The sequence below is a fragment of the Channa argus genome, chromosome 8, assembly GCF_033026475.1.
Source record: "Channa argus isolate prfri chromosome 8, Channa argus male v1.0, whole genome shotgun sequence".
NCBI lineage: Eukaryota > Metazoa > Chordata > Actinopteri > Anabantiformes > Channidae > Channa > Channa argus.
In genome coordinates, this window is record NC_090204.1 from 19,788,015 (window position 1) to 20,076,372 (window position 288,358).

The following is a 288,358-nucleotide window of genomic DNA, read 5'->3' on the forward strand; positions in this document are numbered from 1 at the left end:
AAGACAATGCCAGAGACTAACAGAGGTGATCAGCTGCAGCTCATGTGGCTTCTGACATGCAATTCTGCAAAGGGAAGGTTGCTCCAGCATGATGTTCATACCAGAACTAGTGATACTTCCTCAAAGTAAAATTCGAATGTCAGAATTCACACTCTAAATAGAAGCTTTGAGGTTGGCAGTAATGTAATAGTTTTGCTTTTAAAACACGATTAAAAGCCCCCAAACGTATTGGGAATCTCACATAGACTTGCTAGCATTAAGAATGAGAAGCTGGAAAGTCCTTTTTAGCATCGCTCGGTTAAACAATAATGAATCATTGCTTGATAGATCAATAATAAAAACAATAATGGTGTGAAAATATGATACAACTATGAATATTGCAGCTAAGACAAATGTGGTGGTGCAGTATAAAACTAGTATAAAACAGCCAAGTAGCATTTTGGTCTTCATTTTCATGGCCAGTGTCCAAAATCATTACATCCTAAATTTGGGCCTCCTGTTAACTGCATTTGTACTCTCATAAAAACAGCCACTTAATGGTACAGCCCTCCCTCGGATTTAATCACGAGCATGTCTGAGAAGCTAAAACAAAGATGATTTACCAAGTTGAGTTAAATGTTATGTACAGTAGTTTGAGGGGTTTAGATATAACACAGCTTTATTAGCAGTAAAACTCCAAGTAGTGTTTGTCATAAAACAATTTTGCTCTGGAGATGATTATATTCAGATATAACCCTCCTTTGTTTCATCGCAGCCATGTCTGAACACAGCCCTGTGGTGTTTTCCCCCTTAAAAATTACAGTTTTCATTATCTCTTCCATTAATTCATCCTAAACAAACAGGCTTCTAATTACTTCCACCACTCCCCATTCAGGTTAACCCATTAACCTAGAACAAACAGAGCTCTGTGGGTCCATGGCCGCCCCCGTCACCTCCTCCCACGCACCCCAGCATCCTCCTCCAGACATCCGCAGCTTCCCTCAGTTTAGCTGGGACAGAGAGGGAGTCCATGTGCTTTGCAGTTTGGGGAACTGGCAGGATGCTACTCGGAGACAGATCAGTTCCTCGCTCTAATCCCAGGTGGGACAGTTACAGTGAATAGTTATGATGTCCAAATAAGAAGCAATATAAGAGATGTCAAAATTACCTGAAAATACTATAAAAAGTTAGGGTCTCGAAGAGCATTCATATGGTGGTGCCTGCAAACAAGCCATCTGTGGCTCTTTAAGCTACAGGTCTGTGTGCATCTGCAGCGGTGGGTCAAACTCTTTTCCCCCTCTTCATTAAAGACAGTTATCCATGAGGAGGAAGCAAGATGCTAACTCTCTGCTCTCTCTCTCTCTCTCTCTCTCTGTCTCTCTCTGGCTTTGCCATCAGCAGGCATCTCGAGGTAGCACTGCATTAACCACATGTTCTCCACTTCCAGGAAACAAAGCTGCTGAGATGATTCTCTGACTGGACCATGAATCAACTTCACCAACAAATGAATTACACAATCAGTTTGTAGCAAATCCCCGACATAAACAGCGGTGGTTTGAACTAGAGCTCTCTGCATTTGCCGTGTGTTGGAAAAAATGTGTCATAGTGATAAGCCCTGGATGACAATATTGATGTAGGGCCTCTCTTGCTGGAAAGAGGTTTTTTATTATATTCTAAAAATATAATGACATCAGCCAGAAATGCTCACAGATTTACATCAAGACAAATTCTCTCCTTTCTTACATGTGCAGATGTGTACTAATCAGTCCAATGTGCACTGAGCACCAGAACACTGGGCCCAAAGAGTGAGTGGTGTGTGATAATAAGAATCAGATCACTGCTCTCTTTTTTTTTTTCTTTTTTTTTTGAGAAATGGGCAAACACGCTGACCCCCTCCTGAAACGTGGTATTTCCCATCTTGTAGGTTCATAACTTATCCAGTGTAATGGCCAATAACTGGGTTGCAACCAAGCCAGAATCATAATAGCAGTCAATGGACCAGTGTTATTGGACAATGACAGAGTTTGAGTACATGAAGGACAAACTGTTATGATTTGAGCTGCATGGTGTCGCAGGCAAAGTCCTTCCTTATGATCAAATATTACATAATGCATAAAGCTTGACATGGACATGGACCTAACCCTTAAAAACCTTTTCTATTCAACAGCTAAACATTTGCATTTGCTTGAAGTTCGCTGTTGGAAATCTGCACTTAATTTGGACTCAGGGATGTACTCAGGAAAGCCTGAAGTCAACCACCATATGCAGTGTGAAGAGCATATTGTCTTTCAGGTTAACATTTTATAGTACAATGACAGCTCGTAAATGTGGATTGGTGGAAGCTTTTCGCATCGCATGCAGGAGAAGAGTGTAGCCAAAGTCAACCAGACTGGAAAAGTGACGGTTCTGTGATCGGTAAAGCGTAAAACAAGAATCTGGTGTTGTAACCCGCCAGTAGACTAAATAAAAATGTGTTTTTGAGGGCTTATAGTATGCAAATTCTTCCTCAAACAATGCTGCAGACATGGTTGGGTAGATTTGCCTTGTGTGGTAAACGGCTCCCCGGTCTGTATCTACCATGAATCTGCCAGATTGGCGACTAACACTACCAGTAAGACCGGCTAGACGCTGCCTCTGCCTCTAATTAGCAGAATAGTCCTATGTAATTCCTGCCCTGTGTGCGTGTCACTGGCTTGTAGGGCTGTTATTTTGGCGAGCAGGGAGAGTGTGGGCAACAGCTGGGAGAGTGCTTAACAGATGGTGGAGTACAGAGTAATCGATGGCTGACACAATGTTCCATGTAACAGTGTGTGTGAGCGAGTGTGCAGTGAGGTGCTTTGCAGTGCGTGAGGGATAACGGCACAGCAGAGGAGTCCAGGGGGAAGCGGCCGTCCGGCGTAACAGGACCTTTTGAGAGTGTGCAGGGAAAGTGAATGTTGAACATGTGGGATGGAGAGGAGCACACGCTGCAAAGGGATGTGGAGCCTCATTAAAAACTTTTTCATTTTAGTTGTGCAAGCAATGCTGATGAATGTGACGGTTCTAACTCTCGAAAGATTGGCCACTTATGTCACGGTTCATTTGAACAGTATCCCAAACATCATTTGCAGTTGCGGGAAAATAAGCTGGAAATCACCAGAAAGTGATTGCTTTTTCACTTCCTGCAGTACAGGCCACGTCTGCACAACCAGAAGGGTTTATGTTGCACATGTTCAGCAGAAGTAAACTAAACCCACAAAAACAAGGCTGTCTGTCAACATTTTAACCCCCCCCCCCCCACACACACACACACACACACCCCCTTGGCATCCCACTCCTGCAAGAAATCACACGCTGCAGCTTTATTAGCGACTCACATAGTAAAGATGAATGTTGAGTAAAGTTCCCGTCACATCATTCGTTAACAGTTCCTGTGAAACGAGTGCACCGTCATTACTTGAACTTAACTATGGCCAAGAAAAGAAAAAAAAAAAAAAAAACTGAACTGTCTGGCAGGGAAATAAGAACAGGAAAAGAAATGTGCTGCATAAGATAAAGATCTTTTGCTCTTTATAGTGAAGATGTAATTAACATCCCATTCCTGCTTGTTCACCGCTGTCTCTCCACCTGTTGTTAAATCATCACTGTGTGTTCTGATGGTTTTCCCATCATGTGTATTCAGGGGACTATGCATTCTCCAAATGAAACAAATGCGAGTTCCAGAGGAAAGCTGAAGGGAAGTGGTTCCACTGTATGGGCATTTAATCTCCTAAGTTGGATGTTGGAGAGGCTACATGAGGGAATCATTACATGTAATGAAAGTATTTAACTGCTTTGTGTACATAATTTTTGTATATCGTGTACAAAAATAGCCACAATTACAGACAATAAATATATAAATGTATGCGATTTGGAAAAACATCAAGTATTTGCTCTGAAAATGGGATAAATAAACTTTCATATGTTTTAGGACACAAGGCTACATTAGGTGCTACTGACCACTGAACTAGGTAACTCGTTCAGCGTCTCGGCTGATGTTAGAAAAACCCTCTATTTTTCTAAGAACACTTTCTAGATTGTATATTACTTCCTCTCAGTGTTTTCCCCACGCATGATTTAAGGAAACTGTTTAGCCTGGTTTGGTCACACTTATCCTCCACATTACTTCTTGTCCTTGAGATTACAAGCTTTAAGTTACATGCTTTCAATCATTCATGTCTGGGTGTTTTGAAATCAGCCAGAACAACGTAAAAGCTGCAAAAACAAGATAAGCCTCGCATTACTACAATATGTTAGCAATACCAACACTTAATTAAAGGCGTATTTCCAACATAAAAATACTAAAGTGTGGGGGAAGTGTTTAGGAGCTTTTTTTCTTTTGAAAAACTAATTGGAGCAATTCAGTAGTTATGAGTTAATATCGACTTACAACATTTGTTTCTTAATCCCAGTAATAAAGTGGATCATAATACAAATGCATTTATTTTTAGCAGGAATGCTAATTCCCTCTATGCAATGTAGTTTGTTGCTTCCGCTTTATTTCAGCAGTCATAACTCAAAAAGAGCTGATGCAAACCGTTTGTTTGTTGAGCCCAAACATTAGTTTTGCTGTCCTGCGAGTTGGGGGTTTCACACTTAAGAAACTGGGAACTGTAAAGTATCAACGTCGAATGAAGAGTAAATATTTAAAGTTTAAAGAAAAGTATGTCTCACGTTCATGGACCTCATTTGAAACTTGAGTCAGCTTGTGATGAGCTAAGCTTAGCTCTCTGTCAATTAAAATATAATCTGCAACAGCAACTGAAAATCTTAGTAATTAACAACTTCTAACAGTACACACCCTGGCATGTAAAAAGACGTGTTGGCTCTAGCTTCGTATTCACTTGTAAAGACAGGAAGGTATTGTTCTCCAAATAATTTAATGCAGATCCACTGCCCTCATTTGGTAAATATAATTTTGATTTTCCCCTTTTTAAGATGTGAATGAACGCAGATAGGTTACAACAAGTCCTGCTTTTTGGCAGCTGAAGTGCTTCTTCCCCACAGTCATTTGTTTCTGACAAGTGAGAGGAAAATGCTGCTGTAAAACAGCAGGGTAGATGCACAATCCTGGGGTCATAGCACCGTACGTCGAAACTCACGTTACACAAAGCAGATTTAGCATTAAAATGCAAAATGCCCTCTCATCAATAAGACAGCAAAAGAAATGCATAACTACTGCACTCCATCCAGACACTGGTGGATACATGTCTTTGTTTGGACAATCTGTCCCAACTTGGCCCAGAACTGGCAAACACCAGTTCCTCTATCTCAACGTTCTCCACAGCTCTGTCTGCTTTCTGTTTAGGATAAGAGGAGGAGATGCGAGGGGAAGGGAGGAGAGGAACAGTCAGAGTAGAAGCTTGCAACGGGAGGGGGGGAAAAAAAAAACCCACCTTGACCTCACTTTCATCTCTGGAGCTGATCTGGTCTGTCTGGCGTGAATTCTCTGAGGAGCTGGCTGTGGAACAGAGAGTGGCTTTATGCTGACTTACTACAGTGTCCCTCGTACAAAATCCCATTTCATTTCTCGAGAGGGTTAAGAGAATGGCTTGAAAGGCATGTTCCCTCTTATCTCCAATGACACCCAAAGACTGTGAGTGATTTCGGCCTGATCCCATATATTTTCCTTGTGAAGTGAAGCCAGTGCTGATGATTCTTATCTTTAGGTAAAGGCAATGTGTTGAAAAACCTTTGCAGAGAATTAGAAAGTCAAATAGGACACCGTTGTCATGAAGCTTCACGCGTGTGCCATGTTTCCAAATCCTGCTTTGCTGCAGATATCGTTTAATGTGTCCATTAAATCCCTGCATTCAAATAAAGCAAATAAACATATTCCTCATATTTCAAATCGGTTTTACGATGAAACACGCACATGTGCTGCCTTAGCAAGCAGGGAAAGTCTTACTCAGCATGGACTGAAATGGGGTTTATGACTCTGGGAAAGCTTCCCTATGGCAAACAGTTTCTGCGACAATGTGTGCAAAACACACATTTCATAATCTTTGGAAGGAGCTGAAGTGCAATTTACAAATTCAGTTGGAGAACGGTTTGAGTAGTAGCTGCTGCGATGCAGAGTCGCTGTCAGAAGGGATCACAGGTGCTAGAAAGACAACTGGAGACAGTAGTTGCCGTGTTGCACGACAGCGACCTTGGTGGTATTGGCAGTCAGGGCATCAGGGTTCAGCAGCACTTGTCCCTTTTCTTATTGGTAGAATCCAGAAAAGGCTTCACACTAGCTCGCTGCAGACACGGGACAAAAATATTTCCCAAGTCTGCTCTGACTGCAGGCCCACGTTGCCTTTCAGGTCAACCCCTCCCAGCCCTCCCAGCTCATCTGTTCTTCATTCATCATATATTCATTGCTTTTAGCAGATGGCAGTGTGGCTAAGGCAAATTATAAGTGTTTCTTTGTTTTTTTTATTGAAAGTTGATGAGATAACTAGAAGTCATGTCTGTCTTCTTATGAGCTCACAAAGTCAAATGAAGAGTGTTTTAATCGGGCTACGGACACATACCACAGGACTTATTGTTTCACTTCAGAAAGGTATGACACCTGTCACAACACCCAGCTCGAGCATGGTGGCTCTGTGAAAATGGCAGAATGGACTATCAGATTTCCCTCCCCCCCGTAAAAAGGTTTCCGGGCTTTTTAAGTGCTTCTTTGGCTTTTACAAATCGTCTTTGGTTTTGATGTAGCTGGCAGATAATTTCAGGAAGGCAAGCTATTTTTAAGCCACTACCCTTCTGTGAATATACACCCCACATCTGCAGCTTCAAATGAATTTAAACAAACACTCTGAAAGTTAAACTCTGTCTGGCACAGACTTCAGTGGTGGAGTGCTCAGAGGAAATAGAGAACAAGGACACTATTAGGAAACATGCTTTTTTTTGTTTCACAGTTTATGGCTTTTACATGTGTGAGTGTCTTGATAATTAGCAGCTCTCTTACGATAGTTTAGACAGCCCCTATGAGGCCACCGAGGGAGAAATCAGCTCCTCGTCCTCTCTCGAGGCCTCTACCATTCTCTTTACCTGCGCGTGAAACTGCAGCCACACAGACTCTTGGCAGAGCCGAGTGCATCTACTCAATACTTTAAACAGAATCAATATAAAACAGACTAACTCACGATTTTGTGGAGCAGCAAACTCACAAAAAAACAATGTGTTCTGAGGAATATTAGAAACAAGTGTGCAGAAGAGTGTTCCCGGTTTCAGCAGGGGGACAGTATACATTTACTGCTGCAGGATGCCTGGTTTCCACAATAACAGCTCCAAGGAGGAGGGAGAGAAGAAGACGTGAACAAGAACCAGACAGGACTTAACATCTAAGCCACAGAAAGCACAAAAGAGATCAAATTCAGATTGAAGTTTTAACTTGGATGTGACGATGTATAGAAACTGGCAGGTTACAGCGCATTAGTCCTTCAAAGAAAAGTCTGTAAGCGTGCAGTGCATCCTGAGATGACCTTTAAATATGAATCGTCAAACCTGCAAAAACACAACGGTAATGTTAAGGGACAGAAAACCAAAGGAATGAGCCAAAGGATATTCGGAGGTTCTGCAGAGCTGGGTGATAATATGATTCTAACTTCCTTTACATTACACAGTCACATCTGAACATGCTTTGTCTCACTTACCAACAACCCATGGGTGGCATTGACCTTTTGTTCTGTGCGTGTCAGGGCCGCTTTTACCCCAGACACTTCTCTATCCATCACTTACCCCAGTGTCACCATCAACTGTCAACCAGGCAAAAAATAGCCTCATGTCTCTGTCCACTGGGGCAAAGCGATGCCACCTGTCAGCCAGAGGACAGGTTTAAAAACCAGACTCCAGACACAGATGGACTCATGTGTTTGCTATCAGGCTTACAGCCGGTTATGGTGTGACTGGCTCGCAGAAGAAGGCTGTCGTCATTACCTCATGTGTGTATGCTGGTGAGACTGCCCGCAACGGTATTACATGGACATAAAAGAACAAAGTCTTAGGTAACATCTTGGATTAAAAAGGACATAAGATTAACATTTTCCTACAGCGTGAGTTAACTGGGTGAAAGGACTGTATTCTTTTACTTTTTCAATGACCCTGAATCTATCATATCCAAGGAGGAACCCTCGAATTTGATACAGCTTTAGATTTTAATTGACTGATGAATGAAATGATCGGTGCAGCCTGGTTAGTTTTCTGAGATAAGAGACTCGATTTGTTTACCCACTGGACAGGTACTAGTAATAAATCTGCCTAATTCCAATAGTTATGTCCTCATTTTAGCTGCAAAGTCACACGAGCAACTTGGTCTCCACAAACAATTATGTGCAGAAGAACGTCCCCCGTGACTGATGTTTTATTTAACATCCGTATACTGTGGAGCTACAGTTGACTGCTTTACATGCGCTATTAGTCCAGTGGATCAATGTGAGAAGATGTGACATGATCTTCTACAGAAGAATCAAGTATTACTTTTTTCGCTCATCTGTGACTTTTTTGGAAAGTTTTGCTTACTTTTAGTTCTTCGGGCCTCAAAAAGTTGTTTAAATAAAACCATCTGAGGAGTTTAGGACCTTGAAACTGCTCAACAACTCATAAGTGTCTGGAACACAACAGGGGCACAGCTTTTTTGTCTCACAAGCCAAAGAAGTTGGGAACCACTGGTTTAATTTTTAACAATGCATTGTATTGTTTTTGATGTAAACATGTATCATTTTGCAAATCATCCACACTATTTATAATCAATAACTCCCTCTGCAGTTTTGTGGAGTAGAAGTACTAAGGAGAACATAATAGAAATACTGAAGTTATGTATACAAGTTTAAAGTGTGTCTTCCATACTGAGAAATTAATTCTTGAATACACGACTTCATATGTTCAAAGTAAGAGTCAAACTGCTCCAGATACCCGTCCTAAACTGTTTTGATGTTTTTATTTTACCCTGTTATGTTTCCAATTAGACACTACAGACATGTTCAGGAGTTGATAAAATGCTCAGTTTGCTGAATACTAGGTATTGAACACATGCTGTGGTTGTGTTCTAGCTGTGACTAAAACAGAACGGATATTTTTTGGGAATACATCATCTTGCAAATGTGAGAATGAAAAAATACATTCACCCAAGTAGTCTAGACAGAAAAAGTGTATCAGACACTCAGACTGTTTTGAGTTGACAGGCTCTAGTGGATGGGGGACAGAATGGAAACCCAAACATTAAACTCTCCAGGTTATGTCAGCTACATTAGGTAATGGCATCTATAAAGCGACTGAATAAATGTCCCCTGGACTAACAGAATCTATTGATTGTACTGTAAAATTCTACTCCTCACTACGACCTGTGTAACTTTCTACCTTATCAGCATCCCGAGCACTTGACAATGTCGCTTCTCATTCTCCCATTCACACACACTCATACCTTAAAGACAGCGGTGCTGCAGTGAAACCTACCTGGAGCCACTTGGGGGTTCTCAAGTCAAGTCAAGTCAAGTGGCTGTTATTGTCCTTTCTACTATACACAGTGGTACCAGGTAAAAGTGGAAACGAGATAACGTTCCTCTAGAACCATGGTGCTACAAAACAACACAAGCCATGTAAAGTGCATCGAGTGTAAGTGTAATGACCCGGTTAAAACCCGGTTTCTGGAGTTACAACAATTATTCTAGCTTGCTGCTAACACATTTTAAGGTCATCCAACACATTTCGATTTAGTCTTTGGAGAGAATATATATATATATATATATATATATATATATATATATATATATATATATAAAAACTTCTATAGTGTGCTTATATTAACAACAATAATATGTCTATGGGCTGATATGAAGCTACAGCTCAGTTTTGACAAAGCCTGGCTCAGCTCAAAGGTCACATTGTTCATTGTTCAATGGGAATACAAAAATGTGTAAGGTTATAGCCTCATATTTACTGGAAAAGGACAACGATGGTGTTAATTCTTACCAAGAAACTTCCAACTATTCTTTTAAGTCCAGTTTGGTGAAAAAAGACATCAGATGTTTGATAAAAGTTGAAACAAGAAAATGAACAAAACTGACAATTCGGTCACGATGTATTTCTATGACAGAGGACGCGGAGGAGAAATTCACTGACCACAGATACGAATTTGTGCAAAATAAAAGGAAAACCCCAAGTCAACTGCAAGCTGCAAAGAAGAATTAAATAAGAAGAAACCTCTCTTGTGAAGATCTGTGAACAATTTCCTCTAAATGGGTAGCCTGTGGCGTGAGCTAAACACACACAGCGAAGACATCCAGCTGTTATCTGTGCCCTGTAAGTTCTGTGAAGTGCCTGCTGGTGGGTTTACACACTGACTGCATTCTCTTCAGGAGAACACAAGGGAAAATAACAATCGTATAGAGAACGGCCCTAAATGAAACAAGATGACTGTCTGCAAAGCTGCTATGTGATGCGAATAAAGCCTGGAAAACAAATCCCAATATTCTCTGCTTTTCCTTGCCTATGTCTTATCGTTTTGCATTCATTTCCTGTGCATGTTTGGTTTTGCTAGTCAAGTGTTTCAACGCTAAATAACCACACCGTCATTCCAGAGAGTCTGGCTGCTTCTCTAATTCCTCTGCATTTATTTCCAGCATAGAGACAAGGACACTTGATCTTCACATTTCACATGTCTGTTAAGCCCTGTTGTCCACCCATTTCCTTCCCCCTAACAGAAATTGCTCCAGTGGCAATAGATGAGTAAAATGCACAGTTATGAACAACATTGGAGGCACTAAAAAATAATGAGCGTTTTAGTTCTTTGGTCCAATTTTTCTGCAGCTGAAACTGAAACTCGGAGTTGAGATACTGTAGCCTGGCTGAAGGGAATTGTTGGGTTGTCTCCATACATCTTTATAGTCCAGACTTTATTCTGTAATGTGCCTTGAGATGACTTTGTTGTGAACTGGCGCTATATAAATAAAGTTGAGTTGAATTGAATTGAATTGAAGAAAAGACACGGGTAAATTGGAAAGCCAGGGCAACATTGGCAAGACTTTGCTTTTGAATCAAGTGCCGTGTATGCAATCTAAAACAACAGCCGAAGTCCTTAGATCCCCACCAGCCCATCACATAATGCCAGAAGCATAAAAGTCTGCGTTTTATTTCATGAAAGGGAAACCAAAATAGAATACATGTGACATAAGCACTCTTCCTTACAGGTTAATTCCTTTGAAATCCAAAGTACGAATGAAATACCCGCTTAGAAGTTGCTCTTAAAGGTTTTTTTTTTAGTTCCAGTGGAAGTAAAAACGTAATAAATACGTCCACATGCACTTCCCACAACTCTTTGACAGCAGCGGTTGATTGTTCAAATGCCTGAAACAATGTTTAGCTTTTACTGTCAAGGACGTCTGTGGACATGTGATTTACAACTGTTGTCTATAAGCAGCCAAGGTGTAAGTAGCGTAACGTTGTAGTGTGGTGCTACAAAACCTACTACTCAGGAGGCCAGGGTGTGTTTTTAGGACCTTTTCCACGTTAACCTAAACTAAAGCGAGTAGTTTTTGTTACCAGTAGGAAACACAGACGTAAATAATAAAACTGAAGATGGCTGAATTCCATTTAGCTGCTACGGTTTCAGGATCCTATCAGATCCAGAAAGCCAGTGCTCAAATGTCAGAGAACTTGTGATGAGCGCAACGTTATCTTTTTAACAGTTCGGGTCAACAGTAAAGCTTTTGAGAATGTTGGTGTGAAAAGGTGCTTCCCTTTCTTTCCGTGTTGTTCTGTGCCCGTCGTGTTCCTTCAAAGAGTCCAGGTCAACAGGACACCGTCTTCATAATGGACCCAGGGTCAAACAGACACCTGCTGCCAAGACGTGGAGCCCTGTAACTGACAGGCGTTAACACTCCTGTAACTACACTGCTAAGCTGTGTTAAATACGCTGCACTGCGTTGGGCTACCCTGACTGCATCAGATCCCATGTGCGGGCCTTGATTAGCACTCCCATCTTCTCCCCTTCGGCTCCCCCTCATCCCCCTCTTCCTCATCTCATTTCACACTAAACAAAGTCACGGCAGGGTCTGATGGCTGGACCCCCTCTCTCTTATCACCTCACAGTCGGAGTTGCTGGATGGGTTGATGAACTTGGTTGGAAGGAATCTGCAGGCTGCTCCACTTGACTGAGCAGAGCTAATGAGTCAGAAAATCCCACAGCCAGGGCTTCAGGGTTCACCGTGGGCATCGGGGGAAACGGGTAGTTCAAGCATATAGGAGTGAAGACGAGGTGTGGTTCGTGGGGAGCGCTTTGCAGGAGAGCAAACTCGGAGCACTACAAGGACTCCAAGGAGGTAAAGGTGTAGGAAGGAGGAGGAGGAGGAGGAGTGTGTGACTGGATGAAGCAGGGATTACCCAGCTTTGATCTATAAACCATGTCTGTACCAGGGAGGCTGGGGGACCTTTCCACTCAGCCAGGTGCACTCTGTTCATCAAGCTGCTGCCAACCCCCCCCACCAAGATGCCCCCAAGGTGTGAAATGTGCCCTCAATCCTTTTTTGTACATGCCCCATCACACAGAAGACCTACAGCAGGAGAAGGACTGGCACAGGAACAGACAGCATGAAAAGCAGCGGCAAACCCTTCAGCTGCTCTTATCCTGTCAGGATCTGGGCCTTAGAGAAGAAGAAGGAAAAATCCTGTATGGGAATAACTCAACACTTTGTAAAGCGATCTAAAATGATTCTGTCTTGAATCGATTGCCTTTCGTATACTTTCGTATAGCTTCCGCCAACAGATGATGGGCATCGCTTAGTATTAAAAGAAGAAAAGCTTAACTGTAGCAACGGTTGAACAAAAAAGTGCATTCCGTAAAACACCTATTGCTTCAACTGCTTACCTACTTTCCTGTCAGTTCACAGAGTTTACAGGAGAGTTTAGTTGCATTGTGTTTATTTCCCTTGTGCAGAACAATAACAAGGTCTGGTAGCATTTAGAGATGATCTGTGCTGGGCAGCTGGACGACACTAACACTGACTTAAGAAGACCAGCACAGCAGTATAGCAGGTTTTTGGGTGACATCATTTTCACTGTATCCCCAAACGATTCGATCTGTCTGATGAAATCTAACACACAGTTATGACTTGACCTCCAAACACATATGTGCACTATTATTGAGATTAGCAATTAGCAATACACAATAAATTCATTTTTAACATTTTATCGTCAGCACACTGGCTAAACTCCCAGTTTGCCTTTGTGTGCAGCATGTACAATACTGTTGCACTTTTGTTGCTATATGTTGTCTATATGCTGAGAAATTGAGAAATTGGGGGGAATCACATGATTCCCTCTTGCTGTTTGGTGAACAACATGCTGTGCAGTAATGCATTATTTCCTAATAAAATGCGGTGTGGAGAGAAGCTTGGGATTTCTGACACACTTGTCAAAGTGTAAATTCCTTTCTCATGTGGCATTTGGGGAGGCACAGTAATTTATAGATTTGTCAGCTCAGTTCTAACTTGAAGACATAATTTTATATGCCCTTCACCTATGGATTAGTAGCTGGAAACATGCTAAAATATTGAAAGTGCTCCAGGCACTGAGAGAACTGCAGTGGTGGGAATGCAACATGTACAGGATTTGTATGAGGGGCTTGGCATTAATCTGTCTGTGTTTCAGATCCTATGGATCATAGTAATGTTGACTCACTATTAAACTATCTTTGATTCCCCATTCTTCTCTCCTTTTTAAAGATTATTGGCAGCCAGAACTAAATGGGGCTTATTTGAATTATGCATTCGAGAAGTGGATGCTGCTGGCCCCGGCTCAAAGCATTCTTCTATGACATGTGCAGAACATACAGACGAGGAGGCTTTTCCACACAGTGACCAATCTGTTTCGCAGACAGCCTCGAATCTCCTCTACAGGATCCTACATGCACTCATGTCTGTTTATTTTCTCGCCCCTCGGGTCCTGTATTGGACCCTATTTTAAACCTGGGCTGTTAGGGACTGTCGCATTCTCGCCAACTGAAAGCAAAAACGTCTTTCCATGTGTTGGCCAATGACTTGTCCTAATGCTGTTTTATAATTTCTCATGTGGAGATATGTATGTCAGGACAACTTGAGGCCATGCAACTGGCAAACCAAAGAGCTTGAACAGGAAAATGGATTTCCAGAGCCAAATACACAAATGTGCAACCACCACAGGCTGACAATGACAATATGGATTTAAAATGGGAACAAATGGCAACATTTTACAAAAGTACACAGAAGAGCCACAACTTAGAAATGTGTTCTTTTCTATAGCTCACAAACTGTCAATGTAGCCTAAATTTGAAGCATCTTAGACAGTGAGGTTTACGTGGGTTTTTTCCCCCTGCAGCATGTTTTAATCTAGTTGAACAGGGAGACAAAGAACGCTCGTAATCAAAAACTGCGGTGGAGTTAGAGTGGCTGCCTCATTTCCTAAGCTCTTGAGAGGTGAAAAAAGAGGTGATCTGCCTCACACAATGCTTAACAAAGCCACAGATTACCTCTCGAAAATGTAGGTTTTTGTATGAATGAATGTCTCAGGCTACAGTTGAGTGTGTGTGGTGTCTGTTGTGGAGGAGGGAGAGAAAATCAGAGCATCAGGAAGGGCACGGGGTTGAGTGTGCTTTGTGTGCTCAGACCCCAGCCATCCACGCTGCAGGACACCGTCGAACATGTGATGGGGATGATCACCCCCGAACACCCACCCTCGCCCATACCATACCTCATCCCACTCACCAGCAAACTGTCCTTTTGACCCAGATCTCCCACACCTTCATGCCAGTAACCCCCTCTTCTCTGACACACAAATACACACACCCACCCACCCACACACACACACACACACACACACACACACACACACTTTCTCTTCTCTTGCCACATCAGTTGGATCCAATTCCGGCCTCCAGCCACGAGCCCCGACAGGTCGCGGTTGCAAACAGAGCCTCGAGTTAATGTAATGAGCCAAAGAATGCCACCTCTCAGGTTTGAAATCTCACTGAGTGTTAAGTGACCAGAGAAAACACAGTGGTGGGGGATATTTGTGCACGTGTCTGTGCAGCATAAGGAGCCGTGGATAGAAAAAACAGGAGGAAAAAGAAGGGATAACATGCGAAGCAGGAGGGAACGAAAGGAAGGGCAAACAGAAGAAGCTTCAGAATGAATAATAAGTATGTAGAGAGGTGGCTAATATGCAGATTTTACCAATGTACATACATTAAGCGTGTAATAATATAAAAATGCATGTTTTAACAAGAAGGTCACCTCTGGACTTCCATCTTAAATGGCTGTGGGTCTTTTTTTTTTCTCTCTCTCTCCTACCAAGAAAAAAAAAAGGGGGGGAGAGAGACGAGTCATGACACCACATGTTATTTCCACCTCACCTTTTCACAGGTAGTGATATCAGTGATGGATTTAAATGGAAAGACAGAGATGGAAAAAGATAAAAGGAGAGATGATAGATATGCATCGAGTAATGCTGGAAGAAAAGTTGAGCATGAATGTTTAATTTCCACAGGTGCTGCTTTGACAGCTGATCTTTTTCTGTTTTGTCTTGTTCGGCAGCTTAATGTTGTATAATAGGTGCATGTTATGAGACTATAAATGAATGTTCTGGCTGGTATAGTATTTTAACCATTACATGACACCGCTACACTCAGTATGCTTTCATAGCTAAAAAATGCCTGTTTGTCTATTTTCTTGGCTATAAACAAAAGCGCTGTCACACAGCAACACTCACATAAATAATGTATGCGCAACCACTCTGTTCGGACAAGTTCTGTTTCTGAGGCTTCGCAATGTAAAGAAATTATGACCCTAAGTGCCTTTTGAGCAATGAGACGATGTTTGCGTCACATTCAGCATTCTAAAAACGGCGTGCACACAACTGCAACTTCAACTTCAGCTTAACTTTATTGTCCCCAGTGGGAAATTTGTTTTGCAGCTGTGCAAAATTCACAACAGACACAGACTTAAACATGAGATACATTTGTAACATACTTCAGAAAGTCATCCATACAGTGAGAAAAGGAGCAAACTTATGACTATCAAACTATATACATTTAAAGTATAATTTTAAATGTTTACTTAGTTAAAACAATTAAAAGCCATTTCACAGTATTACATTATTAGTGCATTTTGGTGTCGTATTTGGTAAAATTCTGTATTTTAGTTGCATTTAATACTGCTTGGTAGCTTTTGAATTCTCCCCCGGGATCAATAAAGTCTATTGTTAACACGTACTGTAGGTCTTGATAATGTTTTTCGAACATTTTCTTTTATTGTTCTGCAAAGTAACTAAAAACTAAAATTATCAAGTTATTGTACAGAGTCGTAGTAGAAATGGAAATACTCATGCAAAGTGCAAATACCTCAAAATTGTACTTAAGGACACTACTCGAGTAAATATGCTTTCCACCACAGAATGCACACATTTAAAAATGTTTTTCACATATGTTGTTATAATACTGCCAACAACACATCGTGGGACAATCAATCGTTATTTATACATTTCTTTCAAATCAACCGATTTCTCTTTAACTCTTGCAACTAAGTTGACAGTGATGTGTCTGTTTTCCTCATTACCAGGTTTAAGGTCACTATTTCACCTCCTGTGTCATTCCACTAAAATGTTTGGGGTCTAAGGTCACTTCAGTCACTTCACAGCATCAGCCCAGTTTTGACCAGCTTGTAACTGACAGTCATTTTAAACGGGATATGTGAAAAGAAACAGAAGCACTAATGGTTAATTCTTCACCAGTTTCCTTTAATAATTCTATAAATAATCCCAAAGGAGGACGTGCACACAAAAGCAGACAAGAGAAAATAAATATAAGGCTTAAACCGTGGTGAAAACAACAGGCTTTTGCAACACAATTTCCGGAAAGTGTATTGCCTCCTTTGTTTAATGTTGGTGGAAAAAAGAGAACAACAAAAAAACTTCCATCTGGGGTTTATGAGCACATCGCCAAGCAACCTCTTCATTCTGCAGGTGCCCTTCATGATAACACTGGGTTTAATTATGGGAAATGTAAACAGGATTTCTATAATTACACAATTATAAAATGCTCAGCATCACCCAAAGCACGCAGGTGGTCAACAAAACACCAACAGCAAGGACACAACATCTCATGCCTCGTGTAAACGGGGTTAGATTGGGGTAAAATTATTCGTTAGCTCAAATCAATGTGTTAAAACAAATTAAATCACTGATATGCTGACATACAGTACATGTGTCCTGACTTGAGTTACGCCTATGGATATAATAGAGACATCCAGGACATTATGAATGGCTAGATGAAACAGAGATGTGGAGAGGCGTGGCTCTTCACTTCCATAGGGAATTTCACACATCACGAGAAAAATGTAAGATGAAGAAATGGGCCAATTTCCTATGCAGATTAACTGCATCGAAGCCTATATGCTGGAACGAAACCCATAAAATAATGAAAATAACAACCTGCATTCATTAGAAAATCTCAAGCTCACATCAGCTTCTGATGTTCTGGTAGTATGTTAGATTTTAGGGGAAAACATGTAGCAGGAAAACATTCAAATCAATGTTTCCTGTAGCCCAACAAAGGAACTGACAAAGGAAAAATAATCCCTTGTTCAAGGACTTTGAATGACCGAAACTAATTTTCTTGACAGGTCATGTCCTCTTTTATGAAGATTGTGGAACTGTTAAAAATAGAAATCTAAATCTTAAATGCTGACGAAAGACCTCCACATTGAATAGATTACTCAGCATTTAATCAGCACAGCTGTGGAATAAATACACTAAATCAAATGTCATTACTCAATCAGTTTCTCATCTGGAACTTAAGAAAGACTTAAGTCCGTATCCACGATTGTGAGTGTGTTAACTTATGTAGCATATGACGTGACACATTTGTTAGTCATGTTTGGATTTGTTTCCTTCGACAAAAATCGTTTTGAATGTCGTACGTGTAACATTTACCCCGTTTTAATCTCTTAAGCACGAGTCCTGCTTTAATTTCTAGTCTTTTATATAACCTGTGCCCATACAATTCATAAATAGCAAAACTGACTCCCGTGCAGTTGAGGTGTGAGGACAGAAAGTCATTGTACAAGACAGTAACCTAGGGACTGAAAGGCTTGTCTCACAGGACAGTAAAGGTTGCCTGTCAGTAGTGTCAATGCACGTCTCTGAGTTCCAACTTGACACAGTGTCATTAGTGGCCATCAAACACCAACAGCGTAAAAGCACAACTGGGACTAAATAGGGGTTGTAATAGCATGCTATATATCCTAAAAGGCTTTTATGCTGCCAGGCATTTTTTTTCTAAAAGGTTTCTGTTGGCAGAAAGGTGCAATCAGTCAGTAATCTATCAACATTTACAGAAACCCCTGCTAGTTCTAGCGGGCTGGTATTTAACAGCAATTCTTTTATCTAAGGACTTATTTCTTTTCTGTGTTACTACTATTGCTACTGAACTACTGTTATAACTGAAGAGGGGGAAGCAGATGAAGCAGAGCAGCCAATCACAACAGGGAAGAGGCCCTTAGCCACATTAGTGAAAAAATGTAAATAATTTCCTGCACATGAACTTTTACCTTTAGAATGTGTTCAGACTGGACCTCCCGTAAATCTCAGCACCGGTTTCACCTCCAGCTCACCCAAAAGTGGAATAGACATCTCATTTGAGGCATCTGCATTGGTAGTGTTGAGATAAAAAAGGAAGGGACAAAGAAAGATATATGTTCTGTTGGTTTTGCAGTACACTTTAGTGAGTGCTTGACGTGCAACAGCTGGATCCCTTAGCTGATCAAAAAAAAAAAAAAGTGTTCATAAGAAGACTTGGTAAATTCATGGATGCAGACTGTGAATCTTGGCCTTTACGATTGTTTACAAAAAGCATATTCGGCTGTGGTGAAGACCTTGTGGTGCAAACCTGGATGAACAATAAATCGACCTGTGCAGAGTTGCACGACTTGTTTGAGTCTCTGTCTCATTGGTTTGACTACACTACACTCTAGTGGTCTGAAAATGTTAATGACATGCTCTCATGGTTTCCCGTTAAAATTCCTTCCTTTCCATCCTGTGTTGTTGACCATGCTTTTACATTGGTACAAAATACTGTCCATTTTCTTCCTATTCATTATTTTTATTAGGGTGTGATATGAAAATAACAACATAAGTGACGAGACAAGGCAAAAGACAAACTTGGAAGGTGAAGAGAACATTATAAACCTCTCCATCTATCCATTATCTGTCACCTGGAGGAAACTTACGCAAGCACAGGGAGGCCACGGCCGCCATATTGTAAATCAAACTTCAAATCAAAATATGAAGTCTGAATTTAAATGGCTAATATTGTATGGAAACACTAAAAATGTCTGGTGGCAGTCATTATGTGTCATTTTTCTGTGTGTGCTTGCAATATTACTGACATCTGAAACCCGTTTATCCTTTCTAACAGTATGGTTATGAGGGATTGTTGATAGCTGAATTGTACGCTTTGTTCTTACATAAGTAAGAGGCTCATTAGAAAAGGCAGTTCATGCACTTATCAGCTCACAACTGGATTACTATAATGCATTATTGGGTTTACTAAATGATGATTAGCTCGTCTGCAGTACAGAACGCTGCAGCATTTTTCTAACAAATACTCCAAGACATGAACATGAACGTCACTGGCTACCAGTGAAATCCAGGATTGATTTCAAGATGTTAACTTTTTCAGGGCACTGAAAGGTCTCGCTCCACCTTATTTATCCGACTATATAATGTATTTTAAATCAGAAGTCAAAAGATACCTTTGTAAGTGGTTTCATTTAGGGGAGCAGTAAGACACCATATTTCTATATTTATCTACAAATGTATGTATTTTCATTTATTGACTTGCTTGTGTTTTCTTTTCTGTCTCATTGTATTTCAATGGTACATCAATACATTATATTTATTGGGTGTCAAAGATAACACAACAAAGTCCAGAAAACGTATTTCCCGTTTGGTCCTTGAAGTAAGATAAGAGCAGCATTGGTAGCCTCACACTGCCATCACATTTCAAGGTAAAGTACTTTAAAATGATTAGGGATTACGAACATGTAATATACAACTATGCAGACCTACCTGTGGCAAACATAATTACGTTATTCTTTGAAATTCTCCATAAGCCTGTACTTAGTTTTAAACTCCGGTGCTTATTTATGTATTTAATATAAGTAGTTCGTTTTATCAGATAATTTCTTGACCCAGATTAAGGAAAATCTATCCTTGTCAGTAGGTAATCACTAACTGGTAACCATACTTTTAGTCTGATGAGTAGTTCCTCCAACTCTAATACAAATTACTATAAAAAATAGTTTCTGTTTTTTAGCAAATCACACGGAAATGTAGCACCAACAGTAGCCGAAAACCTTCCTGTTTTACTCGGGATGCTTCTTTAATGAAATAGCTTTTGCGACTGTCGTCACGACGCTATGAGTGTGGTTTACGACAGTTTTGGAGGCTTATTCAAAATGGAGGAACTCTCAGAGGTAGACGCTTAACCGATTCAAGTTCATCACCTCTAAACCCATATTTGCGTGTCTTGTACTTTAATACGGTTCTGCAAATTTAAAAACCAGAAAAATAATCTTACATAATGTCGGAAGAGAAGAAGTCCGGCTCCTTAGGTTTCTTTTCGAGCTACGACGACTTAAGCGACAGCAGCGACGACAGCGACTCGGGCGAGGAGGGGGACAGTCGGAAGAAGCGACCGCGGACAGATGCTGCGGAAAGCGGAGCTCAGTCCTCCCCACACGGGGTCAAACGAGCAGCCGGTGGGCCTTCTTTACCCAAACCCGACGAGCTGTTCAGATCCGTGTCCAAGCCTGCTTTCCTCTATAACCCACTCAATAAGCAGATAGACTGGGACGGTCTGGCTGTCAAAGCTCCTGAAGAGGTAAAAATCAAATGAGACAACATAGTAACTATTGACTTGAGTCACTAATCAGCTGACACAGACCCTTACATTTTCTGTATATCTTTAAAGATTACGGACTTACATTTTATACACAGTCACGTGACTAGTAAAGAAAATAATTGTCAGTTATGATCAATAATAGTGCAATAGATTTGTTTAAAAAAAGCAATGATGTTCTTAAAACTGGATTTGGGTCCCACTCCCCCCTTAAGATCAGGGTTGCAAGATGGAGAATGCAGGACCTGTCATAGTTGATCTTTAGGCTACTGCAAAGTATCTACTTGTATGTACATTTGATTTAATGTGTTATATTGTGTTATGCGTTTATCTGAGGATCAGTAACTATACTATGGTAAAACACTGTGCCCATGAATATTAGCCTACAGCCTACCAATGTTTGGTAGAACTCTATTCATCTTGCTTTTACTATTTTGAGCTGCCAATTGAACAATCTATAAAACGTATAAATTCAAAGTAAGGTAATTCCAGGTGTTTAGAGCCCATGTTAATATCTCATATTGCTTGTATTGTCCTGTAAATTACCTAGTAATACAGACCCAAAAGCATTAAGTTGAGTTTGCAAACATCCTCTAACCTTCAGCTTTGTGGGTAATAAGTTCCTTTGGTGAGTAATTAATAATCAGGCTGTAGGTCTTAGTGTGCAATTGAATTTAATCATAATGGAATAACTAAACCTGCACAGTCATCACATTGCTGCCATGCTGTATGCAGACCAAAGCGTGTTTTTATTATAGGCTATATTTTATTTTGGTACTTGTTATGTAGGGTACAAGGAGTTGAAGCACAAATGCACACTCATGATTCTTAGACAACCTCCTTTCCAAGCCTGAGTGTGCACAGCTCATTTGAGGCTTTAGATGTGCAGTTTAGGAGCTTTTGTTTATTTCTTTAAGCCTGTTTTGTCATTTTATACCATTCTTCATTACTTGAAGCCTGCCAGAGAGTTTAAACCATGGAAGATGAATGCTGTGCCTCCTCCCGAGAGCTACGCTGCAGAGTCGGAGAAGAAGAAGGGACCTCCTCCGGGCATGGATATGGCGATAAAGTGGTCCAATGTGTATGAAGACAATGGCGAAGATGCGCCACAACCTCACACTGGCGATGCCCAATTCCTTCCTGCAGAGGAGCAGCCATCTGACTCAGGTTGGTCTTTTTAAAAATTGAGAGGACATTTACCAGGTAGTACAGCTATTGAAACAGCACAGTAGGAACTGTATTGTCAATTACAACAATACGTAATTTAGTCAGTAACTTTATTATCTAGCTTGCAATAAATAAGCTTTAGCTTCAACACACAGGCGCAGACAACAGAGAATGTGAACGTCACAACTTACTAAATTGTTGTGGCACATGTTGGGATCACTTTAACCTTCTGTCAGTGAGTTGTTTATTTTTGTTGATGTTTTGAATTTTTTCCTGATTCCGAAAAGCATCGCCACAGTAGCTCAGCCAGCTTTTTAGTCGCACAAAACAAATGGTATACAGGTAAACTATTGTAACCCCTGTGGCAGACTGAGCCCCCATCTTTCATTTAGGAAATTAAAATATCAGGTCTTATAAATATAACAGACTTTTTGTCTCGGACACGGTTAAAGTATAAACATGAGAGAATTTTAAAGGTATCCAGAGATGCAAAACACAAATTCAGCTGCGCCACTTTACTCATCTTGATGGAAAATTACCAAACAAGCTTACACTAAAACAACAAGAATACATTTGCCATTTTGGCAGTTTTCGCTTTGCATCCACACAGGAAAAGAGCTGGCGTTTGTTGTTTAAATAGTGTGAAGTTGATTAAACCAAGTATCCTAATGTTCCACTTTCCTTCCACTCCTCTGAATCGCTAAACCACTTCCCTGGTGATCAGATGAAGATTCAGAGAAGCCAAGTCACTCTTCCAAGAAACGTCGAGTGGAGACTTTTCGGCAGAAAGAGAAAAGGAAGAGGGACTTGGGACAAGCCACCTCTGACAAGAGTTTTGTCGAGGAGGAGAAAAGGATCCTCAGGCAAAAGGTCGAGTGAGGCCCTCGGTTTAAAATTTAATGTGAGCCAAAAACCTTCCCAAACATTAGCACAGTGCCCAAGCAGACACACACAGACATTCAGTTGGAGTGTTATACTGTAAATTGCAATAACCTTTTTGTTTTTAAATGACTGTCACAGACTTGAAACAAAACTTTTACCATGAATTTGGCAAATCCCTCCTCTATTTTCCACGGCAAATACCAATGTTTACAATCTGGACCCCATAGGCTTGGCCATCATTTTGGATGTGTTTCCACTGGTTTTTTGCTGATGAGACACTGAGATGGGAGCATATCCCCACACACAGTATGCGAGTACTGGGCATTACCAAACAGGACAGGTTGCAATTTGCTTCCCCTCCAGTACTGTGGTTTAGACAACTTGATGAAATGAGTATTGTCTCATTGTCTCTATGTTCTTGCACATTTGCAGTGACAAATGGATTTAGATTGTTGTAAAACACTGCATGTAAAGAAGACGAATTTGACTACTGGCTACTTTTTCTGGAAGCATGATGGCATTAAACTTTAAGTGTGGTCATTTGACTTTGGCTCTTTTTTTTATTTTATTTTATTTTTTTTATTAGTTTAAAAGACTGACATCTGGTTATGATGGTTTTCTTGGTCTGTGCTTTCAGTTTGTTTTGTATTATACCAATATCTAATCACCACTGAATTCTAATGTATATTGTGTTAATGCTGTGACTTTCCTTTAACGATGTATTTAAAATGACTTAAGCTTTGTAGAAATAATAAAAAAAAAAACATTTTTCCACAAGACAGTTTGTCCTGTCCTAGTCGAACAAATCCCAGGTGATATCATTATCACAATGATACCATTATTAATTGTATGTACACCTGTTTTCTTACTACTGTGACATTTTAAAATGTCCTCAGTGAAACAGTCCTGGTAATAGTTACAGAAGTGCCTGCTCTTCTGTCTTATTGGCTCTAGGTGGCGCCTGTAAGCTACACTAGAATTCACTCCCTTCATGTTTATGGTGAAGTTGGCAGGACTTAGTGTAAATATTGGGCATCTAAATCACAATCAGGGTCTGTGAATATGAGCAGGAATTCTGAGGAATGTAGTTGATTTGTTTGCTTTGGTTTTTGTTTTTTGTTTTTTTCCAGCAAGTCTGTTCATTCTGTGTAAATAATTATATGGATTATTAGTAGTTCTGTTTTCAGTGAGATATCATCAACCACATAATAAAGGATTTTAGTTGAGAAAACTTTTCTGTCATTTATTTCAGACTAAAATGAACAGATCAACACCAATCAACACCAAGTCCTTTTATTATTGTTAGAACCCATTTAATAGATCATTTATTCCCCAAATCATTCTTGAGATTTATCTTTCCGCTATAACGAGATTTCAAGGCAGAATAAAGAGGAAAGTTCCCACTTTGCTTCAGTTTGGTGATCAGAGGAATTCCAGGCCTATCTGTCATCATGAGTTGACATGAAATAGTGGTAAATATGCTTCTGATAAAATTCCAGCCTGCAGGTATGTGCCTGGCCTTGTCTGAAATACGTACCTGGTCCTGAACAACAACAGCAGCACCAACAGACTGATTTTATCAGCAATATTTACGAACATAAATCTCCTCTTACCGTACTGAGTGTATGACTAATGACCAGTGAGGTCACATTCATTAGTGTTTAAGAATGACTCATCTCACTGTCAGATTTGTTTCGAGTAAATGTGCGAAGTGTTTTGTTTCATGAATTATGCATAAAAGCAAAATTCCAGCTTGTGTATTGAACTGTATCTGCCTTTGATAAGATATCAACAGCATTACTGGACTGTAGCTTCTTTATGTCATAGAGATCAGGTTACCAGAGGGAGGCAGTGTTTGTCCTCCTGGATGTCACAGGACGAACCTTGTCTTAATTTAATAGAAAAGACAACTTCTTGGTCTTACGTTACACTGACGCAATCAGAACATCAGTCAATGAAGCCTTAAATTTCCTCTCAACATATTTTGTATGAATAAATAAACCAAAATAAACTTTATTTATATAGCTCATTATTTCATACGACAGAGTGGAGTACAGTGACCTTTACAAAACGAGCAACAGAATGAAAACCACGATTAAAACACACCTGGTTGAAATAAAAAAGTACAAATAAAACACACAGCACTGTAATAACAAACGAAACGATAAGATCAAGTTATTAGGTAAAAGCAGTCTGAAGCGAGGTGCCTGGTTTTATCTCTATTCAAAGACTGTGCCACAGTCGAGCGTTTAGTTTTGGTTAGAATCCTGGCTGCACTGTTGTTTGATCAAATCCTCATGGAGACCAGTGAAGAGGGCATTACGATAACCAAGGTGGCTCTTAATAAAATGTGAATCATTCTTTAAACGTCTCTCTATAGAAATAGTGGATAAAAGGTCACTTTAGTGGTATTTTGACTATATGTTACAAAATTTAGATTACTGTCAAAAGTGACCCTGATGTTGTTTTCAATAGATGTAGCGTTAAGAGATTATAAGCTAAAATGTGATTACAAAAAATACAACGCAATCCAATCACATACAAGGATTCTGACACTTTCCCGTTCCACAGTTACGAGGCGTGTCAGTCACACACTGTTTATCACCGTGACACATTTACCGGAGGGCCAAGACCCTGTGATGCATTCAGGAATGTTTACTGAGCTGTCTGCCTTCAGCTGCTACTATCTGATATTTTCACGCAGCATGTTGCAGCTTGTGTCAAAATTTCGTTTTTGGCCTTCTGAGGTGTTGTGGTGCAAAGTGGAGAATAGTCAATCCAATCTGCCGACGTTGGCATCCACAAAGCTACAGCGCTAACGTGATTGAATTCAGAATTTAAAGAAACGCATTATACGCTTGGCGCAAATTGAGGATGCTGGGTCCATGTCAACAAACTCAGTGACTTGTTGATCTAAAATCTTCGCTCACTCTTGGAAGTTTTCTAGAGGCAAACAGTTGCTTTTCACACCAGCAGCTTGGCCCTCTATGTGAAACAGATGTTCACCAGAAAGGAAAACCTCTGTGGAGCTGGAGACACACGTGTACAGTATCTCTCTGAGCTCCCGTTTGAGCTTTCACTTTAGATTTGAATCCCCTTAACTGCATTTTATTGATGCATGGAATGGAATTGTGTTGAAATCAGCTCATGAGACCAAAGTAACTGCTTATCCCGGAGCAACACGGTGGTCGACAAACCGCAGGTTCATCTTTCTTGGACTCATATTAAATGCGGAGTGGAATTTTCCAAATGATGGTTAGACAGTAACTTAATATTGTAATATACGGTAACGTTGTGGCTCCGTCCCCTGATTGCAGCTCATTATTTCCACAGATTTCCCCTTGTTTGAAGTTAATGTAGCAGCCTTACCACCCAAAAACATGAAGTGTTGATTAGAGCAGCAATCTATAAATCAGAATTGTGTATGACTAATTGCCAAACTTGATTTTTAAAATGTATTTTAAAGAAAAATTTGTGCACACTTATTAGTTTATCTTATTCGGACTTAAAACCTCTTCTCTGGCAATGCTCCTACACGACAGCTCTATTCTCTGTGTTAGTATTTTCGGAGATTTTAATACTGTCTGCATTCGTAACGTCCGCATGTACAACAAAAAGTCCCCTCACAGTGCAGAGATGATAGAGCACAGTGGCAAAAGAAAGGCAGTCTGACCTCTTCTCTTCAAAAACATGTCAGAGGCTGCCTGTTGAGAAGGATATGAAGCAGACGGCGTGTTCTCGCTTTTCTCAGAAGACGAAGGAGTCAGCCAGTGGTGGTTGTCTAACATGGCCGCTGGTCAGTAGTGGAGGAGGTGCAATCTTTGTGAATTCTGTTATCACGGCCTTTGTCCCGTGTTTGGCCCAATCAGGCTCAAGTGGGTGCCCTGTGTTTGGTGAGTCAGTAAATGCAGATTCAGTTAGCTGTGTTTGAAAGTGCTTCTGAGCATGAAATTACATCGTAATTGCCAGTTCAATTCTATGACTGAACCAAGTAGCTGTTTTATAATTGATCAGTATGTATGTCTGCAAAAAGATGCTCCCCTGTTCTCCCAGAAAGTTTGGTCAATCATAGAATTAAACACTTTTTTTTTTTTTAACTCTCTGAAGTTCGGGAAGGTAAACCCACCTTTAATTTAAGCTTATGTATATTATTGTTCAGGTCACTCTTTATGTTCTAATAGAAGCAAAAACTGTACAAAGTCTCAATATACTTCATATTTCATATCAAGAATTTTAATGGGCAAAAAAGGTCCCATTCTGGTTTCTGGCCCAAGAAAAACTTTATTTACATTTTTACTTTTGCCATACATCTTTTTACTACACTCGCATATGTTTCAGCTGAAATTAGCCAGCAGGATATTTATGTATCTCAGTCAGGTTTATTTCTAATGAGGTAAGAGCATATCTGGATTAAATTATGTTCATTCACACCAACTTTAATATAAAAAGCCTCTTTTGTGTAGACTTTTTATGGATCGTGGTCACACAAATCCAGCACTTCTTTTTTTTTTTATTTAGCATTTAAAAGTTTTGGAAATTGGCTTGTTGGTTTTCTTAGAGTAGACCTAAGTGTTACTTCTCTCATTCATCAGTTAAATATAAAGCCACAGTCCGTAACTTAGTCACTTCCTGCAAATCATGAAATTTATTTGTTGATTGTTGATTAGGTGGCGTAGAATATGTTGTTGAAAATCTAACCGTTTAGTGGACGGTTATCAATTAAATTTCATCTTGCTCTCTAAGACTTTAGTTTAAATGTACATTAATGCTTTTAAACTTCCCTATATTAAAATATTTCTCAAATTCTAGCTGAAAAAGGGCTCCAGATGACATCACACAGAGATGTTCTTCATCACTGGGAGTTCACATGATGTCATCTGGGGAACTCTTGAAAAGCAGGTTGACCATGATTAGAAACTCCATAGTTTGAGCAACGAGATGACATCATCTGAACTGCAGGTTCCCCCGACTGATGTCATCTGGAGGCGTTTTTCAGCTAAAAGTAGAGAGGGAAGTTTAATGGATGTATGTATGTACATGCACAACCTAAACTAGAACCATAACAAGCAAGTTCAAAATCAGTAAAGGCGTCCTTTAAAAAGACACTGCTGTAGACTCAAATGCAGTGAGACACTCTTTTTCTGAATATTTTTATAGTAAGTTATGACTGAGTGGCTATAAAAAAGTAATGTGCCCCACTGGAACGTAAGACAGCAGTCAACCGTACGCTAACAGGACTCATCCATCTTGATTTATACCATGAGAAAAGCTTGTGTCCAAGGACATAAATTTAGTTGTGGTGTGTGCGGAGAAAAAGGGAAGGCCCATAAACTGGCTAGTGCAGAGAAAGAGGGGCAACAATGGGCAGCCATCAGGAGGAGAGCCCCAACAGCTGCAAAGTCCTGTATCCGAACACACACTCACATGCACACAGAAACGTGCACCCACATACACGCATGCAGCGTTTACTGCATTCTGTCTCCACGTTTCTTTCTGTCCCTCTCTGTCTGACACACACACACACACTTGGTTTATTGGTCATACACTCTCTGACCAGGCTGTTTGAAAGGGGGCCAGCTAAGCAGATGTTCGGCCGCTGCCTTTACAAAGGCACGAGTGAAAAGAAAAGAGAAAGGAGAAGCCAGACTTCCTCATTTTTCCTTCGGTCAGCATGCAGAACAACCCATGAGAGCTTTTTTTTTTGCTTAATTTTCATATCAGTCATGTACGATTCTTAATAGATGAAGATCTGTAAGCCCATGGCTGAAAATATTTCTTTTGAATAAGTGGTATTTATTTTGTGTTCATTAATACCCTGAAATGTAATTTTCATCTTTATTTCCTTTGTTCAGTAGGCTGCCGAGAGGTTTCCTATCAGCTACATGTATTTGTAAAATACTTCTGAAACATAATGGCCTCTGTGCATGGTATGTTATGAAGTATGTATTAGTGTGTACGTATTTTCATCCAGGCAGAGGTCATTTTAACTTCTTTAAACTTTATTTAAATACTACTTAACAGAAGTATTTCAGTCCTATCAGATGTATTACCAAATGGGAGGGTGACACGGTAATTTTCCATCGATGATATTCCAGCTGCAAAGTTTCCCTTCTGAGTCAGATGTGTCACCAAAATATTATGTTATTAGAAAATACAAAACTAAGCGCCAAAAGAAATAAATGTCTCAAGGACCCAGTTTCCACCATCATAAGTGGTAGAGGAGCCTCAAACCTAAACACAGACCAGTCCAGGGTCATAGGAACATAGGAACGTAGTAATGCCCATTTTAAAGTCTCCTCATTATGGCTATTGTGTTTAAAACCCACTTGAAGTAACCGTAGCTGTCAAACTGGTGAAGGGAACTGAGAAGTTGCTTCAGAAATAAACAAAAGTGAATGATAATAGTGAGCAGATCAGTAGCTTTCGGCTCGTCCCTTCAGGGGTCGCCACAGTGGAAAGTGTTCCTCACATTTGGGATGAGTTTTCTAATTTTTATTTATTTTTTTTACGTCGGATGCCCTTCCTGCTCCAACCCTTCCATTTTATCCGGGCTCGGGCCCTTGATGCCTGGGCAGGGCCACCGACCCGATGCACGTCCGATTGAGTCATCAGGACCCCTTGAATAATAAGAGTGAATAAGCTGTTCTGAAGTTCAGCACTTTAGTTACATCACATGCGCAACTGTATGACCTCGGTAGGTGTCACAAGACAAGATCACGGTGTCTAGCATGCAAAAGACAAAGCTGCACATATTGACAACATTTGTCAAAAACATACAGCTCTTGCCCTGAAGGGAGTATGTAGAAGAATTGCAACACTTCTGTGACCTTCAAAAGTTTGGTTCCTTCCTTACGCCTTTAGCCTCCAACTTCCCCATCACTCTCCCTTTTTTTTGTCTCCTTCCCACACAGACACACACACACTACGAAGCCTGCAGGTTTTGACCTGTAAATAAGTGCCCAGACAGGGTCTAGTCAGTCAGTCGGGGAGCCAGGCTGAGGCGTCAGGGCCTACGCGGCTCCTGCAGAGCAATAACAGATGCTTATCATGTTTTACTGAGGGTAGTGGTGGTTGTGGGGTTGGAGGGGGTGAATGTGGGATGCTGGAGCCCTGTCGATGAATAGCTCTGACAATAAATGCCCTCAATCATGGGTAGACATTGTACTTTAATAAAGGAGCAGCTTTGGCAGGAGGGTAACAATGGATTCAGATTCATTGAGTCAGTGTGTGTGTGTTCAGGTGTGTGTGTGTGTGTGTGTGTGTGTGTGTGTGTGTGTGTGTGGCAGGCGTACAAGAGCGCATGTGCACTCATACACCCACTGCAGCTTTTCAGCAGCTCATCCTCTTGCACATTCCAAGCAGAGGCAACAGCAAACAAATGGCTTAAGTTTAAAGTATTTCATTCTTTTCTCCACTGCGTCCGCCCCTCTCCTAAAGCCCCGGGTTGCGCTGCGAGCGGGGACAGGGGCTACATGCAAGGTCAAAGAGGAGTGGATTCCTCAAGATACACTTCAGATAAAACTGTCAGTCCAATAATCAGCAGCGATCCATCATTCTACAACCCCGGCTTTTGGCTTGGTGTTGACATTGGGGCATAAAAAATAGCCTTCATTTGTGTGTAATAATGAAGACGAACCCACGGGAAAGACAAATGCTTCATGACATTCCCAACCCGGCTCATTTGTGCAGTGGTAGCAGATGATTTAGAGCCGGGAGATTGTTGCCATCCTCTTTATTCTTACTCAAACTCCCCTGAGACGTGAGTTGTTTTTCCTGCTGTTTGCTGAAATGCCTTCACAGCTACTGGTGGGCGGTGGTACAGAGGTACCATCTCACAGCTGTACAACTGCATTTAATTCGCATTTCACGGTCAAATATGTGTTGAACTTTCACACTACTTTCACATACCTTTACCCAGAGCTAAACCTGGGGTCCTTGTGGGTATAGGAGCTTTAAGATTACATTCACACTGTTCTTAGTCACAGTTCTGAGACACCTGTACGGATATATTTCCATTTCTTGCTGCTTTTTAGTTTTATTCTACTCCATCTCTGGTAGAAATCTTCTACTTTGGGCTCCACTACATTTATTCCACTAAAGACACTTAACACACACTTCAGATTAAAAGCTTGATCCAAAATGGGATAAAATCTTAATTTTATGCACTGTTGGTGGCTCCACGGTCATTTGTCCATGTTCACTTTAACTCTTTAGTGTCATCAAAATTTTGCTCTTTGCAGGTTGTGGTTTGGCCTTTATTGTTCCATCAATGGTCTGAAACCTAAAGATATTCAGTTTGCAATTACATAAAACAGCTGTTCACCTTGGAGCAGTGAAAAACCTCTGTAAATTTAAACATAGAATGATTAGCTCTTGGCTAAAAAGGTCATTACTCCTATGCATAGTCCTTCATTTACAAATGAGATATGTCTATATTTAGATTGTCATCTAATCAAAATATAAATCTAATTGTAGTCACCACATAAGTGTAGTAGCAGTATTTGCCTACTTGCTTTTACATTCATCGTGGCTTTTACTGTATGCTTCATGATTACTTTAATAAATTGTTCTGCAGTAAGATCCCATCTGTAAAGTGCGAAAGTGGAAACTGATGGATTTGTACACAATAAGTCCTGGTGATGAGTAAAACGTTAGAGCTGCGTGGCGCTGATTGATGAAATGAACCTGTGCGTCCAGCTTCTTAAGTATAAGGAATTGCTCTCTATCGTTTTATAGACCAAAGATTAACCACTTAATAAAAGCATTTGCAATAGGTGACATTTGTATCCCTCCAACGTTAAACTGGAACCAATTTGAAATGGTTTTAAAGCACTGACACTAGGCTGCACATTTCCTCACTTCCTTGCTTTTAAAGGAGCGTTGATCGTGCAACTTTCTCGGAATAACTGGTCCCTGAACTGTGAGGCAGGGAAATATGCCAAACATCTGAGCTGCAAACACGAGGAGAAGGTGAGGTGAGGCGCTAAAGAGAAAGAAAAGAGGGAGGAGGGCAAAGTGTGAAGTGGAGCGACAGAGAGGGAGGGTGGGAGAGAGAGAGAGAGAGAGAGAGAGAGAGAGAGAGAGAGGTGGTGCGGTGGAGCAGAGTGAGGCGACAGAGCGGAGGTGACAGCGGAGAATGGAGAGGAGCTCGTCCGCCCGGCGAGCGTTGACCGCGGCGAGCGAGGAGATCCCGTTCGGCCCCTTCCTTCTGGAGGCAGCGAGCTAAAAGAAACCGGGAGGAATTAACTGGGGACAAAGGAGAGGAATGGCTGATCCCCTGCGGAGGACTTTACTAGCGAAACTCCGGGGGAAGAAATCCAAGAAAGGAGCGACGGTCCTCAGTGGATACGGCTCAGCCGCCGCTGCCGCTGCGGAGGCGAATGAGGGCCGAGAAGGTAAAGCAAAAGTTTTGCAAACGCAGCTAGACTCCGGCGACGCTCGCCCGGTAGTGTTGTTCTCACGGCTGGATTGCACGACCGAGAGAATGAGCACATACGAGAATTGTGTTGATGGGGCGATGGTGCAGACAGGGGGGGTCATAGTAGTCCGCGACAGTCGCGCAACAGAGTTGGCCGGCGCACGTACGGGCAGGGTTCGGGTTAACGAGGAGCTCCTGGGGGTCTCACTTCAAAGAGACGTGCAGTGTGAGGGACGTGCGTCTAGAGAGGCACACGGGAGCCAACGGGGGCCCGGGTCCGCTGACGACGCATCGCAGGTCCACAGAAAACACTTCGTGTCTGTGCCGCGGCAGCGCAGCGTCGGGGATTCAATCGGGTTCGGGGACAATTCAAATCGCGTTTTCTTTCCAGCACGTGTAGAATCTCATAACGGGCTCGGTGAAACTGCAGGGTGCCGAGTTACTGCTGCTGATAGCGAGGGGGCAGAGCCCGGGGACAGAGGACTCTCACGGCACATGGCAGGAACTGTAGGGACTGCGCATGAACACAACGCCAACTGGAGTTTTGACAACAATCCAAGTTTGGAGACAAATTCCACAATTCACGCGCCAGTCGTGTATCCACGTTGCATGTCAAAAAACGTGGAGGAAAACACTTTAATCAGAAATGTTGAAAGCTATGGGCCTGAGTATGCAGGGGACATCAGAGGCACTGCAGGTGGACTGCAGAGCCCCACCTATTTCCCCACAGAGTTAGAAATATGCAACATAACCATGGCTTCGCTGCACGCTGCTGAGGGCTCGATTACTTACCCTTTAGACAGTGAAGATGAGGATTATTATGATAATGAAATCCTGCCCTTTTATGACACCATCAGAGCAAAAAGTGATGGTGAAAGAGCAGAGGTTGCAGAGCTGACACAGCCTGCTCGGGGGACTGGACAGCTTGGTGACGGCAGCAGTGCCCAGGAAACAGACAGGCTCAGGAACCAGCTGAAAGAAGCGTATTACCTCCTCATCAACGCTATGAATGACATCAGCCTGGATGTCCAGCAGATTGGTGGTGGTTTAGCCGAGCAACAGGCCACCTCGTCTTGTAGTAGCCACTCCAGGGATAGCTTGTGCTCCAGGTTGTCTGCCAAACACATTGACAGTGACTCTTGGTCCTCAGGAGGAGAACACAGTCCTCAGCAGGTGTCTGACACCGACTCGCTCCTTCTCTGCCTCAGTGGAAATGCTGACTCAGGTCTCAAAAGCAGGCTGAATAGTAAGAGTATGTTAAACCTGCCCTTAAGCAAGATAAGACCCATGTTAACTCGCTCTGCTAGTGACGGAGCTATCAGGTATCTAAATGGACTCTCAGCCAGTATTCGGGCCCCTGGAGACCAGAGTCTTGAAATGTGCGACAATAAAGAGGCACCAGAGACGAAAGAGCCTGGAGGAGCTGTAGTTAGACAAGTGGGTAAGCTGTCAGACCACAACGCCGCCACCAGCAGTGATGAGCTGCTGCAAGACGCTGGTGGTAAGGAAGAAGATGCTGGGCAGCTACACGAGAGCAGCAGCTCGGTCAACAGCCTCACAGGTTCCTCAGATGGCAGCGCTGATGCACTAACAAATCAGGGTCAGGACAATAAGCAGGAGCTGGTTGAAGTCCGACTACACAGGAGCAACTCGGTCAACAAGGGTCACGGTGTCACTGTAAACAAGATGCAAGAGTGGATGCACAAAGGCCGCTTGCTGTCTTCAGAGATGAAGCAGCGCATTGAGGGCTCAGCTTTGCCCTGTGCGGGAGGCCAAAGCCTGGACCGGTCCTGCTCTCAGGCTAACTTTGACGGGTCTAAACCAGGAGTCCAGACATCCGGCCGAGGTGGTAAATCCGTCAAGTCACCCACAGTCAAGGCGGCACGACAGCAGCAGCCAGGTAGGAAGGTTACACAGCGGCCTCAGCTCGCAATGGATCCTCTCAAATCAGAGACCTTTCATCCTTCCTCCTCCCGTCTGATTGTTGTCATCCTCCTCTAATCATAGTACACTCCGTCTGGTGGCGGTCCACCCTGCACTCCTCCTCTTATGGATGCAAAGCAAGGGAACGAGACACCTCAGACCTCCTTGCTTTCTTTTCAAGACTCTCTAACTGGTGGCGGGTTTTTCTCCTTCACACTAATTTAGGTGCATTTTTAACACTGAATTAATAGCACATCTGGTCTTAAGTTGGATCACTCACAGCGTAGCTCAATAACAACTAAACCCATTCTCCTCCTTTAGCTGGGATGATGTTCTTTGTGGTGTTGGTGGTGGGTTTGTTTGTGCGTCTGTCTGTGTATTATGTGTGATTATGTTCGAAATGTCAGAATCGTTCCTGATTGTTTCTCAATGTTCAGTTAACGATGTGAAAAGATGAAAATATCTGTATCATGGAATCACTAAGCATTTTAAATGCAGCTAAAGCGATAAATTGGGCTGCAAACGAGTTTAACCTTTGCCAATACAATCTCACCACACGGTCCCGTTTGTAGCTGTTCCTTAACTCTCAGTTGCATCAAACAGTCCTTGTTTAGCCCGTTTCTCATACAGCTGTAGATTTACAAATTGCACATTTTCTTTCATTTTCAACACTTTACAGACTTTTCATTCATGTTATTTTAAACATTGAATATTTGCCCAGTTTTAATACACAGTCCCAACAGCGTTCATAGAAATTAAGGGTTTGCACCAGGCCCGCAGTGATGGTAAATCACTGTGTGCACTGAGTGAAATGCACTTTTTGTTCATACTGACCTGATTTGAACCAGGCGGCACTTGGCCAGTATCATCATAGGACTCGGAAACTACGTGGAAAACTTTGTATGGCTTCCTTTGTGTGGGTCCAAACCATTATCACCATCTTCATTTTTTTTTCTTCCTTACACCAAATGATTCTGCCTCCTGTAATATTTTTGTTTGTGTGCACTTCTCTCTGTTTGCTTGTGAGTGTCTGTGCTGTTCCAACAGTGTTTTCCAGAGTAAATAGATGATCTGCCATGAGTGCAGGCTGTTGTTGACTGTCAGAGTGTAGTGCTGCTAGAAATAGAGCGTGATCTGTGGGGCTGCTGAGCGGATGGGCTCTGTGTTTGACGTCCAGCTGCTGTTGCCTCAGTATAGGTTTTACAGCTCCAGCTCTTTCCCCTGATGCCTTTAAGTGAACATAAAGAGAGGACTTTTCTTGATACTACTCTCCAAGGTCTCTTTCCCCCCTCGATTCTCATTTTTTCCCCATTTTGTGCAGCTTTCCTCTCTCTGTCCCCACTGAACTTTTCCACAGCTGTGGCCAGAGGAATCTAAAGCTGTGGTACTTGTGTGTGTATGTGTGTGGGGTTGTGTGAGTTTTTTGTGTTTGAGCATTTGGGGGTTGGGCTGTCATGTCCCCTTCCACCCCAGTTGTTTGCTCTGGACAGCTCCTTGTTAAGCATTTTAAGGAGACTTTGTATTGAATGTTTAGGATGCCATTCCTGTCATTTAATTTGTTTGCGTTGTGCCTCTTAATTCCTTGCCATGAATGAACAAAACAAAGGCCGATTAAGTATTTATTAAGGTCAGCCCCTGTAGCCTCTCAGCGCCTCACAAAGAGGCCACAGCTCTCAAAAGCTCCAGTGATTTGCTTGTCTTGGCCTGTAATTTTAATGGAGTTTATGGGTCTACTGTTTATTTATTCAAATATGTATGTATTACTGACTTACTAAGAATAAGTGAGTGTTACTTGAGAGTTCAATTATAGCATGAAGTTACAGCATAAAATGCTGGGTTAATTAGATGGAAACTAATTTATTTCTGTTAGGACATGTCTTTTAATTACTGCGTGACAGAATCATGGCGAATTATTATTCACGTGACATGTCGCTCCTCATGTGTATATGTGTGGGCGACGGGACACCAGGCACATGAGCGTGCATATGCACATCTCCTTTGTGTAAATGCATGTTTGCTTGTGCAGCCAGAGGGTTTATAGTTTTGTTGTGCTGTGCTGTGGCAGGGTATTTTTTTGCCAGCAGGCAGGTAGTACCCTGGCGTCGTATTTTGGCGAGACCTGAACTCAGTCAAACCTGATGTTGAGACTGAGCCTTAGACACTAAATGTAGAGGAGATCTACTCCCTGGAGGCAGATGTAATTTTTATTTTTTTTATTTCATCTTTGAAATCTTGTGTCCTTTTTAGTCCACTGGTTTAAATGAAGACAGTCAACCTCAGTATACACAGCTGGAAATACTGACTACCTTGGAGCACTGACTTTGTGCAGTGTCAGCCGGTTGCCTGGTCCCAGACAAGACGTAGCGCAGCACTTAAGCTTTGTAACACTTTCTGCATAAACATAAAAAGCAACATATGATAAGTTGTTGTACAGTGAGCTTAGAGATGCCTGTGGGCAGATTTTGTTACTTCAGGCAGAACTAGGCTGGTTGTTTTCTGTTTCCATCCTTAATTGTTAGCTAAGGTAACCAGTACAGAGTATAGACACGCTCTGGATTTGGTTTACAGTGCATAGCTTCCACATTTTGATGTCCTTAATTTCTGCACACTCAGTAGATTCAAAGCAGTAACAAGCTGAGGGTGCAGGTGTAATATAATCCTCTTCAACTGCTGTCGAGTCATGTCAGAATGTTGTGTTGCTTGGTGTCTGCATTGTGCCAAAAACCTTGTTATTGAACCTTTACACACACACACACACACACACACACACACACACACACACACACACACACACACACACACACACACACAAACACGCAGCTGATGATTGGGGGGGGTGGGGGGGGGGGGTCAATAATTTGTCTTGTCTAGTCTGTCTGTTCTTGGACAGATTTATGGAGAATAGCAGCTCTAAAGACAGATCAGGTGATGGAGAGGAAACTTGAGAGTTTACACTAGGGTGGTTTGTAAGATGTACGAATCAAATGCTGATGTCTGCAAAGAGAGCAGACACTAGCAACTTGTTTGGCACTTTTAAATGATTGATTAGCAGTAAACATAACTCAAATGTACAGTCTGTATCAGGTGGCAGCATTTTTGAGCAGCAGACCTTTGCTGAAGGGCCTTTCATTGACTTGTCGTACTAGGTTTTGTCCGTAATGGGGTCACACTGTGAGCCAGTGTATCTTTTTTTTTTCCCTGTAGTATTTTTATCGTTTTTTTTTAAATGCACACGGAAACAGAACAGAAGACTCGGTGAAAGATCTGTTTAATTGAAAAGAATTTGGATTTCGAGCCAACAAATTCAGAGGAAGTAGTGTGAGAATTAGCAGACTGCGCCGCCAGGATACCTCACTAGGGTGCAAGTGTTGACATGTGATGCAACCCTGTACGATCTCAGCGCCATCCCGGTGTAAAAAGAAAAATCTACATTGAGAAATGCAAATTACCATATGAATGAGCTCCAACAGTATGGCACACGGCGAAAAGATTCTCTCTGCAGAGGGGGAGCCTGAAACTCTGTGTACTCAACAAAGTGTTGTCTGTGTGGAGGAGAAAAGTAGCTGGTGTGTGTTTTGCACTTACCCAAAGAGAAGCCTCTATAAAGCAAAAGGAATTCAGGAGCGGCCTATGGGAAAGTGCATCAAGTGTTTAGTCTTAGATGAGGAAAAGCTTCAGTCGATCAGAAGATTTAGACATAAATCTAATTAGGTTTATAGTCAGGCTCAGGTTCGCGCCACCAAACCTTTTCGTCCTAAGTTTGCATTCCTTTCAGCACCTCAGACAAACCAATACCACTCTCCGTCCACCTCCTCCATTCCTTCTTTATTTCCTCACACTGACCTGCATCCTGAGGGCATGCCCTCTCGCCATCTGTTACCTCCAGGTCACGGGCGGCAGTTTTCCCACAGTAACGGAAAACGCATCATCTTCACGCCACCACAGAATAGGGACACAGGCTGCTATAGCTCTGTTGTAGACATTTTATCTGACTGGGTCTTCACTTGTTGGTCAGTGGGGTAGGACATCTGGCAAGGATGCAGACGTCTCCAGGTTCAAATCGCAGCTCAGCGCCAGATGTGTCCTTGAGTGTGACGCCATAGGCATAGGTTAAATGCAGAGCACAAATTTTATTGTAACATGTATATGCTATAACGTCCTAATCCAATAAATAAAAGTAAGTCAACGTTATTGGTGTTTCCTAATCAAAGGGAAAAGGAGCTGTGTTTTTTCAGTTGCCTGTAGGATAAATGAAAAGTCAAATAATTTAAACAGTCTTGATCATGGTCAGTCATGAGTCACTTAAAAACCTTTAGATTAAAAAAACTGAACGTGTCCTCAAAGTGTGAATTAAAGCGGTGCCGTAAGTTTAGTCTCAACAGCGTGTTTTTAAATCAAAGTGGCTCCTGGCTGTTTGACTTTTGACTCTTTCTAAACTCTGAATAGCGAAAAAAAACAACAACCCATTAACATCTCCTCCCCTTTTTGGTGACATATCCACAAAGGCCAAGACATGGCATGGATAAAACTGCTCTGTGTGCTGTGGAGTGCAGGCTATTAAAGAAAGGAAAAGAATTCATCTGGAAGACTAAATATTTGCACATGCTTCAGGTTCGGACTGACAGCTTTGATTGCTTTCCATTGTCTGCACACTGATTGCCAGCTATCTGGGAGTTAATACACCTCCTCTGTGTCTGGGAGCTCTTTTTTTTTTTTTTTTTTTTTTTTTTTTTTTTTTGGTAGAATAAGCTCCCAAACATCTTAAAGTGGAGAGGGGCTGCTGAAGCCTCCTCATTGAACACAGACATGAATTACTTCTTAGTGGTTTATAGCAAGGCTCTCAGTGATTTTTAGTGATTTCTGCTTCATTAGTAAGTTTTGAACATTATCATTTATTGTAATTTCATAATGACAAATACCTGAAGCACTTGGCGTTAGAGAGCAGAGAGACGGTGGTCAGGCGAAGTGGCTAAACTTATGAGCCAGTGCGCTGCCTTATGATGCATATTGTAGCTTTAATTATCACATTTGACAAAATCAAACCTTAAAACAGGAAACAACTTTGAAGTGACGTAAACAAATATTCCGAAAATGAGGTTTGACTCATTGATGAGTCAGTTAGTTTTATGCTGTTCCAACACTTAATTATTGTTAATGTTTTTCAAATGCTTTAAACATGATATGTTGAAGTTAAAAGATAATATTTTAGGCCGACTCTTGAGTAATCGGCGTAGACCTGATTTAAAAATTGACTTCTGTTCGACAGCCGTGAAAATTGCTAAGCTCCCACTAGTTATGTCAAAGCAGTGCGCTACAGTTGCTCTGCGAAGGTGTTAGTCCTGTGAACGAGTGTGTCAGCGGCGAGGCTGTAAATCTGGAGCTGTGGTCTGGAATGCTGCTCATGTCAGAACATGCTTCCTCTTCCCGTTACGAAAGACCCCTTAAACAAGATGGCATGCTGACAACAACTCCATGCACAACCCTCTCACCTCTCGTCTTATACCCAGACTCTGGTAGCAGAGTTCTATCTTTATAACTTACACTGTGATTGTTTCCACTTTCCCATAATTCCTACAGTTTAGAGCTTTTCTGTAGTTATAGAGGGCTATAAGGAACTGCCAGGCCAGAACAGCTGACAACAAACCACAGCAGACCATTAAAGCTTGCTGCTCGGGTCTGAATATTAACTCATGCTACTCAGCACAGCTCCAGAAACATACTTTTCCCCTTTGCTGTGCAGATGCAAAAAAGCTCCTGAGCTCACCAGCCCTCAAACACAACATCGTGCCCTCTAATCCACGCTAATGCAAACGCACTGCTGGCTCGGCCCGTGCAAACACATTTCTGGCTGGAAACCATGTGTAAATTAAACAGAGGAGAAAGGGAAGAAATACTTAAAGATGTGCTTCCCATCCCAGCAGCCTGGTGGTCTGTTTGAGTTCAAATGAAGCCGACGACAAAAAGGCAGTGATCCATTGTGTTATTGGCGTTCGGGCCGCTTGTTATTTTTATCGCTGTGGAGATTAAAAATGCCCTAAAAGTGGCTCCTGTTGTTGCCACTGAAAGCAGTTTTACACGCTCGTGAGAGTCTTATGTAATCAAAGATGACGGATGGCATCCGTAACACATTTTCTTCCCACTTTATATCATTGTTGTCATAGTTTTCTAGTGGAAACAGTCGAGCAGCAGAGTAGAGAGGAACTAGAGCAGTTACCACCTTTGTAGATCACAGGTAAGCCGAGAGAGGCTGGTCCACTTCCAGGGAAAGGTAAATCCCACGGAGCCCTTTGCTCTCTCTGTGCTACTTGCAGCAAATCGTAGCTTAGTCTCAATCTACTGCTACTGCGAGAGAGTGAAGTTATGTCATTTGAAATGGTTTGTGATGTTTTAAACGTACTCCAGCCTTTTTTTAATTCCTTCTCTGGATTAACATTCAGAAAATATACAGATACAATATGCAGAAAGAAAACCCTGGTGTGTGTGTTTTTTTTTTTTGTTGTTTTCCGACTCATTCATACTTTTTAATGGCAAAGTCGCTTTCGTGAAGTGAAAATATTCCCAACGCTGTAATTTGGTGGACCTAGCCTGGTGTGCATGACTACGCATTTCCTTGAGGAAAGGAGAAGTTGTCATTATAGCATGTGGAGGGGCTCGTCTGGGAGCTGCCGAGGATCAAAACAGTCTTTTACACAAGCCTGCTGTACATGTTAGAGCAAGACCCTGCCCTCAGCACCTTTTCCCCATCACACACTCACACACACACACACACACACACACACACACATACACACACACACTCTCTCTCTCTCTTTCTCTCTCTGAAGTTGTTTTTCTCTGGCTGCATTGGCTCATAAACTCTTGTAGCAAACAAAGAGATTGACAGATGATTTGCTGAGGAACTTTTATATTTCTGCTTTTTTCTCTTTTTGTGCCTTTCTTTTCGGACATTAAAAGACCACAACGCCATCTCCATTATTATTATTATTATCATTATTTATTTATTTTTTACTGCAGACATACCACCATCGACTGTACTAATTGTCAGCCCCTGCGTACACACACCCTCCTCTCTATGGCCTATTTTCACAGCTGTAATTCCAGTGGTTTATCACTCTTTTTTTTTTTTTTTTTTCCAATTTGCTGCGATGGAAGATGTGAGTGCTCAATCCCTCCGTCTGCCTGTGATCTCAGAGCCCACATATTCCCCAAGCTGACATTCCCGAAGTGGGAGATGCCAAATTGGCCTGCAGTGGTGTGATTGAAAGTTTGACTGTAGTCATAAAAAATATGACAGTGGTTGATCCAAAACGTATCGCAGTGAGATGAGACAAAGCCGGGACTTCTTTTGTGGTGACTTTCAAAGGCAAAGACAAGAATAATAGAAAAAGGGAGGAAGAAATCTCTAAACCTAATATTTTCACACCTGTGGTTTCCTGATGCAGATGTTTTCTTCAACTTGACAGAACATGAATAGTGTGAGGTTTAACATCGGCTCAAGCAATTTAATTCAGTCCAACAATTACTTAATCGTGATGATGATTAGTTTTTTATGCCAATCAAAACCTTTTATAGTGTCTCCCGGCATGAAGTTGTAACTCTTACATTGTTTATCTCTCCATTACTCCCGTCAGCTTTCATTGACAGTGTCCAAACCTCCTATGCTAACGGTCGGGAGGTGGGCAAGACCAACGAGCCTTCGTCATGGAGGCCGCCACTCACCACCATCACGGTCTCCAAGAAGCGCAACTGGCTGCAGCAGAGCGCCCTTGGGAAGAATTGCACAAAGGAAGAGCCACAGGGAATGCTGGGAGCTGAGGAAGAGGGCGGCCAGGTCTCCCACCAGCCTCGTCCTTCTCCTAGTCCCTCCCCGGACCACCTGAGACCTCCAGGCGGAGGACCTCCACAGTCGGTTTGCCTGCAGCTGCCTCAGGTTAGCTTCAACATAAAGGATGACAATTGAAGGATTGGTTTGGGAAATGCACATATTGATGTTCCTGTTGAGAGTTGGATAAGGACATCGATGCCAGTCTCATGGTTGCCCGTTAACGTCTGCAATCTGTAGCCCGCTAGATTAAACACGGAGGAACAGCCAGCCGTGCTGTGAGCTTCAAGGTGCTATCAGGTCCATTTGTTTTCACATTTGGATATTAAATGCATTATTTCTTGTTTGTTTAATTTGTGCAGAAATAACAGTGTGGTTTTTCTTGCTCAAGTGCGGCGATTTTTCTGGAGCCTCTGCCAATTTTGTGCAAACTCTTTGCACAAAATAAATGGAGACAGTGTAATGTATTAATTGGTGAGCATTAGGGGGTCTTTATTCTGAGACAGGCTAACTTGCTGCTGGCTATTGGTTTATATATTTAGCAAAGATGTATGAAGGATTTCAACCTCTGCATCAATACCTTGGCGTGTTTTTCCCACCTTCTTTCTCCGCAACCACCATTTCAAGTTTTGTCACCATGTTTTTTAGGTTAGTGTTGGTCAGGCCAAGGTGTGTCCTCACCCTCGGAGTGTGGACCCAGCCGAGGAGAACGACGCAGATGACGAGGGAGAAATCTGGTACAACCCAATCCCTGAGGACGATGAGCCAGAGATGTCCCATCGACCTTCTGTTCGACTGTTGGTTCCTCCTCGAGCAGAGCCCCAGAGGAGGCCTAGCAGGGGGGGGGATGTGGGTCACGGTGGCAAGTCCCTGGAGGGGAATGGTGGCGCCGGGCCAGAGGCGTTTGCTGAAAGCCTCTGTGGTGGTTCAGGCGATGGGAGTCAGGGGAATGCTGTACATTCCACAGAGGCGCTACATCTGCACAGACAGATGCTCGCGTGCAAACCCCAGGAGGAGGGGGGGCCCTCGAGCAGCAGGGCCACAGGTAAGGCAAAAAGATGAAAGACACCCACACCTTCTCCCATTCTTACTTTCCTTCTCTTCCTGCTTTTTTGTGGACTTCTTCATTCAGTCTTTCCCCTCGCATTTCTTTGGACTCATGCTCAAGGGCCAATTACTGCCTGTCGTTTTGTCTCTCAGCTCGTCTCTCTTAGAAAGATTTTTGCGGTTGTACACACCTTGAACACTAATTACAGCCAGTGTTGAAAATGTTCCCCAATCAAAGGATAAACAGATATATTTAACTGCAAGTCCTTCCTGGCTTAGATCTACCAACAAATATGTAGCGTTCTTCATTTAAGTATGAAGTTTAGTATAAAATTGGAAAAGCTTCTGGGGTTGAAAGCCAAACTTTCTTGGAAATCAACAGCAAACACAGACACAATAGATCCATTTTTATCTTGTTCTATTTGATCGTGGCAGACAGGAGCCATTGCTGTCTAATCAGATCACTTCATATCAGTATCCCTCATTAGTTAAACTCAGACAGACATTAGCCAGGAGGAATTCAGAACTGGCATTCCTGAGAGGAAAAAATATCCCTTTACTTGGGGCTGCAGTTCACGCAGAGGGCTGTCACCTGGTACATTTGCTGGTTATTAAATTGGAGAAATGTCCCCTTGCCTTTAAAAAAAAAAACAAAAAAAAACGTGCTCATTAAAACTGCATTTCAGAGCCATGACCTCCAGAGTTTAGGCACCCTGACTGTAAAAGAACTGGAGTGCTCTCCCTGCACTTCTTTATTTACTCGTGTGCCAGGAAATTGTTGACAGCTCTGTTCTACAGCGACGACATAATGATGACAGCCTGCACACGGCTCCCTGTCTCTTAATAAGCTCGGTCTGCTTTTTCTAACTTCCGACTTTTTGTTCTCTCTGATGCGGCAACATGGTAGTTTGAACCAATTGGCAGATCTTGAGCTGAGCCTATAATTACAACTTTTGACAACGCTTTTCTGTGGCACGCAACAGCCATTTCTCGTTGTAGCAGCACAAAAGCCAGGCTGAATGGTATGGGTTTGCTCAGTGAACTCTAATATGTGAGCTTTAGTGTTCGGAGCAGCAGATTGACTGCAGGAATGAAGACTTGTAAATTAGTTCCGAAATAGCTTTTTCTACTTTCCTAAACTTTGTAGCGCTATCGATATAAAGTGGAAGCTTTTCTCTTCAGTTTATTCTGCTGTGGACATACAGTTTGATGTTTAAAGTATTCACTTCCTGAAGTCCTACCTCATCTACCCAAACAAATCTGCCTTGATGAGGCAGCCAATGAACTCCTTGATCCTCTTTGACTGACTTCAAACTCCTGGCTCTCTCGGACATCACGTGTGGCCCAGTAAAACTCTCCGTCCTGAGAGACTTTCCTTGTAGGATTAGGATTAAACCAGTCCCCGAATGAGCCCCAGTGTACTGGCCCAGCGAGTTCACTAATCACGGCAGCTAATTAAATGCAGGTTATTTCTGTAACCCGTTGTATTTTAGCATTCAGATGATATTTGCTGGTGTAATTGAGGTCTTTTCATGCTCGTTAAGCAGATGAGTGGAAATAACTTGAGGCTGGAGTGGTTCTGTAGTTTTAGTAGAAGGCTTTTTAACTTTCACTGAGCTGCCTCTCTTACGTCCAAATTATTCGTCGTGAACTCGCTCCCACTCAAAGACCTGTGTCTCATTCACACGCTGTCATAAGATTCATTTGAAGCATTTGGTAACAGGTCTGTGATGGTGTGGGTTTACTGGTGCTCTGACTCGTAGCTGTGAAAATGAGACATGTGAGCAGCAGCTTCCCCCCCCCCCCTTTTTGTTTTTCCCCCTTTCCTTCTTTCTTTTCCCTCCTGCTCCGGAACTGCCTGCCTCCCTCTCCGCTGCCCTGTTGACTTTGCAATTGATTCCTGTGGGTTTACCAATGCCATCCCACACTTTGCTGCAACAAAAAGGAGCAAAGAGCCCAGCTTTGGGTCATTAAAGAGGAAACTCTACTAGTTGGTTGTGTGTCTGAGTGTGTGTGTGTGAAGTGGCCGCAGTGCGCGGTTTCAGAATCAGATTTGATTTCAAATTTTAAAAAATGGTAGGCAGGTAGCGAATTGCATCACAGCCGTTCTTTATCTTTAGTTAGAAGCCTCCTCCTCATCCAGAAATGGCTCTTTGTCACTCTGTGTATTGTGGTTTGTGTTGGCTGCAGAGTGACATGCACCCCTCCTCAACTCCAACCGTTTGGGAGGGATGGGGGATGGTGGGCAGGAGTGAGAAGGATAGTTGCCTGCTGTGAGCCTGTAAATGCTCTCAGTGTCCCATCCCTCCACTGCAGGGGTAACTGGGCCCGTTTGGGGACATGGATACTTACAAAACAACCTTTCTTGTCGAACTTGTCGAATAAACTGGGCTTTGATGACTTTGTTGTGGCTTTATTTTAGAAAGACAGTGACAGTAGTACTTACTTATCTGATTTTTAATGCCGTTTATTACTATTATTACGTTTTGGGGACTTTTTTTCTTGGAGTTAGAGGAGAAGGTTGATGCCACTCAAAAAGTCAGAAAGGTAAACAGGAAGCAGGGGTCAGCAGTTGGTTAGTGTAAGTTGGAAATGGCTGCAGCTTTGGGGGACATTAATTTAATGTGACTAATGTGGAAGGTTGAGGCCTTTTTGTTGTCATCAGATACACTTTTTTTAATACAGTTGTGCACAGATGGAGGACTGTGGATTTTGCCCCCGTCCTCCATCTATACATACCGTAGAAAGCATCTTTTGGAGAGATTTCTAGTATAAAAAGTAAAAGCTGTTTCACCGTTCGTGTGGGCACCTCAATATGGTTTTAAAACAGACTGGGAATAATGACCTATGATCTAAGCTTTGGCAAAGTCTTGTAACTGTGAAGTTCCACAGTGATTATTTCTGTCCCATCTTTTCTGTCCTCTGTTTCTGATTCTTTATGAAAATGAGCCCATAAAGACTCCACTCTATCTCCCGGGCCAAAAGTCTGACAGGCCTTTTATTGATTGAGCACGAATAAGAGCCTCTGCTGAATTAATGAAGCAGTGCAGATGTAGACGACTCTCTGACTCGAGTTTCGCTCTGTTCAGCTGCATGGTTCTTTTTAACTCACCGGATACACTCCAGACTCCTCATGTGCTGCCTTTTGACTGGCTTTTTGTCCATCTGAATGCTCTGTTTGTATGGAGAATAATGATTGATGGACTTTAGGGGTGCTGAGCTTGTGTGCTCCCAATCTCTTGTTCCCCTCAGTGGCTGTTTGGTGAATCTGAATTGGCCGGAGCTCAGAATGGGTTCAGAGCTATTTCTGGGAGTTGTTTTGGTCACGCTGGCTGTGTGTTGGCTCCCGCTGCTAAAGTTACAGGAGAGTTCAAACTTCTGAGTTTAATACTAGAATCTAATCTAGGCTGACGATTGCACGGTTGAGTTTAGAGGAAGTCCACCACTCAGAATAGCAACAACTTGATTCCAAAACCAGAGCAGATTCCTTGGCACTAGATATGAACTTTAGATCCCATGTTTTCTCAGGACTCTCTCTGTCTGGTCTGTTCTTCATTTTATCACCAGAGTAGCTGTAAAAACTGTTCCAGTCTCTGTTTTGAAGGGTAAAGAATTGTGCACAATCTTCCTCCTTACTGTAATGTTATGACTGAATGTCGTAGAAGTCGTTGGATGAGCATTTGTGCTGAACAGTGTGATTGATGGGAGGTTTTTAAGAGTGTTTATAATCTTGAAGCCCTAATATTAAGGGATGCAATCAACAGTTATGTTCTTTAATGGTTCATACTTTTTTATTTATTAAATACAAAAAAAAAGCGCTTTGGTTGCCAATAGGTAGAAAAGCTAAATAAGTGCAGACCAATTTACCATTTACTATACAAAAATAAAACGCATTCAACTTACAACGTTAAAAGCAGCAATGACACTAACAAGTCATATGTCAACCAGCCTTTATCTTTCCAAAATTAATTATAACATTTAAAAATGCAGTGAACACGAGCCAGCACTAAATGAACACACTGCAGGCTGCTCAAATCCCTGCAGTCTCGCATGGAAGAGCTCTCAATACTTTATTAATCTGAGGGCGAACTGTCCACATTTTCTAAATCAAAATGCGAACTTTCTTGCATGAAAAAATATTTAACAATAACAGGTTTGTGCCTACATCTAAAATGTTCCTCACAACAGTGTTCTAAGAACTTAGTTCTTAGTTCCTGCGGTCTGAAGACACGAAAAAGGGGAAAATTCTGGTCATAGTTGTAAAACGTGACCAGTGAGTCACTTTCTGACTTAAATTAAATCTGTATAAACAGCCCCTTTATTCAATAAAGACACTGCATGACCTTTGCACTCTGATGCTGCTATAAAACTTTGGAGCAAACAAATGTTGACGAGAAACTTTTTTTTTTTGTTGTTGTTTCAGTTTAGTCCATCCCATGTTTTTATATGTATTATTTCACTGCGTCATTGTGACATTAACAATATTTTCTTCACTCATTCTGTGTGACGAAGTAAGCAATAAATTGTTAGTGACATAATGATATGAATTTGCTGCAGTAAAGAAGTAATTTATTATTGGAAGACTTTAAAAAAATAAATATTTAAGATTTTATTTCCCCTTGAGTAGTAAAAATGTCTTTGGTTCGGTGTCAGATGAAGTAATAAGGGATAACAAGGACTTGAATCACTCGTCACGTAGCTGTTAGTGCCTTGTTGTTGGGGTTGTGGTGTGGCTGCAGGCTGTCCAGAGTTAGCAGCTACTCTGTTTGTTGAGTTACAGCGGCAGTAGGCTTCATGAGGGCTGCTTTGGCAGGGGGCCACGTTGTGCTAGCGAGATAGGCCCGCATGCTTGGATATATTAGCAGGGGTTTTGTGACCATTGTAGTGTAACGGCTGGGCTCCCGTGGCCCCTAACAGGCCGTCTAACACTGGATGGCTTAGAACCCAAAGACGAGGAAGCGACGCACAGCTGAGCCTCGGTCACCGAAGGAAGTATGGTGTTCACCCTTTTATTTACACTCTCCCTGTTTGTCTGCACAGCCTGCACCTTCCTTTTTTTTTATGTAACACACACACACGTTTGGCAGACAGACGTGCTTGTACAGACCCAATCAAATGAATACAAGTGGTTTTACAGTAAATTATTGTCTCCCTCTGAGGTTTATCCGAGTATACTCTGATAAGAGTGTCTGTGCCTTTCTTTCACACACAAACACACATTCTTGCTGACCATTGGCCTAACAGTGTTTCATTGTACAGTTGTTCACATTATCCAGCTATTATTAAAACTTGGCATTGGCTGGAGTGAGAATTTGGCTGGAAGACTGCAGAAACGGATATCAGGCATATTTGATATGTTTGTATGATTTGTTTGTTGCTCTCACACACACGCACACACACACACACACACACACACACACAACAACAACACCCTCCCCCTGCACCTGTCTGGTGCCTGTATTGTGAAAAGTTGTCATAAATTCCTGGGCTTTGTCAAGAGGTGTGAGTTGCCAAGTGCCTGCGGAGTGCTGCAGGGTCAGTGAGGGCATGTGCGCCCTTATCTATGCATATTTACATGCACTCTCTCTTTGTGTTGGGGGGGTTGACACAGTTACTTGGCTCAGGTGTCACCCTGAGGAATGCAGACCTTTTGCCCTTTGACCCTGCAACATGGCCCTGGAGGGTTGGGTGTCAAACCATCGCCCCTGAACCTCAGCTAGAGAGGTGTCACGTTACTTTGCTGGCTGTGGCCACAAGGCCAAAGGCTACAGAGGACACAGCCGTGTGTGTGTGTGTGTGTGTAGTCACAGTCATTAACAGTTCAATAGTCATTGCATTAACTTTGTCAGAGGCTAGTGGATGTTCCCCCACTTCATGTTGATAATCAAATAAATTAGATGACAGCAGGATACTGATGGAAGTTGTTTTGATTCTCACTGTTGGAGGCTTTAAAATGCAAGATGAGATTTTTTTAGAGTTTCAATGAAGTCAGCATTGGTAGGTTATAAGACTTCAGGAGTGTCGAGGGGCGGCAGTGGTTCAGTTGGTAGAGTGGGTGCTCACCGAACATAGGGTCGCAGGTTTGCGCCCCGCTCTTCCCAACCACATGTCAAAGTGTCCCTGGGCAAGACATTGAACCCCCAACAGCCCGCCCCAGTCCCCAGCCGCGCAGTGCCAGTCCTAAGCCTGGTAGAAATTGGGGAGGGCTGCGTTAGAAAGGGTGTCCGGCGTAAAAACGGTGCCAAATCAACATGTTGTAATAAGCTGAAAGGACAAGAAAAAAAAAACTTCAGGAGTGACAGTGTTGAAGTGCTGCTGTCCCGTGTTCTACTTCCATCACCACAGTGACATTGGTCCCCTTGAGCATTCAGAATCTGAATGATACCAATAACCATTAAACATGTAAACTAACCAAATTTACATTCACTACAATGAACTGAAGTTTAATCTATGAAAACTTTATGCTTTTATGACTGTATCAGCAAACAGTTTTCGTGTATATGTAAATTGTCTTCAGTTTAACCGAGACAGAAAACAAACAGCCCTCACTGACAACACTGGCAGTGTGGTTACTTACAGCCTCTTTAAATGTGATGGCTTTTAAAAAAAGTGAACACTATGAGCCTCAGTTTCGATCCGTTACAGCTTCATTGCTCATTAGTGCTGTACTTCATTACTCACTACAGTTTGTAGAGGTCTTAAAATTATAGAAGTAACAGTGGGTTTAACTGTGTAGAAGGCATTTCACCTGTGAAAAACCTTGTTTCTGACCTGACCAAGTCTGTCTGTGTAACCCTCCCTCCCCAGATGTTTTTGGTGAATTAGCACCTCCGGTGCCCTCCACCCATTTTCTCCCTTCTCAGTGCGCCTCTGTGTCTATCATTGGCAGAAGGCCATGACAAGGAAGGATACTCAGCTAGAGGGGAGAGGAGGCTAAACATGGTTTGGTGTGGAATGTGGGAGAACAGCTGTGTTCATTTGTACATTCACCAGCAGCTTGCCAGCCTTCCAGTGGACCATCCAGACCTCTGAGAGCCTGGACAAGGGGTGCCTTTGTCCCCTGTCTGCTGGCTACACCCTGTCCTGCTGTTGCCCCCCATCTTACCCTTCTCTCCATCGTGTTGCACCTCCTCTGCCCCCCCGCCTTTTTTTTTTTTCTTTTCTTTTGCTCGAGGGCCCTTTTGCTCTAGAATAGCACAGCAGGTCCCCTGAAAATAGAGCTGGTGATGTTGGAAGGGTCACTCTCTCTGCCTCTCTTCTATGTCTGTCGCTCTCGTTGTTCTCTCGTACATACAGAATTGCTCTTTTGTTTCAGACATTTACTCAGAGAAAGTCATTATCAAGGCAATAATTGCATTTTGATGGAAGCAGCAAATCCAAACTCTTTACTGCAGATGTTTGTATCATAAATATATTACAGTAAATCTGTAACTAGCTCATCATGTCCCAGATTTAAGCCTTGAAGCACCCAAACAGTGAGGTTTTTAAAAAGACAAGTTAAGAAATTCTACATGGAATTAAAAAGTAGCCATTTTTCTGTATGAGACAGACTGAAATGGCACATTGGGCAAATAGCAAGATGCCCATAATTTGACGAATCCCACTATAATCGAGGGCTGGCTCCGTATTAACTCTTTCTCTTTCCTTGCCAGTTGATGATTTTTTAAATTGGAAAATGAGTATAAGGGTAGTATCTAGGTGATAGTGCTCTTAAAAAGTGTGTGGCTCGAGCAGATGAGGAGACCATCTTCAAAATGGGTACATTTTCTGTGTGCTCAGAATGTGGTAATGACAGTGTGCAAGGTGTAGTAGTACAGCTGGTACCCGAGCTGACCCCTGTCCTACATGACCTTATTATGATCATCAGTGTTACCAAGTATCATCTATCAGTGTACGGAGATGGTACAAACTAGAAATTTTTCACATGGACAATTAATCATGTTAGAATCTGAAAAGACGAATCCACCAAGAATCGTCACCCGACTCCACAAATTCTCTCAGCTCTATTGTTTTTTTTTTGATCAACTCTCCGTTCAAAAGCCTGTTTTGTTCAAAAGCCCTGTTTTGGTTTCACGACCTGCAGATGTCATGTTTCCAGAAATAAGGAGTTGCAAAAAATCCCACTAATACTGGACGATTTAGCAGCTGAAGACCCAGATATTTAGTGGGAGAGCTGTAAGCACAGCTCTCACACTATTGAGATCCTTTTCTTTATTAGTGGGAGAGCTGTAAGCACAGCTCTCATTAGTGGGAGAGCTGTAAGCACAGCTCTCATTAGTGGGAGAGCTGTAAGCACAGCTCTCACACTTATGAGATCCTTTTCTTTATTATTATTATTATTTCGCCGTTTTTCGGTCACTATCTCCTCCTAGACGGTTTGTCGTAGAAACTTCGTTCCACTTCCTAAACGTAGGTCTCTTTTAGGAGATCTATGCTATTACTTTTCTTATTAATAACTTTTATACTTTTTATTATATTTCACTTTTTATCAACTTTTTTTCCCATTGAAAATGAATGGAAGCCACTTAAAACTTCCCTTCAACTTGCCACTTTTCATCTGCCTCTTGTGTCATCATACTTTGGAGTAGAAACTTCATTTAAACTTTATACGGGTCTAGATCCTTTCAACTTTTTCTGGGTGGATCAGCTTCTTTGTATCTTTTATACTTTTTGAATAATCGCAGTTTTAGTTTTAGGCAACTTTTGGAGCTTTTTCAACTTTTCCATTAGTGTGTATTGCGGAATGTTGGAGCAGCTAGAGTGGGTGACATCACACGCACTCTAACTTTTCAGCTTCCACTTTTAGCAACTTTTTTCCTTCTTTTCCTTCTTTCCTTCAATCAACTTTAATCTTACATAAACAAACTATACATCAGAATGTAGGTATTTTTGTCTTCTTTCAGTAAATATAACTCTCATAGTGACAGGACTGACGGTTCTTTCTCCAAGAGTCCAGAAGCGGAGAGAGTGCCGTCTGAAACTCCCATTGGAGCCCATTATAACAGAGGTTCTTAAATTCTCCTCAAATCACAAACGGGGGGCTGTTTTCAAATTGCCACCACGCCTTCATTTTATGGAGTATATTCAAATAAAGTACATCAGTGTGTTCATTGAAGCCTTTTGTCACTCACAGTTTTTGAATTGTTTCGATAGGACTAATACTTTTTCATATTTTGAGCATTTTGCGAGGCATAGTCTCAGTACTTTTCCAGCCTGCCTTTGCATTTGGCTCACATGACTCAGCAGGCAGGCAGCAGTCATTGTCATGGTAACGGACACAGCTGCATGACGTCATGTAATCAGCCTCAGAGCTGTGTCCACACACTTTACCTGAGTTTTTCTCCCTCAACATACACAGTGGAGACACACACAGACACACACCCTCACAGACAGGAAATACCCTTTCAAAATAAAAGCCTTTCATAATATTTTATCCACTTTTTAGCATTTAAATGCTAAAATGACTTTGTGGTGAAGTTTCCCTACACACACACCCTCACAGATAGGAAACACACTTTCAAAATAAAAGCCTTTCATAATATTTTATCCACTTTTTAGCATTTAAATGCTAAAATGACTTTGTGGTGAAGTTTCCCTACACACACACACCCTCACAGACAGGAAACACACTTTCAAAATAAAAGCCTTTTATCATTCTTATTTTAATTATTTAGCATTTAAATGCTAAAATGAGTTTGTTTTGAAGTCTCCCTACAGTGGACACACAAACTACCACACAGACACAGACAGGAAACACACTTTCAAATTAAAAGCTCTTTTCAACTTTTTTTTCTCAACAGTTTTTCAGCATTAAAATGGTTCCTTCATTTCTAAGTAGTTACTTCTAGCTTTTTTCTTTACACTTTAATAGCAACTTTTTTACTTTGCTTCTTTTTTTGTTTCTTTTAACTTTGGGAATATTTACCTTTTCCTTTGTTTCTTACTACTTCTTTCCACTTTTGTTAATCAAGTTGTTGCTTTTTCACTTCTTCCTTTACACTTTTAATAGCAACTTTTTTACTTTGCTTCTTTCTTTGTTTCTTTTAACTTTGGGAATATTTACCTTTTCCTTTGTTTCTTACTACTTCTTTCAACTTGTTGCTTTTTCACTTCTTCCTTTACACTTTTAATAGCAACTTTTTTACTTTGCTTCTTTCTTTGTTTCTTTTAACTTTGGGAATATTTACCTTTTCCTTTGTTTCTTACTACTTCTTTCAACTTTTGTTAATCAAGTTGTTGCTTTTTCACTTCTTACTTTTTTCTTTACACTTTCAATAGCAACTTTTTACTTTGCTTCTTTTTCTGTTTCGTTACACTTTAAATATCAACTTTTTACTTATTTACTTCCTCCATTGTTACTTTCTACTTTTTTTTTCTTTTCTGAATTCAACTTTTCTTGGGATTTTGGATTTTTTCCTTTTATTGTCATCTTCTTTCTTTCTCTTTTTGTTCGTATTTATCTCTCTTCAGCGTTTGCGGCTTTGAACGTGCAAACGCCTCTGCTCTCAGCAGCTTCTGAGCGGTCGGCCTCTACCGGGCGACTTAACAGCTCTCCCACGTAATTTCCTTGGAAATTGCCTTTTCTAGTTATTATTATTATTATTATAGCTCGTTTTTCGGTCGCTATCTAGTCCTAGACGGTTTGTCGTAGAAACTTCGTTCCACTTCCTAAACGTAGGTCCCTTTTAGGACAGGGGTGGTATTACTTTTCTCATTAATAACTTTTATACTTTTTATTATATTTCACTTTTTATGAACTTTTTTTCCCATAGAAAATGAATGGAAGGCACTTAAAATTTCCCTTCAACTTGCCACTTTTCATCTGCCTCTTGTGTCGTCATACTTTGGAGTAGAAACTTCATTTAAAGTTTATACGGGTCTAGTCCCTTTCAACTTTTTCTGGGTGGATCAGCTTCTTTCTATCTTTTATACTTTTTGAATAATCGCAGTTTTAGTTTTAGGCAACTTTTGGAGCTTTTTCAACTTTTCCATTAGTGTGTATTGCGGAATGTTGGAGCAGCTAGAGTGGGTGACATCACACGCACTCTAACTTTTCAGCTTCCACTTTTAGCAACTTTTTTCCTTCTTTTCCTTCTTTCCTTCAGTCAACTTTAATCTTACATAAACAAACTATACATCAGAATGTAGGTATTTTTGTCTTCTTTCAGTAAATGTAACTCTCATAGTGACAGGACTGACGGTTCTTTCTCCAAGTGTCCAGAAGCAGAGAGAGTGCCGTCAAAACTCCCATTGGAGCCCATTATAACAGAGGTTCTTAAATTCTAATCAAATCACAAACGGGGGGCTGTTTTAAAATCGCCACCACGCCTTCATTTTATGGAGTATCTTCAAATAAAGTACATCAGTGTGTTCATTGAAGCCTTTTGTCACTCACAGTTTTTGAATTGTTTCGATAGGACTAATACTTTTTCATATTTTGAGCATTTTGCGAGGCATAGTCTCAGCACTTTTCCAGCCTGCCTTTGCATTTGGCTCACATGACTCAGCAGGCAGGCAGCGGGCAGCAGTCATTGTCATGGTAACAGACACAGCTGCATGACGTCATGTAATCAGCCTCAGAGCTGTGTCCACACACTTTACCTGAGTTTTTCTCCCTCAACAGACACAGTGGAGACACACACAGACACACACCCTCACAGACAGGAAATACCCTTTCAAAATAAAAGCCTTTCATAATATTTTATCCACTTTTTAGCATTTAAATGCTAAAATGACTTTGTGGTGAAGTTTCCCTACACACACCCTCACACACAGGAAACACACTTTCAGAATAAAAGCCTTTTATCATTCTTATTTTAATTATTTATCATTTAAATGCTAAAATGAGTTTGTTTTGAAGTCTCCCTACAGTGGACTCACAAACTACCACACAGACACAGACAGGAAACACACTTTCAAATTAAAAGCTCTTTTCAACTTTTTTTTTTCAACAGTTTTTCAGCATTAAAATGGTTCCTTCATTTCTAAGTAGTTACTTCTAGCTTTTTTCTTTACACTTTAATAGCAACTTTTTTACTTTGCTTCTTTTTTTGTTTCTTTTAACTTTGGGAATATTTACCTTTTCCTTTGTTTCTTACTACTTCTTTCCACTTTTGTTAATCAAGTTGTTGCTTTTTCACTTCTTACTTTTTTCTTTACACTTTCAATAAGAACTTTTTACTTTGCTTCTTTTTCTGTTTCTTTACACTTTAAATATCAACTTTTTACTTATTTACTTCCTCCATTGTTACTTTCTACTTTTTTTCTTTTCTGAATTCAACTTTTCCTGGGATTTTGGATTTTTTCTTTTTCTTGTCATCTTCTTCTTTCTCTTTTTGTTTGTATTTATCTCTCTTCAGCGTTTGCGGCTTTGAACGTACAAACGCCTCTGCTCTCAGCAGCTTCTGAGCGGTCGGCCTCTACCGGGCGACTTAACAGCTCTCCCACGTAATTTCCTTGGAAATTGCCTTTTCTAGTTATTATTATTATTATTATTATTATTATTATTATTATTATTATTATTATAGCCCGTTTTTCGGTCGCTATCTAGTCCTAGACGGTTTGTCGTAGAAACTTCGTTCCACTTCCTAAACGTAGGTCCCTTTTAGGACAGGGGTGGTATTACTTTTCTCATTATAACTTTTATACTTTTTATTATATTTCACTTTTTATGAACTTTTTTTCCCATAGAAAATGAATGGAAGGCACTTAAAATTTCCCTTCAACTTGCCACTTTTCATCTGCCTCTTGTGTCGTCATACTTTGGAGTAGAAACTTCATTTAAAGTTTATACGGGTCTAGTCCCTTTCAACTTTTTCTGGGTGGATCAGCTTCTTTCTATCTTTTATACTTTTTGAATAATCGCAGTTTTAGTTTTAGGCAACTTTTGGAGCTTTTTCAACTTTTCCATTAGTGTGTATTGCGGAATGTTGGAGCAGCTAGAGTGGGTGACATCACACGCACTCTAACTTTTCAGCTTCCACTTTTAGCAACTTTTTTCCTTCTTTTCCTTCTTTCCTTCAGTCAACTTTAATCTTACATAAACAAACTATACATCAGAATGTAGGTATTTTTGTCTTCTTTCAGTAAATGTAACTCTCATAGTGACAGGACTGACGGTTCTTTCTCCAAGTGTCCAGAAGCAGAGAGAGTGCCGTCAAAACTCCCATTGGAGCCCATTATAACAGAGGTTCTTAAATTCTAATCAAATCACAAACGGGGGGCTGTTTTAAAATCGCCACCACGCCTTCATTTTATGGAGTATCTTCAAATAAAGTACATCAGTGTGTTCATTGAAGCCTTTTGTCACTCACAGTTTTTGAATTGTTTCGATAGGACTAATACTTTTTCATATTTTGAGCATTTTGCGAGGCATAGTCTCAGCACTTTTCCAGCCTGCCTTTGCATTTGGCTCACATGACTCAGCAGGCGGGCAGCGGGCAGCAGTCATTGTCATGGTAACGGACACAGCTGCATGACGTCATGTAATCAGCCTCAGAGCTGTGTCCACACACTTTACCTGAGTTTTTCTCCCTCAACATACACAGTGGAGACACACACAGACACACACCCTCACAGACAGGAAATACCCTTTCAAAATAAAAGCCTTTCATAATATGTTATCCACTTTTTAGCATTTAAATGCTAAAATGACTTTGTGGTGAAGTTTCCCTACACACACACCCTCACAGATAGGAAACACACTTTCAAAATAAAAGCCTTTCATAATATTTTATCCACTTTTTAGCATTTAAATGCTAAAATGACTTTGTGGTGAAGTTTCCCTACACACACACCCACAGACAGGAAACACACTTTCAAAATAAAAGCCTTTTATCATTCTTATTTTAATTATTTAGCATTTAAATGCTAAAATGAGTTTGTTTTGAAGTCTCCCTACAGTGGACACACAAACTACCACGCAGACACAGACAGGAAACACACTTTCAAATTAAAAGCTCTTTTCAACTTTTTTTTTTTTCAACAGTTTTTCAGCATTAAAATGGTTCCTTCATTTCTAAGTAGTTACTTCTAGCTTTTTTCTTTACACTTTAATAGCAACTTTTTTACTTTGCTTCTTTTTTTTGTTTCTTTCAACTTTGGGAATATTTACCTTTTCCTTTGTTTCTTACTACTTCTTTCCACTTTTGTTAATCAAGTTGTTGCTTTTTCACTTCTTCCTTTACACTTTTAATAGCAACTTTTTTACTTTGCTTCATTCTTTGTTTCTTTTAACTTTGGGAATATTTACCTTTTCCTTTGTTTCTTACTACTTCTTTCCACTTTTGTTAATCAAGTTGTTGCTTTTTCACTTCTTACTTTTTTCTTTACACTTTCAATAGCAACTTTTTACTTTGCTTCTTTTTCTGCTTCTTTACACTTTAAATATCAACTTTTTACTTATTTACTTCCTCCATTGTTACTTTCTACTTTTTTCTTTTCTTAATTCAACTTTTCCTGGGATTTTGGATTTTTTCCTTTTCTTGTCATCTTCTTCTTTCTCTTTTTGTTTGTATTTATCTCTCTTCAGCGTTTGCGGCTTTGAACGTACAAACGCCTCTGCTCTCAGCCGCTTCTGAGCGGTCGGCCTCTACCGGGCGACTTAACAGCTCTCCCACGTAATTTCCTTGGAAATTGCCTTTTCTAGTTTCCTTTGTAAACACACAAAAGAAGGGGGAAAATTGTAATGTTACTTAGATTTGCCAGATCGCGATAAACACAACTGAAAGTCACACTCTCTGGGTAAATTGTTGATAACACAAGAGCCTTAACTTCATGAAGTGATATGTCATTGTTGGATATGTAGAATGTTGTACCCCCCCAGTATAACAAAAATAAATAAGTAAATGATGCTGGTTAAATATTAATTAGAGAGTGAAAGAAATCTCAGGTTGGCTTGGCAACCTGTTGAGAACAACCAGGGTAAAACAAAGTTTCAGCTGGGTCCTGTAGACTAAACAATGTTTGACAGTCCTGCGTTGAAATCTGGACCCTGGAATTTCATGTTGTAGACCTCTAGTTAGGTGGGAGCTGCCTACAAGGGCCAGTCCAAAATGGATATCTTTCAACTTGAATAATGATGGAGTAACTCAAGCTCAGCCTTGAAGCAGTTGGTGTCTTAACATAGACAGTTCCAAGCCTATAAACCACGGTTTTTCCTGGAGCTGCAGCTAATGACTTTCCACGTCAATTTTCCTGCTGCTTGATTGAATGAAACCCACCTCATGGAAACATCTTGGTCAACAGCTTGTTATCTCTTTATTTAAAACCGTTAATTAGACAAATTACTGTCTAGGTTTACATCTGTAGATTGTAGCTGTGGTTTATAGTGTTGAAATGTTTATGTGAAGCGTTGCCTGAATGCGTCTCTGTCAGCGGATTACTGGGTTGCATGTTAATCTAATCACTTGATGATGTGCCATGTAGGTGTAGTGCTTTTCTGAGAGACTGTAAATTATGGCTTATGCACTCTTTGCCTTTGGTTGTAGTCTCCTCTTTATCTACGCTGGACATCTGAACAGCTATAGTACTAGTAATCACAGGAGTAAGGTGGATTGTCTAGCGAAACCCGTGATTAGTCACATTATGGTCTGTCTGGTGGTATCCATTTGTTCCTGCGAGTAAGCTGAAAATTGCTTTCTAAATAATTTTCTTGCCAAACAATTTTTCAGACGAATTCTGAGGACTGTTCCAGCAAGCATCAACCAAAGAAAAATCTAAATTCAAGATGCATCTAACTCACCTTTTAATGCATTTTTCTTTTCCTCTTCTGTAGATGGTCCTGACCTGCCCAATGCCGTTGGCTTCTCCCCTCCTTCGAGCCCTAACCCGACCAAGAAGAGCAGTTCCATCAACTGGTCCTTCCCAGATAAGATCAAGTCCCCACGCACTGTCAGGAAGATCTCCATGAAAATGAAGAAGCTTCCAGAGCTTAGCCGTAAACTCAGCGTTAAAGGGACCCCGAGTAGCAGTAACAGCAACAATGGCAACGGAAATGGCCACTTAGAACCAAGACCACGTTCCCCTCGAAACACCGGGAATGAGACTGTCCTCCAATCGTCAGGGCCTCCTAGATTAGCGGCGTCTGGGGGCGGGCAGGCGAGCCGTAACGTGATTTCCCGTTACCACCTGGACAGCAGCGTATCCACGCAGCACAGCTTCAGCAAGAAGAAAAACAACTGCAGCTCGAAGTCTGCTAGTAAAGGCGGTTACCTGAGCGACGGTGACTCACCGGAGCTGGTGGCCAAATCTGGGAAGCACGGTTCTGTAGAGGGGAAGGGAGGGAAAGGAAAGGAGATGGAAGGAGGTGGAAGCTCCAAACTTAATGGCTCAGAGCTGGACATTGATGCTTTCCGCCATTATAGCTTCACAGAGCAGCCCAAGTGCAGCCAGTACATCTCCGGACTGATGAGCCTGCACTTTTACGGTGCTGAGGACCTCAAACCTCCACGCATTGACTCTCGAGATGTTTATTGCGCCATCCAAGTGGACTCTGTTAATAAAGCACGAACCGCTCTCCTCACATGTCGAACTACCTTCCTGGATATGGACCACACCTTCAACATTGAGCTGGAGAATGCACAGCACCTGAAACTGGTGGTGTTCAGTTGGGAGCCCATGCCAAGGCGCAACCGTGTCTGCTGCCACGGCACTGTGGTCCTGCCCGCGCTGTTCCGGGTGACGCGTTCCCACCAGCTGGCGGTGAAACTGGAGCCTCGAGGGCTGATTTATGTCAAGCTGAGCCTGATGGAGCAGTGGCAGAACTCGCTGGACGGTCGGCCAGATGGAGAAAGGGAGCCCCATGTGTTTGGTGTGGAGGCTCGGAAGGTGGTAGAGAGGGAGAACACCGGACTTATGGTGCCCCTGCTCATAAACAAGTGCATTAATGAGATCGAGAAGAGAGGCTGCCAGGTGAGTCTGTGTGTGGTTCATGGAGTTTGGCTTTGAGAAAAAAATGTCCCGACATTCTGAAACAAGGCATTCAAATGATTCTGTAGCTTCAAATATGACACAACATTGCACCCAGGTAATATTTTGACATGTTGCTTTAGTGAGTTGGATGATTGCGGAGTTGTCAACTATGTCACATTTTTCCCTTTAATGACCTCAAACTGAGTCGTGGCACAAAGAGTTCGTACTCATGCGTAATGTTGGAGAAGCCATTCAAATCCCCGGCTGGTGGGCTGCAATTATATGATGCATTTCTGTATGAGTGCGCCCTCATGCAGAGCACCCTTTTAGCTTGGTGTGCTGTGACATGACAGCCTGCCCTGCAGCCAGTAATAACACCTGATGAGTGGCATTAGCCGAATGGAGACAGGAGATATACGACATTTGTGGTGACACTCAGCCTTCCTGAGGCTACTCGCTCTTTTTTATTCACAATGGAGAAAGAGTTCGAGACTTGTGTGGTAATGGATCACGTGATCATCCCTTGCTTGTCACCCCTCCACATTTCATGTACTCTGAAGCCCAGAGAGAAGACACAGAGGCAGCGGTGTCCACCTAATTAGAACTGAGACAGTGGCAGTAAAAGTGTCTGGTCACTGACTGATCACTCTTGGGGTGGGTGGGGGCATGCCAGGGGTAGCTGGCCTGGGGCCAAAAGGCAAACATTAGGCCTCCCAAGGGGCCTGTCCATCAAACTAGACCCTGCCCTGTGCCACTGAAACCAGTATAGTAAACTATTATAACAGTAGCATAGTGGTAACAGCAAATCAGATTTTAAGAGACATTAATAAGGAGACATTTGTCCTTATTAGATATATGATGCTTGGTAAACAGAGTTGGTAGAGAGCGATCTAGTGGTTGATGTCTGCATCCATTAACCTATAATTCACAAGCATGTTTAAAGGCTCAGCTCAGCCTTTGAAAAATGCATCTTAAATAGCTTGTCTTGTCTGGGCCAGACTTTAAGGATTTTTTATTTATTTATGTGTTGATTATTTTTGATCACTCTTCATCTTTCAGACCGTGATAAATATAGTGAGAAATCCCACATGTGCCCTGCGTTACATCTGTCTAAGTTGCACTGTGACCCACCCCCTCGTGGGACAGGTATATACGTAACTTTCACTTAAGTCTCTGCTGAGTTCATTCAGGTTTCCTGTGTTTATGTAATTCACTCTGCTTTATCTGAACATATAGTGATTCCAATCAGTTCCTGTCTCTGATTCTCTGCCTCTGTCTATCCTTCTGTCTTTTTCAGTCAGTCTGACACTGTTTTTTTTTTCTAATCATTCCTCCTCATTCACACACACACACACGCACACAGACACTTTGCTGCCTTCTTTTCTATCACGCTTAGGGTATCAGTCTGAGATCAAATATAAGTGCTCCCCCAGGTTGCAGGCAGACAGGGGTTAGGACGTGTTGACACCAGATCCCAGAGGAATTTGCAGGCTGTGTCACTAAAGCACGCATGGCTACACATGTAGCAGTGTGCCTTGACAAATCATTATGTGTGTCTTTGATGGAGGCTCCTTTTCAGCGTCTCCCCTTGCATGTCCTAAGGGCTTCTCTGAGCTTTTAAGATGCTGGATGATTGTGGGTGTTTTGAAAAAAAAAAAAAAAAAAGTCAGCACCAGAAGTGGATTTATGCATCTGAAAGGTCTAAGTAACCTACATACTGCCAAACATGACGGAAGACGATACACTCTGGTTGGCTCAGCAGAGGCATCGTTTCACTGTCACCAGAATTCTTGTTAGAGCATTGGTAAAGTTTTCTCCTCTTAAACATGTGAACAATTATTTTCAATATGAACAAACGAAATACAGGGTTTTTGTATAAGGACCCAAGTGAGGAAATATGATGGCAACAGGGATTTATTGCAACAATGTGTTATGGTAGAGAAACAACCTAAAATGGACAGAGAGGGCAGGATACAGAGAACCAACAGACTACACCAAAAACAATGAATACAGATGTAAGTGCTAAGAAAACAGATATAAGGTGCTGGGGACCCTATAAAATCCTAAATGCGTGAGGGGAGCAAGAAAAAATTAAAACATAAGAAACTAAGAAGGCTAAGAAAAACTAATTGCAATAGCACTGAGAAAACCACACACTCACACGGAGAGACCAGGGGAAACATACAGGAAACTGCCGGGCAAATATTAACAAAACCAACAATATGGACCAGTAATATTAAACCAAAAGGCACATACAAGAACTACCAGGGTCAGATTACAACGATAGAATAACGGGTGCACACATACAAGGCCCAAATCACAAAATGACAACAAACACTAAACCAAAAATGTGCAGGAGTCAGATCAGAGGGTCAGAAGCGGGAGTAAAGAACCAAACTGTGTGAGTATACAGATGCCAGTAGGCAGGAATGATATCATATAAACAGACGGAAAACAGGAGCTGAAAGACAAGGAACAGATGAACAAAGTGAGGGAGAGCAGAGCAGGTCCAGCAGCATAGGGTCTAGCGGGGGACTGTGGGCCGAGCAAGGGAACAGGTGAAAACAATCAGGGCTGAAGATGAGCGGTGAAGCAGCTGAAATGACTAGATAGGAAGGGGAACAGGTGGCTTACAACATAAAAGCTGTGAAACAGGAAGCAGGGTGGTGGAAAACTGAGTGAGGGGGGAATCAAGAGTGACTGGCAGAGATGGATAGGGAATACAGGAAGAGACAGAGAAAGGGGCAGAGAGCGGGAGTGCTGGTATAAGAATTATGCTCTGATATTCTTATCTGATGTTAAAGCTATTAAATCGAATCTTTTTCGATGCTCTGATCATCCCTATTGGTGTATATGCCTGATGATATTCACACTGTTTTTGTGCTGACGTATGAAAATAAACACAAATTCAGGTAGTCAACTGTAGTTTTGTCTAAAGCGGATCAATTTGTCTTGACTTTGAGATATTTAAAAAAAAAGATTTCTCAACATTTCTAGAGAAAAGATAACCCAGTGTGCTCTGTGTTATTGTTGGGATCTACTTCCTTTTATTGCCATTGTCTTTTCGTAGTTGTGTTTGCATACGTACATGTTTTCCTTTCACTCTGCATTTGAGGAATTCTTGAGTTGATGTCATTTTTACGTAACAGTGAGAACAGCTCATCACACCGTTGTTACTATCAAACATGTGAGTCATGATTAGAGGAAGTAGTCAACTTGGTAGATTGACTTTGCTTAAATACTTAAGAGCATTAGTGCAGTGAAATGCACTTTCTTCCGTTTCTTCTCCTTTGATGTTTCTGTAAAGCTATTAATCTGATCACTGGTCTAACAGTAACCAAGCATCCGCATTTATGTTGATGGGGGGTCGTTGTGTTTTGCGGTTATTGTGACTATGTTTTTCTGCAAGTAGACTTTGGCTGGTGCTGCTTGTTTTGTTGCCCGGCAGCCCTCTTTTTGCTATGTGCTGCTCCCCGCCTGCATTCGGGGTCTCCCTAAAAACGTTTTTTTTTTATTTTTAATGGACTTGTTCATTGTGCCCATTGACTTCTGCTTGCTCGCACACAAAGACAAATCCCCGGTTAATCTGTCCTCCTCGCTCCCTCTCGTGTGAGGTTTTGAAAACACTGCTCAACTCAATGAGGAGAGCTCTCAAGTACTCGGCCGGGCCGGACGGGGAGACGCTCTAGTGCTGCTACCACGCTGCAGCCCGGACTTTGTGTTTGTGTGGAACTGGACCCGACCCGCCATTCACAGCCCAATGACTTAACGCGTTACCGGGGCAACCACGCCACTTGGTCTGCTATGCCGCATACCAGACAGACACATGTAGGAGAAATTATGGTATGTCTGGTGCTGGGGCCTAAACCCAACATAACAAGGTGACCAGTGGTGCAGAGTTTCAACGATCGAATGTCTCAAGGAAATTGTTAAAGAGTTCTTTCAGGTCACACTCTGGAGGCTTAGGTAAAGAAACATAAATGGTTTATCGTGGTGTGTTTCCACTTTAATGCTGACTCATCTGCTGGGTTTCTAGAGGAGCTCGTGTTTATGCATTCAGTCACAAGCGTGGGGCAGATTTATCGCACCTCTGAGTGCTCTCTGGTACAACACAGAGCACATTTTCATTTTTAGATAAGCCAAGTGATGAAACGGGCTTCATGGATTGTATTGAAATAAAGCTACGTGCAACTTTCTTTAAAGCTTTTTTAAAATAAACAGAAGGGTTTTAAAGTGACACTATAGATCCTGTGAAGGAAGAAATACTGTGGTCAAGTTTAAAGTTGAAACATTAAAATCATAAGTAATAAAACACACTGAAGTGCATTTAAGTATTTGCATTTTTTGCTGCTTTGTATAGTAAGTGAATTAATTATTCCTAACATGTACCACTGCTCATTTCCTAAGCCACAGATGTTCTCACACACATTTTAATTAAAACCTGGACTAACTTTCGATCAAGTCAGGCTGCCAACATGTTCTTACACATGAAAAAGCCACTCTGCTCCCTGTTTTATTGCACTCAGGCTTTACTTGACCAATAGCTCAGATGGATTTAATTCGCTCACACCAATATACTGTGTTTCCATCCCATTTACAGTATATCCATGAGGCTTGGCTAAAAGACAGAAAGCCACTCTGTATAATGCAGTACAGTTATACATCACTGCAAACTACAGGCTCTAAAATGATGACTTTAATAGCTTCCTGTTGGGGGGCTTGTTGCTGCATTCACTGTAACTACTGCAGGCCAAGCTAATAAGCTGCCATTGAACACCGGCTATTGAAATAAACACCTTGCAGCATTCTGGAACTTCTCCACCTGTGTCCCATCAGAAAGTGAGAAAAAGAGAGTTTTAGTTTGAAATATGAAAAAATGTGTGAATTAAAAATGTGTGCCGCCACACCTCATGTTGAAGCAGAGCAGAGTTTTGAGTTACACGGGTTTTTTTGTGAACATACTTTTGGCTTCTGTCCAGCACATTGTTGAAGTGCAAAAGTAGAACCTGATAGTTTGTGAAGTTACTACATCTCTGTCAGCTGAGTTGATTCAACCTGAGTGTGACTGTTTTGTTTGTGTGCGTTTGTTTCCAGGTTGTCGGTCTCTACCGCCTTTGCGGATCCGCGGCCGTAAAGAAGGAGCTACGTGAGGCGTTTGAGAGAGACAGCCACGCCGTGGAGCTGTGTGAAAACACATACCCTGACATCAACGTCATCACGGGTAAGATGAGACGATAAGAAACCACAAGATCACCACACACACAGACACACACACACAGACTCGGTATAATTAGAAATTGGTAATTAACTAGACGGCATTGCCAAAGAGCCCTGGAGGCCATTTGGCGTCAGAATACTTTTTGAAATACTGTCTTACCTGTACTTCATTAGGATATTACATTATGGAGTACAGTATACTAACCATTAGGTACACTCAGGTTTCCCGTGAACCTTCCCGTGACGTTCCACCACCGCCTGTTTCCCTAGATTAATTATTTGATCTAGTGAAAAGTTATATCATGGTTTTAATGTCCTGTTGCTTGTTTTGTCCTAAAATATCATTAAAACTAATTTTTCTTCCAAAGGAGATAATACAAAAAAAAAATCCTCAAATTTACTGAAATAATAAATTTGTGGTAAGAATTGTTGCTGAGTCATCTAATAGTTGAATTACCTGATCATTTAAGCTGCAGCCTTAATGGATTTGTAACGATCAGTTCGGCGAATAAAATGACTAAATTGTTTAGAACGTAGTTTAGAGAGTTATGTCATGTATTTTAGTTATTATTATTATATATACTGTATATATACTGTACATCTTTAGATTTAAAACAATAAAACAACTCAACTGCAGTAAAACAGAGTAGGAAATTGAAAGGAGGCCGCACATACTAAACTCAAGGAAGTAGCACTGAAGAAAAGATAAAGATGAATGAATGAAAAGGGCAACGCAGTGTATTACATCTACAATATTAACGAAAACAAATGTGAGATCACTTGGATGGAGCCTGAGTTTAGTATGGATCCAGTAAATGTGTCTGAACCCATGTGTCCGCTGCAGATGGGTCAGCACACGAACCAGTGGGCGTCTGCCCTGTGGAGTAAATGCATTCCAGCAGTCAACATACCTGCGTAGGCCAGTGCCTGAGGGAAGAGCCCACATGCACAAACACACACAGATCTGCTCTTTGCTGTACATTCAGCTCATTCTTTCTCCTCGTGTGGTTCAGACATGCTCTCTACTGTCCCTCGGTCACGTCTCAGTCAACTCTTCTTTTGAAATGTACGCAGCTCAGCCTGATAACGACGGCGTCTCTTTACGTAAAGCCACTCATGTAAATGTCCTTCAGGTTCTTGTGAGTTGAGTCCTTTTTGCTCTGACGCTGAAAAGGGAAACAATCACAAATCGGTTTGTCAGTTTGTCATAATTATTGATTTCAGCGGTGCCACAGATTTAATGACTCCATCGTGATATTTTTTTTACTCCCACAAAAAGAGGAAGCCCATGGGCATTGTAGGAGCTGCTGTTGGTTTGTGGAAGAGGCTCTGTGTAGGCGTCGTCCCATCATGCCTGCTTTGATCCGCCTGCATTTACATGGCAGGGCAAAGAACACAGTTAACAGTTGAGCGGGTTAGAAAAAAAGGGCCAGCACCAGCGTGGGCTGTTGGTTTTTCACCGCTGCCTAAATTTGCTCTGCCAAGCGAGTTGCTGTTGTAGATGGACCTGAGTGACTGCAAGAGGACAGGGAGAGAGGGTTGAAGCTGAGGCACATCCGAGGTTAATAGTCTGTGCTGCAAAATTTTTAGTTTATCTTCGGTTATTTTCTAAATTAACGTAGTATGTTCAGCAAATGCCAACAATTACTTTTATCTACTCGTGTTTAGTGTTTGCCATTCTGCAACCTGGATTAGCTTGTTGGACTGTGGCACAACACATCAGCAAGAGAAAACCCTGCACTGAGGTGATTTGTTTCTTCATTCCACAACAGGCAGTGGACAGCTGGTTGGAAAAATTTACCCCGAATTTCCACCGAGCATTTAGAAATGAATCCTCTTGTTTTCCTCTTTTTTTTTTCTGGACAACAGCAGATGTTCACGTCACAAATTAACAATTTAATCCGTGTCACACACTTGCAGACACTTAACGTTAACAGTAAAATATTAATATTAATTTACAAAATGACCAAATTATCCTAAAAACTAAAAAATAGACAGCAAGTTGGCTGAACTTTTTTCAGAATTTCCTGACAGTTTACATTGTAAATGTATTATCACGGTGGAGTCGGACGAGAGGCTACTGTGCGAACGGATGAGCAGAGAGGGCCGGTGTGTCAAGCAGCTAATTCCGAAATGGAGGTAGTGAAAGGGATTATCCAGGGGTCAGAGTTCAATCCAAAGCTTGCAAAACATGCTCAGTGTCTGGCCCTCCATTGTTTGGAATCCCACTCCCATGTTTCAAATCACAAGCCACTCAAATGAAGCAGAAAAGTGTCATCAACATGTTTCAGCGTTTTTCTGCTCAGGAGTTAGTGCGTTCATTACACTTTCTGTGAACACGTGGAGGCGAACAAGAGGTTTTTATACCTTCCCCTAAATCGTCATTGAAAAACTTGATACTGGCTCAAGTACATTTTGTATTGTTGCATTTTTATCAAGTGGTGAAAATGCTGTTCTTGTTCTCAACTACCTACATTTACAATGAATGTAACAGACACAATTATTTCTTTAAAAGAAGTAGAGGAATTACTGCAGAAATCCGATGCCCCCATTAATTTAAAACATTCAGCTTTTGTGCAAATTAACATGAGTAAAAAATAAAAACTATGGACTGTCCAAGGACAACAAAGAAGTGTTTATGAGATGTCTGAAATACTTGGTAAAACTTCAGCTTGGAAGATACTGTAAACTGAAACTATTAATAATATTGAACTTTCCACTTGCTGGTGACATTGCTCAGTTGAGATAAAATCCCAGTTCAGATGTTTGGTGTTTTATGATGCGTCTCAGTGGCCTTCTGTGCTATCAGAGAGTTTTATACAGTGTTTGTGCAGTGAGTTTGTTTGGCAGCTTTGTTTGCGGGATCAGCCCTGGTGAAGAGCAGCACTACAGCATCCTGTAACCTCTGCTGACAACATAGGCCTGAAGCTTATTGCAGAAGTGACACCTCGCTGTAGATCAAAACAAATGGAAATTAGGAATCGCTTTGAAAATGTTTAGAGGACAGTTTAGAGGACTCTGAATAATAATTAATCCCTCTGCTCAGCCTGTTCGGCCTTTGTGAGAAAACAACGCGGCTAAAATGAGCCAGTTATGGGAAATGGCTCCCATTTGCTCTTGTGTTTCAAACGAGAAACCAGTATGTCCTGCTGGTTGAAAACTCAATACAGTTATTGATGCTAATTTAGGGTCTGTAATTTTCCTTGCATGACACGTCTTTTCCATAACCTACTTCCCTACTTTACCCCCAACCCTCGACAGCACTCCAGTGAAGACATGGAAAGTCATTAACAAGTGCCCCCTTTGTTGGCGAACAAACACAGATGGTATTTGCCTCACACATGGGGGATTAGCTGAACCCTGGGCCAGTCAGGGAAGCAGGGAACCACTTCGCAGAGAGCCCCAGGCCTGCGTGGGTGTCAGAATATTTCCAATCAACAGTAGTTTTGGTATTAAAAACGAGGGGAGTGACGTATTTCTGATTAATCTAAATGTAGCATGAGAGCACTGCTGTTAGCGCTGCACACTGTAAAAGCTTTTGCAGTGCTACCAGACAAGGCAGAGACACACACACATCTCCTATGCCCCCCCCCCCCGTCCCTCCCCAGAGCTGTGGGGGCGTGCAGGACAGCAGGGAAGGGGCAGGACAGAGAACAAACCCCTGTTTGTTCTCCAGGCAAGGCGTTGACTGAAGCACTGACAAGAGGAGTGACCTTCCGTTTTGTTTGAACAAGAGGTCAAAGGTACAGCCGTGCCCCAGTGCATTGTGTGCCATGTAGTGTTTGGTGGCACATTTGGGACATTGAAACAGTGTGAATTGATTACGAAAGGTATCTGAAATCAAAATGCTTAAAGCTGTCGTCATCTGTAGCTTTAATTGCATGTGCTGAAGCATTGATTCAGGGGTTTGTGGGGCTTTACTGCGGCGCTGCTGAAGCCAAACGGCAACAGTTTAAATGTGAGAGAGCAGACGCTTAGCATGTGCTTGTTGTGTGCTTGGCTGTGAATGAAAGTGAAGCAGCTCCAGGGCGAAGCACACCTGTTCACCTCTGAGCCCATGACCTTGTGTGTGTGAGTGTGTGTGTGTGTGTGTGTGAAACATGCACCAACAGGGGTTAAGCCACAAAAGTAAACACCAGCACTGACTCATAGCAGGCTAATGATTTACCTGAATGGCTGTATTCTCCTCATATCAGTCACACACAAGCACGTGCGCACATGCACGTACACAGATCGGACTGACCGTTGTGTATTTAAAAGTACCACAACAGAAAGAGCCTAAATATGCACGTGTGTCATAAATTACATGTGAGGGGGTAGAAAAGGAGGTTGTTTAGCTCGATGAGGCGATACCAATGTGAAACAGTTGTTTTGTCTGGATGATCTGCCTCAGAGCACAGGGAAGGTCACAGGGTCTACCATGCCTGTTTTTCCATTTTGGGGATGGAGAAAAAAAAAAAACCCAAGTGCTACCTCTCTGGATAGTTATTTTTTTGCTTAACAAAAAGCTTGACTTTACAGCTACAAGGATGAATACACAAAGCTCCTTTTTGCTTCCAGGCAGCGTGTTGTCCCGCGATGGAACAAGCAGATTATATTATCTCAGCAAAGATTGACAAGGGGAAGCTGAAAGATGTTCGCAAAGCATTTATCTGTAATCGGTTTTGGAAATCAGCGTTAAGGAGAGTGAATGTCCTAATCACGTACCGGATTTCATATCCATGATGGGGAAGATAACGTATAACAGACGCATTCAAGAATGTGAATCGGAGTGAAAAACAAAATGGAAACAAGCTGCCACAGATCAGCTATGCTCACGGAGAACCTGTTTAATTGTGTGGACGTTTTATGAGGTTTTCAGTACATGTCTGCCTGAAGCCGCGTTCACGTCTGACCTAAGGACTTGAGCTGTCAGTGTGTTGGTGTGTACCTGAGATGGGAGAGCTGACATTGTGTTCTAGTGTGCATATTTGTGGTGCGTGTTTTTTATTCTTCAGAGCCAATGGTGACTGCTTCAGGAATGCACTCTGTGTGTGTGTGTGTGTGTGTGTGTGTGTGTGTGTGTGTGTTTGTGTGTTCCTATGTTGGTGTTAGGAAGTGTTAGAGTCAAGTCCAGCGGAAACAGTTGTTGAGGGAAAAACAAAGTTGCTGTTTGCGGCGTAAATGAAATACAAACCTTCACACTGTTATTTATCATTTTGTTTATGCATTTATTGTTTTGGGAACAGACACGTGATATAGAATAATCACCAAGGAGTCAAATTCCACATATGTCATTGCCTGTACAGATACAAAGTGCAATTAAACCCATACAAATTTAACCAGACCAGTGTGTTTCCAGTCCAGCTTAATTTAGTGTGTTGGCACGCGAAAGGTTTTAGTCACAAGTCTAAATAATCGTCTTGCTCATGTTGCCAGATCAAGTCAGGCGATCACATACTTAATTTGAATTTGCCTTTTTGAGACTGTGAGTATCTGCACCAGATTTCACTAAAATCTATCCAGGCTCCATTCACACTGTTTGTACGTGACCTGTATCACGCTGTGGTGCGAACACCTTTGCACTCTTGTTCATGTTTACCGAATTGTGAGATGCTGAGGACACTCGACGGCCAAAGAAATATTGGATTTGAGCCTCTTCACCATGAAAATGTGAACATATATACAAGTGACACAAACACTCCTCACTCAGGATTTTGACCTAATATGTCTATATTTTGTGGTATTGTGATTAATGTGGGAGTTGAGCTAACGAGAAACAATTCTACAGATGTGTGTTAAGTTTCTGTTTGTGCAGGACCATTTGCGAAACAAATGAACCGTGTGCTAATCTGAGACTTTGCAGTGTAATACTGAAGTCAATTTAGATTGTTCTTTTAGTCTCTAATCCTCTGTTCAGATGCTCTCATTCCTGTGTAGCTGTAGCCGACATGACATTAGGTGGCCATCACCTAAAAACACTAAAACACTTACTTTATGTCCACTTTATTCTCTTTTATGTTACGAGACAACGGCTCATGATATCAGTTAGGAAAGACTGAAATGCATTAATCCTCCGATTATCTTACTTCCCTTAATTCCGACTTACTCGGATTAAAGAGTGAGCGTGTGAAGTTGCGCCCTCCGTTCTCCTTAGTGGGCCTAAGGGGATGTCAGTGTATTTACAGTGAATCTTATTGTGATTTGCTGTAAATGGAAGCCAAGTGGCAAAGGAGAAAACATGTCGGGTGGGTGAGAGGGAATGCTGCAATGGAGAAGCGATAAAGCCGGACTTACTATTTATAGCATCAGAATCAGAATCCGTTACAGGCACTCGAGGGATGTGGTCACTAGTTTGGGAATAGTTTACTTATGTGTTTTTCCAGTTATTGTATCCAGACAGCGATAAACTATGTGGCAAAGATGTGTAACCACAGTGGTGCAAACCGTTCCCATTTTTCCATTGTGAGACTATAATAATAACTGTGCAGTATTTTCAGCTATTTCCTCATTGGTGTTAAAATGTCAGCTATGTACTAGGTAATTATTACCAGTGTTGAAATAGCAAATGATCGTGGTTTGGGGCAGACAAGTATCTTATCAAATGATATATTGTGTTCTTAAGTAAAAGATCGTCACCATCAACCTATGGATTAGACCGTAACAAGATAACAACGAGCTCACCTGCAGGAACATTAACTCTTTTACTCACCTACGGTGGTGTGGTTTGCCACTCAGCATTTTTTGATTGAGATTATTGATATAATAAATCCTAACCTTAGAGCCACTTGCTGAAAAAACCCACATGGCCTACAATATGTGGTGCCCGTGAACGCACCTCGCCTGCAAGACTGCGCAGACCCCCAGTATTTTAAAGAAGCAGTTGCTCGGTTGGTGTTTCTTACAGTTACAGTTGAGTACAGAGAAATATTCAAGCGTCTGATTAGTTTGTTGGTCAGCATCAAACTGTGTGTGCAGGTAGTGTCTCGTGGGAGTTGTGGTGGCGTAGTGTGACGTTGCACTTCAAATGTCTTTCGAGGCTACAGTTCGACTCATAATGGTGGTTAGTAGGAGTAATGGTGCCGCCCGCCACCGTGAGCATAAACCAACTGCAACCAAGTGTTAAATATGTTGAGTGTACCACAAAAATATGCTCTAAAGATCATATGCAATCAGCTCTTAACAGACCCGAGTTTGTAGGGAACCAATAAGTACATCAGTAAGCATCAGCCTTCATCCCAAAACGGGGTCTCTTATTGAGTATGTGCACGAGTGCAGTGATTTCTGGGATGTCGCACGACAGAAAACCCTCTCAGAACATGAGGAGCAGCATGATAATTCCTCAGCAAAGTCCTTATGAAGGAACATGATTGGTCGGCCACCAGCTGAGCGTCGGCCCCGGTTTTTGGATGAGCGGTGCAGCAGCTCTGCAGAGCGGTGCTGCACATGCTGTGTAGTGTGTGGATCCCGCGTTTATGCGTCGACGTTTCACACTACGTTATTGCAGCAGCACAACACGAGATACTGTCTGATGTGATACACAGGTGTCGCTCGATCTGTATTGGAATTTGAATTTCATGTATCAAGATACCGACTCATATACTGTAAACACGCTGTGTGTCACAGATTGTCTTATTGAGCCAACTTTAATTATCAATCATCCTTTGTATTTTTTCCACGGTTTGGCCAACAGCTGCCTTTATATGGGGCTCATTCATCATCGTGGTTCCTGTGAAATATACAAATGACTACTCCTGTTAATCTTCATAAACATGCAGTGTGTTTTACGTTGGATCATAACCAATATTGCTGATTACACAGACAACCGTCTTCTCTGAAAGCTGATCCAACCTCATGCAGAGGGAAAAGAGAGCAGACTCTCACCGCAAAGAGCTGTCACGCCGCCAAGAGCCTTTTTCTATTCCCGTATTTATCCTTTTTTTTTTCTCCCCCCCCTTTTGCCTTTGATGAAAAGACATGCGAGTGATATTTCAGGGGCTTAGTGGAGACAGGCAGTGTGAGTTTCATCTTTTCCTGTGGCTTTTGTCTGAACCGCGGGAGGCTGAAGTCACAGGTGTGAACGCGCCGTCACAGACACCAGACCCCCTGACACTTTTGGCTGCCGGGTCACGCCCAACTCCAGACATCTCGGCAGATGCCACAGGATCAGCTGCGGAGACAATGGGACCTCCATCCTCTGCCAAAAGAGCGTGCCAGACTCTGTCATTTAAAAGAAAGGGCACATAAAAGCTTTTTATTTCCCAGTGACTATACTTGATAAAGATAAACTGTTAGTGATTTGTCAGATATTTAAAAAAGGAAAACCCTCAGTCATGCCCTTTTGTATCTTTGTCTCTCCCTTTCCTCAGGGGTACTGAAGGACTACCTACGAGAGCTGCCCTACCCGCTCATCACCAAGCAGCTGTATGAAGCGGTGTTGGAGTCCATGGTTACGAGACCGCTGCGGATGGGAGCAGCGGGTTGCGAGAATGACCAGGCCGACTCGGAGCACACCGTCAGCCTGCTGGAGAACCTGCCGGAGGTGGAGAGGGTGAGCAAGGGCAAAGTGTCCATAGAAAACTGGCACAAAAGTGGTTGAGAGGATAATTGTGGCGTAGATAAATGATGGTCGTGATACTATGATCTTTTACCGTGGTGACATGCCATCAGCAATTTCCTCCACAAGGTTTTTCATCCATTCATAGTCTCACATTTAGAAATGAAACTTTTTACTCAGTCATTTTGTCAGATCTGTGCTGTCTGAGTTTTAAAAATGTATTGGCCGCTACACGTCTTTGTTTCACAGCTGGATGATAGCTGACAGGAAATGAGATGAGAGGGAGGTGGTAAACTACCCAAAGACCAAAGCAAGGGACATTGTAATTTATGTTTGACAACCGGGCCAATTCTCTTTTTTCCATAAACATATAATATAAACAGATCATTTTAAAGACAGTGTATTAAAATGACTGTGAGCATACGACATCAATAGCATTTTCTTGTGCTACAATCTTTTTATTTATCGGCCAACATGAAGACTGTTGCCAGTTTATCAGCCATAATCTAATATTTGCTGACAAACTGTGTCTGCTCCACAAATGTATTGGTTCAGCTCCAGTGCAAACTCGGGCGATAACGGCCGTAAGTGCGAACAGCAAAGAGACGGACTCATGAAACTCACTGCATTCTTGTGTTGCCACGATGCCAGGTTATGACTTTCGTACCGATACCCACCAAAATGTTAGATCTCGATGCAACAATACACTTAAAACATCGGGAAAAGTAAAGAAACAATAGACGACAGAGCTTTTGTCTTATTTATGTCTATTACTTTTTCATTAATTGTATTTTATGTGCTGTGTTTTATTCTGTTACCGGTGTCAACTTTTGCACATAGAGTTAAAAGATAAAACGCACAACATAAATACAATGTCCCAAACTGACTTCGTGACACCTTTTAGTGAATTATCCTGTTGCTTTAGTTCACTGGGAAAGTCATGGATCACACAGCATGTGTCACTGTTGTGACCTCACAGTTGACGTCACAAGTTCATATACGGGAGATTTTAAATAGACCCAGACCAGTTCTGGGCTTCCCCACACCTGCAGAGCTGCGCGAGTTGAGTCTCTGACCATCTCCGCCTTGTACATCACTTGTAAGTCGCTTTGAAAAAAACAAAAATCTGCTAAATGTTTAAATGGAAATCTCTGGAGACCATCCTGCTCCGGGTCAGTGTGCATAAACTGGTCCTTGGGAAAGCTGTGCTCAACTCTGCTGCCCTGTGTAGGACCACAGACTTATTCCATCCATCTTTGTAGCTTTTTACAGTTAGACATTTTGAAAAGAAATGACTTTTTTACCTTTGGTGACAGGGTTTGATTTCTCACATCTTTTGAACAGCCCTTCACTGATTTATTCCTGAAATCATTTAATTATTTATTCAGTAGCAGGCTCCTTTACATTTGATTTTTGTGAAGCTTTTAAGCGTAAAACATTTTATTTTAGGTTTGAAATGGGAATTTTACAACTGTAATTTAAAATCAAAATATTATTAAAATATCATGTATTATTTTTTATATATAAATTAATATAACTATAATAAATGAACATCCAGTTTATTTATATTCTGATACTCAAATCAGCATAAATGACATTGGTCTTTTTTTTCTGAATCTATAGTTACAATATTCGTAGTTTAAAGTGAGAATATTCTGTTTGAGAAAACTGTGAGAGTAAAGTGAGTAGATTTCAGTATGAATACTGGAATATTAGGAGAAGAAATTAGGAATTATTTAAGGAATAAATAAAGACATTCTACATAAATAAATCAGACTATAAGTACTGTAGACACTGATATTATCATTAAAAGTCGATCTGTGCTTTTGAATCAGCACATCCGAGTGAGTCATGAACTCTAAATATTTAGATCATGTATTGCTTAAAATAAAACAGTTACAGTCATTGCAAATGAAACTCTGTTTGACATGTTCCATTTCTACTCTTATGGACAGACACACTCTTACACTTATTTTCCAAGCACTCAGAATTTCCTTTTTTAGAACTTATATAAAACGCAACAACAGTTGCATCAATGAGCAGCTTAGCAATACGTCACTGTAATGTTGACTTAAAATTTGGCCTTGTTTGCAAAAGAATCTTACGAGACATTTTTGCTGCTACAAATATCTTGCTGGAGTAGATTTTGCAGAGTATCTCTGCACTGCAACTCTGTGGTAATCATATTAATAGCATGTCTTCTTTGTGTGTGTGTGTGTGTGTGTGTGTGTGTGTGTGTGTAAATGTCAGATGACACTGAAGAAGCTTCTGGACCACCTAAAGCTGGTAGCATCCTACCAGGAAGTCAACAAGATGACGTGTCAAAATCTGGCCGTGTGTTTCGGCCCGGTGCTGCTCAGCCAGCGTCAGGAGGCGTCCTGTCATACCAACCGAGTCTTCATCGACTCAGAGGAGCTGGCCAGCGCTCTGCACTTCAAAAAGCACATTGAAGTCCTGCACTACCTGCTGCAGCTGTGGCCAGGTGAGGGATTATTTTGTGGATTTCTTTAAATGGCTGAATAAATTCGGATATTCTTAGACCATGCGCACGGTTCTTCAGGGAATTTTGACTTGAAACATAATCTAAGTTACAGTCAGGCAGTAGATCACATGTCAGGCTGTGTTTGTCTGCATACGCAGGCTTTCATGTACAGATCAGCACTAGCTCAGTGGTTACGGTGCTGGGCGGCTTTGATCGTTGAGGTTATTCTCCAGCTGATGGTGTTGGCCACCATCTGTTGTCCCCGCAGAGATGAAACTCTCCACAGAGTGCTCCATCATGGCAAACTCAGCCATTCGGGACAGTGTAAACCGCACGTTCGAGGTGTGGCCCTCCCTGTCTTTAGATAAATCACCAACCAAGGACACATAACCAGTACCAGCTTCACTCAGCTCAGGTCATCTGTCTGCCCACACAGCTGCTCGCTTACCAGCTGCAGCTGTCTCCTCCGTGTGAGATATGAAGGAATCCAAAGATTACTCAGGAAGGAGCTTATAATGATGAAAAGAGCTGCAGGTGGTGTAGAATTGGTTTTGGTCACAGCAGATATGTAGAAAGGTTTCAATTTCACGAATTTGTGTTCAGCCCAACTCAGCTACTGTACAAAATGTAAAACAAACATTACAGAATTGACCATCGTGCTCTTGCCTACACGCAGGCTGAAAAGATATTACTGTCTGAACATTCGTTTGTGCTGTTAGGACAAAACTCCACACTGCATTTTTCCTTTTCTAACCACATTTTATGGATGCATTTTCGTCTGTGTAAACATTAAGGAGAGACCGTTGATCTTGTGGAAAATCCATTAAACCTCACTGTTATAGCACGTGCACAAGCATCCCTTAAAATTTAGGCAGCGCCTGGTATTTTAGTTCAAAGGGAAGATGTTTTACAGAGTTTGTAAGAGCAAAGCACATGCATGCTGCGTTTCAAAAAGTCTTTCTAACACCCACATTCAGACAGAATGTATCCCTAAAAAATGTCTCATACTCAGCACTCTTCCTTGTAACCTGCAGCGTTATTTAGAGCGATGTCTGCAGAGTTGCTCCTGTGTCTGGCCTCTAAATTTAACTGCTTCTTCCGACTCCCACATCGAAGCAGTTCTGAACCGCTGAAGTTGAAGCACCCTCCACCCGGCTTTACAGAGCTGGAGAAGAAATTCAAATTGCAGCAATTGTCAGTCAAGTCAGCATTTAGGAATCCCATAATTGCAGGTAGCCGAGTGGAATTTCAAAAGAAAGACGTCAAAGTGCAATAATATTCATTTATTTCTCATTGATAGAAATGGATATTGAGTGTGCATTTAAATGGGGAGAGTGGGAAAATTATAGTCTGAAGACAAGTGTCTTTTTAGCAAAGCTCTGCACTCCTGTCGGCAGCTGATGTCACCCTGCTAGTGCCTATAATGATCTGCAATGACTTTGACAAAGCTGGCAGTCCAGCTTCAAGCCTTTGTTTACACCCTCAGTGACATCTCCATTCTATCTGCTTCTTCAGCTCCGAGTGCAGGATGCCTGGACTATAATTACAGACATTCCAGGCTTAACCTTAGCCCTCAGCCCCTGAAGCATCACCCTAACATTTCACAATCATTATGGGATATTTTCAGCTGACTCTTCACGCCTCTCTCTCTCACACACACACACACACACACACACACACACACACACACACACACACATACAGCCCTCCATGGCATTGTTGCTCAGGCCTCCAGTGTGTATCTCTGCAAGGACATCTGAAGGCTTTTGGCAAAAAGAACAGCGACACTATTTACAGAAAGTGTGGGAGAGCATGAGCATATGTGTGCCGAAGAGACTGAAGGGGTGGAGTGAAAACCGAATGTGAAAACGCATGGTTAGACCGACCAACTGACAGGAAGTAAACAGGAATGTCTGTAGTAGTAGTGTATGTGCAGGGAAAACACTTTCCTATGAATCCAGTTTAGTTTTTACCAACCTGCATGTATGGTATCTCCTTTTTTAGGAGACTCATGTTGTCAGTTTAACAAAGTATAAAGCTGTTAGAAATGTCCGCATTTGATATTTGAATTAAATAATAGTGATTAGTAATTAAAGTTGCAGGATAAAGTAATGGCATCGTTTGCAGTTGTGTGTATTGGTCTTGGTCATGACATGTGGTCATCTAATCCTCACCAAACTCACAAATATCAACAAACACAATATTGCTAAGCTGATCATAAAAGTGTCCCTGTCCAAGTGAAGAGCTTAGCATAGTTCTGCAGCTAATATCATGAACGAGCTCTTGTTGGAGCTGCATTATTTGTCACAAAGTCAGTGGAAAACCAGTACATTAAGCTGCTTCCAACATTTTAGAGAGCTTGACCTTTCAGACAATGCATGGTGGGTAGTCTACAAATTTCCTTTTTTTTTTTTTTTTTTAGGTCGACTCTCAGAAACCAAATAATTTAACTCGTTATTTTAAGGTAAATGCTAAATGCAGCTCTTGTTTACAAGTTCGGACAATAAACACTAAAATTTTAAGGTTTAATAAGCTTCGACATCAGATCATTCGGTCCGAACGTTGATTTGGCATGTGGGGGGGAGGGGGGTTCAATAAATCCACTGATAAATTAAAATGCATGGAGCAAGACTGAAGCTCACACAACAAACCGTTCAAATTCAGTTAATCTTTTGGTTAAACATTCACCTACCATGTTCAATAACTAAGATTTAAATCCACCAAACTGAGACAGTAGATTCTTGTCTCTTGACATAAAAAATTATGCTATTATGAATAAAGTTAAGCATATGCATCAATGAATAGATGGACAGAAAAGTCAGCGCATACGTAAAGATTTTCTGTTAAAAGGTGCAGCATACTTACTGCCTTCAGCTTCTCTGTGGACTGCTAATAATGCTAATCATGTCATTGGTGAATCATGTCTGAAATTAAATAACACGGTGTCTCTGAAAGGAGGATAATTTCTGTTTGTTTTTAGGGGATAATTGACTTTAACCTCAGGAGAGTTGCAAGTTGTGCAGCTTCCGCACATGTATAAATACTGTATCAGCAGTAGCCGGTTCTGATGAATGAACTCGAGCCAACATTGCTCATATTTATACATTTTGTTTTGGGACATGTAAGGATGAGCTAATGGCTTAAAATGCCGCAGCACAGCAAATTTCAATTCGGAGTTAATATTTTAGCTCTTATGCATAACTACTGCACATGTAGTCCTAACTGATGTTTTTTTGTTTCTGATCCAGTAAAAGAGAAGTCCACAGAGATAAAGACAGACAGGTAACCCGACTGTGCTGGCTGTCTTGGAGTGTTCACTTGTTCCTTTGGCAGCACGGTCAGATGATCCTTTCGTAACGCCCCAGTAGGGTTTCAGTTCAGTTCAGTAAGTCTGGTTTAGTCCACAGTTGATAACACCCTTTGCAGACGGATGGTGCTGTGGTGACTTCAGCATGTCTGACTTTGAGCACGGTGTGAACTGTTTGGATTAGTGCTGCTTTCACAGGACGTGCTAAATTTATTCCTGACTTTTTTTCCTACAATATTTTAAATGGTAGAAACTGAAGGGAGATGTTTTATTTAAAAAAAAAAAAAAAAACCTGTCAAACCAAAAGCTCAGTTTACTGCAGGTTAATGCAATAATACCTTAAATAACAAAAGTCCCAGCATGCTCAAGGGATGTCTGGAGCTTCGCTTTATTAATATTGGTACATGAACAAATCTGCAAGCAGGGTGTTTCGGTTGACTGCTTCTTCACGCTCAGTTATTAATAAGTTGAAAATCTACACTGATCAGCCACAACATTGACACTTGTGGCCGTAGAGCATCAGCACGGCCACTCTGAGCAATGTGAAGCTACACAGCCCCCACAGCAGAATGTGATACACTGTGTGTAGAGGTGGTAGAAGTACACAGACTCAGTAATCGAGTAAAAGTATTGGCATAGTAATACCGCGCACAACAGTACCACTTCAAATTCTTTACTCAAGAAAAAGTACTAAGCAGATTATTTCCATTTTCCATTGTACTTTACTAAGTACAAGTACTCCACTAAGAAAAACAATGTATCACTAACAAGACTGATTATGGTAACGATGTACAGTAACTAATAAGTTGTAAGGGTCAAAGGTCACTGCGGGTACAGGTGGAGCTGGTTTTTACCACTTTGTGAGCTGGAAGGTGGTGAAGCGATAACGTTATATCACAATTTATTAGTTCAGAATGTTTTTATACTGAACCCATGAGGTGGTGTTAATGTTGTGGCTGGTTGGGGGTTGTTACCCCTTGAGTCCACTGGAATTTTCATTGCCATTTTCCTTGCTCCAGCTCTTAGCATCGATGGATAATGAGCATACAGTTGTGCACAGCATTGTTTTATATGACATTTAAATGTGGGAGTACAAACCAAAAACTTGTTCATGGTCGGGCATATTTCAGGAAATATTCTTACAAACGCAGCGTCAGGCTGTTACGCCCTGTTTTGAGTTTTGAAGCTAAGCCAACTAGCTGCTGGCTTCATATTTACTGCACAGTTTCATCTTACCCTGGTTTTAGGGAGGGAGTTCTAACATCTGATTAAGTCTGCTTGTCCTTTGTCTCCTCTTGTCTCCTCCAGTTGTGGACCCAAATAGCCAGTTCTCTTCCTCCCAGATGCCTGCAGCCTCAGACCTGCTGTCAGCTCCTCTACGGCGGAGAAAAGAGCGGCCCCACGTCCTCAACCTTACGGAAGCAGAAATGGCAGGGGTTCTAAGGCCCAAACCGGGACGCCTGGACAGCCCCAGCAACCGCTACGCTGGCGACTGGAGCGTCTGCGGTCAGAACTACTTCCCATGTGAAATGCTGCTGCCTCCCAGCAAAGAGGAGGCAGATTACGACGACGTGCCCTCTGAGGATACAGAGGCAGCTGAGGATACGCCGGAGAAGCCGGAGGACATAGAGGAAGATAAGGGGCAGAAGGTCACGAGCCCTGATCCTGTTGAGCAGGAACAAGCCCCAAACGAGGACGTGGTGATGGAGGAGGTAAAGGAGGAGGCTGAGAAGGAAGGACAGAGTGACGGACCAGGCAACAACAGGCAGTCGTTACAGGACGAGCAGGAGGAGGGGTTGTGTGACCACATCCTGCCACCACGGCTGCCCAAGGATCACTCCTACCAGGCCTACATGAAGATCCAGGACATCAGCCCCGTGCTGAGCCACAGGGTCAACCTGAGAGACCTGCAGGAGAGCATTGACACTCTCATAGGAAACCTGGAGCGAGAACTCAACAAGAACAAGCTTAACTTCGGATACTGACTCCCACCACACACACGCATCCACTCGCACACTCTCACAAAGCACAAAGCGAGGTGCTTATCGCGATACAGCCGTGGCGTGTCCATGGTGATCCTGCGACATCACCATGACAACGTGGCAATGTAATGCTGCTGTAAAAACGTAAAGGACGAGATGAGAAGAAATGTAACAGGGCACTTCTCGCGTCGATCTCTTACCCGTACACATTCCTTTTGTTTTTCCTCCCCCTCTACTTTATGTTGTCGGTTTATGTTGTCGGTTTCTCTTCTTATTAGAAGAACTCATTGACCCCTCAGGGGTATTTATAAGGTGCCTTAATTGTGTAAAGATAGTAGGTCAAGATGAAAATCCACCCTGGAATAATCGATGATCTTGATGCAGGTACAGACTGTTTTCATACGAAAATGCCCCAGTACTTCCCACATTCCCCTAGTTATTGGCAGGATCTCAAGTGGTTTTGGACACTGGACACATCTCTTCAGCGGTAGGAAAACCTGGCAGAGATTCACCTTTGAAGAAAGAATTGGTTTCCAACGATTACGTCTAATTAAATAGTTGAATTTGTAAGCAAATGTGAAAAGTTTCAAGCTTCTAGTTTCTTCTAGTGTCTAGATTAAAATATGACTATTTATTAAATTAGGTACTTTAGTTATTTAATATTGGTTTTCGATTAAATTTGGAGACACGAGTCAGCTTAGGAGTAAAATGGGACAGACAAATCGAGACAGACATATTAATAAAAGGCTGACTCCAACTCATTTTGATGAGCTAACTGAACGACAGAGTATGTTGTGTTTCAGGGTGGATTTTTTTTTTTATTTGTAAGGCAGCAGAGAGCTTTTCTCTTAAGGTACGCAACACTATGTTGTACAACAATAATGCACTTATGAGGCAGGCAGTTTGTCATTAATAAAAAGTCTGACTAAAGCTGAGGGAGAAACCAGTGAAACCTTCTCTTACAGACAGCTACGAAAGACCACGAGTTAAAACCTTATTTAGACGTCCGCCTGCAGGTTAACACACGTACGGACTGTCAAGAGTTGAGATAATGAAGCTCTTATCTGATCACTGGTGTACAGTATGATGGAGATGGATCAGATTTTAGGCAGGCAACTGAAAGAGACAGCATGTGTTTCATGTGGCATTCTATTCAATTTAGGTTTAACGAATAACTTTGACATTTTGGGAAATGCAATTTCCTGCCACAAGTGACATGAGAGGACCACTCTGTATGCAAAAATGTGAAAGGAGCCGGTTCATTTAGCTTGGTGTAGACGGCAGGCAGGGGAAACGTGGAGTCTGGCTGAGTTTGAATGTAAATTAAATCCCCCCTCAGCAAGTTACCAGCACTTCTAAAGGTCACTATTTACCACATTGCTCTTAGTTTGTTTATTCTGAGCAAAAAATATTAAGTGTTTTCAATTGCAGTGGGTCTTTGTCAGTGCCACAGTGCTGGAAATCATCCTGTGTCCCACTTGGCAGGGAAGCAAACATTTCTCGAAACGTCAAAAGATTTCTTCAGAAGCCTCCATCCAGTCATGTTTCTGCTTCTCCCTGCTGTAGGCAAAAACCGTGAACCAGACACAGCCCAAATGTGAAGCACAATGTTAACAGCTGCGAAAAAGGACGTTTGAGCAATGCAGGGATTCAGAATGATCAGTATTTAACCTATATGTATATGTATATAATTATATAAATGTATTCGGAGTATATTATTTTTACAGCTTCTATGTCAGTGGCGTATTTAAATATTCCCGGTGACCTCGTAGTGTTGAACTGTAGCAGTAGTTGCTTTTCCTCCCTTCAGGCTACCTGTACACACTTTAAAGGACGCCTTCACTGATTTTGAACTTTCTTCTTTTGGTTCTAGTTTGGTTAGTACATGTACATAACTTCCATTAAACATCCCATTGACTATCAAAAATGCCTCCCGATGACATCATTTGGAGGAACTTCCAGTTCAGATTATGCCATCTTGTTGCTCACACTTTGGAGTTTGTTATCATGATCAACCAGCTTTTACACAGCTCCCACCAGATGACGTCATTTTGAACACCCAGTGATGAAAACTCCTCCGGGTGATGTCATCTGGAGGAGTTTTTCAGCTGGAAGCAGAGAAATATTTTCGTATAGGGAAGTCAGAGGGAAGTTTGGAAGCATTACTGTAAATTTACACCCTAAACTAAAACCATAGAGAGCAAGTTGTAAATTGGTGACGTCGCCCTTTAATGTGCTGGACTTACGATACGACTTTTAAATATATGAGAAAATCGAGCTCTTGCAGACAAAGTGATATTGTTATTTTTGTTATATTTTGTATATATTTGACAATGTTTTGTGTCTTTGGTGGACTAAGCTGTGTTCATGATTGTTTTTTTTTTTTTTTTTTAAGGTACCGAACGCTGCATGGTCAAAAGCTTTACTGACATAAACAAGGTTCTTTCTCACCTGCCGTTGTGTTTGATATTTATGTGTAAAAAGACTATTTTGTAATGTGTGCTGGTTAGTTTGTCACCCTGTTCCCTCAGTAGACAGACTATGGCATTGGGCATCCGGCTGTTCCCCACAGGACTAAGAGGCAGACAGAGATGTAATTAAATGCAGCTCTGACTGAAACAATTTGAAGTGAATTCCATGAAATGTTTAGTCGATGAAATGTCAAATTCCAGTCTCACAGGGTGAATATCAGCATGTATTGTCGTATATAGTATCAACAACGTTCAACTGTTGTTTGGAAATGACAAAAACAATAATTAGTTCATCCGAAAATGTCAGTTTTCAGTTTAATGGGGATTTTCTTCACAGACAGGTTGAACGAAAACTCAAACCATTGTAACAGAGGTCTAAATTCAGAATGAAGCCTGTTTTAGGCAAAACTGTCCTGTTAAATCAGGAGCTGCAGCGATTGTTCATTTTCTGTCTTGTCCTCTTTGTTCTGTGGAGACAAATGACACATGGATCACATCACTAAACAAAACAGAAAATTGCTTTGTATTGATCCTGAGATGTATGGTCATAATAAAGTTTATTATTTTGCGTTTCACCTTTGTCCAGTTATGGTCCATTCAAAGTTACATTTGCAGTGCAAGTTCAAGCTCTTTTTTTTGTGCATTTGTAGCTGGTTTTGCACGGACACAATAAATAATTGCACAGTTGACATTTCATGGACAAGCCTGGAATCCATTCATAAAAACTAAACTTTGTTCTTTGAGTTTTTTTATTCGTGTTGCATGTGGCTCAGCAGTCACACTGTGCTTAGATGACTCAACGCTGCAGCCGCACTTTCCTAAACAATTCTGAAGGCTGTCTTTGTTTTTTAATTGAAACCCAAAGGGGAAATATGGCCTTAAAGCCAGGAAACTGCACTCAGATTTTTTATTTGTGTATTTTTTATTTTTTGTTTTTTGCAGATTCATTTTTGTGCTGTGGGAGCTGTGTAACCCAACCTCAGCAAAATACAGATAAACAAGTCAGGGAATTGCCCTTGTTGGCTTGTGGGACTCTCCCGGAATGACTTTCAGCTTCAGGGACATTCCCAGTACGCAGCTGCATTTAACCCGCCAGTAAAACCCATTGCTGGAAGGCTGCACTTTCACTGTGGCTCCAAAAAAAGTTGTGACATTTAACCTAAACTTGAAACCATATGTACTAACTGCAACGCACTTAGGAACAGTTGCCATTTTAGTGTGATTGAAATAAAACCATGTAAAATGTGCCTGTGTGGCTCCAGCTGAGCTGATACACATCTCTGGCAGCGAGTCTTCAGCCTTGTTTGAAGTGACGTAGGTTCATATCACGATTTTGTAGCCGTCTTGAAAAGGTGTGAGAAAGTTTCTGGGTACAGAATCCACACGCTGCATCCCGTCCGAACAATAGATTTGACAGTCATATCATTTTAATCATATGTCCGTATTAAATCAGGTTTTTTTCTTTTGCATATTTCACAAAACCTAAATGGGAAAATAATTCACTCCACGTGTTATATTTATTTCTAACGTTGTGAATTCCATCTTCAAACATCTGGAAAGAGGTTTTATATCCAAATGTAACAAGTGCCTGTTTTCTTCATCCATGTTTGACTCCGTCTCTCTCAGCTCCAGTAAAAGCAAGAGTGAAATCCCACATGAAGACAGAGGTAGACATAATAGCACCGGGCCTGTTTGGATAGTCAGGGCCACCACTTGATATCGGGCCGTCTGCCGTGAACTGAACTGAACTCTTCATCGTTAATTTGAGGGGGAAGAAGACGTATAGGCCTCTTTGAGGTAAACATCATTGACAGCCACCTGCATGTGAAACCAGACCTTTTTGTTTTTTCTGCCCTTCATCTCCTCCTCGTCTGTTCCTTTAATCTCCGCTGCCCTTTGAGTCGGTTTCGTGGCTGCAAGTCAACCAGCCTCACGAACACACAGTCTTTGTTTCAGTGCGGTGTCAGTTTAACTGAGGCAGTAAAGACTTAACTGCTGAGTGATGGGACAGAAGAGCAGATATTTAAAGGATTTCACACACGCTTAAAGTAAATTAACAGAGGTGTAAAGCAAAGCAGCACACATTCTGCATCACTAATCATTGTTTTAATCAATTTTATATGCTGCTTCATGAAAACCTCAGTTTACCACGATAACATTTTAATAAAGGGAAATGTTTGCTCTTTCAGCGACAGGGTGCTATCAGGTGTGAAGAGGGTTCAAAGATTAAATCTAAATGAAATCATAAATGGCAGCACACATGTGTGGCTGTTTAACACAAAACATTGAATCTGGAAGCCTGAAGCTGAGCTTGAAAACACCTGCTGCTGCCAACCACCTTTCTCCTGATTGGTCGGTGCTGATGTCTGACGACCCCCAGCATTTAAGAAAGTGGACGTCTCACTAAGTGGTCGCCATCCTCCTCACAGCCTCACAATCCAGGCGAAAACTGCTCTGCCCCAAAAAACTGTTTGCAACATTTTCGGATATAAAATAGACCAAACAGTGTTTGCATCAGCAGAGTGTCTTCTGATTTAAAATATCGTACCCTAACAAAGTACTTCTAAGGCTCTAAATTAATATTTCACACCCTAAAAACATTTTTTTTTCTGACCAGCTATTGACTCTGTTCTCCTACAACAGGAAAACAGTTCTATTTTTTTTTCATGGTCACGTATTTATTTTCTCAGTTGGTAACGGCCGATGTAAAATCACTGCATTTCTGTGCACTAATCCGACTCTACCATTTGAATCAAACTATGATGATGATGATGGATTGTTGTTTGCCAATGTGTCCAGGCTGATGTAAGTTTAACCGGATCGAACACAACTTGATGAAGCAGATTAGTGGCGTGTGAGAGTTTTAAACCAAGGATGTTTTTTCTTTCTTTCAAATAATCTTTAACTTTGGTGGTTCCCATACTTAGTCGTGAATATTTCATGGTGCAGAGAAATGTTTAATATTTAAATCCAAGCTCTGGGGGGTTTTGATACTGAGGAAGAAATGTGTCCTTTGCTCAGGTCAAGAAGTGGATCATGTTGCTACAGGAACCTGATGTAGGATCAAGTTTTCTCCTTTAGCTGCGTCTGCATGCACCTGTATGTCCCTTACAAAGACGCTGGGTTCTAGAGTTTGTTAGGTAAAAAATGACAAAGTCATACTTTCCACTTGTCCTTTTCCATTTTTTAATGTGTTTTTGAGAGGCTCTGATTGGTTAATGTTCTTCTAAACATATTACCCATTCACTACCTTGAACGCTGAGGAGAGCTGAGCAAGGGTAATTGCTGGGAACCTTTTATGCAGTGACCCCGGACACACATTCCACGCACGCAGGGCCCTGGCGGGGCTATTAAACACATTTCACTGAGGTCCCATCCTTTCTGATGTGTTTTTGGGGGGCTTTTGTTTCCCTACAGTCCAGCCCCTGTACTTGGCCGCCCATCTGAGGGCCTCCGAGCAGATCTCTAGATGCACCGCTGACAGATCCGCCTGTTCTGTGCTGTGGTGATGATGAGAGAGCAGACTACAAGAAAGGATTCCGGGGGGGGGGGGAGGGAGGTGAAAGTGAAGAATGGAGGGAAGGAGAACACAGAGTGGCGGCGCTTCAGATCCTCAGAGGCCTCTCACGACGTGTAGGCCTTCTCCTCTGTCCCTCTGTCCTCTCTGCCTCTTCCCTCCTCCACCGCCAGCGGCCTGTCACTCAGGACTAGACTATTTCATTTTAATAAGGCTAATCCCTGCTAGAGGTAAGCTGCTCATCACCTCTCCCTCCCACTCCTTCACGAGACAGCAATCTCCTTTCAGCATGAGGACAGGATGAGGGTGAGGGTTTGCTCCGCTTGATAGGAGAGAAAAATGTGAAAGGTGAGACGGAAAAGAAGCCTCGGCAGCAGATGTGGTCTGGCTCAATGAGAAAATTTTGGGTTCGATAGAGCTGCAGGTGGTACACCTTTAGTTCTGATTCAGCCTTTTACATCCCATGAAGCACAGTGATAACTTTGTTCTCCGGGGAGGAAGTGGACTGATACACTGGGTCTTTTACTGTATGCTATCACTGACCCCCTGTCAGCAGAGCACTCTCCAGCTGTCAGCAGCGAAACTTCCTGTCCGCGCTGCTTGAGGTGATGTCTTTTCGGAGAAGTGAACATACTGGGAAATGCCCACTAATTGGTCTTCTGCAGAGAGCTGAAGGACATTTTTGTCTCGATAATAATAATAATAATAATAATAATGATAATATCTACTGTAGCATCTACATAGCTTAGTTATCTGTAAGATAATAGAAACAAGGTTAATGTTGAAGTTCAGAAAAACCCCTGGCTGCAGCTTCGTTCCCCAACAAAGCAGCAACACTTTACGTAAAAATAACTTTATTTGTTGGCCCTACGTCCAACGCTCCATGGTTTCAGGAAAAGACCCGATGGGATTGCATCCTGTCCTGGGTTTATGCCATGATATCCTTTTACCCTATTATTAGTGTTCAGTGATGATGGACTGAAATTACAGCACCTGGACCAGAATTCCTCCGGTGAAATTGTAGTGAATACTTTCCAAGTGAAGAGCGTTCGTTTGAAGTGGTGCAGAAGACTGGGAAGCATTAATCGTTAATGCTGCCAGGCACAGCCAGTCAGAAGTGGAATTCTTCCTCAAAACTTAGGGGCTTAACAAGTACGAAAGGACATAGACGATGACAACTAATAAATAAAGTAGAAACATTTAACTGAATGAAAGTTCTGTTAGGTTAACTGCTGACTCGTAATGGCCGGTAGGTGTGAATGCGAGTGCGAATGGTTGTCTGGACCCCACCTCTCACCCTATGAAAGCTGGGATAGGCTAGAAGGAGATAAGTGGTTCAGATGATGGATGGATGGATGGACGGATGGTGGAAGCATTAAAACAAAGTTATGTCCAGGCTGCTGAATGTAATGATTCGGTGAAATGCAGTGAAATGAAGTTTTAATGAACTGAACCAAATAAAGGAGACACCTTTGTGTGAGTGTTTCTATTATTTATCGCCAGATGTGACAATTAAGATGTGTCCCTAAGCACAATTCTCAGTTACTGAAGGTTCTCTTACTTACTTAAATATTTATATTGTATGTGCACATGGCTCCACTTATTTTTTTATTAGTCTGTGAGTAACACAGACATTAAAACTGATACTATAACTGTGGTGTGCAAGTAGTTGCACTGTTACTTGAGTATTGAGTATTGAGAGATGCTGCCTACTGCTGGAGACACCGGGAGGTTAAAATGACAGGAATCCAAACTGCTGGGCGCTTTGAAATTAGAAAGTGAAAAACGTCAGGAGGGAACATTCCACTGCGGTGCCCTGGTCACCTGATCTGTTATGAGGGCCAAGGGTCAACTAACGAAACCGGCCACCAGCTCCTCAGAGGTTTTAAAGACTATAGAAAAACAGCAGGGAGTTGGGGTTAAAAAAAAGAAGAAGTGCGGAATAGATAAAAGCAAAATCCTATTCTAGTTATCTTTGGGAAGGCGACGTAGTGCTCTGAAGGGAAAAAAATCCACTTCACCGTTTTCTCGCTCTAATGCTTTGGTCCATCGCTCCTGCAGGACTTTACCATGTGTCTATGTGACTTGTATCTCTGTCTGCAGCTGGGGTCCAACTCAGTTGAGTATTTGTGAATTGTTGCAGGGGTGCCCCCGCGTTTGGAGGTTTAGGCAGCAGCCCCCGGCTCCACCCCACCCCACCTACACCCTCCCCAGCAGGAGCAGCTAAGAGGCCATCCAGAACAATGGCGAGGCAATGGCTTAATTCGCCGGTGCAGATTTACAGCCCTTCCAGCTCAGCACCTGCTCACATTGTTCCCCAGGGTTTGACCCGAAAACTTATAAGAATTGGTGAAAAAAAGAGGCAATCTATCCCCCCACCTTCCCAGTTAAAGATTTATTTTTTGAGGGGGGGAAATGTCTTGGACTTATATCAGGAAATCGACAGCAAAACCTCTGACATGATGAATACTCTTCCTACCACTTTATGGCCGTGCTGTTCTCCACAGTTTACAACATCAAAGAAGTGTGAGCACCTGAGCAGCAGAGCCTAACCTGAGTGTTTATGTTGCACACAAGTGTCCTCAGTTGTACATTATTCACCGCACCCTCCATTACAATGATAACCGAGGGGGAAGACTCCCGCTGTGTCTTGGTTTGCAGAAGGCACATTCCTGAGGTGGCCTGGGAGAGGGTGAGAGGCTTCGCGGAGAGAGGGGACCTGCGAAACACAATTCCCAGAGAGGATTGAAGAAGGGACGACTGGAGAGCAGAGGCCCTTTTGGTGCCTCAGGGGCCGTATGGACGCCTGCATCTATGCACCCGCATCAGCCCATTCTTCACCCTCCACCACCCGCTCCACTTCATAACAGCATCGTCCACGTGAACGAGTCACGGCCAGAGTGAAGTCGACCCCAGTTTGTTGCTGTTTATACGAAACAACTCTGTTTTCCATTAGTTGGCATCATCTTGTTCCCCCTCACACTCCCCTTCCCCTGCTCACACAACATTGAAGCATTTGTTTTCCTGTTGTTCATTTGTTCTCTGCTCTCCCCCCTTTTCCTTTGAGGCATTTTGGACACAGTGTGAAAACCTGGCCATAGACAGCTGCCCCAATATTATGCAGCAACCCCCCCCCCCCCCCCCCCCCCCCCCCCCCCTTTCTGTGCCTCCAGCTTCTTTTTTCTAGTTGGATACAGGCTGTCAGTTGTGACTATAGGTTTGCTGGGCAGCTCTTGACCTGAGGTGGACCCAGCACTCTGAGGCGTCCTCATTTTATTCCCCATGAAGGAGCGAAACTAATGGAATCCAAAGAGCTGGAGAAGTGCTCACTGCACCACAGTGTAAGGTTAACAGCATTTTCATCAGTGTTGTGAACAATGTGGTAAATGTTTCATTTGGGAAAATCCTGCAGTCAAACTGCAACTAATGCAGAACTTAAACATGTTTGCAGCAGAACAAGCTCCCTTGCTCCTGTTGACTTTTTCAAATCCCAGTTGACAAAAGAGTCGATTGCAGTTTACTGCAAACAGCCTCCAAAGTGACAAGAAATTGAAAATAGGATCCTGTCAGGTGGTGTTAAAGACCTGTAACTAGAACATGTCTTTTCACAAATATTGTTTTATTAGAAATATGTTCCAAAATGTCTTTTTGTAGAAAGGTACAGTAATGTCAATGCCTCCATCAACAGGAGTAATACCAGCAGAAATATTTGCTTCTAACATATGTTGAGTCTTATCATTTGAAAATGTTTTGCTTGATTCGCAGCTCTGTAACTTCTTCTTCAATGTCTGAGCAGGGAGATGGAGGATTGATTTTAACTCCTGTGCAAGCTTCAGGAGCAAATTGTAGCTTTAAATATCACTGATATGCTACAGATATTGGCAGTAATAATAGCTAAATCTGGTACAATTAATTTATTTGTATTCTATGAGATTGATGATTTTGGACACAGTCTCTGATTTAAAAAAAACTTAATATTGATTATTGTAGTTTCTGTGTCATTTGTTACTGGTATCAAGACAAAACTACAGTAAAGACATAAATTTACGCTGTGAGAATCAGAATCTTTGCTGTAATAAACATGTTTGTCAATAATACAAGATGAGCCATACAAAATACATCTCATTTTATTTATTCAACAAACAAAATCAAACATTACATTATCACATAGCTACACAAGTGTCTCAAGCCAAGGTCAGAACTACAATGTCTTTCAAACTGTATCCTCAGGGAGCGACGCTAACGGGAGCGCTAGCGGATGGCATTACTCCGTAACTTGATCTCAAAAATTCATTGGTGACACTGAAGTTTCAACTCAAGGACTGTTTGAATGTAGATGGCAGAATGAGTTTAATAGTGTTAGGTAGAAACCTTGGCTTTGTGCTTTATTAAATGCATCAAAATTGAAAATCTGAATCTGTTTTGTATAAAGTGTGTGTGTGTGTGAGAGAGATATCACGTATTGAGTGTGAGAGCAGTAGCTGGCTTCAGGCCCATGGCTTTCAGGATGCTTTCTTCCAGTGTCAAGTATTCGTCATACTCCTTCTTGTTCATCTCTTCAATCTCCCGTTGTAATTGGACTGTTTTTTCTGCCACCTGGGGACACAACCAGAGATAAATTAGTAAATCTTTTGGTTTATTGTCTGGCCTCTGATTTTTTTGGAGCTTAATGTAAAAAAACAATTGAGCATTCAATCAAGAGAAGCCCACCTTTTTTTTTTTCTTTTCAATTCCCAAACGCAGAAAACATCTGTGTCTACAGAAATTTACCTGATTTTATGGATCATACGGTACCTAATATGAATTATTTTTAATAATAATTACCAGCTTACAAAACAAAGTACACTATAGACCGTTCTCTATCCTTTTATCTCAATTCTTTCTTACATGAGGGTGGACTGAGAACAGTTTTCCGTAATCACTTTAAATTTGATTGTCATCCTCACTGCAGTAACAGTAACCAGACGGTATTATTGATATCACATTTCTGAGGTGCCTTGTCCTTGTCACATGAAGCTGAAAGCTGGAAGTAAACCTAGCAGTAAATGGAGGAAACTCCTGGCTGTTCAGAAGGTGGGGTGATCCATCATTGTTATATTATAGTGGCAAAATAAAACTTGATCTGGATTCATAGCTGTTATCCAATCTAACACTAAAACACGGTAACACAACTAGCTTCTATAGTTAGAAGACGGGCTGCCAGGCACATGCTGTCAATAACCATATTATCTCCACCGCACAGGATCAAGTAGCGATCTGAATGAATAAAACATGAGGAGAGAGAGAGAATGGAATAGCAAAGACGGACAGCGATGGCCTTGTTAATTTGAAACTACGTACACACTATTATCTGGGGCTGCCGTGAAATTGTCGTATAAAGTGGCCATGTCTACTATAAATTAGAATCCATAACTCACCGCATTCGTCTTCAGTTCATCAGCCTCCTTTTTCTCTTTTTCCCACTTTTCCTCCCGCTTCAAAAAATCCTTCAACCCTTCTTCCCCCAGTTCAAAGTATTTGCTCACATTCAAAGCCTGCACACAGAAAGTCATGGGTTAGACGTTGCTGGATGTACACGGTTCAGCGAGCTATTAAAAGCATTCATAACAAATAATAACAATAACCCATAATTGTAATTCCTTTCTCCTTTTGAGCATTCGTGACCATTGGGCCACGTTTCCTGCAGGTGAATCTTGGTTGTAACCGGAAGTAGGTGGCACCTTGCATATAACATTGTCCAGAAGATTCTGTCAGACTGACTTCATGTGGAAAGTCTAGGTGTTAGATGCCTTAAAATATAGATTATAATGTACAATTTACAATTTATCAGTTCAGTGTAATTAATTTGACTTTTTTACATCTTCATTAAACACTGGAAGTGGATTAAAGACACTCAAAATTCCAGCATGGTGCGTTTCCACGGTACATTATATGATGAATATCTTTTCATTACCAGGCAGGAAATCATGCAGTTTAGATTTTGCCTTTGTTGTTACTAATTCCATCCTAGTGCTTTGAGACCCACTGTAAATTCTTTAACAGAGAGCAGAGCAAACGGGTCTCGCTGTCAGTTTAAATGTGTACTTTTCCACTGTACACATGCCACTATGGTGGTGGGGCGTGAGAGAGCAACACTGTCATGTATAGTCTCTACATATCAATCTTAAACTTAATCTCCATTTAGTAAGGCAGCAAAAAGAACCCTGACACTGTAATACCTCTCATTAACTACTGCCGGCACTGGGAGAGTTGTTACACAGGGGGCATCTTACCTCATTCTTGGAAGGGACGCAGAGTCTCCTCGGGATTTCGAAAACTCGGACCATTCCAAGGTTGTCAGTCACAGCTAGCAAGTGCTGTTTGGCTATAGGTAAAAACAAGTCCTTGATTCAATTGATAGTGACTAGGTGATGAGCTCCCTATCAAATGTCTCCCAACAGAAAATGGCACATTATTGTTACTGTCTATGCAAGTTCTCTATGCAAGAAGAAACTTTTTAATACCTTCTAAGGCTACTTAACCAATTGCTACTACGGTGAGCTTACTATTGTGTGGTACATCAAACACTCAAAGAACAAGAACTCACGGGAGTTGATCCAGGGGGTAATGCAGGTAATCCTGGCACTGGTGACATGTGCATGGGTCTGGAAAGGCTCACTGGTCTTTCTCAGCAGGTTCCACACCTCAATACTGCCATCATCTTTCCCGATAAAGAAAACAGCTGGACGTGACAGAGACCAGCATCCTACAGTGCACTGCTGCTCAGTGTTCCTCGACTTGATGACGGGGCCGTCCTGGATGTTGTCAAGTGGTAGATTTACGACGTAATAAATCTGGCGTGTTATGGTTGTGTTCATCATGCTGAACTCAAGATTTAAAGTACGTTACAGGTCGAGTACTTTTAAATTTTGTGATTGAACATTTTTTATTATTACTAGTTAAATTTTTTTTGTTAACAGCTAGTACAGATGAAGCTTGGGGATGTTGTTACCATAACTCCCTCCTTCCAGATGGCGAAGTTCCAGCCTCCTGTGGTCAAAGTGATGTCTTTAAAGAAGGGCGATCGCTGCACCGTATTTACCAACCAGTGATGGATGTTGTAACAGTAGAGGGGCTTGGCACCTGGGAGAAAGGAGAGACAGGAAGTGAAAATGAACTCTTTTTTATCTGACAGTAATTTCCTTCCACAAAGCAACAGGGCAATAACAGTGTATCTTCGTAAATGTACAGACTAGTTCATAAAGGTGACTATTTTCAGCATGGCTTCCAAACCATTGGGTCTAGTGAAGTGGATGTACTTCTTTTATGATTCGATCTGTTACAGTCACGGCCGTGTTTTGTCTCTACTATTGCGAAGAACCTAAAAATGCTAAAACAAATCACATCCTGGTTCTCTTTTGAAACGGTTCAACAGTCAACAAAACGCAAGCCGAAACACTCACTCTCCAGGCGTCCGGAGTCTTCCTTCTCCATTTTCCAGTCAGTGTAAACAATCTCCCCATCCTGGTATTGGAAAATACACATTATGATGCTTGTTACCTCACCAGCAAAAGAGCTACAATATAAACCTTAGTTAAACATTGCTACTAATACTAAACAGCTTCAACAGTAGCTGCTGACAGTAGGCAATCAGCCAGTACATTTAACTTCCTGCTTTAACTCGATCAATGAAATATAAAATATATACTATATAACTCAATTAAAGGCAAAGTTTCATTTGCAACAAACTGTGTAATTGCACTGTGGACCAATTAAGTCCCAGAGTTTATGAGATGATGCAATTCCAAGACATGACATGCTTTGTAATCTTATAAAGCTAAATAAATGAGTTCCCATGAGCTATCTTAAAATAAAAGATGCCCAGCTGGACGTTTCTTCATAATGTGGTTTAAGGAAGGACTTTTAACTTAACATAGATTCTCACTTGATTGAACCAATACCTAAATAAACACTTGCATGACACAAAGACTTTGTCCCACATCAAAAACATTTCAATATTCATAGTGTATAACTGTTTACCTCTGTTCCTATGTAGAGCTTGGTGTTGACATCTTTCAGAGGTTTGAGTGTTTTTGCTGAATGCACACTGAGCTGACTGTAGTCAGGGATGACCCCTGCGCTATGTTCATTTTTATCAGCTTCTTCTGTCAGAGAAAACAGCAAGGCAGAGTGTAGGTGGGGGGGGGGAGTGGGGGGGGGGAGTGGGGGGGCGGCACAAAGTATACACGTTCAGTCAGTGGAGAGGGGTAGTATGGTCCTCATTAGGGACTAAAATGTTGACAAGGAACTGGAAACATTTTTACAGAACAATCCCCCAACGGGGTAATATAATGTTTACACAAAACCACAGAGCATTTGTTTAGTTGCAGTAGTTAGATTTCTCGTGACTGACTTCCATAAAGCTATTTTATGTGTTTGCAGAAAAATTCCCGAACATGCATTTAAAGCAAACATCTACTATTTGTTTAAAGTAAGGAAATAATAGGGAGTGAACAGTGGCATTGTTGCCGTCTGCCCTGTAACTGCATCATGAACAAGACCACAGGAGGCCTAAAGATTGCTGCTGAGGCGAATGGTTTGGTAAAAGAGGATATGAGGGGAGTGGGAAAGAAAGGGAGAACATGTACAGGTGGGAGTGAGGGAGAAGGGTGGGAGAGATGACACAGGGGCTTTTTACCATCACAAAAGCCCATCTGTGACTACAATGACTGCAGGCCTGTGGCTCTAACCTCCCACATCATGAGAGGATTGGAGAGGTCCTGGACCATCTCTGGACCCCCTCCACTTTGCTTATCAGCCTCAGCTGGGGGTGGAGGGCGCTCGCATCCACCAGCTACGTGGCATCTACACCCACCTGGACAAGCCTGGAGGGACTGTAAGGATTATGGTCTTTGACTTCTCCAGTGCTTTTAACACAATCCAGCCTGTCCTGCTGGGGGGAGAACGACATGCTTGCTGTTGACACCCCCATGGTTGCCTGGATCTCGGACTACCTCACTGACCGTCCCCAGTATGTCCGTCCGCAGAACTGTTTGTCTGATCCTGTGACCGGCAGCACAGGTGCTCACCGAGGGACAATTCTGTCTCCTTTTCTCTTCACCCTGTAAACCTCTGACTTCAGGTACAACTCAGAGTCAGAGACTGGACTTCTGTTCTGGCGGAGAGGCTGAGGGGAGAATGTTGGCCAAACTCCTCTTAATCCTGGACAATCCCTCCCACCCTCTCCACTGTGTGCTGGCTGCACAGGGGAGCACTTTCAGCCAGAGACTGATCACAGTCAAGTTCTCCAAAGAAAGCTACAGGGGATTCGTTTCTGTTCAACTCAACCACCCTTCTGTAAAAAGGAGGGGGTCGTATTGTTTTATTTAATTTATTATTTTAATTTCATTTATGTTTTCTCCTCTAGCTGGGCTTTTTCTTACTTATTGATCAGTAGTTTGTACTTGCACTTGTTCGTTGTCTTGGTTTGGTTTTCTCCATTCTTTTGCACTTTTCACGTGAAGAGCAGCTGTAACAAGGCACCGCAATTTCCATATGGGATCAATAAAGTTGTTTGAATCTTCAATCTGTCTGCCAGTGACAGTGCAGGACTATCCGTTCACACCACCTTATCAGCAGGTCACTTCTGATCAAGTCTCCGTCTCACGCTGTTAGATTAGCTCTTGAAGGTCGGATCACTTTACTCAATCACACATCTTCTAAATCCACTTTCCCCCAGCGAAGATGTGTGTTAAGATATGAGACAGACGATACAACACAACTACAAATGTGGACATTGTTTCACTTTTACCACACAGCACTGCTGCTCAACTGTTGCCTAATCCCCACGAGGGCTTGCTTGCAAAAACGTAAGTGTGGTCGATCGTGGTTCTGTTGCGGGGCAGAGTGGAGCTTTTCTGCAGTGGCTACTACTACAGTGCAACTGCAAGTGACTCCAGCATCACCATTTCAAAGGGCACAGAACAAAATCCTGAATTTAGAGGTCCCAGGCAGACAACACACACACATTCATATGAGTCAGATCTTTAGTAGCACTACAGTATTATTCATGCTGGGATTCATTAAAACCCTAATAACAGGTCTTGGGGCTGCTGAAAAAAGCAGCTGATTTACTGTCTTAGTTTGTGAGTATACATTCTATAAACACCAGCTACCAAAGCTCTTCTTAGAGGTAGATCTTGATCCACACAAAGACAGGTCTCTTCATGACCAGCCAGGACACACACTATCATCTTCTGGCCCCTGAGGAGCTTGAGCAGCATATTGCAAAGAGCTGACAGTGAGCAAGGCTAATGCACTGCAACTATAAGAGCCTTGTTTTGGACGTATCACTTAATAAAGTGCTATGAAACCAGAGGAGAGAAGAGGGAGACAGACAGAGAAAGAGAGGGGCTGAGGGCTAAGTGAACCCTGCCCCATGGATCATTACACGCAGCCACCCAGAGCGAATTTCAAGAACTCAACCACAGACATTTTGGTGACTATTAGATAGGGAGCAGTAACATATTATATAGTATTCACTCTTATTACTTGAATCTCTTTGTACTAGAATCCAGATACTGTATAAGCTACCCAGAGACTTTTGTTATGTATTTTTGTATGCTTTAATTCCCAGTAACTCAAATTTAAGAGATTTTGACCTAGCAATAATAGTAGACAGATTATTGTACAGATTATTATGACTGAGAAATGTTCATGGAGAAACGGTTCGACACAGAGAAACAAATAAACCCAGCAAGCCTCAGGGGGAATAATCCGTCACCTGTGCTCCTACCTGTATTACTATTGCTGGCGTACGGCTCAAGGTCGATCTTCAAAGGAGCGTATTCTCCACTGGTATTGATCCTGGGTAGGGAAACCTGACACATGACATTGAAAAACTGATATAAAAATAATGAATTTGATCCATTTTGGAATAAGGATGTAACATACCAAAACGTGGAAAAAGTTAAGTATTGTGAATACTTTTGGATCTACTGTACAACCTGCTAAACCGTCATACAGTACGGTCATTTTTTGCCAGTATTGGTGAACTTCAGCTTAGACCAAAGACCATAATCATCCGAATTAAGTTTAATTATGTTTCATATCACATCACAAATTCTTCAGTACCCTGAACATTGGCTTCCACGTGCGGTCCAGGTGTTTGAATCTGTCAGAGACACTGTAGGGTGTCAGCTGATTCTTCTGAGCCACATTGTGCCTCCTGTCAGATGCTGAGTGGGTCAACGGCTTTTGCACACGCACATCCCAGAACAGTATGGAGCTTTAGATAAACAGAAAGATAGAGATCCTCAAATGAATACTCAAAAACTATGGTGTCACTGAACACACAATCAATACCAGCTAACGACGACTTTAATGGACCTCTAATAAAAACCAACAACATTGTCAGTCAGTCCTTCAAAATATAAAAACTATTTTGTGTATGTATGTATGTTTGTGTGTGAGATACAATCAATAATAATTCTTAGTAACCCAAACTTAAATTCAACACACGGCTTTTAAATAACTAGTACAATACATTTGCTCAGCAGGGGAGGCGGCTGACAAGCTAGATTGTACTGTGGGTTTTGAAAAATTAAAATTTAACAATTAAATTGAACATTTTCCTGTTCAAGGCCTACCAGTCGGGGGAGCAGGTGACAAACTGAACAGAAAAGTTGTTCTTGTTCTCCATTGGTATGCCTGTCCCAGTCACCTAATCAGAGAGAGAGAGAGAGAGAGAGAGAGAGAGAAAATGATCAAATCAACAGATGTCAGATTTAGTAAGTTAAAGAAATGAAAGTAGTGATGAAGGTTGCTAGAAGATATATAGAAGGTTAAGGTTCCCCTAGAGGGCACTTCCATGATTGCCTTAAATTAGATGAGTGCCAGTGGCTGCCATGATTTACACTAAGGAATATTCTCATTGAAGTACAAGAACATTTTTGATCTGTGTGAGCCCAGTTCATTATTACTGTATGAATACTTTTATGGCTTCTAGTATGACTGCCTTTTTTTTAAATAATACTTCTGTCTGCTTGGTAACAAACCAAAGACCGAAGTGTTCCAGAAACACACAGGTCAACTGTACAATATACTGGTAGATATTCTTTGGTGATAAGCCACTATCAAAGAAAAAAAAAAACCTGGACCCGTGAACTTATTGTCTGTTGCTGTAAGGAAAGGAAACGTCTGTCAGAACAAGTACAAAATCCTCTTGGGGCTATGATAGATGCAGTCGTTTGTCGTGAAGCCTTGAAGTTAATATTCTGTCCAGAGCAGCTGTATTTCTCATTACTTTTTGTATTGATAGTGTACTGCAATGACCCTATGAGGCAAAGTGTCTTCCTGTTGTTTTTCCCCGCCTTCGTGTTCCAAAGCTGGATGCAGAAATCATTAAGACGTGTCATTAAGACCTGACACTTCAAGCACGAATACTTTATCATCACTGCAATTTGAGGCTTAGGTGTAAAGATAAAAAACCTAGTCTAGTTGCCTCTGGTATGGTGGAAACTATGTCATAGTGTTTCTACATTAGATATGAGAAAGAATTGTGAAATTGAGAAAACCCTGAAGAATGTTTTGCTGAACGCATTGCTGTGTAGCTACAGAAAACATCATATATTAATAGAAATACTCCAAATTAAATTGACCTGAATAACCATATGGAAGGTTCAGGCATCCACCTAGTGGACTACTGATGGAAACCAACCCATGGATAACTTTGTATTCTGCCTGTTTGGTGTCAGACATGTACAGTAATTGTTCATTTTCTCTCACCCCTCTGCCCATCAGCTCTGTGTACCTCAAACGTTGGTGGCAGCCATTTGACATCAGTAATTTGTGCTTTGTGGCTGCTCTCTAAGGCAGACACTGCACTGTAGCGCAGGACAGGAGTCTTATTATGTCCATTGTCTTCAAGGTCCTGGTGGGAGGTCGGACACAAAAAGCACAACTTTACCTTACAGTTAGCATTCAATATAATACAAAGACTTTGCACGGTGATGACATCCTATCCTACAGTGAATATACACACAGTAACTGTACATATATTCAAATATAGTATACAGTACATAACAGGTCAAAATGATTTTGGGAAGTTAAACTGCAAAGGCTGTGACTTAAATCCTGAAACTCGAATAGAATGTGTAACTACCAATTAACACCATCATCGTAGCGCTGCTTCCATGTGGTATGAAAAAAAAGACAGCTAACTTCAAGGTAAGGCTTTTTAGCTGATACAAATGCCAATGTTTACAGTGCAAACACCAAAGAGGGCAGTGATCTGAATGGCTTGTCTGTTATCTTACGCAGGAACAAACTACAGTGGTAGATGGTGGCTTGTGTAACAGCTGGAGCATGTGAGCTGATGCTGTTGACTCAGGGGAATAAAGCGCAAACAAGGACAAAAAAAGAACAGAGGGAGGAATGGAGAGTGAAATAGGAGAATAATATAGAGAGGACAGAGTTCGAGACAGCTGATACTTCAGAGGCAAAAAAAAGGACACAAAGTAAATGGAGGCTAAGATGATGGGGGCATGTGGATCTATTCAATTACAACAATCTAGTCGAAGAACAGAACTCAACCTTCATCCACCTACCTAATATAATCTAAACAATGGAGATAGGACATGAAAACTATTTAATATGATAGTAACCAAAAAAATGTAAAGACTTTGTCCTCAGTCGGGAGTCTCCTATTCAGTTAGATGACATTCTTCCGACTATGGGTTTTGTATAAAGCCTAATAGGGTGCTTTCATTTTTCCAGTAGGGTCATGTAAAGATATAAACTCGCTTTGAGATTTACTCCTGCCATTAGTACGTTTGTTGAACTAGTTTCGACAGCTGTGGTCGGCTTTAAAAGGACCATTAGACCTCTGCATTCCTGTTTAATGAAAGGTTGAGAATGCGGAGAGAACACTGGAGTCAACGTATCATCATCACACACTGTCATACAGCACAACTGAAAAGTAGAGCATGACTTTAGAGCTAATTTGCTGCATGCTTTGATAAACTGAGGACCCATGGTTGAATAAATTAAAAAAAACAACTATTATTGTATTAACATTTTGTTCATTGACGACAGGATATGATAGAGACAGATATTTGTACTTACAAACATGTCAGGGGCTTTTTTACCACCAGGCTGTGTTCCCTGTAGGTGTGTGACGTGTTTGGAAATGTCCCATAACACAACCTGAGACAATAGTAAAATAAAATCCTTTACTGGTCGGTTAACGTCAGATCATGGTCATGTACTAGACAGTTTGGAAGGCCATTTCCGTCCACAGGGATAAAAAGGTAAGTCGAAAAAATAAAAAGATGAAGATCAGATAATTCGATAAGATTTCAAAAAAGTCAAAATATTGATCTTTTGTCCGATTATGATTTTTTTATTTCATACGATACAATTGTCCTCTTTATTTTTCCCTGCAGGCTGAAATAGGCTTCCATATAACACGGATCTGAATGGAGGAAAAGTGCAGGGCAACACAACAGAGGGGCGTGTTAGTCATACTGTATACCTGTGTTTATTTTCTGCTAAACAGTTTACCAAGAATGTGGTAAGACACAAAAGCCAGCGGTGGCAGAGATGGAGAGTTAAAAAAGGAGCACCTGGCCATTCATGCAGCCGCCAACGATAATATTTGGATCTGAGGGGCAGAACTCAAAGGCAAAAATTCCATCTGGACACTCCAGCAGTAACTGCAAGAAACACAGAAAAACCACATACACAGGGCAGAAATATTATATTTCAAAGTAGAAATGTCCATGTATTGGGTGCTTGCCACAATGAGTATTTATTTATTCTAGTCTTGCCTTACAAAGTTCAGCTTTTAATCCACAAAACCAAGTGCATTGAGGAGATTCCATTTCATCAGGCATAAGGGGATAAAGACCCAGGAGGGATAGGATGGTATTACAGAGCAGTCATTTTTCAGCCTCGACTTTAAATCTGCTCAGGTTTATAATTAGTTGCATGACTGGAATACAGCACTTTACTGTCATACAGTCTGTACGGCAATAAAGTTATTTATTTCTAGTATATCATGTCTCTCTAATTTCCTCCACACTTTTCCAGATCACTGTTCCAGCAAACAAAGAAACGAATGCATGACACATGCAGCATACGTCATACAGAACTCACATTACTCTCGAGTGATTTAGCCGCCCAGTTTTATTGATTGAGTTCCTGTGTCAAATCAATAGAGCCGCTCAAATTTTTCCTAACGCAAATAATGGTATCGAACGACAGCACAAACCAAAATCCTTCTGACTAGGGGACAGTCTCTCTCACAGATTTAAGGTGAGGAGGGGGGAGAGAATTTCCATGTGGACTGTGAAATATTGACTTTGAAAATCTATTTTCACATTCATGTACCGTAGATTCTCCGTTTCCATACCTGGGGATGTGAAGGATCAGAGAAGCTGTAGAAGACAATGAAGGAAGTTCGGATGTCAAACATAACGGACTCATCCAACTGTTTCTCTTTGTTCTCTGTCAAAGCCACAGCTATTACACCTACCACATAAAAAACACACATCATCCAACTTATCGGCAACAACAGATATGACAGAAGATATGACAGATGTGTTTTTAAAGTCTCTTTTAACTTTGTTGATTGGGAAATCGGTGGATGAAAACTGATCTTGACTTTGAATAACAAATATTCCTAGTCATCACATGTTATGCCACTGATCTTAGACAAGAATCTTGCTCTATGGGGCAACAACTGGGGAAAATTACAAAGTGGTACTGACGGTCATGAATGCTTTTCCAGTGGCTGACAGCGTGATCATTGTGAGAACTCCTGACGTTTAATCTAGTTACAGTTATTTCCGGGCCGTTCTATCAACGCTGCCTTGTCGAATGCAACCGCAAGGGGGAACAAGCCAGTGTCTTCTTGTGCCAAATGCTAAATCAGACTTATAACCACAATAATGTTTTGCTTAACAATCCAGGCACCACAAGTCTCAATAAACTGTAGTCTGTGCAAGTTATCAAAACTGACCTCGTTTGCTCTGGCAAAATGGCGAAAAATAAAATAAGTCCCCACAAGAAAAGGGAGCTGAACATGCTAATCTGAAAGTAATTCCCTAGATGCTATGGTCTTTACTTAATATTTTACTATAGGAAACTGCTCCCTGGCTGAAATGTTGGACTTTACCATAGATGGTAGGATGCCAGTTAATGCTGCTAACTTTCTTGTCCTTGGAGTATTTCTGGTCTGCGAAGGCCTGAAACAGCATTAAACCTTCAGAAACCTTCCCACACCAGTCATCAGCTTCGACCCCTGTTCCCAGTGCATGCCAGTCATCAGTGAACACGTTGTTTATCTGCTCCTGTTGAAGGGCTTTCAAAACTCTGCAAAAACAACATTTTTAGGCAAAACTTGTTATGGATCCACGCATTATTTTTCATCGTCCTCAGTTGTGTCTGAACAATAGCTTTGCTAACATAACTGGTTAATGATGCTCTCTTATGTTCTCTTAAAACGGACACAGAGGAACACAGTGGAACCGTAGGCTGGGATCTGGGGGATTATGAGATTGGTATCATAAAGCTCTCGTAATAATAATACCAACACATACAGTACACAAGCAGGGTGAGTGATGTTTACAAGTTCAGATATTCTGATAATGATGGATACGTTTAATTACTCTATGACCGATACAGAAAGGTATGCGTTTGGTGTCTTCCTTAATAAACTACAGGTATAGTCCTTTGTAAGTAGACAAACTGTATGAGACACCATGACAAAGTAAGATATTTAATTTTACCTGGGGGTCACTAAGTTGCAGAAATTCTTCAGAGTTTCGTCCTGGAGGATGATTTCTATTTCGTCCTCATTAAACTCTCCTGCCTCGTACTGAGTAAACATATTTCTTTGAAATTTCCTGTAAAAAGTACATAAGGTTCTTAACTATTTAGTCAGAAGGTGTTAGCTTACAATAAACAGAGAAATAATTTACATTTGGTGACAGAAAGTGCAATTAATGCATCTATAATATATGGATTTATAATCTGCTCCACCTGAGGGCAAAGCATATCTATAAATACTTCTGGAAAATATTGATTGGAAATAATGTTTTACTATTGCATTCTAGTTTTATGTGTACTGATCTGCTAGTATTACCATTGTGTTTGAGCACTGCTGCTCTGCAGTGTGGGAACAGCGTGGACCCCGCAGTCCCGCTGCAGCTGCTTGATGCTGAATCTGCTGTCCTGATAGGAAGCACACTCCAGGTAGCTATCCTTAGCATCTGCAGTGTTGCGGTCAGAAAAAACGACTGATGCCATGAAGTTCCTGCGCACTCTGGAGAACTTGTATCGTAGCTAATGAGAAAAAGGAGACACAGCAGGGGTCTGTAAAATGTGCTTTAACACACTTATGTAATGTGTTAGTTACCTACTGCAATACCCTTTCTCTGGTCTCTTTCACAGATTCTTCATCTATTTCCAGCTCACTACCAAGAGATATCCATTGTTTTGGTTCTGGGGTCTTATGGACTTCCTCTTCTAACACTTCTGCTTTCTCAGGCTCTGGGGGCTGCAAAGCAAAGAACTTATACTAAAACTAGAGAGAACAGTGGACAACAAAAAAGAAGATAACTTTGAAAGCGTTTCTGGACATTTCCCTCTGAAATCATCCTACACTGACACATTTGTTACTAATTGATGGCAATATGCACACTAGCAAAACTAGTGAAAAACAGTCTACAGTAACAGTAACAATGTGATTAAATAAAGAAAAAAAAATAAAGACTAAGGTTTCGTCATCATTGCGTAGATGTTGCAATGACACACAGTAATGTATTACACAGAACAGGCACTGACTGCGGGGTATTTTAAGAACAAAGTATGAATTATGAACAGCAATGGAAAACCTTGTGTTGTGTACTATAATCAAAATGAATGTTCTCACCATGAGGATTCTGTCCTTAGCTTCTGTTGTCAGAACCAGGTAGAAGCACTGGCCGTAAATGAAATCTCTGTCATAAACAAGCAAAAGCTCATCCTCTGGGTAGTCCTGTCAAAAACAGAGAGAAGACAGTGTCTGCTGTCACATTAGATTAAAAAAACGCTTGTAATGGATTGTTTTCCATAAAAGGTTTGGACAGAATTAAACCAGCATGTTTTTATATATATTCTGCCAACCACAATAAAACCCTGTACGATAGTTCAATTGGGATATGAGATTATGGTGCAACATGTGGACAGACAACCACGGACACACACACACAAACACATCACTAATGCCAAATCAGGTGTCGGCTTCATCTCAAATAAGACGGCTCACATTGCTTTGAACTAATGGGTCTGTGTGGGTTCTGACAGTAAGATAAAGTGTGAGACTGTTCCCACAACTTTTAACATGGGATATGTGCATCATCACTGTCTTGGGGGCATTGTCTGAGTGATCTCTGTGACAATGGATCAGCCTCACCAGCACATTCTGCTTCACAGGGCTGAAATCTGACACTGCCGCTCTTCTCTTAATGTCCTGAATGATGTCGTCTTTTCTCAGCAGCTTGTAAGGATTCTCCCCAGTGACATCTTCATCTGCGCAGCAATCAAAGAGCTCCTGGGTGGCTGATGTCAAGACTATGGGGAAGATGTCCTCTGGATGATCTTGAGAAAGACAACCAACAATTAATACATGTAACAAAGAGAAAAACATATTCTAACATTTTAGCAGGCTCAGGTAAACAGACCTCATACCCCCAAAAGATGGTGAGCAACTACATACTCATCAGATGTAGCTGTAGAAACGGTGCTGAAAACATAAATATGCTAATGGCTGATTATTATTATAGAATACGGCCTTGTGAATGTAGAGAGGCATCAACTAACAGCTTGAAGTTCAATGATCAAGTGACACTCAAACAAAAATGCTTTAGGGTTAGTTTGCCTACAGACAAACACAGATTCTTTTCCCTGCTTTTCTGATTAAACGCTACGCTTCTCATCTTTTACCTGCCCCTCCCTGTAGGCTGGCCCACCATACAAGATCATAGGATGAAATGCAATCTTTGTGAATAGTCTACATGCAACATCCAAACTCTAGAGGAAGGGGAGTATGTTTTGGTTTTTTTTTGACAGGGAGATCAAAAATGCTTGAATTCAGGATCTAAAATAATCAGTTAAAGACATTGAATGGACTTTTTTTTTACTATTTAAAACCACATAACCACAACAAAGTTTGTCTTAATAAAAAATGTATCTAGACGTCTTTATATCTAAGGGCAGGCTTAGTCCAGGGCACAATACTGTAAACAAGGCTCTACATAATAATAGTTTTCATCCCTCTTGCGGTCTCTCTCTTCAAAGTCTTTCCACAAGGTTGCCGAGAGGACGTGAAGAATGCTCAAATAAAAGCTTAAGTAACCACTTCCCAGCTGGGTGTGTCAACCTTTTCATCTCACACCATTTAGGCTTCATGCCAAATCATTGTAGTGGAAACCCGCATCCCTGATTTCACAGAGTTATGTGTCAACTACGGCATTTGTATTCATGGAAAATATTTACTTGAGAGACAAACACAGTGTGATGTGAAATGTTCTGTTACCCTCAAGAATGCAATTAAACTGCAATTGTAGCCTGCACCTTAAGACATTATTTAAATTTGCCGTGACTCCTTCCTGTGCATAATTCGACCAGGCTGGCATTTTTGACTGCTTCTAGTAAAATAAGTGCATCATAGTTTTAGTTCTATTTGTTTTAATCACTTTTCATACTGGTAAAGAATCCACATTAGGCTCTTAAATATCAGCAATATTCTTGTGAAACCTGTTGCGAAGTGACACAAATCAAACATGCACAGGGCCAGAGATGTTGAGGATGGTCTTTAACATTGCTATCTTTTGAGCTCCGATGAGTCCAGCTTTTGGTCTGGGAGGTTTTTCTATGAGAAATAGCAAAGCAAACCTGCAAGATAAATAATAATGCTGCCATTGTCACATGAGAGGGACCAATGTCTCATTTACTGAAAGAAAAATGGTTCCCACAAGGTTATCCATTATATTTCAGGGTTAAAACATGGTTTCAGTTAATGTTTATAGTCAGGGCTTGGTTAGGGTTAGGGTCAGCTGCCACATAATATATCCAACTAAAAAGAAAATCTCTTTAGAATGTTTTAATTTAGGAGATATAGACTGTATTACAGTCCTAATAACAATGGAAGTAGAAGTTGGAAATAGAAAAAAAATAAAGAATAAGTGCACAAAAGAGAATCTTAACAACACCTCCTTCATTCTCCAAGGCAAATCTGATTAAATGACATGTACATTTACATTTATAAAGGAAGGTAATAAAGTCCAATAAACTATAAAAGTATAATTAAATTCAATTTAGAAATGTGTTTAGGTAAATAAAAAGTAATTCATTTTCACCTACCAGGCTTTTCCACAGACACTGATGACTTAACATTCTTTTCTGAAAGGGAAGTAACCGTAAGGTCAGTGTTTCATTTACAGTACTGTTTCTCAGTTACTGATCATACACAGACAAATGTTCTTGCATGTACTAATACTGTGTTAACATACAGACACTCACTTTTTGTTTTACTGCCTGCACCGCCTGTTGCATTTTTTGTTCTCTTAGGTGCCATTCTTGCTCTTATGACAGCTTCACTAAAAGAAATGATCACACTTTCAGTACCAAGTTTTGCAAATAGTGTTACTTTTCTTCAAGCAAAAAATCCATCATATTTAACATTTTTCTGAATCGATTGTATGTTTTATTGGATGAACTCTTAATGAGAGCGACACAGTGGTAACACAGTGCCTTGCACCACCTCCACAAATGTCATAGGCGACGCACGGGCGACATCTTGTGGAGGATAAGAAAATTGCCCTGCGATTTCTTTCCTGCCATATTAACAGTGATCAATCTGAATTTATTTACTTGTGAAAAGAATTTCAACCAAGTCCTCAGGACGATGACGTGTTCTCCAATTTATACTTGCAAAGGTTGTACCTGCAAGTATAAATTGCTTCACGACCGATGCTATTTTAGCAGGATTAGCTAACGAGCTATAACAGTCATTTAAGGTGGGTGTACTTAACAGCAGGCGGATACTGTGGCTAAATTAGAGCGCTGAAGTCGCTAGGACATTTAAACTTACAAATTACAAGTCACTGCTACTTGCAGCTAGCATTAAATTCAATTGTACTCGTGGCTTGCTAACAAACGTTTAAAGTTTAATCCAGGTAAAAGCATTTTACCGGTCATCACTCAGTGCTCCACGCTCCTCGGTGGCACTTGTTTGGTTGCTAGGGGTGACAAGGGCGCAACAATTATTGATTGACAGATTCAACAGCCAATCGGGGCTCGGCTGTAAAATGACGTTCCATTTCCCAGAGCAAGTCACGTGGGAACATTAACGCCAAGGCACAGTTTGAAGTAGTCACCGGTAATACGACACTTTTGAATCGACTTTAATCATTTCAGTCATGGCTTTTAGAATGAAACGAAGATTTATGAATTTTAATTAGACCAAAGAATTTGGACAACTCGCTCGTGCTCCGGCGATGGCAGGTGGATGCAATTAGTTGATGAACCTGCTGCAGGCTGTCAGTAAGTGGGAGCTAGTTTATTTTGTGTGTGTGTTTTCGCCGTACGCCTAGATTCTTCTTACTCTTGCAGAAAATGAATATTTAATAGTTTCCCACAATGGTGGACTCTAATCTGCTTTCAGAATGTGAGCTGGTGTGTATTCAACAATGCTCAGGTGCCTGTCTTCATTTCCTTCTTCAGAGTTGCTAAACTGTGTAACTTTCTTAGTGCGTGTAAAGAACCGTGTATATTGATCCTGTACAGTGACGTTGATTTTTTCCCGTTTGATTCTCTAGCTTTCAAAGCAAATACATGAGGAAGCATTGCAAATACCCCATTTGGGCAGTAAGTTAAAGGTTTATCAGCTAAACGTCTAAAGACAATGGAGTCCTGCAATAAAACTTTAAAGCTTTTAATGTTGGGTTTTTGATGGTAATGTTAGCTGTTGGTTCAGGCTCTTTGGGGTCACAGCTTGGAAGGAAAACACATTGGATCAAATGATAGCAGGGAGTCACATTTTATTTCCTTTATGGTTGCAAAAAAAAGAGGGACTGACTGTCCTAGTTTGTGGACTACATTAATCTTTCTCTAGTTTAAAATGGGTATTAAAGTACTTTGTGAAAACAAAAACACTCCTTTTTAAAAAGGTGGAGATGTAGGATTACAGTCAAAAAGCATTAAAAGACAAACTGGTGAATAAAATCCATGACAGAACAAAGAATATTTTTCTTTGTATATCAAATATTATATAATGAGAAAATATTATATGGAAGATTGTGTATGTTCCAGATTTATTAAATACATTAAAATTAGTTTGATTGTAGCAGCTCTTTATCATAAAGGCAAATAACGTCAGACAGTTTTGAACTTGAATCTTAAGAAGCAGAATGGCCACATCGTGTTTCTTTAGCAGCACTCTTAGATACGATTTCTGATTATTTTTCATTAGTTTAAAGCTCCAGCTCATTTCAAGATTTCCGCTGTGGTGCCTGTGTCAACAGAGAGCCTAATGTTACATCATGTTTAAGTGATTACAGATCAGTAGCTCTCACCTTGAATTAACTTTTGCAAAATGTATTTGCGTTTAGAGGCAGTGGCTTCTTACACTTTAACCACTGGGCTTCCAGGGTTGCTGGCTTCTTCAGCTGTTTTATTCCTTCACTCCTTATTATAACCAGTTCACATCAGATGGGTCACCGCATAGAAAAGAGACTGTGTGGTGACCATAATCTGGCCTGTAAGTTACTCAGTATCCATGTATGTATGTATCCATCCTTTTTTTTTAAGAAAACTATTTGGCATCAGTTTTACAAATCATTTATGCATTTATTAAGTGTGAAAGTGTTGAACCTGTAGCCTGTGAACAAGCAATTTTACAATTCTTATTTTTTTTTTTTTTAGTGCACCAGTAAACTGCACGTCGTTCGTGTTCCATTGTCATACACCATTTCACATCACCGATTCATAATGATGCTATTGTGGATGTGATGATATGATATTCTGATGATGCATGTGACTGGTTGGTTGTAATGTCAATTTCTCTCCAAGGACTTCTAGTAAACAACTCGTATTCCGTTGTCTTTTAGATATGGAGGAGTCCGGTGACTTATATGATGTGTATGAGTCAAATGGCCCTCCACCCTGGGCAGAGGAGGATCTGGACAATGTGGAATGTCTCAGAAGGAAGATCAAATATTACTTTATGAACCCCTGTGAGAAGTATCATGCTCGTGGTCGAAAACCATGGAAACTCGTACTGCAGATCATTAAAATTGCCATTATTACCATCCAGGTAGTAATTCATACGTGGTCTGAACATATCAACAATTTTTGTTTTTTTTTCACCAGCCTGACCACAAATGCATTGTTTTCCTATCTCAGCTTGTGTCGTTTGGCCTGAGCAATCAGATGGTTGTCACATTCAAGGAGGAAAACCTGCTGACGTTCAAGCATCTCTTCCTGAAAAATTATGTCGATGGAGGCAGGGACACATATGCTGTTTACAGACAGGATGATGTTTATGATCACATTGATTACATCATTGAACAAGTAAGTGAATACCAGCAAGAAACACCCCAAAGGTGGGGGGGGGGGTATTTTTATTTATTTTGGACAAAAAAAGTGTTCATTTCCCCTTTGTGTCACTGTAAATCATTGTTGGCAAGATCTTGTGGCAGGGTAAGTGGTGTCATGGGATTGGACTTTGTTCATGTCATTTGAATCAGTCATTTAGTTCTGTGGATTATGACAGTATAAACATAACAATATGCGCTTCTCAGCAAGTTACAGTTTCAGTATGGACAGTTGTTCAGTGACCTGATTTTATGAAAACAGTGATTTCAATTGTTCACTTCTAGTATGGACTTCTGCACAATATCACAGTGGGAAATCACGAATATGAAAAACACGGTGCTTTCTACACGCCCTTGACACTATGTCAGGAGTTCTACAGGAATGGAACCATTTACTCTGGAAATGAGACCTTAGAAATTGATGCCAACGTGAAAACTGGTATGTATGAATTGAATTGGCTTACTTTCCCAAACATTTGACCTTAACGATCTTACAATGTCTCTTTGTTGTATTTTGTATCTAACAGAGTGCCTTAAAGTTTATCCAATGTCTCATCCATCACTGCGGGCAACACTGCCACTTTTGAAACTGCATTTCAAAAGGTTTGTATACAGCATTCACTTAGTCTTTTTCAGCCCTTTTCTTTCTTGGTTTTGTATTTGAAGCGAGCATCTGGTAACTCAGGTGCCTTAACTTGTCTTCCAGGATGCTTTCCGTCAAGATCACATTTGTGCTCAAGGCCATAAATTTACAGACAGTGAGACATCGAGAGCTGCCAGACTGCTATGACTTCACAGTTACTGTACGCCACTCGGGTTGCTTCAATACTGGCTCTTTGCAGTTTTTTTCACTAGCAGTTTTATGATGCAGATTATAAATTCTGACAGAGATTGTTTCTGACATATTACCTGTTAGGAACAGAGGTTGTGAGTAACTACAATTGCTATACAAGTACAATTTATTGAAGTACTTCATTACAGTTTTTCATTATATGCTAAATGTACTTGACTACTTTTATTTTACAGCTTTACTTTTTCTTTTATAGATGCAGATACATAATACAAACAGTACATCAAATACAATCAACAGATAAATTGTGACATATTATTATGGATTGATCATCTCAGTACAAACGTTGGTACATGAAGTGGTTAACATAGCGACCTTTTAATAGCTATAGTAACACAGATCTCGATCTGGATTTTCCATCTTTGAAAGTTTGTTAAATGTGAAATGAGGTGACAAACATTTCTCCTTTTTAAAAAGCTTAGTGTCACTGGCTGATGTGTTTACTTTATTTTATTTAAGTGAAATTGTCAAATCAGGTTTCTGAAGATTTCTGCAGAAACCTTATTTATCAGGTAAATGTGGAACACGTGTACTAGATTTGTGTTCAAAGTATCAATTTGCGATTCAAATAGACTTTTCTTAGGAGTACATCTTGAATACATTTTTAATTCGGCTATGTTAAGCCTGTGTGAGGGTGTAGCGGGTGGATATTTATGAAAAGTGTTTCTCAGTTATGGCTGTCTGGTTAACAGATCACTTTCAACAACCAAGCTCACAGCGGCAGGATAAAGGTCAACCTGGAAAACGATGTCGACATCAATGAATGCAGAGAATGGAAAGTAACTGGAGCATGTAAGTTTCTTGACTTGGTTTTTAGTGAGTACACATATACTCAAAGCTTGTGTCTGTGCTAAAGATGTTGTCCCCTCAGCTGCTAGAGACCCATACCTGACTTTGCTGTTTGACGGCCTTATCATCATGACATGCGTCACCTCCTTCATGCTCTGCACACGCTCAGTGATCAGTGGCATTCAGCTGCAGCATGTGAGCAACTGAAATACACCAAAGTACTTTTGTCATTCAAGACAAGTTAGGATAACGTTTGTTTATTAAACTGATGTCCCCTAATTTTGCTTTGTGGTAGATTATTTTTTTGTCTGTTGGTTTTATACATTTTATTTTCAATTCAAGATTTAAAGATTTCAATTGTGCAATGGTTTCTATTACGTCTATTACGGTTATTAAAATGAAGCATATTTTAGGTCCTGTACAATTTTCTTATGTTTGTTAGCTTAAAGAATATTGGTGACATCTTCCTTTTGGAGATTTGCAGTACAACCTGTATTCTCTTCTGTTTTTGAACAGGAGTACACACTGTACTGCAGGGACCATGGCAGTAAAGTTTCATTCTCAGACAAGTTGGAGTTTGTGAGTGGTTGGTATATCCTGATCATTGTCAGCGACACCTTGACTATCATTGGCTCCATTCTGAAGATGGGGATCCAATCCAAGGTAAAGACCGTTTGATCAGAGGGTGATGCATGTACTGTATGTATCAATGAACTGCAACGCCTTTCACTACTTGATCAGACCATGGGGAGCTTTCGAATGTTTATACATAAGGGAGGGAATCCTTCAGTCAATCTACTCTGCCTGGCCAAAATTAGTCCCGGTCTTGGATTATAGCATGCGTTTACTGTGGCATCGTTTCCATGAGCTTATGCAATGTCACATTTATTTGCATCCATTTATTTCTACCAAGATCTTGTATTGATGATGGGAGAGTCGGACTACTGAGGTTAAGGTCTGGTTGGTTGCTGTAAAAAAACATGGTCATTCAGGAAGTCAGCAACTCTATAACACATTTATGTTTTATAACATATTACTGCAGTAATTATCCAATGGGAGGTGGTGACATTATCTTGTGACATTTCTTCTTTGAGGTCTTCACGAGCTATGATGTTTGCAGCATTTTTCTGGGGACGGGCACCATGTTTGTCTGGATTGGGGTCCTTCGCTACATGGGATTCTTTAGAAAGTATAATGTAAGATCAGATTTGGCTTCACACAATGTAATGCCTTTCCCTGTTTACAGCTTCAGACTGCATGGCAAATGTAAATAGAAAATGTATAAATATCTAAGTAGCAACAACAGTAGCACTCAGCAGGTTTTGCTTACAGACTATAGGACCATTAAACTTTTTCCCCCCTTACTGTGAAACAGTAAGAGATTGTACTTTTTTTCAGTCTTTTATTTTGAAGGTGTATGTTGACTGAAACTTATCACAAGAAAATATAAAGCGCTAAACTTGATGAGGTGTTTTTTGGTACATTTTCAACTCTATTATCATGTGTTCTGTGGCTATTTTCAGATTCTCATCCTGACACTGAGGGCAGCTTTCCCAAATGTTATCCGTTTCATCTGTTGTGCTGGAATCATCTACCTTAGTTACTGCTTTTGTGGCTGGATAGTCCTAGGCCCATATCACGAGAAGGCAAGGAGTGTTGCATGTTTTCTGAATTTAACTAAAGGCAAAATCAAGATTTAAAATTCTAGTTTTGTCCCATTTCAGACCGACAAATAATGAACTTTTTTCCTTTTTTAGTTCCGAACCCTGAACACAGTGTCGGAGTGTTTGTTCTCGCTGATCAACGGAGATGACATGTTTCCCACCTTTGAAAACATGAAGCAGAAAAGCAGCCTGGTGTGGATTTTCAGCCGAGTCTACCTCTATACCTTTGTCTCACTCTTCATTTACATGATCCTTAGCCTTTTCATCACAATCATCACCGACACCTACGACACCATGAAGGTAAATGCCACTCGCTGTATTTTAAATCATTTTGTTGTTCATAATTTCATTAAGCAAATGTTAAAGTTTCAATTAAATCATAATGTAAATTGTTCACTTGTCTCATTAAGCAACAACAGGAGAATGGATTGCCAATATCAGAGCTGCAAAAATTCTTGTCTGTGTGTAAAGATCTGCCAACCTCTGGGCTGTACAGACTTGACAGGAACAGGAGATTCTCCTTTAACTGCTGCATCAACAGGTAATATACCAGTCCATGGTTCTCCTGAGAAAATCTGAAGCATTTTGGGTCTTTACTCAGTAAACTGGGGACAAAAACCCTGTGTCAGAGCATTTTTATATATACAGTTGGTTTACAAAACATCTAAGTTTAGACTATTTCTCCTTTTTAGGTGCAGGACGACTCAAGAGAGGATGACTTCAGAAGCATAGCCTGTGTTTTTTAGAGATGTTAAATGTTATAAACTTATGCTGCTGTATTCAGTGGGAAGATGCTGAAAGTCTTCTTAACCACCGGGAACCAGCTTATTAAAAATTTAGGAATTTTCGGGCAGTTTTTTTTAAAAAAACGTAAGTGGTAATTATGCATCTGACTGAGACTTCTGGTAGCCTAAATTTCCCTCTTTTCTAGTGTCCACTCAGAACACAACTACACAAGGGCTGCATATTGTTTCATTTCAGCACATGGGATGTTTTTGCTCCTTGATACATCTGTCTCCTGTTTGATAAAGTAACCATTAATTCAGCCCCCGCCTCATGCTAAACAGGGGCTGCTGTGATGAACCGGAGTGGATGGAGAATAAGTAACCAGTTAAGGGCCCTATTAACTTTACACTGCATTATAACCATTGTTTGCTACCATGTTGCTTTATAGTTGAATTAGCTTTGTATTAGTATTACAGCTTCTAAGCTGTATGCACACTGCCAGAATATGAAATAGTGGCGTTTTATTCAGCTGTTGAATGTGTTAAAACTTTAAGTCAAAAGTTGTGAAGGAAGATGGCAACAAGCTAAACTTACTAGCACTATTCAGAAAGAAATTATCATTCTAGAATGATTTTGTAAATTACAATGCAAAAGAAACAAAGCACATTTGAAGCACTAACTCTCCTCCTTTTGTTCTTACAGTAAATAAAAAAAAAAAAGAATTTACATGTAGATTAGAACCATGACAGTTGTATCTTATTTTACATCCTGCAAGACAAGTTTGTGACCAAGACTCTGTCAGATCCTTAAAAACAAGTGTCTTTTAACACTAGCTTAAAAAAAATATCCCAAACTACCTTTTATTTAATATGTTGACTGAAAGTGGATATGAAGATAAAGGACAGAACTGAGACATTTGTCTGTTCTCTAAATTCCACTTTTTCAAAGAACATCTTTTACATAGTTTACAAAAAAAAAAAAACATGGAAAGTGTGTTGTTCCACAGCATGTCACTTGCAAATATCCTAGTGTTGTGCACCAATGACAATTAACGGAACTAATGTAAATTCAAGAAGTTTTATTTCTCCATTTCCAGGAGAATGTATAGATTAAAAAGGGTAACTTCTTTCCCCTCACACTGGTCAAAATCAGTTAATGGCAGTAACTGTCATTTCATAACCTTTAAAAATGTAAAACTGACAGAAAGTCTTAACAAGAAACACCCATAAGTGGGTAAATTACTTGTAGGCATTAGTGTAGTAATAGCAATGAATGTTAATCTTTCTATTCCAGAGAGGTTTTGTCAACAGTTATTACTGGAGAGGTCTGAAATGAATTCAGACCAAGAAGCATGACTCAAATACTTAACCCTGTAAACAGGTACTGTAGAACATGCCATACAATTTTCCAGTTTCTGCAAATGGGTCCATTATGATAAAGTAAAAGTCCTTTAACCTTTGTCCTTCAATTACAGCGGTCCAAGAAAATGAACAAAGCCCACGTATGTGAGAGCAACTTGATGCAAGCCTCAAAAGTAGGCAGATGTTACTGGGGCAGGGACCCATAACAAAAGCATGGTGTCCATGCTAAGATGCAGTTAACAATCTAAAAAAAAAGCTGTTCTTAATTTAATAAAAAAAGTCTTAATTTTCCCATGATTGTACTGTCACAATGGCCGGCTCCATTTTATTTGACATCTTAATTCCTTATAGCATCCTTTGTAATGTTGGTTGATTCACAATATTGATCCAAAAAGCAAGAATCAATGGTCAGGCAGCAAAAATAAAAGCTTGGTTATCTTGATCTGGTGTTCTAAGATGATCACTCCATGAAGTCAGTCTGGTTTAGGTTGGGTAACACCAGGTGGCGGAAGGACTCGCTGCTCCTCCATCCTGTTGGACTGGGAACGCAGGATGAGACTGAAAAAATCCTCATCTGGAACAGTTGGTCCCTTAGTTGTAGAGGGAGGAGCAGCACACCGCTGGTCGTTAAGTCTGGAGCCCTATCAAGGAAATGGAAAGCACAAATTAGAGCAGATAAAGAACAGTCATTACAAATCTTCAAAATTGCAATTAGAATTGTTTAGGCAATATAACCAAATACAGGGCTCTACAGATGAACTGAACGTAAATGTAATTTGTTGCACCTCTAGATCATTGACAATTTAGGCGACAACTTAAACATCGGGTGCTGTGCCTAAAGGGCACATAGCAAAGCTAATCTGAAGCACTTGTCCCTGTTTAGGGTTTTACACAAAACGTGATAGTTCTTTGTGTGTGTGCATTGCACACCTTAGTGCAGACGTGGTTACCATGCAACTCCAGACAGACATATGTACACAAAGTAAAACGTAGTAAAAAAAATGTTATAACCAAACAGTGGACTCATGGGGGAAAAAAGTGCAATTTAGATAACATGCAAACAGAATCTTGGCTGATCAAATCTAGAGTATTATTTACTGAGTAGTGAATCGGGCTCTGCAGCCGCTTGATCTCATGAGATCGTAGCCATGCATCATCATCCTACGCCAGAATGATCATGGATTTTAAGCCCTTGTTTAACTGCAACTGGTTGACTATTTTGACATAATAGTGACACAAATTAAGTTCCATTCAACTATAAGTGTTACTTGAGCACAGTAGCTCAAATGGGCACAAAGAAGCCTACACCGCTCAGCTTCAACATTAGGAACACCTGTACAATCTAACGCAATCCAATGCAGCAGCTCTGCCATAAATTCTACTTTTCCAAGATTATAATTTTTAGGTTGACACTGTTAAAGGTGATAATTATTACTGAGGTCATGCTGGAGTGCATCAGGTGGTTTTTATGTTTTGGCTCCCCCATCAAAAATGACTGAGGTGACCAGAACACGAGTACCACTCCTATAAGATCAACAAATAAACACACAGAATTAGCACCTGACAATTTCAGCTTAGAAATTATAACCTTGTAAATGTAGAAGTTATAGCAGAGCTGCTGTATTAGAGTACAGGTGTAGCTATTTTTCTGGCTAAGCGTGGTACAACATAAATGGAATATAAAGTTTCTAAAAATAAATAATTCAGCTGTTTTCCTCCTATAAATAAAAAACTAGTTATTGAGGAGACTACCTCCTCTAGACCAATACAAGTCCGTACACCTGAGGAACATGACTGCTTACCCCTGCTACTGTACAGACACCAAGGTTTGTTTTCATCAGAATATGCAGCAAGAAAAATATCAATTTATTTGTCTCACCTGGCACTTAACTAGCATGTCAAAGAAGTCATCGTCCCCTTTAGGATGCTCAGCGCTGGCCTCGAGACGACTGTATAGGGAGGGTGTGTGATGGGTATCTGTACTGGGGCTGGGGGCTGGCAACAACAACAAGCTTTAGTAAACATGTGAGCAGTTGTACTGAGAGATACCAAAACTGTATTTCCTTTATTATTTTCTTACCTTGTATGGGGACTTGATCTGGGCTGGAGGTGGAGGGTGTATGAGGCAGGTTGGAGGTGCTGAGACGTAAGCCAGGAAAATGGTTCAGGCTGACTCGTTGGTCGTCCAGACGACGGGCCTGGGAGCTGGCCAGCAGCTCCAGGAAATGACCAGGATCCTGGAATGGTCCTTCGTGTTCCAATATAGCTAGAGACAGATATAATGATCATTGTAGATGGTTACCAACATGGGAAAGATGTGCAATTATATTAGTTGATGCTTTTACTGCATTGCATCGGAATTTAATCTGACTTTGTATTAGATAGATGGGTACAAACGTCTAGAGCTGCACGATATTGATTCAGCATGGTCATCACGCTGTAAACATGCACAATATTTACATCACAGCATCTGGATATATGTGATTATTTTGGAAACAAATAACATTGACCAAAATGTTGCTATGTTATCTGTCCAATGAACCATGAAAGTACTGAATGGATGCTTCTGCAACTAAATAAAGTGAACGTGTTTACTTGATGTGTTACCCTATACTCTGGTCAGCCAGCACCTATGCTTACTTCTTTATTGAGGCATTCAACCATGCAGAATGTAGGTTTTTTGCATTTCAACATCATCATTCCACTCATTTTCAAATGGAGCCATTTATGTAATGAAGTGAATTTAGATCTATAATGATGTGCTGTTTCTAGTTTAAATAAGCAGAATTGTATCACTTATTTAAACTCTTCGGACTGGAGAAAAAAAGGCAGTGATAAGCTTGGATTTATAGCTTAACAACAATACAAGGACAGAAAATGTATCTAGGTCTGTGGAAGTTAAAGTGTTCAAGGGTAAATGGCTGGAAAAACAGATTTGAGTTTGGTGTCAATGATGACTCAGAGATGGTCCTTTTTGACACCAACAATTCAAACGATTAACCACAACATTTAATGTATAATGGACAAATATATGAACATTGTGCATTCACACCATAAATCAGAGATGCAATATTGTACTTCCAACATATTCACATAATGTTGAGCAACTGACTTATCATGGATGAAGGGGGGGGAAGAAAAAGTCACATTTTTATTTGATGTGAATGCACATGAATACACAAGGGACTAACTCACATTTCCTTTCAGCTACAGGTGGGGTAGAGGAGGGAGTGGATTGGGAAGGGAGATGGCTCTGGCCATGCAGTAGAGAGCACCTTTGGTCATCCATCCTGTTGCTCTGGAAACGGGAGAGGAGGTCAAAAAAGCTATCCTCTCCAATAGTGTCCTGTGGTCCTGGCTTCAGTGTTTAAACATAACAGGTCAAAGAGACTTAACATAGCAAGACATAACTAAGGTAATCAGAATTTCTGACAAGCTTTTAATGAAAACATGGAAAAGGCAGGACAAACCGAAACATCACAATTATTTTATTTTAGTGGAAATTGATTTGTCAATTTAAAAATATTTTGAAAAATCCAAGAGCTTTATTCTGCAAACTAGTGATGTCAGTTTTCAGTTTATGTTGATATTTTATAGACCAAATGAATAGATCGATATTTAGATATTCAAGTTTAATAAGAAATTGCTTTTTGTTGCAGTTCAATTAATGTTAGATTAATCTTTGCATTTTCTAAAAACTACAGCAAAACATGCAACAGCATTTTTCAGGACTGCAAATATTTTCTCACTACTATTAGCAGCAAACATTGGAAACATTTGCAAATGTTAAATAATTGATTCATATTTTTTCTGGTGTATTAATACACCAGAAAAAACCCTTTAAAAGACTAAAAAATGAAAGCTGAACTTGGGCACTTGGGGTCCACAGCGTTTCATTACAGGTGTTTAATTTGTAATGAAAATGTTGTTAATACAGTTTCAAGAGTTTATTTCATACCAAACTTTTAATTTTGAAACTAGCGTTTTTTTTTTATATGTGCTGAAGTCTTTGACATGGTTTTGCAAAACATGAGTCAGAAATTGATTATTGCCTCCCATGTTCCTAATACTGCAGGTACAAAAAATCTTTGGGACTGAGGAGTCATAGGCTGTGCCTTGACAATGACTTATTACTGGCCATCATAACCTCTTGTGAGTTCCAAGGATGTTATGAGTGGGAAATTCAACAGACTGCATTTTAATTACCTTTGAAGATACGGGTGTTTCCACCCCAGGAGTTGAATGCTCAATCCGGCTTTCGTGCTCCTCTTTAGGGGATGATTTGTTGTTCTTCTGCTTCTTGCTTTTCAGCCGGTGGAATAGGAAGAGCTTAGTAGAAGCTTTGATCGTGTTGTTTTTTGAAGACCCAGGGAATACATCCTCTTCCCATTCCTATAGATAGATGGATACAAATTAAACATTATAATTTCAAAGGGGATTGAATTTGATATCAGATTCATGTTTGAAGTGTACATTTTTTACTGATGTCTGTGAAATGTAAGAGATTTTTTATAGATACAGATGCACACCGATCAGGCGTAATATTATGACCACCTATGCATTTTAATGCCATCCAATACAGTGGCTACTGGAGTGCATTATTAGAAAAGGTGGCTCTAATGTTTTGGCCATTATATTTAAAATAAATGATGTGGCAAAACATTAGAACCCTCTCTTCTTATAATACATTTCAGTACGACTCCACTACCCACTTTGACATCAATAATAAAACACATAGAATATTCAACTTTCTCTCAGATTCAACTTAAAAACTGAGGAATTAAAACCTTGGAAAAGAATTCATGACAGAGCCACTGTATTGGATAATATAGTAGGATAGATGGAGAGCTGGAAAAGTGGTTAATTTATTCCTCTTTCCAAAATTACACTTAGGTTGTGCTTCTGAGTTTTGGTGCATAGAGTTGTCTGTTAAATAATCCTATACGTACCGCATGTGCTGGAGAATCTTCAGTGGGATTTTTGTCAGGACTTTTACACCGTTGCACGCTCTCTGCACTGCTTCTCCCCGTTATTGGTGTTTTGACACCTTTTGTAAATTTTAAAAGACATATTGTGTTATGTAAATAGTGCTTTTCTTAACCAAGAAAAAGGATTTAACAAAGCATTAAGACAAAAGCATTTACTATAGCAAATAATTTTGGGTCTCAAATGTGTCTATAAAATAAATGTATTTAAAATGTTTGCAAAGCAGATATGCAGTTATATACATGTAATAATAAAAAGACAGATTTGTCAATGTGTCCTGATTATTCTGATTATTCTGTGGAGTCAGATTTACCTGGGAAGTTGGAGTAACCCTGGTAGCTCACTGGTAGAGCCAAGCCATTGGCATTTTTGTTGTAAAAAATGTTGGGATAAATGTTGGAGTTGGATTTTAAGCCTACGACCAGCCGTAGGTCCGACAAGTTCATTCTGGCTGTAACCTCGCCACTTTTGTCTTTAGTCTGCATCAATGGTGACAATAAAGTTAATTTGAGCATGTGTTTCAAAAAAGATCAAAGATCAGATATACAAATTTGAGTTCATTTTTACATTGGCTTTGTATCCATAAAATCCTGAATGCATGCAACCAAGCATACAAATTGTGCACAAAGAGGCTTATTATTGTTGTTTCGTTCCGTTTCTTTTACGACCACTAGATGGTGGTGTGGCCTGATCGTAGCTACAGATTGCATTCCTAGACAGGAGGTAAACCATAAACAGTCACCTCTTTGGCAATTTCCAAATGTTTCTCAGCGAAGTACATGGCTTGCTCATGATTCCCCAGGGCAGTGTGGGCATTTCCTAGACTCCAGTATGCTCTTCCTTCACCAACTCTGCAGTGGGACAAAGGGAAACAGGCTGAGCAACTTTAGCTGAAATTATGCAAGACTGGTTAAGAAATTCATCAAACTATCACACAGTATAATCAGAAAGACCTGACCTTACTCTATACTTATTTCAAACAATAAACAACAGTTTGCATTCAGCAAAATTCCCAGGACACTGGTTATCTATCAAAGTCCAAACATTAATCCTATGTTTTTTGCAAGTATTTAAGAGAACCTGTGATTTTAGACATAAATCCCATGTGTTCTACTTATAGGCTGGACTAAGTAAAAAATTGTAAACAATATTAAACCAGTAATGACAAGATTTGACTGTCTTTGCAGTAGTCCTTTGCTGTCTGTCTCCATCACACCACATTTTACATAACCTAGATGCAAATGTTAAAGCTGTACAAGTTTACATGAACAGAAAACCTGCCTTCTTAAAGTAAATCCTGTAAATTTTGATTCCTTGTGAATTTGTCTGCCAGGTTGATGGGTGTTAGTTACACCATAACATTTAATAAAATGATTTGCTTATTGGCTACCCACAGTCAAACTGTATATGCTTCTCCTACTTCAAAGACACTTGGTCAGGGAAGCAGAAAACAAAAAACAAATGGCCTTTACAGCTAATACCGGTCATTGAGGTCCTGAGCGATAACCAGATGTTTGAGGTGATAATCAATGGCTCTCTCATAGTCCTGCAGCAATGTGTAGGTGTTACCCAAACTGTAACATGCTTGTGCCTCCACTGCTCTGTCCTTCAAAAGCCTGGCCAGCTGCAGAGTCCTCCTGAGGGCAAGATAGAAGAGGAGGAAGAAAGTTAAAGAATGTTTAGGGTGGGTGCAAGAGATTGTTATCTGCTCTTTTCTTTTCTCTCTTTCTTGCCATTGTCCAAGGACTTTATGTATCACGACAATTTTGAAGTAACAGATTTAAACATTCTAAAATATTAAATCACTTGATGCTCATGCACATATGTATGCATATACTATACTGCATATTTTTACACATATCTGTGGTTGATATTCAAACCTTGCAGGACTCTACAGTGGGTGTTTCATTCACATATGAGAAGTTGTTTCAGATGCTATCTGATCGTTGTAGAAAATGTTGCTGTTGAACTGTACTATGTCTACTGGAGCTTCCAGAATGATTAGCAATTTTTTAGTTTTTTTTTTTTTTTTTGACCTTTCGGCTTATCCTGCGAGTTCAGGGTCACCACAGCGGATCATTGTCTGCATGTTGATTTGGCACAGTTTTTTTTTTTAAGCCAAATGCCCTTCCTGACGCAACCCTCCCCACATTGTGCCGGACTTTGGCCAGCACTGCACAGCTGGGGAGGGGAATGGGCTGTAGGTTCAGTCTTGTGGCAGACTGAACATACAGTCTTGCCCAGAGACACTTCGACATATAGGCGGGAATGACTGCCTTTACCAACTGAGCTACACCCGCCCCTAGAATGATCAGCAAATCAGCATGTTAAAAGTTGTTTCAATTCTCACACCATCTTCTGCCAAAACAAATATTGTTGCGACTAGTGTTATATAAACGTAGCAACTTTTGTTAAAAAAAAGAAAAGAAAAACAAATGAAGAGAGCAAAGATTTGAGGGAAGATCCTGGATGAAGGAGCGCAACTGACACAGACTGTTGAGTCTACAGAGGAGCATGAAGGCAAAATAAAAACAAACTTGTTTGTTTTGATTTTTTTCTCCTCGACTTAGATTCTTGCTGCCTTGTACCTCACTTGTGAGTCGCTTTGGATAAATGTAAACTTCAGGTAAGGCTGTACCTAAAGTAGATCCCCCCCCCTAGTTGTCACATATGCCAGTAACAAATATGAAATGTTTTTAAAAATAATCTTGAGGAACATGAGTATGACTATTAGTATAACTAACTAAATCATAAGACTTTAACAGAGTAGAATTTAAATTTGTCTTACTTTTGTCGGTGTCAAAGCTCTGAACTACAGACATGTTGCTACCTCTGCCTGGCCACGAATGTTATCGGGTACAGTATAGAAACTTAATATAAATATGGGAAATTTTATGAGTACAAGTACGAAAAGGCAGTTTGGACCTGATACCTGTATCGGCATTATTGTTTGGCAGCAATGCAAAATGTATTATTTTGTTATTAGTGCAAAAACTGTGATGAAATAAAAAATGACAACATAAGTTTGACATATCATTAGAGAGCTACTAAACCATATCTGCCAAGGAGCACTTTAAGTTAAGGGAATGTCAGGTTTACTCACTTGTAATGACCAGCTGCCACATCAAACTGGCCGAGGAATATGTGCGCATTACCAAGGTTACAATGTGCCCTCCTCTCAGCAGACTTATCCCCGAACTCTTTAGCGACAAGTAGACGCTGCCAAACAGTAGGGTGCACATTACTGTCAGGTCAGGATTAACAGGAAACATTTTTAAGCAATCAAAGCAGGGAACATAGACTTCACACTCCTAAGAGATGTAAACCAGTAGTGAACGGAAGAAAAAAAAACATCCCTTATATGTGGGGCAAATATTTGCTACTATTGTTAAGTGGGTCTCTGTATTTTAAAGTGTGGAAGGCAATTTGACTTAGGCAAAAAGTAACAGACAGCATTTGCTTTTTCCTTCACCTACCTTTTCATGTGCACCTACTGCATTTTCAAAGTCCCCCAGGAGATAGTAGGTGTTACCAAGGTTCCCATAGGTTCGACCTAGCGCTGCTCGATCTCCTAGTTCCTTCACCAGACACAGGTTTGCTCTTTATAAATGAACAGAACAAATAAAATAACTAAACTGATCAGCCAAAACAATAATACCACCATTATAATATTATGAACTAATAAACACTGATGTCTTATTATAGGTTAACCACCCAACAGCACATAAAATGGTAAACATCAGCTCCTACTCTACCAACAGTGGTCTAGTTAAGAACGTTACCTTTCTACCAAGTGAAATTTAAAACACTTGAAAGTGTACTTGTAGAAGAGAAATATTATATATTATAGGTAAATAGTTTTTAACTTCAATACTGAGTCTGTACATCTAGTGTATCACAATTTCATGTGTATGGGGGGCTGAGTATCCACAGACTGCTCACAGTGGACGTGCTGACCCTTGTCCTTCTTTAGCTTTATTAAAAACATTACACACCAACCAAACAGTTTATTTAGAGTAGTGGTCCACCGATATAGGCGGAGGCCGACAGCCCATTTATAATGCTGATATTATTTCTTTTTCTTTTTTTACATCTTGAAAGAAGGAACAAATATACTCAACCTAAATTTAATTCTAATTATCATCAAAAATGGAAATTCTTTCAGATAATTGAAAAAAAAAAAAAAAAGATGATGAAGGTTTTTTTTAATAATAAAATACACTCACTTTGGCACACAGGGTTGAAACTAATTTAATTCGAATAAATCTTCACTTCATTAAGGTCACAGTTTGTGCTGATCTAACTGTATGATCTGTATGAACTGTATGATTGTGGAGGCTGCTGTGTTCGATGCTATTGAGTTTCTTTTAACCACATCTGTATCAATGAAGCTGGGTTCATATATCCATAACTCAATTTGAAGATATTGAAAAACCAAGTTTAGGCATCTCACTCATGCATAGCTTTGTGATGGGGATCAAACCTAATGTATGACATTTAAGTAGAGGGCCATTAACCATGGTTGCCTTGTATTATTTCTGCGGACTTTCAAAGTAGAATATGTGATGCCAACTCACTCATAGTACTGTGAAGCTTTCCTCAGGGCTATCCTGGCCTCCTCTGGGAACTCTCCTGGCTCGGCTCCAGTCCAGCAACTGCTCTTGCCCTTGGCATGGTAAACATTCCCGAAATTATAGAGCGCCCGAGCCTGCCCAACCTACAGCACACACACCGGATTTTTAGAGACGGAAACCACAGTCACCATTTTGTAATTATATACTTAAAATACCCTGACACCAGACGTGCTTGTTTGCATGTGGGCCGGATAACTATTTTGGATTATGGTATGCCAAGGATCCACAGACAACATGCATACCCAAACACTTCTGTGGTTGCAGAGCAGGTTACGTTGTATTGAAAACAAATTCGCATCCATTTATTCTAATGAAAATAAATGGGCCATCTAGTTAAGGAGTTAACAGTGACAGTGTTAACAGTGACTTCTCAGTTTCCCTATGATAAAAAAGCTCAAGGGCAATTTCAGCATCCAAGAAACTTATGTAGCTTGAAAAATTTTTTAAATAAATAAACACTAAAATATGACAAACCTTATCATATATGGCTCTTGTGATGTCCAGATGTCTTTGGCAACAAACCAAGGCTTCATCATAGCGACCTAAGAGCTTTAATGTGTTCCCAAGGTTTCCACTGGCTTTGGCCTCACCAAGTTCATCTCCAATTGTTCTGAGATTACAAAAGACGCAAAAAACATTGGGACATAATTAGATTGGAATATTAGTCAATTAGTTTTAAGTATAAAACATATTTACTGGATGCCAAGGACTGGTACAGTGGATTAGAGTCTTTTAAATAATTTAAGGGTTTAGGATTTGCTCAGAATATAGTGCTAGAGAATGTAATCCTTTATTTTGGATCTGCTTAAAATACGTATGGCTAATGTGAGGCAAATATTGCAAGTATAAAGTACCAGTCATTCTCAATCTGCCCAATCAAATGAAAAGACAAACAAACAAAAAAAGGTTGTGAAACCGATTACCTGGTAAGTGTGAGGTCATGCCGATGGTACTCCAGGGCTTTGTTATAATTTTGTAAGTGAAAATATGCATTTCCCAGCTGGCTGTATATGGCACTAAGAATTTGGAGGTCCTCTGTTCCAACCTGGATGGCAGACTCAAAAGTGGACACACCAGCACGATAGTCACCAGTCTTACAGAGGCGCTCACCTTCCAGAGCCAGGTCCAGACATGATGCCTCCATCCTGCAGGGAAATGCGATTACAGTGAGAAGTGTCAGTGAACTCAGATGAAACACTTGTGAAATCCTAAGGCAATAAAATAAAGTCACAAATTAATAAACAAAATGAAGAAAAGAAATAAAGGAGCCAAGTCTAACTATTAAATAATAAGCTCTAATGTTTAAAGTAGCCAGAAATCTGTCATAAGCACAAGTCTCTTAACAAGGGTTCTCATTTAAAAATGTTCCAGCTCTATAGGAACTTTTCTTTTTGGGATTAACTGATTAGTTACCTGGGGAATAATTAGAAGACAATTAAGAATGTCCATGGAAAAAGCAACAGATCCTCATTAGAAGAACAGTAAGAACCAGTGATTGTGGGCCTCCCCACCAAAACATATTTTGGGCTTGATAAATCACAAGGCTACACAACTATCTGACAAATAAATTGTCAGATGCCCCTTGTCAAGTTACAAACATTCATAATCAGAAAACACTGAATATACCAGCCATTCTGTGTTTTAAACAAACCCATTCCCTTGACTGAATGATTACATGAGCTTTCTTGATGGCTCAATGGGGAGATCCTTTCTCACAGTAACAGTAACAGACACTAAATGCAGAGACAGAGAATGTTGAGTGGAGAGTAGTCCAGACCTATAACTATAAATGAACTATAAATTCAAGATAGTATGGAGCATTTCCTCTCTGTTGTGAGCACTGAAGCATAAAATTTCTAAAATTATCATGGTATGAAAATATATACCCTATATTTAGGACGCAAAGTAAACTCAGATGTGTCTGTGGTAAGGACTGCCATTTTATGACCTCCACACCCTTAGCACAAACTAAGGCTGTCAGCATAAAACAAAAGAAAGAGTAAACCCAAGTATTTTACATGCACAGTGTAAAAAACATATTCAACTTTATTCCAGTTTGAGACCCTAAATTTAGACCTTTGACACTCTGTAATTGCATCAAGTCACCAGTACACTTTTATCACGCTTTGATCAATCTATTCTCTCTGGACAATAGCAACCTACTTTTGAAACAGAATTTTCTGCAGAGGCTCTTAATTGTGGAAGTTTTTTAAGCTCCACACAAATACTGAAGTTTTTACTCTTTTCTACATTTTCTATGAAATTATACTCACGCATGTTGTAAAGTCGCAATATACATATGTATGGATCTCCAATAAATCTAATCTAAAGCTAAAGATTATTTAAGTATGTTCTTTCCTGTCGAGATTAACAAAATACTTTATATCTAGCTGGACATCCATTACATGTGAAGTGACACACCAAGTCTAGATTCACATACCTGCTGCTTCTCCCCATTCGGATGCATTTAAGACAGTCTGACACGACAGACATTTCAAGCTTCTCAATCACTCTCTGGAGCAAACACAGCTCTTTCAGCACAATACCCTTCTTTTCCTTCATGTGCAAACACATAACGTGCAACCTGCCTTTCAATTACATAAAAATAAAATAAAATACAGCTTCCTCGAATCAGCAGTCGTCTCTCAGTGCGCTATGCCAACCTGTGGTAACAGCAAAACAAAGGACTTAATCCGCTCAGTGTTGACATCGACCTTAGCAGTCAGATACCAAGATGAGAGAACTTTTACTGCTGGAGGAGTGGACACAAATTAACAGCAGGTTGTTGCCAAGCAAAATTACTGACGTAAACAGTCGGCTGCTTTGTCATGTTCCGCTGATTGTTGTATCTCTTTATCACTTAGCCATTTGTAACCTGCATTTCTAAGCCTCCTGATGGTGTGTGTCACTTCCAATTAGGCCAGACGTCAGTGGTAATTATAGGCACTTTAAGTGGCTCTAGTGAACGCTAAGGCTATTTGTGCAACACTCCGTGAAATAATCATTCAATGGCAGCAAGTCAGGCTGGATATAAACTTCTTCCGACATGTCAAAAATAATTTACCTACACATTAATATATGTTTTGATAAGATGGGTTATTCATTCTTGATTTCCATAATTTTTAATATTTCTTGGGTAAATAAGCAAGAATATATCCATACCCTACCACAGTACCTATCAACTGGAAATTCCGTTGCTAAAAGGACCATGCATGGTAACACCACAAATGTCCTCCAGTATTTAAAAAAGCCCCACTGGTTGGTATGCGACAAGTTAATGAGTAAAACACATCTGTTAATGAGACCTCCATATAGTGCTTGGTTCAGCTAAGCCGGGTATCAGTTGACATGCAGCTGTAACCAAAGTTTGTCACTTTAATGGATGTACCTTATTGTCAAAGTTCACCATTTTTGTCCTGGAAAATATTTACAGACACCAACTAACTTGTGCATGGGAAAGAGAGGTGGGTGGGGGGGTGGAGTAGAAAGAAATACAGAAAAACTAAACATTTTGAGGAGACTGATGGCTTCTATTTATAGCTTTTTTGCACTGCATCACACAGAAGAGGAATGTTTCAGGAAAAAATAAAAAAAAATTACAAAAAAATTTTAAAATCACACAGCTCAAAAAATGTTATATATTGTTCAGCCCTACTCCAAGTCATTATAACGCATCTATGTATCTTTATTGCTGTATATTATTAAAATTTAAAGAAAAAAAAAAGCACAAAGTCAAATAAGCTTTGATTGTAGCTTTAAATGTCCCACCATCAACAGCCTGAGTTACTGTGGAGGAGGACTGGGCAGGGTTAGGAAAAGTGTGTAGACCCCATACATATGCATTGCTAGTAGCTGTAAACAAATTGAGTGGCACTGCATCTACTGATGAGGCCACAATATAAAAGGAAATTTATTATTACAGTTCCAGTCAATAATTATTTGACTGCAACTGTTTACATTTAACTACATTAATAAACAGCAGAAAAACACCTATAATATCAATGACAAGAAGATTTCTGTTAAAAATGGCAAAAACTACGATTACCATAAATTAAAAAGAAGAAAACTTTAATGTTAACAGATTTAGGCTTGTATTGTAAAGTTTGACAAGTCATAAACCAAGTCAAAACTGTAAGCTGTACTAAAAATTATCTTAAAAGACAGCCGTAAACAAATACTTTGTAAATTTTGCAGAGGCATAACGCCTTGTCTGGATTTGCAAACATAAAAACATGAAAGTTTTTATTGAGTGGATCACTTGGATTTTTGTGTTGTAAACAAATATGACTAGATGTCAAACCACACTGTCCAAGCCAACTCTTTAGCTATATCAGAGGATAGTGCATGTGAATCACTTGTACTGTATGTCTTTTGTCAGGCTCAAACACAGGTGGACTGCTTAAATCTTTCCTGTAGTGTAAACCTACAGTTCTAAAATAGTTGATAGCTGATGTTGGCTATTACGTAAAAGGCAGTTAGCTGTCAGTGGACGCCTGCCCCCAGGCTGCTTGAGTTGACAAACTGTTATCCGTCCCAAATTGTGACAGTTGAATGAAAGCATGAAATAATCTCCTTAAGATTTCAGGCCTGTGTGTCTCCCCTTTTGTTTAAGAATAAAATACTAAACGCTCTTTTTAAACACACTCTCCATCTCATTGAGCTCATATCTATTTGTTCTGTCCCTTCTTGGACTTGATGCCCTTAATTTCTGTTCCATTAGAAGCATCCAATTCTTCCAAAGTTGAACTATCATGAAGAAGGTTAAATGAAATGTTCCTCCAAAATAAATTCCTCTATTTATATTGTTTTTTTCTTCCCCGTCCTCTTAAACGTCACCTCATCCGCATGGTAGTGATACTACAATCTGTTGCTAAGGTTAGCAACAGTTTAATACAGACAAACTGTTTATTGGAATGTTAATCAACACCTTCTAACAAATCAATATCAAGAATATTTTATGGCCATAGTTTTAACATGAAACAATGCATTTAAATGCATTTTCTAAACAGCTACTCAAAGAATACAGTTTACTTTAGTGCTGCTTCTAGATACAGTGAAAGCTGTCTTTGTTGCTTCTAGTGTGAATGAAAACCAAAGTTTTAAAACACACCTAAAATATTCCATCTGCTATTAGGAAAAAACAAATTGCAGCTAGTGCTTAAGATAAGACTTGCAACTATAGCGGTTATCAGATAGTGTAATCTCCAGCGTAGTCCGTTAGCAGTTATGGATTGGAATTTGCCTGTACACTAACATGACTGGGCTTGTATGCAATACTTAAAATTACCATGGAGTGATCTAATATAGGTCAACGATACTACTCACAATGTTTTGTATACACAAATAATTAGTTTCATTTAAAAAAAAAAAAAAAGAGGGAAAACAGTTCATGAAAGTTAAACATTGTTGTATAATCTACAATATAACTTCCACACAAATCTCAAGCCGCTCAGAAACCAAAGCTTTAAATATCAGTACTAGGGAGTCACACAGAAGAGGAATATTGTAAAAGATGTAAACACAACCTCAAAAAATATATAGAAACAGTGTCTCACAGCTGTTTAAGTTGTGCCATGAAATATTTATACAGTGATTTAGTTAGGACCCCTGTGGTCTACTCAGTGAAAGAGCCAGTAGAGGTAGTAATGTCACTGCCTGCAAATATAAGATAACATACTATTGTTATTTATTCAAACACTATATTTTTCAATATAATCCTAAAGAAATATACAGAAAGTATACAATTACAATATTGAATGATATCTGAATAATATGTGCCTGCTATTCCCTTTATATAAAAAGAAAAATGCATTCCCCAGCAGTATATCACATAAGTATACCACATTAAGACTGCAGATGACTTATTTTAATTTTTCATTAATCTAATGATTTTCACACTGATTTGACTAGATACAAAAAACTAAAACGTTAAGTAGTTTTTCCAAACCCAAATGTGTTATCCAACTAGCACTCCATAATAAAAAGTAAACTATCACAGAGGACTAAGAAAACCACCATTAACTGTATGATTATTATAATTGCTATCAATTAACTTTTTAGCTTTGGACCTTATACATATCAAACACTGAGACACAGTATATTCATAGACTAGGCTATTTGTACCACAATACATCAGGCCAATTAAAACAATTAAGTAATTAAGTTAGCAATTTCTTATTGTTAATGTGACACTTCAAACAGCAGATAAACATTAAGTAAAATACTGTAGCCTACCTGCAGCGGACATGAAGTAAATGCTCCCTATTCAGTGAACAATCCACAAAAATGCGGCCATACATGTCAATCAGCCCATCAGTTGTTAACAACACAGCCAGTGAATTAACATGATGGATTCTTATCAAGTTCAGTGCAAAACAAACATTTTTAAGAAACTGGACTAACAAGAAGTCCACACACTACCACGGGTGACCTACGTGGAAAGACCGCAATACTCCCATGCATAGATTCCACTGAACAATACCACAATTCAGGTGTCAGGCCATCTCTGTTTCACCTCTCCTCGTGAAACAAGAGGTGGAAGACGGTAAACCCTCACTGACACCCACTTTCACATGTTCTCCAAAATCTAGTTCATTAGCAAAAGCTGTAACAATCCTTTAAGTTTGAAAGGATAACAATAGACAACAGCTCATCTTATTTTTATTGCTGCTCAAGTTTTCATGGCTTTCGTAGAAGGCCTTTACTAGTATTTTATTAAAATGGCAGATTGATAGTAATTTTCAACATATCGCTCAAACATCACAGATAAATAACTGACATTGTTAGAAAAAGTCAAGTTTTATGTCTAACATTTCCCTCAGGTCACATGTTTAGGTTTATGTTAGGAGTCTATGATAGATAAGTGCTGGTTTTCTTAGGCTCCTATAATAAATAAATCTTTTGGAGTTTTGGCATGTTGTTTAAATACATCTCTGGAAATTTCACAATTTTAAAGCCAGCAGTTTATAAACTTTTTCAAAAACATCAGATATTATATAGACTAATTTATAGAAGATTCCCCCCCCCCCCAAAAAAAACTTCCCAGTTTTCCCTGCATTTTTAAAGACACAATATACAACAGAACAATTATTCGAAGGAGTACACATTTTCCAGATAATTTTAATTAGTACTTGTGTATTATTAAAATATTCTAGCAACACTTGATATGCAGCTGTTTTGCTTCAGATATAAAATGCAGACACATTGTGTGCCAGCAAATTCCACACCAGCCCGAACCTTAAACCAACACAAAAAGATTTAATATGTTTATGCCAAATCCTCACAACCGTTTTAAAACAGAAACTTGAAATACAGTGGCCTGGGAACTGTTTTATCCAGTCTTCACACATCCCATTTTGGTGATCATGTGATCTTTTTTGTTTTGATCCCTTTTCACATACCATTGCACTAAGCTGTACCAGACTTGTCTGCCTCTCTGTAGACTTCAATTGGTCTATTCTCCAGTTAACTCCCTCAGTGACTAAGTGTTTTTGGGCAAAGAACAACATTTGACAGATTTTTTTTGTCAGTTGCATCACACTGTAACCAGTGTAGTGCACAAAAATCCCAAGGGTGCAGCTGTTTCTGCTGCAGGGACCACAATGTCTAGGAACAACCACACAAAACAAATGCCAAGTCTTGGTCCTTGTGAAATGTGCCAAATGGTAACTTGTCTTTCTGAATTGTTTGCATGTTTTATATTATTGTTTTTCAGTACTATGAGGCTTTGTGGGCAAGTGGAACAAAAAAAGACAAAATTTAGGGAGGGACCCCCCCCCCCCCGAAAAAAAGGTACATTTGCAAGTTGCATCTTGAAATTTTTAACCGGATTGAAAAAACTAATAAAGAGATATCAGCCCACTGGGACAAACATGTATAGTTACATTGGCACATTTTCAGACAGGTTATCAGGCACTGAAGTACACATTCAACAGGAACTGAGACGTGGCAACTAGCAATATATAAAATATATGTTTTGTAGAGCTTTCACATACATATACATATACACATACACACACACACACACACAATATATTTGGTGTATATAGTGTTTATATACACACACATATATTTATGTGTGCAGTTATTTAATATGTTAAACCTTTTCAAGTTACCAGTAGGAGTAGGAGTCATTGTGTGACATTTACAATTTCCTGAAAGTCCTGAATCACAGCAACTGTCATCATGTTGAGAGTCACAACCAATAAGGGGTGTGTCTCTGCCTTCCAAATATTTTGAAGCTCAACACAAGCCAAAGAGTATGCACAGTACTAAGCACATGTAGATGACACAGTAAATGTACAGTATATCCCCAGCTTTAAACATTTAGCAAGTACTGTTACTTTTCTTTAATAGAGGCACATACTTGTGTGGAAACGACACATAAAAGGTCACTACAAAACAAATAATAAACAGCTCCTTAAATACTCTATGCACTGACTAACATATGTAGTCTTATGTGGCAGCCGAACACCATAATCATTTCAACGTGAATACGCCCAACTGATCCCTCTCCAATTAAGTGATGCTCTCTAAAGTGACAACCATGTTTTCTTTTGAAGGAAGCTTATGCGAAACCATCATTAGAGACTTAACCTTAAACCGTGCATGGGAAAAGAGCCTCCCAAGCAAATTTAAATAGAAATCTAAGCTGCAACACCATCACTGCCGACTACCCTGTAATTAATGCGCTTCTAAACTAGTGGAGCGTGTTTCATCAAGTGAAATAAGATTTAGCCATCGGATTGAAAAAAGGCAACAGTAGTAAAACTACACGTTCCAATTAAAATAAAACTAACTTACATATTTAGCCTACCAGGTGGATTATGACCGATTTCTCTGCCCAGATCTCCCGGTTAGTCTTTACAGTTTTATTCCATTTTAACCTTTTTCACATTATTTATTTAGTTTTATTCCTTTATACGTTATCTTTGTATATTGTGTTGTGTTTCTATTAAGGTTACATTTCATGTAGCTATTTATATAAACTTTTCTTGTGTCCTACAAGATCCTGTTATTAGTTATATTCTGAAGCAAAAACAAAACAAGGAAGCTGCGGTTTGTTATTATAGTTCAGGTCAGTTGTTCTACATCAGTGTCGTGGTGACACATTCTTCGTGATGATGAGTATTTGTGAAACACTTAAGTAGAAATGTGGAAATGATTCACTCTAACACGAACATGCCAACACATGCTTGTCTCTACGGCTGAACGGTGGATAATTCAATGGGGAGCCGTTTTTAGTCTGTTGATATAGCGAGAGTTAGTTGAAAACTTTAGTCGAAACAAAGCACGGAGCTTGACGGTGAGCTAAGTTAGCCACGTTAGCTAAGGTAAAGTTAACAGGTAGCTAAGGGGGGATTTGGGGCGGGGGGGGGCACGAGGAGCAGGCTGACCCCACAAAGTTTTCAGCTTTATATCTCACCTACCTCACACTTGAAGTGCGTGTACACCTCAAAAATGCGGCTTCATCTTCACGAACTATTTTCACCAACTCACGCTCTTCTTAAACAGTCTTTTTCCACAGCGGTTTACAGTCCACCGACTACTCACCCGTCCATCTGACGGAGGACAGCTCCGCTGCGTCCGCTCGAAGAAGCCACTCCTCGCGCAGAAAAATCTGACTCCAATTAGGATTCAACGTCTGCTGCTTTCACGTGTCGTGGGAACTGTTGTTATCGCCCTCTAAGCTTGTGAACCATCGACCAACCGACGTAGTAAATTAAGGCGTTGAACCTGACGCTTAGGAGGCGGAGGAAAGTGGATCGCTGACACGTAAACGTTTGACACACCGTGTTGCTTCATACAGCAACATGTGGGGAATTCATTCAGCAGCATTTGTATGTCTGACGTGATACTGACATTTGAAGGCCTCTCCCGCCCTCTGCCGAACAAACGGGCTCTGTGCTGCTGCCTTTCTAACAGCTCATAGTTTAAATCTAATGATGCTACGTGGTTTGTTTTTAAATGTTCCACACAACAGCAAGGCTGTGACATAGTCATTAGCTGGATTAACCTGGATTAATGCAATACTTGCCAGTATATTTTTTCATCAATTCATTACTTAAAAGAATGTATTTTATGATTTCTGGTCATTACTGACTGCTCTCTATATCTTAATTGTTTTTCCAACTGATGTTTCCATTAAGAATTCATTTAAAGTCCATTTTTCCATTTTTTTTGGAAATGTGTAGCTGTCATTTACAACCTTTTGGCCAACAAAGGTTTGTCATCATATGATTTCACATTAACAGCTCACTCCAGTGAATCTTACAGTTGGGTGTAAACGTTTCCATCCTCTTACTTTTAATAACCAAAAGAGTAAAACAAAGAATTTTTTTTTCATCAACATATTATTTAATGTACATTGAGCTAGTGCAAATGTTCTATGATCAGAAATCCATTTAAGATCATTTTAATTTTAATTGTTTTACAGTATAAAAGGGAAGGCAAACATTTGGACTGGTGTGGTTGTCAATAATTTTGTATAACTTTTTAAAATACACTCCTTGACCATTTTTGTTACTTTGAATGATGAAGGAACAATTGCACCAGGTAAATGTGGATTATTGTTATGTTGGGGGGTTAAGTGTTAAGTTTACATCCCTTCACATGCCATTTCACTGTAAGGAGAATCTCATCATTTTGGGTTGCTCCTTAAATGATTTACTATATTTTATGTTAAAAACCTGGATCAGCAAAGTAGTTACAAAGCTAACAAATAATTGTACTGGAGTATAAGCATTTTGCTTGCGTAAAGTACAAGTAACTCATCATTTGTGCTAGTTTCCACCATGGAATGTGTGAATGGATGAAGGCTTCATTTTGGTGTGGTTAGTTTAGCCTTTTTCATTTATCTTTAAAACATGTCCTATCTGTCCAAAACCTGTACTTTGCTGTCCTCAGAGGAGTCTCACTGTCATTTAAATGAAGATAGACTGCTGAATTTCGACACTCTGGGGTTTTCTCTGTCCTGGCTATGTTTCACCTCTTGATGTATTGGGCTGTGCATTAGTCATTGAACTGCACACAGTTGACGTTTTTAATGACTTATAGAGGACAAACACTGACTCCTCCTGAGTTGTGTAAATGACTTATATCTCCATTGCTTTTTTATTCTGTGTCTGTCTGGTCGGTCTAATAGCTTTAGTGGCCTGTTTGATAAAAGCCTACTTTGGGTACATGTAAGCTTTTAAAGCTTTTCTGAGATGTTTGCACTTCTTCTTTCACATCAGTGCTACTGGGCATATTGTTAGCCCTGTGGGGAAGACTCCTAATAAATCACGTCTGGTTATGTTTCCTCCATCTCTAAAATTATTGTAGGGAGTACAGTTATGTGCTTACTTTGGTATCATAAGGGAGAATTTCGATTGAAAGCCCAACACATTACGTACATATACGTACCTTTTAAGGCCAAATTCTGTTCAGATTATTGGCTGACAAAGTTCCTATAATTAAACTGTCACATAAAATGCACTGCATCTTACATTTATAAAAACTTTTGCAGATCAGGGTTTGTCAGAGTCCAATAAAACCCTGAGGCAATTTTTTTGCATAGAATGTAGTTTTCAATTTCTTTAAAAATGTCTACACTCCCTCACAATGTTTATCGCACAGTGATTTTGCCTTCTCCAAACCCCCAAAACAGATTTTTGTGGTCCTTTGCAGCACCTTGAGCTCACTCAATTTTTTTTTTGGTGTTCCCTTAAAATGTTTTATGGCAAGTTTAAAGAAAATTCTAAATTAATTTATTATCATAGCATATAAAAAGTAAATAAATAAATACTGACGGCAGCAACTAGTGATTAATTTACACATCTATATATCTTTAACACACACACACACAGACATGGAGTAAGTAAGTCCCCTGAATCCAAAGTGCAAAGATATTTAATTAAGATATTTATTATAAAAGGTGAAAGCCATTGCATCTTTGACGCCGAAGCTGCAGTAGCCAATGTTCGCTCTATAAATGACTTGAACACTTTATCAATAATCACAACTGCTGCTCTAAAATAAATGTTATTTCTATACAGTATTCTAACCAAATAGACACTGTAGCTTTCTCAGACTCGTAAGTGCCTCAGGTTATTCAAAGTGGATTAAAACCAACATTTATATTCAAATTGTGCAAATGGTTGAAAGAGGTCATTTCAGGGCCAGTGAAAGAAGACGTAGCATCTTCTCATTAGCTCAATTATTACTGGCTTTCAGAGACAAGGAGCAGAATAGTTTAGTGGTTCACCCTCTCAATGAATAAATCAAAGACAAATAAATCCTGGGCAAAACCAGTTAAACTGTGGTGTATCGAGCAGGACCAGGACACGAGCGAAAAGGAGATGGCCCGCTGGGGAAGTCAGTCAGGAAGACAGGGTTGTGAGAGGGTGAGGTCTTCGTCAAGGCTTGGCGTCTCCTGCGTTCACGTTTCAGGTAGCGGAAGTTAAATGGAGGACGCAGGGCAGCAGGACCTCCAACTTCTTCAGAGGATGAATCAAGAGGACCTGCTTGTTGTTGCTGCTTCACGAGACCTTCAGCAGACTCACTGGAAGACGAGCTGTGGGGATAGGAGGGGTTCACAACAACTGAGGGGTCATAAGGATCTGGATGAAAGTGTGTTGGGTCAACAGCAGGGCTCAACGTGGGGTCGGAGGGAACAGCCTGTGGATGATTTCCTGGGTCATTGATCCGAAGAGGTACGGTTGGGATCACAGGGTCTTGGGGCAGGTCGTGAACTTGTGGCTGCACTGGTCTGAGGATGTCAATATCCTGTAAACAAACAGACACCAAAATGCATATTTTACAGTCTCACTCCACCTGAGGTAGAAAAGAGAATGAGTGATGCAATACTGCATTACATGCCACAGAGTGAGAAGACAGCATAATTATAGCACAGAAGCATACAATTTTAGATCTCACACAGAGAGTACATTTAAACACACACGAACACAACACGCAAGTGCAACATCAAAGATATGACAGAATAATTATACGGCCAGTGGCAGCCATTCAGAAAGTTAAGTTATCATTTTAAAGGTTGCTTTAGTAAAATCTGAAACAAAAATGAGCAAAAAAAACAAAAAAACAATCAAATCTAGGTGAAACTGTGGGTTATTACAGTTCCCCACTAAACGTGATTGGCACCTTTCTGAAGTTTGTGCTCTTTAATCATTTAGTGACTCACAGCTTTTAATTCACTTGAATTTCATTTCCTCTTTTGGGCTGTGCCTGCAGTGTAAAAGTTGTCTTGTATTTATTATAGTGTCATGCTTCACAGATTATGACAGAGGAAAAGTGAATTTAATTTTATGTGGTAGTCTGTAAATCCAATTGAACATTCAGGAACAGTAACCGAAAGGATCTTCACAAATTCAACTTTGTTTCTTTTTGTTTCTTGCGATTATTTTTTGTCCCATTTATTAAATTCCAGCTATGGCTTAGTCTTCTGAGTGCAAGATGATATAAATAGTTTCTTAAATGGTTTCTGTACCTGTACTTTGAACATCTCACAGGACACCTGAACATCGGGATGGATGTCCTTGTCTCCGTGCACAGATCCTGTACAGAAACCTGCAGTCTGAGAGAAGGAGAGACATTTTATTCATTTCTTTAAGGATACTTAGTCATCACATGAAAAAAAAGTTAAATCATAAATTAAAAGGAGGAGGTACCTGTCAAGCTTTTTTAATAAAATAACTAATTACTAAAGCCTTTTAGAGATGTCAGTTTTAAAAGATGAAATTAATCTGTCATGTCATCAAGTAATGCTTCCAGGACCTGCTGCAGTGATAGTAAACAAGGTGGTGGTTGATCAATGTTTGTTAAAGTTTTGAAACAACATTAATTAGTGTCACATTGTCAGCAGCGTAATTGATTTTTTTAAATTAATGGAGCTGTTTCAGACGCTGCGGTTTAATAAGATCTACTCTTTTTTTTTCTAAAAGAAATATAAAAGGAACGATGTACAAATTATGGATTTGACTGACGAGTATCAGTAAGTACCAAACTAATTTCACATTTTTTGAGATTCATCTGTGTGGCATGCGTCACCAGCTGGATTCAAATATAGGGCACTGCAGTTATGTAGCATGTGGTACAATCTACTGCAATTCAATGCAGCATCCCTGTCAATAAATTCAGTTAGTAATATTTATGTTTGTTAAAATTGTCAGAAATGTGTGAATACATGCATGTGTTAGTTTGGTCGCAGTTAAAAGGGATGTTGTGTCCTTAATATTTCTACATATGAAAGTGGAAGAACATCTAACAAAATGGCCAGCGATGCAGAATGTGTGATATGCAGTACAGTACCTCTGTGTCAGAAATGAGAGTCATTCGCTGGCAGGTGCCTCTTTCTGTCACTCCCTCTGGACACTGTTGGACTGTGTACTCCACAAAAGTAGCTTTCACTGGCACAGACTGAAACAGAACAATAAAACAAGAAAAGGACGTTGAATGCACGAATAAACTCATACACAGAGGGGGCAAGTGTTTGTGTTCTAGTCAAGTACCTATTTTTAATTTAAAGTACAAAACTTATTACCTAAGCTCGGCTATTTTATGCAAAGTGGAGCAATATGTTGAGGTCCCTAAGTGATCTATTCATTCGCTCGTTTGCTCCCCAATAAAGTCTTGGCCACACACTAAGCAGCGACAAGTTTGTATCACTATGGCTGCTGTGGAACAGGTATGGTTCTCGTCTGGCACGCAGACACTAAAAGGTGCAAGGTTAAGTTTGCTCGTCTACACTCAGAGATTTTTGACTGTGAGTAACTAAGAATGTAATTTCCGAATTAACATACCACTCAATTTAGCCACTGTGCTTTGTTTCTCACATCATAGTTACCAACTGTATTTCTATTTGTACCTGTGCTGCCGCCCTGGTGACCTTCTTTACCCCAAGTCCTGCACCCAGTGTGGATTTCCTCTGATAAGATGCCAGAGTGATCCGAGCAGCGTTCATGGCCTCTGGGGTGTCTACAGACAGCAGGACGGGGCAGGTTGGACAGGTCTGCTGGAGCTTCTCTGGGGGATCTGCAGGGATGTGTGATGATAAATCACATTTAGGTCAAATTACAGCTTAACATTAAACGGTGTGTGGATTATGGTCAACCACTGGCTTTGAGCTACTGTAAATGGAGGATAATAAAGTTCAGGTGTTTCAGAAAAGCCAAGAAAGGCACTTTTTGATTTAACTTGACAGATTAAATCTTTTTTCAGAACAGATTGTTCATCGTTGTTTGCTTTGGTTTAAGATACAGTTTGGTGCATAATTAATAAAAACATTGGTGAGGGTTTACAGGCAAAGGTAAATAATAAGCTCCCAGAAAACCAGTGGACATTTCCGCAGGCAACATCTTGATTAGCCATGGTGGGACATGCACAGGTGTTACTAATTACACTAATGAATGCTCAACTCCATTTAGGTCTCCCCTAAGCTTTCATTAAAGTAAACCAAGTAAAACATCTACAGCCAGAGAGGACTGTTGTTGGATACATTTTCTTTTTCTTTTAGTTTCTTCACCATGTTGGGGAAGATCAGTGAGATGCTACACTGATTGACTATAATTCAGGTCCTGGCCAATCCAAAGCGAGAACATCGTACACGAGCTGCAGTTGTGGAGCTGTTCTGACCCAGTCATCTAGCCATCGCAATTTGGTTCTTGTCAAAGTTGCTCAAATTCTTATGCATGTGTATGTTTCTGTTTTCAACGCATCACATTCAAGGACAAAATGATCACTTTCTGCTTCCTAACAGACAGGGCACCAGGCTATGACGCAGAAGCCCATACAGCATTTGTGTCCTTGAGTTAGACACTCAGCGCTAGTTCCCTAACAGCCAATGGCTGCTCAGTTTTCTAATATGACGCGGACAAAAACACCTGGAGCAAACCAGCGTTATGCTGTGCAACAGTACAGACATAATGTACTACTAACTACCAGCTATTGGCGAGAGGCGGTGGTAGTCTAGTATGGAGTCAAGTCTCCAGTCTATATCAGGGCCAACACAGAGAGACAACCATTCACACTCACATCTACGGGTAATTTAGAGTAACCAATTAACCTAACGTGTAGGTTGGATGCCTCTGTTGAAGGAAACTGGAACACGTGGAGATAATGCACACAAGAACATGCGACCTCCACACAGAAATGGCCTCAGCATGTAGATTTGGACTGGGGACCTGCAATTGGCCATGTTAAAGTGAAAATATTACAATACGTTACCTGGCACTAGAGCGCAGTCGTAGCTGTAAAGGTAGGAGTATCCCTCCGGTGTGTGGAGAACGGTGGTGTTGCAGTTGCCCGAGATTTGCTGAAATGAATAAAACTGTGGTTGGCACAATCCCAGCAACCATCTCTACAAAGGTTTGTGCAAAATATAACATGACCCTGCAATGGGTGTGTGCCCTTATAGTCCTATCTTTGTGAGTTTGAGGGCATATTTGGAAAGTGAGGAAACGTGTATACTTTGTGTGTGTGTGTGTGTGTGTGTGTGACCTACTGTTTCCATGAAGGCCCTGACGTCACAGCGTTTCCATGGTTTTGGGCTGCCTATGTGACACTTGGTCTCCAGGACATCCAGGTCCAGGTAATAGACATTACCCGCTGGTCCCTGACATGCACAATGCAAACACAAGTAATGGAGAGAGGAGGAACAAACAATGCTGTGTGCTCTGTGTAATTCCCTGTAACACCTTTGTACGATATTGATTTGAGCTGTAGCGCCGAAATCAAATGTTAACACGTTGGGCGGGTGTAATGGCAACCTTTTCAGGTCATGAAGTTGAATTGAACCTCTTAAAACCTGATCTATCCTACAGTTGGGGCTACAATAGCCTTCAGCAGCTGACTGCGTGCATTTTATAAAGCCTGTTGTGTAAGGTTTTCCCCGGTGGTCCAGCACCGAAATAACCTGGACTTTATTAACGGTCACTTCAGCTCTAAAGACCTTTTTTCATGAGGCGTGAAAGGGGATGGCTTCTCATTTCATGCCCTAAAATAATGTCTTCTTATTTTATTACATTTATAATAAGTGATATGCTCTGATCCTATTTATTGTTTTAAGTCTTCAGTGGTTGCACACTACTGTGAATGTTGCAAATTTGCATGTCTTTGATGTAGCTCAGTAGTTCCTAAACTGGGGTCTGGGGACCACAATTAAGTCCTGGAGAAATAGTGTGTAATTTTCTTATCATTACTCAGGAGTGAAACTCAGCATGTTGTGACTGGGTAAGCAAATGATTTCTAAGTAGATGTTTAATTTCCAACAACACAAACCTTATCAAATTGACTCCTACTGACGTGAAGATTGTTGTGTGACTCTTTGGAAGCAACAGAGGGGGGGGGGGGAAATAACCTCTCCACCTCGGATCCTTCTTAGAACACTAACAAATCCCCCACTGAGAGGATATCACAACATCCTCAAGCAGCTTTCCCCACTGAGCATTTGTGTCTGTACTTACCTGAGCGTGGAGGTGGACATTTGCAATGCGGTTGAGGGCAAACTTGTAGCCATCCACGCGATCTTCATTGATGTAAGTCACAGCCAGACGAGACAGCTTCTCCACTGCTTTGTCATTACAAGGAATAGGAGCAAGTTCAATGGGTGCGAGCAAGAACTCCTCACTGCACACAAAGAATAGCCAGGATGACAGCAGTAATAATATATGGATGGATTTGTCCATGGTGCAGCAGAGGATCAGTTGAAAGACGATGCTGGTTTGAAGTGACGTTTGCTCTCATTTGTTTGCACTTAGTCGAGGCAGTGACTTTTGGAATCAAAACAGGACGGAGATGTTGAAATGAAGCCAAGGACAAAGTTTATTTGATGGCAGAGCGCTGATATTTGTGAATGGATGTCCTGAGGACTGCTTTAAACCGGGGAACAGTCTTTTACACAAGATAAACAGAGTCAGGGCCAAATATTTCATGCAGCATAATGTTGACATAGTTGCAGTAATATAATGCATTAAATTCAGTCTTTCTTATTGCATGGAGTGTTTTTACTCTGTTGAAAAGGTCACTGTGGGATTTTTATATAAACCCATTTAGTGCAACAGGTACCTCATTATAACCCACCAAAGATTACAATTTGTGCCATTTTTGTTGTTGTTGCAATGTCAGTATCTCATCACTAGGGGTCACTGTGAGTCTGGTGTGTTGTAATGGAGGGAAATCTGGGCAAGCTGTTAGTCCACCGGGCAGAAGTGGGCTAATGATTCACTCATATCCAGTTATTTATTTTCAACGGGAAACTTGCAGTTTTCTTAGGGCCTTGTAACTCTTGACATTTGTATTTTCTGTCTTAATTGTACATTAAAAAGCCTAATGTTCCTTAACTGAATTTCCTTCATTATAGTAAAGAACCAACTGTAATTATGTCAGCAGTTGCACATCAGTGTATCATTCACAGAGATAAATCTAAATGAATTTGCTGTAAACAGTCCATGAAAACAGTTTTCCTTAAAGCCATAAACAGTGTAACTAGGTTTTCAATGTGATGCTATGGGTGGGGTTCACTCTTTTGGTGCAGTCAAGTTGGTTCCATTGTTCACAGCAAGATGGATTAATGTCAGTGATACACACCCTCCCTCTGTCAATGCCTATAACAAACAAGCATTTACATTTATTTATTTATTTATTTATTTATTTTAACAAAATGAGTCAAAAATACTACAGCAAAACGAAGGGTTTTCAGAGCAGCAGGTTGACATTCTGGTGTAGCGTTGATGAGAAGATCACCACTGTATGTTAGTCTCTTCATTAAATCTGGAGCTGAGAGACAATAAAGAACTTGAATTGGGGAGGGGGAAGCCTCACTCTGAAGTATATTTATTGCCACGATCCATCTCTTTTAAAATTAATACATAATCCAATGTTTAAAATAATTATTCTCTACTTTCAAAAGGGTTTTGTGCTGGTTGCTCCACTGGTAACTGCAGAGCCGGACACAGTGCGGAAACATATGCTCTATTTATGTAAGACTTATGATGACTTTTGATGTGTCCATTGAGGAGCTTTAGTGCTAGTACAGTGTGTACAGGTGTGTTTTATACATTTTGTTACCTATGGACACAGTCAGACTAACCGTTTCCCCATTTCCGCCAAATGTGCTGACAGTGGCTTTATATTAATTACAGACATGAGAGTGGTGTCCATCTTACTATTTTTTAGTAAGATGGACAAACGTTTCTTAAAAGTAATCTGTACACTTCTGGATATAAATGAGGATTAAGCCACAGTCTGGATCATCAGCTGCTGAAGATGTTCAGATTGTCTGGTAGGATATGAAAATCGTAAAAAAAGGCGTAGGTGCCAGTGAGGGCTGAAATAAAAGTCTACAAATAAACTCCATAGTTTTGTGGTAGTGGAGACAGGAGAACAATCTTCTTCTGCAACTCAGAGCAACAGAGCAAAAAGGCCTACTTCCCAAATGTCAAACTATTCATTTAAACTGCTAATAAACAGTGTGTGCATATGTTTTATGTGGGTTTTTTGTGGTGTCTCTCTGCAGTTTTTAAAAATTTCAAAGCCAAATTCAAGTGTAGTGGGTTCCTTTTTGCAAGCATCTGTCCAGGGATAATCATTTAATCCATTTCAAATATCCACTGAACCAGGTTCAGCTCTCAACAGGGGCTGGAGGAGGAAGAGAGAGACTCGCTCAGCAGAACAAATTCTGCTAATATCAGAAGAGAAAAAAAAGTGTGTTATTGTGCGTGTGTGTTTTCATACATGAGAATGTGTGGGCATGTTTGTCTGTGTGCGTAAAGCCATGCGTGCGTGCGTCAGTGTTACCAGCAGCCAGTTGTGTTGCCGCAGCGAGCAGAAAGAGTCTGTGGGGGAGAGATAAGAACGACGAGGCTGCTCCAAGGACTCGCTCTATACCAGCACAACACCAGACCCAAGTTAGACAAACCTCCTTTGATGTGAGCACAGAGTAATCTCCCCTTCTGCTCGCTGCGGAGAGATGCCACGCAGCAGTGATGCCCAGGCCCAGATAGGACGGGGGCTGTAGCCACTGGGGCTTCTGCGGTTCACTTTGTGCACTCACGGGGATGGGGTAAGAGAAGAGAGGACAGGAAGAGGAGAGGGGAGGAATTTCAGCGTGACACGGCCTGAATGAACCTTTAAAAGGTTTTATTGGAGTCGCTCATAGTGGAAAGGTATTCTGACATGGTCTAAATGCTCTTTCAGAGAAGTTCGTTAGTATTGTTTTCAGGGGAGAATTTCAGTGTAGCGTGGCTTAACGGCTGCTTCACAGACCTCTCCACCTTGCCAAAAACCCATTTGGGAAACAGTGTGTCGTGTCACATGGCCTGCCAGTAGGAGTGGAAAAGAACTGGGTTCTCATTTAGGGAAAAAGGGGGGCAATGCTATTCGTCCTCTTTCCCTTACAAATCACATTCTGTCTGGGATTTGTGTGTCACAGGGTATTTATTTAGGCTTTTATCAAGACTTTGTCCACTGCTCGCAGATATATGTGAATGAATAGAACTAAACTACAGCACGGAAGCCTGCCTTTATCCTTAACAAATCATCCTCTTTATCTCCATCTCGCAGGTTTCCATTCACACTATCTTTGTCTTTGTCGGCTCTTTTGCTTTCTATCTCTCACTCTCTGCTTTAACATGGTGCTGGTGGGGTTTTTTTTCTTCTTATCACGTTGGTCACAGTCTGCGCAGAGTATGGAGGAGAGAGAGGAGCAGGGAGGGGGGGATCATCCCCTCATTTAATTGGCTTCAAACTTTTTTTCCCCTGGAAGACCTGCTTCTAACACTGTTGTGGCCAAACCCTGGACATTGATGCTTAAACCCATTCAAATGTACTGTAATTGGCCGAGCCAGAAGCTCACGTTAGCAAAGCTTTCACAGTTGATTGGCGTTTTCTGCAGTAGCTGTCACAAATCCCTGTCACTTCACTTTAATCTCTTAATTTTCCTGTCATACATTAGCTAAGGTGTCAACAACAGAGAAATAACAATATTTATGATCTTTTTGCACGAAAATACTGCTATGGCATATTTTGTACACACACAGCTTATCTCAGAGTGTAGTGTCTTTTTCACATACGGACACATTTATCATAAACTTTAGAGCAAGCCTGACCAAGAGGAGATCAAACCACTGACTGTTTTTTAGTGGACAACCTGCTCTATCTGCTCGTACAGAGTCAAAAGGATGGGGATTTAGAGAGACAGGAAGTGATGACATTTAAAACAAAAAAAAGGAAATATTGGCCATAATTCCTTTGTATAAAGATCAGATCTGCTTGAGTTAAATCTCTTTCACTGACACAAAAAAATACTTGCACCCACTGTTCACTTGCTTTACGGCAAATAAGGCCAGGCCTCGAGTTTCCAGCGGACCCTTGCTGACCTAAGTAGCACGGGGATAGTGGTAGACAATGGCATGAAGTCAAATTGTTTGCATGGTGCTCTGACCCACTATGTGGAAACTGGATCCGTTTTAGCTAAAGCACAATCAGGCACACTATGCTATAAATTACAACATTATCAGAAGACAGGTACTGTATGTCAAGCTGAGAGACAGAAAGCAACTTTGTCATCATCATCATCACAGAACAACTAGCAGTCATTAAAAGTTCCCTTTCCTGGGAAGTGGTTCAGAAGCCGGCAGCATGTTAATTTACTAGAAAAAGTCTAGATCAAAGAGAATAATCTGAACTTGTGCTTAAATGGTGAGAAAAACAAGAAGGATATTTGACCTTTTGTCCAAAGGAATTAATTTGGCTAAAGCCAGAAACTTCTGATTCGACATGTTTTTATTTCTCTAAATGTCTGATTATTTCAGGATTTTGATGAAAATATCACAGATTTTTACTCCCAATGCGTAATATTGTTTGATCACATTATGATTGGACCTTGTCACGGGGTGAGAGGTGGGGTCCACCCTGGACAGGTCTCCAGTCTATCTCAGGACCACAGAGAGACATACACAGAGAGACAACCATTCACATTCACACCGACGGGCAATTTTAGTTCAGCATTTAACCGGGTGGCTCTCAATCCTGGTTCTCCAGGCCCCCCGCCCCGCTTGTTTTCCAACCCTCCCTACCCTGAATTAACCTAACATGCGTGTTTTTGCACTGTGGGAGAAAGCCGGAGTACGCGGAGGAAGCTCACGCAAGCTGTGAGGTGGCAGCACTAACCACTCCACTATCGTGGTGCCTTATGATGTCAATCACAAATATTGTTTTTTTTGCAAAGCATTACCATTAGTTCCTTTTTATTACCTTGTTACAATGGGCTCACACATTAATATGCTATAAATCTATAACACTGAGCAGGAAACAGGGCCAGCAGGCTCCGTAGCTGCCGACTGGAATGGTAATATTTCATGGTGACCTCTTTTTACACCGCACATATTCATTGTAATCACAGTTTAAATAGAAAAATAAATGACACTACTGGCTTGTCATTCACAGAGTTTTTTCTGTGATACAAATTAGAGTCACATTACAGTGCATGACGATGTCAGCACAATGCATCACTTTCAGTCCCAGAGAGAAAATAATGGGGAACATAGTCTTGTCAGGGTGTATTAAAGAAACCCAGAGCCGGGATGATGATGCACAGTATGAGAGACGGGTTCAATCACTGAATGTGATTGAAGTGTGTGGCACTCAAAACTCTGGCTCTCATGAGGCATTGCCCACTCCTCATTTTACCTCCTTGGCCGTCACTAAGATGTATCACGACCAGTCACCTGCTACCCGCTATCCCGGCGGATGGTAGCGCCTGATATATTATAGCTGTTTTTTATGTTATTTATACATTATGTGTGTGTGTCAGCATATGTTCACACGTGCACGTGTGTTTGTACTTTAGTTTGTATTGTCTAGTCTGTGTGCAGGTGGTTGTCTTCCTTTGTATATCCATGTACTTTTCTCTGTGTGCTGTATGTGTTTTTATGTTTTCATGTGTGTGTGACGAAGACAGGGGTTATTGAAAGGTCACTGAGTCAATGCATGATCTTGTCTGAGCGGCTGGGTCTCAAACTGGTGACAAGTAAAGCTTTTTCCGCCCCAAAGTCTATTTATACACCTATATAGGCGTCTTTGATGTCGTCACTTAAAAGCACCACTAACTCACCCCGGAGGAAGAGCCTGGCACACACAGGATGCCCTGGATGCCTCAGTGTGTGTGTGTGTGTGTGTGTGTGTGTGTGTGTGTGTGTGTGTGTTCACCATCTGGGTTTGCTTCATGATGACCAACCATTTCTTTATACTTTGAGATTTCTAGACTTAACAACTATTTTTCTGCTGCTGTGTCTGAGGTGCAGGGATTGTTTTCAATAAGCCATTGCACATCTTTAATATCTGTTTTTAGTTTTTTAAATGTCTCTTTTGTGTAAGGTGGTACTATAATGCCTCAGATTGCTGAGTCGATATACTGTACCTGTGTCTTTTCATTCAACAAACCACTGATCTGCTTTACAACATCGTTCTTCTCCGTCTGCCTTATGTACCACAGAATTGGGATGTCCTTGGCAGCACGCCATTTAATTATCGTTCACTTTTACTTCCTCAGACTAATCTTTTAATCTTACTGCTATCCACCTTAGTCTCAGCCCAGTCTGTGAAAATCACTTAGCAAATTTTTTTCTCACTTTAATGTCTGTCGAATATTGAATTTTTTTTTTTTCTCCTGTTTTCACTCTGAATGTGTGACTTGTAGCTGCACAGCTGTGCAGAAGCCTGTTGCACGCTTGATAGTCTGTGACGTTTTCTTGTCAATGAATGCCAATGTTGCGAGTAGTCGTCTGTGATGGAAATGACACAGCAGCGATTAAACTTGTTCCAGGTCTATGGAAGCTTTTACATCCTTACATCAGTTGCTTTACAAGTTCTTGTTGCATTCTTGACATAAAATGTCTCTCTAACTAAAATTTTCCATTGCATTTTTCCCGGGATGATCAGTGGCAAGAAGAGGTGATACAATATGTAAAGTTACTCAAATATTGTACTTAATCACAATTTTGGGTTACTAGAATATTTTCATTGTATTAATCACTTTTTAAATGCAGCTTATCAACTCAAAAAATATGTTTTATTGGGGAATTAACCAACTGTAACATATAAAGCGTTTTTTTTTAGTTTATGACACAAATGTAATATAAATTCATATTTTCACAAAACCTTAGTTTCAATGTCAGTTTTGGGTTTTGGAGTAGAAGAAATCAAATGAATGTTGATTTTTTAAAATCCAATTCTCTGAAACCAGGTTTTCTCCTTGAATGTGGCACATAGACATGAACATTTTTCAGGTATTTGCACTTTTATTTGAGTATTGAGGCTGTGGAGGTCGTCAGATCTGCTGTCCAGTTAGAATTTTTTATTTAATTTTTTGTACCAGCAATACTGATGAGTGTAATCAGAAATGTAACCACACCTCAACTAAGCAACTCATGTCAGCTAATGACATTTAAAAACATCTATTACGACACCAACATTAAAGACACTTTCCTGTTGAGACCACATTTTCACTGAAGAAAGATCTGATCGGTGAGCTTTTACTTTTAAGCAAAATTGTTTAACATAGATTTTACTGATTTTTGTGGCACATATTTTTCTGCTATTCTGCCACTAACACAGGAAAAAACTCAGATGGTAGCAATAAATACATACATATTTAAAGTGAAAGACTTGCTGTTTCCTTCACTTCAGCTGGATTGATCCTGGTTTGGTGTTTGAATGAAGATGGCTGATTGGGGTAAAATAAAAATTCAGGTCCTGGCACCCATCCCACACAGTCTGTCTCTTTGTCTGACTACCACTCTTTGCTTGGCTGCCTCTGACCAACTATCTGCCTGATTGCACACTCTCTGCCCATCAGATCAGTGTTGCTTGCAGCCAGGGAGAGAGGAGGTGTGAAAAGCTCATGCAGAGAGAGCAACCCCAGGAAATGCCAGCCAAAGAATGACTGAAGCAAGGAAAGTGTGTCTGCACATGTGTGCATGACTGATTTTGTGTGTGTGTGTGTGTGTGTGTGTGTGTGTGTGTGTGTGTGCTTCGTGGCATTCCCTTCTCTCTAGTTAATACCTGTCTGATTCTCTTCACTTGAATGGACAAGACCCCCGGCTTGACAGTGTTATAATGCATGGCACGAAAATGAAAAACCCTGTTGTTTTAGTCAAAATGGGACTGCTATAAATACACACACACACACACATACACAATTTAAATATAGAACACATTTACATTTAAGTAACAGTTTCAAATAGCTTGTCAGAGCTAACATGAAATAAATGTAAGGAAGTGTGTGCACAGGGAACATAATGATGTTGTCATTTCACCACTTTAATCATAGATATTTCAACACATGCTGTAGCAGAGGAGATACAGGACTGTGAGCTCTAAAAATAATGCTAAGAATGCAAGGATAAGAAAACCCTCCACATGCTATACATACACGCACACACACATACATCAGTAGCTCCTGAGAGGAACAGTTCCGCAGGTTTATCAGCCCTGAAATGGGAAGTGGTTTGTGGTATTAAAAAGAAATACGTGACTGCGGCTGGCAAACGGAGATGAGTAGGGTATTGGTCACGAGGAAGAGAGAGGAGACGATGGCCCAGGAGGCAAACAAGGTCCCTGTAATCCTAATTAACCCTCCCACGTAGCATGATTCTGATCCAGAGACGAGCTGAGTGTTGGACATGTCACCGAAAGAGGAAACATAAATAGTGACAAGTAATAAACATTCATTTTGAAATTGTAGTTTCTTCTAAATTAGTGGATTAATTCTCCAAAACAGTAAAAATGCTATTAAGGTGATCAGTGATGATGTTTGTGATGAGGAGCCAACCAGACATAGTATCAACACCTGGCTTAAGCAGACATTACTAAACAGCTCTTGTGAAGAGGGAGGAAAAGTGGATGGAGGGAGCATTTATTTTTAATACCCCTTAGATTTTTCATGTACTCCTTAACAAACATGGATGATAAACCACCAAACCTACATACTGCTTTATGTTCATGCATCAGTTTAACTGATTGATAACTTGGTTGAAATCATTATTTTATGTCAGTTTGGTGAAGCAGTTATGCTCATACACAGCTGTCATTGTCTGAGCAGACAGTTAGACTCAAATTTGACCACTGACCTTAATTCTAGAAATTAGCTAATTAAAAATTCTGCCATCAGTTGCAGACGTGCTGTTTAAAGTGTCACACTTTGGATGGGAAGTAAAGTGCTCCAGCTGACGAGGACAGCTTTTCAAAACATGCTACCTTATCTCCTATGAGATTACATTCATATCCTACATAACTGTTTTCCCAATTATATTGTGCTGGCAACATAATTGCAGGCTGGAATATGTTTATTGATCTTTTTATTAAATGAAAGAAGCGCTACTTTTTTAAGCGGCAAACATCACAAACAATATTTGGGTCATTTTTTTAAAAATAGAAATGCATGGAATTTCCTCTGAATGCAGATACTGTGCAGACATAACATCTTCTACCTGTCAGGTTAAGTTTGTCTATATTGAACAAGGATTAAACCCACTGATTTTCTAATAGCAGCACTCTAAAGGTACCACTTCACTGTATGACATTTTAAAACAAATGCTAACCTGAAGACTTGTGCAAAGTGGCAGCTGCAGGTTGGACCATCAAAGTGTGGCCACAGGTGAAGACCCGGAACTGTTGCATGATTCACAGCATTGTAATTAGCTCCAGCCATTGTGTTTCTGCATGTTTAATTGTGTGTGAATAATGCTACTGAACTGTGTTGGTACTTCCCACTGCGGGTCCCTGTGTTGCCAGTCCCTGTGCTTTCACATCTGGCTAGAGCTTTGAAGTGGCAGGTGTGCCATCTACATGCCACACACACACACACACACACACACACACAGACTCACAAATGACAGAGAGAGACAGACCTGTGCTGGCAGGTATAAAGTATATACACATTGTTGTTTTGGTCTTTAGGGATTGATCTTGATACTGCATAATCACATTCACCTACCTACGTTACACAGGCTCTAATGAACAAAAGAAAAAAACTCACAGCGTTGTCTGCTGTAAGTCATCTGGGATGAGCGATGACTTGATATGAGTCTCGCCCGCACGTGTGAAAGATCTGATCTAATATGATTTTCCCTCCCAGTGGCACATTAGGATCGTATTTCACATAAAAAATATCGAGTTTACACATAATGCATAAACACACATATGCAAAAGTGTCTTAAAACACCGTGAAAGCGAGCCAATCCCGCAGTGGAAAAAAAATCAAGGCATTACAGAAGTCATTGTCAGTTATCTGGTGTTACTATTCCACAGAGGCTCACATACAGCGGCATGCTTATCTAGCTTTGGGGGTTGTAACTGAAGTTTGACATATCTACTGGGCCCAAACAGAACTATTTTATCCTGCTCCGGAGATGCATAAATGTGATGCCCAAAAAGATGTTGCAGGGAAAATGTAAAATGTTTTCAAGACAACTAAAGACATAAATATTGTCCAGAGGGATGTGCATTGCTAGAGGCCCACCCATGCAGGTTGACGCATTTGCAGTTGACCTGCAAAAATGCTAATTGGGAGGACGTGGGGCAACATTGGCCAAAAACGTCCTGAACACACATTTTGGAATCTGGAAATATGTCATCCAGTGGAACGGCTTGTCTAGTTGATAACTTTGGAGGTGTATGGCACAGGCAAGCTGATCCACGCTGCAGGTTGAGGAACCAGGTGTTCGGCGCTAGTTTTGGTCTGTATGGTGATTGTGGACAATTCAGTTAATTTAGACCAAAGTTATCTTTTAAGAACGAACTGTAAACATGGAAGATTCCTTCCAGAATGGATGTACAACAAACAGTGGGCATTTATACAAAATCATTTATGAAGTGAAAAGTGGCAATTCCAGAGACTTTGGATCTCACAGAAACTCGTGTCCCATGGAGGTGGACCGAGTTTTACTGGGAAACAAAAAAGTAGAAAAAAGACTGTGGATGAAGACACGTCTGAGAAATCAGAATCAGCACTGTGTATATGTTTTGCAGGATGAGCTGGAGATTTTTTTTAAAATAAAGTTTTATTCTAGGTCCTAATCGAGGTTAATGCACAAAACTACACATGCACACACCGGCTCGCTCTCAGCTGTCTGTTCTGTCACTGCTTCTTTCACACTACGCTGTTCCTTACACAACATATTACAAATGTAAAATTCAAAACTGGGGAGACTTCGATGTTGTTGCTGCTCACTGTTTGCTCAAATGAAACAAGTTATATATCAGACATAATACAAGTGCTTATTATCATCTGTTATCTAGTTCCTATAGATGGTGTACAGCATAAAGCATTCAATAACAAATTACATTCAGTCTGATCTGCAAAAAAAAAAAAAAAAGGTCACATCCTATATTCCATATCCAGTTACCTTATTAAAGCTACCGACTGCTTTTATGGCAACAAAAAAAAAAAACCCCTCATAATTTAAACAACCACCAGCCATGGACAGACTATGAATATCTCACACCACACACAGCCCAGCAGGCCTCTGCACTATTGGTACTAAATGTTAAATTGTGTGTCTGTATGAACAGCACATTATTAGTGGCTTCAGCAACCGCAAACGTAACACAGCACAAACCGCTACAGTCAGGCAATTACATTTTATCAAGCTGTGTATTTGATCACCACTGACTATCATGGTGGCAAAGTGTTCAATAATCATTTCCCACCACAGAAAACAACATTAATATTTTGGCTAAGTGTCTAGTTTCCTTCTGTCCACAGGTGTTCTGACTTTGTCCTTGTTTTCTCCTTGGGCTCAGGTCCAGTTTCAGAGTAGCTGAGGCTCCCATCAAATTCTGTTCTCAGGTGTTTTGCTCGGTTAAATTTCATAAATGGATGGATGGATAAACAGTCTGATTAAACAACACAAACTCGCTCTGGCTTCATTTATGTGACACCATAGCTTTCCTTCCAATTGTCCTTTCCCCTGTGACTTCAACGTCCTCAACATTTCATCTGACTTTGTGGAGACATCAGCTGCTGTGTAATACCACCTCTCCCCACAAAAGCTGCGTAAACACATGCAGAGATGGCCGAGGAGCGATGGTTCAAAGATCATGTCTCTTCGAGTGCTGAAAGATTGTCGTGTTTGATGGTTTGAGGTGTTTTCCATGCACTGGAAGTCGGAGGAAAAAGGCCAGACTGGCGTTAGCTGAAGGAAATGTAACAGTAACACAATAACGGATTAAAAAGGTATCCTGAAGATAAAACATGTTGAACCTTGAAGTGGATTGATTCTAGCACAAGATGACCACAATTGTTGTCCCAACCCAGTCAGCTATAAACAGGAAATGTATCCTCCCTATGTAAAAGGTTCAGGGTACTGATAGTGCTGCACTGATGTAAAGAAACTTTTCTTCACTACACTTTGTTTTAAATGCAACCCTGTCGTTGTGTTTCTACCTATATCTTCTTTTCTTTTGGCTTATCCCCTTAGGGGTCACACATGTGGATCATCTCATCTGCACACTGATTTGGAACAGACCCTCCCAAATTTGCCCCACGTGGGACAGGTGCTGAGTCCACCCTCTTTTGCAAACTCATTGGCCTCTGTTTGGTTTTCAGACGGGATGGAAACGAATGAACAAATAGCTTATTTCATTTATTTCAAATAGCTAATTTCAGGGCAATGCAGTGACCTCGAACCATTGGAGCAGCTTTTTCCAACCCAGAGTTGCAAAGTTGGAGTAAAGTGACCGCAGATGTAGGGAAATAGGGCATCCCTGATTGTGACAAGAGAGAGAGAGAATACCCTCTCAGAAACAGAAATCCTACTTTAAAAATAGCCAGTCTAATTAGTTTTCTGCTTTCTGTGCATGTGTGTGTGTGTGTGTGTGTGTGAGGGCAGGATGAAGCTGCAGCCACAGAGTAATTAAGAGAAACAAGCCTTTGATCTTAATGAGGTTTTTGTACTCTAGTCAGGGAATGAGGCGATGTGTATATAAATGAGAGTATGTATATGTATCTGTGTTCACAGCTTTAAAAAAAATAAAATCCCCTGAATATAACCCCCTCTGAGATGAACAGTAAACTCCATTCCTGCATGAAACAGCAGGGATGTTTTATCTGCCTGCACTTGTGACTTTTTGCTTTTTGGTACATGTCACATTCTTTGATAGAACATACGTGGTTCATTTTAAAAAGAAAAATTCCTTCTCCATCAGTTTTCTTTTAAACTTCCTAACTAATTGACTGGAAGATCATTTGAATGCTGAACAGTGGCAGCAGGAGTCCACTCCATTCGGTGATGAGATTGATGCGTCTAAACAACACCAACAAACACAGCCCGCAATCACTCAAGAGGGGGTGCTCCACTGAGAACATCATTACCGACGCCGTGTTGTCTACTGAATCAAAGTAGCTTCCCCAGCTTTGATAAGAGAGCGTGGTGCCGACCAGGGTGGGAGTTTGCCTCTGGGTAAACCAGAAGAGAACCATGCCATGCTCAGCCAAGCTGCATCTTTTTTTCTGGTCTGACTGAACTGAAACTAAAAAAAAAAAAGACCAAAAACTACAATTGAACTCGGGGAATGTTTTATATGATCATCACAGAAATGACAGAGGTGCAATGGCTGGATGAAGCAAAATTCTCTTGTTAAACAGATAAATTATAAAAACTGAATTAAACTGCTCCCATGTGGTCATAGGGAAAACGAAGGTACATGCAAGTAATTCACATTTTGAAAGGTTAAATAACATTGATGACTAAATGTACTGGTGTTGTGTTAAATTGTGATTCCCTTAAACTGAACCTACCAAGTCCTATTCTGAGCCCCAAAGCTCCTATAGCCTGAATCCACACTGAATCCACTGTATATTTCAGAGTAAATAAAAATGGAACATTTGAAAACTCATGATGTCATTAACTAGATAAGAACCAACACTAAAAACGATGTTGATTTATGGAGTTTCGATTAGTAAAGTGTGTGAACACAGCAATAAAACAGATCAGAAAGTCAGATAATTTCAGTTCTCCGCAGCTGAGAAAGCGTCAGTCAGACCGCTCTCATTTGTAAATGTATGTGAAGTGTCCACAACAATTAGAGTCACTTGTTGGCAGCAGCACCACAGGACCAGGACAATGAGGCTGCAGAAGCAACAAAGATCTGAAAATGTTGTCTTGATGTCAGAGTTACATCTTTGTCATTTAACTAGAAAGGGATGTATCTTACATTAAATAGTACAACATTGATATCATGCATATATGTGACATTATTACACTGGGCTCTGTAGTACTGTTTAGAGGGGTTTAAGACACTTCTACCAGGAACAAAGCTGTGGTTATGTGCTATTTGTGTTGTATTGAGTTAAACTCCTGTTTTGTGTTGAGGGGTTTCATTCACAGAGCCAATGAATTGTGAAACACTTATGGTAACGCACAAGACAGCAAGCAAGAGCCATTTTAACTAAATGTAGAAAAAGCAACAAACACACTGTTTAATTAAATAAATCTTTTGCACTCGCTCAGTCACTCGCTCACATATCCCAGAAAATACACAGGTATAATTAAAATATGTGTCAAATAATATTCTATACCACACTAATTAAAGTAAACTTCAAACTACAGTACAACTGCAGTAAAAACAATACGCTTTGTGCTGCTGGTCACTTACCACCACAATAAGCACTAAGCGGAGACTGTTCTTTCAAAAACTTTTAAAAACCCCAGAAATGTGTAATGATGTTATACTGTTAAAGATGGCAGAGCCCAGTGCCACTTGCTTGAGATGCTAAGTGTTTGGTTTAGTGCAATGACTTTTTCACACTTACACCATTCAGACTTTTATTGGCTTATGAGACTTGAGATGGATTGAGAAGTAGATCAGCAGTAATCAACCAACGGAAAATCCTGCAAAACAGTCTGCATCATAAATGACTTCATAGATAAAAGCAGGTCATATGCAGTTTACTGTGCATGCATGTGCACAAGTCCACCACCACACATAAAATCCCACCTCCTTAATTATCATTTACCTAAACATCTGCTCTTTTTCTGTTACTCTTTGTTCATGCTGGGTTCTGCGTGACAACAAAATTCTTTGTAGATGCAAAGACACTCGGCCAATAAAGCTGATTCTGTTCTATTCTTTCTGCATGAAGGCTTCCTAACATCATTTACAGTACTTCAGTTACTACAGTAGCTGGTAAAACACACAAACTAAAAAACCAAACAGAAAAACTCTGTGTTAACTGTGATTGTCTTGTCACAAACATAAATTCCATCTTCATAAGAGTGAATAAAACTTTATCAGTAGTTTAGTGGTTTCTGATTTCCTCCTCACACTGTGCCGCTTTTAAAAAATGGCCACAAGAGTGATTTCCCGCGAGAGTGGCTGATGTGTTAGTACCTAGATAAAACAATAAAACTGACAATATTACAGACAAGGACACTGAGATAAAAAGCATAATGGAAACATCACGTGGTGAAACGAGATAAAGGACTTCAACCGGTTCCACGCGCCTAATAAGCAAAGGCAGCAGCCACATGCACTGCTGTGTAGATACACTGTATCAGGCCTGTGTGTGTGTGTGTGTGTGTGTGCGTGCGTGTAAAGATAAACAGACGGCCACACACGACTCACACACTGTTTGGCCATGTGCAGATTCCTATAGAGGGCCATCAAACAGGAGGCCGTCCTTCACCTCCATCCAGTTTCTGTGTTAATGATTTTTAAACTAAGGCCAGAGAACACACTGAGGAGGGAGATGCTGTTGGTTTTATGTGACTCTGTAGCGGCCCTCAGCTTTACAGGGACTTGTAGTGAGTTATTTTGGAGGTTTTGGAGACCGAGCTGTGTGGTTCCATGAAGGAGTCCAAGGAATCCCTGCATTAAGGTTCTCATTAGCAGTCCAAGCACCAGAGGAGCCTCGAAGCAGAACAACATTCAAATCTCAGAAATGTTGCTTTATATATCCTTGCTTTGCCTCCAGTTTCGTTACAACCCCAATTCCCCCAAAATTGGGAAGATGTGTAAAATGTAAAATGTAAAATTTCTTTTTAGTTCACAGGAAATGATGTCCATGTTTTCCAAAAAGAATTTCATGGCATGGTGAACTGTGTTCATGTCCATGCAGTGATGTCCAGTAGAGAATCATACCTGTTTTTAATGCAGTGCCGCAAGTTTTGACCTTTGGCCTTGTCCCTTGTGATTCCTCCTGATTCTCCGAATCTTTTAATGACGTTATATATTGTATATGTTGGGACCTTCAAAGTCTTTGCAAATTTCCGTTGAGGAACATTTGTCTGAAATTCTTCCACAATTTTTTGGTGCAGTTGGTCAAAGATTGGTGAACCTCTGCCCTTCTTTTACATTTGAGAGGCTCTTCCTCTCTGAAATGCTCCTTTTATACCCAGTCATGTTACTGACCTGGTGCCAGTTAACCTCATTAGTTGTCAAATGCTCCTCCATTTGTATGTGATTTGGAAATTGTGTTGTACAAGCTGAGTGCAAGTCTGACAATTGAAACCAGTACTTGCCAAACTACATTGTTCTTTAGCGTTTGGCCACATTAGATGGAGTGGCCACATTATGGGATTCTGCTTTGCAGCATGGAATCACATTATAGCTTATGCCATAAATATAATCACAATTAGCCTTTTTTTTTTTAAAACAAAATTTTGTATACCTGTGCTGGTAGCTGGTAGTTACTCCACTGTTGAATTTCTGTATTTCTAAAGGACTTATGCAGTGGCATTAAATGATCCAGGAGTCAATGCTGAAGGAATCAAACATCTGAGTTTGTTACACGGATAATTCTCACAGTTTGGCAAAACAATATTTAGTCCAGAGGAGTTTTGAAAACCTTCTGTTTGCCTCAGACTCACAGGAAACACAGCCAGATAATCCTCAGCACACTGAGGCCAATTGATGTTCAGGGAAGTACTCACACACACACACACACACACACACACACACACACACACACACACACACACACACACACACACACACACGCACACACACACGCGCACACAAGAAGTCCTGCAAACTTGTTAAACACATTCAAATACTTTGCAAAGTGCAGAGATGTCACTGGATAAATGAACAAATGTTTCTCACGTGCTGAAAAACTTGACCTTTTTCGAGCGCAGTCCGTTTTCTGTTTTTGGGACAGAGATGATAGGTGTCTTAATCCAACTGGAGCATTTGGTTCGGCTATGCCTCTGACAGCTTCAGACAGTTTCTCATTACTGAGCTGGCATTTAGCATTTAGTCATTTTAACATTCAGTTCCACTGTTGTCGGCTGACTCAGAGCACAGTCTGTACCGTGCTTCTCCAAAAACACACCCAAACACACACAACAGGTCTGGAAACACTGAATTGAACAGCAAAAGTTATCTAATGGACTGGTTAGGCCTATTGAAGAGAAACATAAACTCTTACAGAGTCGAGATTACAAAGATTACTGCTTTGAAAAATGTCATCATTATTCCTCACATAATTCTGCATTCGTACATATCAACGAGTCGCTGCAAACAAACGTATTTTCTGCAGAGCTGAGGGACTAAACCTGGCCGGTGTGTGGCTGAGAAACAAATGTATCAAAAGCCAAACAAAAAGTTGGCCACAACTCAACTCCCTTCGTACCCCCATCACTGTCCTTTCTCCACAATAGTTTGTGGAGAATGGACGAGAAGCTGATTACATCCATTCAAAGCATCCCAGTCCTCTACCACTTTGATTTGAAATTCTACTGGAATAAAATGATGCTTTGAGAGTTGCTGCATCAATCATTGAGGTCAATGTTAAAGGACAAGCTACGCATGATTGAAAATCTTGAGGGTCATTGCTCATTTCCTGCTTTGTCCTCCAGTTTTCCATCACTTTGCAGTGTGCACAACTTGAATCGCTCATTTCCATAGCTGTTTCTCAAATTAAGATTTTAACGTAACACTAGTTTCTTCTTCTGCAGAACGTAGTGTTACTTAATTACAGTAAATAAAGTAAGACACTCGGCCAAAAATATGCAGGCAGCTACTCTGGTCCAGAAATCCATTAACACTAACGGATGTATTCTTGCATGTGTGTGATTGCATACACTGCATTGGCCAGTTTTATTAACACTGTGGCTGAAGTGACGTTTTTCTTTAGGGTAGATTTCTTTTGTTTTGCTTTTTTAAAGGAATCGGTCAAAGCACAGCTTAAAGGGCGACTTCACCAATTTTTTAACTTGCTCTCTATGGCCTTAGTTTGGGGTGTAAATATACATTAATTCTTTTAAACTTCCATCTGACTCCCCTATATCAAAATATACGCCTGCTTCTAGCTGAAAAACTCCTCCGGATGACATCAGCCAGAGGAATTTTTCATTATTAGGAGTTCAGATTATGTCATTTGGAGGAGCTTTGGAAAAGCAGGTTGACTATGATTACAAACTCCATAGTGGGAGCGACGAGACGGCATGATTTGAACGGAAGGATCCTTCAAGTGATGTCACCTGGAGGCAATTTTCAGCTAGAAGTAGAGAGATATTTTAATACAGGTACATCAAAGGACGTTTATTTACATGTACTATCCAAACTAGAACGAAAAGAAGCTAATTCAAGATCAGTGAAGCCTTTAAACCAGGTGATATCATCAGAGTCATACTGACCTGGACGTAGGTACATACTCTATTGGTCTATTTAAAATTAGCTTGCTACAATTGTCATATTAACGTCCTAATGACATTGCATCATTCTCCACTTACGTAATAGCCGCTAAAGTCAGAACTATTTCCTTTCAAATTAGGAGATGACAGGACACCTGTATAAATCACATACACCGTCCAAACTCAATGTAATTATTTGTACAGTATTAAAAGACGAACCCCTTTAAGCTTTTCAGAGCACTTTAGGAATTTCTGTGTGTGCTGTGCTGTGGTGCCTGAAGTGCCTAAAAAAAAAAAAAAAAAAAAGACATTTCTGTCAATTAAGCAAATTTTATCTTCGACATCATTTGCCGAGGCTGAAAGCTCGAGAGCAAAGGAGGACTGCAACTGCCAGAACAAGTTTAAGCCAACGGCCTCCAAATGAATCAATGAGACGCCATTAAAAGCCTAATATTTCTAATTTCTCTCCTACTTGACCTGTTGGGATGCAAATCTGAATCCTAACTTTATCAAATCCAATCACATTTCTGCCTCCAAATCTCACTCCTGGGAGAGTTTCTCCCACTGCACTGTTGTTGGTAACCCCTGCCTCTCTCAGGTGCACCAATTTGGAAACTAACAGTACTAGGGCTGTCTACTTGTCAAATAATGGGACTTTTAAATGACTAACGCGTGGTACCTGTGCTGCACCACCTGCTGCTACACAACAGAGTATCAGGAGATTATCCCATGTCGCACTGTGAGTCCTTATCTTTACGTTGCAGTTGGGATTATTTCCTGTGGTGTTTTGAAGGCAGTGGTAGGAGAAGAGCCTTGGAGGTGTAATGAAAGCACAGCCCATTAAATTAAAAAAATAAACTTTACTCTATTATCAGAATTTTCTCATGTATAGGCAAGTTGGCTGCAATATAACATTTTGGAAATATTTTTTTGAAGAATGTCAGATTTATTTCTTTTGTAGATGCAGCTCATGACTCAGAGAACTGGCATAGCACATCCGAGCGCTCGATTCCTGAGCCAAAAAATGCCTCTGCCATGGCAGCACATCAGGTACCCCAGGTGACACAGAGACTTCCTGTTAATTTCCACAGCAGCAACAGTTAGGCACCAGCCAAACATACACTGAATCAACTTGAACTCGGAAGACTGCTAGAGCTGTTTCAATTCAATATGCATAATCTGCACAGGAGAATTAGTGTATTTATCAACTTTTGTGTGCACATGTGCATGCCTGTGTGTATATCTGTGTGTGTCTCACAGAGGGATGCTTGACTCCCAAAAGATGTCATTATTTTCCACTTGCAAGCTCTCATCTCAGCACGAGCGCAGAGGTATTTTTATTATTCCGCTTGTGTGTGTGTGTGTGTGTGTGTGTGTGGTACAGGGAGGGAGGCATGCATGTATTTGTGTGTGGGTGCGTGCTTCTTAACAAAAATTTTTGTCTCTCAAAAAGTTCCAGAGCTTTCTGGTTTGCAGAGGAGCACGTATAATCTCATTTCCTACTAAAATTCCTGCAACACAGACGCTATAGTGCATCAAGTCTCACAGCATCGGGGGAAATCGGTTCAAGTCACTGGCACAAATACAATCTTTCATCTCGTTCAGGAGCAAGCTTTTGAATTAACTCCTTATGTGGCATGGCTGTCTGTCTGGGCCCATGTGCTGGAGAATGGAATGGGATTCACTGTGAGGGGAAAAAAAGAGGCGGCACAATCAATTACATCAGCAAAAAGCTCGGATGAGGTGATAAAACATTCTTTTGTGAGCGCCGCACCTGGATAAAGGCAGCCAAGCATGAGCTGCTGTCAGCACCACGGACAGCAGCGTCCGATCAGCACCAGGGGCAGCACCCCGCGTCACTTCGAACGCCGATCATCCATCTGATTACTTGACCAATAAGAGCAAATAGATGAATTAAGAGGGACGTTTAATGTATGAATCTGATCAGGGTCCACAGCCGCTGCTCCAGCGACTGAAATGATGTAAATCTGCCGGGTGGAGGCATCAAAAGGAGGCTGACGGATCACATGCTAAAAATTCACCCAGAGAGAAAGAGCCTGACAATAGCTCAGTGGGTCAAACCCAGCTCCTCCCTGTCAAAATGTGACTTTAAATAAAATATCTGACAGTGTTTATTAAAAAAACCCCACACAAAGCACTGTAGATATGTGTTGATCGTCCCTTTGAACCATTTTAGCATAAGGAAGCGTAATTACTGTTTACAAATGTGTTTAATCCTTTCAGTGCACTTTTATGTTGACAGATCACAGGGCTAACGCATTCTGAGTTCTTCCTACTCAGACAATTAAACAAGATCAGTTTGTTCCTTTCATTTGCAGATCTAGAGAAAAAGTAATTCACACCTTTATCTCCTCCAGACTGCACTGCTCTTTACTCTGCTATCAGCAGATGAAACATTCAAAGGCTGCAACCGATACAATTTTGCTGCTGCCTGCCAATCATCATGCTCTAGAAGAAGTCACCATATTACAGGAATCCTTGCTGCCCTTCACTGGTTACCTGGTTCCACAATCTGGTCACTGAAGGGGACCAGGCCTTTGTTGTCAGTTATGAAGTTCTCTGTCTGATGGTATCAGGGAGGTAGAATCTGTCTCTTTCTTTAAAAATCTTCTTAAAATTCACTTTCATCATTTTGCAAAATGATCCAAAAGGTCAGGTGTCCCCTGACTATTGTACTTGTACTTTCCTGGAGTAGTTTCATTTTTTATAACCTATTCTTTCAGTTCACTACAATTCAAAGGGAAAACTTCTACTGTACTTCCAGTTACAGTTTTAGTTACTTGTTACTGTATGTTTTGCACATGTAGATTTTTATGAATCAAATTATTCAACTAATAAATGCAGATGTTTTATCGTGGATCAATCACCCGTTCCATTCAGCTTGAAGCTTCTAGGTAACTTAAATAACTATATTTTAGAAAAACAAGTTTTCCTTTGCACTTTTACTTCAGTATTGTGTTTACTGTAAGTACTTCTACTGTCTCTTACTTTAAGTCAACTACAAACTATAAAAAGAAAAATCCAGCTCCAAAAAAGCTGCAAACTAACAACAAGAAGACTCAAATCCACAGCATCTACAATCAGCATCTACGATCAGACGTCAAAATGCTAAAAACCCGGTAAACAGAATGACTAGTGAGATATGCAAAACAAGCACAAAGAAGCAAAAATTACCTCAGAAAAATGAAAACAGCTACAAAGCGACTCAAAATGACAGGGTGTGTGTGTGTGTGTGTGTGTGTGTGTGTGTGTGGGGGGGGTCTTTTACAAGTCGGTCACCAAAAGCAGGATGTGTCATAATCTCTCCGTGTCTGACTCTCTACTCTGTCCTCTCCGCAGTCTTTGTGAAACCAGTGATCGGGTTGATCTACAGACACACACCGAGTAAAAGAAACCGAGAGGGCAGAGAGCAGAGTCAGTGGAGAGGAAGGTAGGAAGTGAGACAAAAGACAGAGGCACAGGAAGAGAGGTGGATAATGAGGAGAGACACAGCAGAATATTTCTCCACTGGAATATTTCACACTTCACATAATATTTCATTTTTACTGTCAGATTCCTGGGTTGGAGATTCTACCCAGGGCGGACAGATTGACAGACTATTTTTCATCAGCCATGCTTTTCCTCCCCAGCTCCTGCAACTGTAAACCTCTCCCTAAACGAGTGCCATAAATCCTCCACAAATCCAAATATATTTCTGCCACATTCCTGGTGACAGCTGATTATTTCTGCAGCGGTTAATGTGCGTGTTCGCGACAAGAGTGTATTAATCTGTAAGTAAATATAATCAAACCGATGAGTCCATCATTGCTTTGTGGGTGTGTGTCAGTTGGTTTTGGTGAGAACAACAGGTTGTTTTAAAAGAGAGAATCAATCCACATGCACGATCAAGATTTTGCCTAGAAAAGCTTGATAATTAATTTGAAATGTTCACTTTAAAAAACACTTGCAGGACCATTTGTGGCCTCAACAGTGGGTGACATGGAAATTAGGAGGTATTGTTAATGAGATGATCTACAAAGTAATTGCTGTTTTTTCAATTATCGGACACTTTATGTTTTCACTTTTAATACAACAAATGAAGTGGTTATTATTATACCTCAAACGTTACAGAAAATTGATGCAACTTTTATTCTTAAACACACATTTTAAATATTCTGAAATTTCCTTTTCTTGAAAGCAGATTAGGTTAAAGATGGTATTATCATTATTTTGATGTTTTTTGTGTTCGCCATAATTACTTTGATAGTCAAAATGGCTGTAAGCTGGAAAAAGTATTTTCCATGCACAAGCGTGGAGAGAAAACATAAAGAACAGGGTGACAAGGAGAAGAAAAACTGACAACTTTAAAAAACAAAACCCTTTTTGTGTCAGAAGTGTAGTTGTTGTCTCCCCCTCCAAGGCTTCTCTGCATCAAACTACAGGGCTGCTTTAATGTCCCAGTCCGTCCTTGGAAATGAAAGAAATGATGAGAATTTCCCCTTTTCCTTGAATTATTGGTGTTATAACTTTTCATAATGTAACATGAATATGTAATATTGAACCTCACAGATACGAACTGAGAGCTGAGTCATCAGCGAGAGGAAAAAGAGGCTTGATTATTGTTGAAAGGGGCACCTTTGATGTGTGAAGGGCAGAGGCTTGAGACCCCAGACCCACCTTCTTCTGCGCGATCCTGTTTAAAGTTGAGGATGAACCCGTGTGTTTGGCTGGTTTGTTTATTATCGGCTACAGCAGCAAAGTCAATGAAAATCAGTGCAGCTGTTGGTAACACAGGCCTACACTCTGATCTGGGCCTCGTTTCCAAGCAGCTGGGTATTTCTACTAACGCTACGGTGGTCAGTTTTTCACTTACAACCCCGCGTTTAGGCTTATTGCCTCGGAAATTCCGTTACTCGAGTGGCAAACTAGAGATGTTAAGGTTTAATCAACAACTTTCTGTAATATTATTTAAGTCTGACTCACTGAAATCCATCTCAGAAAATCATAAATAGCAGAGCGAGATGATTATCGTGATGAGCTGTCTGTCTTGTTTGACCTTTGAACCTTACTTTATCCTCGAGGCTTCAATATCCCGGGAGCCTTAATTATAGCCCACTGTACCGAAAGAGCAGATTTAACAATAGCTGTCTATACCCTGTGTGATCGAGATTTCTAAGTGCTTAATGTGTTTCCCCTCTGTCTTAATAGGAGGAGGTGAGGAGACCCTTCCTGACTATATGCAGACCTCATGATGCCTATTAGGTGTTAAAAATGGGAAATTGTATTGCGAAAAGGTGCCAGCTCCTTAAGAATCCAATCACCTCCAAAGTGTCTGTGTTCTCCTCATATGATGATCACTGTAAACAAATGACACCGTGGTGAAGATGATTGGTAATCGGAGTCTCGCACCAGTGAAGTTTTTACCGCTAATGCTTCTAGAAATTAAGGCCGCATTTCCCGTAAACCAATAAACCCTAAATCTTTGTAACAGGAAGCAACACTTCCTCTCGCTGAAGAAGATGTTACCTCTTCAGACAAATATTTTCTCTTCTACTCAACTGAGGAGGGTAAACAGTTAGAAAGTGATTTTCCATCTGTCTTTCACTCCTACCATCTGCCTTTATGAGAAACTGAGACATTAGATCTGTTTGTGGTGAGCGAACATCAATCTCTTCCTGATTTGTGTCGTGAAACCATTCAGCAAATCTCTGGTCAAATTTGAACCTGCGGCACCTTTTGTGAAGCGTCGGGTGAAGGCTGCCAATCTCCTTGAACATGTTTTTTTTTTTTTTTTTTAATCGCTTATGGTAAATACGTCAGGCAGCAAGCCAAATTTAAACCAGTCGTAGCTAAATGTCGGTGCAGTCCTCAGTGTTCGGGCGTCACGAGGACCGAATGTTAGCCAACACCGGGCCATATATTGCTGCCAGATTTGGCTGGGATGTGATGGGGTATAGAGACGGGCTGGGCTGGGGAACAGCTCCAATTAGCAGCTCTTAGACTGGTGTCACACTTGGAACAAGACCAATAAACCTGGAGCGATTCAGGCATGTAATGTGTCTTGAGTCTCGCAACCTGGGGCGCAGGATTTAGGCTGCTGTTGTCCTGCATGTTTTTGTTACTTGTTTTTTTTGTCTGCTACATCCCAATCATTTGAAACTCATACGCCTCTCGTGCCTCTCGCTTAACATGCCTCGAATTTAAAGGCTTGGGAAAAACCTAAATGGCAACATGAAAACAATGTGACAACGCTGTCTTACAATGCTGTTTTTGTTGCACCTGCCACACGTTTTCTGCAAAAGAGGAGTTTAGGGCCAGACATAGTTAGAGACTAGCTGGTGAACATTTATTTATTCATTTAATTATTAATTTCACTTATGAGTCAACAGTCACATCATCACCTAAAAGGTTATGACTTCTAAGAGTGGCCAGAAATGTATTGAAGATTTAAATAAAGATGTAAATCAGAGCCCAAAAGCAAATATCTTTAAATCACGGAACTCATCAAATCCTTTCATTTTGAATCATACAGCCACATCATCTTGGCAGACTCACTAACAGCCAGACGGCAGCTAGTTACACGCACAAAAGCCACAGCCTGCATTAGTTTTTCTGTCCCTGTTTAAAAGGCACTTTGATGTTTTCCTGCCTCCTAAAAAGGGGCAGCTAATTGTGGTATCAGTTGGACTTTAATTTCGTGTACTTTTAAAGGTCATCTTATCCTGGCTTCATTTTGTGCCAAAGTATAATAAGTGGACCAGAAATAATTTTTACAGTACCATGTCCTGTCATTGGAGTGGAAACGGCTGGTGCCATTTGTTTCTAGATATTTAGAGCAGACGGTGACCAATCATCATTAATTAATATATGTGATATGCATCTGATTCCCAATGTGATCAAAGCTGAAAAAGCGGCAACAGTTTTGTTTTAGTGTGCAATGCTCTTTAAACCAGACTTGTCACAACCTGTGCAGACTGACCCAGACTAGTCAGAGTGAAATTAGTAGCTGAGGTTTTTTTTTTTTTTTTGCAGTTACAGCTACTGTAAGTTTCCTCCTCAGTCTCGTTGTGTTTTTCTGCCGCTTGGGAAAATTATGATTCTGTGGCAGAAAATCTTTCTCATGTTGCACAGCAATGAAGTGTAGAGAAGGAAACTAAGCATCAGGGAAGCCACACTACAACATTCAGTGTGTCTCTAGTCAAGCCCTTGGCGGCGCTGGTTAGTATGGAGATTGGGTGCGGGAGGTTAAATGAGGAGAGGACTTTCGTTTTGGGGGAGAAAACCAGGCATCTACTTCTAACCATGTGAAATATTAACAAGGCCTGGGACTGTACGGCGGCTGCACAACCCAGGCCTCTGCATAACATCAAGACACAGCGTAAAAAGAGACTTTGTTCTAAAGGAGATGAAAAGGGAAAGGGAAAGCAGAGATCTGCTGATACTTTCTGGAGCACGAAAGGCTGATGTCAATGTGGGGGGAAAAAAAGCAGAAAAGGTTTAAATTCAGAGAAAGAAAATCAGTGTATTCATGTTTGTTGACTCACACACACAATTCCTGTGCTGAATGACGTGTTGCGCATCTATTCAACGGCTAATTTGCAACAGATTATGACTTGAAGTAACCTTCCGAGCTCTGCTGCATGAGTCAGTCTGAGTTCAGCAGTTAAATTAACTATAACATGATGCAACAGTCTGCAACTTACACACGCCGAGCAAAAATATGCAGAATATCTCCCCAAAGTACGCAGCTTTTCTATTTTTAATAGTTTTCCCGACTTTTATTTTGGTCATGTTAGGCTTTAGTTAACCAGACACAGGCACTGAGTCGCTCCTTACGTATCACAAATGCCGGCCCCTGGAGTAGTTACACTGATGCTCATATCAGCAAAATTGTAGGCTTTTTCAATCGCTGCAAGCAGAAAGCGTTATTCTGATTTGTACTACAAAAAGATTACTTGACATTTGTTTACTGGAGAATAGGAAACAGAGAAAGACAGAGAGGGGGAGAGAGAGAGATGAGAGATAAAAGAGAGAGCAGAAGGGAAGAGGATATGAAATGCAACAAAGGATGCAAATTGGATTTCAGCCTGCGTATTTCAAGTTCAACCTGTATGTCAGTGATTTCTTTTTTTCATTTTCAATCTTGACTTTTCACCAGCCAAGTTGCAACAAAGCATCTAACCACTTAAATATCTAATTTAGCCTGTGAAGGAAACCCAGACGTCTTCAGGGAGCAGGCTTTGACTCGAGTGTAGAAGTATTCTCTGGTACATGAGGAGACAGGGGCCAAATGATGCAGGCTGATTGCTATTCTGAAACGTGGCGTTGTGCAGAGAGGAAGACAAGGCCAGCGCCGAGAGAAAATCTATACACTGACAAAAGAGAAAGAAGTGAAGGGTGTGTGTGTGTGTGTGTGTGTGTGTGTGTGTGTGTGAAGGCCACAATTATTCGAGATTCATCCTCATAGTCTGAATTTTTCTCTGTCTCTCTCACCATGTCACGCATGCACACAGATATTGTCACAGAGCCATCCCATCTTTTCAAAGATGATTTAAAAAGAGATTAAAAGAGAGATCCAGATTTCTCTACAGTCCCCCGTTGCTATGGCAATACAAAATTGAGACTCTCCCTCTCTCTGTTTTTCCTTTCTCTCTCTCGTCTCTTTCTTATAGTCAAATCAACATGTAGGTTCAGTCCTAAACTCCTAAAGACGTGCTCTGCTACGAGGAGCTCGAACCTGCGAGATTTGGACCAGTTTCTCGGAACTTCAAAGGCCTTTTAGTGGGTTAAGATTCGTTTCAGTGTTTAGTTAAGGTAAAGGGTGGAGTTAGTCCGTGAGTGACATCACTAAAACACAAGTGCTATGGATATATGTTGGCTCACTCACTGTTGTCTTTGTGCAGTGACATTGAAAGTTCCTGACTGAATGAGAACTTCCGTGTCCTGCTGCTGCAGCAGCGGCCTGAAAACCTCAAATCTGCACGCTGTCTGATACGTGAAGTGACAGTGACAGTTTCCTAAAAGAGCAAAACTATGATGCAAATTATGATGCAAATGTGCGTCAGAGCACACATTTATTTTAAAAATGTAAAAAAACTCCAATATTGTTTTCTTATGTTCTTATGTTGATAAAGTTGGACTTTTGCGTACAGCCATTGCAACACTTTTTGGCTTACGTTTCCTTCAGAACTAACAAAGACTGTCTGTTTACCAAAACCCGGCATATTCCTCTAACCATCTTTCTAACAAATACACATCGATTGAGGAAAATATTGTTAATTGTCACAAAAACGATTGAAGTAACAGAACGTTAAACTGTAACTTTTTTTTTTTAAACATTTCTTATTGTCCACGCCTCCCTGACTTAACACCTTTGGCTGCAGTGCAGAGGTTTTTGCATCGTAAAGTTTCGTTGTTCACCTTTGTGGCCAGTCAGAGAGTTTAAATTTGTTTTTTCTTAATACGTTTTTGCAGTATTTATATTTGTTTTGCAATTTGATAACGAGTAATAACTGAGAGGCTGTGCAAAGCGTGGCAGGGCAGAATAAACTGTAAATGTGGTGGACGAGGAAGAGGGAGGGTGGGGCTGAGCAGATGGACTGCAAAACTCATGCTTGCACTTGCTCAAATTGCATTTTGTAGCTTTAGATTTTTTTTACTGTACATTTCTTTTAATGATCTGAGCATCACAAGCACAACTCTAATGTAATTTGTTGGTACAGATCATAAAACAACATGGAAACAGTGTGTATGGCTGAACACCACTGGGAGTCGGTGGAAACATTTAATTTCGATGACATTTGGATGAACCGACCCTTTAAATGCTTCCGGGGTTTGATATTGACTTTAGCTCTATTTGTCCCCAGGAGACATGGAATGAAACAAAAATACACAGCGGTAGTTTTATTACATTTAAACGATGGTGGATTCATTTTTTAAGTCTTTAAGTGAAGATCTTAGAATTGATTCAATGACTGATTAGGTATCAGATGGCTGACGCTGAAGTCCTCAGTGGGTCACACAGTCCTGATCTCAGGGCACAGCTTTGATTTAGAGGAGTGTTTGGTTCTTCCCACAAATACTGAGGGCGTCCTCGGAAAGCAATGCAACCACTGATCCCTCCAGGAGAATCGCCGGCTAAATTCAGACTTCAGAGTCTTCAGGGCAGAATAGAACAATGGGATGCAGGAACCAGAAGAGGGAGAGGAAGGTAAAGGGGGATAAGGTGGGGGGAAGAAGGGAAAGGAAGAGGAAGGTGTGACTTTAAAGGTTTGGTCAAAAACCAGCTTTTTTTTTTTCTGGCTTTTTTAAAAATATAGAAATATAAAAAAAGAATAATAATTAATGTTTTATTTTTAGATAAATGTTAATTTTTTTATTATAATAAAAAAAACAATCAGAGCTTGCAGGTAATTTGCACAGCGTTGTCTTATGTTTGAATCTATTTTAGGGAAGACTTGTGGGAGATATTAAGTTCAGATGAAGTTGAAAGAGTTGAGCATCAAAGTTACATTCAACCCAATTTGTTTTCAAATGAAGAGGCTCCGAGCGAAGCCCTGAATAATGTGCCAAAGTGTTTTACGTCCTGCCAAAATGCAAGTTAATGGAAGACAATGCAAAAGCTCAATATAGTTTAATTTAATTAAGACGTGCGCTCGCATGTTATTTCTTTGTTTTTACACCTAGTTTGCACCACGATGAACACACACAAAGCCCCCTGCAGAGACTCCAAATACAAAAGACCTTTTCTGGCTTTTGCTGGGACCTTTTGTTTCCTATATTGATGCAAAAGTTATTACCGAATCTTTTATTTACCTCAACAAGTTTGTGCTTCTGCTTCTTGGGGAAAAGATACTTTTCCTCAATAACAGATCAAAATAATAATGGCCTTCTACCATCTATACCTTTATTAAACATTTTGAAGTGCAGCTTAGAAATGATGTAAAGAGTCATGTAGGTTATGAGTCAGAGTGGAAGTTCACAGTTCAAAATGTGAGGAATGCTGTAAACAGGGTGTTTACTCCCCGACTCCTGGGGTCCACTGTCAGGAATTTACAACACTGTTGTGGCTTTTGCCTCTAGAATTTCCTGTTTAACAATTCTTGTTGTCCTGCTGACTTTCTAAGATGTTCTTATCGCATCATGGATGCACATGTCTGAATACATCCCGTTGGATGGGCAGTGCAAGTTTCCAAGTTGCACTTCTTGTTCTGAAGGTGGAATTATAATTCAGGGCCAGTATAGGAAACTTTCAGAGGCTCAAACTGCAGTACTGTTGGCATTAAACATGCTGCACACATCCTGTATTCATTACAAATTAAAGCGATTAACCTAATGGGCTGCAATAATTAAAGGTCAAACATGATAACTCATAGACTGCAGTTCTGACTTTGACAAAGCTCACAGGGATCATTCATCTTGGCACAGGTTCCAGGAATTTAAAAAGCTAGTTTGCAATTAAAGGTCAACATCTCAAACTTTGAAGGGAAGCATCCGTCTTTGAACTCTGCTCTGCTCTGTCTCAGGTTTAACGGGCGTCTACAGCTCTGCTTGTCCGTCCTCTGCGCTTGCAGATTTTCAGTTCAGCTCAATTTTATTTATATAAGACCTTAAGACCTTACAAAATTATCCAAAACCCCAGCAAATCCCCCGTGAGGGAGCACTAGGCGACGGTGCTGAGGAATTACTCCCTCAACAGTGTGTTAAAGGAAAAAGCTCCCACCTGCGGAGGCGGGAGAGCGAAAAGAAAACTACAATCTCGGAGGTGAAGAGCAACTTCCACATGCCACAAGCAGATATTGTCTGAAACACACCATCTCCTCTCCAATGAGTCGATGACTTTCTTCATCATGTCAGTGACTCCTCCTCTTCACTTTACAAACACTCGCTCTTAGGCGTTAGTGTTTCTATTTTCATTAGGGTCTCTTTGGGTTATCTCTATCTACAGATCTGTGACAAAACTAAATCAAATGTTTTTAATATCAGATCTGGATCACTTTCATATGTGGTCTTATATCTGATTGATATTAAATCTCTGGCTATTGGACCAATAGCTGAACGGTCAGACTGGAATTCATGTGTTTTTTTTTTTTTTACCAACTCACTTCTCTTAGTGTTTTTTTAGTCATTTTTCAGTGTCAGCTCCTAACAAAGTGGTAAAATTAGTCATGGAGGAGGAAAGCAACACTAGCAACTGGGAGGAGATCAGTAGAGAGGACATCATCCACCTGGAGCCAAATTAAAGTCATATTCTGAACACGAACTATTATCAAAAGAAAGATCTGACTAACTGTTGGATTGGAGCATCAAGGCCTGCAATGTCAAGATAGTCTCACTAAGCAGCCAGCGGTGTATTTGTGAAAATCCATTCTAAATTGAACCCTGTAACACTCGTTGCAGAACTCAGAAGAGATACTGTTGGGGATAAGACAGTCCTGATTGAGATGATCGGGCTTTTACAATTGTCAGGAGACGTTTAATAGATCGAGAAGTGGGCAGCGAATTGGTTTAAACAGCTTGAACAGGCAGAATAAAGAAGACGATCAGAGAAGTACAGCTACAAGCCAACACAGACAAGGAGTGACTTAGATTTTTTTTGATGTTACAGCACATCAACAAAAACATTGTATTTACTACATGCTTTGAGCAACTGCAGCTTACTTTTGCTGTGTAACTTTAAACACTCAGTTGAGATGTGTGCAAATCTCTCCAGTGCTGTGTCATATTTATTTTAGCAGCTTAGCACACAGAGATAGCTGCTGCTAACTGCTCAATAATTGATAAGCGCTATTCATAGTTTCCTGTGGAGAGTTTTGCCAGAGAAAAAGCAGTGAGTGAAAGAGAAAGAGAAACAGATGGAGGGGGAAACTAGAACGAATCAGGTTGTCTCGTCTGCAGGAACAAAGTCCAGAAAGCAAAACGCCTCACACCAGTGGGCCAGCGTCAGAAAAAAGAGAGAGTCAATTATTTATCTGGAGGGTAGTCGGGGGAGGAGAGGAAAGACAGATTTGTGCTGGTGAGGTTGTGTGAAAATGACTCACTCTCTCTCTCTCTCTCTCACACACACACACACACACACACACACACACACACACACACACACACACACACACACGTGCACTTAAACTAACCTACTAGTAAAATCCATTGACTTGAATTTTTTTGTCTCCATCTTCTGTCTTCTCCATCTTTTCTCCATCTTTCCCCCTTCTTTCTCTCTCTCTCTATCTCTCTCTCGCTCGACCTCCTTCTGTCAATCCCTCCTTATGCTAGTGATGCAGTCATGTCACCACGCCCGGTGTCGCGCTCCTCGCTAACACGCCTGACGAGGCTTTGGTCTCTCACTAACCAAAGCCATTAACCCTTGAAGCGGCAGGTGGAGGCACAAATGGTATCATCCATAACATATGAGCGTTTACAAATCATTTACAGACAGGGAATCAAACAATAATGTTTAATAATGGTGACGCGGTCAGAAAAAATGAAAATTTACAGGAGGCATTTAAAAAATACACAGATGTGGTTCAAAAGTCTAAATGTTTTGAATTGCATGGCATCAGTGATGTGCTGATGTGTGTCAGTGAGGAGCTAAGTTCATTAGTTGTTGGACTGATATCATCATGAGCAACTGAATAACCATCGAAACAGATCAAAAGTCTGGTTTCACCAGCTCAACTTTTGTATTATTACTGGTTTCTGTCCCTGTATGTTTTGACTTCTGCATGTGTGTTGGACATTTTAAGATCTCATCTCGGGCTTTAGGGAAAATAAAATCTGGGTTAATTTCAATACAAGAGTCAGTTGCCTTCCTGAGTGCTCAGCAGAAACCAATCTGCATTTGTCACTGATTGAAATGGTGCTTTACGTATGATTGAAGGTTACAGAAAGGTGTAGTAAGCAAAGACAATATAGGACAGAAACAGTCAATAAGGGCCACAAATGAAAAAATATAATCAACGAAAAATGATAAGAACAAAATATAAATATATAAAAAAACTATGATGCAAACTTGTAGTACTGTGCAGTCATTAGCGATTGTGATTATGTTGTTGTGGTCCGATGTTTGAGCCATAGTTGAATACACAGTCCAGGATTCCCTCAGGTTTGACCTCTGCAATGTGTTAGAGAAAAATGGGCACATTGTTTGTAAATGAGAGTTGTCAGATTTTACTGAGACTTGGGTGAACAATCTCAGAAGATGGCAGAGAATATTAAAGAGAATGAGGGAAAGGGAAAAAAAAGTGTTATTTTAATAGTTTATGTTTCTGCAGGGTCCCTGAGAGTTCAACACACTGCGATAAAAAAAATAAAAAATAAAAAATATGAACCATGCTGCAAACACCATAACAAAGTGAATGTTTCTCAAGACAAAACTAAATGTGTGAAGATGAGAAACAATTGCAAATTTAGCTCCGACACTAATTTATGCACCATCACGTATCTTTCTATATTTGGTTGTGTTTTTCATAGGTTGCCAAGCATCGACGTCTCAGGGCGACTATACCTTTTAACCTGGTTAGCTGGTGCAAACTAGTCTGACTTTCAGGCCACGATTGATGGTGTGACTTATATTTTTATTTTACTACATTGAAACTTAAACCATGTATTAACACATGTTTGATGCTTTAGTGAATATTTAGTAAGGGTGGAATAAGGCTACTGTACATGGCAGTTTTTTTTTTGTAGTAATAAAAAATGTCACCTGGTGCATCCGTGTGGTTCTCCGATTTGCCTTTGGTAGTTTTTCAACAACAGAACCAAAGCTCTACGAGATTCACCGTATCAGAGCCAAACAAAATGAACATTTTTTTAATGGTTCTGGCCCTTCAACAATGGAGGTGGCAGTTTAGAAAATGCTCATTTGAGTGTTATGCTGATTCAGTCCCTGGGTGTTTGACTTTCATTGAACATTTTTAAAGGAATATGATAAATTGATTTATTTTACTCTAATGAATTTTATGTTACTCACAGGCCACGATTCATTGTGATCAATTTTTATTCACTGTCACTTAGCTGCAGTTAACAGGTTTATGTCAATTACACTCAACGTATATTAATGGCAGTCATTAACAATTTGCAATTGTTCCTGTGCTGCTAATCTGTTTCATGTGAAATGATGGGGCTTTTACTGCTCTGAGTAATACACTGCAGCAGACTCCACAGGCTGTCTGGTAATGGCTTTCTTTTATTACTGAATGTACCTTTGTGAATCCCTGCTCACGGGTTTTTTTTCAGCTTTAGTAAGTTTTTGTGTTCGTTCAGTGGCGTTAAATTCCCTCAACCACTGTGTCTCAAAATCACACTCACAGGTTCTGAACCTTCCAAGAGTCCAAAAAAAAAAAAAAAGGTTTTTTTAAGGGTCATTCAGACATTTACAAAAAACTCTTCCTTTCTCCCACCAATGATTAATATAGTCCGCTTGCATAAAATAAGGGCTCACTATGGAGCTTTATTACCTTTTTTATTGCTTTCAGATCGCAGTTGTCTTCTGAGGAATTTATTTTACGGTAAAACCGTAAGTAAAATTTGCCTCCAGCGAACATAAAATAAGGAATATTGGTGATTACAATTATTAATATTATTACTGTACGAATATGACCCACCCAGTCAGTTGCCATGTCCTGTGTAGCGTCAAAGTGACTTTATTTATCCCTTTTATTACTGTCTCCTCCGTTTCCTGACTCTCCATTCTGTGTATCTCGAAATACTGAATATAAACTCCTCGTTTTCACCTTGTCTGTGCCTCAAGCTCGAAAAGTTTGTTCACTAATGACTGAAATGACTGAAAGTTTGATTGATTTGTCGTCTTTATTGACAAATAGTGCATTATAAATGTAAGAGTCAGAAAGTTAACAACTACAAACTCACACACGCACGATGTACAAACATTTTACTGTACACTGAACAGCACACACACACGCAAACGCACGCACACAGGTGTGCGCACACTCATGTATATTACAGTATTATAATACACAACAGTGGGATGCTCGGACTGTACGAGCTGTAACATCTATAACAGCATTTGTAGTTAAACAGAGAAAGCCAGACTACAACTGAGCAGTTTGTCTTTTTTTTTTTTTTAAGAGAAATTGTACATCACATAGATACTCAAAAGTATTGCAAGCAATAGGAACGAAAACAAATTCATAGGAAAGAAAAAAAAAACCTTTTCAGCTTATCTAAAGAGCAGCCGTTTAAGTTGAGGTTTGCTTGAGTAAACACTTTGAAAGACACATGGGGCAAAGGTTGTGAGTCTTAATTTCACCTCTTCTATGCTCGGATTGTGAAGCAAAGAAACACAAACTCGTGCTCACAGTTCGAGTAAACACCTCATAACAAGACACACAGGGAGTTTGTGTAGATATTATTAAGAGATTCACATTTGATTTATACCCAGTGGCTTTGCGAGACTGAGCTAATGCTGCATTTATGTCAGGTGAAGAATGGAAAAACTGTAACACTTCCCATAGAGACAACACAGAAGCAGGTTCTTCAAGATGGTGGTCGTCCGATATGTTGCTGTTGCACTTGTGCTGATACTTAATTAGCATAGATTAGCTAACAAGTTTGTGTGTAATGCAAGTTTATAATTGCATTAATTTTTTTTGAATACAAACATGGTGAATTAGGTGAACATCAATAATAATAATAAATCATTTGTTTTAAAATTAATTAACTGCTGGAGATGGCGGATTTGTTTCCCTTTTGGAACCTTTATGTTGACACACTTGGTCTCTCCAAGTGGGAGACATCGTTATTGTTCGAACTTCACAAGATCTCTCACTTGGAATTACCAGCCCGTCTTCCTTCCTCGGGCGTCAAAAAGCGCCGCTTTGTCCAGTCCCTTCTGCGTTAAATGCTAATATTTTGGTTACCTGTTTGAGTCGGGGAACGATGCTTTCAGTGTAATTAATTGGAAACTTCAAAATTAATGGCATAGAATATAAAGTGAAAATGTTTCATCGTGAGATTGACGGGGCGGTGGATGGTACGACAAGACACAGGACTTTTTTACAGGAGTTACTACAAGTAAGTTTGTGCTGTTGTTACTATTTGTAGCACTTTCTTATGTAATTTGGAACCGTACCCTGTAGTTTTAGTGCCTGACCCTAACCGTTGTTTTCCCTAACCGTAATGCAGCTTTTGTCTGTACTGCAGATAAAGTGGTTTCTGTGGTGTTAAAAGGTGATGCTGCTGGAACGTCCAACACCGACGCCAAAGTGCACGTGCAGTTTCAAAACTGGATGTCGTTGTTCCTGGTCGTCAAATAGTGGTGCTCCTGAAGCGTTCAATATTACCCGCGGCATCAATAGGATTATGCCAAAGGGCACAATTCGACGCCTTAGGAAGCGTCAATATCTGACGTTGTGGGATGAGAACGTGGAATTTTTCCAACTTGGCTGATGGTAATAAACAGTTTAGACGACATGACATGAATGCAGCACTAGACACAAGGTCGGCAAGGTTTTGCAGGTCTTTGGTCATAAACTGAACAAACTCAAAATCACGTCTCATGATGGTGGCGCACGAACAGTTAGATCACCGACAGTAACTAGCTACAACACACCCTGATGGTTAAAAAAAATGTCTACACGTGCAGCTTTCAACACAATCCATCCAGCAGTCGGAGAGAAAGTTCACTAAGGAACAAAAAGACCTTATGGGGCCGCTTGAGAAGAAGTCAGGTTATCACTGAAGTCAGCAGGTTTTATCTTCAACTGGATATTGTTATCTGGCCACAGTTTAACAGAAATCAAATCCAGTAGTTTCTCAGAAATTTTGACACTGGGAAGCAACAATAGAGACAATCTAGTTAATGCAGACCATAAATGAACACACAAATACATAAATCAGGTTGATCAAATACAGTACTGTCAGTTATTTGGGGACAGTTCTGCAGCCAAATTTCACTTTACAGTGCAATAGAAATTATTCACAGCTCTTAACCTTTTCTGCGTCTTATGTTATCTTATTCCACAATGGTTTAAATTCATGATTTTCTTCAACATTCTACAAACAATACCCTGTGATGACAACGTGAAAGAAGTAAATTTGAAATCTTTGCAAAAAAAAAATCTTTGCAATGACACTCCTGTTGCCACTGATCATCCTTGAGATGTTTCTACAAATTGATTGGAGGCCACCTGTGGAAAATTCAACTGATTGAAAGCATACACCTGTCTAAGGCCCCACAGTTAACAGTGCATGTCAGAGCACAAACCAAGCAAGGAAGTCCAAGGAATTGTCTGTGGGAGCTCCGAGGCAGCATCTCTGCAGCACTGAAGGTCCCGCACAGTGGCCTCCATCATCTGTAAATGGAAGAAGTTTGGAAACACAAAGACTCTTACTGGAGTGGGCTGGCCGGCCACACTGAGCGTTCGAGAGAGAAAAGCCATAGTCAGGGAGGTGACCAAGAATCTGATGGTCGCACTAAAAGAGCTCAAGCATTTCCCTGTTGTGAGAGGAGAATCTTCCAGAAGACCATGACAAACAAAATTCTCTGGTCTGATGAAACAAAGATTGAACTCTTTGGCCTGAATGCCAAGCGTCATGTCTGGAGGACACCAGGCACACAGCCCAGATAACAAGCAGCAGAGTTACGGGACAACTCTGTAAATGTCCTTGAGTGGCCCAGCCAGAGCTCAGACTTGAACCTGATTGAACATCTCTGGAGAAATCTGAAAGTGGCTGTGCGCAGACACTCCCCATCCAACCTGATGGAGCTTGAGAGGTACTGCAAAGACGAATGGGAGAAACCGCCCAAAAATAGGTGAGTCAAGCTTATAGCATCATACTCAAAAAGACTTGAGGCTGTAATTGGTGCTAAAGCTGCTTCAACAAGGTATTAATCAAAATATACGTGATTCCTTTTTTTTTTTTTTTTTTATAAATTTGCAAACGTTTTGAAGAAAGTTCATACATTTTGTCATTATCGGGTATTGTTTTGTAGAAGTTGGAGGAAAATAATGAATTTGATCCATTTTGGAAAAAGTTAAGTGCTGCGAATACTCTCTGGCTGCACTGTAGGTGGAAAAGTCACTTTCACCGTTTTATGATAAATATTCTTCTAAAAATGCACAAGAAAACAGTGCAGGGATCTTTTTGTGTTAGGCAATACTTGCCAAAATCTCCGTAAGAGCTGCAGGTTAAAAATGTTTCTGGGAATAGTGCATCCAAAATAGAATGACTGCTCAACTTTGCTGCCTCTTAGTCAAAGGAGACGGTGGAAACACAGACTGGAAGCAGAGCGAGTTGCAGGGAGAGGTTGTAGGCATTAGCTGAAGGAGCAGGACAGCTGGGTAGAGGAGGGGGGAGAGGGAAGGAGAGAGAAAGGGGGACATAAAGAGAATCCCTCCACAGCCAACCTTGTTTTCATTCAAACACGAGTCGAGCTTTACCTCTCGCGCCCTCCTCCTTTTGCACTTCTATTACCTTTTCCCTTTCAGTTTTTTTCTCCCTGCATCGCTCGCCTCCTCTCATCTTCAGCTTCCTCCACAGTATCAATTACACCAGAGCAACGGGAGAGAAAAATAGCAGCTGAGTCAGTCCACCTTCCAGAAAATAACTGCAATTAAAAGATAAATCCACCCTAAAGCACCAAGGGAGCTTCTGATGACTCACCTTACATTTCTGGGCTAATTTGGTTGTTAAATGGTTGAATTGTCCTATTTTGGCTGTAGATTGGCCAAACGCGTGTGACATCGTTTAGATAGCTTTTCTGTTTGAACGCAGTTTTCTATGTGGAGTTCTAACACCTGGTCCAGGATTTACTTCTCTGGTGTCCTCCAATACCTGGTCAGGTTTTCGTGTCGGGCCTTCAGAATCAAAAAGGTTTTTTTTTTTCTGCAGCTGCTATATCAAGAGTGAGAAAGTTGCCACATTCAAACTGTTTAAAAGCACTGCAGTCTGTCCAAATTATCCACTTTCAGTAACACAGGATAAAAACTGCAGTTATCCTCAAAGTAGTCGATAAAACCATATAGATACTGTACAATCAGTGGATTAACACAGTCTACCGTGTCTCTGTTTTGTGTGTAAAAAAAAATCAGAGAAAAAAAAAAAGACACACTTATATCTAACAGTAGCCTTATTATTTGTGTGATTCTGTATCAATTTTCAAAAACACTAGTGACTTGAAATGAACAGTTCACATGCAGTGGTTCATTTCATTTCGGGTTTGAACCCGATGGCTACGTGGATGTTCTGATTTTCTACTACTCTGATTGCATAAGCAGTAAACTTTTATTTACTCTGATGGTATGTATGTGAGATTTTATACTATGACAGTTTTTCTAAAATCTGGTAAAAAAAACAAATAAAGAAATTACAGTTACAGTACGGCAATATTACAAATCATAACCTCCGTATTGTCACACATATCGTATCACTTCTTGCCAATACACAACAGAGTAATAGTTGGATTTAGGGTGGGTTTAATCTTTACTGAGCAGTTTATAAATAAATTGTATTAATGTTATTTTCATACATTGCTAAAAGATAATATTTGGAATTGCCATTCTTCCATCGTGAGATGGTGACGCGAGGTTTACCAGCTTCCCTGAGACAAAGTTATATAGCTCAGAGCAATTAGGGCATCGATTGTTAAAATATTCTCAGCCACTTGCCTTTGAATGAACCCATGTCGCCGAGTGGGGCAGTGGTTTTCAAAAACAGTGCACTGTAGCACAGACATAAAAGCTAATCCGGGTTGTGAGTGAGCAGAGGCAATTCACTGTTGGTTTCTCTGCGTGGGGATTGTTGAAAATCACCAAAAGAATCCTTTAAAGCACTTCGATGTGGATAACACTCACCTGCACAGGGTGGTACCCTCTATTTCAGCTCATGTCATCGTGCAAATACGAGCCGTGCTGTGGATTTATGCCTTCATACCTTTCACAAACACTATTACAGTAATATGTGAAATGTTTGTGAAAGCTCACATCTAACCTTGTTAAAGCTGCAGAAGAAAAACAATATGAAGCAAACAGCAGACACATCACACTTAGCTATAGATGTTACATAACACACTTCAGATGCCTGCCTGCGTTGATAGCTTTCATTTCTTCTGCATAACATTTTTTTTTTTAGGTGGCATTCAATATGAGTTTTTAGGAACACTAGTTGTCTCACTCTTTATTAAACCCCCGAGCCAGCGCTGAAAACGGTTTTCCACAAGAATCTATTTACAACAAATTATGCCTCTGAACCACTGACACATTCCCAGTTGATCTCAATACTTCCTGATAAAATGTTCAATAAGCTATTGTTGCCAGGCAACAAATGCAATTCCGGGATTGCCGGCGGAGCAGCGTTTCGTCGAAATGTGGCAACTGAAATGTTCCCTGGTTTAAAATAGTTGCGGGCCTCTCAATGTCACAATGTTCATAAATAAAAGACTTTGGGGCGTCCCAGCAGTGGAGAGCAGCGGTGCAAGACAAACACAAACATGTCATTGTGTAGGACGCAGAGTCACAGCCATGCAGCAGGAAAATGTGTTGAAAGCAAACAACTAAACAATGTCACTTCTGTCACTGTGTGCACGGCTCGAAGCAGGCGACAAATGAAATCACAACATCCAATCAATTGTACTGACTGTTAATCCTTGGGATGATGGTGCACACGCATGGCCAGAGGTTTGAGCTGAAGGGAGACTGAGCCTGCTGTTGTCTCACAGCTGGTAATCTGCTCAGCCCTAGGATAAAAGAAATCTCCCAGTGCTTCGACACCAGTGTGTCGTGAAATGAGATCAGGCCTTCTTGATATCATATTTCAGTGGCTACGACACCACATTTGAGTAATTAAAGCCTGGCATCTTCTCTCTTTTCTTCAAGCTTTTTGTGTTTCACTATCTTCCCTTGTTCAAGTCTTTCCCCGGACGTCTCTGAGAAATCAATCTCTTGTTGCCTGTAAATGTGTGTTTCGTAAAGCTGCAATGTTGAAAAGGTCTCTGTCCACAGATGAGAGTGCGGATAGGTCACTTCATGTCGTTTCATCTGCAAGCTGACACGTCAGTATTAATCACGGATGTCGATCGGGAAATGCGACTGTCAAAACACGCTGACAACAATGACACATCGGCCAGCCGGTGAATTAAAAAAAAAGAAAAAAAGAATTGATACAAAAAGGACCCTGCCTGCCCGCCTGCTGTACGGTGATGATTACCATGTGGACGGCAGCCATACACTTCTGACAAACAAATGAAATTTGTTTCATGAGCACTGGGCTTCTGGTTTGTTCAGGCGTTGCGTAAATGCTCGACTGGCAGTCAGCTTTAAGGTTTGCAGCCAAATCACAGTAACACTGGTTGAGAATACCTTTTCTTTTGAGATTCTTTGGCCACTGTGGACCCTTCAGAACAGGTGTGTCTCAGCAGCTGGTAATGACTCAATACCCACAGTCTCTTAAGCCTTTTTTTCCCCCCTTCTTCTCTACTTCCAAGCGTGCGGCCATCGTGCTCCTAGCTCAGAAAAAGATCTGTTACATTGCAGTGACATACTTTTTCTGTCTCTGATTTTGTTGCACTTTTCCGTTCTATATTTGTCTTTACTCAGAGGGCATTTGTGCTTAATGTAAAACCTCCATTATGTGCTTCCTCTGAATTAAGTATTTTAAGTAGGCCAGGCGTTGTTAGCGCTCTGCACGGAGTTTATCTTTTCATAGCTGCATGGAAAGAAGAATTATGAAACCTATTTCTCCATTGTTTCTGTCCACGTTCCACAGAACTTCAAAGTTAGTGCCAGTGATGACTCAGGCAGAGGAAGATAATCAACTCCCCAAATTCTCCAGTGACAATTATTGTGTGATGTCGTCGGCAAAAGTAAAACCAAACGAACAAACAGGAAACAAACCTCCCATATCGTAATATGTACACACTCTTCAATATGAAGATAGATTCAAAAACGTCCCATTTAACTGTTGGACTCTTGTCTGGAATCAGATGGTAGCAATTTTTGACAACACACTGAAGTGGTCTCGACAAAACACACTGGAGGTAACAAGCTGCTGCGGGTTTTGCCTCAAGAAACACTGTTTTGTAGATGGCTCGTCAGTCTTTTGTTCCAATTTGTGTCTTTTCATATGAATGCGTGACAAGCGGCTCTTCACAGCATTGTCTGTGTTATGTATCCTCACACAAAACATGTCATCCTTGAATCAAACAATCAGGCTGGTAAAAATGAGTATAGGGGATCAAGTGGGAAAGACACCTTGCAGGGAATGAGGATTTGTGAGGGTAGACCCTTAAGACCAGACACTAGTTTTGAAACAATGTTTCTTATCAAATCACATCTGTCTCGTCTTCTTTTGCAGTTCATTTAATTCTTTCTAGGTTTTCTTTAGTCCAGATTAAGTTGTGGGGCCGAATCCCACGAGGACAGTCTGCTCAATGATCCGGCCATTTTTTAAAAAATGGCCACGGTGAATGTTAAAAAATATGTTTAGTGTCGCCGAATCGCCAAAACTGGAGTGTGGACGATTAAAACAGAGGTGTAAAAGATTACAGCCCGGTCGCAGGCAGACTGTACACTGGTCGAAAGTCACTCTCCTGTGCAGCTACACAGATTCAGTAGGAGACTGGTCATCGATGTGGTGCCTCATAGACTGAACACTGGTTAGGATTTTCTTCTGGTGTCCAGCTAAAGACACTCCGATCCTCTGAAGATCTCTGGGAAAACACAGACAGAGATCCGTACATGGTGTTGCCTCATCAGCACTACAATCTCATATATCAGCACGTCTATTATTAAAGGTGCCACGTGTAGAATTTAACACCCGAAAATCTGCACTACATTAATCATCGAGGGTGTTTGAGATTGAATAAAAAAAACAAGAAAATGTGCGACTGCTCTGAAAGCACAGCATTTACAACAGTGTGTGTTAGTAAGGGTGGTTTGATTAAATAATGACCAAGCACTGCCATATGTTTAAGGTTTAACAGATGGCAAAAATATATATTATTGACATAATTTTCAACTCAGTTTTTATTACATACATTCTCTTTTAAAACAGCGTAAAATAGGAAGCATTGAATATTCCTGCTTTTTCTGTCAGTTAAAAAAGAAACAGCATGATTTGATGGCGATTTAAAACTGCGAGGTGAAATATAGACTATCTGGCCACAGCTGTACAATTTAACGAAATCCTATTTAAAATACACAAGGGGCCAAAACATTAGAACCATCCCTGTTTATAATGTCACGCAGTACGACTCCACCACCCACCATGACCTCAATAACAAACCCGTAGTAGAATTATCTCTGTTCTGACAGTTTCTACTTGAAAAATATAGAAATTATGACCTTCTTAAAGTAGAATTTATGGCAGAGCTGCTGAATCATATTGTATTGTAATTGTACTTAACGTACTCACATTACAGTTCTTATGCTTTTTATTCTTCCTGTACAGCATCTTGGGCAACTTGCACAACAAAAACCTACAATCATCAGTCAGTACCTCCAGGAATTTGTTATGTTTTGAGCGCAACAATTAATTCAGCCGACCCGCTGTGAATCCAACCGAATATCAATTACCATTTTTTTTTGGAAAAGCTGTTGTGAAATCAGGCCTTTCAGGCTGCAACAATCACCGAAACCGCTGTGAAAATTCGGGAGGGACTGATCAGTGTACTGTTGTCCATATCTAACATACATTTCACATGGGCCTCAATTTAAAAATATAAGGAATCTGTGCTGCAAAGAGAACAATTACAAACCCAGAGGAAAAAAGAAAAGACTTCTTGTAGGTTTCACCATCTACTTTCTATGAGTAACATATTATTATGCACAGTGTCTTGCTGTAGAGATCTGTACTTGTTTTTGTACAGCTCCTATCTGTTGTCTACACACGGGTCCTCTGTTAAAGTATGCTTAATTAATCCCATTGGGGAAATTCATCCACGGAATTTGACCCATCCCACGTATTTAGGAGCAGTGGGCAGTCGCAGTGCAGCAAACAGGGACGTACCACAAGTATGAAGCCGGTGCCTTGGTCAAAGGTTGTGGCAGAACTGAACCACATATTTCTAAGTCTCAAAGAAGAGCAGGATGAGTTAATGATAATTACATGGATACCTACACTGATGGATGGTGTTGGGAGTTAAACATTCAAAACATCAAGCCCTGACAGTGTTTGAATTTGTGGACAAAAAAAAAGAGACAGTTCCTATACATTTAAAAGTGTTATACTGATGATTAATAACAATAATCAGAATGATATGAAGAGGAGGAAAGGATTGATGTAAGGAGGCCAGAGAAACTGTTCTGAGACACAGACAGGCACACACATGGACCAGCAGCCAGAAAACCAGCTGCCATGACAGTCGTCCAACTAACAAGACGCAGACTTGGCAGGTGAGCGGTGTGAGACGCAGACAGGCAAAAAAACAAGAGAGGCTGTTAACTGGGAAGACTTACTCAGCTGTGATTTGTGTCACGAGCGGCAAAGAGGTGAAGCCTGAGCCCAGGAAGGAGTCTCGGTACTGGGTCATCTTCAGGGCGGCCAGCCAGTCTTCCACTGAGCTCACCCTGCTCAGGTCTGGAGCTCCACGGTCTAACAAGGGATGGTGGGAAGGACTGCAGGGAGTGGATACAAATGGATACAGAAGGGCTTGGACAAACATTTAATCGCTGCAACACGGCGACGAGACACAAGTGTGTTTGTGGATGCAAATGAGTTGCTATCGCTCCTCACCCAGGGGCCACGTTGTTGATGCCAGCTTTGAGAGATGCAGGATTGCGTATCATTTTGTCCAACATGCTGACAATATCAGAGAACTTTGGCCGAGCATTCCTGTCTTTCTGCCAGCAGTCCAGCATCAGCTGGTGCAGTACTACTGGACAGTCCATGGGGGCTGGGAGCCTGAAATCTTGTTCTATGGCATTTATCACCTGGGAGGTAGTGGGAGAAGATAAAAATGAGGACAAAGTTGACACAAACCTAACAAAATGGTGAAAAACCATTGATCTATATTTTACTTTACATATTCTTAAAGCTACTCAAATCAGCGCCTTTCCACATTTAGGCCATACTGACTCCAAAGTTCCTCTCAGCTCTACAGAGAGTTTTAGCAACTTTCAGCTCATTATTTTGGTTCCATGTTGTAAGCTCACTCTCACTGCTTTCATGAACCTCGTTTTCAGCCGCACCAGTCAGCACATTTTAAGGCAAAGTTATACTTCTCCGTCGATGCGGACAAATTTCGATGTGGACCTACGCAGAGAAGGGAAACGGTAGGTAGCGGAGGCCCCGAAAGACGTGACGTGAGCAAGCTTACTGGATAAGTCGGGATAGAAACGGCCAAGGAACCGAAGAAAAGGACGAAAAAGTAGAAGAAGAAACGTAACAGTTAAAACCTGTCTGTCACACTCATTTGATATAACATTTCTATATATTCTGTTGTACTGCTGCATTATTCAGTCTTTAGTGTATTAATTTTGTTTCTTATTAATTGTGTTTCTTTTTTGTTTGATAGAAGGCTGTACTCTCATTAGAATGCAACAGGGTTCCACTTTGAGTGATTCGAGATGTATGACTGTTTCACAATTTACCATGTGGTCTTTGAAATGACTACTCCTGTGTGAAATTCCGTTCAGTGGAACACAGCTCAGCGGAGCACCCTGCCAAGAAACCATTTCTGCAGAGGTCTGGAAAAAAGGTCTTCACCTTTACAGACGCTGAGTGTTGTGAATTGTTGGCACACAGATTTATATTTTTGTTTCCGGATCCTTTCTTTATTTTTAGCAAATTGATATTTGTTAAATGTGATAATGGATACATACATCCGCCGTGTATAAAATGGTAAATTGTAAACCTGTCTGCGGACGTATCGGATTATACAGTAGGTCTGCGTGGACATTTAAGTGTATCGCTCGAGGAGTATAATTCCACCTTTAGAGAAAAAGCTCTACAGACGTAGTGTCCACTCTTCCCCCAGAGCCAAACGAAAGCAACTGGCTAATGAACACAGAAGAGCATTTAAAATAAGGAACCACTCTCGAGACCAAAACAGAGCAAAAAGAAGAGTAAAGATGGGACATATAGTCCCCAGGTGCCCGGAGCAGCTCCCCAATTCAATGATAGTGTCGCATGTGTTCATTGGCTGCTGTTTGCAAAAGAGTTCACCACATCAGCTTGTTTGGTTTCCCTTAAGTGAACATAATCAAGTGAAATATGCAGCTCGGGAATAATTTGGGATTTCATCAAGTGATGCAAGAATGTGATCTCTTGAAAGGGGCTGCTACTTAATCGTTATTTAATCGGTACCCAGACCAGAATGTAACCTTCTTTTCCCTCCACCCAAACTGGTGGATCAGGGTGCACAGAAAGGCAGGACTTTGTAAATTCTAACCATTTGCCTGCACCCACTCCAGTTTTTGCAATGTAAAGTTTCTGCAGAGTGTAGTATTTAATTACAAGCTACAGTAATCAACAAGTTAATAGGGTCAAGTGTGGTTTTAACCGAAGGGCTTAGCTTGTTGCCCGAAATCAATTTTGAATCAATATATGTACATATGCCTGAGTAAAGGATATATGACAAAGTATTTGTATTCATAACTGGAAAAATTAGATTGGGATTTTAGTTCACAAGCTTGCTTTTGACATATATTTGACAAATACCAAAAGTGTGCAGAAAAAGTTCCACTTTGCTTTTCTATGTGCTTTAAACAGGCGGCCTTTTTGGCAGGGGAAATAGAAAAGAAGATATTAATAACAGGAATTTAATCTGGCGATATTGCACTAAACGCAGCATCACGCACGGATTATCAAGGAGATAAAACTGAACGAAAGATCCAGAGCTTTTGCTGCTGTTTAGGTGATACTTTAGAATCTGTTCTCAGGTTTTGACTTTGTCTCTTCCTGCAGGCAGATGATTGTACAGTGAGGACGGGGTTCTCTTCTCTGTTCCAGCTCCTTTGTGATTCTGGCTGAGTATTTTTAACAGAAGACTCTTGCCTCGTTCAGCTTTATTTAAATCCACAGGAAAAAAAAAAAGAGTCAAAACTTGTATTAGTTAAAGAGGATTCAATTTCCATTTAAGAGCTTCATCCTCACGCAGCGTTCAGTCACTGAGTACATGCAGATATTCATCGCTGAAGCCTGCCACCGCCTCTGATGTTGAGGCAGGTAGTTTTACACAGGGAACTTTCTGATTTTATTACGGCAGTGCAGGTATCGAGTGTGATAAGAGATCTTTTGGTTATTCTGTGAAAACTTTTGGGAAGGAATTTTGTTTTGCAGAAAGGTTGTGTTACAGTAAATACACGAGCGTGTCTTCGGGTGCCGAATGTAATTATGCTGAACATCACAGGCTTTCTAAACTTCTTTGACTGGAAGAATAACTAGCTGCCTTGCCACCCTAAAAATAATCAAAGAATAGAAATACCAAAGTCAGAGATCAATATCTCAAATTATACTGCCCCACGTGCCAGAACGCGAAAGCAGAATTTTTAAATGACTCTCCAACTCTAATTACAATAGCTGTAATGGTAAAACTCACATTGTGGTTTGAAGTGACGGCTCAAAAGGCAGCACCTCATGGTGGCTGATAGTCAAACATAATCTTTCACATTTTAATCTTTAGGCACCTAATCTGCATGTTAGTAAGACCCTACTCATGTAATCAGATCCTTTAAAGCATCATGAAACAATAATTTTGAGTCAGTGGAAATCAAATATTGTCTGGTCCTAAGCCAGTCAATGTACTGTAAGATGGCAACTATTAGGAAAAACCCTTTAATTGTGCCTGCTGAACATAACCCTAAAGATAAATAGGGGACAGTACATTACAAAACATTATTTAATCTGTCCATTTATGGTTTTACATAGCTGTGTATGGTTGAAACTGTCCAGCACATGAACCTATGTCCCGTTTACTCCTCAGTTTTTACAAATTAGACTCATTTGATGGAGCATTAAGTTCCCCTGTTCCACTAGCTAAGCTACAATCTTATACTAAAGAGAGATTGAAGGAAGTGAATAACAATGTTCTACCTCTGTGTAATGAATTTATGTTGCACTACATTCCTGCGGTGGTCTTATTGTTTGGTCCTTATTTTGATGTTGAATTTCTTTCTAATTGTGCAATTAGGTTTTTTTGTGTTTTTAGTCTGGCAGTCACTCATTTTTCCCCTCAGTCTTCCCCAGCGTGTCCCCATCATTCCCCATTACCTGACCTCCACATCCCCCTGCACACCTGTTCCTCATTCCCTCATTATCTTCACTAGCTTAGCTGCTCTGTAGCCTGCCAAATTTTCTAGTTTGCCCTCCTGCCAAAGCGTCTCAGCTTTTGTCTTGTTTTGTCTTTCCAGGCTTCCTTTTTGACCTCTGCCAGTTTTTGGACTAGTGCCCATGTGCCTTTTGGTCTGACTTTGCTTTGGTTACTGACCAACAGCAGTACACCTCGACTTATCTCCAACTGTGCTGCCAGTAATTTGTGCTTTTAAGTCAAGTTTTGATGCTTCTGCTATGTTTTATTCACATTTTAAAGACAGATTGCACCTCTGTGAAAGGCAAAGTGTAATAAAAGTCCTTGAAATAAAAACCTCAGCGTGCTTTTTGACCACCTCTATTACACTTTCACTTACAAGTCCATGTCGGTGTATTTGTAAGCCTACCTAATGGTAAGCTGAGGGAACACGGCACTGCTACTACTGTAAATGCAGAGCTGGGGATTTGTCTGCTTGCTGAGTGAACTCTACTTGACCCCGACACACTTCTCAGGCTTTGTGCAGCATAAATTCTCTCTAAGCACTGCTGTCAATCAAAGCAGCAGTGAGTGTAGTGAAACATCACAGGTCTCTTTCATGATTAATTCATGTTGAACACAGCACCTGTGGTGGCTCCGCTGACAATTTCCCCATTCCATGTTCTTTGAAATTGTGTGTGTGCCTTTACATATGTGTGCCTGCATGTGTGCGGTTTAGGTGTGTGTGTGTGTGTGTGTGTGGTACGTGTGAGTTCGGGGTGTGAGGTTCATGCATAGTTAATGCCCCAACAGACCCTCGTTAGCTATAGTGGTAACACACACTTTCACAATCATTATACATCGTCTGTGCCATTAAAATACTGTCTCTGTCGTTATACTGAATATCTGCCATTACTGCTGCATAAGCTACTTCTATTGCTCTGAAAAAAACATGAGGGGGGTGAGGGGTGAGACTGTGAGAGGAGGTGAAGAAAGGGAGAAGGAAGAAAATAGGCGAAATGTGAAATAAGAGATAGTAAAGATGATGTAAAATCTAGACAAGGAAATGAAAAAAATGTGGAAATATTTTGCTATTATTGGTTGAAAATGTGTCTGTGAGTGGATCACACAGCTGATTAACTCCTCATCAGAGAAACAGACATTCCAAGTTAATTAGGTCCAACACAGATTAAACCCTGCTGCAAAGGAAGTGTGGTCTTAAAAATGTGGTATTATACAGAGAGAGAGGAAAAAAAAACAGACAACTGAAACAATCAGCAACGCTTTGTCAAATTCTGCTGCAACAGAATATATTGTCAAGATTAAAATCAAGACAAACTGGGGAGGCTCTGTGTCGAGGCCATTAAATACTGTACATAGTCCCAAAAAGCAAGATTCAGAGCCTCAGTGCTTTGAAGTAGGTTTTAGTGCCAAAACTAACTATAATCACATTTCTTCACTGAACAGAAACCTTAAAATAAAAATGTCAGAAATCCGGTCTTGTGGAACCTCCTTTTTCCTGCACTGTACATGATCCCCTTTAGGTTCAAACAGTAAATCTGAATGCAAAGTCTCTCATCCTTTCTTTAGGCTGAGTATCACTCAGTATTTAACACAGACAGCTGAGAATAGATTACAGATGCTTTAGAGTTGCTGAGTTGTTCTCGTCTGAAAACACAGAGAAACAAAAACAAATAAAGTACATGTAGAAATGCTGGAGCAAGTTGATCATATTGTGAACAAGAATGGAATCAAGTTGTCAAGACAATAAAAACATTCCCTGGAGAAAAGATAAGCTGGAAAACAAAATTCTGGGGCTTTTTGTTCCAATATTCCTGGGAATAAACATTTCTGTGACACTTTGATTTTGAAATTGATGTCCTCGTTTTCTGTGTGTTTTTTTGACATGCAGACACCCTGCTGTGAGAGACGAGACGGCGTAGGAAACAAACATCCTCCCACACGCACACACACAAACATGAATATTTATTAAAAATCAACAATTGAAAATTTATACCACATTCTTCCAAGCTTTGTTATATTGGATGGAAATTGAGGTACTGCTTTCTTCAGGTCTGTGCAGGTTCTGTGCAGGGCTATTCTAGGACAGTCAGAGACTTTTCCTCAAACGTCTCCACTCTTGCTCCCGGTCATTGTCTCACTGAAAGGTGAACTTTGACCTCAGGTCGTGTGCATACTGGAGCAGTTGATCTTTTAGGACCTCTCCGTAATTTGCTATCACCATGTTTCACCATTGGGGTGGTATTAGCAGGTGATGGACAGCACCTCCTGTGTACCCAGACATTTACAATTTACCCAAAGGGTTTAATATTTGTCTGATCAGACCGGATAGATTTTCTTCTTATGCTCTTGCAGTCATTTTAAAGGCCATTTTGCAAACTCTATGCCATGTCCAGACACTGTGGTGGAGTCTTTCCTTCTTGTAGTGTAGTGGGATAGTAAACAACAATGCCTCATTACAATTTTAGTCTGAAAGTTACTTGGACTTTATACTTTAGGTTGTTCTTCGTCTTCACATACAGCGTCAACTGTGAGGTCTTATGTAAACAGACGTGTGTCCAGTATATAACACTAGATAGACTACAGTCAGGTTCTAAACCCATCTCACTTAAAGCACAACAGATGCACAAACTGTGTGGACCCACTGAGACCAAATGAATCACGCAATGTCGAGGCTGCCACTTCTTTCTCATTGCTGTCTGCATTAACGCGTTAATGCTACACGCATTGTCAAACAAACGAGTGGCATGTTTGCGGGTAAACGAATAAGCAACTTACATGCATTTTATGGCACATTATTTTAAGGATGGACGTTTATCTATCACAGATATAAGAATTAAATTTGGTCATTTCTGTTGCTTGGAATCCACAAAGCCTTGCAAAGCAACTAACCCATTGCTTATTAAACATCAAACGTATCAAATTTCATATTTTTATTTTTATCATTTTGGGTTAATGAGTGTATATTTGTGCCAATTTTAGTATCCATTCATAATTCCGTGTACAAGAAAATACATTTTGTTACTAAAGAAGTCTGAATACTTTCTGATGCAACTGAGCAGAGACTCAATCTCCTTTCTTGTCTGTCTCATCCACCCGCACAAACACACACACAAGCTGCTGCTGACTTACATCTTGGTTGCTCATGTCCCAGTAAGGCCTCTCTCCATATGACATCACCTCCCAGGTGACGATTCCATAACTCCAGACATCTGAGGCTGACGTGAACTTCCTGTAGGCAATTGCCTCCGGAGCTGTCCACCGCACTGGGATTTTACCACCCTGAGAGAAAGAACAAGAGGAAGAAAGCTAAATAACGGAAAGAAGCAACAGAAGCAAACTATTGTTTTTTTTTTGTTCCACTCTGGATGTGCATGTTCATCACACAGTATTAAACTGAAGCCACAGAGAGCCCATACTGTCTTTCTGTCAGTGCACAGCATGACTATGGCAGGACTGACTGTTATTGTAATGGTCATCACAACCCTTACCAGACACAGTGATGCCATGTGTGTGTACTGTATGTTTCATTTGAGTTGTCTTACAGCTGTCTATGTACACGAGTCCTCTGGTGCATTTACACTACTGTCACATACTTTGGGTGGGAGAAAGACAAAGCTACATATTCTTGAATTTTCCTAAAATGCTTATCTCTACTATAAAATTTTAAAAAAAGTGCTTTTTGACTGTGCAGAACATTGATAACATATGTTGCAGACAGATTCTGTTCCCCTACATCGAACAAAACCGTTGTTCTTCTAACTGCCAATTGAAGAGTCGAGCACAAAATGAAATGTTGCCACATGGAGGCTTAGCTTTATTCTTACAGGAATCCATTAAAACACTAAACTTCATCCATCTATCCATTCATTATCTTCCGCTTATCGAGTCTAGTTGCGATGGATGCAGGATTATTGTGGCTTTCCAGATGTCCCTCTCTTCCGTGACAGTTTCCAGTTTCTCCAGCAGGATTCAGAGGTGTTGCCAGCCCAGATGACATATATAATTTCTCCAGCATGCTTTGGGTCTATCTGGGTGTGGTCTATGCTCTGGGGTTGTTCTCCCACCAGGTGGGTGTGCCTGAAAGACCTCCAATGGGAGGTGTTGAGAGGGAATTCTTACAAGATGCTTCAAATAACTCCTTTGAATGTGAAGGAGCATCATCTCTACTCCAAGCTCCCTCTGAAGGTCTGAGATCCGTACTCTATCTTTAAGGCTGAGCCCACACACCCCGAATCTTATTTCAGCTGCTTTTATTTGTGATCCCAATAAAAGGAAGTATTTAAGATGAACTGCCACACACTGCATCTTAACAAACTAAAGTTAGCAGTGTCCAGAGTGAGGTATCTCGAAAAGAGCTGGACAGTCATTTGTGGTTCCCGGAGGATTAATCACTTAGATGATCCTATATTTTTTTGCATTAAATATATCCAGTCATCCAATGTGTATTTCTCCTATGCCTAAGTATATGATACGGCAATTCTAAAAAAAATAAATACTTCATCATGATGAATAAAGAATGAAAGGCTGAAAGTTGTGAAAATTCGTCTTTTTTATTAAGTTAAGTTTCTCAGCTTGTGAGCACTTACATACCAACATTGGCTTGCTTCCAGTAGGTCTTCACCATCATTACTGTTACTAACTGTACGTGTTAATGTGCTAGCATTAGCATTCATTTGAGCGGAGGCCAGTGAAGTGCATTTTAGGCGAATGAGAAAGGTGAAAGACCAAGTGGCGAGCTGAGCCACAGACGTCCCCAAATGTCAACTGACCCTTAAGCTGTATGGATCGTTTTCTAGTGTGTAGTAAGAATTACAGCTCTGGTAGGATGATTTGTAGTGTTGTTCCCATGATTGTGAGTGAAACTGTCCAGCGTCCTGTTGGTGAGGAGCAGGCATTTCGTCAACGCTGGGCTACACCAAGACTCCAGCATTGTGTGTTTGTCTTCTTACCAGTGAGCTGGTGTAAGTGGGGTCAGAAGTGTCCTCCTCCAGATATCGCGACAAGCCGAAGTCAGACACCTTACACACCAGGTTACTGTTCACCAAGATATTCCGAGCTGCCAGGTCCCGGTGAACATAACTCATCTCTGCCAGGTACCTGCAACATCAACACGATTTATTCTGTGAAAGACTGTGTTATCTGGTGCCAGCTTTGTACCTGGACTACTACAAAAAGGTAATGGGATTCAGTTTGTGCGCATGTGTCAGTGAATGTGTGTGCGTGTGTGTGTGTGTGAGTTATCACTACTGGCTACATTTGATCATATAAGACTGTGATTCAATATTTGTCTGTATGAACATGTTTACATGTTATCACATCCAAATACTTTTAATGAATTACAGATAGGATCAAAGGGTGTGTGTGCGTGTGTATCAGTGGATTGTATAGATACATTCTCACAACTTTAAACGGCGTTAAGGCTAAAATCAGGTTCTTAGTTTGCGATAGGGTTTGGGGTTAGTTAATTGCTGTCTGTGGCTGGTGACTGCATTAGGCAAACAGGTCTCCTCACAACTGTAGAAAGACAAAACTCGGTGACATGAAATCTCCCTATGATAAAATTAGTTTTTACTTTTACAAAGAAATTGAGCTTGTACGAACACAGAAAGATCAGAAAACTTTTTTTTGTTCATGTCTATGTAATAGATGTATGTAATCTGTAGCAGGAGTGTCTGTGCACGGGTATATGTGTGTGTACCTCATTCCAGATGCGATCCCTCTCAGCATACCAACCAGCTGTATCACTGGGAACTGCCCATCATTCAGCTGCAAAATCATGAACCGTGACAGGATTATTTTCAGTTTCTGTTATCAGACTTTTTCACTTCAGTTATTTAGAAAAACTCTGGCAGGTGAACAGATATGTCAGCATACCACATAAAAACCTAACGGCGTACCAACTGTGGTGTTTGCCTGATGAGAGAAGACGTGTGTGCAAAGATGTTACATGTTGTTCATCGTGGTTGTGATTAATTTTCTAGTGATATTGCAGTGCTTGATGTCGAGGTGACGTTATGGATCTTTACAGTGCAGCACTTGAGCTCTCTGGGGTTGAATGACGAAGAAGTATGAGCAATGATGTCATCAAGCCAACACAACGCTCCTATGTTGAAAGTTCACTATCGGCTCATTTGAAGCCGCGGTGAACAAAGACGAGAGGAGCAAAATTCAGACACGGTCAAACCGTTACAGGAAATAATGCACAATACACCTGTAAATTCTGGTACAGACTGGAAACCAGGACTTTAAGGACCCATAGCGGGACACACATTAAACCTCCAGGTCCAGAACTGGAGAGTTGTGTCCGAGGTTACAAACTAAGTAAATGATGAACTTTCACGTTGCAGTAAGCCCTGTGTACACTCTGCTGTGCTCTGCACCTTTTGCTTTTTCATCCTCCTGTCACTTTTTGTCTGTACAGCTGAATACAACCCCATGAATGCGACAGAGGAGACGCGCTTAAGGAAGTATATGACTTCTCATCTCCATTCATTTGAATGTGTTGAGACACAACACATCGCTTTGGAGAAAGTTAATGGAGGCTGTGTGATACAGCCATGAGGAATAAAGGCTTGCCCTCATATGTGAACACACCTTGTACAAATGAGTTTTCTTGAAGCACAGTGAAGCCCTTAGAAACACCCTAATAACATCTGAATGTGGCCATGCTTTGCATACATACAGACCATTCTGGACATGAACACGGATAGATCATTGCTTCATGTTGCTACGTCTTCAAATCGCATGAAGCCGGTGGAACAAAGCTTTACAAAAGCAGCTTTCATGCAGCCTTACACTGAACACTTAAGGTTAATTGTGCTATTTTTAACTGATTCTGTCGTGTAAATCTCATTATTAGAGGAGTTGTTTATAAAATAAAGTAATTATACAAATCTTTTCTTTCTTGATTTGACTTATATCATATATTTTGAATAGCTGGAGGCCTGTTATTATTATTTTGTGACTTCACTCCTTGGGCCAAACTGTGTCTCTCTCTATATAAACACCACTGACATCCCTGCTGACATAGTTGCAGTTCAAGGTGTGTGTGTGTCTTTTAATTCACTTTGTGCATCCAACCGTGTCTTTGATGCTCCTCTAAGCTAATCCTCTGTAGGCAAAACCTTCTTCTAGGTACAAACAGACACACGGACAGACACACATACATCGATCCTCTGGGTCTAGTGCCTGCAAGATGGTCACGCTAGGACAGCAACACCAGTAAGATCGATCATTGAATTTGTGTGTGTGCGAGTGTGAGTCAGTGGATGATTTTTTTGAGTCAAAAGGGGTCACACTGTGAGAAGCGAACATCAAAGAGTGTTTCCTTCTGTTTTTAGAGGCGCCTCAAAAGGAGGGCAGGATCAAAGAGACGGACAGAATGACAGTCTGACAGGCTTACAAGACGAGGAGGAAAAAGGAGAACTGGAGGAAAAGCCTGAAGTTAGTTTCTATCTTTGTGTCTCTCCCAGAGCCTACACTCTGCATCTGCTTTTTAGACTGTATCTGACAAATACATCAAGCTCGGAAACGAAGATAAATGTGCATATTGATACTGTAGATAAATACAGAAACACAGAGAGTTTGTTATGTGTGCGTGTATGTGTGCATGCTTCTGTTTATTTTAACAAAAAATATGGTACTGGCCACCTTATTGTTTATCGACATAACATGGGGGATTTTATTTCACTCAGCAGCTTCCGTTTGTGTGTTAAATAAAACCTGTCAATACTCGTCAGTCATCCATCCATTATTTTAACCTGTTAAAGGTCGTGAGGTGCTGGAGTCGAATCCAGCTGTCACTGGGCAAATGGTGGGTCTCCAGTCTATCTCAGGGTCAACTCAGAGTTCACGCCTACTGGCAATTTGGAGTCACCAATTAACCAAACATGGATGTCTTTGGAGTGTGGGAGAAAACTGGAGGATGCCCACATTAGCATGGCCGCTTTCTCCAAGGGGAGAGGCCAAGATCAGAACCACTGACCTTTATTATGACGTCAACAATGTGCAAATGAAAGTGTGATGTCATCAAGCAAAACCTGGAGATATTTCAAGCAGCCTTTAGTTCCAGTGTCATTGAACATGCTCACTTTCTCTGTGAGACGTGAACTGATCGTATCTGTTTGCAGCCAAAGACCATGAGCATCAGTTACACGCAGGGTGAACATGAGTTTCAGAGGCTTCCTTTACTCGATGTGTGTTCCTACACTCTGAGCAGAAAGCTCTCTCCCATCCTTCCTCTCCACCACTGTTCGCTCGATGTGTATGTTAGATGCTCGGGGAGTTTACAGAGAGCAGTTACGTTTCCCAAGCACTAAGAGACAAATAGTCCATATCAATCAGAAAAGCCCACCAACAAAACAAGTACTTCAGAGTTTCATGCCAGAAAAATTATTGTGGACAGGTTCAGTTGTTGTGAACATGTGAACTATGAATTAAGGCATCTTAATCTGTGTGAGCTGAAGTCTGAGCTAGCACATGTTCATTTTGAACTTCACTGACTGGTCCTCCTTTGTGACTAAACACAACGGAAGCACCTCAAATAATTTAATTGTACAGATTAAAAGGGCTGTTTCAAAATCAGACAGCTGTCAGCTAAAGCTGACAATTTAAAGCTTTTTAAAACTGTGTGATATGACCTAAAGTTGCAAAATAAGCCAGACAGTGGCCCCTAAAGTGGCAGATTACTACAAGAAACCAAACAGTAGGTTTGATTAGAACTGTAAAGACCTGTTGAATATCTACATATGCGTTTATGACTGTAAAGCATGCAGGTGTTATTTACCCGGAGAAAAGAATCAAGAGCTCCATTCTCCATGAACTCTGTGATGATCATTGTGGGCCTGCTCTTGGTGACCACGCCTTCCAGCCTGATGATGTTTGGTTGGTCAAACTGGCCCATGATAGATGCCTCAGACAGGAAGTCCCTCCTTTGCCTCTCAGAGTAGCCCACCTTCAGTGTCTTGATGGCCACAGGAATTTCTTTTTTCCCAACAGGCTTCAGGCGGCCTTTATACACCTCCCCAAACTCACCTGAAACCGAGGGAAACAGAAAAAAGGTTACGACATATACTTAGACATATTGTACATCCAACCTGACAGGCAGTTGTTTTATGCTTTCTTAAACTTAGAGCCCTTACATACATTATTACACAGTAAGAGGCTAATACATTACTAAATATCATCCATCAATCAAACAAGCTAAGCCAACTTTATCTTTAAACAAGAATAAGAATATTGTTCTTAGCAGCAGCCAGGTTGGGGAGTAGCATGAGGGAAGGGAGTATTCAATACAGAGTTTCCCTCTGCACATTAGTCACATGATGACGGTCTGCTAGAAGCTCTGACTGACACTGAGATCCAGGGCTCAAGGTCACACTCATGGTCCTTTTTTTGTAGACTGAACACCAAAAACTGAATGCCCTCCATAACTCCTCTCAGGGGTGAGATGGGGTTTGGTACCTGTAGCAGAAAAGATAAAAGGCTGAGAGCCATTTATATTGCAAAGGCATTTTGTTTGCACAGCACATCCCAACTGCCATCTCTGGTTTTTAACAAAAGCGGCTGGTGACCTCATGGTTAAGAGACTGTGCTGAGACACAAAGTTAATAGGTTCAATCCCCGCAGTTCAATTAATCTTGTAGCCTAAAGCGCTTTTTAAACTTTGTTTATTTGCCTTGAAGCATCAGTTTATTGAGTAGAGGTCCCTGTGTTGCTACAGTAGCTAGAAAGGCCAGTAACACTTTCCACCTGACCAGAGGTATGAATATGTTCGACTGAACTTTTTACTCTTTGGGAGTAAGCAGTTCAGTAGGTAAAGCCATCAGCTCCTGCTGTGCATATGTTAAAGTATCTTCTGGAAAGACATTGAACCCCAGGTTGCTCCTACTGCTGTCATCGGTGTGAATGGGTTAAGGAGACATACATGTAAAGTGCTTTGGGTACTGATGAGGTAGAAAAGCCCTATATAATTGTGGACCATTCACCATTTGCTTATAATATTTAATTATAAGATGCAACTCTTACTAGGAGATTGCTGATGTCTTTCCAGTCTCATGTCCATGCTCTTTCACTTTAATAATATGTGAGCCTCCAAGTTCAAACCAAGATAATCCCACAATTCAATAAAGCAGTATTTTGATCGAGGACTTGCTCATTATCATTTATCTGAAATCTTTTTTTTTGTTGTTGTTGTTGAAAAACTGTTTCCTCCAATTTATTTAATTTCATTTCATCCATCTCATTTTATATATTATTAATCTGAATCTGCAGAGTAACTAAAGTGGCCATAAAAGAAATGCAGTGTGGTAAAAGAGAAGTATAATAAAAGTGCAATATTCCTCTGAGAAATGTGTTGGAAAAGATGGAAAAGAAGAAGATGAAAAGAACCAAGAAGGAATTATGAAAGAAATAGGCATACAGGGGGAGGAGCCCCTTTCCTTTTGGTTGTCCTTTGTCGCAATTCTACATTTGTTTTTATAGGTTTTATGTCTCTCGTTGATCATTTGAATAGTTTCAGGCCACTCAGGTGTTCGTGGTCTTTTTGGGGCTGATGTGTTTCAAACAAGAATTATGCACAGTAATAACCCTAAGATGTGCTGGGTATTTAATGTATCAGTATTCCATCCATGAAAGTACCCGATATGTGTACAATGATGCAAACAGACAAAAATTGCATTATTCCCATTCGATTTGTCACAGTTTTGGTTATGCTTCCAATGTTGATAGATAAATTGGTTGGTCATTATTGGCTGTAAAAAATATGAACTGGTTTTAATCTCAATGAACTTGTTAAAAAGTTCCCTTTCTTTGAAGACACCGATGTGTTTTGTCAAAATATATGCAGCGACAGTATATAGTGCTCCGGGACATGAAAATTGAATATCACTTCAAAATAAAAGTCCTCATTTCAGAGAGAAAAATCGGTGTGTGAATAATGGATGAGTGATGGGAATTGGATGACAGACTATGGCGTCCTGTCTCACTGTGATCTCTGCTCCACATCTCACTGCTCATTAAAAACTATCTACTGTCAGTGCTGTGAACCAGCAGAGGGAGAGAATGATGGAGGGCAAAATAGGAGGGGAAATGAAAAGAGGACGAGTGAAGAAAGGAAAGACGATGGTTTAGAAATGAGAGTGAAAAAGAGAAACGTGTGTCGACATTAAGGGAGAAAAAGGATGAATTGACGAACGGAGAGGGAGAGAAATAGTATTTTTTCTCCAAAAAAGCCAAGATAATCTGACACTGTCACTTCTTCTTTTCAAAAATAGAGGTGGTCAAATTTGCAAGGAGAAAAATGTTGTGGTTTTGTTCTAAATCTTAATCTGGCGTTTATCCAAACATATGGTAAGTAAAGGAGCTGGCTTGTTATCATTTATTTCTATGGTAAATGTAAGTTTTTCCAGACTTAACTTCAGTCAAATAAAAAGCTTTTTATGAAGGACATTTCTTACAGTGTGAGACAGCAATAAGGAAACAGGAAAAAGAAGGTGTTATCACAGAGGGAGAGAAGAGAATAAGGTGAGATATTTTTATGATCTCCTTAGGGTGCTTTCTTCTTTTATCTTCCCTCCTCAATCTGTTGATCTGCCTTTTCCCCCTTTGGTTCTTTGTTTTAGCATTTCTCTCTATGCAAACAAACTCTAAAACTCCAGAGGGGCTGCATCACATAAGAGAGATGAAGATAGGGGAATCAAAGAAAGACAAAAAAAAAAAAAAAAACCCAGCAAAGAGCAACTTAGATGAAAAAAGAGAGAAAGTGCTGTGGATGAATTTTCACTTTCTATCGCAGCAGAACGGGAGCAATTCGAGCATTTAAGGACCCCATCTCATATCACCCAGCCTCATATTTTCCCCTCCCTCCTCGTCATTCTCATCCCTCCTCTGTCACCTCTGGCTGAGGTGAGAAACCTTCCTCTGAGAGAAATAAAGCGAGAAACGGAGGGATTATGGAAAGCCTCTCAAAGTGGCTCAACAGACTAAAGCCCAAAGCACATACTCACAGCGGTGAGTGTCTGGATCTGGTTCGTGACCTTTATCACCAAAAGCTCCATGGCTATTTGGGTTTGATTAGTTTTGGACCAAAGAAAACAAGTTCTGGGTTATCAGGGGTATAGAATCATTGTTCCAGCTAATATACCTGAGGTGCAGAACACAAATGACCAATCTTTACAACTATTAATTTTTTTTAACCTTTATATGTATCGATATTTCAGAACAAAATCTGGCATTGTTTAATTGTTTTAGAATTAAAGGGCAGATATACTGTATATGTTTCCATCTAATTTGAAAAAACCTCATATACACTTAGACAAATGTGTTCAACCACTGTATTTAGAGTGTTCTTGTTAGCTCTGTCATCAGCATGCAAATAATAAATACATTTATTTGTTAATAAAATCCAAGTTTAGTTTTGAATTCCTGGTTGAATGTTGAACGTCTAAATGCAAAAGTTCCAAAATATGAGCTGAATGCAATCTCACAAAAGCAAAATCTTGTCTCTCTGCCTGCTCTGCCGACTATGTCAACACAATACTTTTCTGATGGCTCATAAAAGTCCAACATATGACAATTATCAACCCATAAACAAACCTCTGTTTCTGCACAAAGTTTACAACCTGGCCCACCCTCGGGTTCCTGGGGAGGTTCTCCTGCACTCTGTTCAGCACTAAGCCTGCTTTATGTGTTTACACAGCAGCCGATGTGTCGCGCAGAAAGTGTCGGTCGTAAACACAAAAGGTCTTCACAGAGTACTATTTCCACAACCTGTCCCACTATTGGCAAGTTTTCCCTCAAAAACGTTACCATATCTGCTTGAGTAGCGCTGTGGATGAACCAGCGGCCGTGCTACACAGTGATTTAATGCACGCAAATGAGCACCAGCGAGAAGTTTGTAAGTAACGCTACCTTCAGTATTTTCTTACAGCACATTTTTTACTTCCATCAGCATCTCTAAACATTTGCCACACGTACGTCTCTAAACAATGGACAATATACTTAGGACATTTGATTAAATGCACAAATTGCTAGACATAACACCAGCGAACCTGTTTATAATTACAGTATCTACCTAACGAAACTGTTTTTTTGTTTAGTTTAGAAACAGGTTGTTTGTTTAGTTCATATTGTGAATCTGAATCTAGCTCTAACATGTACGGCTGGATCTAAAGAGGTTCTGCATAAAGGCTGGTTAAAAGACAAATAGGCATTAGTAGAAATTGTCCAGAACTATTTCAGTAGAGCCTAGTATAAATACTCCTTGTTGGTAAAACAAGACCCTTGATTTTAGGAACTGCCAGGTTTTACCTTCTTTTTGTGTTTCTTGTTTCCATCTTGTTTCCTTTTTTTTTTTTTTTCCATCAGTGCAAACCCCTACCCCCAAACATTTCAGAGGAATCCCTGGGACTCTGTTTCACATCCAACTGTCTCCATTTGCCAAACATCACACAGCATTTTTACAGTGCTGAGCTCAGATAGCCAAAGAGAATGCATGAAGACAGTGTTAATTTATTCCTGTGAAAGTTTTCAGCATGAATAAAACATCTCTCCTGACTTCAAAGGGAAAAAATAAAGAAAACTAATAAATTGGCATTGCGCGTTTCCAGATCTTTCTCATTGACACAAAAAGTCTGACACAGTTGAAGAAATTGATTAATTTACTGTGGAGTGTCTCCTGTTTTAAGTGACAGTTGGTCTCATTAAAGAAACCAAGGTTTACTTTTCCAGCGCTCCCTTTTGAAGCAGTGTATAGTAGATATAGCTGTGACAGTAAATAAAAAAAAAAGTTTCTCCTTCAACCACAGCTCTTGCACAAACAGAATGAACACACAGTAATACCATTTTTGACACGGGCATTTTTTTTTTAAATCTCACAGAAACAACATGACAGAAAGCCAGAGGTTCAAAGACACTAAGTTTGTACTGGTGTCGCGCTGACCCCTCTTTAAGGTGCCTGTCAATTTATGCTCCAGTGTTCTTAATAAAAGCCCTAAATGTGCCCCAGTGTTCATATTAAACAGCTCCTGGCACTGGGGTATCAGCAGTGTGATGTATAACCAGCAAGCCAGATTTACATCACTTTGAAAACAATCATGGTGCTTAAACAGTGATGTGCTGTTATTAGTTTTGCACATTAACAACTTTTGGGCTTAAACAAAGTGCTGACAACATGACTAGTAATGATTATGGTCACAGATTCAGCTCCATGCAGTGTAATAAGCAGCTGGAGGGGAAATGGGGAGACTCTCTGTCATCATTACGATGGTGTAGGGCTCAAAAACCTGATAAGCTACAATAACACATGGCTGGTTGGACTATGTCATGAGTCGGAATCATGTATTAAATGCTCCAGTGCCAGAGTTGAGTCTCCAAAGAAACACAACCTAAGTAGCTGATCTCACAATAAGCTATAAATAATTCCTAATTTCTCAGAATAACTCAGAGAAGGGTCACTTCAAACCGGCCACGGCAGATTGGCGTGTTGTATACAGAACTGCACAGCTCCACGGATGAGGTAAATCCACCTCGAATGGCCGGAGTGTAAGGGGCTATAACCTCTACCTGATCCAATGACTTCCTCAATTTTGACACAGGAGGGGTCGATTTCCTTGGCAAACTCTCGCACAGCCTCGTTGGGGTCTTCATAGGTGAAGGGGTCAATGTAGATCTTGACTCCTGGTGAACTGTGACCCTCGGACAGAGAGGGAAAAGTCACAGTGGGAGTGGGGCCGCTGAACATGTCAGGCCTCAGAGTAACCTCTGAAGAGAAAATGAGAAGGTGAGACAGTGAGCTGGGTTCGATGAATATTGTATGCAAGCATTAAATTAGAGCTCATTTAATAAGTCAAGCAAAAGTGTCCACATTGGTTGTACCTCCTCCTGCGTTGTACTGCTGCAGCTTGTCACCGTACACACTCTCCTTCAGCTTCCTTCGCCTACAGTTACGAAAAAAAAAACAGACTGAGAGACTTGAGGGGAGGAAAGACACAAAAGTTTGAAACGCTGTGAGAAATAAATGCTAATTGGTTGTCTCCTCTTCAGCTTGGGAGACATAAAGCAGACGGTCTTCCACAACGTCAAAAAACAAAGGCGTTCGGTTAGTTTTAGGTGACTCCCAATGTTCCGTGTTGTCAGCTCCTGCCCACTTTCATCTGAGGATGGGGTGAAAGAACTTTTAATGTTTTCACTTGTCCACTGATCTTAACAATAGAGACCTTACAGTGCATGCAGGGTTGCATTTAACATGTACTTTAGAACTAAAGTAGAATTACAGCAAACTGGGAAGCAAGCTTCAGTATTCTGAAGCATATACGGCAGTTGCAGGAACATATATCAGCTTAAACCTGATAAAGATCATTATTCCTTGCTCCCAGTTGTTAATCTAACATATCAAGTTCTTTATGAGGTTGCCAAAGGGTCTAAACCTTACAGTATGTTCACACGGACTGTATGTCCCTATGCATCCAAAACCTGTATTGTGCTGCAAGAAGACATTGTTCATTTTACCTTTCAGGTATTTTTGCTCAGAGAATGAGTCATGTTGTTGTGAAGGAACAGAAAAATCTGGTGCACTGCATTTTGAGCAGCTTATTCCCTACGTTGCAAATGCCACAGTTAAACGCAAATTCAACCAATCCCTATTAATACTATGCAATTTCAAACGTTTTGCCGAACCACTGCAACTTTTCTGCAAATTTCACCTACACTCTGTGTTGTGGACGCCTCAAGTAATGTGCACACTACGTTGTGTTAGTGTCTTAATGTTAAACCTGCACTCAAAGGTAAATGACGTCCACTTTCAATAAGAAGATGAAAATAAATCCCATAATATGGGAGAGGACTCCCACGATATCCAGGAGGGGTGGTGTGTCTGCAGAAGTTGCTGCTATATGGCCGAGGCGATTCAATGGTGTTCTTCACAAAATCAGGTGTAAACTGTACTGCACAAGATGAGTAGACGACAGAGGCTGCTATGTTCAGAGCTTCTGCAAATGTTGAAAGAATGAAGTAGTAGTAACATTAATGCAGTATAAATCACAAATTGATATGGGTGTGAGTGCGTGTTGACAAACCGTGTAAGAACAATGAGGTTTACTCTCACCGAAACAAGTGCAGTGAACTGTTTTCTCTTTTTTCAATCTTCACTCAAATAACACCTTCATTTTTTTAATGTGTTACTTGAGATGGTGCAAAATGAATCATCAGTTAAAAAAAAGAAAAATTGCTGTCATTAAATCAAGGCTTTTAGGATTCAAGGATCTCCAAAAACTCTCAGAGGGACTGTTATTTACCATCATTATTTAATAATGCTCACACTATTAATGAACCATATACAGACCATATATAGTAAGTAAATAAATATTCAATGCATTGCTTAAAGAGGCACTAAAATAGTAATGTATATACTAGTGAAAGGTAACCACCTCTACGTATGAAAGTCCTCCAACATGCACGTATGAGGCATGTTTGGTGAATTTCTAGACAATAGTGTGCGTGTGTGTATTACCTGGCACAGATGATGGTGATAGCAACCAATGAGACGATACACACTCCACCTACTAACGAGCCTGCAATCAGAGAGAGCTGCTGTCCCAGCTCTGACTTATACTCATCTGCAAAAGCACAAACACAGTCCAACACAAAAATTGCAAAGGACGGTGTTATTTTCATATTTTAAGGCTCACTCACACTCACACACCTGAGTATCAAATACACACCTGGTAGTTTCTCTCTACACACAATAAGACAAATAAAGCAGGGCAGAATTTAATCATGTCAGTCAGATTTTCACTCTTGCTCACCCCCTCTTAGTTCACCTCTCAGTCCTGCCCCTGCCCCGAAACACACATACACATACCCATACACACTTTCCTCAACACACTTACCGTCAGTGAGGGTTTGAAAGACCATTTCCTTGCTGTACGCTCCGTAGCCGGCCACAGTCCGAGCCCTCACCTGAACCACGTAGCCAGTTCCAGGCCTCAGCCCCTCCAAAACGACACTGGGTGACTCACTCTGGACCACTGAGCTGTTCAGGACTGATGACTGGGACTATGGGGAATGTACAGAGAGACCGTGTGTTCAGCTGAGACCAGATCAAGACAAGATAGTTCTTGCACAGTTCCACTCCAAACTGAGACACTTCAGACACTGTGAGACAGGACTGAGTAAATGTAACATCTTGTACTTAAACTAAGTCTGAGGCCTTTGTCACTTCATGCTGGGAGGGAATCTAGTTGTTGATCTATCTCCATATGCCTATTTACACCTTAAAGGTTCAGTTCTGCCTCCAAGATTAATAATATCAAATATTGTCAAAGATACTCGCAAAAATCCACAGACCTCATTATTACTGGAACAATTTAAAAATATATGTTCGTGTTAATGCCTACGGTTTGTGGCTTGGGTGAAATGGCCCTTTAAGAATAACTTTATGTTGGAACAAATTGTATTTCTCTTGCAGCTCTCTGGTTAAATTATTAACTACCACACCCTGTTGCACTGATTGAAATGGTGAAGAAGACTCATCACACACTTTTAACAACAGTTTTTTATTGGATCTGATTCATTGCTACAAACAAATTTGGCCATTTGCAAAGGGGGAAATCCCTTTTTCACCTCCCCAACCACCTTCACCTTAAACCTGGTTTCCTATCTTCTTACATGACCTAGGATTTATCTTACAGACCTTATTCATTTAGCCACTTTGCCTCGCCCCTAAATCTCATCTCCCTTTTTCTGTCTCTGTTTTCAACCTCTTTTATCTTCATTCCCTGCAAATATACCAAAGTAATATTGCAGTTAATTAGCTTTTGCCCACAGAGACAGATGTACCTGGGCATTTGGTCCTCGCTCCCCCTAGTTGTCCTCTTGAGATGAATTAGACATCAGGCCCATCTTCTACACCTAAGGCTACAACCTTTTACCTCTATCTTTCCACGACCTCTTTCTTTGCTTCCTCTTGCCTGTTGTTATCAGATAAAAAGGTTTTACTGGAGCTAAATCAAAATGGTATGGACGGAACGACAACAGCTGAGGCGTGGTTATGGCCTGAAAGCAGGCGAGGATGAAAGGCGGAGGGCTCGACGTAAAGAGATGATGGTGACGAAGTGGAGAGCTCAGGACGGAAATGAGTGGAAAGAAAGTGAGGGCTGGAAAGGGAAATGGATGTAACTGAACAGGGGTTAAAGAGTCAAACCATTTCTTGTGGGTCTCAAACTCCTTTTGGTGTTGCTCATGGCTGGGTTTATTTATTTTAGTGCTTTGTTAATATTCTGCACTTTGAAGAAAGACAGAATCCACCAAACTTGCTGTGATAATTAGGACAGACCACATCAACAACTATAGAGTTTGCAGCATTAAAAAGCGGAGAATGAAAGGGAGTTATATTTAGAAGTGGCCACATTAAGTGGAGTATTTGCTGGGGGTAGGTTTGGTTTTGGAGATGTGCATGTGTGTGTGTGTGTGTGTGTGTGTGTGTGTGTGTGTGTGTGTGCGCGCGGTGGGGGGGTGGGGGGTCTCCATGTTTCCCACAGTGAAAAGGTTAGGGGGCAAGCTGACAGGGAAGGTCTGGAAGCCAGAGATAAGTCATGGTGAAAAAAATCCTGCCTCCCTGTGCCATATCAAATTTACTACATTAAAACCTCATTATCTATAGAGCGACTAAAAGAGGGAGGGTGGGGGAGAAGGGGGAGGAATACGTGGAGGAAAGGAAGGTGAAGTAATGACAAAGTACCAGAAAAGGAGGCACAGCTGTCTGGTAAGAAAAACCTGTCCTCTCTTTCCTGGCTTATCAAACTGCTCCCTGAGGACTTCTTCACTGGAAGCTATGCACTAAAATTACTGCATTTTACGTCTTTGACTTGACTACAGTGTAAAATACAGCGTTTCCCCATTTGTAAAATGTGTATCAAGAAAGAATGAAAAGAAATTGAAACAACAAGCAGTTGGTTCTGTTTCTGGCTTTTAATTGGCTTCCAGGTTAGATGATATTTAAATAAATGTTGGAGCAAATAGAGCTGGCTTACAGAAAAGTGACAGCCTGGCGTCTGACTGAGTACAAGTTTTATCTGTGGCTGTCAGACTGCAGCTACCGTAGATCTGCGAGTAAGTACTCGGCTTCCTGTTTGGCCCTCCACTCTAATTGCTCTGCAAAAGGCAGAACATCAACTATGATGTTCTTTTACGTTATTCTCCATCTTTCCCTGGAACTTCACTGTTACCGACATTTTGCACAAGCCCGAGCTTAAGCCACATTTTATGCACAAAGCTAAAATGGGAAAAGAAAATGACATAAAGAAAACCAAAAGTAAAAAGAAGTTTGTGCCGAATAATATTGAGATTTTAATAAATGGCTGAAATTAAATCACACAAAATAAAAACTAAAATGCACAGATATAAGTAATAATAGACCTTTTAAGTGATGAGTTTTTAACTTGCCCAGTTGCAAGTGCAGTAATAGCACTTAGTAAAATGGGACCTACAGTCGAAGTGATGCAGTGAAAATGTTTCTCCTTATCAACAGTTGTGCTGCTTGTTTCTCCCTGCAAAGACTAAAATATGCAAAATCTAATTGTGCCAAACATACTTTACTTCACGTACCTGCCTCTTTTTATATTTTGATAGAACAAAGAGAGGCCAGTATTTATTTTTGTGTTTGCTGTTATCCATGTAATTGGACAACAATAGAGCTCTGACTGTTTTATTTATTTGCCCTCACAAATTCCTGCTGTGTGTTCATAAACCCAAGTAGCTCACAGAGTAGATGTTTAGAGAGCAAAGCAGGGTCACCGAGAGAAGGCAAATGAGGAAATAACTGAAAGTATTATTGTGTGGAAAACATGGAAACAAATTTAATATGGAAAGAAATATATCATGTTTTGTTATTATTATTAATTATTGCTTGTATTAGTAAAAAAAAATTATTTTGCTCAAAATTTAATATTGTGGGCTAATCTATTCTAATCATTTTTATTTAATCTAACTTTTCTTTTTGTTTCTGTGACTTTTGCTCATCATAACCAACCGACCCTCACACCACAACAACAAAATAATTCCCATCCAATTCGACCAGTATGACAAAAACAAGATATGATATGCCACCGTTCTAGATGAGACCAGAGACAGATGTCATACATGAACAAAACCCGCTGGTTTCAGATCCAACTCCTCCGGAATTGATCTTAGGCCTGGGCGTTTTAGCAGCGTCAAAGCACAGCACCTGTACTTCTCTGCCTTCTGTGTTTGAGCGACCACAAAGTGTTATTTGCCAGGAAAATGTAAACGTGAGTTCTGTGCTGTTTCTGCTAATCTGTGCAACAGTGAGTTCTGCACAGCTGCATTTGCAAACACTTTTTCATGAAAGAATTGATAAAAAAGCTTCTGGGTACAACACTCTGACAATGGCATCTATGCCCTGCACTAATAGGAAGGGAGTCGTGCTCAATGAGCTCTAGAAGATCTCTTCAGTTACAATTAAGTATTCATTATGTCGGACATTAGACCCTGGATGTGCATGTGTTCATCATTTTAGTAGCATTTTTAAATATGGGGGTAAAACAGGAAAGAGCTTGGTTTGAATTGGATATGGGTTAAGACTCAACATAATGGGCAAAATTGTTAATAAAATTGCCATAATGTGTACACTTACCTCATATTTAAGCATCCAGATTATTCCTATGGCTAAAGTTGAATGCAATTTATGAAAAGCAAAAATATGCATTTTGGAAATGAAACTTTGGTGCAATAGTTTTGTTTGTAATGACGAATGCTCAGGTTGTTGTATTTAATCTGTCACAAAGATCTTAGCAACAAGCAGCAATAACAGCCCTAATAATAAAGCCAACACACACACACACACACACACACACACACACACACACACACACACACTCCTTTTCCTTTGTGAAGCACAGTGCAATTATAGCCATACACTATGTTGTGCTGGAAAATTGGAATGTGTGACACAACCCTCTGGAGTTTTGGACTATAGGACTGAGCCTGTTTTCATCAAAGAGAATAGATAAGAAAGTGAGATGACAAGGGTCTCAAGCATTTAAAGTTTGTACTTCTGTCTGTACTTGAGAGTTTCACTGAGTTATGGAACTCGCTGACAGTATGTAATAAAAAGCGAGGAGGAAAAAAAAGAATGTCGAAAAAAAATAAATAAATAAATAAAAATCCAAAAACTATTTTCCTCAGTTTTGTAAAAAGCACAGGGAGATAGTAGTGAATCGAATGTGGGTTGTGGATGAGTTGGCATATTTTTCTTTTTTATAAAACCCCTTGTACGTGCTTTGCTCTTTGTTTTTAATCCATCTGCAGTGAAACAGTTTTAGTGGTTTTTTTTGTCCACCTCCAGAAAAGACGGGGATGTGCTTTTCAGGTGGTACATATGCTTTTAATTTAACTTCCAGTTTCAAAATGAAGTGGTTCTCACCGATTGTGCCAGAAAAAACGTTCACTGGCAAAGGCAGGAAGAAAACAAAACTAACTAACCAAACGGGAGACTAACTCACCCCGATAACTAAGTGACAAACAAACTTCGACACTAACTAAGAAAGATTAAGAGTAGATTGAGAGACACTAGGAAGATTATAAAGCTTGTGGTTGGGAAAACTAACGGGAATAGGGAAAACAGGATACGTTGGGAGACACACTAGCAACAAACGATACGAATACGAAGTCCTTATAAAACGAGAGTAGACGCATGATGTGAATCGGGTGTGTTGACCGGTGCCAGCTGTGGAAAAGAAAACCAAGAGGGACTGGAGACAGAATGAGGTGGAACTGAGTGGTGCCTCAGCTGGCGGGGAGGAGAACTGCGGGGACACATACAGATGCTGTAGATTCCTGGTACATCCAAGTTATGGCCTTGTCCACCACAGGACAGCTGGAGGCTTGATTGCCTTGTCAAAAACACTCACAGACCAGAATGATGGGGTCTGATCTTTCTGATGTTGTAGAGGGCAAATCTGCATGCTCTAGACACTGAGGAGATGTGGTGCTTAAAGCTCAGTTCGTCCTCGATGATGACCCTCAGATTTCTGGACGACTTAGTGGGGGAATCAACACAAAAACATGAGGATTCACAGTAGCAAGAAGAAGAACTAAAAATACTGAAAGACTGTGGAAGTTTGTAGTTAACGATACCAGTGGTCAGAATGCTCAGGATGATGCATTTATATCAGGTAGGTTTTTCACTAGTCCACTTCAGGCTAGTGAAAGACCTGCAGCACTGCACTTCACTATTGTGTTTGTAGTTACCAAAGAAGTAGATCAGGATGCAAGCAGTGAAGTAAATCTCCTCTAAGTTTTAAACAAAGATGCTGAGAGAACTGGAGATTGGAGTAGAGCTGTTGGTCTTTCACGTTCAAATTAGTCAATTGAGGTGTTCTGGGCATCTGGTGAGGATTAATCCTCTGTGCCTTCCTTTGGGGGTTTTCAGGCCACATCCAACTGGTTGAGAACACAGAACACGCTGGACGGATTATCTCATCTGGCTCGGGGACACATCGGGAAGACGGTGTTAAGGAGAGGGGCATTTAGACTACCTTGACCCGAAACCAGATAAGCAGTGAAAAATAAATCGATACATGTGGAAAATATTTCTTGCACTGTGCTTCTGTCCTTAAGTCTATAGTGAGACTGCCTTCTTTCATTCTTACCATAGTGGTAATGTGAGAAGGACAAAGCTAAAATCTAATAAAAAAAAAATTGCTTTTAATTAATCCCATTTTCTGTCCCTTAGTACATCTGCTGACCACTGGAAATTGCAATAGGACAGCAAAAACTCAATTCGAATGTCTCGTTCCCCTTTGTTCACAGCTGTCACGGACAGATCCTCAACATCCACTGAGTGAGCGGATGGATCCTCGCACAAATGTTCCACTCTGTGTGATAGCGAGTCTCTCTGGGATGAAAATATTCTGCCAGAGATGAGAGCAACCGTGTAGAATCAGTGACAACAACAGTAGTGGCTGCAGCCCACGAACATTTCTCCCCACAAACTGTGGAATATGTGCAACCATCACCATGAAGGTAATATAGTGAACACAACATTAGACCCGAACGCATTTCTCATGAAATAATTGAGAAACTACCGAGACTGATATGATTACATTCCTGTCAAACAAACTATAAACTAAGTAGTTTCATCTAATGCAGTGTGTTATGTAAATTCTTAATTATTAAAATGGCAACCAATTTTCAAGGGTTTATTTTGTTTGACCTTCCACAGCCTGCAGCTCCCAATTTGATTCTGCCTTGTGGGTCACAGCTCTGGCACCTCGAAACCACTTCATTAAATGAGCATGGATCAAACATCCGCAGCTTTATTACACTGAATAAGTCAATAAACACTACATTCATTTCATAATTTCGCTGACATGATGGAGCTTCGGAGTTTGACAACAGCTCACTGTAGCCAGTTGCTGACAAATGGATGCTCATTTTTGCTCCACAAACACTATGAAGAATTTATAGATGCTAGAATAAAGAGAGTTTCTCCATCACGGTAAAACCCTGTCAGTCTGCTACAGGCCCCATGAAACACACATTGAAACTCTAACATCAATCCTGACTTATTAGGAAATAATACTGTTTAAAGGATGATACATGGACCCAACTCTTATTAAACTTTGAACACAAGAGAGAGGGAGAAAATACATCAATTGCTGGAATTATAAACCAAGGAAATACATTGACAGGCTTCTGCCTTCAGCAATCCTTAATTAATCCTCATGTCATATCCAGGCCTTCACCACATTCCAGCTGCTGAACTAATAGTAATGACGAACGTTTTGTCAACCAATAGTAAGTGATTGTGTTAAGTGAGAGGAAATAATTATTAACAACAATAGGAATATTTCCCTGGTGCACGCTGTGGTCCAAGTGAACCATCACAATATCGTTTAACATGAATACTGGGGCCTTTATTGATATACTCACCCAACTATTGGTACATTTAACAGGGATTATTAGTATGTAAAGTTATGCTGTGACCAATGGACACATCAAATACATCAAATACATATCAAATCTGTCATGATTCTATGTGTACATGGGACACTGGCATAGCAGTGCTGTATTTGAATTATTAGTCAAGTTATTTCATCAATACTGTAACACTATACTGTACATTCACAGAAATATAGGACAGTTGCTTTGGGGGCAGCAACTGAAACAAGTAAAAAGAAAATCTCTTTCACACTGGCTCACTTACATAAAGTCCGCTATATGTTTAATAGTTAGTGTGCATATATTTCATTTTAATTGTTAAATGTTGTCATAATATGAGGTTATAGTATCGATGACAAAAACCCCACAGCACCACACAAAAAAAACAAGAAAAGCTGGCAGGTAGCCGATGACCACAGAGAAGGTTGTAAGACCCAGATAATTTCTTTAAGGAGTTAAGACCGAAACAAAGTCATAAAGAAAGAAAATGGATGATTCTCACTGGTCTGTCACAACGTTAATACCACTTGGAGTTTTTTGTATATTATTTTATTCTTTTTTTAAATATGAACTAACTGATTTCAACCACTGAAAAGTCCTACTTTTACTATAAGTAATCTTTGACCCTTATTTTTTTACTAATAATTTTGCATGTTTTGTCAAAATTACCATGATCAGTACTATTTAAAACACAATGTTAGTGAAGAGCTTTTACTTTTTTACCTAACACGAATTTACTACGCCCCAGAAATGAGGCTCTATGTGAATGCTAATACTCCACATATGCATGTGCATTAAATGAGCAACTGACTTAAAAGTAATTCAGTCAGTTAAACCAGTTAATGCAGGTTTAACAATTAGATAGTAAGGAGGTAATTAATATTGTTATACCTTTTTACCGTATTTCTGAATATTTATTTGACAGTTATCACTCTAGAGAGACTATGGCAGATAGAATCTTAAAACATGGGACAACATCCTGGCTATAAAACGTAACCATGGATGTTACGAAAAACACTTTTACATGCAATTACCTGGTTAACAATGAGCGACAATTCCCCCCTTTTTTTGGTCTTTTAATAGGAAATTTTATCCAAATTCTATGTTTATACAATACAAGCTGTAAAACTGTAAAAGCACATAGAATGCAAACCCATGTCATGGTCTCACTGGCCAACATACTGAATGGAAGTATGATGAAAATCAGCAGTGGAACTATTTATTGTTCACATCTTGTTTTTTTTTCAATATTTTCTACATAGTAAATATCAATTATTAGTAATCACCGAGTTGCTACCAACATGTGACCTGGACCAAGGCAAAACAGCAGATAGTTGATGAATGGATTTAAATATTATAATTTCATCCATATATTTAGTGGAGATTAAAGGAAGACAGGGTGCAGGAGTTTATTTAACTTCTTCTCAAGCTATGATGAGCTGAAGTATTTGAGAGGCAGTGAAACGGTGGCTACTCTTCAGTAACAGTCTAGATAATAGATGACTTAGATGTTGTAGATATTGAATTCGCCTGTTTTATCGACTCTAATGGATTACCGCCTGTGCCCATGACAACAACAACAACAACAGAAAAAGCCCACAGACACACACACAAATGCTCAAAGACATTTATCATCCCACTCTACCTTGTCATAGTATCGTATCTCGTAGTCGAGGATAATTCCGTTGGGCTGTTCGGGTGGTGGCCATGACAACGAGAAACTGCGGCTCGTTGAGCTCACTTGGTGCATTATGGGAACTACGGAGGGAGCTGTTAAAACAGACACGCATACACAAAGATACACACAATCAATTACATAGTTAAAAGATTCGCTAGTATGCTTAAACACCATAAATATGGAAATACAGTGTGTAATGACATTGCCAAGGATTATTTACACCCAAAAGAGAAAATGTTTCCTCATCCAGGCTCATGAAAACAAATTACTACATTGTCAGTGACGGGGAAACAAGAGTTATGTCTGCAATACAGTTTTGCACATAATTTTAGGAACCAAAGGATGTTTGGCTCTAATATACTTCATGGTTGTACTTCTGAGATATTTTTATGACATGTTTTTCATCACATTTATACTTGATAGTGAACTGCAGATTGGAAGGAAAGGACTGATACTTTACAAGTAACACGTATGAAATTTATGTGAAATATATATAGCGATTATTTTAAAGGAAAGTAAAGGATATTAATGACTTCAGGACGATACATTTGAAATATGACTTTTTAGGTATTTTATAGAGATCCTGCAGGTAAATACATAGCTTTTATCTTGCACAGATGATTTATCGATCCACATCCTAAAAGTTTGCTGCCGCAAGACCCCAATGTTTCAAACGTAGACATAATTTGACAACATGAGCTAGCTGTCACCTGAAAACCTCACACTCTTTATTTTTTTTATCGCCACAATTGACATTTTCCCACATTTCTTGCGCATGGAGTGAAGTTCATATCCTGTGGTCCAATGAAATGCACTCAAAGTCTATTGCATAATTTAACCACCTCCCCCACCCCCCATTCTGTGCAGTCGACCTGAAAATAAGTCAGTTTTTGTTGAGTCATAAAACATTTCAGCGATGGGAGAATTTTGCATGCTGCTGCAGTAACAAATGCGCTCGGAAAGCAGCGGGGTGACAATGGATCATGTTTCGATTAGGAATGAGCCCGGCTCCATAGATGAGGTAAATGATGTGTTTTCCATCAGAGTAAAGCGGCTTTTAAATCTAAATTTGGGTAGCGGTGGAAATATCACTTGTGTCTGTCTCTATAAAGTATTGATAGAGCAATAACTCAGCTCACTTTATGGTCTTTGAGAATTTTACTGCCAGAGACAGGGGAGGTGGGGGGCAGAGGGGAAGAAGGCTGGAAGGGGAATAAAGGGAAGAAAGAATAGAAAGAGAAGCATAGGGAAGGAGGAAAACAGAGTAAGAGCTGGACGGATGTGTAAGAGAGAGAAGGGGGAAGGGAGAGGGAGACAAAGGGAGAGATGACAAGCTTTTAACATGTTTTATGAATTAAAAAGCCTGTATTTCAATTTCCTTTATCCCCCTAGCTATCCCTTCCTCACATAATCCACTGTGCCCAAGGGTACACACACACACACACACACACACACACACACACACACACACACACACACACACAGCTTTTTCTACTCCCTACTCACCCGCCTGATTGGTTGTAATGTTGATTGACAGTTGCTGGGCGGGGTAAGGGCTCTTGTTGGAGACTCCGTTGATTGCCTGTAAAACATGAAAATGTAATGGTCGGTTATTTCAAATTGCATTAACCCAAATAGTTATTTTAAAAGACCACAGAATCTCGTTGCCCTCCTTAGGGGCTGCTGCTACACCTTTCGGAAGCTCTGTCCTGCAGAGGCAGATTTCCCAATCAGTTCGTAGTATTTTTTTTTTTTTTTTTAGTATGAAATGAAAAAAAGAAAAAAGCTCCATATTGCTGGCAGGAAATGGTCTCTTTTACTGTCGACATGACAGCTGTCACATGAAGCTGTACTGTAGTGATTACGCTAATACTAGCTCCATGTGTAGGTTTAGAAGGCTTTGTCTGTGCGACTTTTCAGTGTTTCCACCTGACTGATTTCTGTAAAGTGGTTTTAAATATATCCATCCGTCCATTATCTGTAACCGCTTATTCTGTTCAGGGTCACAGGGGGCTGGAGCCAATCCCAGCCGTCATTGTGCAAGAGGAGGGGTACATCCTGGACAGGTCTAGAGTCTATCTCAGCGGCAACACAGAGAGATGTACAGTCACCAATTAACCTAACGTGCATGTCTTTTACTGCATGACTGTGGGAGGAAAGCCACAAGGGAATGGATGAGAGCATACATCTAGACTGAAAGGCAGCAGCCAGATGTTAAAGGTTAATGTCAGATCAAACACAAAACAGGTTGGCTACATACTGTACATACATGGCAACAGAAACAGAGGTTAGATTTCTGCTTTACTGTTTATATTTTCATATTGACTTTTGAGAGAAAGGCTTTGAGAACCAACAATGAGGTTGACAGATGCAATAATGTCACAGATGATGTGCTTGGCTGGGGTTGCCGGAGTGTAATCTTCCCAAAATCCAATAAAGATCAGGACAAAGCTGCTAGCTTGACCGTCATATACAGTACAACTGCCTCCTGCACAGTAAGAAAATACTACAACGGGGATTTGAAATCTTGAAGGGTTATGCTGTTAAGTCAACCTGTAATTATATTTATATAATTAATCTGTGCTTAAACCCTCAAATCCAAAAAGGAAAACCCCAAAAAAGGAACTTCCATCATTCAAAAAAAAAAAAAAAAAAATTAATATACTGTAGCTCTAACGTATTGTGAAATGTTCCTTGGTTTTAGAATAAACACTTTTACTGAAGATACTAATCTGGTCCGCTGGCCATGCTGACATTTGCAGCTTACAGCAGACAGATAGACACAGTTAAATTCATTTCTTATGAGTTTTTGATGCTGGCTAAGCGAAGACACCATCCTCTTCATAGTCTTTACATGAATGGTATTTCTGCAGCACAGTTTGTGGAGAAATCTAAAGCTTGACAGACTATTGAAAAGTCGACAAAAATGAAGACTGAGAAAAAAAATGCTGTTTAGTGGATGGTAATTTATCAGCAGCAACTAGAATGAGTATACATTTTATTGTAGACATAGTCTTGTTGAACCGGTAATGTCTCACCATCTTCCTCAGCTCACCAACACAAAGACATAATTAACAGGTTCGGAGTGTGTTTTAAAGACCAACTAATTAGCTGCCACATATGGTTCGTCATGAGTTCAGTTAGTCATTGTAACAGTCGAAACAACGTCTTTTCTCATTGCCGATCATTAAACAATGGCTGCTAATTAGTGGAGGTGGTTAACCTGAACCACTATTGTTATATTTGCTTTTTGAATGTTAATTCCCTATTATTTTTGTGTTTTCCCCCCATTTCCATATGTTTTGGGATTTTCAAAAAGCAAATTGTACAAACACTATAAAACCTTCCTGCATTTACTAGTCATCATTTTACAAATACTCTGATAATTGTGTTTACGGACTTTAGATGACATCAAAGTGTGGCTTTTGTTCAAATGCTGAATTTCATTTGTGGGAGAAGGAACAAATTATGGACAATTTAATGAAACTGTCTCTTTAAAAGTTGCTGCCTGTATATATATATATACAAATATACATATATATATATATACAACATATATATATACACATATACATACTGCATTGATTTTATACACACACACACACACACACACACACACACACGTGTATATAATATATATATAAAATCAATGCAGTCACAGTCAATACTCCCAAAATTTTATCATTGCTTTAGTCATTATTTCCTTTTTCATTATTGATCTGTTAATCCCACAATGCGCAGCTTGAAAATGAATCAACTCGTATGTTTAGGCCTCACAGATGGAAACTGACAATTCCTTTCAACTGAGTGAATGAGAAAATCTATAATATGCAACTTAAAAAATAACTAACTAAGCATTTCCTAAATTAATACAATTTTCACCTCTGCTATTAACAAAAAACAATCAAAAACACATCAGTCAAATACAATCGCCATAACTTTATGTAGTGGTCTAAAGTAGGCCACTCAACTGTGCATGCACAACATCTCCAGTGAAATTATGCATTTGCATTTACGACAACATGTGAGAAAAATTTATCTACCAAGCATTTTGAAAATGAAGAAAACATGTGATGTAAAATGTTTATGAACTTGGTTAATTATGGCTTGTTATGTTGGACTTTCTGTAGACTTTCGTACTTATTAACCTTTAAGTGACCTTTTGCTGTTTGTTGTCACCTCGAGTTCCTCTGTCTGGTTTTTAAGGTTGTGTGTCTCATTTCTTACACCTTTGCATCTGGTATGTGATGAGGGTCTAACGACAAGTCTGGTTCAAACCAGCCTCATGCTTCTCTAGAAAGAGGAACAGGAACTGTAGACATGTGCATCTGATGCTACAACAATAACTTTGTCACACTCTGCAAGCCTGCATTTCTATGCATAGAATAAATCAAAAGAAAGACATTTCTTGTCTTAGACTTTTTTCAGTTCTCACCACCATCAAAGGTTTTCTTTTTCCATAACACGTCACCCAGTGGATCGGTGTCACTGGCTGAGGTCTACAGCACACACGAGCTGATAAAGACCAGATATTAATGAAATACGATTTAGAGTACAATTCAGTTAAAAGAAAGGATGGAAACACTAAACACTGTAGCTTTAGTACTTTAAATGTAAGTAAAGTACTTGAGTGAATGCACTTAGTTACAATCTACCACTACAAACTGAAGAAACATGCTCGGAACTCTAAACAGTTACAAAGCATGTGACCTTGGTTCAGTCGTGCCGATCTTGATGGTAAACTGGGCAGATGGCACAATATTTCAAGGTTCAGCATTGCACAGACTTTATAGACTTCAGCTTGGCCTTGTGGTTTGAGACAACATCATATAACTGCAGACTGTGTATAAAGTCTACATCTCAGCGAGCAATTATGTACAGTAGTCTTAGTATCCTTGAGTTTCACAGTGAATATGTGGCAGCTATTTGCATTTAAACATGAGTTGACATCACCAAGATCCTGGATTCACACAGTAGTTGCAATAGATTCCAATGGCAATCCAGCCTCATAGCATTGTCCTTTGGTCAATAAAATAATCAATACTTCACCTGCATTGAAGCTTTGGACCTACACAGCAATGACAGTGTAACACGGCTTAGAGTCAGATACCAAAAGATCATATTGAAAAAGTCAAGCATGGCGACACTCAGAGGCTTTTGGTATTGGAAAGAATTGCCATCTTTAATTTTGCTTGACATACTTAGACTCACATTTAAACCTTTGGCCTCTTTCCAACCTAGACCGATTCCGACATACTATCATTATATCATTTACATTTGATAATTGCTCTCAATCAGCAAATACTCACTTATTTTTGTCAAAGCTTTGCGGACTTGATAACGATTTGAACACTGGGATTTGACAATAGACACCTGATGTGATATTTTTTTTAATCAGTGTACATAGTAATTAAGTTGAGATTAAATGCAAAAGCACAGAACATATTAATTATTTGATTAGATTTTTTTATAGATCAGAAAGCTTTTAATCCCATTTCAAACAGTTTGTATTTTTTATGGTAATCTTGAGCTTTGATGTTTTAATTTGCTTGTGACAGAATGTTTTGACATAATAAACTTGCCCATGATTGATTGCTGACTCCTTAAAATTTCCTGACAGACTGCTGACAAAGACTTACTCACATTTTATATATGGACTGATTGTTGAACTGCAATATTAATTTATTAATGTTATGATAAATATGATAAATTAGTTTACTACACAATTGAACTCAAGAACTCAAGGGTGACTGTGTGGTGAATTCTGAATTGCAATTGGATGTTCAGCATATTGTCACTTTTAGTAGACACACCAGAATATATGGAGCTTTAAAAGGGCTCCTGTGTTGTCTCGGGACAAACCTGTATGTCGAAGGTGTAGGACGTGTGGGCCCGCAGCTTGCTGATCCCCACTCGTGTTCCCTTCAACCCCCGCTTGCCTGGAACAAACACCACACTGTCGTCACACGGTTGACATGCCCGTCGCTCGCTGCTGTGACATCTGCGACATAAGACGTTGTATGACAGGTCATCACGGTGCCCCGTGTCACGTGGCGGGTGCCACTCCAGGAGCACAGATGTCTGGTTGACAACTGAGACCACATTGCGAGGAGCTGAAGGGACACCTGAGGAAAGATAAGAGGATAAGAAAGGACTGACACTGACATTGCAGGTTTCCAAAGTGTACTCCAGTACTTCATCTTTTATTACCACTGTAAGTGCCAATGCCAAAGTGCTGCAGACATCTATCAGGTAAATTTAGATCAGGCTGTCAATGTAAAGCACATTACTGCTCTATACCTGGATGCAATCGGACTTTATTATGGTGAACACTCGAGAAAATAATTTGTTTTGTTTTATGAAGTTGTTTCCAGTAATAGCTTACGTATAGATCATATTTTATTATTACAGGACGTCTGGCATTTTAACGTCAAGCAACCTGTTGTATGAGCAGAGTTGTCACTCAAGTTTATGCTCAGCTTGGCTCTGTTTGCAATCGTTTCCCTTAATATAATATATTTAGAGTTAGTCATTTGGCTGATGCTTATTCAAAGCAACAAGTCACGCAAAAATGTAAGTCGAGGGCAAAACATCAAAGCAAAGTGCTATGAGAAGAAGAATTTTCGTTTCATGAGATGCAAGTGCAAGAAAGAGCCGAAAGGACGTTTTTTTTTTTTGTAGATTTAACAGAGCTGTGGCTCTACTAATAATTTATTTTAGAGCTGTTAATACAGTAACTGTCAGCTGTTAAAAACTATCATTTAGAGCCGTTAGATAACAAAATTATTATGATTATTATTATGATTATTATTACTACTGGCTCCAGTTATAATGGGCCAAATTTGAAAAAATGAAACAAAAACAAAATATTTTAATTCATATCACTTAAAGCTGTAGACAAACCAAAGGAGATTGTTACTGTAACACTCTGCCGCCTCGATCTCCTCTTTATAAGGTTTGTGTTTGCAGTGCTCCAACCAATTCAATGTGTTTCTACACTTTGCTGCTTTAGGTTTCCGATACCATTCGCTAATCACAGATGTTCAAACTGATTTGGTGTTGAACCACTGCCAATTGACAGAGGGAGCTCTTTTCTTTTCTAATTACCTCTTCCAAGGTGTGAGCATGGCCTTCCACCACGAAAGCTCGAGTGAGAAATCCATGTTAATGACACGCACGCATAATAATAAGATCGTTTTTATAATGGGGAGGAATTATTAATGCTATTTACTGCATATGAGATGATGATACAAGTACTACTCTCTCAAATATTTTAACTTCTGCTCTGGCAATAGGTCATCTTAAATCATTACATGTCAGCATGAATCCATCCTGAAAAACAATAATTTCTTATATCCCTTTACATAAAAAAAACAAAAAAACAAAATCATTTAAAATATTTCTTATACTCATGGGCATTCCCATAATATCTGAGGAATAGAAGAACAGAAGAATAGGTGGATGATTACATTACTTTATTTTTCACTGGCATTAATGTGTGATGACATTTGGGGTTTTGCAGTTTAAAGTGCAGTTTCTAACCAGTAATACTGGTGTAGATGTGCGGAATTTGGGTTTCAGCCAGCTCTGTCTCCTTTTGTCACAAGGTGATCTAACAGCTCCCCACCAGCCAGAGAATCGGTGTCTCTTTGTGTCTTTGCAGTCAGTCGGTTTCTTTCTTGCCGCGTCTCTGTCTTTTCTCTCGTGTCATCTCTTTGATGTAAGGAGAAAGTCTGGAGTTTCTGTCTAGAGTGTGACAGTGGGTCTTTAACGTACATCCAGAGTTTTCACAAGGTTAAACCTAGCGGGCGCACTTCTCCCTGACTCACATGCATCAGACGGACACATTCACACAACATGTGACGTGAGATGACAATAGGTGGCCCTGTGGATTATGTGTACAGTGTGTGTGTGGTTTTTTTTTCTTTTTTCAAACAGACACTCAGAGTCGCCCACGCTGCAAAATCAAAGTGCTAACAATCAGTAGGCGATTGGAAATCTATGTGGCATAAACATTCCTACTGAGTGACAGAGGACCTGTCGGAAGCTGTGCATTCATAATGTTGTGTCCAGGCCATCAGAACGTGCGCGCGCTCACACACACAGTGTGTTGGCACAGATATTCACTTGATATCACTGTTTATCTGAATTGCACAAATTTTTCTACACAATCAGACACTCAGGGATCACAGCAAATAGGCATTCAAATGCAAAAAACTTGGAATAAAATGCGTTAATCGCAGTTTAAATTGACCATTTTTACTGCGGTTACAATAAAAGCCACTTCACCCACTTCAGAGTTAGAGACAGAATCTGTAATGCAATCTATAACCACACACACACACACACACACACACACACACACACACTGCACTTGTTCTTCACTGTTCAAATGGCTTTTGCAGTTATCAATCTGACCCACACACGCAAAATACACTGCAAAAAAAGCACATGTACAGCACACACACAAATACACACACTCCTCCATACCTATGCAGCCCATGAGCCATGCTGAGGGCAGGATTTTCCCTCAGGCAACTATCCACACTCTGCACACTCACTCTTCCATTTCACTGATCTGATTTTAGATGTTATAGGGTTCCTGCAAAATACAAAGAAATGGGAGCTCCATCCAATATTAAAGACCTATCCCACAGTTTTCTCTCGTCATTTTCAATGCTGTTGTCAGTAAAAAAAAAAAAAAGAAAACTTGTATCTCTATTAGCTTTTGCCCTTGAATTGAAAGAAGTGGGTAATTACAGTAGGTAATTTGCACAGACGTGTAGGCTGAGTAGGTTGACACCTGACACCTTTTCACTGGAAAAGTTGATTTGTCCTTCTATCAGCATCACTTTGGGAGTGCGTTTGAGTGTATTTGAGGCTTTTCGTGTGCTCCCTTTGTCACCAGAACCTGTTCAAACCCTAAACCTATTCCTTAGCTACTGTGGAAATGTGAATTTCTTATTTTATTTAGATTTTTAAGGATCTCTCAGTGATATACGTGAATAAATAATGTTGAGTTTAAAATAAAGCAAAAAGCAACAACAAATATCACAGCAAGTGGCTCTAATAACATTGTTCGTGTTTTCAGTGTTAGACATGACTTTAATCCTTCAGAACCAGATTATCACTGTTGGGGCCACTTTATTTACGGCCTCATGATTCACAACGCCAATGTTCACTGACTATGCACATGAGCAGTGCTGTATTCTTTCACTGACAGCGTTTGACCAGTTGGTATTAGGGTTAGTTGCGTATCCTCAGTTCAAAAATCTGAATTTAAAATCACATTTTATCATTTTGTCAATATATATACGATATATATGTACATGTGACTGTGAAAACGAAGCGAACCAATGTTCACTCATGTGTGATAACATATAAGTAATTGAAGCACAAAATCCGAAAACAAACTACCAACAGATCCATCTGCTGACTGTGATCATCTGACCGTTCAGCATCGAGGGACACCCTGTATTTATAGTAGCTTATAGTATTTATGCAGCTCATTTGATAATCACACTAACAGACCCATGCATCTGTTTGTGAGTACAGTGCAAGGGCCTGCATATTTCATTACTGCATATTAGGTCCAGGTGGGATCCGAACTATTATTCTTTGTAATCTATTACTTCTTCATTATCTCTTTGGAACCATTAGAGATAATAAATGAATAAACCAGGAGCAATAAAATGCAACATAATCTGTTGTTCACTAAAACTCGATGCACTAACGATGGAGGGTAGCAGTACCCAGAAGTGTGCCCACCCGCATGACTCCATATTTACTCCTGTTATTTCACTCGTAGTGCAATTATTATCACAAAGCCGACAGAAGCCAACAATATATAATTTGATTTTGTTGTTGTTTTCTTTTCTTTTTTTTTTTTTTTGGTCGAGTCCAACTGAACCAAACTACAAGAGTGAAAGGGATCTAATAGAAATAAAAGAGCTCAAATTAAGCTGATTTATTCCAAATCACTGACAGGAACTTTTGAACAGCTTTTAGGGTTGACATTTATATTTTTTTTATTTCTGGCAAAATGTTGTAAATGTATTCATGAATATGAAAAAGTAAAACAATGCCCTGCCTATGAATTAACCAGAGATTTGTTAGCCTCTATAAAACATCTTGTTGTGTCCAGGCCATCAGAATGTGCACACACACACACACACACACACACGTCTACACACAGCACATACACACAGTTTCACAGATCGAGTGACTGAGACAGTCCAAAAATGATTCATGCCTCAACCTACTTACACAATTTCTCTGCGGGATTGAGAGGCAGCGTTTTTCAAACTCCGTGCCTCGTCTTGCATAGCAATATCACCTCTTCAACACACTAAGCACATATTCACTTCGATGGAAAGCTTAAAGAAACTTGCAGTGTTATTACTTACTCCTCCCTAAATCCCTGAACAAAGATGGGAACATTGTGGTACACTCACTCTGAATGCGGTGCATAAAATTAGAGTTGGAATAATAAACCAAAACAGACTTTGGCCTTTAATTTGAGATATTAGACTGTCAATGTTGTCACCCACTGATTATTAATACACTACTGCAATATGTCAGCTATCAGAGACATTCTGAAAATCTGCATCACAGGCCATTATTGGGTGTTCTGAGACATAATCAGACTTCTTGTAATCTGAGTGTGTATTTGTGTTTGACAGAGAGCAAGACACTGACTCACTGGTGCACACGTCCTCAGGTTTGTCCATGTCTCCACGGTAATAGCCGTTCCGACATCCACAGAGGGTGGCGGCCTCGATGGTGGAGCGACTGTTGAGAGGACATTGCTGACATAATCCTGCTCCCTGGAAGGACTTAAAAGTGCCCTGAGGACATGCTGTAAGGAGAGAGCAAGGGGGGGGGGGGAGGGATGAATTTAAAGAACACTCCACAACACTGCCTCCTGAATGGAAATGAAACATACTTATAATTTTCTTAGCTTCAGCCAGGTCCGTTTGCCTTCTGTGTGTCTTGACAGCCAGACATTTGGTAAACTTTGTTTTAAAAAAGAAGCTCTACAGTTATTATTGGTAGTGTGAGGCTTACAAAGCACGGAGGGGGATTTTCTGAGATAGCAGCACGTTATCTTTTTCTGACAAGACACAAAAGAAAAAATGTGGGTCCCATTAGTAGATTATGATTTCAGACCTACTTCTGACCATCAACACTGATTTAATTACCCTTAATGACTTGAAAGAGATATGAATTCATAGAGATCACTGTATGCCCAACTTTTCATCACCCAAGGATGCCTCAAGCTGAAAGAAACATTTTTGTTATTTGACTCATGCATTCAGATTCCTTAATTGATTGGGATAAGACTAGTGTGATAATAGAGGTCAGAATGAGTAGGGATCCGAGTTCTGAAGAGCTATTGTTATTCTTTAGCCTGAATCACGTGCATTGCCTCAATATATTACATTTACTCCAATTTATATATATATGACAAAGAAATATGATGCAAGCTTCACAATAGTGAAGCTAGAAGCAGCAAATCTTTGGCATTTTAGAAAATAACTAAAACCGTGATTCAAATGCCAAAAACAGTAGCAGGTTATTTTCCCGTCTGACCGTAACCCAACTAATTCATTAAGCAGCTAATTATTGGAGCTTAAAACCACACAAAAGCCTTTCTTCATTTTATTATCAAAAGACACCAGGTTACTAATGTCACAGACAAATGCATCATCTCACTTTTTTAGCTTTTTCAGCTGGTCTGACAAAAGCAGTGTTGCATTTTTAATTTTTAACATGCATTTTTAATTTGCAACCTTTGCCCGAGCAGGATGTCGTAGTCTCGAATTGTGGCTGTTACAGTTCGGGTTAGAGTGCAACCAGTACATTCACCGAGTTGGCACTTTATTAGGTACACATACAGCTAAAACGACTGTAGTATTTCCCACATTTATAAAGGTTATATTGTTCAGTTTTAATGGTAAAGTGTCGATTAAGCAACATTTTCAATTTGGAAAATGTAGTTTTAGTGGTGTTTTATTTATTTAGCCCAACTGCAGGCTAAACTTAATAAAACCTCTCCATATGTATGTTAGTAATACTGGTGCTGATACAGTAAATGACATAAAAAACACTGTAAGCCTGTCAAAGTCTGTGTATTTTTTAGGAATATGCTTTTTTTCTGTTTTTATTATTCATTTTAAAACCAGAGTTTTATTCTTGAACCGCTCTCCGAAGTGGCAGCCGTTTCTAAAAGACGAACTTAGACCAAATAGTAAATACAGCAAAGTGCCAGGTAAAAAGCTGCGGTCATTGTCTGGTTTGGAAACGCAAAGTCAAACCCAAGAGGAAGCCCAGCAATTGTTGAGCCATCTAAGTTCAGGCTGTGTTCCTCTTCCTGGTTCAGGCTTGAGTACCTATTTAATATTTGCTGTTTCTGCAAATAGGTGTCATGTTCATTTTAAACGTTCACTCTGAATATTTGCTGCAAACTAAAGAAACATCCGGTTTAAGGCTGAAGCAGGAAAGGTTACAGCAGATTGACTCAATGTAAAACATATGGAAAGTTGGAGTACCTTTTACACCAAAGCATGTCTATTTTGAATTCAAACGCAGACATTATTAGACCCTTTTGGTGCACAAACACATTTAGAATTCTGATTATTAAAAAAAAATGGAAACAGAGGTGTGAAATGAAAAATAAGGCTAAAACTAGAGCTTCGCCAAAAGCTGAGAAAGACCAAATAAGGTTTTTTTTTTTTAAATATCACTTTTTTCCCCACTTTTGATTCATCTTCAGCACTTTGTTTTCCATCCTGCACTGTAATGAAAGTTCAATTTGTCTCTCAGATGCTTTAGATGCTGGAGCACCAAAAATGCTAATTTCACATAGATTAATGGTGGAAGACAAAGGGGGATTGTAAAAGCAGGCTTTTAACTAGAAGTAAAGTCCAAATGATGAGATGAATTGAGTGAAAGTAGTAAATGAGACAAAGTGCTGGGAAATTAAGAGCCTTAGAGTGTCACTTTAACATTAAAGAGTTTAGAGTGAGATAGGGTTTGGTTGAAAAGCCAAAGTTACATATATAGCAAAAAGAGCAAATACAGGGAGGTGAAACACAAGCACACAAGCTTTTTTTTTTTTTATTCCTCCTTCCCAGTATCACTGTACATTTTTTCTTTGGCATTGTCCTATTGTGTTCGGTCCCCTGAAGACACATTATTTCTTACTTTGGCTTTTGTTCTAACATGATTTACAATGGACAACACTGTTGCGTGCCTCCATATTTCATTGCATTCCGCTCTACATGGACCACAGGGCTTAAAGAAACACCTCAGATCCTTTAGTGGTGCAGTGTGGGAACATCGCTCCAGTGAGCTGAGATAATTTCGGCACTGACACAACCCAGTAAACGAGTGACCCTGTGAAGTTTGCCAGCATCTAAACTAAGGACTCATTTGAGCCTTATAATTAGCCTGAAGACTCTTCTCAAAACGAACTACAGTGCATGTATTGTACTGACCATGTGAGTGAAAAGCCACAGTCACAGGTTGCCACTTATTACTTCTGATTAGTTGTTAAGAGCCTCCCAGAGGGCAGAGGCCACGAGAGACGGCGCTGAAGAGAGGTAAACTGCAGATGAACACAAAAGAGCAAGTTTTTTTTTTTTTTGAGACCATCATAGGCAATTTGTAGTCATCCTCATCCCATGAGTAGTAGTAATTTGTTTTGTTTGTTTTTTTTCCTGTCACCTCACCAATGTCTGGGGAAAAATGCATGAAAATGTCCCCAGAAATACAGCTGGTGAAAGGCTGTAAGACACTGTTAAAGTGTGGAACAACTAGTGTGGAACCTGTGTACATACAGTAATACTTGAATATGTGATTTTCCATAGTATTTTTTCACACATTAAAACTACCTTCAGCTAGTTTTGTCATTGTTTTCCTCAGTCTCCATTTCACTCTTTTCCTTCTCATCTTTCTGTGTCACTCTGCCTTTTTTTTTAAATTTAGACATCTACCTTTCTTTGAAGTCATGTCAGAAGTGTCAGTGGCTCATGTATGTGTGTGTGTCTGTGTGTGTGTGGGGGGGGGGGGGGTGTTTTGAATAGGCAGATAGACATCTGGCTTGTCAAGGTCATTTATTTAACAACCTTGCTCATACACATGGGGTGTGTCACCATGGCAACAAGTCTTGCTCCCTTTCTATTAGTTATCTCTGAATGGATACCAGTCTGTATAGTTGTCTTTCTCTCTCTCTCTATGTTCAGCTGTCTAAGGAACTACCAGCACTACAAATATCAGACATTTTAATGAGTTCAAATAGCCTTAAATCACTTAATGTTTACCATTTATCCTAGTGACACTAAAACTCAAACTAAATAAAACGATCTATTTTGCTGACATGTACTAAGATAATGTAGATATATTTACAGTTTTTGTTTAAAGTTAGTATTGTAGTGGTATGTATCTAACGTGATATATAAATACACACATTTAGGAGACTTACACCAATCAGCCACAACATCATCCCCACTTGATGGTTTTAGTATAACATTTACATTTACATTTAGTCATTTAGCAGACGCTTTTATCCAAAGCGACTTACAAGTGAGGTACAAGGCAGCAAGAATCAAAGTCAAGGAGAAAACATCAAAGCAAAAAAATATCAAATAAAAAAATGTATTAAATATATTATGGACTAATAAATGCTGATTGTATTAACTGCCTTTCTGCACATAAAGTGGTTATAATGAGCTCAGCATTTCCCAACAATGACCTTTGATCCATATTTTATGAATTACTATAAATGTTTTGCCATAATAGGCATCAGTATTGTTCTACATTCATAGTTTTCTTAGTGAAGTAATTTGACTTTTATTAGTTAATTAAAATGCAGAAATTCTGCTTAGTACTTTTACTTGAGTAAAAAAGTGCTTTTTGTAGGAGAGAATTTTTTTAGGCCAATACCTTTACTTTATTAGTCAGTCTGTGTACTTCTACCACCACTCTGCACAGAGTGCATCACATTTTGCTGTGCAGCTTCAGACTACTGCTCAATGGCCATGCTGACACTTGTCCTTCAGGACATTATTAAGACCACCAATGCTAATGTTGTGGCTAATCGATGTATATGGAAGTGCAGGGAGACTCAGAGAAAGAGTTAAAAAGGGACAAAGAGAGAGAAAAATAATTATTCCTCTGTTTCCCTCTGTACATTTAGCCAGCTGTGTTGAGTCACACAGAACCCATGCGGGTGGCAATTGTCTAAAGTTGGCATAGAGGCTCGCTGATCAATTATTAAAACTGTGCACAAGTGTTTGTGTGTGCGCACGCATGTCAGCATTGTGTGTGTACAAGTGTGTTAAAAGCCTGCAGGTTTTAAAAACTCGTTGGAGTCCACAGCAGGGGTAGTTTGTGTGTTTGTGTGTATCTGATGGCAGTACTTGCATTTGTAGTGTGATGCATTTGAAGTAAAGGTCTTTTGAATATTTATTAACTTTCTACACAATCACAAACACACACAGTTGTGTTTCCACCTCTTCATGGGACTTCAGAGAACGTACCCCAACCATAATACCTACTCATCAAACCAGAACCATTACTAAACTACAACCTTAACCTGAACTTAAAATTTAATGATTGGTGACTTTGTGAACAGAGTCATGCTCTCACAAAATGAGCAATCCCTCTCTCGCTCTCTCTCACACACACACACACACACATAACAACGGAAAAAGGTACTTTGATGTGGAGCCAGCTTTGCCGGATGGTTTGCACAATATGGTGGTTTGGTGCAAAACAAACACCATCTCTATGGGCCTGAAACACACCTCGAAAGCCAGACACACACACACACCTATACACACACACACACACACACACACACACACACACACGCATAACCATCTGTTCTAATAGTGAGTCCAGGTTCCTGCCAAGATGTTATCAGCTGATTGGCACCAAAAGATACCAGCTCAGTGGAGACAGACCGGACGTGTTCTGTACCATGACATTTTAAATCACAGTTTAGGCACAAACGCTTTGAATACAGCACTTGGGAGTAGATACAGTGTGTCAGCACAGAAACTGTCCAGACATGTAGATGGGAGTGATTTTCTAGCGTGTAACCATCATTTTGCAAATCAAGAATCTCTAAATTAGTTACATCTTTGACCTGACATCTTTATTTGGATGTGACTGGACCCAGTCAGTTTTTATGAGTGAGACATCATCCATCCATTCATTCATTATGTGTAAACGCTTACCCTGTTCAGGGTTACAGAGGGGCTGCAGCCTATCCCAGCTGTCATTGGACGAGAGGTGAGGTACACCCTGGACTATCTCAGGGCCAACAAAGAGAGACATACACAGACAGACAACCATTCACACTCACATTCACACCTACAGGCAATTTAGAGACAACAATTAAGCTAACACACACATCTTTGGACTGTGGGAGGAAACTGCAGTACAGGGACAGCATGCAAACTGCACACAGAAAGGCCACAGCTGGCCAAGGACTCAAACTGGGAACCTTCTAGCTGTGGACTAGTCATCCCACCACCGTGCTGTCCTCAACCGTAGTTTTTAGGAGAATGTTACAACATTCAATATAATTATTAGCTACAATTCAATATCAATTATCAATCAATTATTAGTTCTAAGTATCAGCAGTGGAAATGGAAATAAGTCAGTAGTGTGGAGATACCTTCAAATTCCTGTTTCAACAAAAACCAGGCAAACATGGGTGAAAGTCTAAAACAGGTGGGTGATGTGATACTATATGTCTGAACCATGTGCCAAGAGAAGATGGGCAATAAGAGAACTGAGTTAATCACCTCGAGCATCACCATGCAATAATGTATGCAGAGTGCAGGCGCTGTCTCACCAGTAATTAGATCCACCCCCAGGTTTGTAAGACTTTCAGAAACACACCCGGAAGAAGCCCGAAAACATTATTGAGTTCTTATTATTATCTTATTATTATTTTCTGAAATTATTGCAACAGACCCAATGTATAACCTCCAAAGATTATTTAGATGATTTACAAGGGGCTACTTATTTTGCATTTGGAGAATTGTGTTCACATTTGTATATGCAACCCGAATACATGTTCTGTTTGCATATTACACAGTTCTTGGTCATTTTGGCCATTTACAGTACCTTGCCGATCGTTCCGATTCCACTTTTCCTGAGCAACAATGACAATATGTTTTTGGGATCTACACAAAACCAGTGACAAGACGTCGTAATACTGTGTAAAAAAATTTATCTTTACTCCTTTTGGATGGAAAAGTTTTGTGCAATATTGTTTGACTTCATCACTGCCTCTTCTTGTCTCGACTGACGCAAACACCTAAGCTAACATTTCTCTCAGGGTACTTTACCAGAGACAGGTATAATAGTGTTCCTCACTCACCCCTGTTCTCCTGTCTATCTGTTTCATCTCTCGCTGTTTTTTTTTTACCTTTCCGTCCTTGGTTTGTCCTCTTTTTTACTTTTGTTTCAGTCCATCCCTCCAGAGGGCACAGCTGTTTCCTTATTAGAAATGATTTGTTTCTTCCTTTATTTCCTGCCCCTTCGACTCAACTCTGTGACAGTCCAGGAATAATTTGCAGTAGCCTAATCTGGCTTGAACACACTAAACTAATTAACATAGGACGAAGCTGCCTAACTTATTTCACTAGATGTGCATACATCACATGCACATGCAGCCCTCCCACACACTCAGATGAGACACTCCAGGGAGAATAGGAAATGATGGGTACTACTTCGGAGAGGAAATTGGGAAGGAGGCCAGATATAAAAAGGAATGGAAAGAGGTAGAGATATATGGAACACTGACGAATGAGGAGCTATTTCTGGGTTATGTTCGAGTCTGCTTCTACCAATATTAACATATGGAACATTGTGAGCTGCAAGCTGCGACATAAATATCTGAAAATGTATACATGCATGTGATTACGTGGCCAGGACTACCAGACATGACACACTTGGCTCTCCTGGACACATTAGCATTTTCTACAGCACTGACTCAGCTTAGAGCTTCATATGTGACTCAAGAAATGAACAGCATAGCTCCAAACTATTGCTGTACCGTAAAGTATGACATGTTTTAATTGTTGATTACTTGATGAGACTCATAATTTCATGTTTGCTTTGGTTTGTTTGCTATCGCCTTCTGCAAAGGAAAAGCTGCAAAGAAGTTACTTTGGTAATGTGTAATTACTTTGAAAAGTAATGCGATGTACCTCATTAGTTTAGTATTATTACTACTAGTTACTTGATGCAGTAGTGCATTAACATATTCAGAAACCTTTTTTTTAACATAAAAGGGAATTAATTATCGTCTAGTCTTGGTGCATGGTACAATCACAACGTCAGAGTCTACAAAAACGTAAACGTCTCTATACAACAGGATGGTGCGCAGCAATAAATGTTTTACCTGAGTCCCCATCATGGGTAAAAACCCCTTTCAAATAATGCACATGAATTCACACATTTTCCAGACTTTCTCTGTTTTACTCAGCCAGCTCCCCAGTGCAAAGTCTGGATTATCTTCAACCAAGCTCATATGTGAATAGAGGAGGTAATACTCCGGAGAATTCACCATGAGTGAGTGGCGACTGCCGCGAAACCGTGCAAATACAAACACCCAAAGGTGAAGAACTCATTCATTCAGATGAACACAACAACAATGTTGAACTGGAAGGACAAGGAAATTCCTGAATTTATGTCAGTAGGGCAGACCTAGAAATCATCAAACCAAGACAAGGAACAGCACGAGATTCTGTGGTATACGACCAGATTACCAAGCAAAACACTGTGACTTCCGCAGCTTTGTTTGTGCGTCATGTCCCACCCCCTGCTCCAAGTGCCCAATTACACAGAAGTGAGAACGCATCTCACATGGACCATCTCCCTATGTCGACTACATGTCTGAAAGGGAAACTCCAGACAATGTCAGGACCTGATTCTCTTGGCATTCTCTAGAGTTCATGTCTGAAACAGGCTTTAGATGGAGCTAAGGTGGCTTGTAGAAGAGTATGCGGAAGATGATGTGTGGACAAGATCAACAGCTCGTCTGTGTGGAGCACTGGAGTCGACATTATGTGGTTGACCAGACATGAAAAGCCGAAGAAACCTCGTAGAGATGTGTAGCTGATATTTGGCAAGTACTTCGGTAATTGGGCCTTCGTTATTTATCTTTACGTTAGACAACATGTACGTTTAAGGGGACTTTTAAAAAAAGTTATGCTAAAGTAAAGTAATACATTACTGCCTTGGAAAGTAACAACATACCTTACAGTATTATTTCCAATTGACAGTAATAAATTGCAATAAATTACTTTTGAAAAGCAATGAAAGCTGGGATTTGCTCCACCCCCTCCCCCCGTGACCCGAGACGGGGGGATGGAAGAAACTTCCCCAACACTGATGCAGTGTCTGCTTGTGGGCTGCACCCATGGACAAAGATACATCTAAAAATACACATACGCATGTGATTATTCTACTAGGACTGCCAAAACATAGACACATTGCTCTTCTGCAGAATGGCAACATCATTAAAAACATAATTCAGCCTGCCTGCCATCACCTCTAATTTGCTATGGTGCAGTACAGAATTCGCACATTTTCATTATTCACCCTTATACAGATTTACCTCGACACACGTTGCCATTGTCTGGTTCATAACCGGCCTTGCAGCTGCAGCTGCCGATAGGGACCATCCACTCTCCGTCTCCATTACAGTAGAGCTTTATGGGCACATCCACTTCCTCGGCGTTGGGAATGCAATTTCCTCTGGCAATGACTAAGGAGGTAGACTCTGCTCCCGTCAGAGTCTGCACAAAAAAAAAATAAAAAATAAGTATAAAAGGTCAGTTAGCATGCATATATGTTTTTGATAAGAAGTGTTGCCGATGGAAAAGCCACAGTTTTTGTTTCGTAACGCTCCATACCTCTGGGAAAAAGGCAAAGTTCTGCACCACACTCGGGCATTTCTTGTAGAATACCCTGACGGCCAGAAGGGACATGCAGGCACCCAGATCCTGGAAGGCCAGGTGGAAGCCTCTGCCTTTGGACAGCGGCCCAAAACTCCGAACTTCAGTGTTCACCTTCATCAGCCTTCCCCCAAAATCAACCTGGGAGAAACTCTCATCTGCTGCGATGGTGTCCACCTGGCAGAGACCAAAAGAGGGAGAAGAGACTGTGCATTTTAATAGATGAGAAGCCAGTTATACACCCTACTTCTGTCCTTTGTGCTGGAGTTATTGTTAAAAGTTCACTTCAAAAATATCTCACCTTTAGAAATGGGGCATTGGCCCAGTACTCCACCCCTTTGATGCTCTCTGATATGGTCCTGTCAGTCTCTAGGTAGTAAAGATTAAACGTCTCTTTGCAGGAGCCCAGGACGCTGGGGATGGAGGCACAGTCACGTACGGTGAAGCGGATCTCAACGTAGATGCGTTGTGCCGCCCGCCTGTCAATGTAAGTGGTGAGGAGCCAGTTGTTCTGGCTGGGCTCAAACACGTTGCACACCTGGTACGTCCTGATGGTGTTGAGGTTCTCATCATAGCCGCTCACCTCCTCCCACTAGAGAATGTGTGTGTGTGTGTGTGTGTGTGTGTGTGTGAGGGAAGGGCAGAAAGTGTAGATGAGAGGGGAGGAAGTAGAGGAAGAGGGGAGAGGCTAAAATGATTAATGGGTTTACCAAGACCTGGCACAAATTAAACTTTCTCTTTCCCTCCCTCCCATTTTTCCAAGCAGCCCCCTTCTCCCTCATTCACTTTTTTCTCTCTTCTGCCTTGTTCCTTGCTGCACAGGGGCAACCATTTGTCACAATTAGAGCCACTCACCTCAAGTACACACACACACACACACACACACACACACACACACACACACACACACACAGAGTAGACCATTGTAAGTGACTAGTCACCAGCCCAGCATTTAAAAAAGTCAAGAGTTCAAGAAAGTGGCTGGGAGACGGATTCTGTTGTTTTCTGTTATATTTAATTTTATTCAGTTCTATTCATTTCTCTACTGTGGACTCGAACGTTCTCTTCTGCATCAGTGGCGGTTAATTGGTGTCACCTTGCTACTGTAATTAAGATTTGACAGACTTGTTAATGGAGCACTGTAAAGTGTGCTCAAACTCCTTTCCTCAAGCGTACACACACACACACACACACACGTGTACAGTACAATTTTGGACATTGTTCTTACTCCGTTGGCGGGGAATGATATCCAGCCAAGCTCAGCTGTCGCTGTCCTTGTATCCATCACTGTCTCTGTCAGACAAAAAGAGAGAGACAGGCAGAGAGAGGTGAAAAGACTGAGCTGCAGGAAGAGAACAGGTATGAGTTTAATTAACAGCTCAGACGCCAACTTTAGCACTGCATTGTGATGGCTGCCATTCATATTCATGAAAATCCCACTTTGCACTGTTTCTGCAAAGCCTCTCTCTTTCTTCCTTCCTCCCATTCTGGGATAACGGAGATAAGTAGCCACAAATTAGCCAGACCTGTGGTTATGCTAATGCAGTATAAAAAAGTAACAGTGATATGATACAATGACTAATTAGAAATCCATTAATTAATCCATTTAGAAACAAAGCTTAACGTTATCTATTTGCTTTATCCCGGCATGGGCATATTTAAACCAACACCATCCCATAACAGACCATGTTACGGAAAAACAGTCCTCTGTGCTTTGGCAGCAGAAATGGTCGAACATTATTAGTAAGCACATCTCCTCAGACACTGTACAGTAAAATATTTCTCAAGAGATTTTCAATAATAAGAAGTACATGCAGTACATGATATTGAGTTGCAAACTGTGTTAAAGGATTGTATTACCAAGTAATAGCTACATCATTAAATAATAACAAGATTGTACCGTGTACATTCAAATGACAAACTGATGATGAGTCACTGGCAGATAGCATTAATTGAATAATAATTAGCAACATATAGGTGAAATCAGTTTGCAGCCACAACAGCAATGAAATAAACACTTTTATTATACAGCATGAAAAATATCTGTACAGTAATCTCACATACTTATCTGACACCTTACATCACAGCTGGATGACACGCTGACACAGTTCTGTATACCACAATGCTAATTATACTCTGAGATGTCAACAAAGGTGTGTGACAGCTAAGAAGTGTTTGACAACTGAACAACAAAGCCACCGCAAAGTAAAATCCCAGATGGCGACGTTCATTGTAAAACATGTCATCTCATACTATAGATCCTAATGTGTTAATGGTGAAATATCATGCGTGTGATCCATTTCGGCATCTTTCTGTGTGGTGTGTGAGAGGTCTGACAGGCTGGGAACAAGCGGTTTGGGAAATAAATTACCATTACTGTTTCCATGTCCACGAGTGCGAAACTGCGTTCTATCAATGACTGAGGATGCTTGTAGTAACATTGCAGAGAGTGAAAGAAAATGTCAAATGAAAATGTGCATGAAATGCTACTGCCCCTGCAACTAAGGCCATTAAAATAAGTATTTTTGGCCACCACTCGGTGAGGCAAACTGAGCAAACTTTTGAGCTCCGCAGTTAAAAAGAAGGGAAATTTCGAAACCAATATACAGTTTGAACTAAACTATGGAAGAAGAATACAGGTCTAACATGAACTCTGGTGTGATTCTGCAGCATAATCTTATGCGTGTGCTCCCACTCTAATACCTTATACATTGTTTTTCCTAATCAGATTTCTTCAGGGTTTTTTTTTTTTTTTTTACTGTTAACCAGTAACCGTGAACCACTGTCTGCAAATTTAACTTCGACCGGATGCAGCGAGTGGACACACTGAGACACTTAAGTTAGGCGCTGACAATGCAGACCCTAACACAGCCCTCGATGAGAAAACCCGGTGAGAAGGTTCAGCGACACTGCACCATGAGGACACCTCAGGCAAACAACCCCCTCCCCTTGATTCTTGCCATGCTTTCTTCCTCTTGTACTCTTTCATTTTGTCACCTTGCCTCTCATTATCTGCTCTCCTGCTCACACCCTCCCCACCTTCATCCTCTCCTTCACTCTTCCTCCCCTCCTTTTATCCGCCACTCTACCTTGGGTGCTTCTCTTTTTGTCAGCGAGCTAGCCTAATTACAGAACAACGGAGTTTTTCAGCTCTCCCCTGGGAGTGAGGGTCGTTTGGGAAAATAAAATGCTTGTCACGTGAAGTGTAGTCGACTATCAAAATCTTGGGCCATAGCTTACTCAATTGGTGACAATTGTTACTGTCTAATTTGTAGCTGCAGCGCGTTCACAGGCATGTTGTCAACAAAGCCTTTTTTTTTAAAAAGTGATCCACAGCAAAAGAGAGGTGCAGTTTAAAATGCATATGTTGTTCAGAGTAAAGTTTGGGTTAAAATAGGCTAAAAAGAAAAGCTCCTGTACATAGTGCCACTATGCAGGACACACCTTCCAGCAAAGGAAGGTAGAGGGATTTGATTCAGGGCTTTGCTAAAGAATAGAACAATGGCTGTGCACTGTCACACCCATTATACCCCCATCTTTTGATTTCAAAAAGAGGTGTTAAAGGCCTGTTCCCAGGCGCTTTAACATACAGTACAATAGACAAACTAAGCTGGTAATACATAAAACACTGCCTGCAACATCGTATCGAGGAAGCTTTGCAAAAGCTCTGTCCATCATCATTATATACATCCACCTGTAAATGACTGTAAACATAATAACCACAGACAAATATATTTTTCAATTATATAAAAATAAAAACTTTTTTTCCACCATCTCTTCAATAATGATGCAACTTTCATTATGTATATATAGGAGTATCTCCTCCGCTGATTTCAACTATACAACTATAGATGGATAGATAGATCACACATAACAAAAACAAGCAGGATTTTTTTTCTCATTTTAGAAGGTGGATGCTACAAAATTTGGGTACTTTTAGATTAAAAACACCAACACAATCAATCAAAAATATTTAATAATTAATTTCAATTTGGTCAACAAAAAACTTTATCCACTCTGCTCGTCCACTAATCACAGGGTCATATACACTCAGTGGACAAACAGAACCTGAAAAAGTGATCCTAAAGTTTTTGCCCCTTCATTCATTTTAAATAGGTTGGCCCAAACATTAGAACCACCTCTTAATATATTGCACAGCACTTGCGACTCCACTATCCACAATGAACTCAATTATAAACAAGAGAGTAGAATTATCGCCTGTTGTGACAGTTTCAACTTAAAAACTGAGAAAATATAACATTGTAAAAGTAGGAGTAGTATTCGATTGCATTCGATTATACAAGTGTCCCTTATAAAGTGCTCTGGTGTATGTTAAAGAGTCTTTGGGCGAGACACTAAAAGCCGAGTTGCTCCTGGTGGATCCAGGAACAGTGTTTTGTATGGCAGCTGCTGCCGTCATCCTCGTGTGATTGTGTCTTAATGTATGAATAAGAAGCAGTTTACTATTAAATGACTCTACTTATGTATTTTATTATCTATTCTGATCGATGGGTAATACCTGAAACTTCCATAAAAATTAATGTGCGAGCCCTGCTCTCATCTGCGTTACGACTCACAGAAAAACTGATGTAGAAGAAGGAAGCACACGCGCAAAGCTGAATATAAAAGTAAAATGAGAAAATCAGGAGAATCAGCTTTGGAGAGTTGATATAGACCAATCAACTGTTAGTTCCTCCAAAACACTGAGGTAGAACTGGTAGATGACCAGTGTAGGGCCATGAGGCAAGAGAACATTGAATGGACAAAGTCTTTGCTGCTCACACACCCTGTGTTTTAACCAGGCTCAAATTCACACTTGGTTGAATAGTCATGTGACAGGGTGGAAAAACTGCAAGGTATCAACGAATCGCGTTCACGCAAAACACTGGCTGCAATGACTTAATAGCTTTTGTGTCACTTTTTGCCAGGAGCATTACGTGGCCCTGAGAACAACATATGGCAACCATATCAGCAAACATAGCTCCTCAGTTTTAAAGAGAAGAAGTCTAATCAGAACAAAACCAGTCATGTAGCGAAGGGTCTCTGCTGGGCTTATTAGAGTGTACCTCCTCATCAGTCTAATTAACGGCACACAGCACACACCTCTCTGTGCGTAATGGGATATACTCTCCGATCAGCCTAATTACTTTTGACATATCGGAGGCTGTGATCGCAGTGTGCCCACCTCCCCCCATACTGATGCACCTCCTAAACCAATGCTACACCGCTGAACAAAACCAAAGCCATTTTATGGCAGAGGAAACAGCAGGTAAATCCGTGCAATATTGTAGCAGTCAGAGAGGCCGTTAAATCCTTGTTATGGCCCACGAGGGACAAGTAAAAGTATTTTCACCAAAGACGCTGAATTAAAAGTCATTTTACTGTTTTTCTGCCACATTCTCTTTCTGTCTCTCCGTGTGGGTGCGAGTGTACATGTGGTTGTGCAGCTTAAATTTAGTTCAGTACCAGAACATTTTTGGCTCCTGAAGTGATTTCGGCGCACGCTCCCAACTTTAAAGGGTTTAGATTTGGTAATGGAGTTAATATTAGAATCGGGCTCGGGTTAGGTGAAATGAATTTATCTCGATGACTCTCCCCCGCTCCGTCCGTCGACTGGGCAGCTTGGAGTAGAGAGTCAAAGGCATCGCACGGCCGACGCATGTCACTCTGGTTCCCTGATACTATGTGCTGGCTTCCTGCTGAAAAGGTGACATTGTGTCCTTGATTTTTTTTAGTCATGATGGTTCACGTTAGGATGAGGGGGGCAATGCACTAACCAGATTAGTTTACTCCAACAAAATTTATGTGCGTGTACTGTATGTATGTATGTCTTTGACAGAAAGTAAGAAATTACCCCTTGAAACAACATAGCGGTGGTTAGAAGAGCCTAGAAAAATAACACTCTGATGTGCATGTACACACAAAATACACGCTGAAAGCCCTCCTGGAGTGTTAGACGTCAAACCGCCCGCAGAGACGGTTGTTGACCAATCAGACATTGAAGTGGAATGACACAGCATCACGGAAGGACATCTCAGTCAAGAGCACATGCATTCAGATGCAGATGCGCAATTGCACAAATCAAATGTAAGCAAGTTACACGGATACAGGTCTCTACTACCTCTCCACAGGAAAGTTGTAATTAAATTGAAACATGAGGGCTTGCATTAGAAGCAAAGAATTATAAGAAGACCAGAAGAAAAGGCATCATTTCTTTAGAAAGTTGTGGAAACTGTATTCAGATCCTATACCACATAATACTGCACAATCTTACTTTATAATAGAATATACTTTTCATTTTAACCCTTTTGCCAGACTGGCCCCTTTTTAAAGAACAATAATAGTATTATTATTATGTAGAGTATGACATCAGATCCCAGTTAGACAGAACATTTGATGACCTTAGACTGCAAAAGTGTGATAAAAATGTTTTTACATACTTTAAATACTTTCTACATACTAAACATTTTAAAACCTACAATATGTTCCTTATCATTTGTTTCAGCTTTAAAACCTTTTTACATTTTGCATCCACTCAAAAAGCCCAATTTGCTCCACTACCTGACAAGTGTGATCTTATTTAAATATTATATGTTGAAGTTCTTGTCTTTGCTGATTTAGATGTATAAATTTATTGAACTGATTTGGTAGTTGTTTGAACTTTCAAATTCCCTCCATTTATATGTTTTCATGTGTTGCATGGATTGTTCTGTGAACACGAGTATTATTCAAAGAATCTTTAAACTGACAAAGTGAACCGTACTTCCTGATTTAAAATTAATAATTTGGTGCTGTAGGAGGACAGGGGTAGGACTGTAACACTAACCATCTTGCCTAGTATTGTTTTTATTATTAGGCAATAACCATAACTTAGTTATCATTATGAATATTTTCTTCGAGCTAATAAAAACACTTCTCTCCCAATTATGAATTCTCTAGTTTTGCTTGTTCAAAAATATAGTTTCATGAATTGAATACACTTTCATTACATTTTAAGTCACAAGATATTGTCAGAACAACCATTGTTAGAATATTAATACATACATCTGTGAAGAAAAACTAGACATTTGATTCGAAACAGGTTACTATGATATGTTTTTTTCATTATTATTTTAACTGGTAGCTGTTGTGATAATGATTTTGTCCATTTTCCTAACAGTCCTCCATATTGCTACAGTCACACAATGTAAGCAGTTGTTCCGTCTCATTCTCATATTACGCACACGGCTCACCGCACTGCTTGGTCAATCAGCAGGCTTCACTTTCAGGTGGCCAGGTGTACTTCTGTATAGTACATGAGTAAGTTACTTTGGTCCATTGCATTAAGCATTTACACGTTTTATCTCCTGTGAAAAACATCCTCCTGTATTAGACCCAGAGGATTTCCAGTGGGCTCAGTATTGTACCTTCGTGTCTCAGAACTGCTCCTATCTGCACACTGTCACTTTCAGCCACGGTGCGCTCAGATGTATACACAGCCTGAATACTCTCCGTGAATAATTTCCACATTCAGCATCAATCTGAAGTACTGGCTAATGGCTTGACCCTGTTGTCTTAAGAGAGTCTGCTCAGCATTTCCAAAACACATTGTATCAGCAAAAAATAGACATAACTATGCAACAACAGTGGATTTACGCAAGGAGCTGCAGATGTGGACAAAATTACAATTCTGCTACAATAGCATGACTCCATCATGTTAAAACACAGATACAGTGAGAAGATCATAGCCACAAGTTATTCAATTACTGTATGTGTCTGTAGCAGCGGCAAGTTAAGGAAATCAGTAACTTTACTGTATTATAAAAAGTAGGAGTGATCCTATCCTGTCTTCTTACACCAATATTTGTACTAGTACTAAGGTACCACAGTAATACTGCAACAGCTCAGATGTATTGATGAATGTGTTCTGTTCACTTGTGAAATGCTAATGTCAGATTGTATTGTGGGGGTTTGTGCTATATATATTTAATCTCCAAGCCCAGATGACACTGACAACATTATCAAACCTTGACAAAGTTATGATGCTCTGCAACTTACAGTAGCCTACAACTTAAGTACTGTCCATTAGCAGTAAGCTGACCTTCTTATGTGATGACTTTCCATCATTATTACCTACAACTTGGTAGGAATGTTGTAATTTAACATTAAAAACATCCATTATGCACAATGTCCAACTAACCTGTGTCTGTTTCTTCTTAATTAACATTTTGTGTAATATTCCCATGATACAAGCACTCTGTGATTAGTCTATTAAGTGTTTGCCCACACTAAGCCATGACTTATCCTTCTGCTCATAGACCTTTAAGAGAAACCTAGATTCTGATTTACATTTGTCAGTCCTTTATCATCAACTAACTTCTCTTGATATCTTTGCTAATATTTCTTTCTTGATTTGTCCTCTGTGTGCAGCACACAACAAACTAGACATATGGGGTTCTTTGGCCTGGTGTATTAATAGCTAATCTCTCTTTATTTGCTTTCACACATTGCAGGGATTTCAGTACTATGCAAATCAGTTTTGGAAAAAGCTCCAGGGCCGGGCCACAGCTTAGGTGACATGGTAGCAAAAGGCATTGGGTGGAAGGAGTTTGGACACAGTAATGTGCCATAACCATGATCAGTTATTAGTCATTATTATCAGTCATAACTCACTAGGTGCATATCACTGATACTCTCCTTAGTGCTTCACTCTTGACATCTACTGGACATGGCATAAGCACCATAAGCATCTTAACTTATATCTGCATCTGTCACACGGCAGCTGGATGGATGTGTGAGAGAGGGACAATGCACAATTATGCCTGTGACACATAATTTATTGTCTTCATATATTATTTAAATGACTGCCTGTACGGAACACTTATTAACTTATATCTAAAATAATATTGAGGTCAGGGTTGGTCCAGCACCATTAAAGCTGTTGCTACATTTTTATTGCCAACAAAAATCAAAGTCATGTTTTTTTTTTTTTGGCATTTTAGGTTTGTTATCACAGTAAGCTTTTAGATTTGCCTCATAAATCCAACATTATTTGCAGTAGTGGTATAACTACAAGTACAAAAGTATCTAATCACCAAAAGTATAATCGAATAACAACTGCACTGTTGAACCTTAGTACAGAGCTAATATCTGTCCTAACACAAACTTGTGAAATGTAATGTCCATCCATTCACCCACAATCTTAACTGCTTATCCTGTTCAGGGTTGGAGGAGGCCAGATCCTATTTCCTCAGTGTCACTGGGTCAGAAAGACTGTGAGCCGCCACACAGCTGCACTAACTTCACCACCGTGCCGCCCAAAATGTAGTGTTTAGTGAAATGATGCAAATCAAATAACAAAATGAACACTGGTAGTTTCTTTGGATTTTTATAATGTACACTACTAAAGTTAGGGATATTCGACTTTCGGGTGAAATTTCACAATGCACCTAAAATGCACTGTGACCCATACAGGTGAACTAAATATGACCTCGTCTAAACTTTAGAATGCACGTGTCCAGCTGTTCCATCTTTCAGCACTCATTGCATAACCTTAACCCAAACCGTAACAACAAGGTGATTAACCGCAAAAATCCCAATGTGATTAATGGATCATGTCTGATACAAATAATGTTCTGCTTCAATGACAATTAGTATTTAAACAGTCCTCTTCATCATGCTGTTCACATTTTGACATCATGAGACCAAGACGACACCTAACAACTGACAAGGTATTGAGACACCGACATTTTTTGTTGTGGTATACGCACCACTTAGCTTTTTCTTTCAATAAATTGTTTCAGATGAGGAAATTGCCATTGCATGCTTCTAATTAAAGGCCCTAATTTCATGACATAACATCACTGTAGCATGAACTAAATTTTTCATTAATTCACCCAAAGGTTGAATATGCCCACGTTTTTGTGAGTTGGTGTACGTGGATATATTATTGTCTTTTGGGACTTGACCGTGTGTCATAGAGTCAGGGCTTCGTGGGCCATCAGCACAAAACCTCACCGACACGATCAGAACAAATACGGAGATATAAGCTGGACTTTGGGGCATTTTAAAAGGTTGCTCAGATTACAAACCTTACTCCACTCAGGATGTTTGATTGACTCAAAGACCTGTGTCTTTGCTCCCTTCCTGTCTTATACTAGAGCCAACGCTTTTTTTCCCCCTTGTGGTTATATTCAAGTAACAGTCTTCATGATAAAATATCACCGTGTCAAAGTTCCATTTAAGACTGCTGAATCGGTCTGTGTGGATTTTAGCTTTTGCTCTCCGGTTCCTAGCTGCTAAATTAGGTGCAATGGCTCTTAAAGTATTTTTGGTCTCAGTGACTGTCAGCTTGACTCTTATTTATGCACATTTAGCTTCTTCTTCTAAGAGGGGAAATTCAAGAACCTTCATTCCTGCTCGAATAGAGACTATAGCACACAAATCATTCTGAAAAGAGCAATTCAGGTGAAGAATATGCAATACATTACGTTGTTAGATAACAGCGTTAGAGGAGGAATAGGTTTGAAGAAAAGCCTTAATGCTAACAATGTCTTCTGCTAGTGCTTGATTTTTAAGGCGTAAATTAAATTAGCATAAATTAGCATAAATTGGTGTTGAATGTAAACAAACTACTACAGTATTTGACATTTATCATGCAGGGGAACTGTTTGTCGCTGAATAACAAACAGCTGATCATACTGTATGCAAATCACTTTGCAGTCAAACATGTTTTTACTTAAGCAGTGAAAACATGCGCTAATATTATTTATTTTTTAATTTGGGTTCTTTCTGTTATCTAAACCTGACGCTTGTGCTGTAGATTAGAACGTGGAGGAATGACAGTGACTTCTTTTTGGAGAGCACCTACAGTACTGCATTTGGCAGGACTGTGTCAATGTTTCACATGAATCTGAATAAAAATAAATAACAAGTAATGAGATATCCAGAGATGGAAAAAACACATTTTCACATCAGCAAAACCAAATGAACATTAACAAAGTTAGAAGTCCCCGGTTGATCTCTATAGATGGTCGTAAAGGTCATATACGACATGTAATGTCGCTATGTGACAGTGTTGTAAAGCTGTGGTGTTGTACAGAATATTGCACTGTAAAAAGTAGGTGTGAAAAGTAAAACTAAGCTGCACTAATATTTTTTTTAATGTGTAAAATGAAAATGGTCACAGACAATGTCGAGAAATAATAAAAGCTCTGTGGTTCCTCTCAGCTCTTCAAAGTACTTCAGCATCTTTCAGCTCATTCGGTGCTTTAAATGCACTTAAGTCACCTAAGGTTAGAGTCCGCTTTCTCCACTAAGACGGTGTCTTAACTGTGATGTAAACAGAAAATCTGGTTTCCATAAAAAAAAGTGAAGATTTCCCCTGTTAATTTCTCTGGAGGATGCTGATCTCTTTGTACATGCAACCAGGTTTTAGACCAGGTTTTTACGGGCATGACATGTGCATTTATTTATGTGCATGAGAAAACGCTGCAGGGCAAGCAGCAAAGTGAATGATAAAGTAATGCTGCCTCCATTGAACTAACTAAAACTATCAGAAGCAGTTAAAATAAAAGATAAATAAAAGATTTATTGACTGTGGGCAGAGTCTATAAAGAAAGTTGTGTTGTCATCTGTTATCTGTCAGATCATGTCTTTGCCAGTCAAACTCCTAAATATTTGTTTAAACACTGGTCAAATTGATGACATCACCACCGATGGAGACATACAGCATCAACAGCTTTACCTAAAGTTTCCTTTGTTTTTACACTTATTTTACCTCCATTTCCCTCTGTACGCGCTACAGTCCATGTTGTCCTCGCCTCTACATCCATGATTTAAATGTTTCTTAAGTGCAAAATCTACCGTTTATAAAAAAGTCATAGCTACTGTCACCACCATGTTTGGTGGTGTTATAGCACACATGAGAATTTATTTTTGCAGGATTTGCGAGTTTGTGAACCTCCAGAACGTCCAACTGTTTAATGTTTTGCCCAGAGTTCACACATTTGTCTCTTGTGTGGTCCATCCAGACTGTCATAGGCTAGAAATCTGTGACAGTTGGTTCATGCAGTCAACTGTCCATCCTTTGAAAGGCTTAGCTTGTCCGCAGGTGCCTAAGTCCCATTTTTTCCATGTTTTCTTTACATTTTAGCCAGTTCCCACTGTGACAGGGAGCTCCGCTGTGTCCGTCTTTCTTTCTCTAACTGTGCTGTTCCAGTCAAACTACCTATCTGCTGCATGTGTATGCAGATTTACTGTAGTAGTATCAGAAAAAAAAAACTTGAAATAAATCCTCTTATTTCCATAGGGGGTCCTGATACGTGTTTGGTTTCTGCTCCCACTAAGTAGCCCAACCAAATTCAGCAACAACCCAAAGGGCCAGCAGCTAGGAAAAAAAGAGGATTATCCAACAACAGGTAGTAAACAGAAAAGACACAATACAAAGATCTGCATGAAAAGGGAAATACATGGTAGATGTTTTCAGGCCAAATGTGCCCACAAAGCAGTGTGGCCTCACAGGGACAGATCTTCGGGATTAGATGTGCACAAGTGCAACTGATGCCTTTAGGTATCAGGTTGTTTTTTTTTTCTCATTGCTGACATATCGTTATTGCTGGCAGTGGAAGCGGCGAGAGGAACAGGACCACTGTGTTAAAAAGAACAACCAAGCTGTCACACATGAGCACTTATCTGTGTCACGGTTTCTTACCGAACAAGCATCCCACACGCACATACACACCCTCAATTTCAGACTTTGTGGTCCCTGTCTTTGTCCCCCCCCCCCCCCCCCCCTCCAATCTATTCCTTTATGTCTTTCCCTCACCCTCTGATTTCACCTCTCCTCTCATTTTCCTCTCCTCATCTAACAGCCTTGACCTAGAAAATTTGTGGTGTCATGATTTCACTTGATGAAAGAGGACATGTTCGCCACTACAGAAACCTCCTATCTCAGCTTTTCAGAAGCTGAAAAAAATACCCGTTAAATCTTGACTTGGTGCCTGCTACAGCTTTGCTTCATTAGTAACATCAGATTTGACACATGCTGGTATAGAACTCCTGTAATGACTCCATTTCTTTATAGCAGTATAGTTTGATGACTTGTCACTAAGACACATTACATGTTCGATAATTAAAAACAAGTAAGTTTATTTAAATAGCACTTTTCACAGTAACAATCACAAATCACAGTCACTTCATAAGGTGCAGTGATATAGACTTAAATATAACAGAAACAAAATAAAATAGTTAAAACCAAAAAGCTCAGTCAACTAAAACCCTGTCTAAGTGTCTTCAGCTGCTTTTTGAAACAATCAACAGATTCAGCCATGTGCGGTGACAGGGGCAGGGCTTCAGCATGAAAAGAGAGTTCCCCCAGAGTTTTTAAACGGGTTTCGGGAACCATCAGGATGGTTTGACTTGAGGAACGGAGAGCACGCTTTGAAGAGTACGGGGTCAAGAGGTCTCCGAAGTACTGAGGAGCCTATCCATGTAGAGCTCTGAATGTTAGCACTAAAATTTTAAAATCAATTCTGGACTTGACAGGCAACCAGTGAAGTGAAAATAAAAATGAAGTAATATGGGCTGTTCTAAAGGTTGCTGTTAAAAGTCTCGCTGCAGCATTTTGAACAATCTGGAGGCCATTTAAAGTTGACTTATTACAACAAGTAAAAACAAAATTACAATAAACATGGCGAGAAGATATGGTTTTTTTTTTTTTCGTTTTTTTTTGTCCTTTCGGCTTATCCCGTGATTTCAGGGTCGCGACAGCGGATCATTGTCCGCATGTTGATTTGGCACAGTTTTTACGCCGGAAGCCCTTCCTGACGCAGTTCAGTGTAACGTTTTTCTCAGTTGAGACATGTTCCTGAAATGATAAAAACAGTTCTTGACTTACTGTTTTTAGTGCCAATCGAGAGACATAGACTGGTCAAACACAACACCTAGGTTTCTGAGGCTCGACTGGACAGAAGAGTCTAGTAAACCAAGGCGTTGTTTTTGTCGGGTGCAATGATCAGAGTTTTATGGAGTTTATGTGGAGTTAGTCAGATTCTTTAGCCAGGTCTTGATGGATGATAAGCACTCTAACAACGTGGACAAAAAATGAACATCATCTGCATAAAAATGATAACATTCCTCAAACTGGCTAAGAATATGTACAACAAGAATAAAACTGGGCCTAAAACTGAGCCCTGTGGGACTCCACATGACAGAACAGCCACTTCAGACAAGCATTGCATTTTGCGACATCCTGATGGAAATGTATCAAACAGTTTATTCGCCTCCATAAATATAGTTAGCTGTCCTGCTACCACTTTTTCGAAGATGTTTGACATAAAAGGAAGCTTTGATATTGCCCTGTAATTGATAGGCTCAGAAGGGTCAAGATTTGGCTTTTTAAGATTAGGGTTAACAATAGCGTGTTTAAAATAGCTGGGGATCAATTCAAACTCAAGTGAGAGATTCATTAATTTAACAATCCATGGACCAATCGATGGAACATATTTTTTTCCATGGACCAAGCGTGTGCAGATGATGTATCACTATTTAGGCTTTCTAAGCTGGGGTTACTAGCCCTGATGTATTCCACTTTACATACAAACAAGTTTAAAAACATATTACAGTCCTCTTCTGTGTACACAGGCACTTAGGAAGATGAAAGTGAAACAAGATTTTGAATAGTGTCAAACAAGACTTTGTTATTTTTCATGTTTAATGAAAACACAGATCTAGACCGCTTTATCATTTCATTTAGCTCCAAAATCATGCTTTTATGATACAGTCTGTGCAATTCTAACTTACTGGCTTTCCATAGACGCACTAGTTTACGGCGATCTCTCTTGAAACTACATATGGCTTCATTCATCCATGGACAAGGTTTTATTATATGAGAAACAGAAATGCTTAACCCGAGCTAAGGAGTAGAAAATAGCCAAACATTTCATAAATGTCTCAACATCGCTGCACTCAGAGAAAGAGCTGGGGTCAAAAGAAGAAGAAAACCTGTCAAGTGCAGCTTGATTTATGATATTTCTTTGAGGCAACACTTTGTGAGGAGATGGGACCATATTGCCAGACAAACTAAATAAAACACAACAGTGGCCTCTCATTTGAATGTCCTCAACACCTAACTGTTCAATACTCAGGCCAAGAGAGAAAACCGGGTCTAAAGTAGGGCCTTTTTTATGGGTGGGACCAGAGATGTGCTGTTTAAAATGAAAAGATTCAGTAAGGGTTAAAAACTCTACTCCCATGTCATCGATTGTGAAGGTTGAAATCCCAGAGAATTTAAACACTCACATTTAATGATAAATGATAAAAAGTCAAAGAACTCATCTACAAAACAAACGAATAGAGCCAGGGGGTCGGTAAATCAAGATACAGTAAAATGAGCCAACGTTTCCAACCTTACTCATTTGGAGCTCGAAGGAGTTGAAAGTGTCTCCACTTCCCATCGGACAGGTGATGACAGTACGCTGAACTCGCTTGGGCAAAGCAGGATCAGGACACACCAAGTCGGGAAATACAAGTCAGAGAGGATACACCACAGAGCTGGCAGTGCTCGGATTGACTCCTGACCCAGCTCATGGTCTGGAAGCAAACAATGAAGCGGCCGCAAACACTAAAGTCTTCCATATGCTCCCTAAAGTGGAATAACGTGTGCCGTCATATTTCAAGACCGCGGACACACAGGTATTAGTTAACAGAGGCCGTGCAGCAAAATATACCACAAGAAAAACAATAAACGTGCGAGAGAGCAGAGAGGAAGCAGCGGCTAAGCCAAACAGAGGTGCCATCTTGAACCAGATATAAAAAAATCAACACAAAGAATCATCAAACACATCAGCACAGGGAAAGAGGGCAGACCTGTCAACACAACACGGTGCGATGATCAGGGAAGGCTTGTGACTTTAACATGTGGAGGATGTATTATAGATCTGTAGAATGTGATTAGCTGTCAAACCAGAAGCTTGTCACAATAAAAATAACTGGAACATATTGACTTTTTTGGACAACACGGTGTGCTAGTCACTGTAAAATAAATAAATAACTAACTTATTGTTTTTGGAAAATGGTAGCAGCACAACAATAAAACGAGAACATATTGGGTTTTTATTTTAAGCACTGAGCCCCGATGAAGAGTCTGTCTCTCTCCCTCTCAGGATGAAGACTGCCTATACTACAAACAGAAAAGTGCACACACACACACACACACACACACACACGCTGAGAGACACAAGCGCTGTGTGAAGCATGCAGTCTGTCACTGTGGCAGAATCCTTTGTGCCTTTGTGACTAACACAAGGGGAACAGTCTTCTTACTGACATGCTCTGTTTTTAAGGAGAGTGATGCCTGAAGACGCCACATTAGATGTCGTCGAACGCTGGATCATTTGTTCAAGTGCATTGATAATTCAGAGGGTAATTCAGACGGCTACACGAGTAGGCACGGGTGAAGATGAGCATAGGCACAAATTAAAGTTTGTGTGCTGACTGTGAAGCATAAGGTGATTGGGTTGCGTAGGGTGCATGAACTTTTAATCCACATACAGAAGACACAAATCTTATCCCAGGGAAAAGTACTGTGTTCATTGGGATTTGATGAAGAGGATTCTTCATCTGTATTAAGACTTTTTTTTATATATCTAGTCATATCTACACTTATGCAGGTAATGGAAGTGCTTTGGTGGCAAAAAGTACAAACATGAGCCTACAGGAACAAACTGGATACAAGAAAATTAGTGTTCAAAAGCCAAACAAAACATCAATAATGTTACCAGTAGGTAAGATGTTGGTTTTTATCTAATAAAAGTAAAATTCATGGCAGAGCTGCTGTATTGGATTGCATCAGATTGTACAGGTGTTCCTAATATAGTGGCCAGCGAGTGTTTATTTAAACACCTTTACATTTTGTCGTTTCATAACCTAAAATAAAACACGATAAAAAAACGAAAAAACAGTAACAGCTGGAGTTGCAGGACTTCATGGCAAAGAGTGGTGATTGTGTGCATGTGACAGAAATATCAGGTGATCACAAGTCCGGCGTCTGGCAGGAAAAACAACACTCCTTAAGGAAAGACGCATTAGGTCTCGTTTGAGCTTTAGCAAAGAGAACCTGGAATATTCTGAGGCCCAAAGGAAAAATGTGCTATGGCCAGATCAGAGTAAAACTGAACTCTTTGGCCTCACGTTCAAATAGTGCTGTATGTTTGGTGCAAAGATAATACACATCACTGTCCAAAGAACACTACACAGGACAGTAGAGTACAGTAATGCAGGTGGTATGTTTCTCTTTGGCTTCACCAAATGAAAATCTTCCAGTTTGCTTTTAGCAATTTTCAGAGCTGTCTCCATTTTTTTCTTTGACTTGTTCTAACCTGCATTGTGTGTGTGTGTGTGTGTGTGTGTGTGTGTGTGTGTGCGTGCGGCTGTGAAACAACAAAATGTTTTGAAAGGGTGTGATTCTTTTCAGTACCCGCTGTGTCACAGTAGCACTTAAAAATATATTCCGTAGCTGACTGGTAATGACTTCAGAAGAGGAGAAGTGTGTGCAGTTCCCTGAATAAGCTGAAATTGTGTTTCCCAGAGGTGATCTGAAACGGTCATTTTTCATTCTTTGTCTCTGTGTAGATTAACCTTCGCTTACAGTGCATTACAGGGGGACGTTGCTGTTTAAGAAACACTATAATTTGCTTGTAATTGCATTCGAGTTTGTTATAAGCCATATTTAAATGTTTATATGCTGTGGATTAACGATAGAGGGACATGTTTTTGTACTTCTGTGCATCAATTTACACAGGTCACCGGCATTCGTATGTTAAAATTACATAAATAACTGTTCAATACTCAGACCAAGAGAGAAAACCAGGTCTTTTTTTTTTTTTTTTGGACTGAGCACTGCCAAAACATGGCTGACCCACAAACAGTAGTAGCCAAACAGCGATGGAAGCTCCTGCATTCACACACCCCTTTGTGCAGACATGGTGCACACTGATCTGTAAATGACGTTTGATTGGGAGCCTGTCAACATATGTCAGGTGAAACAGGAAACAGCTGCTGACTTACTCCAGATACACAACCGTTGTCACAGGCTGTGTGTAAATCCTTACAAGGCACCAACTGGTGATCATTCAAACAACCGATTCATCTGTCTACAGTTTCTGCAATGAATTAGATTGTACAGAAATCTATGACATTTCCTGTGTTTTTATTTTAGAAACATATTTCTTTAAACTGTTTTCGCTTTAGATATTCAAACTGAAATGTTTAAACATAGAGCAAATGAAGCGAAAACAGTGATTATAAGAATAGAAATAGTATTTGTAGTTTACATAATTCTTCACTATTCACCTGTAGTGGTAACTAACTACATGCACTCATGAATTGTACTTAATCAATAGAAACATTCACCTGTTTGTCCACTGATGACATTATAACGACAGTTATAGGTTTAATTTATCAAAAGACAAATGGTCAGACTATTATTTAACCATTCAAATTATTTGCTACCACGCAGTTACAGCATCTCTGATGTGAGAAAATGCTGTTTTTTTGGCTAAAGGTATGATAGAAAGCTGCTTTAAGTACTGGGGTTTAGGACATTGTGATGGACATTTTGTTTAACTGTTTTCTGACAACTGTTATTCGCAGCTCTACTCTGTTATCTCTAATGGATTCAGATTTAGTACAGCACTTCAAGTGAACTTGCATCAGTTTTCTGGCAGTCTACTCAACTTTTAATACGACATCTACAGTGCACTGTAAATTAAACGACAACTTGAGCTGTCATAAAACTCACTAAACTACATGGCAAAATATAGTAGGAATTTAGGAGTATCAAGGGATTCCCAATGTTTTTTGCTGTGTGTGTCCCGGAGCTGCCACTCAAAAAAAAAAAGATGAGTGGGACACGAAATCAGACGAGGCACAACCGCAAGCTACATATTGAAGCATTACAGCTGCAAACACCAGCATTTAATCTCTAAGCCACGACATCAAAGCCTCAGTCCCCGATTTCTTCTTTTTTTTTTTTTTTCATTAAATCAATCTTAAGTAAATATTTTTCCTTTCCGTGTTTCTTTTGGGTCGTAACATATAAACTGATTTTGGAAATTACTTGGAAAAGGACCCATTAGCTGAACAGAAGTCATCTGAAAGGAAATGGGCCACAGTGTGGTATTGTGTGTCTAAATACAGCTACACTGCATCTCAAACGATGACAAGCTCATCCTATTCACAAAGAATACACCCACAGTAGCATTGCAGCTTCTCAAGTTTATATAAGTGCACTGAGATGGCAATGTGGGAACGGAAAAATAAGTACTGAAAAATACACATCTCCAGCGCATTGTACCATGCTACAAGTCAACGTTTTGAGTCGAGCCTACAATTATACTTCTTTGTATGAAGGAACAGATCATTAAAATTGTTCTGAATCCAGCCCAGTTTTTCAAATGAGCTTATTTTTTGCAAACATTAGACGCGGCCAAATAATGCATTAGAAACACGAGAGATGAAGCCACTTATTATTTCCATTATTGGCTCTTTTTATTTTCTTAATCATTGGAGACGTATAAACAAATGGAAACGGAGATTTGGACATATTTAAAAGTGCTTGTTTTGCTCAAGAAGGTGTCCAAACTCGGGAAAAACAAATAAAAAATGTACATCTGAGAAAATACAGCAATCAGCCAAACATTATGACTAACAAGTGAAGGAAATACCATTTAATACTTTATTGCAGGGGCACGTGGAAGTGAGCGTGACATATTAAGCAGAAATTGAACATTTTGTCCCTTAAGTTGTTGTTTTGGAAGCAAAAAACATGGGCATGCGTAAGGATTTGAGCAAGTTTGACGAGGGCCAAATTGTATTGGCTAGATGATTGACTGTGTGGTCACTTTAATGTTATCTTCTTTACTGACTCATATTTATACCAGGCCAAATATGATTGAACAATTCAATGTTCCCAAGCCTATTTTAGTGGTGCTATACAGGTGGGATACAAGAAGATAATTAAAAAGCAGCAGACTTCAGATTTAAGCATCATTTTGTCAGCAGAATTTTCCTGCTTGGCATGAAAGAGGTTGTCTAATCATCTAATTTGTATTCTATTAAGGCAGACTATTAGTCACAGATCTGTTTATCACTTGTCTGCATGTGTCTCCGCTCGTCGCCCCGGAGACAGCTAGAGAAAGACAGAAATGAACGTAGAATGAAAAAGAGACATATGAGCTGACCAAGTGCCACAGTGCCTCTGCCGTTTGTCCCCCGACAGCGTCCATCTATCAGAGGGTAAATCTGCTGGCAGATGTTCTGCTGAAAGCAGCCTGGAAGCCATCCGCCAGCTCGGTGAGACACCTTACACCGTCTCAGAATGTGCAACATGGCTAAGAGACACATGCTCGCACAGCATGAAGCTCGGTCATGTCAGCGTGGAGCCCCCACGCTACCAGACTGCACACCACAATGTGCAGGTGAAGTGGCTGCTGGCCCGACCCCTGAGAGGAAGACACCTTTGTGTGTTTAAAGAATGTCAGAAAACAGAAACTAAAGCAGTTAATAATGTCTGAACTATAACCACAATCAATCAACTTTGTGTGTGTTTGCCTCTTCTGGAAATCTGTGATGATCATCTAGAGCTCAAGAGAAAGGTTGTTCCTTAAAAAAGAGCTTATATTACAGCATAGAAGAGAAGATAAAGCAGCTTCGGTGTTGAGTGATGTGATGGCAGTGGCCAAGCTGGGCTGCAAAACGTCAACATTCTATCCCCAAAGCTTTTTTTTTAATGTGATTTTAACCATTTTAAATAATTCAGAAACTGTGTCCACTTCAGGATCCGATTTCTCTTCATCTATGTATTCTACGTAGGATCTATGTATTACTAAATCTTCAATGTATATCTCCACACATCTCAAAGCATTAGAGAGCAGCATTAGAGAAATTGCCCTATACTGAGACAAATTTTTGGATTTGGGAATTGGGCTCTTTGAATTAGAGACTAATAAACACTTGAGTAATAAACTCATATCAAAATAGTTTGTTTATGAAATATGATTGTGTAGTTCTGTAGCCGCCTGGAGTAGCGCGCCACAATTTGCAGGTGCTGACACAAATTGAGCCAGTTGTCTCTCTCAGGAGTGGAACTGCAGGCTGGACAGCAGGCTAACGTTAACAGTGGACTGTCTTCTGCTCTTCTCTGGCTAGTACAAGTACACACGATAGTTTGCTCAGTCAAACACCCGTTTCCAAACTCCTCTTACTTTGAGCTTCAAAAGTTGGTTTGTTAATTTACAGAAAACCTCTGCAATTTTACAGAGTTTAAAAAAAAAAAAAAAAAAAACTAACTTTAGGACTACTTTTTACAATGATGGGGCCATGTCTCCAGCCAAACTAAGTACACAGTCACGTATAATGCAAATTATATGTAAATAGGTTCTGGAGCGAGTATCAGAGGAGAATCTGGGCTAATCGGACAGAGGGATTCAGTAAAATCTCTGGGTGATTAAAATATCACTGATTATATTTACTTAAACCATCTATCAAAATTAATATCATGCAACGACGTGTGCTGGCCTGCCCATCAGAAGCAAATTTGTGTTGAGTGTCTTGCTCAAGGACATGCTGACATGTGCACAGAACATGTGGATTGAACAGCCAACAGCCACTCCTGCATCTTATTATCATATCAATGCCAACACATTATTCTGCCATACATTTTTAAATTACTATAGCAATGGCAAATTAGCTCCAAGTATATCCAGAAATGCCTCAGATTGCAATTTCAACATTAAAGTAACATTTTAGGAACTGACTGACTGAATAAATTCAATTAAACTGTCTAGTTTTCACCATTACAGTCCACCAAACAGTGGAACGGACACGTGTGACTGCTGTAAAGTATTAAGTACTTTACACGAGTGCAATTTTAGATCCCCTGTTACTTAATTAAATGCTGAGAGGCCACTTTTCACACAGTTTGGAGAGGTGCTGTGAAATCAAGTGCGAGCACGGACAGACATGAAAAACTCTTCAGAATCCATTTCTCTTTTCATAACTGCATTAGATTTGTGTCCCAGAGATAAAGAGATCAAATTTAAATGAGAGGTGTAACTAAAGTAGCAGAGTTCACCCAAAGGTCACCTGTAACGGTGACGAGCCGCGGCTATTTTCTGAGTCAGTGAGGATGACTATGGAAATCGGGCACGCAAGCTAAGGCAAAGCAAGCATAGCTAAAGAATTTCAGCTATGTGAAAGATATGTTTCACCCTGGGTGGGGAGTTTCATGTTTGCTGACCTGTTTGCCCCTTAAGGAAGAAGCCAGAAGAGGATCCGTGTCAGAGGGCATTTGAGGAGGGACAGGAGATAGAAGGAGAGATGAGGGTTAAAACTGACTTCACCTAAACAACAAAACAGTCTGAAGATTCCCTGTGATTTTGGCTCAAACTTCAGCAGCATTACTCGTGTGACTTTGACGGCCCAAGCGCTCGTCATCTGTACCTTAAAGATGCTATATTTAGAGCGAGGTTTGTTAAGGTTGACTTTTGTTTTCTAGTCACTCACACACACACAGACACACACACACAGTATGACCTGCTGTCGTAGAGATGTGTCTGTACCTCCTCCAGGATCAGCCCGTAAGACTGATTCTCCGCTTACTTTCCTCCCATCTCGACCTCTGCCCTGCTCACTGTTCTCATACTTTCTGTGGGTGTTGAAGTACAATTTGTCCGGGTTCCTCGGTACCTAACTGCTCTTTGCTGTGTCTTTCCCAAGTCTTTTCTGTAGATACTCAGATAAGCCGTGTTCGAAAATAAAAATTGTCATTCTGGCAAAAGAATGATGCTTTTGTTTCATGATTTCATCACTTAGTTTTTTAGCATGTGCTAAGTGATGGTGACTCAAATTATCAAAATGATCCTTTAATGCTGGACAGTCTGGCACACAGTGCCAAAAAAGGTAACACTGTGTCTCTGTCCAAATATATAGGGATGTAAGTGTTTGAGAAGGAATTCCATGAAGAGGTTGGTATGCCGGTGTAGAAGACAGGTACGCTGGATTGGAGTGTTGGCTAGCACAGCAGGCCACAGGCCAAGACCACCATGAAAAAAAATAATTTTCTCATTCTGAGAAGACGTAATGTGTGTTTGTGGGCTTAAAGCACAAAGTACACTGTATGCTTGCAGGGTAAATACAAAATCTAGCTCACGACTAACAGTATGTTGCATGCCAATCCCTGTTTCCCCATATTTCTCTCTATGTAGTTGAAACCCTTGAAGAAGAAGAATATAAAAAGACATGGAGTTTGGTGGATGTATGAATTGCCAAATGGGTGCAGAAAGAGGTGCCATATCCTGTTTACTTGTGTTTAACTGTGTATGTGTTTACAGCTTTTAAATTAAAATTCCACAGCAGTCACAAATTGCCAGGCTGGACTACAAGCCCACTAACAGGCACTCAAATGCTGAGAGCTTGTTAAAATGGCTCCTAGTGGGAGGAACCTGACACTTATTCACTCTGGGCTCCACATATCAAACAGCAGAGGTCTAACTGCTGGGTGTCTCTCTGCCTTTTTCTTGCTTCAACTCATTCCTGTCTTCTTCTATATCCCTCTTTTGCCTTCTCCATCTCTCAGGAGATTTGATATCATAACTGCTGCCGTGCAGGGTAAAACTGTCAAAGTAAAACTGCTCCCATCTCTCCCCCGCCTGTCTCGTCTGCCCCGCTTTTGCTTTGTCCCCGTTGTGTTGGAAATGTAGTAAGGACAATAAGGGAAAAATACATAATCACAAAAAGCCTGTGGAAGCACCCTGTGGGGTCACGATATGTGCACAGTTCAAGTGTGTGACATTTTGCCAGACAAAAGTTGACACAGAGTACGCGTGTTGAACCTGAACAATAATCTTTCTTTTTACCTGCGGTCAGTGTCCTTCTGTTCCTGAGCACAGACATTGAATGCCTCACTGGTTCATCAGAGCAGCTCAGTGGCCAACAGAAGTGAAGCCTGTGGCTGTAAAAGGCAGCTGCGGATGAAACCGACCGAGTGTGAATTCAGGTACAACTATAACAGAGCACGGACACTTGCTCGACCTGCCATGATTCGGTAAAGTTTAAACTGAAAAGTAGGAGAACAGGACTGCGCAGGTGGAAAACTAAAACTAAAGTTAAACAAATTCCTTTTTCCAAAGCCAGATAGTTTCTTACAGCCGACGAATGATTAGTCAATAAATTAATTAGTTGATCATCAGGGGATTAATCAGCCGCCATTTGATTACTGACGGTTCATTTCAGACGTCGTTTAATTTGACGTGGCTTTAGCCTCTCAGATATGAGTGGGCACGTTATTGTCATTTATGATCGCGAGCTGAATATTCTTGAGTTTTGGATGTTGGTTGAATTTTTAAAAAGCTATTCAACCATGTTACTACCAGCCCTTTAAAATAATTACCCTGTTCTTCTAAGAATTTAATGACTTAGTAATGAGTAATGAATAATAATAATGACATCGATTTATACTGAAAATAATAATTAGTTAACTAGCTAATTTACTATTAGCTGTGTTGACACTGCAGGGCTTTGAGCTAAATATTAAAGTCAGCACAGTTTGCTAAAGCAGGTGTAATATTACAGGCTACTCTGCTTCTTAGAACCTAAGAACAGCTGACACAGTTTTAGGAGTTTTGCACTTATGCAGTTATGAACCAAAATACTGGACAAACGGCATTTTTGTTTTGGTGATGACAGATTACCAATTGCGCTTTACACAACTTTATCTGCGTTGTATCATTATCTTTACGGTTACGTCTTTACGAGACGGTTGGATGGAAAAAAACAAGCAATTTTAAGACATATCGTGACCTTGGACCTCAGGTAACTTGTGATTTTTCATCAGTTTTTATGAGAATTATAGATTTACAGACTAAATGATGGATTGAGTGGAAAGCTTAAGCTACACCTCTCTGCTGCCATCATTTTATGTGAAGAACCTTGTGATGTGATTAAAGAACCTGTACATGTGGGGGAAACTTGATATTTCAATCTATAAATTTTTAATTAGAGTAAAAAAAAAAAAAAAAACGTTTTTAAGAAAATAAAAACAAATGTGGAAAAAAAAATTCCATAAACACACTTCTTGATTTAATTTATATCTGGAGGTACAAAGAACTGCTGGCAATGGTTTTACAGAATGTAGTTGCTAAGGCCGTTGCTAAGGTGGCCACGGCTGACTTTATGGCGATATCAGGCTGTACGTACATTAGTGTGTTTGTGTATCTGTGTATGCGTGAATGCGCGCTAATAAGCTGGTCAGAGTCATCTGTTGCCATTGTGTTGCCATAGTGATGCTAAGTGCTTAGTTGCCACTTGTTCAAACAGAAGGGGCTCAAACTCCAGCGCATTAGTGAAAGGAATTGTCTACACCAAGAAACAATGACAAGAGGTGAGAGGGCAGTTATAGTTCAAAATGATGCTGCAGGGATCTGAACTGCTTGGAGAGTCCTGAGCTCCCATTCTGAAGTGCATTGCTGTCAATGGAGGAATTGGACTGGCCTCCCCTCACTTTGAGGCTCCTGGGACAACTCTTGTTGCTTAAATAGCCACATTTTTAGAAGGACAACTATGTCTACAATTTAGTTTCTCCAGTCTACATTAGGTCAGAACATTGTGCTTTATAAACACCAGTGCGTTTGTTCTTTCCTCCCCTTTTAACCAAGGCTCAAACAAAGTTGAGCAGTTTAAAGGGTATAAATGAAAGATGTAAAAGCCGAATGGATGTAATAAGGTAGATTGTTTTTTGTTGGTCAAACTTCAGTGGAATTTCTATCTGAAATAAGAAATGAGTAGTTCAAGTTAAAAGATGTAGATGAAATTTGAGCAACTTGTCAATTATTGTAATGCACAAAATCTCTGACAAAATGTTAAATATTAAAGATAATATTAAAGACAATAATAAGAAAAGTTAAAGTTCCAAAGTTGCAGTGGAAGAATAATAGTAATGACAATTACTTGTTGTGCAGCAGTCCCACCAGTGAAAGCACGTGTGTCACAGCATTTAAAAAGTTTAAAGTTTAAATTAAAAAGTGATTAAATTTACAACTATTTCAAGGTGAGGAAAAATCCCTGATGTGAACTTACTCACCCACTGTATCCACTGCCCGCTCCTTTCTTTTGCTCCAACAGTGGCACAGCCCTTAATATCCAGCGCGGCTATCTGTGAGACCATATGCCCACGGCAGGAACCCTGAAGAGGCTGGCAGAGGGCCCGCTCTCAACCAGCAAATAAATAATGGGCCATTATGTTCAATCATATGCTGTGCTATAAAGGGTCTAAAGCTCAGAGCAGCAGTATGCAGCATGCAGTGTGGAAGAACAGAGTAAAATGGGATAGATTACAACTGAATAGATGACCTTATGCTGCCAGTTGACTAGCAAACTGATAAAAGCGAGAAAAAATATTTTTGGCTAAAAATTCTTCTCACATGAAGTTATTTCATGTTATTCAACACTTTGCTTTGGATGCAGCCTTATACTAACAGAACGGTGGTTAATGCTAACAAATGTTACGATATATTTCATTGCAACTGAACTAACGTCATAATTTTATGACTTTATGATTTATGTATTCATGAGTTATCGATATCTGTTGATGTTTAATGGCTGTGTTCAATAGATATTAAAGATTAGTTCTACTGTTTTTAGTTGGAGATCATTGTGTTTGTCTTTTCTTGTGGCTAAGAATAAGATGATATCATTTTATAGCCTCTAAATGCAGTAAACCAGGTCGTTTCAAAAGGTCCACATACTTTTAGGATGTCTTTCAATCAAGTAATCTATAAATAAAACTGCAAAATATCCCCTCCGCTTTTTATTTCCCTATGGCCAGAAGGTTGAAAATTCAGTGAGAGCCCTGAGGTCAAGATAAATGGAATGGGGTATTTTTTTTTTTTTTTTTTTTATCGTTAAGATCTACTGCAACAGCATAAAGAAATGATTTGGCCTGAAACAAGGGGTAATTGATGCTATCGCTTACCTTGCATGTTGAAAAAAAAAAAAAAAAAAGGATCAATACCGAAGACAGAACAATTCAAGGAGCATGCCACTGCTGTCTGTCTAACATAGTGGTATATTGATGTGACTCTTTGAGCTGCAAATTAGTTGAAGTGACAGTATAATGGACCCCAGTGAAAGAAAAGGGAGAATTTTAGGTGAAAACAAAAGATTCCTTTCATTCCTTTTATGCCACTATTAATTATAGTTTCATATCAAGGAAATATAATCTATTTAGACCGGTTTGTTATGCAAATAACCTGAGGGGTTTGGGTGTTGGAGTGTGTCTCTCTGCAGCTAAAATCAATTTATGCTTTTTTTTTTAAACATGTCAGCAATGGCAGCTGTGGAGGAGAAATGGTGATTCTAGTTTAATGCCTCTAATGAAGGTGCTTTACATGCTGGCTGACAGCTGATGTGGAGGGTATAGTCAGTGAGCAAGTGGGTGGTGTACACATATTTGGTAAATTTGCTCTGTCAAGTTAATGTTTACAATGGACCAAACGCTGATTCAAATTGCTGCACTTAGTTTCAAACAGGAGCAGGACTTCAATGAACCTGAAGTGAGTAATCTACCAACCATTTTATGATTTATTGGTTTATTCTTCCATCTATAAAGCATCACAACATAGTGAAGATTTCATATTCCAAGAGCTTGGGGTGAACATTTTAAACGGCTTTGTCTCTGATTAGTCCAAAAGCCACACGTGTTCGGTTTAAATTGACATAAAACACAGAAGCAAATTCTTTCAGCCCTTCTCGGCAGCAACCATAAACCGCGACGCCCTCTGTCTTCGCTCCCATTTCTCTCAAACTCAAGTGTCATCACTTTACTTGGATTTGTCAGAAAGGCATTAGTTGCATTTTGGAAAATATAATGAAGCTGTAGAGATAGAAAATGTATCTAGACTTTCACAAACAAAATATCAGTAGTTGAAAATAATAATGTCCAGCCTATCAACTGAATAGGTAATTATTATATGCTTTAATTATGAAAGTACAGGGTCCTAATTATTTATAAACAATTAGTGGGAAAAGTAAAGTAACTTTGCTTAGTTTCTTATGTTGTGATTTTTTGTAACCAGATGACAACTTTCCAGTGTCATTAATAAACCTTCCAATTCAGCACTTTGACAAGAAAATGTTGAATCATTTTATGAGGCAGCATTCAAATGCAGATATCTGACCTAGAATTTGTTAAGGAAGAATTTGGACCTGACTTGCAACAGTAATTGCCTCAACTCTACAGCTCCTACTGTGTCCTGTAGCCATATTGCAAGATTGAGTGCTGCTTGATGCATAGTCAGATTTTAACACATATTGAAGATTAATGTAAGGTAAGAAAAGGAGGAGAAGGTCTAAACACAACAGAGACATGGTGGGCAGATGCACGAACATAAAAAAAAAAAAATCATTCTAGACTGATCCATTCTTTCCAAACCGAACTGATCAACTCATCTGCTGTCAGTTTTTTCCAATATCCTGCAATTCTTTTTGAGACCCGACATGGCCTCAGAAGACTTGCTCACCACTGTGGCAATAGCTTACATTATAGATAATTTTAGTACAGGTGGCATAACCATTAGAAATAGATGTGCATCATGACCCAAACATTTGGTATAGACATGCCAATAAATGTATGCATTTTAAAAATATAGAATTTTTCCACAGTAACTGACTCATCACTGATCCAGTGGACCAACAACTTCCTTCTGAATATGAGAACAGCATTTTTTAGTTGTGTGAAAATTCACAGCCGAGGTGTGAAGATTCATAGTTAACAATATACTTTTCACACTGATGCGACTTATTAATCACGTCTCAGTAAACATTGGGCATGTGTTGTTAGAAATTACTTCCTGTACCACTGAAAACTGTGATCGTGAAGTCCCTGTGGGTTTACAGAAGGACAGCGTTTAATACCAGAATGACTGATCTGAAATTGCCTCTTGATGCCCAATTCACTGTGGGAAATGCAGCACTGAAGCCCGGGACTCTTAAGTCTCTCTTTAAAAGTAAATATTCTTACAGGTTTCAAGTACGTTCTGCAAGGAGGAAACCAAATGTATTCTGAAATGATATGTGAAAATAAATATTTAAGGACGGCCCTGAGGAAAAATAGACTGGGAAGCACTGGAGCAAAAGCTTCAGGACTGGTGTGAAGGATCTTCTTCCAAGAGCCTACTTCTCCCCAGTTCAACTATCTGTCTGTCACATAACTTGTCACCAGATGAATATAGAAACTACATCTTTAAAACATGAGCCAGCAGAGCATGGTGCAGGGTACACTATGTGCATATGTGTGTGTGTGCATGTGTGTTTCTGTGGGCTGGCAGTGCTGTGTATGTGCAATGCGTCATCTGCATATCTCTTCAAAATAAGTGTGTGATAGGTTTCCCAAAGGAGGTCGCTTATCGAACACACATCTCCAACAACGTAGCGAATTAAAGCTTCTCGTGTTAATGGCAGCATCTAAAACAATATCTCTGACGTTTCACCTTTAGCGCAATATGACAGATGGGGCATGGCGTCCATTCGTTCACGGAAAGGACCCGACAACGTAACACGTAGGACCAGTGTATATCATACATAGAGTCCACATTTTACATGTAGCCTACAAGCTGCACACCAATGCAGGAATTCTGAGTTTGGGTCAAACTAGCATTTCTTGCATAAAAAAAGTCAAAGGAAATTAACTGCATGACCCCTCGACACTCAACACTGACACAAATCAGCAATTTCAGTTACAGAGGCTGCTGCTGACTGGGCATTTGGTTGGGACACAGATGACTTTGCCACCCCTCTCAGGGCTTGTTTGTGGGATATGAAGCACTTACACCCAACCATATCCGCTGGGTCAGGGTTTGCATTGACTTTCAAAATAACAGGGTCAAACGATGGATTAATGTGCTGAATGTTGGACTCTGAATAGGTCCAGATCCTGAGGGGGACGTAGATTATTGAACATATGCAGCTTTTTCCGATGACAATAAACAGCTATAGCCAGAATATTGTATTCCTTATGGCTTTGTTACAGAGAGAAAACAAAAAGTCTTTGGCCTATTTTTCTGCATCCCTTTCCCCGAATCTGTAAAGTCTGCCGTACTATGTTCTTTCAACGAGGATGCGTATCGGTGCCTAATGTAGAAATGTGCTGCCCACTTCATACACAGCAACCAGCTGGGTTTCGGGAAAAAATTTAAACACATGGAGTCAGTGCAAACAATAAATTGGCCACTATTTCTTACCAAATGTGAAATGTAACTTCACTGGATATAAAATTATTATGAGTACAAACATAAACAACAAGCTGGCAGATAAAAAAAACAAAAATTCAGTCTTGTTTAGTGGAACAAAGAAAACCAATAATGAACAATGCAGGTGAAAGAGGTGAAATGATTCATGAACAAAAAATTATCTGCAACTAATACATGTAATTTGTAAATCCTTCAGGGGCTTCTCTGTTTTTGCATAAATAAGACTTAAACTGTGTTCAGGTTTTGATATTGGTGATGCAACTAGATAAAAGGAACCAAATTAAACAAAACAAAATACACGTATTCGTTTGTTGTCAACAAAATGTGGAAAATACGTGTCGAGCTTCACGGCAAAAGTATGTGAACCTGTGCGTTCGGTAACACTCTTCTGCGATAAGGTCAACTAAACGTTTCCAGTAATGATTTATCGGTCCTGCACGTGACACAGAGGGATTTTAGGCCAATTCTCTTTGCAGAGTACTTTCAGCTAAGGGATGCTGGTTGGCTTCCTTACTTGAACTGGCAGCTTCTGCTCCTTGCACAATGTAAAGTCATGACTTTGTCTCCGTTTCTAGCCTGATGACAATAGACTCTTCATTGTCCAGATCAGACATTGATAGAGAGGAGAAATCAGAGACATACGCCTGCTTGTATATAACACTGATCAAACACTGGAGTGTAGTTCGCCCTTCAAATAATCTAATAATCTTCGAGCTTCAAATGCTGTTGTATCTGAAAATTTTAGTTTCCAATTAATTTATTTGGTTTTATGACTTTCATGAAAGTCTGGTCAGGTTCATGTCAAATTCATGCAAAGGTTGAGAATATTCTAAATGTCCCACAAACCTTTGAGTGTCACGTTATGCTTCCATTGCTTAGTTTCTATGTAATGAAAGCTATGGGGAAGCATTTTCATTCACCTATTATAAACAATATGTCAGCAGATTAGAGGTGAAACAATTAGCTGACTGATGATTTACCTGGCGATTTTGATCACTGTTAAAACAGGAGTGATTTTCTGGGCTGTGTGCAAGAGAAAAAACAAAAAAGCTAACTACAGTATGTCAGCAATAACAGATAAAAATGACAAAAAAAAACCCCATCATTAACGCTTCAGTACTGCGGTTTGTTGTTGTTTTACCATTTAACATTCACAGTATCCGTGAGAAGCTTCATCAAACAATAAAATTGCCTCAGGCTCCCAAAAAAATCTGAAAGTTTACAGAGTACATGTGCAAAGGTGTACACAGAGTTGAGATCCAAGCAGTGACTGTGTCAGCAGAGATTCTGTTTTACTCCAACACACTCAGATCACCTCATTAGGCACCTACTTACCATGAAAAGGCCACGGTGACCACAAAACAACCCACCACCCACATTGCACCTATTTGTCTCTCCTCCCTCTCTTAACCTCCTACCTCTCTTCATCTCCCACACATGCAAACACATGCAGAGTTCTGTTTAATCAAAGCAGACCTGCCCTTCAACACATTTACATGTCCTATAACAGGGAAGGCTCACTACAGAGCCCGTCATTACACGCACCATTAAAACACAGCAGTAGACTAATCTAGCGCCTCCATGAGGGACAGCAGTAGCAGCAGGAGGAGCAGGAGGAGAAATGGTAGAGGACACTACGAGTGGAGGCTGATAGGGGAAGCAGCCGGAGGAGCAAAAGGGATGCAAAGAAGCAAGCTGGAGGTGTGGCAGACTAGGTAAAGAAGATGGCGAGACATGGATCTTTGGGTAAGAGCAGCAGAAACTAGAGCAGCAGCAGATGCTTGGGGAGGCGTAGCATGATGCAGCAGGAGCAGTAGGTGAATGCTTGAGGAACAAAAGAAGAACCAAGGAGTCATGCTTGAGGCAGAAAAAGACTAGGCAATGCTTGAGAAACAGCAGCAGGAGTAGAATTTGATGCTGGAGCTGAAGATGGTGCATGGAGACGTGCAGTAGCATTAGAAGCCTTTTGAGTAGGAGCAACAAGAGGTGCCGTGGGTCATGTTTGGGTAGAAAACCAAGGCACAGTAACAAGGCTTTAAAAGAAACAGCAGAAGGAGGAAGCTCCAAGATAAGCAGTATCAGATAGTAGAGTTTATGAAGTGATATAAGGGGTGATTCTTGGGGAGAAGCAGCAGAGCTCTCTGTAGGAGAAGCCTGGAGAGGAACGACTGGAGAAGCTGTAGCGTTTGGTGATTGGGTTAGTATAGGTGGTGGACATGTTTAAAGAGAAGGAGCTGGAAGAGTAAGGTTAAGCTGAAGAAGTTAATGACTGAAAAGGAAAGAAACACAAAGAGCCATGGGTAATGCACTCACAGCAGCTCATCGGGATCTCTGTCTGCGTGGGGAGCAGCAGCAGGACCAATGTTCAAAGCATACGGAGACGACGCCTGTGGAGATGCAGTAGGATGAGATGCTTTGAGGGAAGCAGAAGGTTATGCTTAAGGAAAAGGAGCGGAAATGAAAGATAAGAGGGGAGCAGCAGGAGCAGTGGCAGTCGGAGATGCCTGAGGACACGCAACAGAAGGGACAGCAGGTGACGCTTGAGAGGGAGCAGCAACAGTAGCGAGGGAGGCTCAGGGAGGAGCAGCCAGAACCGATTCTGTGTGAGCAGCAGCAGAAGCGTAGGTAGGTGCTGCTTTGGGAGAAGTAGGAGTTCAGAATGTCTGGAAAGGATCAGGGGACGATGATGAGCAGGAGGTGAAGCTGGGGAGGAGCAGCAGGGAAGGTGGCAGCAGCTACACCTGTGAGCTATAATTATAATTCAGTTTGCCGCTTCAGGTGAGCAGCAGTCTGTGATAATAGAGCTGGCTCCATGCACCCAGGAGGGATGAAACATGTTCGATCCTAAATGCAACACTAAGTATGATCCACTATATTAACATCACAGGACATTAAGTACTTGGTGCATTAATGCAATGTGAATGTGATTGAAAATCCAATTTGTTGTACCAACCAGTATTTAAAATTGGCTTGATTTTGATACTGAGAGCATGTTAGGTGATTATACCAAAGTAGAATTAACATGTCACTTTCTTTGTAATTTTCTTTGTTTGTTTCATTTGTGCAATTACTGGCAATATCTGTAGCCTTTAGTCCTGGACAGCTGCATATTCCACTGCTGATGAACAGCCAACCTTCAGTGAAACCCCTCAAATGACGACAGAACTTGTTATAATACTGTGAAGGATGCACACAGCTCCACACAAACTTCAATTGCAAGTTTATTCCAAGCACATTGCGGGGTTGTTACACTTGACTGATTGAGCTTTGCTGACTGCTTTGACCACAGTTTAGCGCATGAATTACTTCAAGCCTTCACGCTGCACCAGCTGAACACTGAACATGTCCCTTCCACTGCCCACTTACCTTCCACTGCCAGCACCGTGGAGATCACACCGAGAAGCACTGCAACCCAAGTGGCCGGCGTGGCCAAAGCGCCTCCCTGCCCGTCTTCTCCCATCATCCGGCTGACAGAAACAATCCCACAAAAACACGCTGTATTCCTCCGGTGAACAGTCACATCTCAGTCCTCAGTGTGTTCCGCGTGTGTGTGTCTGTGTGTGTGTGTGGCACCGGCACAGTCAGCGAGGACTGAGGCGGGGAGAGAGAGAGAGAGAGAGAGAGAGAGAGAGAGAGAGAGAGAGAGAGAGAGAGAGAGAGAGAGAGAGAGAGAGAGAGAGCGACCGCTGCTGCTGCTGCTGCTGGATGTCCGCTCTCTCTCCTCTCATCCTCTTCTTTCTCACACTTTTCTGGCCAATCAGGGAAGAGCATGGCGGATCGTTAACCAATCACCCGTCCCTTTCTACCTGACCCATCCTGAATGCCCAAATACTCAGGTCTCCAGCGTCCCAGCGCGGTGCCAGCGTGACGGGACAGCGACACACAGTGGCCACAAAGTAGTTCAACCACCAAACTGTTCCTCAGGAAACAGTGGTGAGACTTGTGCTTTAAGGGACAAACATAAAGTAAAACTAAACCACATATTTATAATGAGTTATAAGGAGTTTTAAAGTGGGAGGTTATGGTCCAGACAGGGTGACCTCTAGCGAAGGCCTGAACAAAAGTGAGTCCACCTGGGCCCAAAACAGACCCACCGAGAAACTCTGGACTCTGTCTGACACATCCAAGACAGCGCGTGATCTCAGTCACATAAGAAGGAAGCAACTTACATTGTCCATGGACTGTCTCCGGACGTCAAGAGGCGAGCGATGGACTTGATGTACTTGACTCGGGACAGTTGTTGTAGCCTTTGCAGAGACAGGATGAAAATATTAGGCCCTTAGTGCCCCGGAATAAGTAAATTAACACCTATAATTCACCAAAACAAGTGTTTTTACTTCCTTGAACTCATTTCCTCTCAGAAGTGAGCTGACACTTCCTCACCGTCTTGTTTTGCAGCTTGTTCAGAAGGCACAACAATAACCATATTGATACAACAACTACACTGATTTTCTGTGAGTTTGTGATGATTATTCTTCTTCTTCTTCTTCTTCTTCTTCTTCTACTTCTGTTTTTGGCTACTTTCAAGCAACATAAAGTACATTACTGCCACCTTCTGAATAGAAACTTTTCAACTTTTCAACTGAGCTCCTCTGTAAAAAGTCACCAGCTGCCTTGAACTAAGCAGTGACAGCCTTCCATTGAATAATTACTGCAGTTATATATATGTTATGTTGGCAACAGGTTATTTGTCAAGCAGTGGATTATTTTCTTCCCTGACAGCACTGGCATTTCTCAAGATGACAAAGCCAGGAGACATCATTTTCACACGTGGATTAACTCCAGTTAGGAGACTTTCCCCTCTGGCCGGGCTCTTCTATCATGAAGGCAAGATTTAGGTGAAAAATTAATTTAACACTGGATGAAAATGAATGCTGTGACATTGCATAAGATCATCAAAACAATACCACAGTGAATGTTTGCTGTATTCAAGTTTCCATTGAAATATATGAATGTGAGTGTTTTCAAAGATTTATTACACCCATACTTCCTTACTGGATGGAATATAATGTTAGACTTTCTGTTAGGGTTTGTTAATTGTTTCCAACATTAAATGTAATGCTTGCATGTGTGTGTAATGTATGTTTGTGAGGTGTCTATGTACTTATGATGTCATTAGTGACACCATGTAGTTTCGATAGTTTGGTTTGATAGTTGCCTTTGTAGTTTACCTTTAAAGTCTGTTGACAGTGGTCAAGGAAACAATGCAACGCTATATTATCATTATGTGATGAATTGCATTTTTCATTGGCCTGTACTTATAAGGAGTTGTTTTTCTGCATTGAACTCTCTATTTGCTTTGATCTCTGTTTTCCAATAAATAGTGGGAACAAGGAAGAGCCCGCTGGGGTTGGCTGAGTTCGGGTGAAGTGTTAAGTCACTAAGACCCCGCCGCGCTCCCCTTGTGCAAGTAAAAGACACAAGTCGACTCTTGTGTGTTATTTCTCTGTTGTTGAACTGTATTTCCAGGTGTAATCAGCGCTGTTGTGGTTATCAGAACCCAACACTTTGTGTTGGGGTTTTATTTTTTATTTTTTGTCCTTTCAGCTTATCCCCTGAGTTCAGGGTCACCACAGCAGATCATTGTATGCATGTTGATTTGGCACAGTTTTTACGCCGGATGCAACCCTCCCCAATTTCTACCGGGCTTGGACCGGCACTGCACAGCTGGGGATGGGAATGGGCTTTTAGGGGTTCAGTGTCTATAGCCGGGACCAGGGACTGAACCACTGACCCTGTGGTCCGTGGACAACTGCCTTACTAACTGAGCTACAGCCGCCCCCACAACAACAATGAAAGTTAAAATGATCACATTATAGATAACTCATGGTGTGAGGGGTTTATTGCTTTATACAAGCAGAGACCCACCTTTGGTTAATGTAGTCATATCAGTAAATTGGAGGAATTGGTCAACAGCCTGGATGGATTAAAAAATGGACAGTTACTTGATTGGACGTCTCAAGCCGTGGACCCTTGCCTGGCAGGACTGTTTAGAAGTCCATCCATAGTCCACAGAAGTAGCTGTGGCAACAGTGTGAAAGTTTTTTTAAGTGCACCGAGTAAAGTGAAAACTGTGTTACTACGAGACAAAACTCAGCTACATTTCAGCCCCCGATGGCCTCAGATCAATTTACCCCTGAAGTCTCAGCCTTGTCCTTTCTGTCCTTCATCCTCTGCAGCTCTCTTCCTCTTACACTGTCTGCACTAAGGGAGAAGCCTGCACAGCAGCGTGGCCATACAGATCACTGCTGTGACATTGTGCTTTCACAGTCTTTCAACATGTCATCAGCTTTTAAGACACCACAGCATGTACTACTACAACAACAAGCTTTGTTCTGGGCCTACTGCATCCTGTGCACATTGACCAGTGTCCTAAAGAGTTGTTTATCTGGCTGTGAGTACGTGAGAGACAGACAAAGGAAGGCAGACGCTTCTTATCTGAAAGCCAGCAGTTGGAAGCGTTTAAAATTTACAAGAAAACACATTAGCCCTGCGTTTGCTCCTTTTAAACCACAGGTGGACACAACAATCGATTACAGACTTGCTTTAACAATTAAACTGAAACTGTCTGCAGAGCTAAGGTTACGTCTTTTGAATTTGTTCACTAAAAGTTGTGGAGTCTTTTGTTCAGCAGTAACTGTCACCTGAGGGGCGTGAAATAATGAGTAAACTTTGATCATGGAAAGACAGCTCAGACAAAGCTGAGCATTGATTCATTGTCTTCATGTCTAGACACAGTCAAACGAGAATCAACTGTGTGGCAGACATCACAAAGTGAAACTGGGAAGCTAAATTCTACCTTTAACTCCATATTATTCATTTACAGGACGAAATGTGATTTAGAAAAAGGCTCGTCTCAGGCAGACGTTCATAGCAGGTTACAGAAAGTTGTTGAGAAATTAAATGTGAGAGCCGTGCACTAAAATAGAAACTTGTCGTTTACTGCGTGTCACTGTGTGTGTGCCTGCTGCTCCATTTTACTCGGTTGTATAAGATTTTCAACATCTGCATCTGGAAAATAAATCTTTGATTAACTCCAAACCCCCTGACTGGTGCAGGATTGTCAGCGCACACACATACCGGCCCCTGTTTTCGCACGACCAGACCAAGATGAGACTTGTCACCGTCTGTCACAAAGAGCTTTATGTGAATTTATAGACCTGGTGTGGCTGACACAGAAAAAGTACGGCATGATTTTAGCTTTGATGTTTGTATTTAGAACATGTCTAGGAATGTGACCAGGGAGGCAGTCCGAGGCAATATGTCCAGATGTCAGGAGGTACAGAGATGTAACAGAGGTAGTCAACCCTGGTCCTCGGGAGCCCGTGTCCTGCCGGGTTTCCCCACTATTCCTGCTCTACCCACTGCTGCCAGTTATAGACTGACTGAAAATGGCTGGTCCAGATAATGCCCCGTGGGTTGGGCAGCATAGGCGGACGCAAGGGAGGGAGCAAAAAGAGTGACAGTCCCCTCCTTTAAATAAAAAGCTCCCTCTAAACATGAAGAAATACCCTGTTAGGAGCGCTCACATTAGATCAAACCCAAAGTCAAGTAGCAATCAGGCATCATTGTTGTCTGCTGATATCATGGCACCCACTAGATGTTTTTTTTTTTTTTTTTGTGCCCCTCAGACAGCCTGAGAACGACCGTGTTGGGGGGATTGAGTGTGGGGGCTCTCAAGGACCAGGGTTGGATAGTTTTTATACTATTTGCTCCCTTAGAGAAAGTAAAAAACACTTTTCTGTCTGTAGAATAAATATGAGAATTTAGCTCCTTAAATCAGCCCAATACATTATCTGAAACGTGTATGAAATCTCTAAAGCTCACTAATTTACACCTGTAGATTTTTGCTTCAGATCTACATGAACTCTGTGGTGGTTTACGGTCTCATAGCTGTTTCCAGTTTTTACATTTGTGGGTTTTAGTTTCATATTTAGACTAAAATCGATCTGTGAGATGAATGTTATTGTTTTAATGTCAAAGTGCCATCTGACAGGATGTAAGCACATCTGCTGAAGTACTTTACTTAAATACAATTTTTACAGGAATATTTCCTTTTTCTCTTACATTTCCATTTATGTTACTTTTATGTAACATCTATATATGTGTGTGTGTGTGTACATATATAAATTATGATGCATAAAGTATTTTGTTCTTACTTAATTACGTGCTTTTGTACTTTCAGTGCATCTTAGAGCATGCACTTAAATTAAATAAACAATTGGAGGTTTTAAGGCGAGTTCATGTATTATGAGTTGTGTACTACTAGCACCTCTACTGCCTTTTTCCTGACTTTGTTCCAGTGACTTCCAAAACTTCTTCATAATTCATTTTTTTAGGCAGAGCATCCAGCTGGTTTCAGAGCTGGAGAAGCACATCTGTTCTGTTTTAATGAGTTATGACAGTGTTATTAACATTTTGCACTAACTTGCAAGAATACGTGTATTTCACATTTCACACAACTGTCAAACTCTTTTTTAATAGTCCCACAATAAAATCAAACTGTCCATGGTTAGATCCAACGCTACAATCAGTTTAATGGATGAAATGTGTGATTAAATACATGGACAAACAAAAATGAGCCCAGTACACAACCCCAGTGTGTGTAAATATGTGCAGTCGGTCCGACATTTTTGTGAATTTGAAGTTTTATACTGTATGTGTCAGACAGAAACGAAAGCATGCTGAGTTAAAGATATATCACCAGGCTATCGTATACAGGTTGGTAGTATTCTGCAAATGCCCTGTACTGTATGTACTGTACAAATACAAAAACATTATTATTTCTGAAGTGGCGCATTGTGTAAACCTCTGCATTAACAAAACCTGGTGACAGGCTCACAAATGTTCACCAGACTTGAGGCAATGTCTGCTCTTGGAAATGTAAAAAAACAAAAAAAAAAACGTGTGCAGAGTTTTAAGTGCTTTAGTTTGTCGTACTGTGTTGATTCCTCAGTTCATTCTTTACTGCAGGAAAGATTTCGGGCTTCAGGAAACTGCTAGTTTGTGCTTGTTTATAGGTGCATGGATGAGACTGGTTATTCTTTTACGAAGGCGATGCGTTGGTAAGAACGAATCACCCTCATCTGAAGTGTTTGGGTAAAAGGGCGGTAAAATCATCAACTACAACTTGTCATACATTTAGGAGTGTAATCATTTGTCTGCAATGTTTCAAGCGAATCCTGCTGGATGTATCTGTTTATGCTGACACGCCAAAACATCTGGACGACTAGACGACAGATGATGGGGGATTCATTGCCAATATAGGATTATGCTGTACATTCATGGCGTGGTATGGTGCCAATCTATTGGTTAATGTACACAAACATTTACATCTTAAACAATGTCCGGTAATGTAGACAATCTCCACATGAGTTAAAAATAAATCCAAAAACCTTGTTGAATGTGCCACATAAGTTCGGCCCCAAAGACTCTGCCGTCTGCTGAATGGAGCTAAATGGATCTGAGAGACAGTCAGTAAATCATTGTTAGTATCCGCATCATTGTCTTCTTTTTGACGCCTGCCTCTTGCTTGTCTCTGTCCTTTCCAGTTTTCCTCATCCCAATAGTCCACTGAAAATGAATCACACTCAAACTTGGACATCTTAAAGCGGAGCACAGTAAAACAAAGAATAATGCCTCGGTTTGTTTTAGGTGCTCCTCTTAGTCAAAGTAAAGGTTGTCCATTCATTCCCACAAAGGCCTTTTTTGTTTTTTTTGGCAAAGTTATGTTCCCGTCGTCCCCCCTGACAAACCCTTCCCATACTTCAGGCCCTGCTCAAGAGTCTGAATATTGGAGGCAGAGGTGTGATGGTCCATCATCGCTGAAGCAGCAGTACGATCAATGAGAGCAGGAGCAGCTGGCTGCTCAGGCGGGTTTGACACATGGTAGCACCTGTGACCGGGTTGTTGTTGGGTGGATGATCGGCGTACGATCCCGTTGTGCTGCGACGACACTGTCCGCTTACACACATCCCACTTCCTGAGCCGCTGTTGTCGTCACCTACAGAGGGATGAGAGAGATGCACAAATCAAGGGACTGTGTCATTTTGAATGAAGAGCATGAGAAGAACATGCACTTTCCTTTAAAAGCTCCCAATTTTCAGTTAGTAATTACAGTTTAATTACTGAGTGAAGAGACTGATTAACCTTCATGAATGGAATCAATATTTTAATTAGGTTAAAGATCAACGGCTTTCAGCTTGTCGCTTCAGGCCAAATCAACGTGTTCCGCACGTTGATGTGGCTGAATGACCTTGGCGGCTGGGTTGGGCCACACGTGGTGGGGTGAGATTCAAACCCGCAGCCTTCTGCATCCCCACTCAATGCTCTACCACTAAGTCACCAGACCCCCCTAATATCTTAATTAAGTTAATTAGTCATTAATTAGGAGTATATGGGCATCAGTTCCCAGCTGTCATCAACTCTATTTCAACATAGGGAATTAAATAAATTAAATCATTAAATAATAATAATAATGATTACTAATTCTAATAAACAATATTAATAAAAAATATGTTCGTTCATGTGTGAGTGAGCTACATTAATAAAGGCAGAAGCATTACAGAATAGACATGTTGGCTCCTCCGGTCACATGTCGAAGTCTCCTTGAGCAAGACACTGAACCAGTTGCTCCTGGGTGGTGTTGGCCAGCTATATAGCAGCTCCCCCATTGGTGTGTGAGTGTGTGTGTGATTGTGAGTGATTGTGAATGAGAAGCAGTGTAAAGCATTTTGAGTATCAGTAGGCAGAAAAGGGCTATAGAAGTGCAGGCCATTTAACATTCGCATGATTTCTCATACTTTAGCTAAGATATTAAAACACGACAGTACTTTAAAAGCAAAAATGTCAGGAAAGACCCACTTGCATCCTGGAAGTCGACATCATTGCCTTCAAGCGCATTTTTGAGCCTGTTGCTTGTGATTTTGAGCTGCATGATCTGCTGTCGGATCGTCATGTCTGGCTTTGTGATGTCAAGCTCCACTTCTGGGTTGTTGATCTGATTGGCCAATCCATCACCCATCACCTCTGGAAGGTACCTGGTTGGAGAAATGAACGAGCGGGGTGGGGAACCATCATTAGTTTAGTTCTGGTTGATGCACGAGGGCATGGGGGGAGAAAAATCAGAGAAATCAGAATCTGGTTAACGAAAACGCTTGAAGCCTGAAACAAGGCCTTTCGGATTGTTTGTTTACTTGAGTCGCTACGTCTGCAGCGCTGTGCTCAATTCTGTAAATTAGATCTCGGATTTTGCACAGACAGCGCCTGCTCAGCATATACTGTCGAGTTATACAGAACACACACACACACACACACACACAGTTCTTCTATTTAATTCTTCTGTGAAACCCAACTGACAAAAAACATCCCCTACACGACCACAGATACAGTATTAACCAGGAACAATTGGCAGTTTATTAACACCAATGAATCCTGTCTTCATCAAGCTCAAAATGCTCAGTTTGTGTGGAAACTTATAAAGAGTATGTTGATTTAACCATTTGCTGATGTCAGATGCTGCAGTATGTGGGCTAGTGCTGCTGAACCATATCGTGTTAATTGTTTCGATTATTTTATTTTCCCCTTTTAAAGAAATGAGAGTAGGACAGAGACACACACAGACACCAGATCAACATGTTCTGCACATTGATTTGGCAGGTGTGTTTACGCTGGATGCCCTTTTTGCCGCAACCCTCCCATTATTATCCGAGCGGGGGAGGCAGCTGAGGCTTACCTCCCCACACCTGGTGGGGTGGGATTCGAACCCATGGCCTTTTGTATCCTAACCCAAGGCTCCACCACTGATCCACCGGGACCCCAGTTTTCAGTCTGTTTTGTTGGCTTCTAATTTAAAGCTAACAAACTTGGCCTGTGAGTTAAACCTTGTAAGCTTCGCATACTTCAAGCTATTGCTCATAATAGCAATTCTGTTTACATGAGCGAGGTAGCACATAACGTTAAACATCCTTGTTTGAGATGCAATCTGTGCACAGGAGAAATATAAGCGATAAAAGTGGTTGAAGTCTTTGCTATGAGTTTATCAAGCATGACACATGAAAATATTCTGACATACAAAAATGAAATACAGCAAACTGGCTAAATGTCCTGCCTCATGAATGTCTGGGCTCGTAACGGTAGAAATACAGCAATTCTATGCAGAGAAGTTGAAAACACTACTGCAATGCTCCAGCAAGATGGCAGAATGAGGAGTCCTGCTGGTGAGTCTCTCCGGCGTAAATTTCTCTAATTAGCATATTGAAATTCTCCCCCCACCGAAATTCTTCTTCTATTGACAACTTTAGTCTCAGAGTTACATAAAAATGCCTCCACCAAAGTCTAAATCCCATAATGTTCGTCCACTCAACCGAAAAGGTTGGCGTGACCAGGATAAAGCGGACCTGACAGCACTGGTGACAAAAGAAGCCTGGATAACATGTGCCAGTCTACCCCATCTGCACCTTCCAAAGAAAAGACAAATGCACTAACCCTAAAGTAACCGAAGAAGTCCACATATTTTATAAGGATTTAAATTCCTCCGCGTATTCCACAGAGGAGCTGGTCACCTTCTTTGACAATATAAAACCTTATATTCCAGCTATTAGCACAGACTTTATGAGGCTGTGCGACTCTTGGAAGGCATTAAAGAACTGTTGTACTATACTGTTTGAGAATGTCCTGACAACTACTATGAAACAAGGGTTGATAACCCTAATCCCCAAACAGGGTTAGACTAAAAAACACTTAAAGTATCTGAGACGTATAACACTAATCAATGTTGATCATAAACTATTACAGTGGGCATGACTCCAATTATCAGTGAATCACAGTGCAGCTTCCTTTGAGGTCGCTCCATCCACAACAACATCAGACTGATTTAATGAAGAATCTTTTCCCTCCACCCTCAAAAGGAGATATATAAGTATTAGAAGAAGAAAAGGTGCAAATATATTAAATTCCCTATTTCACCAAAAGCTAAAGAAGTACATTTTAAAATAATGAATGACATTTATCCATGCAGAGGGAGAGGGCTGACACCTGAAATTTAATATTGATTAAAATGGCTGTGAATCAGGAATAGAAACAATGGAACATCTTTTCTTTTATCGTAATATTTCTTATGCATTTTGGGAGGATTTTCATAAGTAGACTTGGAATAATAACTTAGAAATACCGATCCTATCTTTTAGTAATATTTAATTCGGACTCATTACGAAGGATAGAAAGTCAGAATCCTAAATCAACAATTGAATAATACTTTCTACCTTAATGTAAATGGCTAAAAGTTGCCCCACATTTAGCAGTTTTCCTGAAAGAAAACTTATGTTTTTGTGAAAAAGATCTGCTGTGTAATACAAAATACCATTCGACAGCAGTTCAGACAGTCTCCAAAATGACCACCGTTTCTCTAAATGTAAAATATTTAGTAGTTTCAGCAGTTAAGCACTCATGAATAAAAAAGTTTAATTTAACTATGTGCCATAATACAAATACGAATGTAGCTGAACAACCAGCAACCTACTTTGACCAATTTCAAACTTGCTTTTTATGGCTTTAGTTCTGGAGACATTCAGTTACATGCTTTACTCAAACTAGAACTAAAAGAAGCAAGTTTAGAATCAGTGTCTGTTAAAGAAGAGTTCAATGCTGCACGACACAGAGTGAATGAATTCAAAAACACACATGAAATTGTCTTTCATTGTTACAGTAGCTCCAATTTGTAATACTAGATATATAAAACAAAGCTCTCAATAATTATAATTTCTTATGTATGTATCTGCCATGTTGAGCCATGCCAAGAAAAATCATTACTGTATTGCAAAATACCCAGCTAGTGTTGTACTGCATGTGGTGCAGTAAGCAGTTCTTGCAAGGCTGCAGTGACCCTAAAAGCAGTTATTTTAATGTAAAAATATTACATAAATAATAAATTCTCACTAAATACACTCGGAGTGTAAAGTCGCATACGTACTGTGCATACACACATCCAGAGACACATATGCCATTTTTTTAGTGGAGGAATTTAATTTATGTTCCTAAAACTGCTTAAAATGTTGGGTATAGGCCTATTAAAACCTCATACTCCAACCTCATATTCCATCTTCCATTCTGATCGTTTATTAAAGTTGTAATTTTGTGTGCGTGCGTGACATTTATTGACCTCTTTGGGAATCCACAAGATGTCACTGTGGAGTTTCATCTAGTTCATCACCATTATAATTCACTTTCTGCCACACAAACACACACACACACACACACACACACACACACACACATTTCATATTTCCCTAATCTGTCACACACAGTCAGTGATTCATCTATCTTTTATAGCTATTCTCATATTCTGTTTTGCTCTCTCTCTCTCTCTCTCTCTCACACACACACACACACACACACACACACCCAAATCTATATTTCATGCCTTTTGACAGTCATATTCTTGAGTGTTTTGCTGAGGATAAATCTCATCGGTTGGCTGTAATCTAACCACTTTAAAGTGTGTAGAAAGAGTGAGACAACGTGTACATACAGTATCAACACGGCATCAAATTGTTCTGTAATACATTTACACATGGATCGAGTGTGCTTGTGTTGCAGGATGGGAATTTCCACAGGGTTTGCATGTGCTGCATTTGGAAAGAAAATGTCGACTCATATTACCCCAGAATAGATTTTTAATGCACCATGCTTTTTAGTTTTGTCTGGACAGAAACACAGTTTCTCTTTACTACAATACTAAAGCAGAAGAGAGCTGGTTTTGTATTACAGCAACTTTAATAGAAGCCAGTCACCTCTTCTGCTTTTCCGTTTTTTCCCTCCTGTGTCCAAAATACAGTTTTTTCCGTTTTTAATGAACCCTGTTTCTGAGCTGCAGGAACAGATGTGACACCTCCATCGTGTTATACTCAACACTCTAAAGAGGTTTAGAGTGTTGTACTACAGAGGTGGTAAGTAATTAGTTACTTATTATTTATTCAAGTATGTACAATTGGGAGGTACTTATGTTTTGCTGGTGTGTTTCCATTTGATGTTACTAGACTATAATTCAAAGTAGTGCTTTTTACTCTAATACATGTATCTGTAATGTTTTACACATGTAGATTCTTTACAAAAACATCAACTTCACCTTTGACAGCTGCTCTCTTTGGCAAACACCGTCGCTATTGTAAGAAAGAGCCATTTTTTTATTTATCTTTTTACTAAAATGTCTTTTTTTCAACTTTTAAAATTTGCTGTAGAAATGTGAACTAGTACAGTAAAGAGCAACAAATTCAATGGTGTCTTAAATACTGTTTTCTCAGTGGAGTTTTTGTACTTTTACATTTTTACAGTAAGTGTGTACTTTGTACTTTGAGAATTGTTTTAGGGAAGTACCCAAACCTTTACCTTACTATTGTATGTGTGTACTTTTACTACCTCTGCCTCATCCAACATTACTTTCCAGCAGGTTCAGTGGGTTTAGGAATTGTGATTATATAGAGCAGTCACACAGAACCAGGACTGGATCCACTCAATACATGTACTTATATACAGGAAACAAAGGAAAATACTACTGCAGTGTAGTTATTCCAAATCTTACTCTGCATATAAAGTGAGTTTTAGTATCTGAGGAAAATGTGCAGTAGGTTAGATTTACTGCTTTTCTTTCTCACCTGGCTTTGGAAATGCCATTCCAGCATTTGTCCTGACCAGCACTTCCCACTGCCATTTTGCTGCAAAGTGCTATGGGGACCTGGATCCAGTACTGCCGCATTTCCCTCAGGTTACTGGAGAGATCTGATACCTGAGGAGAAACGCATCATGAGACAGGAATTGAGATCGTTAAGTCAAAGGCGAGTCTCATGTCCTAAACCAAATGTTATACTTTGGATTTAGAATCCTAAATATTATGTTATGGAGTTTTAATCACATTTGATACCATTTGAAAAGATAAACAGCCACAAAACCATGTCGAATGTGGAAGGCACTCATATGTAGCCTTGGATGTAGTGTCCACGAAAGAAAGAAGTACAGAGAAAACATAGTCCGAATTTCATCTATTTTTGATTACACAAAAATACAATCAATGCTTGACTTTTTATTCTCAGTTCTCTCTCTGTTGGTACCTTGAACACCAACTGAAAATCCTGCAAAATCATTTTCAATGACCTCAGCACATGTGCTGGTGTCTTTGTGTATAGAAGGATGAATTCTCTGTTTATCCGATCAGACTTTCTCCTATCCACACGTGCGCTGCTCTTAAAATAATCACTCCTCATTTGCAGGGAAACATAAATGTACAGTAAATGTATGTATGCAAACACACCTGCATGCCCAGTCGGAGTTCATCGGTCGGCGACGGTTTGTACTCTGAGGCGGTCAGAGAGCTGCTCTTTCTGCTCGGCTCATGAAGGTTTGGACTTCCTGTGCCTGGTTCCCCTGGAGCTCCACATGTCTGGTAGACCTAGACAAACACAGAGGAAGACACCTTTAAACACACATATGCTGTAAGTAGGGGATGTAAATTAACTTTAAAAGCTGGAGCACAGCTCTGCACTAGGATTTACTGCTGTGTTCACCACATTACTGAGTGCTGAAAAGATCCACAAGGTGTCGCCATAGGCGAGGATTTCAAACTGTAAACGTGTGCTTGATTTGTTTCAGGTGCCAAAGCAGATTAATTCACTTCATCTGATCTCTTAGGGAATCATTCAACATTCCACATTATTCTTAAATAATAGAAACATAACAAGATAAAGTGTAAGAATAAGAAGCCAAAAGTCATTATTGCTGTGCTTGTGAGGGACGCGAAAGGTTCTGTCCACATTCACAAGGTTATCGCACAGGCTGAACCAGAAAATCACTGCCCGAAATACCACATTTCTACAATAACAAGCCCTGCTGCACTCTGTGTGCATATCAGAATAAGGGATGAGACAAACTGTGATGCCTTACTTTTGCTGTGATTGTGTCTATGTTTTCTTGCTGGTAGTGAACAGCCTCATAGATTCGAGCAGGGATGGAGGAGAGAACCACATCAAGACTGGGCTCCGTGCTGAAACTAGCAGCCACCTGGATCATGGTGTCTGAACGGAGGAAGCAACCTGGGAGTCAGCTAACCTTGTTTGAGGGTGTTGAGAACAAAGCTTGACATAAAATTACATTTTTTTTCTGTCTATTATACACAATTCTTCCATATCATTAAAGGACCTGGTGGTATTAATATCGTGGGTAATTGGTGGTTGATCACATGCTGTAAGTCACCAGAAGCCTTTTCCTCTTTATGAGTAACTAATTACAGCCTTTTAAAAAAAATACATGTTGTTCTTTCACATCAGATTAATCAAACTCTCAGGACAAACGTGTCAGAAATAGCTTGTTTCAGTCTGATGAACAACATCTGTTCACAAGGATTTGTGCATTAGTGACATTCATCATTAGCATAATCATTGTACCATAACTTACTATAACCTGTAAGACTACGTGTTCCGCTCTGTTTGTAAGGAAGTTTCATACAAAATGTTGAGTAAAAAGAAGACTTCTAAGTCTGGCTGTTGTAAGTCAGCTCATAAATGTAACAAATGTCATTATAATCTGGTATTAGAGGACATGGGACATGGCAACAACTGTAAAAACAGGGTTTTACCCTGATAAAAAGGGACTAGTTTAGATTTCTGTATGTGAACTTCGCTCAGGCTAAGTCGCATCTCTCTTAAGCAGCAGTCCATGTCTAACATAGGAGGCAAGTGAACCGTCAGAAAGTCCTTGAAGAGGGAGAATTTCCCCCAACAAGTTCTGTAGTTGTGCTTAAAATTAAAAAAACCTTTCAAAAATACAACGTAAAACCTCTGAAAAGTGAGAAGCCATGACGATAATATAGCAAACTGAATGTTAATTTAGCATTTTTGTATTTATAGATTTATTTCGATGTAAATAAATAAATAAATATGCATAATTATTTGTATTTATTTATTTTAGGTAAATTCGAATTAAAGAATTAAGATGAATAAGTCTGTTAAAGGTTTTTGCCTTTTGATGATGACAAACTAATACTGTGTAGTATGAAAGATGTGGACCGCTCTTCTTTATAGCTAAGAGAAAATACAAAGCATGAGAACCTTGGTGTATGTGACTGACTTTCATAAATGCACATTAAAACAAATCTGTTCAAACAAGAGGGCAGAGACACTACTCTGTCGACTTATGTCCGCTTATAAATTTACCTATGAGGTTTTGCCACTCGGGGTCCAGGTCGGCTTGGTTGGCCAGGCAGCCCTTCATTACGTTGGAGCAGTAGTTGGAGCAGGGTTTGACTGAGGCAAGGCCGTGACAGTGAGGGCAGTAGACCAGCTTCATCAGAGCCCTCACACACTCTGAACTCAGAGGAACCTGGAGTGGGTGGACAGAACAAGTAGCATCAGAAAACCCCTGAGCCAGAGATGGAGGAAGCACATTTGTATTTCCAAAGCCCCTAATGAGGATTTCAAGGGTCCCATGTCTTCCTTTTGCCTTTGGTTGAGGTTTATGGGAAAATGTTGACCCTTTACATTGCACTTACAGTTTTCTGGCCATGTTGAACACTACAGAACTGTAGAGGGCAGTATTGTAACACAGAGACCCTGTCTGAACCTGATGATGATGAGTCCTTATGTACAGTAGGTGCATGGTCTTAGTTACACTTTCTGGTTCGGAATATGTATGTTAGTCATGAGACGTGTTGCCATCACTTCTCCACGTCTATTTCCGTACAAATGTGAGTCCACTGACTCTTGAAAACATGCTTGAGCTTTATAATCCATCAGTGTTCACATCAAATCCACATCATGCAATTTTAGATTGGTTTACCCAGTAATCATAATAATATTGTAGCTTAGGCCACAAAAGACATTGTGACACTCTAATCAAGACATAAAATGTCCATAAAAAGCTCCTAACTGTAAGAATATTTTCGTCTAAATTTCTAAAACACAGCTACATAACGTGCAACGTTGTCAGCCGTGATTTAAAATACAGTATGTGGGTTGTTCAAACAATCACTGGTTTGTAACGTTGACATATTTTTATGATATGGATAATGAAACAAGGTTGTAAAGAGGTTGTGTAGTGACCATTTAAGTCAGGTCATGACAATAAGAATAAATGCACATTCACATCAGTCAGACAGTGTCTGGGAAAAACTGCCTGAGAAAACATCATCACACCCATAATTTGACAACAGCGTTGTCATCCCTCCAAAGCAGAGCTTTATTCAGATGACAGAGCTTGACATTTCATTTTTGATGATCTTTGTTTTTCATTTTAAGGGTGGAGACAGTTCTCTGGCAGTTAGGGTGTGACCACCGTGCAGCCATCATATCTGCTTTCCTGGGACTTGATCCAGCAGGCCTCTACGGCAGCGCGTACATGTTTGTACCGTCACTGACACAAGGAATTCCCTCGTCCCTTTGGCCAGTCTTAACCTTAAACATAACCTTTATATTCTAAGCTTAAGCCTAAACTAGGTCTTAACCCTCAAACAGAAGCTGGGCAGACTCTCACCTGTGACACCTTCCTGACCACCTCTCCGCTGATAATCAGCGCCTGGACAAACGACCTGGCTGTGACAAAAGCCCGGGTCACCTTCGCCTTCATGTCCCGAGGGATGTCTCCAAATGGCCGCAGCGTCTCTTGCTGCTTAGCAACGCATTCAAGGTAGTCCTCTGATAGGATGACCTGTGAGACGGAGATGGCAGCAGAATGGACTCAATGTGGGCTTTTAGAAGACATTTGAAGGAAAACAAAACTGCGTCTAAATTGATGTGTCTAGTGATGCATCTAAAAAAATAGAAATTGTATCAGCTTGTGTTGTCACATGTTATTAGATTTTTTGGGGATCAGACAGAGGCTGAAGCAGATGTCAGCATTATTTCTGAATTTCATGCAAAGTTTGCAACGATTCCTTGTAATTTGGATGCCATTTTTATTATTTTCAAAAATACCACTGAGACTGTCACTAATAATTTCCGCCATTGGTTTATGGTCAACTAACACACTTTGCTTTTTTTCCTTCAGTTGGACGAATGTCTTCACTCACATCTGTTGGGGCAGAGCTTTTAAACGTTAGCTCCAGAAGGCGGGACCAGAAGTCAGACAGGGTCTCATCCAGGTTGAGAGCAGAGCCCCGGTAGTACTGCCGCAGGTCAGCGTAGAGATCTCCATAGAGGCGGGTGTTCTGGGAGTACAGCGTGCCGAGCGGAGACAGCACCTTCTGGAGAGAGCGCTCAGAACGACCGTGCAGCTCTGTGAAATAGGCTAAATGAAAGGAGAGAGACGAGGTGTAAAAAGAGGAGGGGGAACAAAACAACAACAGAAATGAGCTTCTGACCTCATGTGCACAACAAGCTAAAGGCAATAAACATACGCAACCCCAATACAGAAATTCACAGTGTGTTAAAGTCTATACATCTGACTCCAAAGGGTTTATTATCATCCAGAATAACACATATTTATGGCACAGAAATTGTGAGCAGAGGAAACGTATTGTTGTTTTAGAGTCTGAATGAGGATTGTATAAATTATGATTGATTTAGAAAATGACCATGGTTATCTTACAACATATTATAGTGTAGCTAATATGTTATATGCACATAAATAGTGACCTATTTAAGCCTCCAGCAGACACAGATAATAATGATCTTCTTTTTTTAGCTTTGTTTTTGTCTCCAGCAACTAGTAAAATATCCGCTTGTTAACTTTGCGTGTTTGTAGGTCGTTAACTGTTGTGTGACGCCGGCCGGTGCCATCTTGTGAGGATTCCACTGCTTTTCTTTTTGGTGGGATTCTGTGACGAGTCTGAGACACGTTGCATCAGTGGGTCAGTGCTGCAGCTTTAGTAGGTCAGTGGAGGAGTGTTTATTCACAGTACAACTGTACTTTGGCAATTTTCCGGCTTGTGAATTAGCCGATTTTGCACAGCGCCACTGGAAAAGGTTCATATATTTATCGTTATTACTTTTTCCAAATATCGTTGCTTGCTATTGTGTTTTCATTTGTTCTGGTAGGGATCCATATTTTCCACTCTCCATATCCACAATTTTGAATGATTTAAAGAAAACAAACAGTGTAACAGGCACTGGTGAAATGATCAGCACGACTTCTCATTGATTAAATTATAGATTAATTATTGAAAGGCTCTTTTCTTTTTACAGCCATTACACTAATTTACTCTATTTACATCCTAGCTGATCAGCACATCTAATCCACAGTCAGTCTATTAAATCTTTAATGGTTTCTTTTTTCTCTGCAGCCAGATGGATACAAACCAATACAGAGGTCAATAAGAATTAGGAAGTCACTGAGCTGTCGCTGCCATATATTGGTTGGGCTTTTCCCTTTTTCTTCAAAAGCTCTGGACGTGTGCCAGGCTGTTCTAACCATAAGCAGATGGAC

At 40.4% G+C, this 288,358-nt stretch overlaps 8 protein-coding genes across 13 annotated transcripts in view; 3 read left to right on the forward strand and 5 right to left on the reverse strand.

Moving 5' to 3' along the window:
• The first annotated feature begins 20,440 nt into the window (after positions 1-20,440).
• On the forward strand, positions 20,441-24,188 carry c8h1orf52 (chromosome 8 C1orf52 homolog). Its single transcript, XM_067514106.1, has 3 exons — positions 20,441-20,890; positions 21,865-22,075; positions 22,800-24,188. Exons 1-3 carry the CDS (start codon positions 20,591-20,593, stop codon positions 22,952-22,954), a joined length of 666 nt encoding a protein of 221 aa, XP_067370207.1. The 5' UTR covers positions 20,441-20,590; the 3' UTR covers positions 22,955-24,188.
• Positions 24,189-32,044: 7,856 nt separating this feature from the next.
• On the forward strand, positions 32,045-84,648 carry syde2 (synapse defective 1, Rho GTPase, homolog 2 (C. elegans)). The gene is made up of 8 exons (XM_067513234.1): positions 32,045-34,275; positions 41,930-42,228; positions 42,769-43,165; positions 58,943-60,078; positions 65,173-65,299; positions 73,644-73,825; positions 76,082-76,313; positions 80,929-84,648. Exons 1-8 carry the CDS (start codon positions 32,223-32,225, stop codon positions 81,603-81,605), a joined length of 5,103 nt encoding a protein of 1,700 aa, XP_067369335.1. The 5' UTR covers positions 32,045-32,222; the 3' UTR covers positions 81,606-84,648.
• Positions 84,649-91,701: 7,053 nt separating this feature from the next.
• On the reverse strand, positions 91,702-108,206 carry dnai3 (dynein axonemal intermediate chain 3). Its single transcript, XM_067514547.1, has 22 exons — positions 108,135-108,206; positions 107,976-108,014; positions 106,027-106,211; positions 105,505-105,609; positions 105,001-105,129; positions 104,716-104,915; positions 104,360-104,476; positions 103,747-103,943; positions 102,982-103,100; positions 102,194-102,283; positions 101,694-101,774; positions 100,381-100,500; positions 99,218-99,291; positions 98,703-98,856; positions 98,365-98,449; positions 95,610-95,734; positions 95,033-95,093; positions 94,582-94,712; positions 94,177-94,384; positions 93,863-93,954; positions 93,008-93,124; positions 91,702-92,186 (listed from the first exon to the last, which is right to left on the reverse strand). The coding sequence occupies exons 1-22, from the start codon at positions 108,187-108,189 to the stop codon at positions 92,046-92,048; spliced, it is 2,625 nt and encodes an 874-aa protein (XP_067370648.1). The 5' UTR covers positions 108,190-108,206; the 3' UTR covers positions 91,702-92,045.
• Positions 108,207-108,957: 751 nt separating this feature from the next.
• mcoln3b (mucolipin TRP cation channel 3b) lies at positions 108,958-115,889 on the forward strand. Of its 2 annotated transcripts, XM_067513553.1 has the most exons (14): positions 108,958-109,157; positions 110,723-110,928; positions 111,018-111,185; positions 111,494-111,647; positions 111,736-111,811; positions 111,915-112,011; positions 112,751-112,850; positions 112,930-113,042; positions 113,364-113,510; positions 113,942-114,043; positions 114,371-114,493; positions 114,605-114,811; positions 114,922-115,052; positions 115,204-115,889. In XM_067513553.1, exons 1-14 carry the CDS (start codon positions 109,136-109,138, stop codon positions 115,241-115,243), a joined length of 1,686 nt encoding a protein of 561 aa, XP_067369654.1. In that variant the 5' UTR covers positions 108,958-109,135; the 3' UTR covers positions 115,244-115,889. The 2 variants fall into 2 exon arrangements, with proteins under 2 accessions (XP_067369654.1, XP_067369655.1); XM_067513554.1 differs by lacking the exon at positions 113,942-114,043.
• Positions 115,890-116,071: 182 nt separating this feature from the next.
• On the reverse strand, positions 116,072-135,977 carry LOC137131792 (G-protein-signaling modulator 2-like). Of its 4 annotated transcripts, XM_067513552.1 has the most exons (16): positions 135,771-135,977; positions 127,142-127,363; positions 126,693-126,828; positions 126,162-126,301; positions 125,061-125,184; positions 124,688-124,803; positions 123,066-123,221; positions 122,327-122,435; positions 121,898-122,063; positions 121,548-121,645; positions 120,805-120,990; positions 119,794-119,956; positions 118,679-118,864; positions 118,478-118,593; positions 117,217-117,239; positions 116,072-117,114 (listed from the first exon to the last, which is right to left on the reverse strand). In XM_067513552.1, the coding sequence occupies exons 1-16, from the start codon at positions 135,776-135,778 to the stop codon at positions 117,072-117,074; spliced, it is 1,992 nt and encodes a 663-aa protein (XP_067369653.1). In that variant the 5' UTR covers positions 135,779-135,977; the 3' UTR covers positions 116,072-117,071. The 4 variants fall into 4 exon arrangements, with proteins under 4 accessions (XP_067369653.1, XP_067369651.1, XP_067369649.1 ...); XM_067513550.1 differs by having other exon boundaries at positions 116,072-117,239; positions 119,794-119,896; positions 135,771-135,976; XM_067513548.1 differs by having other exon boundaries at positions 116,072-117,239; positions 135,771-135,976.
• Positions 135,978-138,091: 2,114 nt separating this feature from the next.
• Positions 138,092-143,972, reverse strand: si:ch211-262h13.5 (uncharacterized protein LOC571127 homolog). Its single transcript, XM_067514409.1, has 7 exons — positions 143,678-143,972; positions 142,717-142,827; positions 142,440-142,527; positions 141,082-141,248; positions 140,526-140,633; positions 139,705-139,791; positions 138,092-138,983 (listed from the first exon to the last, which is right to left on the reverse strand). The coding sequence occupies exons 1-7, from the start codon at positions 143,897-143,899 to the stop codon at positions 138,510-138,512; spliced, it is 1,257 nt and encodes a 418-aa protein (XP_067370510.1). The 5' UTR covers positions 143,900-143,972; the 3' UTR covers positions 138,092-138,509.
• A 33,670-nt stretch (positions 143,973-177,642) lies between these two features.
• On the reverse strand, positions 177,643-271,421 carry LOC137131609 (ephrin type-B receptor 1-like). Of its 2 annotated transcripts, none has more exons than XM_067513096.1 (20): positions 271,123-271,421; positions 237,901-237,965; positions 236,974-237,264; positions 236,631-236,849; positions 236,333-236,513; positions 227,393-227,548; positions 222,553-222,815; positions 218,197-218,272; positions 216,658-216,782; positions 207,941-208,106; positions 207,562-207,667; positions 205,929-205,990; positions 205,617-205,814; positions 199,840-200,087; positions 196,753-196,820; positions 196,004-196,151; positions 194,184-194,333; positions 187,538-187,734; positions 187,261-187,419; positions 177,643-185,513 (listed from the first exon to the last, which is right to left on the reverse strand). In XM_067513096.1, the coding sequence occupies exons 2-20, from the start codon at positions 237,955-237,957 to the stop codon at positions 185,402-185,404; spliced, it is 2,982 nt and encodes a 993-aa protein (XP_067369197.1). In that variant the 5' UTR covers positions 237,958-237,965; positions 271,123-271,421; the 3' UTR covers positions 177,643-185,401. The 2 variants fall into 2 exon arrangements, with proteins under 2 accessions (XP_067369197.1, XP_067369196.1); XM_067513095.1 differs by lacking the exon at positions 271,123-271,421 and adding an exon at positions 270,320-271,106.
• A 4,044-nt stretch (positions 271,422-275,465) lies between these two features.
• The window catches only part of LOC137131610 (glypican-1-like), a 38,159-nt gene continuing 25,266 nt past the window's right edge, over positions 275,466-288,358 (reverse strand). The window contains exons 3-10 of the mRNA XM_067513097.1: positions 287,004-287,221; positions 286,469-286,642; positions 285,154-285,319; positions 283,886-284,016; positions 283,257-283,394; positions 282,604-282,734; positions 277,817-277,992; positions 275,466-276,956 (exon numbers count right to left, since the gene is read on the reverse strand). Coding sequence (XP_067369198.1) covers positions 276,772-276,956; positions 277,817-277,992; positions 282,604-282,734; positions 283,257-283,394; positions 283,886-284,016; positions 285,154-285,319; positions 286,469-286,642; positions 287,004-287,221 — 1,319 coding nt within the window. The 3' untranslated portion in view covers positions 275,466-276,771. The remainder of the gene's footprint in view (positions 276,957-277,816; positions 277,993-282,603; positions 282,735-283,256; positions 283,395-283,885; positions 284,017-285,153; positions 285,320-286,468; positions 286,643-287,003; positions 287,222-288,358) is intronic.

Coding starts and splice junctions, on each gene's coding strand:
- LOC137131609 (XM_067513095.1), bottom strand. CDS start 270,416: ATGATGGGAGAAGACGGGCAGGGAGGCGCTTTGGCCACGCCGGCCACT. Junction 222,816..227,392: donor ACCTGAGGACGTGTGCACCA/GTGAGTCAGTGT, acceptor ATCTTTCCTCAG/GTGTCCCTTCAGCTCCTCGC. Junction 205,815..205,928: donor GCAGTACAACGCAGGAGGAG/GTACAACCAATG, acceptor TTTTCTCTTCAG/AGGTTACTCTGAGGCCTGAC.
- dnai3 (XM_067514547.1), bottom strand. CDS start 108,189: ATGGCACCTAAGAGAACAAAAAATGCAACAGGCGGTGCAGGCAGTAAA. Junction 104,477..104,715: donor AGCAGTGCTCAAACACAATG/GTAATACTAGCA, acceptor TACTTTTTACAG/GAAATTTCAAAGAAATATGT. Junction 95,735..98,364: donor CGCCAGCAATAGTAATACAG/GTAGGAGCACAG, acceptor TTTCTCTGACAG/AAGAAGCTGATAAAAATGAA.
- LOC137131792 (XM_067513548.1), bottom strand. Junction 125,185..126,161: donor AAAGCTTCACAGTACTATGA/GTGAGTTGGCAT, acceptor TCATTTATAAAG/AGCAAACCTGTGTCTGGTGA. Junction 119,957..120,804: donor AAACACCCGTATCTTCAAAG/GTAATTAAAATG, acceptor TAAACACTGAAG/CCAGGACCACAGGACACTAT.
- syde2 (XM_067513234.1), top strand. CDS start 32,223: ATGGCTGATCCCCTGCGGAGGACTTTACTAGCGAAACTCCGGGGGAAG. Junction 42,229..42,768: donor TTTGCCTGCAGCTGCCTCAG/GTTAGCTTCAAC, acceptor CATGTTTTTTAG/GTTAGTGTTGGTCAGGCCAA. Junction 43,166..58,942: donor CTCGAGCAGCAGGGCCACAG/GTAAGGCAAAAA, acceptor CCTCTTCTGTAG/ATGGTCCTGACCTGCCCAAT.
- mcoln3b (XM_067513553.1), top strand. CDS start 109,136: ATGAACCTGCTGCAGGCTGTCA. Junction 111,812..111,914: donor TTGAAACTGCATTTCAAAAG/GTTTGTATACAG, acceptor CTTGTCTTCCAG/GATGCTTTCCGTCAAGATCA. Junction 114,044..114,370: donor GATTCTTTAGAAAGTATAAT/GTAAGATCAGAT, acceptor GGCTATTTTCAG/ATTCTCATCCTGACACTGAG.
- si:ch211-262h13.5 (XM_067514409.1), bottom strand. CDS start 143,899: ATGGACAAATCCATCCATATATTATTACTGCTGTCATCCTGGCTATTC. Junction 142,528..142,716: donor TCAGGGCCTTCATGGAAACA/GTAGGTCACACA, acceptor TATTCATTTCAG/CAAATCTCGGGCAACTGCAA. Junction 140,634..141,081: donor TCACCAGGGCGGCAGCACAG/GTACAAATAGAA, acceptor GTTCTGTTTCAG/TCTGTGCCAGTGAAAGCTAC.
- c8h1orf52 (XM_067514106.1), top strand. CDS start 20,591: ATGTCGGAAGAGAAGAAGTCCGGCTCCTTAGGTTTCTTTTCGAGCTAC. Junction 20,891..21,864: donor CTGTCAAAGCTCCTGAAGAG/GTAAAAATCAAA, acceptor CATTACTTGAAG/CCTGCCAGAGAGTTTAAACC. Junction 22,076..22,799: donor GGAGCAGCCATCTGACTCAG/GTTGGTCTTTTT, acceptor CCTGGTGATCAG/ATGAAGATTCAGAGAAGCCA.